General features: G+C 41.1%; 5 protein-coding genes across 7 annotated transcripts; 2 read left to right on the top strand and 3 right to left on the bottom strand.

The window, feature by feature from the left end:
- The first annotated feature begins 64899 nt into the window (after positions 1 to 64899).
- Positions 64900 to 209489, top strand: LOC117428804 (plexin-A2). Of its 2 annotated transcripts, none has more exons than XM_059004315.1 (32): positions 64900 to 65028; positions 86049 to 87352; positions 89490 to 89672; positions 127609 to 127743; positions 147421 to 147521; positions 152744 to 152867; positions 154608 to 154761; positions 157661 to 157757; positions 158971 to 159085; positions 159931 to 160131; positions 160765 to 160861; positions 161245 to 161435; positions 169218 to 169369; positions 174995 to 175112; positions 176226 to 176362; positions 178651 to 178818; positions 180187 to 180280; positions 186113 to 186352; positions 186654 to 186797; positions 186950 to 187184; positions 188218 to 188360; positions 188675 to 188943; positions 194297 to 194363; positions 194993 to 195139; positions 195558 to 195717; positions 196563 to 196666; positions 199562 to 199661; positions 201180 to 201370; positions 202197 to 202366; positions 202757 to 202969; positions 203306 to 203456; positions 204650 to 209489. In XM_059004315.1, exons 2-32 carry the CDS (start codon positions 86150 to 86152, stop codon positions 204743 to 204745), a joined length of 5700 nt encoding a protein of 1899 aa, XP_058860298.1. In that variant the 5' UTR covers positions 64900 to 65028; positions 86049 to 86149; the 3' UTR covers positions 204746 to 209489. The 2 variants fall into 2 exon arrangements, with proteins under 2 accessions (XP_058860298.1, XP_033903636.3); XM_034047745.3 differs by lacking the exon at positions 64900 to 65028 and adding an exon at positions 65063 to 65764.
- An 18475-nt stretch (positions 209490 to 227964) lies between these two features.
- On the top strand, positions 227965 to 249124 carry LOC131702107 (hematopoietic progenitor cell antigen CD34-like). Of its 2 annotated transcripts, none has more exons than XM_059004008.1 (8): positions 227965 to 228344; positions 236659 to 236901; positions 237161 to 237408; positions 237578 to 237655; positions 243389 to 243515; positions 243848 to 243900; positions 245697 to 245849; positions 246963 to 249124. In XM_059004008.1, exons 1-8 carry the CDS (start codon positions 228260 to 228262, stop codon positions 247170 to 247172), a joined length of 1197 nt encoding a protein of 398 aa, XP_058859991.1. In that variant the 5' UTR covers positions 227965 to 228259; the 3' UTR covers positions 247173 to 249124. The 2 variants fall into 2 exon arrangements, with proteins under 2 accessions (XP_058859991.1, XP_058859990.1); XM_059004007.1 differs by having other exon boundaries at positions 227966 to 228344; positions 237158 to 237408.
- Positions 249125 to 255672: 6548 nt separating this feature from the next.
- Positions 255673 to 264984, bottom strand: LOC131702162 (ras-related protein Rab-7b-like). The gene is made up of 6 exons (XM_059004359.1): positions 264766 to 264984; positions 259799 to 259851; positions 258486 to 258612; positions 256765 to 256980; positions 256524 to 256649; positions 255673 to 256189 (listed from the first exon to the last, which is right to left on the bottom strand). Exons 2-6 carry the CDS (start codon positions 259840 to 259842, stop codon positions 256088 to 256090), a joined length of 615 nt encoding a protein of 204 aa, XP_058860342.1. The 5' UTR covers positions 259843 to 259851; positions 264766 to 264984; the 3' UTR covers positions 255673 to 256087.
- A 1502-nt stretch (positions 264985 to 266486) lies between these two features.
- On the bottom strand, positions 266487 to 287214 carry LOC117432873 (uncharacterized). Its single transcript, XM_059003452.1, has 22 exons — positions 286749 to 287214; positions 286459 to 286615; positions 286080 to 286197; positions 285715 to 285833; positions 285101 to 285300; positions 284900 to 285016; positions 283590 to 283737; positions 283034 to 283132; positions 282644 to 282793; positions 282246 to 282258; positions 277648 to 277986; positions 277453 to 277495; positions 276711 to 276843; positions 274542 to 274693; positions 273428 to 273584; positions 270806 to 270923; positions 270476 to 270594; positions 269981 to 270180; positions 269401 to 269523; positions 268855 to 268999; positions 267214 to 267312; positions 266487 to 266922 (listed from the first exon to the last, which is right to left on the bottom strand). Exons 1-22 carry the CDS (start codon positions 286805 to 286807, stop codon positions 266764 to 266766), a joined length of 2967 nt encoding a protein of 988 aa, XP_058859435.1. The 5' UTR covers positions 286808 to 287214; the 3' UTR covers positions 266487 to 266763.
- LOC117432895 (CMRF35-like molecule 7) lies at positions 275826 to 280681 on the bottom strand. Its single transcript, XM_034054878.3, has 6 exons — positions 280565 to 280681; positions 277648 to 277986; positions 277453 to 277495; positions 276689 to 276843; positions 276417 to 276463; positions 275826 to 276179 (listed from the first exon to the last, which is right to left on the bottom strand). The coding sequence occupies exons 1-6, from the start codon at positions 280602 to 280604 to the stop codon at positions 276123 to 276125; spliced, it is 681 nt and encodes a 226-aa protein (XP_033910769.2). The 5' UTR covers positions 280605 to 280681; the 3' UTR covers positions 275826 to 276122.
- Positions 287215 to 288358: the final 1144 nt, after the last annotated feature.

Here is a 288358-nt window from a genome sequence, read left to right as displayed (position 1 = left end):
GGCTCTGACAACGATGGATCTGGTTAATAAATACCTTCTAAAAGAATAACTCTTTTTGAATAGCAACTCTGTAATAACAGTAAAAAAAAAACAATAAGTCTGCATTACCACCTTGTCACAGACAACCTCATCAGGCACGATATTGTGTGAAATGTTGGCTGTATTATTATTATTATTATTTATTTATTTCTTAGCAGACGCCCTTATCCAGGGCGACTTACAATTGTTACAAGATATCACATTATTTTACATACAATTCCCCATTTATACAGTTGGGTTTTTACTGGAGCAATCTAGGTAAAGTACCTTGCTCAAGGGTACAGCAGCAGTGTCCCCCGACCTGGGATTGAACCCACAACCCTCCGGTCAAGAGTCCAGAGCCCTAACCACTACTCCACACTGTATGATGAGACCCAGACTGCATTGTGCTTCCACTTGAATTAATTCTAGGTTTGTATTCCACAGCCACAAAACAATGAAGGCAGCACTCCAGGAAAGGGAGGCAGTGGCCGAGCCGTCGTTCTGTCACACCGCACCACCGTTTTTCTTCATTCGTGCCCAGGAATTGAGCTGTCTGGCTAACGAGCCACAGCTCTGTCCTTCCAGGCACGCAGCTTTATTTCACTTCCTTAAAGTGTCACCGGCGAGTAAATTCGTTTTCCTACATATTGTGCACAAAATGGCAACATGGCTGCCTCTAATCTGGCCCCTAATTCACTTTTCTTCTCAGCAGTTTGTGGGCTCCTCATCCATCTTCCTTAAACTGAGTGGCGCCACGTCACCGCTGGGCCTCAACGCTGCATTGAGGCATCATTTTTATTATGTTGCATCTGGCAGGGTTTTTAAATAATTTAGCAAGGCTATTAGAAGCTGTTGCTGGAGTGGAAGGCCCTATTCTACTGTGTGAAGGAGCAACACAAACTAATTACAGCAGAAAATCAGAACCACAGAACAGTCTGGAAAGAACCTCTTTATTTTGTGTTTTGTTTCTTAAGCACAGTAAATCCCTATTCAGTGTTAGCACAGCCACATGACAAACTGATTTCGTCTTCATTTTTTTAATAGCAACATTTGACGCACTGGAGACCGAAATCCTATTATTTATCCATAGTGCTGAGATAGCACAAGCACAATGGAAAAGGGAGCATGCTTCAATCCTCTCTTATGAGGTAATGGAGCAGTTCAGATTCTATCCCCACCCAAAAGAGTGCCCAGTGTTAATTGTGCTGAGTTTTTATGATGTGGATGAGGGCACATTTGATACAACCAAAACTACTGTAATTCCAGATCTTTCAGCCTAGATAATTGGGTCATGTTTGAAGCATGTCACACCATGCGTTCTCCATGTCCTCATTTACCATTCCCATTGATAGACCATGTTTGATAGATGGCACCACAGTGTTTCACAACAAGTTAGCAAACATCATGGCCAGCAATGGACCATGGTTAACCCAGTGTCAGGGAGAAGACAGTGAAAGAATCCTTAGCCTTTCTCTGTTTCTTAAGAAAACATTTAAAAACGGATCCACTATGGTTATCACGCACTTCCAATGTAATAAAACTGAATGTAAAATTGCTGCTCTGTTGAAAATGCAGTATAGTGACTCAATTATCGGAACAAAGGGAGATAAGGTAAAATAATTTGTTTGGGTAATAAATAAAGGACTGGGTAGTCAATAGAAATGACAGCCCTTTGTAAGCATGACACTTGTTCTAACAGGATGCTTGGTGTTGTATCAAGCTGTCCTTTCACGACTCATCAACAGCTGTTATGCAAGAGCAGCTAACCTGCCCTGCATTGAACATGAGACAGAGCGTAACATACAGCTGCTAAAGATTATATTGATTTATAGTACGACTTTGTAAAGTAATTAAATAAGGCGCATTCAATATGGTAACATGTGTAATAGTAAAAGGCAACTATGAAATAGGTGTAATTTAAGAAAGTACATCAACCATTCTTTAAATTAGTAAGTCGTGCCTTCTCATTATAGTACAGTGAACGATAGGGCCCAAACCACACACAGGACTCAGAAAACGATATGATATCCTAGTTGATCTGTCATGGGAAACCTCATCTGTCCGATTCGCTGAGATTTTGAGCCGGGACAGGTTTGGGTAATTGAGGAGCTACTGCACGAGAAAATGAGATCACAATGAAAAATAGCACTTCTGCCCAGCCTCGTTTGTGATATATCTAGATGAGTAATGCTTGCTAAAAGGCACTCTGACCTTTGTGATAGATTTATGGAGTTTCTGGTACAATAACGCAGTGTTTCTTTGTACATGCATTTTCCGGACATTGACATATGTCATACAACAGGGTCTGGATAAGCCTCCAAGCAAGATTTTCTGATTGGATGGGATATCTTTCTATCAAGTAAACCATTAAGAATCTCCACTTACTGCTTTAGGTCCGTTTCTGTTTAGATCATTACAACAGATCTCTGTTTTCCCATTCTAGAAACATAAATGAATTACTCTAAAATGACACAGAAACAAAGAAAGAAAAAAAGAAAGACAGGCTATTGGGATATGACTTTGTGGACATTATGTAAAATATGCTAAAGGAAAAAAGAGACAAACCTACAGTAGGGAATACACAACTCAAAGTTGCAGTACTGTTCAGATTTGTGATTAGTCCTTGTTTTATTGCTATTCTTTCTCAGCCTGAAGACATATACTTCACCTCTCTAGAGAGGCACTGGAAGGCTGTGGCAGTAAAATGAAAGAGGAAGCCATCTGCACTCAGACCCCCTCTTTCACACAGAACTGTCTGCCTGCTAACCTGACCTTCCACCCCTCAAACTCTGCTGTTCGATTGGCTAGCTGGGGAGGCAGTGTCGTGTGCAGCTGCGCTCGCTCGTCAGCTCTGGTTAGCGTCACTAGTTTATTAAGGTCAAGAGAGCAGCCCACAGCGAAACACTATGGATGGGTGACTTTTCTTAACTGAATAAAAGCCTGAATTTTACAGTCCAGCAAGTGGCATAAAAAATAGGGATAGAAAATGTAGGTTCATGGAAATCCTGCTGAGCATGCCGATTCATTTGAATATTTAAAGAAGAGGACGCCCTAATAAAAGTTAAAGAAATGTGTACTATCACAATAGAGAGACATAAAAAGAGGTTTAGTTGGTAGCCTAAACTTAATGTCCTTTATTCATATTTCAATATCATTTAACCTTCACAATTGTCCAAATATTCTAATTAGCCTGTAGCTAAGAAGACTGATTGCAGCAGATCGCTAATGAATGTGACCTCTCAGTATGACATCTTCACATAACTGAATCAAAACTTAATTACATAATTGTATCAATGTCATGCCCACCCAATGCAGCGCTCAGTTAAGTTTAAAATATTGAGCACTGATAAAACAACCAAAAAAAGTATTTCTCATTGAGCTGTTCTGATTTGGAGGGGGACAGTGCTTTCCATCTCCTAGGAGCTTAGCAAGATAAGTAAATACTGTAAAAACACACACGTTACTGACATGTCCATGAAATGTTTAAAAGCTCTGGGTGAGCTGTTCTCAAGGCTTTGCCATATAAATATATGTGCTGCATAAACATTGGTGATGATAATGAAGCAGTTCTTTCTGTGCCCCTTATTCACACTGTACATTAAGAATCTCTAACTACTCTGTAATAACAGTGTAATAACACAGTCCCTAGTGTCTTTTCTAGGTACACTAGCTACAGCCGTGATTGTGTCTCTACAATGTAATTACAATGTAACCACATGTGCAATTACAATGCAATTAGTACGGTTAGAGACAGTTCATGTTAACCCCACCCCCCCCCCCCAAAAGAAAAAATCTTACTGAAGCTTAGTTCAGAAATCAAAGCTTAGATTCGATAAGGTTAAACCCATACTGATATAAACAATAGAAACACCCAACATGAATGATAATGATGAGAAGCAACAATCCCTGCTATGCTCTTGCAGCGGCTGAGAGTCGCGTTAGCCCACTGTGAAATCAAAAGCCCAGACCTTCAGACCCAAAGCAGGCCCATCTGGAGAAAGCCATTAACGGTTTCATGGTTCAAGCACTCCATTATCACGCTATTTATTACAACCAGTGGATTACTAATTAAATTTTGATTAAAAGATGACGAGGTACTTTAATTAAACAGGCTCTTAATATAAGAGGTCATCACCATGACGTCCTGTAATAAAGTTGGTAATTAAAGGTTAACTTGGGTTTACAGTGCTTAGAACTCCCCAGTTAAAATTAATCAGCGAGTGCACGCTAATTAGCAATTTTGAGTCCAATAATCGTAGTCCTATACTGTTGGATCTCCATTAATTTAACGTTGAGCTGGACCGTATCTTTTAACCTGTAATTGTCTTCCTGATGCTTGTCCATCCTTGAGAGCCACAGTGTTGATACACACACGTATTAATCAATAATATTCCTAGAGACTCATTTAAAACCTCATGTTAAAAATAAGGAGGGAATCATAACAATCCGAAGACATTAAATTGTCACGTACTGTACTTCAGAGCAAAACGCCCATGGAACAGATTCACTGTTTATTTCACAATTCTTTGATGCAAATAGTGAAGTAACAAGGAAAAACTGTACTAGCTGAGGAAATTAATATATTAATAACGTTAGTTAATGTTCTTTTTTCCTTCATGCATCCTTGAGTATAAAATTATTGTGATTCCAAACTCCGTTGTAGATTTCAACAGATATTTTATTTGATACAGTACAGCACTTGGGTACCCTATTTTCCTTAAGCACAAGTCAAAATAGAGTCAAAGATCACTAGACATGCTTGTAATAATATAGCCTCCAATATCTACTGAACTGTTTCCCAACCTAAACCTTCTACGCCTACCTGAGATGCTTCCTTGATCTCTGAATTCTAGTATTGCAAAACTAGTCAGGTTTCACTGATTTATTGTGTTTGCATTTAATCCCCAGAAAAGCTAAAAAATATAAAAGCTAAAATATATATTAAAATAAATTCTAGACGTATAGAAAAGAGGAAGAAAAATGCTATTTTTTAATAATGGTTGGTGACATTTACAAAGTTGTTTTAATACACTTTTCCATGATTTCTTTAACCTTTAAGTGCAAACACAAAACGCACGCGAAGCTAGTTATTTTCACACAGAGCGAGAGAGCCTAAAGTGAGCACAGAAGGGATTGACTGAGCAAAATATTTGGTGACTGCGTGACCATGAAAAGGTCATGGAGCTTGTGAGAAACAGAAGTGAACAGCAGTGTTTGATTTATTATACAGTCCCAATTACATCAGCACACCGGTCAGTGACCAGTCCAATCCTGTCCCTGGACCCATATTATATTATTCAGCAGAAGCGAGGTTGCAGTGTTGCGGTCTAGTACAGCCCGTGATACTTTTTGACGTTGGTTAGATTGCTGGGTTGGAGGGGTTAGGGGTGAGGTATGGGGTTAATTTAAGAAATGATTTCCTCCACAGTGTTACCCAGCTGATGTGCAACGCCTCATTTCAGAAGTCCACACTTTTGCCAAGTTTAACAGCTGCTTGCATATCAAGACATGCCTGCACTGTCAATAATGTTGAGCTTGGAATGCATCGTAGACTGAGGGTATATATTCTCCAGCATAAGCACATTGGGTCCAAACACTACATTTTCATGGATGTCCCAGTGGAGACAGATGAACTCACAAAGTATTATAATTACAGTTTAACAGCAGGCATTACAACTACTAGAGAAATACCATTTTTGTTAAATTAATTAGGTTGAGTAGAGGGGCATATTATATATAGAACACTGTGCTGTGAAATGGACTGGGAGTTTTGGTGCACTATAACCGTCTCTTAGAATTTCACTGTGCATCCATGCTTGTGTTAAATGTGTCAAGGATCTTAGCTTTGGCCAAACTTCAACTCTCAAGACTCCCAGACAGATCACCCAGCCAGCCTGTAGCCGAAAGAAGTATGACTCACAATTGATTGATCACATTAAGTAGCTAAACATTTTGAGAAACTAACCCTTATAAAACTTCACAGTGGTATACCACAAACACACAGTGGAAGCACAGTGAAGCTTTGTCAGGCTTGGTAAATCATAGAGAATACTTATTTATTTTATCTTTCATTGTTGCCTACGTTATCACACGTTTATCATTTTGGAGACTGGATTGATAAAGCAGTGAATCTAAAACCATTCCAACATTTGAAAATATTCTAAAAGAATTCTGTTTGAAACGTTTGTCATTCAATTTATGTAAGTAACGGCATGGGACAGGGCATTAGGAAATACAGGTAAACTTTAATATAACTGTGGCAAGGCAAAAGCTTTTAATGTACATGTGTGTGGGAATGTAAGGTTGGCAGGGATGGGGTTAAATCCGTCCCTGCCAGCAATCACAGGTGTGGCCATTCCCCAGTTAGGTGATTGAGTGCTAATTAGGAAGTGGCCACATGTATAAAATAGGGAGAACTCCTCTGTCTGGTGAAGGGAGTTAGGTGATTGTTTTGATGTGTGTGGTTGTACTTATTGTGAAGGTGAATGCCCACCCGATAGTACATACCGTATTATTGTTGTGTTTAACCTTTTATTTTGGCCCTTGTGCCTGTTTATTTGTTTGTGTGTTTTGTTCTTTGTTGATTAAAAGTGAGAAAACACACTTTAACTGCAGCTTTCCCTGACTGAGTCTTATTTCTGATGCTATCCTGCTACAATAACATTCAATATAATGCTTATGGCTGTCATTTAATAATATTATCTTTTAGACTCACATTGCAGGTTTTCCACTAAGCTTTACTTTCCCTGCCGTAGATACAACATCCAGCCACTGGTGGCACTGTTTGTTATGCAATAAATAATTTGTTGTACATCCTTCATCTGTGCCAAACAGTAAGTATTGCAGGCAGGTCGATGACACCTCAACTCAAATACAATTAAAATCATTCCACCGAGAGTGTGCTGAACACCATCACGGCATATTCTACAAGTGGAAAAGACAGGGGAGGTGACACCTTTTTAGTGGTGTTTCTTAACCTCCAATCTCGGCATTAAGTTCATTGATTCAGTCATTAGGACTGAACCTGTTTCCCAACCTGCCAGCCTCTGTTCTGCACACTGACACTGACACTTTGGAAAAAAAGACAAAAATCAATTCTTCAATTACCCTGGATTTAAAACGTGTCTCCTAATTACACTAACGAGAAATTATTAATTGGCATAAAGCCCTTTGCAAGTTTGTTAATGTCACAGTCACACTGATGGGACAGGAGCCAGGGATGGAGGGCAGGACATTTAGCAGACCAGGCAGAAAAAAAAAATTCCAGAGAGGCGAGTCTCTATGGCCCATAGTTCTTCTTACAACTGGTTTTCTGCAGTACCCCATGGACAAAAAAAAAACTTACCAATATGACAAGAAGATGTCCATACCTGCAGCCTCTCAAACATTCTCACTGTAGCTCCCCCAGTGCTGTGCACAGGTCGCTGGAGGGTTTTTCTTTGTTTTCCTTCAAAGTGAAATCTTTGTGGATGGTGGTAGGTAGGTTCTCTCCCTCACACACACACACACACACACACACACACACACACACACACACGCATGCAGGCACACACACACGCACACACGCGCACACACACACACGCACACACATGCACACGCACACATATGCACGCTGCTGATGTTGGTCACACTCTGTTAGAATAGTGGTCAGGATGTGTTGTGGCTTGCCAGGGCAAGATTGCGCCATTTTGTTGAATAATCGAAAGATTAATAAAAGTGTTTTTTCAGTTGTTTTTTTTGCTTTGGAATTTCAATAATTAACGTTTGATTTGCTGTCTAAAATATTTATTTTCCTGAAAATCAATTCTCTTTTAATGTGAAGGTTAACCTGATATGAAAGATTGAATTCCTACAAAAATGAAAAATTGTACCTCAAACCTTCCCAGGTGAGAAGGGAAAAATACCAATACCCATGCTTGGCCTGTCTGTGAAACTGCCTATTCATTTACAAAGAAAGAAAGTTAATTAAACGAACATGAAACAATGTTTTTAAATGATAAAGGAGCTGGGGTAAAGTTCCTTGGCAGACTCAGTCCACTGCAGTAATCATCCGAGTCGCATCTCCTCTCATCCCAAGGTTGGTCCTATCTTGTAGATCTGTAAATTAGTTTGTATTGTGCAGCGTTGATGGTGCAGAAGGGCCAGTGGAGATTGACAGTTTACTAACTGACTGCTGAGATGATAAATACACCTTCCTCTGACCTCCAGCGGCCTGCCTCAGAGAATATCTGGGAGCCTGTGATTACAGCTACCACCACAGCACACGCTTTGTTTTGGTTTATTTTAATTTTCTTTTTTTAGTTTGAGGTTTGGCTTTAGCTGGTGATATCTAGGTATATATCCATAAATAGAGCACTGTGTTTTTTCACATTTCTCTGTCGCCATTCAATCAAATGTGCAGGAAGACATGGACTGAACAGGCCACTAAGTTGGAAAAAATGTCAACATTGAATATCATTGAAGTATAAATATGTGTATGCCACCGTAAGGTAAAACTTACTTACATTGTGTCTCTAATTACTGTGTATTTACATAGTAGTTACTTAGCAAATACATGTGTACTTACACATAATTACAGTGGCATTATGCATAGTTACAATGGACTTAATGTGTAAATCTATTCCTTTTCTGATACAATGGTGTACTTATGTATGTCTTCCAAAAAGATTGACATATTAGGTCCATTGTAACTATATATAATAACATTGCAGTTATGTGTAAGTACACATGTATTTACTAAGTAACTACTCTGGCAATACACAGTAATTACAGACACTTAAACTCAACTGTTGGTTCAGACTGTGTTGTTACTATACCATAGAGTGGTGGGCTTGAGAGAGCTATATAATAATAATAATAATAATAATAATAATAATAATAATAATAATAATAATAATAATAATAATAATAATACACAGATAAAAGTTTAAAAAACTAGTTATATAAATTGCTGTCTACCAAAATAAAAAAGAGGTTACACTGTCTATAGTGACAGACAAGGTTGTCATAGAACCCTTAATTCTCAAACTTCTTAATTCTCAAACTTCTTAATTCTCAGACTTCTTAATTCTCAAACTTGTTGGAGGTCTTCTCACTTTGCAGCCCTTTTAAAGAAAGCGAGCAGAGAAAGGTCATCCTACATAGATACTGTAGATAGATAGGCTGATAGAGAGATAGACTGATACATAGATACTGAAGATAGATAGGCTGATAGAGAGATAGACTGATACATAGATACTGTAGATGGGGAAGGGTTGAGCCTTTTTTTAAGAAAGCATTTGTTACATCTTAGTTAAATAGTTTACAGTTCAAATGTCAGTTTTGAAAAGTATTGGTGCAGTGTATCGTGTTAAGTGTGGTGTATTCAAGTGAATGTTAAAAAGCGTCCCGTTTTTCTGAAAGGTCGGCAGTGGCAGTGCTTCTTTAAGATGATAAAGTCCAGCAACATGTTGCAGTTTGGGAAGGCCTGTCAAGACTCTGGAAAGTAATTCCCCATATTCAGAAAAATCCCTCGCTCCAGCGAGCAGACTGACAGCTACACACAGGCGGCACTAACATTTCCATTCACAGCTCCGTCCGCCACTGCTGTAAATAGATCAGCAATATTTCCTCCTTCAGTGGGCCAAGGCAGCTTTACTGAGCTGATCAGATAGAAATGACTTTCTCTCAGGGGTCAGCCTGGAATTCTAATGTCTGTCGCCCCGCTGTTCAGGAACTTTTATTATTTTGGTGTTGCTTGTCAATAAAAGCATCTCAATTCGATCAGTGAGGGAAAGAAGAGGGAGAAGCAATATGATATAATCGAGTTACTATGATGAAAGTTCTCATGTTGTTCAGTTTGGCAGAATATAGCGAGAGAGAGAGAGAGAGAGAGAGAGAGAGAGAGAGAGAGAGAGAGAGAGAGAGAGAGAGAGAGAGAGAGAGAGAGAGAGAGAGAAATCCTCTGCACCTGACATGTGCAAAATGTAATTTGCTTAATATTGTGTAGAAGTGTGGCATGATGATGAAAAGCACTGCCACGGATCAGTTCAAACACTCTCTCACATAACATCTGCCCTGATGGGTCGAGGAACAAGGAACAGCAACTGTTAGCAAACTACCTTGGTGGGAGCTAAGGACATTATGTACTGCAGATGAATCAGAACGAGGAATAAAGTGGCAAGCAAAACGCTGGCTGACTGGCTGCAGAGCCTGGAAAACGCTGTCATCATCACCTAACTGGGCATCAGGGAGCTGTGCTGGCAATAATCCCTGGCAGTCTTTAACCTGTGAGGGCGCTGTATAAAGGGAACAGAGTGCCCTGGACTGGATGGCCAGACAATTCATTCCCAGGGTTAGGCAGAAGTCGGCCATCTAGAAAGAAGGCGGAGCTACAGTACACTAAATCATCGACCTAGAAGGGAAACGATGTGGCAGCCGCGGACTGGAGGAGAGGCAGCATTGCACACGCATGTTTCAATAGAAACACTTGCTGTAAACTCAGCAATTGTACAATTAACAAGGGCGTGGGGGTTTTAAATGAGGCTTAAATGATGACAGCCACACTCATTTGGGAAGCTCCAATGCAGTATAGAGATAAATACTACATAATTAATTAGTATATGTAATTATTTGTTTCTTTATTAACCAATAACACATTAAAGGGGAGAACAACATGTTGTGTTTATGTATTTATTTATGTATATTATAATGTGTGTGTTTGTATATACAGTGTATATATATATATATATATATATATATATATATATATATATATATATATATATATAGTGGTACATATTCATGTTGATTTACTATGGTTTCCTACAAGCTTCTACCCTTCTATACCGCAGACATTTATTTAACTCTGGAGGTTTTTTTTAAAGAGGTTCAGATAAAGAAAAAGCTTTAAACTGCTGAGTGACAGATCACTTTTCCATGTCTGATTCTAAGCTGTGTGCCAGTGAGGGTGAAGTAGATTATCAGTGCAAAGCGTCTATTTGTAGTTCTATTTATTTAGCTCAGCCTGCCTCACTAAAACTATGACCTGTAAACTCATTTCACCAGCGCGTATGAAATATAAAACACAGCCTCACATCATTGACTAATTACACCTGATGTTCCAGAATCATGCCGGTGTGCAGCGCCATCAGAAAGCAGGTTTTGCAGTCTGAGACTGTGACAGGGATGACGAGTGGTACAAAAGCAGGAACAAAAACTGACACCGGGGAAGTACTGCAGTTCAGTAAATAATCCAAAAATACATAAAATATTTAAACACAAACACTTGCTCACAGAGCGAAAATAAAAGGTTTAAACAAAAACAAATCACGGACACAAAATAAATCAAACACAGGTCAGGCTGGGCAGATTGCCTTCACTGTTCCTATGTTATTTTCTTTTAGTTTCGTTTTTCGTTTTCAATCTCCGTCTCGCTCTCTCCGCACCTACAACACCCACCTCGAGTGCCGAGAGCTGCAGGCTTTTTATATCATGGCCGAGGGGTTTAACCAATTAGTAAATCATCCTATTATCCCTCGGCCACAATCTGCATGGGTTTTAATTACAACATGTGGATGGGGCTTCCCATCCACGTTACTAAATAATAACAAATGGCTACGCCGTCAAAATACAAAACAATACCAAAACATACGGCGCTCGCCGTCATACATTTAATATATATATATATGTCTCATTTTCAACCACTCGTCAACACCCACAGTACAGAAATGTTCATTAATGATCAACAAAATGAGAATACGTTAAAAAAATGAAAAAGCAGGTACATGTGTATCTCAGAGAAACTGGAACGGAGATATATAATTGTTTTAAATTCATAAAAAAGAATAGAATTGCAAGTATAATGTACAGCACCTTTCTTAAGCAGGAAAGTCTACAAACACCTTAGAGGGTAACACTTTACATGGTGTCTCTTATTACTGTATATTTACATAGTAGTTACTTAGTAAATACATGTGCACTTACACATAACTACAATGCTGTTATGCATAGTTACAATGTACTTAATGTGTAAATCTTTGTGCACCTAATCTAACCCTTTTCTGATTCCATTCTGTACTTACATATATCGTGCAAAAAGATAACACTCAGCAGAGCCGAAGGGAAGCAATATCCTTTCCAGCGCTGACAACACAGAAAGACAGCATTTTAATTTAGGGTGTAATTCCCTCTTTTCTGGGAGCCATACACAGTCTATATTGCAACCATAAACATCTCCAACTCTCCTCCCAGTCTTCCCCCTTTAATTATGCAGGAAGATATTATTTGAAATGAGTCGTGGCAGCTGCTTTATGCTTCCCGATGGGCAGAAAAGCAATAAAGAGGGAATGAGTGTTTGGGGTTATTTCTTCCTGTTCTGTTCTGTTTCTTGTATTCGCACAAGCAGTGCATTAACCCTGTGCGATCCCTCTAACTGTGTATCACAAAGAGATCAGACACTGCCTAGACGCAGTTGATTCACACAATCAGACAGCATAGGAAATGGTGGGTCTAAATTTAATGGGAATGGACCACGGAGTATTGTGGTGTATTATTATTATTATTATTATTTATTTCTTAGCAGACGCCCTTATCCAGGGCGACTTACAATTGTTACAAGATATCATATTATTTTTACATACAATTACCCATTCATACAGTTGGGTTTTTACTGGAGCAATGTAGGTAAAGTACCTTGCTCAAGGGTACAGCAGCAGTGTCCCCGCCGGGGATTGAACCCACAACCCTCCGGTCAAGAGTCCAGAGCCCTAACCACTACTCCACACTGCTGCCCAGTATGAAGTGCTGTATTAGGGTGTAGTATCCTCTATGGACTTCAATGTAACCATTGCCCACATGCCAGCACATTATAGAAGCTTTCAAATCCAGAATTACTTTCCTCAGCAATTAATTCTTAATAACATATTCATATTTATTTGTATTGATTTATTTGCCAGAAGCCTTTATCCAAGTCGACTTATAGGTGATAGGGCAGTAAAGGGTTACAATGCAAGCTTAATATTTAAATACAGTGTAGTTTACAGTAAGTGCAAATAATACTATCCCTGTTTTATATACAGTACATTTTCCTACATGTCCCCATAATGGGTGGCAAACTGGGGCATACTGGAAGAAATTGATTTCAGGTGTCTAAAGCAAAGCAATTCTGTAAAATAATGTCCCTCGATCAGATCTGGTTTCTTACTAAACAATTCCATTCTGCACCTTCCCTTTATGATCAAAGCAAGTCAAAGCAGACAGCAGGAAGAACCTCAAGCACATTAACCCTTTACACACCACCTCAATAATGCACCATCCACCCAGGTTGAAACCATGTGATTGCCATTCACTTTATTCCCAATCCTGTTTTCGTGATTGTGCATTATTGAGGCAGTGTGGACAGGGTAACTGAGAGGAGATTTGCTCATGAATATATTTAGCTCAAGGCTTAACGATCAGTAGCAGTAACATTCGAAAGAGGAACGCTCATCAGAAGAGCAGGAGAGTCTGGGATTAACGGAGTGAGTAAAACTAGTTGCGCTCAGTTGACACCCCACCTGCTTCAATTAGCCCCGTGACGGTCTCAGGAGGTGTTCATTTATCTGACTAGCAACTGTCAGAGAAAGATGTCTGCTACAGTGTGTCATGTCGCTCACCCAAATCAGAGCTGAAATATCTGATTTAGATATGATAAGGTGATTACAGAGCTAGGGGATTTCATATCTGGTGCTTGTCTTCACTCACTCAGGGTTTTCTCCTGTAAACAAGTATAACGAGGTTTACTTACGCAGAGGATCAAAAATAAATGAAACAGCTCCAGGCTACGAACACAGGCCTTCTTGTTCACTCCTAAATGGAAAGGTCTGGCCTGTGGGATATTGCCGTATATATTACTTAGGGCTTTTGTGTTTCGGTTTTTATTGATTTCATTTTCAGGTTTTTTTTTGTTTTTAAAACAATTTTTTGTTTACTGAAAATGTTTTTTTAACCTATAAACTATTCCACATCTATTATTCTCTATGTAAAAAAAAATGCTACTGGAAAAGAATATTAGTGTTCAAACCCATGTGGCATATTGTCAATCGCAGGTGCGGCTGTTCAGTTTCATCTTTTTTTTTTTTTAAAGACACTTCTATTGTATTTATTTTTCAGCGCTGGAAAGAAATTAACTTTGAACACCTTTGACATCCCATCGAAAAGGGCAAATGACCCTGTCTGGATAATGATGTCCCTGTAGGGTTTGGGATGAGCTGGGATGCCGTCGCCTTGTCAGCTGGTTAAAGAGCTATTTCTAATAAAATAAATGTATGCAACCTGCAGTCTTTACCACCTTCACTAACTGTGGTCTAAACAACCAAGTCAATAGGCTGCTCCGAGCAAAGGCACTTCAGAAAGCTGGATCTGACTTACATTTATTCACTCTCATGTAAAGCTACAGCGTCGACTCGGATGTTAAATTTGACACTAAAATATTTGAATGCATTATTTCATGTAGCCTTCTGTGCACTCAAAATATGCATAAGCCAGACCCTGTTGACAGTCCAGTTTGTATAGATCCCTAAAAACGAGCTTCACCAATAGGGGACACAAGCTACCCCTGCATTACCTGGGAGCCATATAGGCATGCTAGCACTCCTACTTCAAACCTGCAGTACAGAGATGCTGCTTCAGGCATACAAATTAAAAGATCAGCTATGGAAATTATTTTCTGTGTGTGCTCTATTAAGCAGTGTAAGTGGGCTGTCTGTTTTTGTCTGCTGTGGAGATCCGGAGAATGTGATGTGCAACACAGGATTAGACTGATTCCTGATGCTGCTGATCTGCAGGGAATCAGTGAAAGATGAAATTTTGAATGTTTGTAATAGTCATGCGCCTGTTATTACTTGTACACTAAGGGGATTACATTTCCCTGCAGTTTTTGGTCTAATAAGATCACATTTGAGAGGGGACTTTCTTCTCCCTGTCCCCGGGAGCCGTGCGGGATTATCGGAGACGGTGTTTGCAGTTTAATTAGACATGCTAAGTCATATTTGTCTGAGGAGCAGGCTAATCAGGGTGAAGGTATTCCTGGTGTGTTCAGGAAATGTAAAGTCTCAGCTGGCTTAACGGTTCCAGACCATAATAAGCTCATAGATGCAGCAAGAATGACAAGTTGCGAAATTACAAAAAAAAATCTTTTATAGATTAAAATTCTCCGTTTATCATTGTGCATACTCTCATAGCCAGGTGCCAAATAATCATAACTTCAATTTGTTTCAATAAGTTTTAGCCCTTTATCAGCAACAAATTTAAAAAAAACACATACTGTACATACTGTAAACACACTTAACTTGAAGGGTTCTATTCACAAAGCTGTAAGGACTGTTTTTTAATAGTGTTTAGAAACATTTTCTTTGGTTTGCTTTGAGGAATTTGAATCAGCTTACAACCACCTCCAAAACAGTTGAAAACGGATTCATGGACTTCAAACTTGATTTAGTTCATCAAAATGGGCTTTAAGAAAAATATCCTTAGCAAAACAGTCCTTAAAACCGTTTTGTGATTAACGCCCAACTGTACATTACCAACACACAGTATCCACAAAGGGATCCGACAGCAGTAAAATATTATTTTCAGGTAATTCTCTTTCCACTTTGTGTTAATGAATTGGTCTGAAGTGTTCAGGAGGTGCCGATCAAAACTTTGTCAAAAGAATAAATGCTGCTTTGCTAAACCACAGTGGGGGAAAACTAATGAATATCTGCATTTGAGGAAGCCACAGAGGTCCAGAAGGACTGTTTGTGGCACAGGATATAGCGGCATAAATCATTTTATTACAATTCAGTGGTGTTGTGAAGTGAAGAGCTGGTTCAAGTATTTAATCAAATCAAAGAAGGCTTGTGATTTACAGCAGAGCAGATAAGCTAATCCTTCAGTTTTCTTGCATGTTTATTTACCTGCATGTGAGATCTTAAAGAAACTGCTCAATGCCTTGCTGGTGTAATCCTCGTAGGCTGTAATTATACTGGAACACACGAGCATTGCTGTTTATCTTAAAAATATAAAGGCAGTGTCACAGGGGTGTGAAACCCTGCTAGCCCTTCAAAGCTGCTTCAGAACTCTTTATTATGTTTATATACACTGCTGTGCAAAAGTCTGACACGTTGCATTTTTCTACTCTGATGCATTATGAGCAGCAACAATTTACTCAAAGCCTCCACTCGTGTTTTCTACTATTATAACAACCTTGACTTGCATAAAGAAGGAAAAACATTGAGTGAAATAGCTCGCATCACTTGATTTTCAAGGTTTGGATTCTTCAGCATAATCAACAAGTGCAGAGAAACATCATCTGTAATTGACGAACCCAGGATGGGAAGACCCAAAAAGATGTCTAACAAGGTTGAGCAATACTTGAAGATAATATCTTTAAGGAATAGAAAGAAGACAAGTGTTGAATTGACAACAGAACTGGCAGGAGGCACAGGTGTTGTTGTCCATCAAATCAACAGTCCAAAGCACCTTTGACCACAGTTCCATAGTCCAATTTCTGTGTTCTTGTGCATATTTTAGCCTTTTAGTCTTGTTCCCCTTTCTTGACAGAGATATTCTTACTGCAACACATCCTTTAAGTCCTGATTTCAAGAGTGACCTTCGTACTGCTGATTTGATGGACAACGACACCTGTGCCTTCTGCCAGTTCTGTTGCCAATTCAACGCTTGTCTTCTTTCTATTCCTTAAGGATATTATCTTCAAGTATTGCTCACCCTTGTTAGACAGCTTTTTGGGTCTTCCAGTCCTGGGTTTGTCAATTATAGATTATGTTTCTCGGTACATGTTGATTATGCTTCAGATACCACACCTTGAAAATCGAGTGATGTGACTGATGTATTAATGCTTAACATCACCAGCAAACATTATCTTTTGGCTCTGAGCCAGCCTGAGCAAGGTGGGATTTCAATAATGAGACCAGTATAAAAATGACCACAAGGGGTGCACTTGGTGTGTGCACCAGCAATTCCCCCCCCTTGAAACAGTAAGTGGGGTGCATAGTACACCCCTAGTGGTTAATTCCATACTGGCCTCCACTTAGCTTGCCCAGAAACTACCCCAAAGTAAAATACTTTTTTTAAACATGCTCAATAACCATGCTGTCCAGTGTATGTATTTTGAGTTTCAGGCATCTATTCTGGATATTTCAGTGTCTTCAGTGGACGACCAATCGAGCGTATGTTACAGGAACATTTGCCATCAAGGTCAATGGAACGGAGAATGGGGGAGGCTCCATTGTTCAGCTTAATTAGATTCATAGCCTGCGATTTCTACTATTCCAATTCTCTCTGTGAAAAGAGGCTTTACATCACACTTCTCCACACTCTTACAGCTAAAAATAAACATTTCCTATGGATAATCGTGCAGACGTCTGCAGCTTTTGCTGTGCATTCTTTATTATGAGTTTATACCATCCCTCACTCGGCTCTGCTTTGCTTTGACCCTGCTTGACTATGCTTGACCACACTGGCCAGTACTCTGCCATGCCTTTGAAACACATGCATTCCCTGCTGCTATGCTTGCCCTGCAGCTCATCCATGTTATGGGATGCCATGTATTTTGCAATTGTAACAACATTTCCTTCACTTCAAGACACTTAGCACTAAATACATCTCATATTGTCCCCATGTAACAAGCTACGACATTACTCTTTTTTAAATGTCACGAGCCCAAATACACAAAAATGGTAAAAACTGGTAAAATAAACCTCCTTGCCTTTTTATATTGTGCTGTGCATTCACTTGTTAGTATAAAAACTCGCTCAACACAGAAGAGTTTGATGCGTAAATGACAGGCAAAGTGTATGCAGATGTATTTGCTGCAATGTATGCAGATTCCTTCATGTTTAATTGAAGCCGGCTTCTTATGTTCGTACAGCCTCTCAGGGGTTCTTATCTTGACACTGTGATGGCACAGTTCAGCTCAGTAACTGTGAAGCAGATAACCCCAGGATATTGATCTCTATTGTTCTCTGTATCTTTAATCTGACGTCAAATCCGGAAAGGTTATTCATTGCTGGGTTTTTCGGTAATGAAAATTGAAATAAACCATTGATTCGGAAATGTCAGCAACATTAGCAATATGAAGCTGATCAATGGTCCAGTCGATTCAAAGAATGTACTGATTTAAATATCTGAGAGAGTAACATTTCCATTATTAAAGAAACTCTTTAGGAAACAATACTGGGGGAGGGGGTGTGAGGGGTGACTGCATGCATAATTATTCTATTAAATCTTAAGAACGCACACACACTTCTCTTCTCTTTGCAATGATCCATATCTATGTCAAATCAAGGTCGCATTTAAATGTGAATACAATTTTAAATCATTCATAATGCAATTTTTGCACGGTTTAATTTAGCTTCACCAACGTTTTGTTGCACACAAATTGATCCCCTCACGGAATACGCCATACCGTATAGGAAAACTAAATTATTTCTGACTTTCTGAGAGGGCTAAAGAGAATGTTTGATGATGAAGTATTTCAATTATTTAAAAGTACTGATACCAGGTAACAAGCTACTATGTGACACCTTTTTGGTACATTGTCCTTTTCTTGTCTAAAAATATATATAACTGAACAAAAACAGAGCTGAAAAAAAATCTGTCTGTGCTTCTTGTTCTGAAAGAGCAGATTCTGTAGCTGAAATGTTTTATGATAAAATCTGAACCCATCAGACACGGCACACACTGTTTTTAATGCCCTGGTTGTGTGCAGATAAGACACTGAACCGATAAGCATGTCGTTTCACCAAATGCTTTCTGTACTCACAAGGGGGGATTTTTAAAGGGGGCAGGGATGAGTTTATACACCAGCACTGGACTGTTATTGGTGTCCTTTGATTGTGTGATTCTTTAATTAACGTTTACTTCACATGAATTCAGTTGGAATTACTAAGTCGTTAATGTGTAATTACATCATTATTAATCATGGTGAAACAAAGCGTTACTGGAAGCAGGTACAGCGCATAAAGTGCTCGAACGAAGCATATTAACGAACTTTGAAAGCAGTTATTTTAGCACAAGAGGTTTGTAAAACAAGGCAGCTTGATAGTGTTCATTGTGTTCTGCTGCGTGATCTTTTCCAGAATTACTAAAACATTTAAAGTGTGGCCCATTTCCTTAACTAGCAGGCATTGCTCTTTTGAATTCCCCTGTCCTCGAGCTACGGTGGCCTTTCAAGCCGACAGCTAGGCACTTGTTAGATATAATGATCCCATTAATAGCAAGCCCTACGTCTGACCCAGGACATCTCTTTAAGTGCTTGTCTAGGCTTCATCCGTGTCAGTGACTGCCCTAACCGGACCAGGATTGGGACTGTTGGTGAAGAATGCATTTACAGAGTCGACTCAAGCAACGCTGTGGCCGAATGTGTATGAAGTATTTATAAATGGTTTTATTAAAGAAGACAACTGCAGATTCTCTTCCGTTTGCTACTGTAACAACCAGGTTCCTCCAGTTTTTTCATCCTCGGTTTCGCAAGATCCTGATTCCAGTTAGAAATCTGTAGCCATACAAGAAACAAAGTCAACTGTCTGGGATCAAATACTCAAGGTTCAACCCACCTTATCCCATGTTTGGAGACCGGATCTCAGCCCGCTGTATATATTATAGTCCTGTTTGGAGACTGGATCTCAGCCCGCTGTGTATACTGTATTACAGTCCTGTTTGCAGACTGGATCTCAGCCCACTGTGTATATTACAGTCCTGTTTGGAGACTGGATCTCAGCCCGCTGTATATGTTACAGTCCAGGCCCTACATGTATAATAGTTCCGTATGGAGTCTCATGGAGGTGCTTTGGAATGATGCCAGAGCCTCCACCACAGCCTGACTGCCTCCGTGCATATTAGGGAAAGAAGAATGTCTATGTGAGGAATATTAATGTCCTTCATATTTTATTAATACTCAACAATCTTTGGAAAAGAAAGCATTAATCTAGTGGAATAATTATTTTAAAAGAGGAGGGTGAGCCAGGGGCAGGGGCACCCATTAATATTGCCACATCATGATTCTCCATTGCCCTTCTAGAATTCCTCGTGGTAGCAGGTGCGGCATGGTGTACAAACAGCTGGGCCATGAACCCCACATATAAAACTATTGTATATTATCTGCCAAGCTTTGTGTGCATGTGTGACAGGGTAGCGTCACTGGCAAGGCTTGTTACCGTCAGGGAGAGACTCAGACACAAGAAGCTGCAGTTTAAGCACTATTACAGACTTTTAATAACACAAAAACAACAAACAAAACACAGCAACAAACAAATAGGCGCAGTGGCCAAAATAAACAGCAAACCGACAGATCATTCACCTGACAACCCAACACAGCACAGCACAGCACAGCACAGCACAGCACAGCACAGCACTCATCTAAACCAACCTTAACACCAACATTAACACCAACAAACAGGTTTATGCACCTCTGGCTGGAGCCTGATTAATCATGTTCTGGCAGGGAGGAATTCAACCCCCTCAATGCCATATATATATATATATATATATATATATATATATATATATATATATATATATATATATATATATGTATATATAACCCCTAAACTCGTAACTCACAACCCTATTGGATAATACAGTGTAAACAAAAATGGTTTGTGTTGTTGTTGTGCTATTGCTTTTGCCCCCTGACGTCACTCTGAAATTCATACGTTTAATATAACAGATACTGACTGTAGTTTTCACATCATAGTCTTCATAACCCACGACTCCAGTCAATATTTGTATGATACAGTACCGTTACATACAGAGTGGCTCATAAATATAGAGACCATCATTAACACCTTGACTTCTGGACATTCACATCAGAAATATTCTGTCAGAGATGCTGCACACTTTCCTTTAATGAAGTGACAACCAAAGCAGCTGCTTCTCCTCCTCCTCCTCCTCCTTCTCCTCCAAAGAGTAAGGAATGATACACATTAAAATGATATACGAAAAATAAATAAATAATCCTCAGACTAGCTCCAAGGGAAATGAGGTTGACAGGGGCAATTACACTATGTGGCTTACAAACGAATCTTTCTGTCAAGGTAAGCATGTAGTAACACAATTCTCCCTCCTTTCCTCTCACAATTATGGGGCCCCGTGGCTAGACACACTTGACATGGTCTTTAGTCTTGTTATGATTAAGGGAGTTTAATTACATTTTTGTGTCAAGAGTTTTAGGGGCTCTGAAAACCATTTCCCTAGGATTCTGTCATCTGGTTTTGTGCTGCAGTCAGCATGCTGTGAAATGTGTATTTGGGCTTTTGCCTTTCGGGGGCTTAAAAGGACTTACAAACTTGCCGAACCACTGAAATTGAATAGGAGAAAAAAACAGAAAGCATAGAAAAGAAAGTCTGTGCCACTGCAAAACAAGCAATGTACGTGTCACAAAGACGGCCGGAGTGGGTGGCGTCAGACCAGATGCAGGAAATAAACAGACAGAGATTTGGTTTGGTGAAGGTGGGCGTGTGATCGCGCTCAGCATTTAATAAACAGAACAGAAAATAAAAGGTTTTAAACACAAAAACACGAGCACAAAACAGGACACGGCACTTGCGCCAAAATAAATAGACAAACAAAACGTACTAAACACTTAACAAACGGTGCACGGAGAGACAAACAAACACGGTGAGTACAACACTTATAGTTACGCTTTCTTTCACTATTTTAGTTTCTCCTTCTCCACACTCGTTCTCCACTCACGAACACCCAACCCTGAGTGAATGAAACGTGCATCTATATATACTGTTGTGCTGGGATTCAATTACTAATTAATTATTCACTTGAATCCCAGCACGTGAATTAATTCTGTGCAACCCCGTGCTCACATATTACATTTAACCAGCACGTGAAGTGATTTGTGCTCTCCTCGTGCCTAAATACAAATCTACACTTTTTAAATACAAGTGAAACACAGACCTGTTTATATCCCGTGTACCAATGAATATACACCAACATTAACACACGCACGCAACATACAACACATAATAAGCACACAGGGGCGGGGCACATTGCCACAGTACGCTATTGAGTTTATATGTTTTGTTGGATCAGTATTTGCAGTTGTGTATTGCTGTGCCATTCTCTTTGTATTTTAACAAAGTAACATATTAACTGTCTCTACTTACTTACTTACTATAAAATACCTGTCTATTCCTTTCGTGCCACCAGTTGAAAGGGAGCTACACCTGTTGTACACAAAAACATAATGACCAGTCACATGTTCATTATTTTCATTCTCTGTTGATTCCAAAAGAATTCACACTTCTGATTTACCTGTCGAACTATTATCCACTACATGATATAAACTATGCACTATCTTTGGTTTCACCTCGTCCACACAGAGTTTTAATATCACCAAGTAGACATGATAAAAGCGAAGTATCAAACAAGCGGCAAAACAAACGGAGAACACTGCTGACTCCCTGATCACCTCCTGCTTTGGTGCAGGAAATACATTTACCTTCTAATACGTTATTTGGGAAAGAGTTACAGACGGGCACGCTGAAAGGACAGAAAATGTTTTTGGTTATTCAAATTCAGACCTGAGTCTGTCCCAGAACATGACATGACGCGCACCCGAACCTCAAACCATGAAAAAGTTCACATTCCTACCCAAACCCGATCCACTTTGCGGGTCACTCTTGGACACCCGACCCGATGCAGGACTCTAATGCACCATTTCTATCTAAATGTTACAACTGTGGTACACCATTTGCACCTTTGTGCAGAACCCTTTCATTGCCATTGTAGTGTCACTGCATTCCCATTGAAGATCATTAGGTAAGGTTAACGTGCATCTGTCTGACTGAATTGTTTCATATGTACGTTCATTTAGATCACGACACATTATAAAAACAAATAAAGAACTCCGAAACAAATCATTCTTCATCGGGCACACGAGATGACTGTAACAGTGTAATCTACCATGCAATATAAAAAGTCATGTTCTGATCACTTTTAATAATATTTAATGCAGTATATTACATTTAATACTATACATAGGTCTAGCTTTTTAAGGCCCCTTATTCCTGATGTGGACACTGGATGGAGCACCAACAGGAAGGAAAGGGTTAAACAGAGAAGGAAGAGAATAAAAAGAGAGCAGGGGAGTGATTAAACAGGAATCACTCCCCACTAGCTAAGCAAAGAAGGCTAATATTTTGCTTACTTTCCACATGTAAAGTCATCTGGTGCTGCAGTTTTAGGCAAGGCTGCTAGATAAGAGTGAATAATGAGTTTATCAGAGGGCCCCAGACTTTAATCCCCCGGCGTCCCGGTGATAAGAGGTTTTATTTAAGATCTGCTGTCCGATAGCCTTTTTTCTCGTTAATAAGTCTGTCAACGGGTACAAGGCAGCCAATCCGCCCCATCCGCCCAGGTTATCAGCTTTGCCCAGGTTTTCATCTGCCTCTGACAAGAAGCGGGTCGGAAACCTTTGAATCCTGAAGAGACACAGCCATTCGGCATTTCTTCATTTATAGCAGCATTTAAATAGGCTAATTGGAATGAGCAAACGTATCTTTCAGGGTGCACACTTTAATACCGTAACACTTGTCAGATATTTAAAAGCAGGGGGTTGTGTTTTAACCACTTTTAAGACATAGACCTACGAGTCCGTGTTCGATTTCCCTGGGGTGAACATTTTATGATTTATTGATGAAATATAAGTAGTCACCCAGGAATTCAGATGTCACTTCATGGTGGTCTTCAGGATTTATTTGCATTTTACTGAGGTATCTCTCAGTGAGATTCCCAATATGCTATATAGATGAGACAATTCGGTATGTTTTGACGTTCACTCTTCAGGTTCCGGCTTTGTTCAGTGTCTCTGCCTCTGACTGGAAGCATCTTGATACCTGATATCAACAGCAGTTGATCGGATGTTTTTAATCGCAGTGCAGCAGAGGCTTGAGAAAGATGGATTGTCATTGTCCAGAGGGACTCAAACCTGTGCCCTTTTCAATTTCATAGAGAGCTTCAAAGGGTTTCCACCTCACCAGGCACAAGGTTTTACACAAAGAGTGGCATTTGCTTTTCATCTCCCAGCAGATAAGAAAAAAAACATTGTATATTGTAATGCTTTGTAACCCTGTGACATCAGGAAAATTGAAGTCTGAAAGAAAAATCGATACAAATTAAAAACAAATAGAAACGGTGAGCAGGTCCCATTATTAGATGGAAATCTATTGTACGATAATTTACAGTCGGTAACCTGCCATAGCTGGACTTGAGGTTTGACAGAGCATGTAAACATCAGGTCTAACCTTCCTCTTCTTCTTCTTCTTCTTCTTCTTCTTCTTCTTCTTCTTCTTCTTCTTCTTCTTCTTCGTACTCATAGTTTTGCCTTTATTTAATCAAAGCTTTTTTACTGGAGGAATCGCTGTGATAAAAATGGCATTGTTTCTAGTGTCTCTGTGGATTTGGGGTACTATTGTGCAACATACCCCAAAACTCCTCCTCCTATTAATATATTTATATACCAGTAAATCAGATATTCTAAAGCAGGTTATAAAATATAGCTACAACTTTTTTTAGGGGGGGAGGTTTACATCTGACCTAATTTACTTGTAGGGTTCCACATTGTACTGCAGGTTTTTGGACCCTGCAAACCCACATTGGTATGGACCACAGCTGTAAACCAGGAGCATGTTGCAGAGATTATGCACAATAACAGAAGACACAGCACTGTGGCAAAGCGGTTTGCAGTGCGCAGGTGTAAAGGTGTAAAAATGTTACTGGTGAAATGCTGGTTTATTTTGTAATCCAAAGTCACTGACAATAGTAAACAATAAAGTCAACTGGCAATACACAACAATGCGTATTGCGTCTAATCATGCCCCCTCTTCGTTAACTATTGCAACCGCTCCTCCAATCCGCGCCTGACAAATCGTTTCCCTTCCGGGTCGATGATCCAATGTACTGTAGCGCCACCCTCTTTCTAGATGGCTGACTTCCACTTAACCCTGGGAATTAATTGTCTGGCCATCCAGTCCAGGGCACTCTGTTCCCTTTACACAGTGCCCTCACAGGTCGGGAGGAAGATTTATCACCAAGAATCATTCTGTCTCTGTCACAGACACTTAACAGCTTCCTAACACTGTACAAAAAAGAAAGTTAAAGACTGCCAGGGATTATTGCCAGCGCAGCTCCCTGATGCCCAGTTTGGTGACGATGACAGCGTTTTCCAGGCTCAGCAGCCAGCCAGTGTTTTGCATGCCACTTTATTCCTCGCTCTGATTCATCTGCAGTACATAATGTCCTTAGCTCCCACCAAGGTAGTTTGCTAACTGTTGCTGTTCCTTGTTCCTCGACCCATCAGGGCAGATGTTATGTGAGAGAGTGTTTGAACTGATCCGTGGCAGTGCTTTTCATCATCATGCCACACTTCTACACAACATTAAGCAAATTACATTTTGCACATGGATCACTTAGTACTGTAGTTGCATGATTGCAGTACCTGTATATGTAGGAAAATTGACTGAACAGATTTTAATGTAATGTCTCTCTCTCTCTCTCTCTCTCTCTCTCTCTCTCCTTTACTGTACTAAAGAGAGATACCTAGTGCTCTATTCTTTAAATAGAGAGAAGAAACATGTCAGGTCGAAAGTCTTGTTTTGTTTATTGTATGTTTAAAATTGAGAGGAGATGTGCAACGCAGTTGGGTTCTATTGTGCTTCAGGAACCAGGAAAGACCTTGAGAAACCCATGAGAGAAATGACTGACTTGATTGACTTTGTGGTGCCAACAACAAATTCACAAAACTCCCAAAAACAGAAAACGAGTTTCAAAGTTTCACCCTTTCTGCAGTAGGGTACAATGTCAGCGTCTTCATTTTGTGACCTTGGCGTCTATGTCACAAAATCCAACTTCCACTAGAGAACCAAACTCTCTGGAGTTTCTTTTTTCCTGGCTAGTCAGCTAAAAGGTTGTTGAAGACACACACACAAAAAATGAAGAAGAAATAGTGTTTCGAGTCCCATTCAACCTGGGAGCATGACATAAATTGAAGCAGACAGGATTACCATTGATACAAATTAAAAACAAATAAAAAAGGTACACAGAGCTGCTGCCCGGAGTTCAGAATCCATTACGGGCTGATTTATAGAGCAGTCACCTGTGATTGTATGGGCCATGAAAGCAGGGTGTATGAACCCCCGTTGCCTCATTGCAGACTCGCAGACCAGTCAATAAGCTATTTAATTTAATGTCACAGCCAATACAGGGAAACAGTATTGACAAGCTCCCAAATACACCTCCAAAACTCACAGCTGCAAAGAGCAGATAAACTTTAAGTGAAAAACTCTTCATCTCCATGAATACCAGCGACTCCTTATAAATTATTAAACTTCCAGCCACAGTGTAAAGGATCTTGATAATCTAAACTTGAAGAACTAAATAGCACCGAGAGGGGAAGAATAGCAACAGCAGAGGAATTAGGGTTCTGTTTCTGAAATGTTAACAAAAACATGTGTACTTTATGTGTACTTTCAGGTATAATTTCTAAATATTGAAAAAGCATATCAGAAATTTAAAGTAAATATGAAAATTAAATTTGTCTTAAAATCTTTTTTTAACACTTGGCGAGTCAACATTTAGCTGACATGTTAAATCTGGGAATCTAACAAATATACATGGAACTTAAATCTTTATTTTACATTTGGCATTCAACATTTATCCAACATTTAGCTAACAGATACATTCGAAATACATGCTCTTTCAACATTTTAAAGTAAGTTAAATCTTTGTCGTTAACAATTACATCTGAAAAAATGTATCTAGAAAAATAAATCTGTTTTTTATTATCTGGTAAATATTTATTTTGCAAGCTAAATCTGAAGCTAACATGCAAATGAATCCCCACCCATTTAAGCGGGGGAGGGGGTTGTGTCTGCGTGCGTCTAATTCTGATTCGATGTGTTGTTGTGTCAATCATGATCCTCAATCACAAAACACTGTTTCCATGCACAGAGGAGGCGGGGAAGCGACGGAGATCAGTGCTGCTAATTGGCCGGCTTTTCATTTCATTTTGCGGGAGAGAATGATGGTAGGCGGGTTTTCTATATTTGGGAGGGTTTAGCAAAATGCTGCAGGTTTTTGGTTTTTCATTTTTTATTTCACATAAAGAAACAGTGTTTTGTGACAGAGGATCTCTGCCATGATTGACACAACAACACATCGAATCAGAATCAGATGCACACAGACACAGCCCCTTCCCCTGCTTAAATGGGCGGGGACTCATTTGCATGCTAGCTTCAGATTTAGTTGGCAAAATAAATATTTATTTTGCAAAAAACAGATTTATTTTTCCAGATTTATTTTTTCAGATTTAATTGTTAATGACAAAGATTTAACTTACTTTAAAATGCTGAAAGATATAAGAGATTAAATAAGATCTTACCAGGCTTTAGTTAAATTATTATTTTTTTTTAAAAAACAACAACTTTGAGATGAAAGATGAAGTCATATTGTTTACAAGGTGTGGTGTGTGTGTAAAGAGTTGGAATCGGTCATTGATGATCGTGATCCTCCGTCCGTCCCTCTGTCTGTGAACACAATAACCGCCTTGATTGTGCACTGATCTTCAGCAGCTTATATCATACACTCCTGGTCTCCTGTACACATTGTTTACTCAGTTACAATGACATTTTGCACACAACTTGGTACCTCAGCTCTTTATTTGAATTGGGGAGGAAGCAGCATTCATACCACCCTAAAAAGCCCTATTAAAACCTACACAACATGCATACAAGTATGCATAACATTCTGTTATCATAGCAGTATTTATTATAATGCTACAAAATGATATTTAATAGATCTCGATATATACAGTAAGATGGGTGTGAGTCCCAGGCATGTACTTCAAATGCTGAGTTTTCAATTCGAAAGTGATTCTGTAGGATTATTCAAGCTGCGCAGTGTGAAACAACTTCTATGAAGTTGTTGTAAGTCACACCTCGTATCTATTTCAAATAAAGCATCATTAAAAAGTTTGTGAAAGATACAAAAAATGCAATATGTCTCTCTCTAGTTTATCAATTCTGATAGAGTCTGTTGTATAAATACACATGTCTTTGGTCCGAAGCTGGTAGTGGACCATGGAAAAATCCTGAAACGCCCTTGTGGTCCAAACTGTCTCTGTCTATAATGGCATCATGATACCTGAAGGAGAATCCTGTCCTCCCAATTGCTTCTGTTTAGTGCCTGCTGGACAGTCAATAAGCTATTTAATTTAACGTTGTAATGCAGTCAATACAAGGGATGCATTGGTTGAGTCTCCAATATCCCTGCACGCTGCCCACTGCTGATAAACCTTTCATTCACAGCCCTTTATCTTAAACTCCCTTTGGAATTAATGCCCCCGAAACATTTAAATAATTCATCTCTATTCGATATGCAGGAGCCGTTTACAGAGACCTCGTAGTGACGTTCATGAGCACAGGGATTCAATTTAAGGACAGTGCTTGGGGTTCCAGACTTGTGGAAAAAAAAGTTTGTCTTGGTATTACATGACTTATGTTTGCTCACTTTAAGTACTGGAACTATAGTTGGATGAGCAGTATTTTAGAATGTTGGAAATCGTTAACTTTACAGGTACCGGAATTTGACATTTAGGATAATTCTGGATCAGTGACAAAAACTCTTAAAAGAAAAAACATGAACAAAAGTGACGTCTAACCCTTGACTCTAACCCACTACTGATATTGAATGCCACAGCAATCGAACACAGTTCTTTTACCCCCCTGCTCCACCTCCCAGTCCTCAGCTTTAACTGTTAGACCGCCAGCTTCCAGCTCACTGGTGGTTGGGCTAGGATTCGAACCCGGGATCCCCTAACGTGCAGCACAGCCTCACTTCTGTGAGGCTGTACAAGAAGCAGGTGGCACCTGCACAGCACATGACCCAAGCAGGGAAACATAAAGGTAAGGGAAAAATCCTGGAAACTGCATGAAAAATCAATGAGGTCCCGCGAATTCCATTTTTCAAACATTAATATCAGTTTAGCTGGGTTCTGTCCTGGAAGGTTGGACAACTCCTGTTAATCACTCTGGAGGAGACTGTAGATCACCCGTGCCTCACACTTCCTCACCTGTCTGTTATTATTATTATTTATTTCTTCGCTGACGCCCTTATCCAGGGCGACTTACAATTGTTACAAGATATCGCATTATTTTTACATACAATTACCCATTTATACAGTTGGGTTTTTACTGAAGCAATCTAGGTAAAGTACCTTGCTCAAGGGTACAGCAGCAGTGTCCCCATCGGGGATTAAATCCACGACCCCCCGGTCAAGAGTCCAGAGCCCTAACCACTACTCCACACTGCTGCCCATTGGGAGAGGGGGGAGCAGAGAGAAGAAAACAAATGTTTCGACTCAGGGAATTACACATGAATCACAGCGTGTGACAGAAAAATAATTGGAGGCTATTATATAATCGGAACGGATCAGCGTCAGGTTCGTGGTTGGCTGAAAAAGGGGCGATGCACTCGGAGAAATGAATAAATGGGGATCAGTGAATCGGAAATGATTAGCGTCCTCGCCACTCCTGCCTTGCTTCCTTTTGACAGCTGTAGAAAAAAAAGTGGGCCTTAATCCGTCAGAGTAATAAAGGATAAGCGCCTCGCTGACGTGGATGCCTGGCTTCGTCTTCTCCTCCGATGTCACATTTCAACCTCCCTAAACAGCTCTGCCTATTAGTACACCTGCCAGGGACCCAGACCTCTGTGTTCTTCTTGATGAGAGACACAGTGCTTCCAGCCTCCCCATACAGTACCTGTCAATGTGGCTTTCAGGCTTTACCCACTGAGATGGATCCTAACCCTGTGGCATGTCACCTTACGCCACTGTCTCCCTCTGTGTGAGCGTGCCTGCATGTGGAATTCAGCTGGGAAGTTTTCATTACAGTAACACCTCTGTGACACGGAGGCACCAGCGTTCCGTAGAACTTTAAAAATGTTGCAATACTAAACAAATTCAAGGACAGGCGTTTCAACTAGAAAACAGTGAATTAAAGAACACTTCTAGCTGAGACGATTGAATTGATTTAGTTTCTTTTAGTATTGCATGCACTGCTTTAGTATTTTCTGCATCACCATAGCCTTTCACACTCATTAGGGAGCACGGCTGGTGAGAGATCCCACACTCCACAAGATCATGGCATACAGTAATGACCTTTGACATTAGCATATAGTGCACTGCTTGCCCTCATTATAACACTGTCCCTGGGAGCCTAACATTTTGCATGTCAGAGTGGGAGAGGCACGGTATAACAGGCTGATGGCAGAGCGAGAGACAGCCACTGAGATAATGAGAAGCCTAATAACAAGTAGGAAGAGACTACCTGGTGTCATCTGCAATTTAGTCCAGGGCACAGATGTACATTTTCTGCGAACACTGGGGAATTAACCAGCCTGATTTCCATTGAAATTATTATTTAAAAGAAAGAGCTAGAAAATGAACCTTTTTAAGCTGACACTTTTATACAGGATGTGTATTACAAGCTCCTGCCAACTGGAAAGTTTTGATAATTGCATAGATTTACATATAATTTGAGAGCTATTGAAGGTACTGCGTGGTATATGCTGAGCCAATACATTTCAATGGCAGAGCAGTGGAAGTGGGTTTGGTACTACAGGGGAAAGGTAACACACTGATGTGAAATTATATATCCTGGTAATCCATGACCATACCCAGACCAGTTTGATACAGCATTGGGATGTATTCTCTCCAAAGCCATGTGTTTCCAATGCTGGTAATAACATGGTCTGCTGATGGCTCCACCATAGTTTATTTAGGGATCCTCACTCAACCCTTAAGCGTTGATACACACTTTCTAGATTGCATTTGGATAATATTCTGATTGCTTTACAGGCCCCTAAAATAAAAATGAAGTAATGTTGTTTTCTGCTGGAACTCAGCAACCGTATGGGGTCTACGTAAAGACTTTGTTTTAAAGTTCTTGCAGTATTAATGCTGATTTTTGCCTCTAGCTTTTCCGCTAGCAAGTTAGCTGTGGCTTTGACAACGTCTCTAATGGAAATATCTTTGAGCTGAGATCTGAAGATGCCCTTAATGCATTGAGGAGGGGTGTGAGCAGAAAGCAGGAATATGGAGATAAGAAGAAGAAACACGATGGGCAGAAGTCTTGGAGGTCCTGTTAATAGACTTTTCCTGTCCTCTTATTTTCTTATGTTATCTACACAGCACAGGCGTATTTTTCAATTTGCTGGTGTTTAAGGCAGATGGATAAATAGATCTGATGGCAAACTTCCCAGATAACAACTACTGAATGACCTACATGCGGGCTGGAAGAGACACCAGAACTGTACGGGAAGGCTGAAGTTGAGAAGAACATTTGAAAGAATCAATCAATCAATGCGTACAATAATTCCAAACTCTGATTGCAATTAGTAAGCAAGCTGTATACACCTATACAAGTACTGGAACGTGGACATTTTATTAGGAACACCCCCTAATCCAGTAAGAAAGAAAGATGGCTTGTGAAACAGAAAAGAAAAAAAATATATATATATATATTCAATGTCCATCCAGCAGATCCCATCTGTCACTTTGTAGCTGTAATATGTGCCACTGGGATCGAGACCCCTTGCTCACCCCCCCCCCACCCCCCACCCCACCACCCCCCCACCCCCCTTTTCAAAGCTTCAAAATAAAATAGACCCTGACAAAAGAAAACAGTTTATGTGAAATACAGTTATTATACCAACAATACTGCATGTTGTTGGCATACAAAAATACAGTGCAGGTGAACAATATAGTTGAAATTGGGGTTCTTTTGACTGCAGTGATTGCATGCTGAAAGGCATTTAAACTTAATATCAAAAATAAATAATACATCCTCAAAGCAAATCCCTTGAAAAATCTACAAAACTGTTATTGTATTTGTATTTTAATTTCCTTTCAATTCAGTTGGACAGATGAGCAGAGAGTTACAGGCTGGCTCCTGAGGGCTCAGCAGCATGTCCAGGGAATGTGGAAGAGCAGCCCTCACACTGAAGAGACTCCGACCTGCAGACACACTGATGCATCTATTCTGTCCTCTCTTTTTCTTTTCTTTGCTGGTGATAATACCAGTTGTGTTGTTTTTCTCATCTTTCATTCCATCACAGGTCAAAACATTTGATAACTCCAGAAGCCCCGTGGTAAGAGTATGCAAACTGAAAAATGAAATTGAGGGTTCTTTGCTAGACTGTAATACTCCAGGGCTTGTGGGATGCATAGGGGCGAACTTTTGATTCCTATGCTTTGTGTTTCTGCTTTAAAAGGGGACCCACCAAGCGAGTCCTTGGGCGCTTTTCAGAGCACACAACAAAATCCATCTAAAACATATATATAAAATATATAATATAATATAATTGTTGGCTGAGTGCATTTTCCTTGAATAAAACTGGTATATGTCTGCTTCACATTGAGATTGCAAAAGCCTCAAAGATAAACCATACAGTGCATCCTATTCCTCTCCCCGGAAAGCATTTCTGTTTTTAGGTTTTACAAAACCAAGGCTGAAACGTGGCTGCAAAGGATTGAGTGCTTTCTTCAAAGAGGCAAGGTTCTGATACTTCATATAATTAATATATCACCCCAAACAGCAAACAGTGAAATTAAACTAGTAGGATGTTTAACAGTAACATCCTAACAAGTGTGTGCATCCCAGGGCACATCCCTGGTGTATTACTATTGGGTATTTAGCAGAAAAAAACATCCAAGGTCAGCAAACAGAATGGCACAGGTCATCCCTGACTGGGACTGCAAGCCTTTGAACATTCATCTAGCCCAAGGGTGGATTTAATCCAAAAAACTACAGAGCAGATTTTCCTGGTCTATTAAACAGCCACAGAAGGGCACGACCAAAATAAACCCCTACATCAGCCAAAAACACCAACTGCTGTTAATGCTGAATACAGTCTTCACTGAAAGCATTTATATGCAACTCTGAAAAAGCAATGAGATTTCACAATAGAACAGGAAGCTAGCACTGGTCATAAAGTATCGCTGGATTATTTTGATTGAATGCCCCTAGTGGCCATCACTGGAGCCAATTCCAGCACATTAAAATCTAATTAGCAGTACAGGACATCCTTTACAATGGACACAAGCCAATGGGGATAATAATTAGGAGACAGAAGAATAGGAAGTCTCGTCTTTAGTGAGAGAGAATGGGGTCGGGAGCTTCGTTCATTTTCTCGTAGCTTTATTTAGCTCAGCAGCAGCACGTCGTCCATGCCGAGGCTCATTAGCGGTGTTGGGGGGCATCGCGTAACAGAGGATGACAATATCTCTCCGGGAGCGCAGTCAGAGAGAGCACAGGAACAAAGCTCGCAGTTACCTTCTTCCAAATCTTCTGACAGCTGCATCAATTACCCACTCTAATTCTCACACGACCTTGACACTAATGGGGAATTATGATGACATAATAAGTATCTCTGGTAGCAGGTATTAATAAAGCAATGGAATTTGCTTGCAGAGAGATATTATTAGCCCACGGGAAGGGGGTGGAGGAAGGGGATGTTTCCGGATTAAGCTAATCAAAGGAACGATATTAGACAAGAGCAGGATGATAAGAGATGGTCAGGAATGCTGGGGTGCAAAGCCAGGGCTCATAAATGAAAAACTGAAGACTAGGAATGCATAGCGAAGCACGGAGTGAAATATGGCCCGTGTGTGGTTAGGCGAGGCAGGTAAAATACTCTTAGATGGCAGACTTTGATATCCACTATTCCAGTGCAGACCATATTCACAATTCAACGATCATAACCAACAAGAAACATCTATGGTGCATGTACGAGCTTTTGAATGAACTTCGTGTGTTGTTAACTTGAAAACCCGTCGAATTAGCATGGTGGTTAACGCTCTGTGACAATCCCTCCTTGATGTTCTTCATACCACACGCCATGGGGCTGGGACCTCTGCAGCTCAATCTGAATTGGGGCTGGGACAGGTACACAACCACTGAGCCACTCGGCAGCAATTGAAGGTAAAGAGGAAGCTACTTGTAAATGCACTGTACAAGTTATTGTGTATTTGGATAGCATGTATCTCAATACTTATCGGGTCAGTGCTCTTGATAAAAACACATCAGCCCCAAAGGAAAGAAAGGGGACATCTAAACAAAAAAAAACAAACAAAAAGGCCTTTATAATAGCTACCTCCCTTTGATAATCTACAAGCCCCGTGGGGCTCCAAGGCAGCGTCTGAGCATCCAGTCACTTAGCCAGAGCGGGTTGTTTTTCTTTCTCATTTTTATTCAGTTTATTCAGCGGATGCCATTAATGCGGCACGCGCTCTTTGTGTTCCGGTTTTGTTCTTTTATCCCCCGCAGATATCAATACACTTTAGTGAATCGTCACACTCAAGAACGGATCATATAGTTTCCTGTCGCTAAGAACAGCATTGTATGTTGGGCGTTTTTCTTTTCTTATGTGATGTTTATTGATGTGTTTCCTGGCACTGATACAGCACAACAGCAGCTGGGTTGGGATCTAAACTGCTCTCGCCCAAGCATTAACCCAATCTGCCTGACTATTCTCTCTTCACAGCCACTGTGCAGGAACAAGTAGGATTTGAGGGAGCACTGTTTAACGTTGATCAGCTCCCAAAAGCCTGTTCTGTTATCAAAAGACCCCCCAAAAAACATATAAGATTAGTTACGGGTATATGACAAATATTATTTTCTTTCCTCCTTCCTTTTTTCAATAACAACAAAGTGTGTAAATGCCCAGAGGTTGGTATTTATTAATGATTATAGTTTTTCATTATTATTTATTTCAAAAGATGAGAATCCGCCATCTGTTGACATGTAATAAAAATCATCACGTTTTCAAGTCGCAGTACAAACGCTCACATCCCATTTGGCACAAACGGAATTGTAAGATCCGTGACACGATATTAGCTTGAGACCCACTCTTCGGGGAATTGGATTGTTTTTAAATAAAGGACTTGGAAAATAATTGTCATTTCTCGGTATTATTAAAAGACACGTCGGATTTGAATTTTTGTAACAGCACGATTACCCTCTCCTGTGTCTTAGGTTTTATAACCCTGTGTTTGCAATCAACGCTACTTTTTCCTGTACACAACCAGCTTAAAAAGGGAACACAAATTGGAACATATCTAATATATAGATAAGTTAACCTAGCAATATTGTACAATAGATCAGTTGCCGCAGCTCAAAGGGGTGGGCTAATGCCTGCTGGACAGCAATCAGATACTGTACGCTTCACCCCAGTCAAAGTGAAAATATGCGACTTTTCAAACTTTAATGACAGATGTGGGGATGCCGTTGTACTAATGTGGGGAGAGCAAGGTTTTGTTTTCCAGGTAATTGCTTTTACTCGTTTAATGTCACATGCTGTGTGTTGTTTTGAGATAAAAAAAAAAATCAACCGTGTTATTTAAAACGCCACATTAAAAAACGTAATTTTCAGTTTGATTTGTTTAAAGTTGACAGACATGTTGATACACGTATCAATTGAAATCATGACGCTATTGTTTGCCGGAGTGTATGTGTGTGTGTGTGTGTGTGTGTGTGTGTGTGTGTGTGTGTGTGTGTGTGTGTGTGTGTGTGTGTGTGTGTGTGTGAATCTGCCTGTTTTTCTTTATGTGTGAGGGATTTTAAGTACTAATGAATGCGGTACTGGTGTTCAAATTATGAGAGTCTGATGTTACAGCATGATTTTATAAACAGAAAGCAAATATTTTTGACATCAGAAACGAGACGACAAGTGAGGCTGTCTGAAAGTAAGTCAATTAAGGAGTTGTTTTTACTATTTTATTTTTTATTTTTTATAATTATTATAACAATCATCAGATCAGATATGAACTGAAAATAAAACCAATGCTTTGTAATGGATTTTGGAAATTGCACTTCTTCGTTTATTAAAGGTAGCCCAGTCCTGTCTCGTGTGATGATAATGGTTAAGCCATGACTACAGCTGTCTTTGAAAAAGGTGTGGGGCACACAAACATAAAGACAGCTTTGAAGAGTTCACCTTAGGCAAACGACTACAAACCTTCAGCAATGATGTGCCATTTATGAAAATGTATATTAAAAAAAAGACATATGACTGCCTGTACTGTTATAACAATGTCATGTACACATATTAGATGTTTTATTTGTAAGCATGAGTAATTATCTCACATAACTCGGTGACCAACCTTTTGATACAGAAGCATAGTATGCATGGTATCATTGCATTGTGCGGGCTGAGTGCTGTGGCATTGCAATACCATTCAATAGTATGCTGCATATTTATATAAAGGAGCTCGGTTTTTACTGGCCTCGGTGGGTTGTGAGATAGCTTACTGGAGTAAAAAGTTGCTCTTGGGTTTGTCAAGGGCTCGTGGAATTTTGAACAGCGCCCTCAAAATTCAGCACCACGGACAGCTACCAAAATGCGAGACTGGAAACACCACAGCAACAAAACTAAAACACGGTCCTTTCACCCCGTACTGAACTATCACATTCGTAAAACAGTATTATTTCACAGTAATATTTACATTTTTACACTGTTTGTTTCGGTGTGTCTTTTATTTATTTTATTTTATTTGTATCGTTTTTTAAAGTATAAAGTATACTCAGTCCTGTGGATGATTATTTATATAACAATTCTAGCACATAGCTTCCAATCCCATCAGAAAAATACTTTTAAATTGCAGATCGGGACACACAAATACAAAACACATACAAAGCCGGTCTGTAATATGTTCAAGCTGATGGAGGGTAAGTGCGTTTGACTTCTCCTTGTATAGATCTATATCGATCCGTTTTAGAAACACACGCTATCTCTGGATAGAGATCAAAGCCATCATTTTCAGGCTTCCATTTCCTGGGCAGTGTCAGGGAAGATTGATTTTAATGTGTCTTGATTTTAGAGCTCTGACGCCGCCTACACAGTCTCTTGCCTCTCGTCCTTTATTAAAAGCAACAAGCATGGTGAATTCCTCGCTGGTAAGTGCTTGTTACTGATGAGTTGAAACCGTTAAGGCAGCCCTTGAAATGGTGCTCTGGACTCAAGCTGTGCTTTTTCTACAATTATCAAAATGGAAGTAGGTCATTATTTTTTGATCAAAGGGCATGAAGAAGTTGTATGCTTTTTCTTCCTGATTATTATTATTATTATTATTATTATTATTATTATTATTATTATTATTATTATTATTATTATTTAAAGAAAATGATGCTTATTATAGTAGATATATTTTACAAAAGCGACCTAAAACACAAAATACACCAACAAGATGCTCGGATATATTGTGAAAAGTGTTGGATTTAAATCAAGGGAAGTAATGTTAAAACTTTACAATGCAATGTAAGACCTCATCTAGAATATTGTGTTCAGTTCTGGTCACCTCGTTACAAAAAGGATATTGCTGCTCTAGAAAGAGTGCAAAGAAGAGCGACCAGAATTATCCCGGGTTTAAAAGGCATGTTGTATGCAGACAGGCTAAAAGAATTGAATCTATTCAGTCTTGAACAAAGAAGACTACACGGTGATCAGATTCAAGCATTCAAAATTCTAAAAGTTATTGACAATGTTGACCCAGGGGACTTTTTTGACCTGAAAAAAGAAACAAGGACTAGGTGTCACAAATGGAGATTAGATAAACGGGCATTCAGAACAGAAAATAGGAGGCACTTTTTTACAGAGAATTGTGAGGGTCTGGAACCAATTCCCCAGTAATGTTGTTGAAGCTGACACCCTGGGATCCTTCAAGAAGCTGCTTGATGGGATTCTGGGATCAATAAGCTACTAACAACCAAACGAGCAAGATGGGCCGAATGGCTTCCTCTCGTTTGTAAACTTTCTTATGTTCTTATGTTCTTAAGTATTGAGAACAGTATAATAGATAACCCAGCAAAAAAAAAAATAATTGTGTTCATTAAATGCCCGTTGTAAGCTGATTTGCCCAATTGCCTCCTTGATGCTGATTCTATTCAATTAAAGACCAGCAGACTCAGACGAGGCTTATTAGCACACTGACTGGATAGCATCTGTGATAAATCCAATCAGTTCAGAGCAGATTTAGCCAGATCGATTTTTTAATTTACCAGTACCAGATCATGTAAGTTACAATTGCATCTCAACACACATGGGGTGGGTTTCCCTCAACAGTGCTCTAATGAGACATGCAAGACAGTGGTTTTCACCCTCGGTCCTGGGACCACCTGTGTCTGCTGGTTTTCATTCCAACTGAGCTCTCAATTACTTAACTAGACCTTAAGTGAACTTAAAATTTGTTTATTTCAACCTTTTTGTTGAAGTTAGCTATAACATTTTATAAGTAGCTTGAACTCTGCAACTGTTTAAGAGCTGAAAACAATTACAAAGGTTGAATTAAGCAAATGATTAGTTCAATTAAGGGTCTAGTTAAGTAAGTTGTGTTTGTGTTGTGTTTGTGTTGTGTTTGTATTTGTGTTTGTGTTGTGTTTGTGTTGTGTTGTGTTTGTGTTTGTGTTTGTGTTGTGTTTGTGTTGTGTTTGTGTTTGTGTTTGTGTTGTGTTTGTGTTTGTGTTTGTGTTTGTGTTTGTGTTGTGTTTGTATTTGTGTTTGTGTTGTGTTTGTGTTGTGTTTGTGTTGTGTTTGTGTTTGTGTTTGTGTTGTGTTTGTGTTTGTGTTTGTGTTGTGTTTGTGTTGTGTTTGTGTTGTGCTTGTGTTTGTGTTTGTGTTGTGTTTGTGTTTGTGTTTGTGTTTGTGTTGTGTTTGTGTTTGTGTTTGTGTTTGTGTTTGTGTCTGTGTTTGTGTTGTGTTTGTGTTTGTGTTTGTGTTGTGTTTGTGTTGTGTTTGTGTTTGTGTTTGTGTTTGTGTTGTGTTTGTGTTTGTGTTTGTGTTTGTGTTTGTGTTTGTGTTGTGTTTGTATTTGTGTTTGTGTTGTGTTTGTGTTGTGTTTGTGTTGTGTTTGTGTTTGTGTTTGTGTTTGTGTTGTGTTTGTGTTGTGTTTGTGTTTGTGTTTGTGTTTGTGTTTGTGTTTGTGTTTGTGTTGTGTTGTGTTGTGTTTGTGTTTGTGTTTATGTGTGTGTTTGTGTTCTGTTTGTGTTTGTGTTTGTGTTTGTGCTTGTGCTTGAGCTGTTTATATACAAGTAAGTATATGAAAAAAACATTCCTAAAAAAGCTACTCGATAGTTACTACACTCAAACTAAGCGGCTCAGATCACTCAATTAAGTTAGTAAGATGTTATACTTTTGTGACAATTCCTTTATTCACATTTGGGGGTTGGGGGATTAATACTTAATCCATGCTACATAATATACAAGAGTGGCATTTTCTTTCTTTTTTAAAATTTGAAATCGGCAATTATTTTTTCTCATTTTCTCCCCAATTTGGAAAGCCCAATTATTATTATTATTATTTATTTAAACCCAGCTCACTGCTGCCACCCCCGGGCTGACTCGGGAGAGACAAAGACAGACACACGCATCCTCCAAAACATGTGCCGTCCACCGTCCACTTCTTTTCACTCTGCACGCAGCTCCAGGTAACTTACAGGCAGGCCCACAGGCGCCCGGCCAGTCTACAGGGGTCACTGGTGTGCGCTGAGCCGAGGACACCCTGGCCGACCTAAGCCCACCCCACCCGGGCGCCGCCCCTGAGAACTCCCGTCCATGTTCAGCAGTGGAATAGCTTGGACTTGAATCTCCAATCTATAGGGCACATCCTACACTCCACACAGAGTGCCTTTACCAGATGAACTAGAGTGGCATTTTCTGATGCCAAAATACAACTTGCCACAATTCAATACCTAATTTTCCCTACAGAATATGTAGGGGTGGGATTTTCTGACACTGCAGTATGAATTACCATAATTTAGTACCTTCCTTTCCTATAAAATATACAAGGGTGGCAATTTCTGGCAGGGAGGCATATTTTGGCAGTACACCAGCACACACGCACAAGCCTCTTGGCACAGGGATCTCGGTGCAAAGCCATTCAGCACCTCTGGTATTCAGTGACTTGGCACTCAAAATGTTCTAATTCCTTCTCTGTTTGTGTTTATTATTATCCTATATTTTATGCCTGGTTAATGAACCGTACCCTTACTATATGCACGAAGCACTTTCTAAAGTGACATTTTGCAGTTTGTTTGTACTTTGGTGATTCAAATGACTTTCGACAAATCGTAATTATGATGGCCTGTTAATGGAACATCTTTAATTGATCACTTGCTAGTGAACTGAATAACTGTGGTCCTATATAAAGACATTGAACAATGTGATGCTGCTACTTTCAACTGTCCAAATAAAAACATTCTCATTGATTTTATATGTATCTGTTGCCTGTGTTTTTCTTGGTGACACTGTTCCCCATAGTTTTAGCTCTGTATCTGAATAAAAATAACCTGATCAATTATCTATTTATTCTGTGCTTTATTGCACTGAATTGGGGTAGTTGGACTGCATATTAAAAATAGCATACAGGTGTCAGTCGACATTAACTGTCATGGAATTACATTACAATACACAAAAGGCTACAAAAGTGTTTTTTCTTACTTGCGTTCTATTGGTATGTTTGTTAACAGGCCGCTGCAGATTCATACCTCTGGTTTCTTTCCATGAATCACATAACCAAATGACTGTACTATAATCCCTTTTCCTTTTTACCAACCCCCCCTTACTGGAAGGACTGAGTAACAAAAATGTCCATTTTAAATAAGATTTTTAAAAAAGAACTGCAAATGGTTTTAGATCTTGAAAACCACAATGTTTAGGGACCCTTAAATTATATCCAGAGTTCGTCTTGTTCCGAAAAGGTTTTTAATTTGACTTTTGAAAAATGTGGCGCGAACACTTCACTGCAGCAATCTGGAACTCTGTGTTCCATGATCTGGTTAGAAGGATTCTCAAAGTAAAAGCTGAATTCTGTTAAACTAAAAGCAACAATGCATTAGTCATTAATTAGTCCATTTCTCTTGCTTACAAATATGTCTTTTATTAGGTTTAGAGAAAACTTGCAGGTTATACATTACAAAATTGGAATAATATAATAACCTAAAGGTTAATGTATATGTCTGTGTTAGAGTAAAACACATCTGTGTTCTGTAATGTGTATTTAATGAAACCCAGTGCGCTAACCACAGTGCTTGAAGTTGGCTTACTGGAGTCCGTCCCATGTAATGGTGATTTATGAACCATACTTATAATAACTTTAGTTACTCGCTCTATAAATTATTGATAAATAATGTAATGTGGTTTAAGGGAACTCATTAGGGGTTTTAAAAAATGCAAACGCTAATCGCCTTAAAAAGGATCCTTGATTTATTATAACAAGACTAACTGTGTGTGTGCGTGTGCGTGTGTGTGTGTCTGTGTGTCCTGTTTAATTTTCTAAAGCAGAAGGAATCAAACTGAAGAAGCCAAAACTTTAGAATTAAATGCAGCCACTTTATAAACGTAGGTCCTGTAGCTGGTCTATAACTACTCACTTCCTTATCCAGTGGAGAAACAGTAACTTGGTTCAAACTGCACTGCACTACAGCTGCACTTTACCGGGTATGGCCACTTCATTCTGAATGGAGTTCATACAACTTGAGTGCTTGATTACAATCTGTTAGGTGTCATATTCTCTATGCGCACTGCTCTGGTCGATGCAGTTTGTTCATTACCTGCATGTAGCGTGTTGAGTTATTGTGCATATTGATCATCTTCCTATATTGGTCTCCAGTCACTTCCGACAGCACGTATATAGATCTGTAATTGCTTTCTGGTGCATTTGCCATTCCTAAGAGACACGTGGCACAGCAGTTTAGATATCCTTGGTTTCACTTGCAGTCTTGGATACAGATTCTCAGGCACTTAAAAATCTTCTAGTATCTATAGTGCTTTGAGTTCATTTGGACAAATATAAGTGTGCTAAGCACCAGTCTTAGCCCCAGCTTCCTACACATCAGAACGCTAACATTTGCACACACATTAAAATGTTTTTTACTAGAGTCCTGGTAAATTCTGCTACATTTGGTAATGAATGTGTAATCAGGGTGTTTGTGAGGCTCTCTCCTATACTCTTGTCTCTGACACACTCCAACTCCTCCCTGCGCAGTACTTGCAGAATAATATAGTGCATTATAAATGTAATTAGCATTCCTGATGCTTTCTCACAGTGCACTAACAGTAAGCTAGTGATTTCATCCCATGAAAAACAACTCGGTTGATTGGGCCAAATGGCAGCAGTTTATCAGCTCTGTTATTGCAGTTTCCATTCACTTCTTGTGAGATAAGGATGTTATTATGTTATTACTGTAAATGATCTCAGCTTTCAGATGTATTGAGGAATCATGCAGCCAAACTGCAACGATTTAAAGGGCCGTCTAACCACATACTGGGGCCCATGTAATGCTCATTAATGACAGCTGTGTTTCACATGGCATGTGGGTCAGTCCAAAAGAAACTGAAGAAACAATGGGAGTCCTCAGCAAATTTGAGAAACAGATCTTGATCAGTATATCTTGGGCATTCTGCCTCTCTGTTGCATTAATTATATATGGTAAGGGGGAGGAGGTGGGGTAAAGAAGGGTGGTCATGGTTTGAAAAGTCCATCCTAACCCATGCCAATAGTATGGGATCGATTTTAGACTAAGGCAGAGTCTCCATTTTCCTTCAGCCATTTCCATGAGGTCTGTTATCCAGTGTTTGTGTTTCTTATTTGCTAATGCAGAGGTGTGTTCCGTGGTGTGAATAGTGAATAGTGTCACACAACAGCGTCATAAAGCAATGCTGTATTTTTCAATCGAATCCACCCTAAGTAGCAAAATGGATGAAAGTGCTTAACATAATAAATCTAAAAAAATTAGAATGGCTGGTTTCACAGACCACCAAATGTTACCTAAGGTGAGGTAGTGAGATCAGTCACATAATTATTTTGCGCTGCAAAAACGACTAAATGGCTCTGTGGAACATCTTGCTTATTCATGAGCCAGGCTTACCCCAACACCTGATAACACCAGAAGCAGATTCCACGTGTCATGTGGTTAAACCTTAATGTTCTATTTATTCTTGCTGAGTCGTTACCTATTACTGCCAGCGCTATAATTACTGTTATTGCAATTAAGAACACACACTTAGCAGCATCTCTGAAATCAAAAGTGCCTGCAGCACCCTGTAGAAAGAAATGCAGCGCGTGGGTTTCTCACATGACAGGCCTGCCACAGGAAGCACTGGGGTATGAACTGGGCTTTATCACATTTTGGATAATTGCATGCTGGCCCCAGAGCAACACTGGGCAGCATTGTTATTGCAGAGCTAAGGAGGTTTTTGCATTGAGATAGGGAGGTTTTGTACAGGGCGAGGAGGAAGTCTGTGGTCTTGTTTGTTTTGTTTTGCTTTTTGTTCTTAAAACCCTTTCTTATTTATTTATTTTGGCAAATAAAGTATTTGATTAGCCCTCACCCCCTTTTAACTGTTTAGTAAAATACATGAATCATTAGAATTAGGCAGCTAAAACACACCAACAGTTCTACTTAAGTTTCACGCTAGGTATTTTTTTTTACTATTGTAGTTTGTTTTTAAAGAAAATGGTGCAAGTTGCACCCTGGAGTAAACCCCCCTGTTATCCCTTGTTTAGTTACTACACAGTGCTAATTGCACACATTAACCTTCTGAGCTTTGTCCCAACAGCCTGGTAACATCAGCAGTTTTATTACCCTTTTACAATAAGGTGCAAATTGTTCCTTGGAGTGAAATGCTTTGGTAATTACATACCAGTAACTGCATTTACTGCTAACTCAAATACAGTCAGCCAAAAACCCGATTCAGGCTATTTTAGTTTTAGATCAATGTTAAAAACTACAGGAATACTGATTATACTTAAAGTAATAGTGTTTTTTAAGGTATTTTTGTATGCATTGTCTGCATATCAATCTGAATCAAATATCTCTTTGTAAAATGTGTGCCGTTCAGCACTCAAAGGCTTATGTTGTGATATTTACACCTTGCAGTTCTCAATCCAGTTGGCTATACATATTTATGTCCATCTGGATGAACTAAAAACACAGGACTTTGAAACAAAGCTGTATACAATACAGGGATAAAGTTTGTTCACTTATTTAGTTAAGGAATAGCCAGTAGCATATTTAAGATCAGTGGGGACATAAAACCCTGGTTGCTATTCTCCAAATGTGAATCTAGTCAGGATCTGATTGTAGGACTGTTGGTGTGTAATCTATTATCCATCCACTGAATCACTGAAGGGTTCTACCACTTCTACCAAAAACAACAAGCCCGTCCCAGCATTTATCGATTTCAGCTGTGACTATTTATGTTTTATAATAGTTAACCTACCTCCAGACTAAATCAGAATATGAAAATTACCTTTTCTGAGCTGCTGTTACAAAAATGACCTTATGAACGACAAGCGATGTCTGTGTACGGAGGGGAATAATGACAATGCTAATGGAGCGCACTTATCGAGGTTTAAAGGTGATGCTCTTGAAAATCTCGGCACATGAAAAATGTTTTGTTTCTCTGAAACAAAAGGCAACTACACTGATGGAGTCTGATTATGTTCCTGCAAGCAGTTTAACTCAAAGAAGAACCTCAATCCTAGTTCTGTGAGAGAGGTTATAAAATAAATATCTGTAAGGTGGTGAGCCTGAGATAAACAATCGCAGGATACTCATTAGACATCTTCATGTCCCGAGGGAAAGGCTGCATTGCAAAGCTGTCTCACAGTGAAATGCAAACATATTGGCACTGCTGTTTCTTAGTTTTTCTTGATGCAATTACAGTTCTGCGTTTGGTATGTGGCTGATCACTCCTGTTCCACTCCTGTTCCTCTCCTATTCGCTCGGTCGGTGCTGTTCAGTTAATGATGAGCTGTTTACAGATGGATGATCCCCATCCATTTTGAATCCTGAAGGCTAAATATCCACAATTCAAGCCCAGCTGGAACATACTGAAACCACTACTGTGAAAAAACAAAAGCAGCTGTTTTTTTCTTTATTTATTTTTTTTGTATTTCAGAACCAGTAATGCAAAACTTGCAAAACTACGGTAAACATTCAACTAAACAAACATCATAATCTATATCAGTAATCACAGGATTCACAATGAAGTAGTCTTGGATTGCCCAGTGAAATTAAGGTGCTTACTAAATGATGTGGTTTGAATCATAGCTCCGATTAGATGTCAACTGGTTGCCAAAAAGAAACCACTCGACATTCTGCTTAAGGCCTTCTATTAAACCTGAGGCCTGGCTTAACAACACTGGAATGTCCTTGTTAAGGAGTTCCATTAATCAGCTGATGAGTAATCAAGATAAATAATAACAGACTTCCTCCTTATATAATTGCTTAGCAGGAGCAAGAAGTAAATATTAAAAACAAATGGTTTTCTGTTGCTCTGAGAATAGAGGTACTGTGTTTGGTAATAAAAGCACACAAGCACTCACATCTTTAATTAGCCACACAGCAATCCAGAGTAAATGTTTGTGAACATTTCCTTGATTCTTCATTGTCTTATCTCTGGGTGCGGGCTTGTTTATCACAGCAATTTGTATTTCAGTTTCTAATAGAAGGTAAAGGGGACTGGAGACTCTTATTAGCATTAGCATCCATGTCACTGTTTTTGTTTTTGTTTTTTAAATACAAAAATTAGAAGTTTAAAAGTACTGCTTCTCATTGTAGCTAGACCTCTTTAGTGAATCTGACCTTCAGCAAAGGAAATGATTAGAGACTAGGAAGAAGCAGCAGCAACTTTACATTCATTGTTCTGCATTGTTCCAGTGAGTTACATAATTCATTTTAAAGTTGCTGTAATAGCTTATAAGGCTCTTCACAGATTAGGTACCATCCTGTCTCCAATAACTATTAACTCTGTATATTCCTATTCCTTATTTGAGATCAATAAATGCAGAATTTTTAGTTCCTGCAAAAAAATCTTCTTAAATTAGCTTTTTGCTGTCGTGCTCCTCGTTTGTGGAACTCTATTCCAGTAGACATTAGGCAGGCTGAAACACTGGATTCTTTTAAGTCTAAATTGAAAACATGCTTTTTTTTAATGTGCTTTTATATAAATGGTTGTAGCTGGAGTGTATTGTACATATGAGTTCTCTTTGTGTGTTTTCAATTTTGTACAGCGCTCTGGGATGCCCTTCACCCACTGCACAACCTAGCCTCCTTAAAAGGGTGTTTAACATGTACTTTAACACTATTTATTTGAAAGTTAACGTGTAATCCGCAATGGGCTAAAGAAGCCTTAATGTAGGGCTGGATCATGCAGCCTTCCTCTGGGGAGTCTATTGAAGATCTCTCTCTCTTGCTCATCCCATTTAGAAAACTGCATTCATAAGAAATTCCTGTGGGATTATAGCATTAGCAGCTCTGTGAGAGTGTTTGGAAATGTATTTATTACCATAAAGTGAGTTGTAACGTAGTCTTTTCTCTTTGTATCGCTCCTCTCTGTGCGAATTCAAATGTCAACGGTGTGTTTCATATCATGTATTTGTAAGAAAATCCCATCTTTTTCAGTTTTTCACTCTTCTGCTAGATGGAATGGAGTCACATGTTTCCAAAAATGAGACTGAAGGAGTACAACATATCCCTATGGATTGTATATATATATATATATATATATATATATATATATATATATATATATATATATATATATATGTACACACTGAAAACTGCACATAGGAGGCTTAGGTTCTTGTGGTTTTTCATGTCACCAGAACCCCTTGATGGAATTAATGCTGTATTATGCTGTGTGTGGTAAATGCATGAGGCCATGCCCAGGAAGCTGCATGATCATTCCCTTGGGTAGAGTGTTCCTGCTGAAATAGACTGTGCTTTTATTCTGATCCATGAACGAAGGGACTGGCAGATCTGTATTTGTAGTATTGTTGTACTGTTGACTGCGCATGGATCAGGTCTCTGAATGAACTGTATAACATCACAGTAAGACCGTTGGTTAAATATCCCTTTCAGATCATAAACAAGCCCTGGTGTTTGCACAATAACAGACTGCATGTGGGATAGCGCAGAGGAACAAAAGAAAAACATTGGCATAGAAAGAGTGAGAGGGGGAAAAAAATGATAGAAAATATGACACAAAGAGTGCGCCATGCTTGCAAAGCACATTTCAGACTGTACCCTGATGCAGTGTCTATTGCAGGCAAGCAGCAGGGAGCCCTGAGTGCAGTGTGACTGGGAAGGCGACACACAGCTTTCTCATCAAGCCTAAGTGCAAATTAGAAGCCTAATGTGATTTCTCTGTAATATGGAAAATGCCAACAATTCTGTACCTCCTGTTGCCTCCCTTCTGGAGTGAGCAGGCAAGCAACAATATCAGGATCTATCAGACAACACAAGCTCCGTCCAGCAACACTGCATTCTGCTTGGCTGCCATCTCCCTGTTGTGTCATCTCCAGTGTGAAATCCCAGTGATGCCACTGGTTTCCTTTGATGCTCATGTGCACTGCATTTTTCTTGTGCTCTTAAGAAACCTTGAGAATTTTCACTGGCATCCAAATCTACTGATGAGTGCTGAGATTTGGTTTGTATTTCTTAGTATCATACTTGCCAACTCGTCTCCAGGGGAGGGGGTCATATCCATCATACACATGGGAGGAGTCATACGCAAACTCATTATCATATAATAGATGTATCCCCTCCAACTCAACACGACACGACCATCATGACAGTAAAAATAAACATAATGAAGCGTTCTTACCTTTGTATAAGTTAGTGATCAGCAAACGTGTCAGCCGCATGAAGAGCACAGCGTGTGGTTTTCACTAACTCTACTGTGCAGAATAAATGACTTTTTTTCTATGGGTAAATATCAGGACTTTCTTCCTATCCATCGGCACGCGGGACGCTTGCTAGGAAATCGGGACTGTCCTGTCCATATAGGGACTGTTGGCATGTATGTAGTATTAATGCATTATAGTGTGTCACTGTTTCTGTTGTTATGATTGATGGATCATGCTTGCTGCCCCAGTGGCACTCATGAAAACAACATGTTTCAGCTCACCTCAAGTTTTAAATACAATAATTAAATAAACTAGAACCGCACTCATTCAATTCCTTCCTCCTCCACATTAACAGCCCACAACAAGAAACTGCCCACATTGAAACCCAGTCATTACAAGATTAGAGGCTTGAGCCGAGTGTTGTAATTCCTATACTCCTTATGATATTAGCCTCTTATTGTTTTTCTATAAAACTAGATTCATATGTAATATAATAGCTATTTGGATGGAATTGCCAAATCCCTGATGATGTGTTACTCAAATCAAATCCATATTTCTCCACATTTTATTGCATCAACTTATAATTTCCCAGCACGTTTTTGCTCCTGTCATTGAATCTGGCTCTTGGAGCCCTGCTCCGGATTGCAGGTTTGTTTGGGAACCTTAGTATTCAGAAGGGTGGGACAGGGTCTCAATGTAATAGAAGACAGTGTGTTAAAGCTGCTGAAATTCCTCAGTCCGGGCAATGCAAAACATTTAGATTGTGGACCCTATTAATTAAGATTTTGCTCCTTTTTTATCGGCTGTTAATGTAGCAAGGCTATAAACTCAACTAATGCTGATTTAAGGGCATGTGCATACACCACTTGAGCGTGTGGCCTCTTTATTAGGAAATGAGTGTACCATTAGACCAATAGAAGGCTGTTTGGTCCAGTGGTTAAAGAAAAAGGCTTGTAACCAGGAGGTCCCCGGTTCAAATCCCACTTTAGCCACTGACTCATTGTGTGACCCTGAGCAAGTCACTTAACCTCCTTGTGCTGTCTTTCGGGTGAGACGTAATTGTAAGTGACTCTGCAGCTGATACATAGTTCACACACCCTAGTCTCTGTAAGTCGCCTTGGATAAAGACATCTGCTAAATAAACAAATAATAATACAGCAGAACCACGTGATGTATATAAGGCCTGGGGTTGTTAGCTGTGAGAGCTGGATGTTGAAGAAAGCTTTCTAAGAGTTTGTAGTTTAATGTCTGGAGGACCTGGAAAATCGGTGAGTGAGAACTGTGACATTTTCAAAGGTGTAAATCAATGAGTACAGTGACACGGAATGCAGGTAGTCAGCCAGCTGTGTGGATAAGAACAAGCACATGAAATTGATTTTCATCATACTTACAAAATCCTGATACAGTAAATGGACAAACCCAGGCTTGTGTCAAAGCAACCCTTTTTTTCTATTTGGAATAAAATACTGCACTGTTGTACTCAAGTGTCATTTTTACAATGCTTAAGAAATTCATTAAAATGCTACACTGTTCAATAAATGTGTGTAGAGTTTTATTCTCACTGTTTTGACATGCATTTAATCATTGACATCTGCACAGCTTTGTATTCTTATTCTGACACTAATCAAAATGCAAGACATTTTCATCAAATATTTAAGTTCTCCTGTGACATCTTTTTTCTACTTATTATGTTTTAGATTCCAAAACATGCCGAGGAATGGAAATGTCATCAGATGTCTGGAATAAATGTTTGCATACTGTATTTACATGTAATTGATTTTTTTCCTCCAATAAGTTGAGCTAGCTATATATATATATATATATATATATATATATATATATATATATATATATATATATATATATAACGTTATTTATTTCTTAGCAGATGCCCTTATCCAGGGTGACTTACAATTGTTACAAGATACCCCATTATTTTTACATACAATTACCCATTTATACAGTTGGGTATATGATTATTTTACAGCCAAGACTTTAAGACAGTCTGACACTTGTGGTTAAACTTGAAAGTAAAACTATAATAATAATTAACTCATGAAAGTTGTATTTCCCTCTTCGTTTGGTGTTCACTGTACCGTATGCCCCCTCCATCAGCCCTGCCCCCTGTGCGGTGTTTTGCTCCATGTAACAGCAGTAATGATAACGATTCTGCAGCCTCGCTCCTTGAATCCGCTTGCTAACTTGGGGTTGGCGGCAGGGGGGTGATAAATGTAGCGGAAGACGCCTACGCCGCAGAATAAAACCTGCATACTAGCACACAGCCATCCCAGTCCTCCATAGGGTTCACAATAAGCACATTTATCTTGCACTGTCGAAACACAGCAGAGACAAGCTGAGATGAGGCACACCGAGTCATAAGAATTACCATTAGATCCCGGCGTTGTTTATCAGCATGCGTTGTTAAAGGGAGTTACTGAGTCTGCAGTCTGTCTGCTATCAAAAAAAAAAAAAACCGTTTTGAAAATGAATGCAGCATGGAAATGGACGGGGTCTTTCAATGGCAGGACCACATATATTATACCGTGGATGCATGTGACTAGGCGGAGGCTGGGTGCGAATCGGCATCGAATCGGCATCGATTCAAAACACGAAACCAGCAGATATAGAGCGTGTTACCCTGTCTCGCCAGCAGGGGTCACAATCTGTCACACAGCACTGCATTCCAAACCCCTGCACTGCTACATACACAGAACTCGAGTGTTAGAGAGGGAGAGACTGAGTGATGATGGGATACGCCTCTCTACTGGGCAGTTGCTTTTGTTGGTATCAATGCAGCACATTTTCATTGCAGTTTAAAGGGTAAATAACACACACACACACACACACACACACACACACACACACACACACACACACTCACACATTCACACACACACACACACACACACACACACACACACATATATACATATGCAGTCAATCTGCTGTGTTTTGCCAGATATATCAATAACAACAGCAATAACAATTCACTGAAGGCAACTTGATTCATAGTAGCTGTGCACTAGATGGCGCCAGCTCTAATCGCTTTACAGGAGTCTCTTTAACCTTATGGGGGTGCATTAAATACTATGAAAACAGCTGCTTGTTTAAATGCAATCAAAAAATATCCGTGCTAAAGAGGATTTCTACAGACAGCTTTTTATTCTGAGTGGGTCAATATGTATTCATGGTAAATCTTCCCACAAGCTCAGCGTTTTTTTTTTCTTCGAACATTATGCTTATGAATTAGCATGGATTTAACATTTTAAAGGGATTAGCCGGGTGATACATAAATGAATAACTAACAACAAGGTTTTCTTAACGCACCATGAAGGGAATTCCACTTGTATGCAATCCAGCTTGTTTTGGGATTCTCGGTGCTTTTAATACGCTATTAATTCAAGACTGGGGTTTTAGGAGGGAAGGGAGGTTTTAACACTGAAATGCAGGGCTTGCCTTTGCTGTATTGCAGATGGACTATTGAGTGTTTTAGGTGTGTACACAGGTTTAAAAGCCCATTTTAAAAGTACAGACTAAACCTAATCCAATACTGAAGTGAATTAGACACTTCACCGTTTGTATGACCTTTAATGGAACTACTGCTTATTCCGTTGGTGTATTCCCCTTTTATAGATGTTTTATGTTAAAGTGGAGGGAGGACACAGCTTGTAAAATGCGCTTACACTGAGCAACTCAGGTTTCGAATGAAACTAGATAAAGAAAGTAAATATTATTCAGCAATGAAATGCCACTGAATTCTTAAGAATCAGAGGAAGGACAAGAGAAGTTAAAATAAGGAGATAAAACTCAGTCTAAACAGAGAACGGCACTGAGAATGAATGAGAATGTTTTTATTAAGTCCAAGCTCGGGAATGCCGGACTAACCAAACAAAGCACTTAAACATTCTGACACAGATTCGTGTGTTTGCTCAGAAAAAAAAAAAAAACATTTCTTTGGCTGGCGTTGCTTCCTGTGGAATGTGTTCCATTTGCATTTGATTCCAATGGGAGTTTGGCATTGCACGCAGTGCTAGCCGGTGGTCAGATGCTGACACTGCAGCGAGGACCTATTCAGTATGCTTTAACCACATCCAGAATGGCCAAATGTACACACGCTTCTCCTGTACTGATGCATGGCAACTGGGGGGGGGTTCTGTATTCTGTGGTTTGCTTATTCAAGACTGGTCTGTTCCGTCTTTAACGATTCCTTTTGCCTGCTAAATGTCTGTAATCTCTGAAATGCTACACTTCATTAATTAGAAGGACTAAGAATCACATAATGTGGGTAATCAAATCAGCAGTGATTTACTGCCAGATGCAGATTCAGCATTTACAGAACCCTTTCAGGGGCTCCTGGGTTCTTCCAAAGCTTAACACTGTAATGACTGGAAGAGCGCTCAGCTTTAACTGATCAGCCAATAAGGGATTTGTTCATTTATAAAATTGTAGTGCGTTTTAAATAGATAAAGTGAATGATAACAACAACAGTCTTCTGGGAAAATTCCAGTCCAGGCCTGGCTGAATTCCACCTACCAGGCTAATTCTCTGTGAAAAGCAGAAGGGTCTCAGTGACATCACAAGGGGCATGACAGTTCCAGGACATCGTGGGACAGTTTAGGCTTTTTACCTCCCATCCCAATGCACTCTGGTAAGTGTAGTCCTGCTTCTCTTAAAGAGAATAAACAAATGGAAGGTATCTGACAGGTAAAACGTACCAGAATGCAGTGCGATGGAGGCTGAAAGATCTGAACTGTCCCAAGCTGTTCTGCTCAACGTGGAGCCATATGGTCACCCTATGCATATGCTGCAACATATGACACACACAACATACATGTTACAATACAGTGTCTCAAATAACACTTTAAACACTGGACAAGATATACCTGTTTCCACTCAGACAATGCTCCAGTATTGTGGGCTCAGTGTAGTGTGCTGTACTGTGTGTATATATATTCTCAGATGTAAAAATAACATCAAACCTCTTGGGCCCCTCTTGGGCCAGCTGGATGTGTGTCTTCAGGGCAGGTCCAGTTGATAAGAGCCTCTAGTTCTTCTGGTTTGCTGGCTGGGCTCTGGACAATGCCTGTGGTTCTCTCACAGGGTCCTGCTCCTGCTCAGTCAGAAAAATGACATATATTTGCAGGGGGAAAGAGACACTGAAGTGATTTTGATCAAAGTTGGGGGAAAAAAGGATCCAACGTCAGAATCTTTCCCAGGATACCCGTCACATAAAGACAGGATGTGCATCTTTTATTTAGCAAACTGCCAGCATGAATAATGTCAAAAGCAGTGGCGTTGGAGTGGCCTCTTTTCAGTGATGCACAGGAGTATTGACCTACAGTATAGAGAGGTCTTGCAAGCAGGGTCAACCATAGTTTTTACAATGACAACCCAGCAATACTTTACATTCAGTGTCTCTAATAACTGTGTATTTACATAGTAGTTACTTAGTAAATACATGTGCACTTACACATAATTATAATGTCATTAAGCATATTTACAATGTACTTAATGTGTAAATATGGATGCACAATATATGTAAGTACACAATTGTATCAGAAAAGGGTTAGGTTTAGAGTTAGGGATAAGGTTAGGGTTTAGGGTTATCGTGCAAAAAGATATACATGAAGTACATTGTAATTATGCATAATAACATTGTAATTATGTGTAAGTACACTTGTATTTACTAAGTAACTACTATGTAAATACACATTAAATAGACACAATGTAAAGTGTTTTTAAAAAAAAACCCCTACCCTTCTTTTACCATAACTGCCTGTGCTTTACAATGAATTGAACTGTGTTTTACTACACTTTGCTATGCTTGACCATGGCATTCCACAGTAAACTTGTAAAGGTGACTGACATCATACAGCAGAATTTTGTTGTCGCTCTTTATTTTGATTTTCCTCGTTTGATAATCTGATATTTGTACCAGAGATGTTGTCTGTTCCCATTTATGGAGAGTTGGAGAGACCTTTGAAGGCCATGGCTGAAGGATTCTGCAGAAATAGTGTTTTTTTCCTGTATTTAGTAGAATTCTGTTGAATTTAGTTGGTAGTACTGAAGTACTGACCATCCCCAAACCAGCTAAATCCACAAAGGGACAGCCACACTGTTACCGAGTGGTTTAGTGCATCAATGTCATGTTTATAAATGGAACAGTATTAAATATTTAAGAGTGGAGTCCCATATTTACTGGTCTTGAAATCTTTTTTGATTTATTTTGTGTAATGTGACAGAGAATGGGTTGGTTAAACTGCAGGTTGTTTTATTGGAGGATAGTCACATCATGCTACGTTACCAAATACAATTTCTTTAGATCTGAAGATCTGCCCTTCCCTTACTCAATGGAGATGCATTCTCGCAGATTTACGACAGGATGCTGGAAATAATTTGTTTGCTTAAATCTGGGCTTGTAATGTTCATTTTCTTAAGATAGAAATAAATAACAAGCTGCTAAGGTGCTCAAAACCTGTCCGTCAATCAATGCAGACCCAAAGCTGTTTATTAACTTTATCTCTGTTAACAGGGAAGGAGCCACGGAGTGTCAATGGCAGTCATGTGACTGCCCGTAATCCTGTTAATAACCGTGGGTATTAAGATTGTTTTTTTTTCTTTTCCCTTAAGCCAAAGCTGATTCCCTAAGCAATGCCATCTCTAACAGCCATGCTAATCTGTTTATATTAATAATTTGTAGTAAAGGCTGATTTCCCCTTTGTCTGAAGAGAAAACAGTTGGCACTGGAATCTCATTTAGGGATGAGTGGGATTTAAGTCGGAGCAGGGCACCAAAAAATGAAAAGACAAGGAAACTGAGGCGTGCTGTCTCCTTGCCTGATGAACTGACTGTAAATGCAGGTCGCCCTTAACCATGCCGCAATGGCTACGCACAGGTGAAGCTTCTCAGTCCACCAGGAGAGTAAGCATCTGGCTGCTGAAATTCATTTCTTGGGTACTTAGGCCCGAATTTAATACAGTTTGGGGAAATGAGATATGCTTTGGTGGCTAAATTTTATTTCCTTTGTTGTGTTTAAAGGTTCTACACACAGCCTGCTGTGCTTGTGAGCAGGAGGCTGTCTGTGCAGTATAGACATTGACTGGAATCACTGCATTGTCCAAACACGTCCACTTCCCCTCTCCCCGTGGAGCGATGGAGGCCAGAAGATGGATCTTAGTCATCAATTCTTAATCACCATTTTTCATGAATCTTCTTTTCCTGTATTATTTCTTCTTCTTTCTACCCTGTCACACACACACACACACACACACACACACACACACACACACACACACACACACACACACACACACACACACACACACACACACCTAGATGTTGGTGACAATCTTGAATCCCCATGCTTTCCTGTCAACACCACCAATCCCCTGTGAAGCTTTTTCATTTGTAATTGCAGCTGTAAATCCGTGGATTAATGCCTCATTCTCAACTTGTTGCTGTTGTGTTTTTAGACAGGCAACAAAGCTCCTTTTAAAAACCCTGTTTGAAAAGTGTTCAAATTCATGTCAAAGCTAATCTTCCATCACAAACAAATGCTCTCTTTCTTTCTTTCTTTCTTTGTTGCACATGATACAGAGCCACATTTGCAGTTACAGGTTACTTGTTTCTCTACAATAAAACATTATAAAAAATAAAAATGAACTCAACTTAAAACAGCAGACCAGTGAACTAATGTAATACCCTTCACTAATACGTCTCTATCTTCAGTATAAGACGCGTGAAACTTTTTGATTCCTTACCCTGGAAAGTCACTCTGGAAAGAGGTCATAATGCATGCAGATTATATTAAAGTATCCCTTTCAACGGTTATATCGTGTGATACATGGTTTAGATAAAAAGGTACAAGGAAAAAAATGATTGAATAGGAGGGTAGGGCACCATTAACTAAGGAGGAAAAAGAAACGTCTCATTGATTGGAGCTCTAATGAGTGTGCTACTGTGATGCCCTGGAAGGCAGCCCAGCAGATATATGATTTTGATTGACATTTATACATCTCTGAATGGTTGTCTTGGACCCAAGCACCTAAAACAGCTTAATGTACTGATGGGAAAGGCTTTTAGGAGCTTGTAATCTATTTTATTTATAAGTATCCTGAACATCTTCACATTAGAGCCACTTTTGACAGCAAGCACAATATGTTTCAAACTCCAGCATGCTTGGTAAGCAACTCCCACTTTAATGGTCCAAATACAAATGAATACCCTTGGTATTGAAAAACAAGAGGACTGTATATTTATACCTTCATTGTGTGCATTTCATATTTTTCTATGTGTCAGTTTTTTTTCTTGAACAGCTTTCGATCAAACAGCGACGTAGAAAGAATGGCTGTACAAGAAATTCAATTCCTATCTAGTGTAATCTGGCATGTGATTATTAGCTGCAGATTGGCTTAGTTGAGCATGCACTTGATTTTTATAGATATCCGTTTAATGCGCTATGATTTCAATTAAAATGTGTTTCTGCTTGTCAGCCCATGCCCATCAGCTGGGATGTGCCATCGGAGAAATTTGTCACATCGAAATTTCTTGCTGCAGTACTTTTAATTGATACCTTTAATACATATATATTGATGCCACTGAGATAGAAAAAAGTTTGCTGATTAAATAAACAGCTCAGTGCTTCTATTTTGGATAGTGCTGCGGATTTCACTTAGTCAAATACCCCCCCCCCCCCCATGCAGACTGCATCCAATCATCATTGGTTCTGCTGACACTTCACCAAGTTTTTAAAATGCATCCTCTTTCCTCTCCATTTAGTCAAGAGGGAGTGTAAATGACTTGCCGCTGGGGGTGCAAATTATTTCATTGTTTTTTTTATTATTATTCATTAGTTTCTGACAGCTTGATTGTAGCGAGATCATCTTCAGAACAATGCCATCTGCACATCCCCTTACTCTCGAGCTATTTTGAGGTGCCTTTTTTGTTTCATGGCGTTATCTGCAGGCTTAGTTATGGTAATTTCAATGTGTTAAGATTGTGTGCCGCATTGAGCGGGCCTGTCAGAAAAAAATGCCTTCAAACAAGCAAGCGCTAAATATATATGTGTGTGTGTGCTTGTGAAAGGGGCTAAGGCCAGTGGAAACACAAGTTCTCTCTATAGTACAGTGCAGGTAGGGGCAATGTAAACACTGCTCCCCTCTTCTCCACCAATGTGCTTCAACCAGCCTGCCCAGGAAACACTCCACTCATCAGGGGTGAAAATGAGAGCCAGTCTCCACGGCCTCCTCAGCCTCTCTAGGACAGGTGTCCAGCGATAATTGGAAAGTTGCTGGGTGATTGGGACACCTGTTAATACAGGGCTCTAACAGCCTTCTCCTAAAAGTGTACTCAGGTCATAAGCAATCATTTTTACAGTTCTTGAAAGCTTAGCTTCCAACCATTTATTTTAAATAGTTCCCCAACAGCAAACAGGAATAACTATAAGTAATGACTTCACTTGCAAAGCCAGCTGCATCTCCAGCTCCTCGTTTTATACAGATGCAGGACTGTATCCGTTAGAAACAATGTTTTTAAAGAGATGTTTTTTTTTTTTTAATATAACATGGTAAAGCAAACAATTCATTTCTCTAGCTCAGATCCAGAAGCAGCAGTATTTCTTTGACAGACAATACCACAATGCACACAGTCCCCTTTTGCAAATCATATTTATTATTCAAATAACAAAGACAATTATATTCAATACAGTCATACGGTAGACTACGGAGTTTATATATTGATTTCTGTTTTTTTATTTTTCCTGACTGCACTAAGTGATAATTCAGAGGCGGGGCTTGGATGGGAGCCCAGCTGTTTTTCAGCGGGACTGAGGTAATTCTCCCTGTTTTGTTTTGCTACATGCAGGTGATTGTGACAGGCAGTGGTGCTGTGTATCACCCAATGTTACTGATGCTTATCGGTGCTGCACAGTGTGCGGGCTGTTAAAGGTGTAGTCACCTGCTTTAGCTCAGCGTGGAGGAATCGGCAGCAGGCACCAACACAATAGGTACAAGAAACCAGGTGGTTTGTGATAAGAGTTTTAGGATTGCTCACCATGCACAGGGACATGATGGGGTCTGTGAATGAATTGGACGATAATGGAATTGTAGAACAAGTTGACGATATTTTAAGAGAAACAGATTATCTACGCTTTAAAAAATAAATCAACAAATAAAATTGCGAAAGACACTGATTTGTTGCTGGTATCCAATTGGGTGCAAAAACCACTCAGTGTGAACGCTTTGATTGCTAAACGTGTTGGAAAGATGGGATGCAACCCCAGGTTTCATGCAATACCCAGTATTGAATGAGTCCATGCTGAATCTCTTCATCTCCGTCTAGTTAGCTGGTTACGTTACTCCCCAAACATGCCTTGTGACTTTCTATACTCTGAAACAAAGCAAATGTACTGATCCTGCATACCTTGAGTGGAAGGAGGCTCTGAAAACCCTATTTCAGACTCCCCAGCCTGTAATGATCCCTGGGTTCAGATCAGCTGTGTTAACTGAGCAATGTTCATGTTCATGCACTGGTTCTGGATTTATTCACTCGAAGTGTTATGTGGGGGATTAAATATTCTTTCAAAATTATTATTTCGAGGAAACGGTTCACCAGTTTAAAAGGAATTGTTATTCCCAGCTGAGCCCATTCTGTCACAGATCAGATGCATGCAGGATATCAAGCTAAAATTGTGTTATGTTTTATAACTAGCACGGTGTGTGTGGCACTGTTTTAATCCTGCGGTATTTACTGAATTCATTTCTAAGTTACCAATATGAAAGCATACTGAATGTATATTGTTCAAAGCTGTGGTTGAGATATACGTATGACATTCATTTATGTTTTATATTGTAAAGGGGTGCATCCTGGTACCTTTGCAGTAGCCCACATGGTCTGGTTGCTGCTAGCCCATTGGAGCAATTCTGAACTGTAACACAGTCATTAGGTACCAGGAAGCAGCAGCATTAACTGGTAACACTTTACATTAAGTGTCTATAATTACTGTGTATTTACTTAGCAGTTACTTAGTAAATACATGCATACTTACATATAATTACAATAGTATGCATAGTTACAATGTACTTAATGTGTAAATTGTTTGCACGATATAACCCTAAACCCCCTAATCCTAGCCCTTTTTTGATAAAATTGTGTACTTACATATGTCATGCAAAATGATTTACACCTTAAGTACATTTTTGTTTCCATTGGATGATCATTGGATAAAAGTGCAGGCAGCTGCCCGATGTGGGCTGCGGTCACTTTTGGGCAGTCAGTGAATAATGACGTTTTCATTATTTCATTTAATTATTTCATCTGTTGGTAAATGGGCCAAAAGCATTCCTAAACGGTGGGCATCTTTTGCGTTTGATCTCGTCAGGTTTTAATTTGGATATTATTCTGCACTGCTGTTTTTGACTGTGTTAAATGCCATCTTATTGGAGTTTTTTTTATCATGCCAGGACCCTCTTGTACAAAGATGTTCTGTCCCAACGAGTCCTAATCCTGGCTATCTAAAGCCAGGCCAGGAACACTAGCAGCGCCCAAATGCAGGAACAGTGCAATTAGTCTTATCGTCAATCTATTTCTCATTTAAATCATTAGAGTGCTGCATTGAACTAATTGAGCAAATCTGCTTTCCCACCATGGAGAGGAATAGCAAAACCACAATTTGGCCTTGCAGATTGATGATGATGATGATATAAAGTTGAATCTGTCACCATGTAAAAAGCCACTCTGTCTGTTTAGGACTGGGGGAGCTGCCAGTTCTGACATCATCCTTGTCCCTTTTCATCAGCAGCTGTCTGTCAGCGAGGTCTGGACAGCAGCCCTGTTGGTTAATGAAAGCTGGCAATGCCCTCTCCTTGATGAATATCCTGATCGATTTGGCTTTGTTGCCTCTTCCAGTGGAATGGATATGCAATGACGTCTAGATATGGAGGATGGAGAAACAAAAAAAACTAAAATACATTCCTCAGTCAAGGGCGTACATCGAGAGCTTTCCTGACAGTTTGTATGATTTGTTTGTTTGTTTGTTTTGCTGTTTACAGTAATCCCCCTGCATCAGGAATTTGCCATTTACAATACTGAACACTGGACCATTGAAAAATGGTGTTATCTAACAATAACAAAACTGGTGTGGCTTTGCAGAAAGATAATACTTGATTGCTGTTGCTGCTTGGTTCTGGGTATCTAGCATCTGTCAGAAATGGTTGAGGTGAAGGATTTGTTCCATCTGCCTATAAGCAATACTTATTTTATGTATTTATTTTATACAGTGCCTGCCACAATTATATCAAAGTGCTTTTCAGGTCTATTTGTCAGTCTGTAATCGCGCTAAAAGGATGAATTACGTCAGGAATGAACTGCAAACGCATTCAACAGCATTGTGAATATGTGAACAAGAGTGGTGTCTGTGTGATTACTGCAGCTAGGTGGCCTGGAATCCTGGTCTAGACAAAGAAAAGGCTCCACTTCATCCACCTGGTCTTCGAAGCTTCAGATTTCATTTCTCTGTCCTCTTCCATTTAATAATGACTGCAATCTTTCTGAGTGGTTCTATTGCAATGATCGTCTGTTTGGTGTGTTCCTTCTCCTGAGGTCAGGAGATGTTCAGTTCTAGTGGCCTGCCATAGATATATGTAACATAGATTAGGTGTCAAGAGACCCTTTGTCTGATCTAGCCTACCTAAAATATGTCTATGGCAAGCAACTAAAATTGAAGAGCAGCCCCTGAATTCAGACAAAAGCACCTTGACACAGATAATATGAAAAAAGTGAATTATCTATCTATCTATCTATCTATCTATCTATCTATCTATCTATCTATCTATCTATCTATTAGTAATTGAAATCAATTAGAATGATTTCAAACATCTTTAAAAAATAAGAAATTAAATATCATATAAATCTTAATGATGTAAACCATTGAGAGCTCAGTTGGAATGAAAACCAGAAGACACAGGGGGTCCCAAGACCAGGATTGAGAACCACTGATGTAAAATACCCTTTTAAATTAATTCATAACATTTACTTATATGAGCACATTTTCCTGAAGTGGTTCACTCCTACTAAATTAATATGCAGCATATGTTAATTAGGGATATATTCACTTCTTCATTTTAGCGACTGTCTTCCTCATCCAGATTTTGATATACTGGATTTGAGGAAAAGGGTTTTTTTTTCACTCTCAATCAAGTTAAGTGTGTATTAATATGGGTTAGGAAGATGTGGATCTGACAGCGACTGATAGACCAGCCACAACTCTGGAATAAAAAAAAAGGCAATTTAATCTTCAAGCTGATCTATGTGATTTATTTCAGAACAATATGTTTTAAAAACTGGAGTGTAAAACTGGACTTGGTGGAGTAAGGGTGGGGAGCTGTTTTCTAGCTGCTAGCAGACTTCTAATTTATTTGGAATAACTCCTGAATTTGAAATGAGCATGTCTTGGACAAAAGCCTAGCTGGTAATAGAGAATTAGGGAACGAAATTAGATTGACTGGCAATTATGCAGCATCACTAAATTGTATGCTAATGGAGACAGGAGCTTTTCCAGTTTAAAAAAAAATGCTTTTGTTATTTTAATATTGTAGCATTGCATTAAATCTTTTATATATGTATATATATATATATATATATATATATATATATATATATATATATATATATATATATATATAACCCAATTGGGACTCCCGGCAGAGGTCTGCATATTAAAATCACTCGATAACTCACCTGATGTTTGTTTTGCATTAGAATGACAATATGATTTTGGTAATGAAGAGATAACTAATGAAGAGATAACTTTTTGATGAGTCTGCTTGACTGGGGATGATTTGATTTTGGTAATGAAGAGATAACTAGGATAACAGTGCGGACGAGCATAAGAAAAAAAATGTTCAATAGAGCCAGGTGCACATAAATAGTCATCTCTCTATCTCTAGATTGAAAAAAAAAATGTAAAATGAAATAAAATACTGCTTTAATGACACTATAATTAATCACAACACCCATTGAAAAACAGCTGCAGTAAACAGATCAAAACAGCAGCAGATGACTAACTACACAGAAACTGCTGCACTGAGACTGCAGTTTTTCCAATGCATTCCATGCATATCTGTGATTCACCACTATGTTTTCACCACAGCATAGTGCGGTAAGTTATAAACCAGTAAGTCCATTCCTTAATTCCTTTATAGTCCTTCATTTCCCAGTTGCATTTGCATTCACATAAATATTGAACTAACGGCCAGCTAGCTGATCGAGGTCTTATATACCTCACGATCGATGCTTTGGCGTAGCATTTAAGGTTCAGCTCCTTGTCACAATGCACCCTGCATTATCAGTGTGTTAATGCTGTATACATTACAAACCCAGTCCATTGTCACCTTTTTTTAACAAAAGATGTGCATTCGCTGTACAATTAATGGGTAAAGCCAGGATTTTTAGTCTACTTACTGAGATGAAACACACTAAAAGCCATTACCAAAATCGCTTGCCTGTCGCGCAACTGTAAAAAGCATTTATTACAAAAGCGAGAGCGTTTTTCTGTAATGGCAGTTTCCAGGGGGACAGAGGACAACAGCAAGAGGCTCTTAACTCCATTGAGATACTATACATTATAAGACACAGGAATGTCTTGTCAAGTGCTAGATTATGCTAATTCCCCAAAGAAAAGAAAAACGGTTTGTTTGCAGGAATCAATATAGTATCAGACGCTACTTTTCACTTTTAAAATGACATCTGAACTTTGACCGATCTCCTTTGTATTGAAGAACCTTTCTTTCATAGGCCTATAGGTGGCACTATACCATAGATGTTTTCACTCAAGCTGGCGAAGACATTCAGTATGTACGTGCAGCAGAGATCAGGTTTTGCAAAGCGATCTGGGTGATGCACTGTAGTTTTAGATCTGCAATATATGAAACAACTTTTGCCGTAAATTAAAAAAATGAGACTACTGTGGTACAGTAACGACAACACAGATTAATGTTTGATCACATGAATAAATGCGGATATAGCGCTGCAGATGTGTCGTATTATTTGTATATTCTGTTTTTTAGTATCTTATGTTACGCGCCGTACTGTAAGTAGGCTATACAGAATTAGGGTGTATGCGTATTTGAATGGTGTGTTATGTTTAACAAGGAAATGGATCCTTGCTGTTTTAAACACATATCATGGAACCAAAAAAAAAAAACTCGAAAATGCAAACAATCGTCACGTGACTGAAATGATGTTTGGTCTATGTAAATAGACCGAATACAGAACATAATAATAATAATAATAATAATAATAATAATAATAATAATAATAATAATAATAATAATAATAATAATTAACGCGTGTGTGGTCTAATAATGGGCTGGTGCTCGAGCGTTTTCCAGATGCAGGCTGGGATGTGTGAATTGGTCTGCCATTTGATGTTCGGTGCCAGAACGGATTAGTTTCTGGAATCAATTATTTCTGTAAAAGCCACTAATTGTGAATCAAGTCATGCGCAATTAAGCGTTTGACAGCTAAAGAGTTAAACGAACGCGCGTCGCAAATAAAGCGTATTTATTTGTGCAATTAAAAGCACTAGCCGGTAGTGTTTGTTTATTAGTGAAAATTAGTCAACTCTGTAACTGCATACCCAGTTGTAGGCAGCGGCTGTAGATCTAGGATAGGTCAATTTGCAATGCTGCAGATGAGAAAAATTAAAGTTGTCACCTGTCAAAAGAGCTGATGTCTGTCCAATAAACAGTGCCCATATCAAGCAGTTAATTCAAGATGGGACACTTTAGTGCGACCAGAGGTGCAGGTCCTGTTTATTGGTACCCTAAATACAGCTTCCATCTACTGAATGACATTCCTCTCTAGGGTATGCTGGTTCTATGTATTGCACTGATCATGACAAACCGCTCAAAAGCCTGCTTCTGTCTGACCTATACTGTGGGGCAGTGGAACTCACTTGTCGCTCTAGGTCCATTCCATTCCAAGAACTCATTCCAATCAGGTCCTGTTTACTAGACTCAATTAAACACCTGGTCTAAGCAAGGCTTTCAGCTGCTCTGTTAATTAAAGACATATTAAAGCCAGAACAATGTCTGGAACTGGTTGAAACCGCCACAGTACAGTAGCACTCCAGTACAATAATGTGGACCATTAACAAACACTATTCTTCATTGTTCCTTCTAATTGCACCTGGTCCACGCTTCACGTCGTACAGATATCCCATCACTAATTCATGAAAAACTGAAATACCAATTTTGAAGTTTCTCCCATTTTTTCTGATTGCTCAATTGCTTTTGATTGTACTTTTAGACGCACAAACAAATCAAAGTGTCCCCTAAATAAGCATTGCAGAGTGCAGCTTTTTGATGAGCCGTGGTGGTACCGATCACATTTTAAAGCATGCATTTTTCTCCCTATGTTCCAGTATAGTCGTGTGCGAAGAATGCAGTTGTAGAAAGGAAGAACTCAAATAAAACGGCACGGAAGATGAAAGAGAGAGCATGAAGGTGGTTTGATTTCATGTTATAGTCTGCTTTAGATAAGAGTGTAAAGATTACTATACTGGGGAAGAGTCCGGTTACTATGTACTGGGGAAGAAGAGTCCGGTGCCTCCACGATGACTGCTGTGAAACATAAAGTAGCCTGAGCCGTAAGGTGGTTGTGCATTGACAAGCCGTGTCAGGAATCTGTCGGCAAAAGGGTTAATCCGCGGCTTTGTGCAAGCATGTCATAAAAGATAACTCGACTCGCAGATAGGAGCAACAGTGGAGTGAACTACAGGCTTTGCTGCAACTATAAAGGTTTATGGAACAGGAACATTTTATATATTATTATTATTATTATTATTTATTTCTTAGCAGACGCCCTTATCCAGGGCGACTTACAATTGTTACAAGATATCACATTATACATTATTTCACATTATACAGACATCACATTATTTTTACATACAATTACCCATTTATACAGTTGGGTTTTTACTGGAGCAATCTAGGTAAAGTACCTTGCTCAAGGGTACAACAGCAGTGTCCCTCACTGGGGATTGAACCCACAACCCTCCGGTCAAGAGTCCAAAGCCCTAACCACTACTCCACACTGCTGCCCATATATATATATATATATATATAATTTACTGCAGTATACCCGTACAGTGTGAGCAGAACTCCATATATTTAACTCTGAGGGTGCGAACGGTAGCCATTAAGTGCTGTGACTGAATGCGCTATGTATTGCATTGTTCCGTACAAAAGACGCAAGGAAACCAATTTAAATGAGAGATGAATGGGTAAATTAAACAGGTATGGTATAAATGGGGGGGGGCACCTGTGTGCGATACAGGATTACAGGGATAATACCTGCGTTGAACAAGATTTAGGAGAAATATGCGGTGAGGTTTTTTGCAAAGGTAACGCGTTGCCGCTAGCATGAAAGCCAAGCAGTCTCTGTCGCTGACACGGTTAAACCCGCTGACTGCATGCAAATGAATCGTATGCTAATGTATGGGGGGTTGGGTTTAATCGGTCCGCGGTAGGGACTGTACTGCCAGCGGTTTGGTTACCAGTGTGTTAGTCTTGCTGGTTAGAAAGGACTTGTGTGTGGGTGTATTTTAGTGTGTTTGAGCCTGACAGACAGATAGAGAAGCTGTATTATAAACCTGGAACGAGAAACCGCTGATGACAGACCGAAATAAATACAAGGGGAATGTTAAAATGATGGAATGTTAAATATCTAACCCGGCTACGGCAAAGTATTAATTAAAACAAGGGGGGAAAGAACAAGAAACACGCAAGTATAGCACCCCTATGATCAATTGCTGGAAGCGAATGAATGAACCGGCACATCTAACGAATTGCATTGGACTGGAGATTCTGCGGGAGTACAGAACGGACACTTGAACTGGCAACAGCAACGCCAGGTTTAGATTTGGAATTCTATACAATTCAATGTGGATGTAATTAGAAAATATATTTAGCGCAAACAAACAAACACACAACCACATTTTGACATCAAACACAACCCCCTCTTGGTACTTAGGTAAGTACGTGTACACAGCAGGATACATGCATAACTGTTTTGGTTTAAGATGCAATTTGTTTGGTGTTAGGTTAATGCAGGTCGGTGTGTTCCATTAAATATTACTCGAACCGGTAGCGCTTCACTGTGCAATGTGATAGTACTGTACTGGTATGAAGTTATTTATTTAAGAACTTTCGCCCGTGTATGTTTGTTTGTCTGTTCTATAGCGTTTTATTTGAACTGTACAGTATATTACTTTGGGATGTTAGTTTAGATTTTCTGCTATTATTATTATTATTATTATTATTATTATTATTATTATTATTATTATTATTATTCTCTCTGAACTGGAAATTGCAAACCGCACTGATACGTACACATTATATGGCCGGGTATTGTGTTTGTGGTAATACGAGCGTGTTATCATTTGCTTTATTTTTATTTTTTAAGTAGACATGTTTTTATTCTGTGACTGGCAGTCATCCAAGTGGAAATTGTATCAACAATTTATAAGGGGGTCCTGGCGAAGAGCTCGTTCTCAGAACGCATTGTGATGTGATTTTAGAACCGCGTGTCTATGTACATTGCCCGTTTGTATTCTATTTAATGAACGGGCTGTGTACTGTACTTAAGATCGGGATGCAGTATCCGCTTGCATGTGTACAGACCTGATTTGTGGTGGTTCAGGTTTAACAGGTCGGTAGTTTTCACTAGTAGCAGGCACTGAATCGGTGCTCTTTCTAACCCTTCAACAGATATGTTCTTGAACCGAAATTGTGAGGTATAGTGCGTCTAATGATTTCAATATAGATTAGGAAGGCTCATGCCAGTATATTCCTGGGATGGAAATAAGACTCCCATTGCATAGCAGTTCGATTCATTCCTCGTTTTACTATAAGTTTACACACTTGAGCTTGTGACCAATACACTGGAATGGGTGAAACTGCTGTGTATTTCCAACCCTGTATTCCCATGATGGAAGTGTAAACTCTGTAGAAAAGTTTTAGTTTAAAATGTTGTCCAGATTGATAATGATATTAATTCTCCCAAGCTGCAGCAGAGCATGTTGCCGGTAGAAGTAGTAGTGTAGAGGCTAGAGAGTTTTCAACCTTTGAGAAATGTAAACCAACTGGTAAGACAACAAGTTCTGTTGTCTAAAACTGGAAGGCTAGTTAGTGACACCCAGGAAACATCCAGTTGAACATGGCTGTGTTACACTGTATCTTTGAAAGCATTAGGGCAGCAGTGTGGAGTAGTGGTTAGGGCTCTGGACTCCTGACCAGAGGGTTGTGGGTTCAATCCTAGGTGGGGGACACTGCTACTGTACTCTTGAGCAAGGTACTTTACCTAGATTGCCCCAGTAAAAAATCAACTGTATAAATGGGTAATTGTATGTAAAAAAAATAATGTGATATCTTGAAACAATTGTATGTCGCCCTGGAGAAGGGCATCTGCTAAGAAATAAATAATAATAATGAGGTGTCCAGGCCAGGCCTTTTCATATGATTTTTGAGCTGTGCCTCTGGGCATTGCTATAGGTCCAGCGCTATACAAGACCTGGTGTCTGAAAAGTTCAAACTGATGTATTGTCATCTGGTGGAGATAATTTAGTTTTCCAGCTCCTTGGTGCACAATGCAGGCTGCTCATCTGTCCATGACTCTGAACTAGCATATGCATCCACAAATCGTCATTTTCCCATGCAGAGAGAGAGAGAGAGAGCGGTTCGGCAGTTTACTCTCTGTCGCGAGCGCTGTGCATAATAAATGCTTTTTAAAGAGAAAATTGCCTGCCATTTGCATTAAAACAACTTCCATCTGTCGTGTGTGAAGGAGTGCATATTAAGTGTGCTGTTTATGCAATAAACTCCTGTCTTTTTCATCGTGACCCTACCTGCACTTCATTAACTTAGCCTGTTGTCACATATTTAAACAGTAGTTTGACCTGGGCACACTGACACACAAGAGTACATTATTCTAAAATAAACAGCAGCTTGATCTTGGACCACCAGTTTTGTTACGCCTACAGCTCCCCCAAGCATAGGTTTATTACAGATTGATAGAGAGGAGGGTAAGGATGAGGGAGGCTTTTCAACAAAGACGATCTCAGTTCATTGGCTTTACATGAGCCTGCTCCTGGTAATAATTTGGCAATTCAGTTTGGGGCAAAGAAACAAACAAATCACAATTAACATTACACTTTAATGAAATTATTACTATTATGTCTTGTTGCTTATCTTTTTTGATTTAAACAAAAAAAAAATACTTTTTACTTATCACATGTGTTCTTTTTTAAATTATTATTATTTATTATTATTATTATTATTATTATTATTATTATTATTATTATTATTATTATTATTATTAATAATCAAATTTGAATTTAGTTATTTGTATTACCCAGTAAATCCCCGTATGCTGAGTTCATCCAGAAAGGTACAATATAAATGTTCTGAATGATTAACGCCAGGAAAATGTCTTGTTTGTACTTTTTCTTTAAGAATTTTTTTTTTTGTTGAGGTCATTGAGCATGATGCATTTTTCATAGTTTTACTGTTGACATACAGTATCTGACACGTGAAAATTAAGTGGGACATTTACTGGGCTTTTACCCTTATGTAAACCAACACGCTGAATGCCTTTAGCGTTGCTTGGGAGGTCTCTGTATGCTTTGTTTAAATCTGTTTGCCCTGGTATTTCTTTAACACTTCGAACAAAATGTAGTGCTTGACAGTTCAGATACTGCGAGCACATACTGTATATTATAGTTCATATACTGGGTGGATGGTTAATCAATGAGGTTAATGATATCGGGCTGGTGGAAATCACTCTGATCAACCCTATGAGCTTCAAACTATCCTCTGCTAAAACATCTAAGCCACATGCTTCAAACAGTGAGCAATTAAAAAAATAAAAGCGTTCAAAGAAATGGGGGCTCAGGGTTTTTTCTTTCCCTTACATGGAGATACTGATTACAGTCTTATCCTGTTAACCAGACTATGCTGCTTTTATTCAAATGACCACCCTGGATTTCAAGGCTTTATCTTAAAGCGCTGTGATGGTAATCTATTGATTTGTTTATGTCAGTTCATTACAGTAACCGTTTCCAGAGGCTGTTTAAAGCTATTGTGTTCAGGGGCTTGGGACATGTTCATTTATTCTCAAACCTGGAGGGAGGGAGGGAGGGAGAGGTTGGGTGAGGAAAACCTCTTCTTCCCAGTTTGTTCATCTGCATGACACAGAACCCATTAAGTGTGACCAAGGTACCACTGAAGTGCCTTAGTCACACTCAATATAAATATATGTCATTGATTTTATTTATGTAATGTATGTGTTAAATTTTTTTTTTTTTTAGTAACACTTTTTTGGTGCTTCTAAAGTATAGTCTGAAACACTTAAAATAAACATTAACATTTGTAAAGAAATATGCATAATGTAGATGAAAAAATGAATCAGGAACTATGACAAAGTAAATAACAATGAGGTCAGTTCATTTGACATGTGGGTATTCCTCTGGATTCTGTATGTACATAGATGGAAATAAGACTCCCATTGCATAGCAGTTTGATCCATTCCTGGTTTTACTTTGCGTTTAATAAGACTTGCCTGAGCTTGTTACCTATACACTGTAGCTAATCAAGCTCGTAGTAAAACCTGGTATGGGTGGGACTGCTATGCAATAGGAGTCTTATTTTCATCCCTGATGTAGTAAGGAACAGCTGTTGAGGAATCTTGGTGTCCTTAACACTATATGGAGTTATCAAAAGTGCTGCCTGATGATTTAGATTAGACTTATTTAGAGCTTGCCAGGATTTTTTTTATTAACAAGGGAAGAATGGAGCAAGCACTCTCATTTCTTGTTCAGTCTCTGTTCTAACATACGACTAGCATTGGCATCCCATAGAAAGCTAAAGCAGTCCGGTGTCTGTATACAGACAGCGTGGTTCCTTGTTCTAGCGTTGGGCTTTCCCATGCTGTTCTGCCCGCACTGATGGCTTGTGCGGTATCATTTTAATACCATGCCTGAGTACATCTCATAACTCAGTGTCAGAGCCGAAATGCCTATCTGTTAGTCTCCGCCGCGTGTTGGTCTGTCTATGAGCCATGTGCTGTATATGGTGTTAGACAGGTTCGACTGATGCGCCGCAAGTCGGGGAAGATTTGATTAACCCGTGATAGTGCTGGCTAAGTAAGGAAGAAGATAACATGTAAAATTCCCGAGTGGAACAAGGCACATGTTTTGTGCATGCATCTGCCTATAGAATGGTAGGCAGAATTGAACTGTCTGTTCATACAGTTTGCTTACAGTAATAGCATTACTGTCAAAGTCAAGGCCCGAGGATGTTTACCTGCTCTAGCAGTGTTGAGAGCAGAGTGTCCTGATTTCCTCTCATCAACACTCTTAATGAAGGGCTCTGATTCGTGCGGTTCGCTTTTCAAGGATTCTAAGAATGGTGGGTGGCTGGGGATTGTGTCACGCGCTGATACAGCAGAGGGCAGTTCTTATGACAGAGCGAGTTGTTTTAACGATAGGACAAGGCTTGTCAACTAAAAGCACAGCCTGGGAAAGGAGAAGGTCCTCGCTGTCTGAGACTGTGTAAACACACAGGGGTACGTGTAATAAGCTCTGCATTTTTTAAACTGCCATCAGCTCTTTATTAAAATGCAGTTGATATTATCAAAAAAGTATTAACCATCAATGGTGTATTGCATAACTTGTAATGTATTGTTTAAAGAGACTTGGCTTAGTTTTGTATTTCTAATGTGTCCATTATTTTGAAGTTTATTAAATGCACTTAAACCATTTATTCTTTATTAATAGCTTTCTGATTCTCCACTGCATTATAAAACTGGCACTGCATGGATTTCAGCCCTCATTGCAGATTATGAAGGATAGTTTTACAGGCAAAAGTTGTCTGGAGGCTCCACTCAGTCTGCTTAAAGAGAGAAGAGGGGAGGGGGTTGTAAGCATGCAGTTTATGCCAACTGTAGATTAACAGACCTAGGAACAGATTTCCTTAATGTTCATGTTTGCCAACACAAGTGGGTTCTTCTATGAATACCAGAGAGCCCCAGGAATAAGAAAGGAAATTCGAGCTGAATTAATGAATGAAAATGGTTCTGTTTCTTTTTAGAAAACCTTTTTCAACCTGGCTTTTTTTTCTCTGTACTCCCAAAATTGTCATTGCTTACAAGGACTAAATCTGTTGGATATCTGCACATGGGAGGCGGCCAGCATTTAATCAGCTTACTATTGGTGTCTGACAACTTTTCAGTTCTTCTTTCTTACATTATAACTTTGTGTCTGTATTTGTTTGTATTAACTTCCTTAAATTCAGTATCAGTCTTTAATTTGGATTTGAGAGACTGCATTCAACCAGTTTTTGTTTGAGGGGGCCCATCCTTGATGTAAAAGTCAATTAGCATATGAACCATTAATAATCAATTAGCATGGTGTCACAGAGGAAGTGCGTTTTGTTCAGGGGTAGTAGCAATAAACGAACAGACAAAAGGGAGAGTCGGTGCTGGCGACATCACAAAGGGAGCAGGGCAGCTGCACAGAACAGATGAGAGCAAGAGGGGCAGCAGACGTGGCAGGGCCACGGGTGGCACCACAGACTCGGTTGCCTGCACCACACTTCAGCGCCACATGGCTCTGACACCCCACCCCTCCACCCCCTGTGCCAGCATTCATCCTCAGCACTGCCTCCTGGTCTAGCTGGACACCTGCCCTGCCCCTGTTCCCATGGTGACCACCGCAACAATGAAGTAAAGGTTTGTGTGCAAACACCAGATATACAGCAGCCACGCTGATAACCAGCGCTTTGTTGTGTTTAATATTGCAGCAGTTGGTGTATAACCATAGAAAAAGCATTGTAAAAATACCATGGTAAACTTTTATTAGGGATAAACTAAAAATGTTATTGCATTCATGTTTTCCACCGGGACCTGGCTGGGATATTTTGGGGAGACTGTGTTTTTTGTGGATTGCAACCAGACAGAGAATGAATAAAAAATGAGTAATAAATTGTTGTTCCCGGAATGGTGTGTCAGGTGTGTATTTGTTTTGGGCCTGTGTGCTTTCCAGAATTAGCTTCCTTGCAGACAGGGCACATTTTTTTGTGTGACATAATAGCACCCAAGGGTAGTGCTGCAGAACTGTGAGAGATAACCATGTCTCATTTCCAAGTGCGTTGTTGTCTTTGGGAGGGGCTGCTGGTACTTCTACAATTCGGGCTCTCAGGTGATGAAGACAGGTCTCCTAAGCAACGCATTATTCAAAAGCTGTTTAATTAATAATGTCAAAGTCTGTAGGGGCTGCCAGTGGAGACGGTGGGCTTGACTGGGTTCTGTTACTTTACTTGTGGAAGCAGAGAAGGATGCAGTGGGGTGGAGTCATGGTGACCCTTTCTTGACCTCATCAAACCACTTGGCATTGAACAAGATCCGGAGTCAGAGCAAACCCTCTTAGACATCACTGCTGTAGTAAAGCACTCTGCCCCCGCAAGGGTAGGTCTGACAGGCAGGCAGGCAGGCAGGCAAACCAAAAATAGCAGCAGCGTTGAAGAGAACAAAGTCATGGTTTGATGGGTTGTTCAATGTCACGCTGTCGGATGGGGTAAAGATTTAAAACCTTCTCTTTTTAAAAGTCCACCTTTCTATCTGTATAGCTCTGTACTTTTTTCTGCTTGTGTTTACTATCAGTGTCAGTTTGGCATGTTTTCTGGACCTTGTTGTGGCACTTTTTAGTACATTAAAGGGCTCTGTTATCAAAGTAGGTACCCACCCCTTGAGTACGACCAGTCAATGTAAATAAAACACTCAGAGAAGCTCTTCATTTGTAATACAAAAAAGAAAAACAAGGATATGGGTCAAATAAGACCTTTTGAAGTGCAAGTACAAATTCTCCCGGATTGCAGTATCTCAGCCTTTCATCAGCATTGTGACAGGCTGGTATTTTGAAGCTGAAGTAAGTAAATGAGGCTGGCTGTGAAGCATTTGACTAAACAGGGCAGTGTATCAACATGTTAAAGAATCATTCACCGCATTTTGCTCAGTGTCTGTTTGCAATAAAGGCAGTTACAGCCACATGGCAGCGTCAGCCTGGGTCCAATGTTTTCCATGCATGTTAATGGGACCTCCCACACCAATTGCGATCGTAGAGCTGGTTGTACCGACAGGCAGCAAGGGATCTGTGACTGTCTACACAGGCTGCACTAGTAGGAATGTGCATGCATGAATACCTAGGGATACAAAGCAATCGAATGGTGGATATGTCAGTAATCACACTTCATAGTCAATTTAACCATTCCAGGTTGCATAATGATCTAGATAAACCTGAGCCTGCCATTTATACATTGTGTAAACCTGGCTGGAACTCTGTAGGGAAGCAGCTTACAAAAGCTGTAGTTACACACCCATTGCACACCTGATAAACTACAGAACAGCATCGTATAGAAGGGAACACCAGTGCTGTGTACCAGTTCATCCTGTGTGGTTTCTGAGTGAGAGCCTTGTTTATTTAGAAGGGTGGATGAGAAACAGAACAGCAAAACAGGGTGGGTGGAGAAGGAATGAAAGAGAGTGAAAGAGGGACTGGGAGAGGGCTTGTGTTTTAATAACAGAGCCTGGATTTATTTGCTCATATCCACCTGTCAGTGTGTGCATAGTGCTGTACGAAGGTACCGTACAATGTGTTCCCTGCTGCCTTTGTGTGCTAATTGAAATGGTACTCTGACAAGCTTGTGTGTGCGCATCATGAACAGGTGTGAAGCACACACCTGCTTTCCTCTCACAATAGATGCCCCTCAGTTCTGAGAATGAGCCGCCCATGCTGATTTCTGTAGTCTTATATATATATTTATATATTTATTTTATTTATTTATTCATTGCATTTATATAGCGCTTTTTATACAAAAGTATCACAAATCACTGTAGATAGCAGAAAAAAAGAACAAACCACAATACATTTGTATAGCATGTCACACATACAACTGCCACGATCAGACCATTTACACATAAAACAAAAGCAGCAATTTTAAAGTTGCATGAAAACCCACTAAGATATATATATATATTTTTTATAAAAGTGTGTTTTTAGTCTTGAAATCTGTAACGGTCCCAGATTCCCTGACAAAGGAAGGCAGAGCGTTTCATAATTTCGGTGCTCTACAAGAAAAAGCCCTACCTCCCGTGTTGCTTTTGTTGACCCTAGGAATAACCAGCAGCCCCGCATCCTGTGATCTCAGAGTGCGGTTTGGAAGATACGGGGTCAGTAACTCCTGCAAATAACTAGGTGCTAATCCATTCAGGGCCTTGTAAGTTAACAGCAAAATCAATTCTGTACTGCACAGGGAGTCAGTGTAAAGAGGTCAAAACAGGGGTAATATGTTCACTTTTCCTGGTTTTAGTCAGAATTCTAGCGGCGGTATTCTGAACAAGCTGCAAGCGAGATACCACACGTTTTGGGACACCAGAGAAAAGTGCATTCCAATAATCAATTCTAGATGATACAGAGGCTTGCATACGGAAATAATTGGTCTGAGTTTGGCTACATTTCTCAAATGGTAAAAAGATACTTTTGTAACTTCCCTAATATGCTACTAGCAGATTGTCACTACTGTATTACACTTTGCCTGAGTCATTTTAGCACCCTCCCCCTATGTCTCCCAAGCAGAATAAAAAGCCGGCCCACATGCGTTGAACTGGGAGCTGGAATACATGCTCAGACTTGGTTTGGGGATGTTTTTGTTGTTGAGAAACCATGAGCCCTCGCCAAACATGTTTACTGTGCCTGCAATCCATCCACCTGACTTAAAAACAATCCCTGTTCAAAGACGCCGGCCAGCCCTGATGAATGCACAAAACACAAGAAAGAATCTAATTTAATGGTTCCGGTGACTTTTGCCCTGAGGGAAACCTCATAAATACAATAGTGTACTTTGTCCTGGTAAATATTTCTCATGCTGCAATACAGTACAAAGAGCGGCCGTGACTTCACGGGCCAGCTGTGTGCAATGCTAAACCCTGCGTCCCTCGTCGCGACCGGGAAGGAAGGTGTCCACCACAGAGACTGGAAATAAAGGGGTTTATTTCCTCAACATCAGCACTGCATCCATGAAACGGATGCCTTTTCATTTCCGCAATATTGCATTGTTTTAGTTGTGTAGATGACGACAGACGAATGTGTTTCAAGGGACACTGCAAAATTAAGCTGTACGTGTTTTTTCTTTTTTTACCAAAGTATGGTCTGTACTGAAAGCATTCCCTCAGTTGAGATGTCCTTGCCTTTTGATACTTGGGCGATGACATCATAATAAAGGAGGAGCTCCCTGTAATATAAACCAGTAAATCAATGCTGACAGCAATCTCTGAGTCTGCCAGTGGGATCAAACCTTGGGCCACAGTTGTTCTTTGATTCTTTTTGATAATTTGTATTTTTTATTGTTTTAATAGATGCTTATTATAATCTTTAAGTTCACTCATACACAGGGCCTCTAGGTTTGTCTTTGATCAGGCCTAACTGTAACAGAGAGTTAGCTGTGTGCAGATCCACTCCTGCTTTTCATCTTCACAGCATATACTGCCGACAATATCTTTAATATAGAATAGGCAAAGACATTTTGGAGGAAAGTTTCACAACTCTGTAAAATGTGTCATTAATTTAATTCTTATTAAAATGAGTAGCACCATCGATTCAGCAAGAGCATTACCCTGGCCATTTGATAATACCGCAGCAGAGTGAACTGTTTTGCATCATCATGCCTTGTAGTAAGTTCTGCTGTAGTTTACAAACCTCCACAGCTCAGTCGAAGTGCATTCTGCGGACATCCCCTAAATTAAAACAGTCATACTGCTGCAGCATGCTAATGCTCAGTCGATCTCTTTGTGGGAATGACGAGAGATCAGTGATGTTTCAATGCTTCCAGGAAACCTCATTTCCATCCTGTACTTTGTCCTGTAAATATTTCTCACACGCCAGGCAGGAAACCATGACTTGGCAAGATAGTGCTTCGGCAGGCTGGCTTTCCCAGAACAAACTTTGACCTCTCTCTGAATTCTTGAGTCAGGTGTGCCAAGCCCAGACTTCCCATCATGCACCACATCGACAGTTGGATTGGCTAACTCTGAACTTCCTTATTCCCACTGCATATTTAGATCTATCCATAGCAGCAAACTTTACTCTTGCTGATATTTATCGACTGTTAGATTTCTTTTAAATGGCCATCAGTGAGTATTGTATATCAAAACTCTGTATCAGTTTTCTTTTTATAATTTATAACCTAGATACAGGGATTACAAGAAGCCCTGTTCAATGCACTTCAGAAGGAAGACAATTATTATAAGTTCATGTGACAAAGCGAGCATTATTTGTTGTGAGGTTTCTGCTAGGCATGCTGTTCATTAACTCTGACTGGCTATTCAGTATGTGCCCATCAGGACTGTTTGTCAAGTCAGCTTTCCTGCCCCCTTGTACAAAGTGAAGAGTGAAGTAGGGTAGATCCCAGCTACCCTGGGGCAGCATCTCAGCTGAACTACTGAACTACCTGTTGTACCAACATCCTGGAGGGGTTTGTTTCCATTGGCCTTCCAGTTTTTCATGTTGTGTATACAGCTCCCTTGCCCTGGGCTTATTTAAAAACTGCTACAGAAACTAAAACGGCAAATTACAGTTTAAGATTGCTGGGACCGACGCCTTTTGTCAAGAACAAACAGGACACTGACTGACGTGGCGGCTGTGTTGTTGTTTCAGAAGAAAAAAAAAAAAACCCACAAATGTAGTTTTATCTTCCCAGTTAACATAAATAAACATGCTGTCCAGACAAAAAACAGGATACCCTAGTGAAACTCTACAATGTTAAACACAGCTCTTATTATACATAGCAGAAACCATTTGATATGCAATTACCCTTTCATTGACATTCAGTTACATGTAATAGTCAATAACTGTGCAGTGTGGAAATGTAACCATAACAGATGTATTCCAGAACATTGTTTTAAACAGCTGTATTTTTACTTCCTCAGTGTTTTGGAGAAGGAATCTACCAATATAAATAATCATACGCAACTGACAAGTACATACAGCACATGGACAATTGGCAGTGGCAGTCTAATGGTGGCTACCCACCTCTATTGCGTATTTATTGCCTGTTTACTAGCAAGTAAGTGAGCTTCAAGAAATGAGTAATTGCATGACAATAAAAAGCTTATTTATACCACACAAAATAAAATGTTACTGCATTAAATGGTGGCTGCAAATGCCAGACCATTAACTTAGCAGCAACTGTAATAGACAGACACATGACATGTCTGATCTGAATCTGATCTGAATATAATACAGCACATATCCCCATCAGGATTTGTTTTCTGCTCCCATAGCCAGATATTGGATAAAGGAACAAGCAGCAGACTTGATTCGGTTGTGTTTTATCACCGCTGATGCAATTATTTTGGTCATTGCGGGCTTCTCCCTTTCCTGAAAGTGAGTCTCGCATTTCCAGCACAGTCTTTGGGAAGCAGACCTTCTGTGTGGTGTAAGTGGGTTGAGTCTTGTTTAAATGGTGATTTAATGGGCTTTTAATGCGACTGTGAGCTAGTAAATAGCACCAGTAAGTATGTTAGAGGTAGTAATAGACATAAGAGCCCTATAATGACCATAGAGTGCATTCAAACTGATTTTTTTCTGTATCTCAGTGTGATTTGGTGCTTGAAGTGAAGGCATAGCTACATGAAAAGGGCACTGACCCCATTTTAAGAACAGGTTTTAGTTTCTTTATAAAGCGTTCCATTATTTGAAAGTAAACCCCTTGTTTAACTTTAAAATCTCTACGTGGTAATGCCTTTTTTCTTTTTTTTTTTTTTTTTTTTAATTCATCAGAGTCTGAGATTATTTGTTGTAAAGCGTATCTGTACCGTGCATTTTAAAAATAGATGCAATAAAAAAAGAACACAGTTTCAGCTAATTCCTCTATCTTTTTTCCTACTGGTTATTATTCTTCTCATTTTGTATGGTTTCTCTCTTATGTGATATAAGAAAAAAGGCCACCCTGATTTTAAGTTTGAAATGGATTGCTTTGTGTTGTGTTGTACATCTTGGAATGCATAGCCCCTTTTCCACCAAGTGACCCTTAATGAAAGAAACAGAGGCTGGGGGATTTCTGATTGGAGCCAGGACATTTATGGGATGTCACTGGATAACTACCTGCCCCATGCATCATATTTATATAGCACTGAAACAAGCCACTAGAGACTGTGTGTGTGTGTGTGTGTTGGGGGGCAATTGGTGGCAAGTGAAATAAATAGCTGTACATGTTTGGGTGCCTTTTCAAAAAGCTCATGTTGATAAATGATAGCCCTTTGAAGTGGTTCCTCCTGGGGGTCTTCAGGGAGTTTTAGTTGTCCCCACAGAGCATGACTCATTGGAAGAATGCTGACTGGGAGTCGTGGAGATTCTTTCAAACCCTCTCCTTTCCTGGTTGCTGTTACTAACTTGATAAACACAGTGGTTCAGCCAGCCCCACATGGCAGGGCTATTGACTGGTGTTAAATCACAGCAAGCCAGGTGGCTGTAAGGGTTAATCTAGAATCTAGTGCGTTTTATGCCGCCTTCTCCCTCCCTCCCCTGCACAAACACATGCTTAATTTAGAAATGAAATGTGGCTTACTTTGGCAGGCTTGGGGAAAGTTCATTTGTAAAGCAAATAAAGAATGCATCCCACAAAGAGACTGTGAGTCCTGACTATTAATAGACCACAGTCCAGTACTGCATCAACAGCATTGGAAAACACATCAGAAACTGCTTTCCTATGTTTAATTATTCATTTTAACTTGATTTTTTTCTTTCTTTTTATCTTGTAGCTTTCTGGTGCCATCTCTTTCAAACACCAGGTCCTTCTAAACTAGGGGTGTCCAATCCCAGTCCTGGAGGGTCATTCAATTTAGAACAGATTTGTAACAAAGACCAGGATTGGAAGGGCCAACTCTGGCCACCCCATTGCTAAACTACTGTATGTTCTGTGCAGTAGAAAAAGCTAGAAACACATATATTGCAGTTAATACAGTATTGCAGTATTTCCTGAAGATGGTCTGTCAGCCTAGAAGCCCTTTGCAGACTGCCTGTGTCTCCTTGTCTCAGTTTAACTGCTGTACCAGATCTCCTTAGGCATTGCTGACGCAGCACCCTGTCACCTTTTTGGTTTTGTTTACAGAAAACGTTACACTGTAGATGGAAAGCTTGCTGATTTAATTGCAATGGCTTCTAATTGATTTTTACACGAAGTGCGAGCTGTTGCTGGCCCAGCATGTGAGTGGGAAATAGTTTCTCAGTGATGGCTGCTGTTCAGGATAAAGGCTGAGTGTCGCGCAAACAGGGAAATGCAAAGTGCCATTGCTCTCTCTGGCCATGTGCAGTCATGCATACCTCCCATACACGCTACTTACTTGTACCACTGGAATGCCGTGTGTATGAAAGTGGGTTCAGGCACTAGAGTAAAGTGGTTAGAGTGCTGGGCTGCAGTGTGGAAGGTAATGGGTAGCTCAGTGGTTAGAGTGCTGGGCTGCAGTGTGGAAGGTAGTGGGTAGCTCAGTGGTTAGAGTGCTGGGCTGCAGTGTGGAAGGTAGTGGGTAGCTCAGTGGTTAGAGTGCTGGGCTGCAGTGTGGAAGGTAGTGGGTAGCTCAGTGGTTAGAGTGCTGGGCTGCAGTGTGGAAGGTAGTAGGTAGCTCAGTGGTTAAAGTGCTGGGCTGCAGTGTATAAAGAAAATAAGGTGCTTCGTGGTCAGAATGCAAGAATGTAGTATGAACGGAGTTCAAGAAGCTTAGTTGCTGGATTGCAGGAGTGTCGTCTGCAGGGTCGTCGGTAGCTACGTGCTGAGATCGCAGGTGGTAGGTACTGTACTGTTGGGGCTGTGAGGAACTTGGAGAGCCGCACAGCGAGGGCAAAATAAGCAAAGGGGTTTAAGCGGATTGGTGGTAATGATAGGCCTGCAGCACATGATTATGTAAAGTACTAGATTCTGTAGTTTGCTTTGGCAGAACTGTGTAACATTTGGCTTTGTCTGTTGAAAAAAAAAAAACACCCTGCTTGTCATGCTAATCCAAATAATGATCTCTCTGTTTGTGTGCCAGTCAGGGAGCGAGGGGCATGCTGAGTTTCAATGGGCCTGCACCCCCCCCCCCCCCCCCCCAAAGACAGGCCATTCTTCGGATGGATTAAAATCAAGTCCCTAGGCAGTATAGATGCCAATAAGCTAAACATGCAATGTATACAGTGATACACAGATCATGATATGTACGATATTAATACGTGTATTCTTATGTATATACTCTCTCTCGATATATATAGGTCCTTAATAGGAGCCCTAAATGAGTTGTCTTCATGTTTTTCTTCTTCAGTGAAAGGTGGTTACACAGACATCATGCACTTAGGACCCAAGTTTTATCAACTGGAATGCTGGTCCAGATTATTTGCTGCAGAAGAGCGGGGCGGGGAGGGGGGTGCAGTGTTCAGTGTATCCTGTTTCAAGTAAGTGGGGCAGCAGTGTGGAGTAGTGGTTAGGGCTCTAGACTCTTGACCGGAGGGTTGTGGGTTCAATCCCCAGTGGGGGACACTGCTGCTGTACCCTTGAGCAAGGTACTTTACCTAGATTGCTCCAGTAAAAACCTAACTGTATACATGGGTAATTGTATGTAAAAATGTGATATCTTGTAACAATTGTAAGTCGCCCTGGATAAGGGCATCTGCTAAGAAATAAATAAATAAATAATAAAATAAATAAATAAATAAAGTTTCAGCATCCAGAAAAAACGTGTAATGCTGCGTGATGTGTTCTGCAGCTTCAACTGAAAAGAAATACAAATGGATAAAAATGATAAAATGAAACCCATTTGCTGACTGCCTTAATAACTTGTTCTATATATACATTGTACAAAAATAATGTAGTCGGGCCTCCAGCTATTTGTTATGCAGCTTCAATGCAGATCTAAGAATTACACTTAATAACATTAGAGCTTGTATGGGCTTTTTAGCTTGTTTTTTTCACTCTTACTCATAATTCAGATTTATGAAATAACACTAATGGCAATCTGTTCACTGCATGACAGACAGCCGAAATGAGAAAAGACGAACCCCCTGCCTAGGCAAGCTTGTCATGGAATTGACTGGCTAAATGAGTCTTTCTGCCGCTGAGACGATCAAGACAAAAAAACACACACCACAGACATTAGAATAACAATAATGTCCTGATCTCTCCAGGGACCGCATCGGCCAGCGAAGCAAAATAGTAATTCAGCTCTCTGCTTAATATTTATTTAAAACCAGATCAATCTTTCAAGTAGGCAACATGTTTTTTTTTTATTTTTAGGGTTTCTTTTGGTCTTTGGTGAGTGTACAGAATAAAGGGACAATCGGATGATCACAACATTAATCAACACTGAGTGTTTGTTTGTAGCTTGACTTTATATATTTATTTTGATGTGTGGGTTTTTAAAAAAAAATGCAGAATAAAACATAAGTGGTGTGTAAAAAAATAAAAATAAATAAATAATAATAATAATACATTGTAATTACAGCAGGCCGACTAAATCAGACTGAACTGGTTTGTCCAGGATATATGATTACTGGGTCCAGATCACCGTGTGTGTGACATGGAAGCAAGGTGGGGTAGTGGTTGGGGTCAAGGACTGGAAACCAGAATAAATAAGGATTTGAATGTTGAATCCAGTCCCAAATGTTGGCCATCATCATCAGCAGTAGTGGGACTTAGTGGAGGCAAGTGTAGCTACTGGTGTCACTTTTTTGCATACAGATAACCGCTTGTGTAATTGAGTTCATCAGATGGTGGAGGTGTAATTGTGATGATCTTGATGTAGGTCAGAAGCTCAGGTCCATGTTAAACATGGTACTAAATACGGTACTAAAGCCTGGGAGGGCTCACAGGATCTCCATCCCTGCTGTTGATGCATTACCCCACTTCCTGAGTTCATATGTAGAGCAGAGTGTAATTTGTGAACGAGTTCATCATGCTGATCTGATGGCAGCTCATGTGTCAAGTAGAATTATTCCAACCGAGGATCAGCGCAGATAAAGAGCCTGGCTTTGCCAGCCCTGTTGATAACGACTGTCTGGGTCCCACTCAAGGCTTAATGTGTGTTTCCTATAAATCTGGGGAAAGCATGTTGGTGTCACATGCGTTGACATGGCGGAAGAAGCCTCTGATCCTAGCTGTCAGTCATTTCCTTCCATTTACTAGGGTTGCACTCCAAGCATTCTGATTGGGAGGCGGCAGAATTGTGGAATAATAGTAACATTGTTCATCAGTACCTTGGAAGGTTTTGTTTGTTTGTATTATTATTATTATTATTATTATTATTATTATTATTATTATTATTATTATTATTATTATTATTATTATTATTAAAACTTCTTACCATCTCACACTATTCTGACTCAGCCCCCAAGGTGTCTATTTCCATATAGCATTCTGTAGAGATTGAGTTTGTTATTGTTTATTATTTAGATTACGCATGGCAAATTGGGAACTGTCATAAAATTGGCGTGTAACTACAAAAATGTAATTTGCATGAGGAAACGCGGCCTCTTGGGGTTCATCGGACGCCAGTGTCATTAAGTGGTATGTGTGGCTTCAGGAGATCTCATTCAGCACAGTATAAGAGCAAGCCCTTAAACATGAAGTAGGCTTTTGGGAACTGAAGTTGGCTGCTTCTACAATTCTCATAGAATATTGATTTGGAAATGCAAACAGGATATTAGAAATCGAGCAGGAAAGAACCACTGTCACTGCTGCCAGTGCTTGGAGTAAAAAGGTTCGATTTTCCTGAAAAAACTAACAAATTAATGTTCTACAACAAAAGCAGCTTGAGAGTCCATCCTGTACCTAGAAAGGTTGGGTCTAAAATAGCAGATTGAACTTTAAAACATGAACGAGTGCACTTTCAGTATATTCACGCAGAGACAAAACATTATAAATATCCCTGAGATGTTGAGAGCCTTTCATTATCTCTCTCTGTCTCTCTTGAGAAGGTCAGTCGAAGGAACAAAGACTAATTGACAAACCTCTTGTGCACTGATCCTTTTCTAATACAAAAAAGTCACCTCTCTGTGGAAGAAAATTTGTTATATATATATTTTTTTTTTAAAATCACCAGTTACACATAGCAAAGTGCTGTTAAACTCAAGTTCTCCTACTGGAGTCACTGGAGCTGGAAATATATTTAAATCCTCCTTGCAGATAAAATACAGGTCCATAAATCTTATAGAAATCTAGCCAAGTCCATTGGTTATCATCAACCTCCACATGCCCTGGTCAGATTGCTGTTGCGTTGGGAATGATGCCTTCCAGCTTTATCTTGCAGAGGGACGATTCCTCCCAGCGCACCAGTGAGTTGTGACTGCTGTCTGAAGGTTGTTAAATAATATGCTGCCGCCAGTATTGGAATCCATCAGTTAGGTTTTATTTGGCAGCATTGTCCACAGAGCTTAATAAGACTGATGTGTGACGAATTTTTGCAATGGCATTGACAGTAAAAAACAAAAAGGGATTACTCTGGGCAGAAAATGTTAAAGGAAATTTAAATTGAATCATTGCATTTTATTACAAATGTATTGTAAACTACAGGTTGCGTCGCTGTAAACTGTATACTACGTGTAAATTAAATGAGCATTTGTGAAATAAATGTTTGAAGTCAGCTTCTTATATTCAGAAATGTTTGTCCACAAATATGATGCAGAACAGTGATGTGAGCAAGTTTGTTACCTAGCATATTTCAGACAACTCAATCCTGCTTTATATTGGGTAATGAAAAGGGAACATGGTAAGGAACTCAAGAAAGTAGTATTAGATTTAATAAGTGTGGTCTACAGAGCCTTTGAGGGTCTTAAATCTCTAAATGGGGCAGTCCATTACAGATCAGCTGAGACCTCTACCATGCTGTGCTGCACCAATGGCAAACCTAAAATCCATTGCCGTATCCTTTATATTTTCTTTTGAGTTTATACATCTGTACAGTACGCTTCACATGCACAGCTCTCATTCCTCTCTACCTTCCGGTACCAATCTGCAGTGTCACCAGCTCTGCTCAGGGGGATCAGCTACTAAAATCCAGGGGCTGGTGCCAGCCACCATGCCTCTGCCAAGCTCCAGAGAGCAATGTGTACCCGGGGCATTCGGGCATAGACTCTTGCATTTCTTTCAGGGCTTGGTTAACCAGGAAAGCAACACAGGGCAAAGTGGCTTTGGGGGCCAACTAGGGGCTGTTTTTATTATCAAAGGATTGACTGGGGTCTTTGACTTCACTGTCCACTGCATCAGAGAGGCTGGAATCTGAAAATGTAAAGAGACCTCTCCCTTCAGTTGACAATTTCATCAAACATCTTTTGCACTTCATTTTTATGTTCAAGTTTTTAATCTTTATGCTGGTTGTACTGGAGACAACACAAGGCTGTTTGAGTGCTCTGTTTAATCAGTTAAAGAAAATGAAACCCTCTATTTACTGCATGTTCTTCCAATTGAGACCTGGTAACATAGAACCCCAGAGAGGACGGAGACATTTAAATAAAATCCTCTTTGAGGTAAAGTGTCTGGATAAAAGATCACCAGTCACGTAGCATGCTCTGCCTTTCTTGTGCTATTCCTCTGTTCCAGCACCAATCTGAATTTTATGAGGCACTCTACGTGACCTAAGTCCTTTCTGGCTCTGGCTGACTGTACAATAGAAAATACAAATATTAAACTGCAGGAGCCAAACAGTGCTGCCAGACCTGGACGCTGTATCTGTGCTCAGGTCAGCAAGGGACATTCTCATTAGGGAAATAGTAGAACAAAATGTGATTTACAAACTAAGGTAGGCTAGAAGGGCTGTATTGACAGAGCATTTACCCTGTGTTTCTACTGAAAAATAAATACATGCTGTCAATTGCAAATCTTCTAATAAAACTTGACGTGCACCTTGGTTGTTACATATTAGTTACAGTTTGTTCCTTTTAACAAAACATGGTGCAAACTTAGCATGGGGGTAAATGCTTTATGAATTTGACCTTGAGTCACCTGGCAGATTTGGTATAGTGTTTCTTGCCTTGTTTGGCCTTTCTTTACTAATTTTGGTTTTGTTTAATACATTGTCCCATTTCACTATCCATGCTGGTGCTCAGTCCCTGTGTTTCTGAACTGATGATGTTTTTTTTCTAGAGTGGCTAGTTTGCTAAGCATAATTAGGTTCTTAAATTGGCTTTGCATAAAATATGCTAATAACATTATAAATGAAGAATCGCTTTTGCTTTAGTTGCATTTTCACAAAGGGTTTAGACCCACATCCCTAATGACAAACTGATTAATTTTAGAATGATTGCGCTACTGGAAATTATTCATTCCTTCCGGCTCCTATCATTTAGCAAAAAAAGGAAAATCACATTTTCGCAGACTAATTAACAGATTGGGAGCATATATTTTAACACCCCTATACAGAGGCTGAAAAACAGAGAAGTACCAGTTTTCCCATTTGCTCTCGCTGTGTTCTAGTTATAAGAGCCAGACCTCTGAACAAAGGCTGGGATAATTAACTAGGAGCACTCACTCCCTTAGACATGGTGCATTTTCCCTTTTTTTTCCTTCTTGATTTATGACACATGGAGAAAGATCTATGCATCTCTGCAAAGTGGAATTAAATAATTTGTCTGATGTATCCATGTCCTGTTGAGAGAGACTGTACGTAGTTTTTTAACCCCCCCCCCCCAGCTTTCTAATATCTTATCAAAAGTACAAATCTAACTCAAATCAACAAACATTCAACTGATCTATTTAACTCAGTATTGTGTTACTCTGAATTTATTGTTGAGTTTGCAAAGTCATGGATATAAATATCTCATGGTTCCCTACTAAGTTTAGTCTTCAGTCTCACCATGTACGTTTCCTAACCTAGAACTGCTAGGTTCTAAAGCACAAGTGAGTCTGTTCATGTATGCCTTCAATTCATAGTTACTACCTGCTTCTTTTCTGTGCCCTATTTGCTTAATCATACCCAGAACTTCCTCCGGAGTTAGCAGATGAACACACTCTTAATGTTTCCTTGTATTGTCTCTTATCAGACCCAATCTCTGTGTCTCTCACAACGAGGGATCACAGAGTGAGAAACCTTGTAAATCCAGAGCATTGAGAGGAAGTTGAAGGAATAATCGTTCCCATCTTGCTTTTAATAAGGAAGATAACTTTCTAACTGAGAAGACAAGAGTCTGTACTGGTATTTTTGTTTACTGTACTGACTATTTTTATTTATTTTTTCCTTTTTGTTTTAGAACCATGTGAAGACCCTTGAATCAAGACCAGGAGAAGCTTTGTGGAGACTTGTAGAAAGGTTCTTTCTTTTTTCTTCTTCTTCCCCCCCCCCCCCCCCATCATGGAAACCAAGAAGGATTTCCACAGGTTTTTCCTTTGCCCCTCAGTACAGGGGTTCTGGTCACTGGGGGTCAGCCTTCTCCTCTTACTTGTACTGTCCCCCGAATATTCTAGTAGCCAGCCCCTCAGCACCTTCCACACAGAGAACCGGGACTGGACGTTAAACCACTTGACGGTTCACCAGAAGACTGGGACACTATACATTGGTGCTGTCAACCGGGTCTACAAGCTATCTGGCAACCTAACCCTTCTGGTGTCTCACAAAACAGGGCCACACGATGACAACAAATCGTGCTACCCTCCCCTGATCGGCCAGCCATGCAGTGAACCCCTGACGCTCACCAACAATGTCAACAAGCTGCTTCTCATCGACTACTCCCAGAACCGTCTCCTAGCCTGTGGAAGCCTCTACCAGGGAGTCTGCAGACTCCTGCGCCTGGATGACCTCTTCATCCTGGTGGAGCCCTCCCACAAGAAGGAGCACTACTTGTCAAGCGTCAACGAGACAGGTACCATGTACGGCGTGATTGTGCCCTCACAGGGTGAGGACGGCACACTCTTTATCGGCACGGCGGTGGGCGGCAAGCAGGACTACTTCCCAACCATCTCCAGCCGCAAGCTGCCCAAGGATTACGAGTCCTCGGACATGCTGGACTACGAGCTGCACAGTGACTTTGTGTCCTCGCTCATCAAGATCCCGTCAGACACCCTGGCCCTGGTCTCCCACTTTGACATCTTCTACATCTACGGCTTTGCCAGTGGCAACTTCGTGTACTTCCTCACGGTCCAGCCAGAGACCCCCGAGGGCGTCTCCTCTGGAGCCTCCGCCAGCGACCTCTTCTACACCTCGCGCATCGTGAGGCTCTGCAAGGACGACAACAAGTTCCACTCCTACGTGTCGCTGCCGGTGGGCTGCGTGCGGAACGGCGTGGAGTACCGCCTGCTGCAGGCCGCCTACCTCTCCAAGCCTGGCAAGGTCCTGGCTGCCTCCCTCAACATCTCGGCCCAGGATGATGTTCTGTTCACCATCTTCTCCAAGGGCCAGAAGCAGTACCGCCACCCCCCGGACGACTCTGCCCTCTGCGTCTTCTCCATCAAGAACATCAACGCCCGCATCAAGGAGCGCCTGCAGTCATGCTACCAGGGGGAGGGGCACCTGGAGCTCAACTGGCTCCTGGGGAAGGAGGTCCAGTGCACCAAGGCGGTAAGTGTCCGACCACAGTGTGAAAAATGGTGTTCTGAAGGGGTCATTGATTGAGTGATGCTACTTTTTTTAATTGCATTGCATTTTGCTTTATTTCTCTGGATATGGTCGAATACATATTAGCAGTCTTTAAAATATCCTCTTGTAAAAAAGCTTATCGCCTTATCCTTAAGTGTTTTTATTAATTTAATATATTAAGCACACAGTGTGATAAGCCGTTATGTACTGTAGCGTTAATCTGGCTGCATACACTATACATGCACACGGTCCTTGCATGTAAAGAAAATCCCATGCAAATGCATCAGCTCTCCTGCTTTTAGATAGCGTAACAGACGAGAAACCCTGGCAACGCTGTCTAAAATATGATGCTGTTTCTGAATAGGTTCTTTTAATCTGGTTCTTCCCCAAGACCTTCGGGTCCCCGACAGTTCTTGACTTGTCCTTGTCTGCATCCCATTGTCCTTGAGTGCATTCCATTCTAAATTCCAAAGTTCTGTGGAGTAATAACAGCTTTCTTTTTTGTATACAGTATTGAACAGTTCAAGGGAAAAGTAACAAAAGAAACCTACTGTGTGCGCGTTGTGTTTCAGTAAGCAGCCGGTGTTCAGGAGTCTGCTTCATCTGAGTGCCTCGTCTGCAATCAAAGCTTCTGCTGGCATTATTCAGACTAATTGCCAAGGTGTCCATATATATATACAGTACTGTGCAAAAGTTTTAGGCAGGTGTGAAAAAATGCTGTAAAGTAAGAATGCTTTCAAAAATAGACATGTTAATAGTTTATATTTATCAATTAACAAAATGCAAAGTGAGTGAACAGAAGAAAAATCTACATCAAATCAATATTTGGTGTGACCACCCTTTGCCTTCAAAACAGCAAGTACAGATGGATAATTAGATACCAACCCAGCGGTGCTGAGGGCTCTTTGGAGCAGAGTGGTATGTTTTATTTTGATACATGAAGGTGAGTTGGATTGGATTTAGCTGCTGATTTGAAGAAAAGGTCCTTTGTTAACAAGGCAGAATTGACAGCGCTGGTTAAGCCCTCGGTTCATCCAGAGACCACTTGTGGCATGGGCAGTGGACTCTAAGAGAGAGCTGTTAGTTGGCCTAACGTTTAATCTACAATCAACACCCCTAAAACTGAGCCACCTTTCTCTCTAGCTACTGCTCAAATTACAATAAAACCCCTCTGAAGATAACAGCGTACTGCTTCAGCTCAACAAGTGCTGAAAAACAAGAGAGTCTTGCTGCAGCTCATTAAAAAACTGAACTGCTGTCCTCCTTCTCAAAGGCGTCCTATTAAAAGAACGAAAGTGGTTGGCTATAAAATTTAGTACATGAGTAACTCTCACCGCGGAAGCGTTTATGCTCATCTGTCTAACAAATCTAATTAAAATGCACCTGTGCTCCACATTTACTAGCTGAGTGTGCAGGGTTAGAAACAAGACTTTCTTTGCATAGAAATTTGAACCAAATGTTGGTTTCATCAGGTGTTGTTATGCAGTAAATCAGCTCATCCTATTTGAAGTGCTGGCTCAGTCAACCCTGCCCTTCTGATTATAGAGGATATCCTTAGTGGGTAACAACACAGAAAGAGAACCCCTCAACACACGCATTTATTAGTACATGTGAAGTACAATGTAACAATATTTAGATGCAACTGCTGTTTTTAAAGTACAGCTTTGGCCAAAAGTTTTGCATCACCAGAATGTTAGGATTGAGACATAATTTTTTTTTAAAAACTATATGAACATAATTGAGATATTTTATTTAACATCATATAATGACATAAACAACAAAAAAGAAGTCATAATAGTAGTACAGTATTTCATGTTTGATTTCAAAAATTCAATTTTTGTTAGTTTGTTAAGTATATGGGAAAACTACAAAGCAGTATGTAACATAACATTATTCAGCAGGTTTCATTCGACTTGATGAATCAAAATGTGTTAATTCTATAGGGTGATGCAACATTTTTGGCCATAGCTGTATAAACTGGATGATAAAGTAAAAACACAGAGTGATGCATACACTTTCTAAATGCCGATCAGCAATGATATACTACACATTTAAGGTGATCATTTTGCACTCTGCACAGCGTTTCACAGGCCCCCTATTCCTTTGCTTTATTTTACAGCCAGTGCCGATTGATGACCATTTCTGTGGCTTGGATATCAACCAGCCGCTGGGGGGCTCCCAGCTGGTGGAGGGGATCCCCCTGCTTACGGAGTCCCGGGACCGCATGACCGCGGTGGCCACGTACGTGTACAACGGATACTGTGTGGCCTTCGTGGGCACCAAGAGTGGCAAGCTCAAGAAGGTAAGGCTTTGATGGTTTACTGGGCAGAGCTGGGTTTGGTCTGCATGGTTCCTTAAAAGCAAAGTTTGTTTAATAAAGCTGACAAGCTTTACATCCTTAATATACCCGCCAAGCATGTTCTCACTTTGCAAATTTAGTTTTAGGGTTAGTGGTCAGTGGTTAGGGTTGGGGAATCAGTTTGCTGACTAGGAACAGAAATGCAATCTAAAAAATGGGACCACCTTTCTCTGAGTTTAGAGTCCTTGTTCAAAGCGTGAACCCTGATGCACTGATCAGTTGTATCCCTCAGCCTGTCTACATGGTAAACACATCTACTCCAAACTTAAATCATAGACTCCTAACCTCTTCTACACCTTTCAGATTTTGGATGTGTTGATTTTTGTATTACAATCTCAAATTGAGGACCCTCTGTACACTGGCTGTTATGTGTTGTTACAGTGTACTTGCTTTGTACCATTTTATAATGAGCAAAGTGTGCTACAAGCAAGAGAAGTCTTTTATGTTACCTTGAAATTGTACCGCAGTGCACAGTTGCGGACAGACTAAATATCTGACCCATATACACTGCTAATGTTTTGCAAGCAGAGGATAAGATCTGCTATTTCAATGTAGTCTCTGAGGGTAACAGTACTGAGATGTCTGGGTTGTTGCCCCATTCACTTGGAGGAGGTGGTGGTTGGGTTACAGGGAGATCTTCAGGATCTGCTGAGTCCACAGAACAGGTTTAATTGTTGAGTTCAGAGCGGTGCGGGGTGTACAGCACAGGGTTGTTCAGAGATTACTGCAGTGTAGTACCGATCAAACCGGCTGTCTGTCTCCTGCTGTGCAAACCGACCTCCCAGACAATACCTCTAATCAAAGACGGACCAGCTTTAGTAGAAGCAGATATTTGATGAGCACACGTTCCTCCACTCTCCCACCCACCAGGTATTGATTTGATGAATTTCACACAAAGGCAACAGGATGCATTAGTCACTGAGACAAATTTTCTTTTGAAGTCACAGAACAACAAGTTAAATTAGAAATGCCACTGATTTATTCAATCTGAAAGTGGTCTCTCTCTATACACATGTGATTTTAACATTGGACACATTAACCCTGTATACACAGTGTCCACAGCCGGTAATATGAGTTTGACTGTAGTTCCTCTGATACAGTGCCACATTTTGCTTATTTTTCATAAGATCATTTTAAAAGACAGTGTTGCGTGATGAGCAGTAAGCAATTTAACCATGATTACTGATAATATAAAAATTAAAGAACCTCTCAATGTACATTTTGCTCCAGTGCAAATCTTGCACCTTTTTATTTTCTCCTTTTGTTTTCAGTTTTCTTTCTTTTATGCTCCGGAATGAAAGCTTAGTAAAGCGGTACCTATCCTGTCTGAGACTTGAGACGCTTGTCTTCATGACTCACGATAATAAAGCCAGGTCCTTGTTCTACCAATGCGATTTCAAGTGCAGTACAGTAAACAGTAAATCTCCGCACAGGAGTTGTCAGAGCAGTGTTTCGCACATGACACGGGGGTGAGGAATGTGTCACACGCTCCCTGCCTCCCCACCGCCAGGGACTCGTCCCCCGGACTTCAATCACTTCCTCCGACTCAGAGAGAGGGAGATCCCACCGGAGGAAGCCCTGGAATGCGGAAGGGAAGTGCTTCTCTTAATTCACCGGTATGAAAAGTGACTAAAAACCCAGAAACGGCAGCTGCAGCCTATGAATGCTAAAGCAGGGCACAGAAGGTCCCAGGGGAATGCTGATTAAAAGTGAGAACAGTCAATACAGAGCCAGAGAAAGAGAGGCAGGAGCAGAGCCAGAGAGAAAGAGAGGCAGGGGCAGAGCCAGAGAGAGCGAGAGAGGCAGAGACAGAGACAGAGAGAGAGAGAGAGAGAGAGAGAGATAGGCAGGAACAGAGCCAGAGAGAGAAAGAGACGGGTCAGAGAGAGAGAGAGAGAGAGAGGGAGAGGGAGGGACAGAGCCAGAGAGAGAGAGGAAAGGACAGAGCCAGAGAGAGGCAGAGGGAGAGAGGCAGGGACAGAGGTTCTGGATGGGAGCTGATAGAAGTAGGGTATCATTTTATTTGACCTGCTTGTGGTCAGCATCCAGAAGACGATGAACTCTTCATGTCCTGCTAACCACCTGCATATATGTTTCACTGGTTCCGTGTACACTTATTTACAGACCAACCTGATACCAAGCAGTGCACATGCTGTCCTTTTCCTAGTTGTTTACAGGTCCATACAGCAGATAAATAATAATAATAATAATAATAATAATAATAACAGTCAGGAAGAGAGAGGGATGTATCATTAATGGAATGTGTAAAGGGGCATGATGCATGTGTTATACCTTGCAAGAGATCAATTAAGCTTTCTACAGCAATGACATTAGAAGCACTGTTTTGCATCCTTTGATTATTTTTCTGTAGCCACAGAGACAGCTGTGTTGTGTACACTGGATGTACTGCACAGGTGTCAGGGTCGTAGATTGCGGTTTTAGCAACGGTTTATCCTGTGGGTTTTTTTTAAAAATTTTATTTCCAGTCACTTTCCCCATTTCCCCTCCCCCACCATGTGAAAGGAAAGAGGGAGTCACTGTTGAAATGTGAATTTAGTGCATTGAGAACCAAGAGCTGTGCTGTCTGTAATTGGATTGGCTCAGCTCCCAGTCCGTCACCACCACCCCCCACCCCCCCGCCTCCCCAAACATGGAGTGAGGAGAGGAGAGGAGAGGAATAAAGGAGAGTAGATGGTGAGAGAGAGCGAGGATGTTAGGAGTAGGTGCACCTGTTTTTTTTTTGTAACAGCGGTTTACTACAGGGTTTAACCTTGGGGTAGTGATACAGTTACTAAGTCAGTTGTATCAGACTAGAATCCCTCCCTGTAAAGGTCACAGGTATTAAGAGCATTAGAAAAAGACGTGTTTTACTGTGTCACAGGCTACTTTGATTGATAGACTGAATATGTGCCGTACAGTTGAGTCTATGCAGTTGGCTCAGCAGGTCCACACCATTGCGTCTGGGTTATTGTCCATTTAAAGGACATTCAATTTAAAAATCAGTTTTAAAGTGTATTTCCTACTACTAGTCTGGTTTAATTAGTTTTTTTTTTATTGATTTTTGTTTGTATTAAAGAAAAATGCACAACTGAAAAGTGCTGTTACTGTATGGCAAACATCAATGCATACAGTAACAATTGGATTGCTTTACAAGATTGATATACAACAGTAATAAAGCACAGCAGCTGTAAATGACATGCAGTTCAACAACACTGCAACTGTGCATCTGCAAAGCCGTTGGACTGCAGTGTATTAATTGACTGCGCTTCTATTGGCTGCTCTGTACAGTGCACCAAGTCCACAGCAACACCACTGTTTGCTTTAGATGTTGCTTTGCTTTAAAATGGCTTTGGGTTCTCAAGGAAAGGGGATTACCAAGTGCCTGAGCTGGTCTCGTATAGCCTGTGAGATTGCTGTTGATTCCTCTCTCAGTGGGATCCTCGTGGGATCCGTGGAAACTCAGTGGAATGCTTGGGTTGGGGGTCTGGGGGTCATGAGAGACCCTCTGGCACTGAGCTGCCAGGATTATTATGGCAAGCCATTCGTTTGTCCTCCGCGGCTTAAAGGTGCACTGCTCCCTATTGCAAGTGCTGTCCGAGACTCCATTCAATAATAATAATAATAATAATAATAATAATAATAATAATAATAATAATAATAATACTTGAGAATCAGAAACTAGCTGCACTAAGAGAAACGTATTATACCATTAGATGATTGTATAATTGAAGTCTTTGTCTTTCATGTTGTAAGAAGCCTGTTAATGAAGCGATGTTCTTGCTAATGCTTACAGTCACTGAATCGCCCTTTGGGAGTTAACACTAGCCATTTTACTGCATAGAGGAGGTGGCAGTGTTTAGATCCACTGATCATTAAAATAGACCCTGACATCATTAAGCTGTGTTATAGCTCATGAAGTCAAGCACTTATTTTTGCCTCATACTGCTTTTATACTTACTGTGCAGAGTAATTACAGTACTGTAGTCTTGAACTGCAGTTTCAGTGCACTTCCTGGTTATCAATTTAATGCACCTTTCTCTGTACAGTACATTTTCAGTTTTTCCTACACAGCTGGCCAGGATAAATAATTCATATATAAAACCAATTTGGGCTTGTTTTAAAAAGAGCATGCATGCATGTTTCCAGAGCAAACCTGTCTGAATTTCTTTAACGAAATGAATACTGCAGCACAATAAACTTTAATTACAAGGAGCAGGTGCTGTGGTGTGGGGCATACCAGCATTGTGTCTGCCTGGCCTCTTAACCAGCCTTGAACACACTCCGTTTCCAGCTCCCCTTCACCTTAATGAGCTCAAACACAAAGCAATGCATCTATTTATAATTAGGGCTTCTGATTTTCCGTTTTAACCGATAAAACACCCCCGATATAAAGAAAACGAAATTGGTTATATCCAATAACCACTGGAACTGGTTACTCAATTCACGTTGACTTGACCCCTTTCCTCGTGAAGAAAAATGAAAATAACCTGCAAAAAAAAACTTTGTGTAGTGCAGTTGGGCAATGTCCCTCCTTCCTGACTTGTATCTCGCATTGATTCGTTCTGAATACTTAAACCCACCCCAACTACTGAGTGGCAGCAAATTCCTACATTTCTATTGGAGGATTGTAACACACCTGCGAGATTTAAAACAAGATTACAAGAAACGGAGGATTGTTCTTGCTCGTGAGATTTAAAGATTTATTCCAGTCCGTTGGGGAGTATTTACACTCTGGTAGAATTCAAAACAAAATTGCAAATTATGACGAAATGTGAAAAAAATGCCTAAACACAGAAAAACCCCAGAAGAATATGCCCGTGACCATAAAAATTTTGTTGTGGAAGATTGCAAAAGAAATAAGCCATAATTGTAAAAGTGTGCAAGTACTGTCGAGTTACTATAAATATTGTGACAGAAAAAAAATAACCGAAAACGATATTTTCATACAGTATGTAAAAAGCAAAAGCAGCCCCCCCCCCCAAAAAAAAACTATTTACGTATAACTCGAAATAGCTACAAAATAAGCACAGAAAATGAAATGAATCCAAACTGAAAAACAGAAGCCCTATTTATAATGAAAGAAGGAGCGAAATCATGAGTTACATTCCCTGTCAGGCTTGCCAGGGGCTGGAGTCGAACTAGCTTCAAGACTGGTGTCCTTAGCAACAGCTTATGCTCGTGGCAGGGGTTCAAAAGACTCTCCGCTGGGACTGCTGGTAAAGAGAATGATCCTTTTCAAGGCAGGATCATTGGACAACCAAAACCTAAAACCTTATACATGAATACAGAATTATCTTTAGTGTTAAACACACCCGATTTTTTTTTCTGTATCTCCAGTAATGTTTTTCTGTGTAATGAAGCAGGCAGGCAGTCTGACATCACTAATGCCTATGTCTGGGCCATCCGTATTCAGACTTGTCATGGAGAAATATATAATGAAATGAAGGCTGGTTTTCTGAATGTGTTTTTTTTTTTATTTTTCTCTCTCCATCACGCCTCTCTGCGTCTGTGTGTCAGAGTGCCCTCTCACAGGACAGTGTCTTTCAAGCTCGCTGTCAAGTATCCTATTGCAGGAGTTCTTTTGAGAAATGTGGATTACTCTGCTATAGAGTTTTATACCCCAGTGAGACTGTGTGTTTATTCCCTTCATAAGCGGACGTAAAGTGGAAGCCCCAGAAACACAGTTAAATTCGGTGTTAGGGAACAATGCCAGATCACAAGCACAGGGGAGACTTCTTTTCTCTCTCTCTCTTTCTCTCTCTCTCTCTCTGTCTCTCACTGGCATATATATATATATATATATATATATATATATGAACTAAACATTACTAAAACATTTCCCACTAACCTCTTTCACCCTCCCTTTCTTTCTTACTCTCTTTCTGTCCTTCTCCCCCCTCCCCCCCCCTCTCTCTCTCTCTCTCTCTCTCTCTCTCTCTCTCTCTCTCTCTCTCTCTCTCTCTCTCTCTCTCTCTCTCTCTCTCTCTCTCTCTCTCTCTGTCAGTTGTTACAGGTAGCTGAAGTTCAGCAGTATAGAAGAGATCCTTGAAGGATTGTCCTCAGGATCAGGGGAAATGGCCAACCGCCAGTTACTTTATCAATCTAGTGTCTATTTTATTTATTTATTTAAAATGTCATTAAATTTGTATTCGCTGGAAAAGCCGTATGAGCTACAATCAGCCAGAGACCCGGGAGGAAGGCAGGAGCAAGTTACAGGTACATACAAGCATACAGTCTGCACACAGTTTCACAATCCATGTGTTATTGTGCATCTTCTACAATTACAAGGATGGTTCAAATGATCAAACAGCAGTCTCTTAATATGAGAAAGTGGCTCTGTGGATCCAAGTCTAATTGCAAAGGCTGTTTTGGACATGGTAAGACACGTTTTATTGTGTTGTCAGGTGAGCTTGTGGTGAGATTTATAGTAACGTTCCACTTATGACTTCTTAGCAGATTAGATTAGCTCTCCACCCTTTGCAGAAAGTAAAGGGTGTGTCTTGTGAGAGAAATCCATACCTTGTGAACACATTTTCTAAATAAAATAAAACCATCTGTAACGAATGACTGCTGTCAGAAACGGCTTCTCTATAATGTTATCAGTCCTCCAAATGACAGCAAGCACTACAGATCCTGTTGGCCTTCTGTTGACTTGGATGGCTTACCATTTAACCCTCCCTGTTTGCAAAATGAACCCAGGCTTTAAACCATGGTTGGGGGGGATATTTCTAGGGGAGTCCACTAATCACAGTTGCAATTTGCTAATCAGATTGTCAGATTAGCTGTGTGCTAATCCCCCTCCCCTTTTCTTCCTGATTTCCCTTTCTCTTCCTCCCCGGATCTGTCCCAGTTCCAGGCTGTCTGTCAGGGAGCAAAGCTGGTCAGGGCTTCTCCAACCAGCTGTCTGCTTTCTGCGATTTCCAAACAGGCGCTCTGCACTCAACACTCGTCCAGATTAACACAGTGCTCCAGAGAGGGGGAGCTTTGTTCAGAAGTGCTCATTAAATTCCCATCTCATCTGGACTACTCCGAGCCATAATACAAACTTTTTTTTTTAAACCGGCAGGGGCTAGCATTCACTTTTCTAAAGCTACCTTTTTATGATTGTTCTAACCTTTATCAATTTGTAAGTAAAGCAGATTGCAGAAGATAACGAACCGTTCCTATTTCATTTCTTTCACACTGATCTGATTGATTTCAGGGGGCAGGGTCTCCAGGGGTACTGAAAACATAGATAAACAGAAATATCTACAGTGTCTGTTTGATGCTCTGAATCTTGGGCATGTCTTGATTCTGGGATTTGTCTCATTAAGTGCAGAGATGGCATTTTGCAAAGTGGGCAAGACCCTTCAAACTGATGTTTTAGTGAACTAACCCATGTTGCAAAATAGTTGGTTTGTCAAATCTGGCATAACCTCATGTTACTTGGTGCTGAAAGAGTTAACCTGTTTGGAGTGGTCCATTCAGAACTGTTCTGAGGTCCTTTCAGCTGTTTTTATGGCGCCTAAGGAAACACACTTACTGAGTTTATGTGACTCATCATCAAAGATCAAAGCGAGCTGTGGAGTAAATACTGTAATTACCTAACTTTATAATATGAATAAATGGGCCAGTCACTTAAAATTGATTAGCAGTGGTGGTCCAGGTTTGGCTGCTTGCTCCACTTATCTGTTTGCTTCGGATTGCTTATGATGCCTGAATGCTGTGGGTTTGCAAAGACCAGGCAGCAACAGAGAATCTGGGCTTTAGGATTAAGCTGCAAGGCAACTCCTGCTTTCACTGGAAGAGCTTTTAAAACAAGTAACAAAAACTATGCTAAATGTGAACAATTATTTAATTCTAACATCTGCATATATATTGTTTGTCCTTTTTTAAAAAGCTGCTATAAGGATATTAGCAACGTCATTCTAATTGAATCCCAAGGGTGTAACGCATGCTGTAATACACGATAAAGGCAGAGGTCAGCTCTCTCACCCAGGTAACTTGCTATCAACCCTTCCAAACTTGACCGATACATGGAGACCAATCAGTTTTGTAATCCTCCCCCTGAAGCAGGCTTGAGTCACAAAGCCCAAACACAGCAGTAAGATATCCTGAGCAGGCTAGATGTTGCATAGTTCTGTGTTGTAGTGAAGGTGCTAAAATATGTATTCTATGTAGTTCCCTAATCCCTTAAGCCTGCCTTCAGGGATTTCTTTTCAAGGCAAGGAGAGAATTACTGAAAATGCTTTAGCTATCAAACTGCGTGCTTCTTGGCACGACGAAGGTAAGGGTTGTTCGTTTCAGCCTGGTCTTTTGTGCTCGGATTCTGAGATTGTGTATTGTGAATCAGCCCTTTTGAAGTATAATCCATTCATCTGTCATGTACAGCCTATTATTATTATTGTTATTGTTGTTGTTATTGATGACAATAACAATAATAATGATGATGATAATTACAAGGATTAGAGTATTCAGGTATTAATATGATTAATATTTGTTTCTTTACTTAATGTTAGTGCACTCCTTGATGGAGTGTCCGTTTCTCTCTTAGAGTGTAGATACAAAGGGGGTGCACCTCAAATCCTTCCACTCCAGAGAGTAAATTACTTTAAAATTATTATTTAAGGGGCTCCCAAGTGGCGCATCCGGTAAAGGCGGTCCGCGTGGAGTGCAGGATGCAACCTATAGCCTGGAGGTCACCAGTTCAAGTCCAGGCTATTCTACTTCCGACCGTGGACGGGGGCTCCCAGGGGGCGGCGCACAATTGGCTGAGCTCCGCCCGGGGAGGGGGGGCTTATGTCGGCCAGGGTGTCCTTGGCTTACCGCGCACCAGCGACCCCTGTAGACTGGCCGTGCACCTGCAGGCTTGCCTGTAAGATGCCCAGAGCTGCGTTGTCCTCCAGTGCTGTAGCTCTGGGTTGGCTGCATTGCGGGCCTGCAGAGTGAAAAGAAGGGGTCGGCTGATGGCATATGCTTCTGAGGACAGCGTGTGTTCGTCTTCGTTGCTCCCGAGTCAGCGTGGGGGTGGTAGTGGTGAGCTGAGCCAAAAATACAATTGGACATTACTAAATTAAAAAAAAAAAAAAGTTTTTTATTTATTTTAAAACAAGAAAAACACCCGTTACAAAACTAGAAACATGTAGGTATTTAATTTGTTAGTTTTAAATCTGTTGTTATTTCTCATTTTGTAACTTGAAAGGCTGTTTTATTTATTTTTTTATTTTGAGCAAATTGAGTAATTTACACTTTTGAGTAAAAACCTTTAAAATGAGCCCCAAAGTTTTCTGTTTTCTCTCATGCTTATTTAATACCCCAAAGCCCTGCTCACACAAAGCCCTCAGACCTCTGCACAGGGTAGTTAGGGTCCTGTGTACTGCATACTGCACTTTCAGATCTGATTGTCCTTTGGTTTTTCTCTGCTCTCATCCCTATTGTTCGAACACACACAGAGTCAAAAGGCAAAACCTCCCAAGATGTGCTTCGTCCCCTTTCTGTTTTTAACATTCTCGCTCTGTTGTCGTTTCTTTCCTTCAGGCTTTGTATCATCTAAGATTAAAAAGCAGAGGCTGTTTTTTATTTCTGTAATCAATATTCGAGTGACTCATACTGAAACTAGCTGTGGAATGTGATGAAGGAGGTCTGGAAATGCATACAAACTCTCATAGTCTCTGAAGTTGTTTTTATCGATTTTGATCCCTGGCTGTATTGTTCAGCAGAGCCCAGAGGCATGTTCTAAGTTCACTGCATACAAGACTCCCCCCCCCTCCTCTTTTTTGTGATTCTATAATTCTATAATTCTGATTTGCAATGACCAGTGTAGAGTAGAGGAAAGATCACTCAGATTAAATCAGCACACCACTGGCAAACTATGGGTTTTGGGTATACCCAACTATAGCATTTGTATGACTTTGCAGGATAAAACACTGACACTATTTGAATTTGTTATCTTTCTGAGTATTTCCTTAGGGCCCAGTGTAACGGACAGTGTTGAGAGATACTCTACCGCTGGGGATTCTGTTCCGTCCCCAGCTCTTTTACATTGTGGTTGAGACACTCTCTTATGGCATGCGAGGTCGCCGCTTTGCGCCCTGTAACGCCAGCAAATCTGTATTTTTATTTTGCTTCATTATCAATGATGTCTTATTCAAAGGAAACAAATATATATTGCTCCCCATTCACTCTGTTTGTAATGTACTTTTTTTCTTGGGTCGTTAGTTATTTGTGACATCAAATAAATGCTTAACCCCCACCTCCTCCATAACATTGCCGAGTTACTTTGCTGGCCCTACAGCAGTACGTTATCTTGCAGGAATAGTAAAACATCAGGCAAGGCAAGTACATTTTCCACATATAGATCACTAGCTGCACAGAAATTGGAATACTGGAGCAAAGCCAAACACGATAGCTGCAATTATTCACTTTAGTGCTTGTGTTTTAAAGGAGGCTTTGTAGTCCAGTGGTTAAAGAAAAGGGCTTGTAACCAGGAGGTCCCCAGTTCAAATCCCACCTCAGCCACTGACTCATTGTGTGACCCTGAGCAAGTCACTTAACCTCCTTGTGCTCCGTCTTTCGGGTGAGACGTAATTGTAAGTGACTGTGCAGCTGATGCATAGTTCACACACCCTAGTCTCTGTAAGTCGCCTTGGATAAAGGCGTCTGCTAAATAAACTAATAATAATAATAATTAAAAGGGTGGAGAGAAGAACAAGCTGCTCTGACAGACCCTGCGCTTCGTATCCCAGCTCCGGTCTTCACCATGCCCTTTGTATCTGTGCAGCAGCAAGGGATTAGAAGGGGGAGGGGACACAGTTGACCAGTGAACAGTCGGGAGTTTGCCTGGAACATGCCGAAATAGCGTGTTCGTGGACGAGACCGCTTGTGTCTGAAAGCCAAGAGCGTTCCGTGTGATCCGGGGAAACCAAATTCCTGGAATAAAGAGGTGGGTTCAACTAGGAATGAAGAGGCGGGTCAAGAGAGTCAACGTTGTGATGTTGGCTTACTACATAAACCTCGTTCACATCGAGGAATAGTGAAGGAGACTGAAATCGCTGTTGAGTACGGGGTTCAGCTCAGATACTCCTTTAATGCCCAGGGATGCTTGGGTCTGGCTGAGGATCTGGTTGACAGGCCATATTCTTTATAGTTTATCTGAACCAGTGAAACCTCCCTCCAGGTCCTAAGGCAGTTAGTTACGTCAAACCTGTTGACCCGGTGTAGTAATTGGCCTCCAGGACTGTTACCCATGCCTGTGTCAGAGCTCGGCCTATCAGAGCTCGGCACATTGAGCACAGTGGAGTAGTATTCTAGTGGAGAGAGCTGTTCTCAGGGACCCAGCGAGTTTGATTTTCCTCTGTGAGTCGTGTGTCACAGGGGATGCCGACAGGTTTCCCTGCTTCCTGTGCTACCTCCTTTGCTGCTCCCCGTCGAACACAAAATTCTTTGTTTCTTTTTGAGAACACAAAGCAGATTTGAATGCAGAAGTTTCCTGTCCAGATGCTGACTCTATATTTCTGATCACAAATTTAAAAAAATGCTCTGTTTCCTTCTTTGTTTTGGATGGCCTGCGTTTTATTTTTTTTCTTTGAAACATGAGTGCATCCAAAACAAATTGACGTGTTTTTCTTCTGTTTGGGATAACGAAATCGAGATGGTGAAAAACAATTTGTCTTTTCATGAACATTTTTTGTGCAGAACTGTGAACAGTTACAGTTTGGGGGTTAAATTGATACCCTAAGATTATACAACATGCTGCACTATTACATGTATTTGAACCAAGCATTATTGTCTGTGCCAATGGAGACCGACACACACACACACACACACACACACACACACACACACACACACACACACACATACGAGATAATTCAGTTCTTTGTAACTGATGTAGACTTCAAACTCGAAAATAAAATGTCTCGGCTCCATCTCATTTAGACACGGTCACTCTGCTCGCCCTGAAAAGTGATTTGGTACGAATGCCCTTTTATTCTGCAAAGTCACATGATTCCTGTTAGTATCAATAGAACTCTGGCCAAACAGAAACCCTGCTGGCAGGGGAACTTAGATCAAAGATCTCGATATTGTAATTACTGACACGTCTCGCGTTAGGATGTGGACGCACTGTAATCAGATCACCACTAATGAGAGTCTGTGGCTTTTTATAGAGCTAACCAATGAGGTGGAGCTGACTGAAAGCAAATCAAACACATTTGCCCCTGCACTTCCCCCATCTTGTCTCAAATCCTGTACACATAAGGAAAAGAAAAACAATCAGTTTGGATTTTTCCCAAAATAAGCTGTGCAGACAATATATTGTTGACTCTGCTGCTGTACACAGCAGTATTTGTTTTGCTTACACAACAATATCCAGTTTTCTACAGATAAATCAGACACACCTGGGCTTAATTAGAAAGCTTGCTCAGGTCAGAAGCTTGCGTTTAATTAAGCTCAGAACAGTTACGTAAAGCCTGGAACGACGAACATGTCTTTGTGGAAGTAGCCCATTTCCATATGGCTATGAAGGATTAAGCAGGATACTGTGGTTTTCTGGATTCATGGAAATCTAACCATGTTAAGGAGAGTCCTTTACCCTGACACTGCGAGCAGTGAGAGGTCCAGAGCTGCGGTGAGCACAGCTGTGTTGGAGAAGTGCGAATAAAAACACGCTGTCTCCTGAGACATCTCTCTAATGAACGCTGATGCTTTCTAATAGTTTATGATAATATTTCAAACACCTGGTAATAATAGCTCCCTCAGAAAGTCATTACTCACTTTTCAGTTTCAATTTCTTCTTCTTCCGTCTCCTGAGCTCCCTTATTGCTTACCTTCACACTGCGAGATCAAAAGCTGACGTAACGCAAATTCTTAGAACAAAGAAAGTGTTAATCGTACAGTATTGTGTCCACCCAAACAAAACCAAAATCCAACATATGACCCCGGCAGCATTAAGAGCAGGTAAATAACTGAATGAATTTTATTTTACTTAGCACCCATTTTGTTTCCAAGCTGGCTACAAAACATAAAAGGCTATATTTTCAAAGTGCTTACTCCAATCTTTAAACACCTGATCATTTTACAAATGTAGAACCAAACAATGAAGTTATATATCTGAAGTCCTCTTATGCACTCTCAATGCGTTTTTGTTTTTCATTTTATAAAATTAACATGATTTTATCCTCCCTTTAAAAAAAAAAAAATCTAGGAGGTAAAGAATGGAGGAAACATTTTGAAAATATGCCCCAAAATCGTTTACACAGACAGACCACTACACACATGTTTATATTGTTTGCCCACTAAACTGTGTAATAGCTAATACTGAAAATCAAGTCCGTTATATATTTGTATATATTTACTTGCATACCGCAGAAGCCTGAATATCTGCACTTAATGTTTTTTTTCCTGGAATCTAAAAGGTAGTTAAGAAGTTGTCCCAGGAGACCATGCAGAAGGCAGCCGCAGCTCACATTAAGTTGAAGGAAAGATCCGTTTTGTATTATTCAGTTTAGATGTCTGGCTGCTTTTTTTTTGCTGTTTGGTATGTGGGTCATATTGCACAAGGCACCAGAATTTGGAACCTTTTAGGGTGAAGGTCAACCCTCGCAGCAGACGGTGTAAGCCGGTGCTTCAGGCACTTCGTTATGTGTTCCCAGCCTTCATTGCACAGGGGCTTGTGAGTTTGCAAGAATGTTGTCAAGTCAGCATGGACTGTCTTAACTACCACTACACCACTGGGAAATCACCTAGCCCCATTTAATTACACGTAATGCTCCAGTAAATTAGACTGGGGAGCAAATTGCTACTTTGTATTAATCCAGGTAGTTTTTTCTCCTCACAAAGGTAGATTTATAAGGATTGATGACACACGCCAGGCTGCTATAGTGCGGCTCTGCGGCCTTAGAAAGCACTGGCCTGGATTTTATGTATTTATTTATTTATTTATTTATTTATTTGCAGGCTAATGGGTTTGCTAGATCAAGGTAATATTGGTCAGTTGGGGAATTAATTACATAAAAAAAACATTTGTTTAGTTCGTGGTTTAGAAGTAGAATTGGATAAGTATATATAATAAACTGCTTGCATCATTAAGTTTTTTATTTTTAGTTCGGTATGTTGGCAAGCAAGAGTGCTGAGCTGTTGGGGTTCAATGATGCATGCTGAAGGTCTAAAGAAACACTTATACCTGTCCCTTGGCTCATAATTGGTGTTGGAGCTCCGTGGCACTGCCTGCTAAGACATTATAGGCTGCCACAGCCAGGGGCTTCTGTTTATTACTCCAGCAGCAGGACATCTGAGCTTCAGCCACGGCTTTGTGATTTTCCTTTCTTGTGATTGTGGCACAGGGACAAAATTCAACAACGCCTTTATTTTAAATTTGATTTCATTTTATTTTCGATTTGATCATGGTCCCCCTGTGAAAAAGGACAGTTATTTTTGTCCAGTTTTTTTTTTATTATTATTCTTTTTGTTTGAGATAAATGAAAGGAAACTAACCCCAGGCCCCCGGAGGCCAGGTCTTTCTGTAAATATTGAGTTTACCTGCTCTGCTCTGACCCCTTCCCAGTTCCTGTCACATTAACGTCAAGGCTGAGTCAGACCCCATGACCTTTAGATATACCAAATAGGCTTCCCCTGCTTCTACGGAAAAGTGCTGGTAGCTCAGCACAGGTGGTTAAAAAAAACAAGTGACAATCTAGCTGCAATTCATCTAGATCCAATTATTCGAAAAGTGCCCAATACAGAAGCACTGACAGCCTTACACAGCACAAAGTCAATGTGAATCTTCTAAGATATAGTCCTCTCTATGGAAACAAGCATTCTTGTGTTCAAGGGAATTCTACATTAACTTACTTATACATTTGTTAAAAACAAAAAAAAATATCGAGGTTACTTTTCGAAGCACCTTGCTTTTCACTAATGAGCAGCTGGAAATGCTTTTCTTGGCTTTTCATGGTGTTTTGATGTGCCATTTTGCTTATAAAAATGTTAATTTGAGCCAAGAATGCAGGGACTAGCTAATAGGAATCACCTGGTCTTGTTATCGTTCTGGAGGTGCTGGGAGGCGCGGGCGGGGGCGGATGCGGGGGCAGGCGGGGGGGGGGGGATAGGTGGCAATCTTTCCCATCTAGGCAGAGTTGATCAAGAAGGTGATTGGCTAATTATAATGCGCTGCATCAGGATGACAGCAGAGACGGTGCATCTAAGCAAACAGACACATGTTAAAAGCCTTGCACGCTCGATAGCACATCTACATTTACAGTATGTGCGTTTTGCAGTGTGTGTTATAATAAGTGAAATCATAACGTCTTACTCATCAACAGACCCTGTATGTATGTAATGCATGCTTTTCCCCAGAGGTGTGTGTTTCTCATACTCACCGCTGTGTGTGTTCTTGTGTTTTGTATACCAGTGGCCCCCCTGTTGACCTGAGCCTAAGCAGATATGCAGTGCTGTGCTGTACTGGGAGGGTGGATCAGATAACAGCCCTGGAGCTCATCTGCTCTGGGACTCCCTCTGAAACCAGATAGCGCCTGTGTTTGAACTCCACTTGTCCTGAAGTACTGTCCTATTAAACAGATACAGGACTACAAAGCACCGCTGATAAGAGGAACAGAAAAGAGAGGCTCCAGTTTCACAGCTCGCTTGCAGGCGCCTCCGTGTCAGTTTATTAACATCTTCGTTGCTCCCGAGTTTTCTCCCGTTTTGGGTTGCGTCGTTTACTGGCTTGCGTCATTTACGTTTGTTGTGTAATTGCTTATTTTTCCACAGACGATTGCTTTCCTAAAGCCTTTTTTAAGTGGGAATTAATAGTCTTGGTAAAGAGCTTTGTTGTGAATGCGTTTCCCAGCCTTCCAAGTTGAGCTTGGGTGACGACTATGCATAGAAATTTGGGCAGTGTATTACAGGTTTTAACATGAGGTTAACTAGCCACACGCAAGGTTACTTGGTCAAACAATAGAGGCTCAAGCTCATGTGCATCTATTTAAGCTCCTGCCAATACCTGGAATGGGTCACAGTGCTATGCAATGGGAGTCTCACTTGGCCAGTTTAATTGACAAGCACTTGCTATGTAGTTGAATATTGTCGGCAGAAATAGAACCACAGTGCATACAGTGCAGTAACATACCGTGCCTTTCTGTCTGCTTGCAAGTACAAAATACCCTTCATTTCTTGATTATTTTAAAATTATTTCTGGGCATTGGCAGCTTTTGGTAAGAAGAAAGAGTGTGCATTGCCTTCCCTCGCTGATATAGCTGCAGCTGTATTCTGCTTGGTACAGAACCCCTGGCTGTTCCTGTGCCAGGGCAGAGTTCTATCTAATCTATGACAGATTGGAGCTGAATTAAACATATGTATCTAGATCAGAATTTGTACTTGGTAGCCTTTTTGTGAAAACCCCAGGATGCTGTCTGCAGCACAGGCTTAGGAAATATTCTCTGGCAGAAGGCTCTCGCAAACGCAGTCCTTTGTTTAGCCGGGGTGCGCGTTTGAATTGGATGGAAACAATTAAAATACACTTACATCTCTATCCAGATACCACCGACCTATCAGTAACCAACAAACAAAGCACCAGGCTGTTTCCGGGCTTAAAAGAAAATGGCACAGAATAAAAGGGAAACTGTTTGAGTTATAGGTCCATTAACTGTGTTTAATTTAGCCATGTTTGTTATTGTATATACTATATGAGGTCTGACAGACCTGCACGGTAATTGACATTTCTCTGCGCTCTTCAGTAAACTATTTTCTCTTTTTTTTTGTTTTTTTTTTTCATGCAGTTTTATTTGCTGTTCAGTCTGTTTCAGATTATGGGTATATTACTGCTTTCTGTTACTGTGACATTCCTGAAACCATATCCTCTGTCTCAAAAATCGTAATTGTTTCAAGACATTAGCGTTCCTGTTTTGACCTCCCAGGCATTGAAACCTTGTTTTAAAGTAGAGTGAGGGAACCAGTGATCCTATTTACCTGTCAGATTTTATATCAAGCCGTCACCTTGGGAAAAACTTTAAAGGAGCTATTATTGTATTTTATATATCTGGACGTATTTTTGTAAAATGGCAAGAGCAGTCATTCCATTATTCCATTATTTTCTAACGCTGCATTTCCCTTGGTATATGTTCTGTATCATTCTCTCATGCAGTTTATTGCAGTCATTATTTGTCATGTTTTATAAATGAGTTCTGTACTGGGAAATACCAGTACTGGTGTCTGCTAAACAGTATATAGGATTTCGAGACCCGGTAATTGTTGGACATTGATACGATTTATTTTAGAAAAGATCCCGATTTGTGCTCTAAATCTATCAAGTATGGCATATTATGCTTTTTAAATCTGTGTACTTGTTATATCGGTTCATTTTACAGTGAGGAAAGTAATCATTTACTGTTAGCCATCTGTCTGTCTGCCAGTCAGAGTGCCCTTTTCACTGTCTGACACTGTAATTTGTAGTGTAAAAAAAACACTGAGTGTATTTGTGGTTGGAGCCTTGCGTGTGAGGTGCAAAGAGGAAGGAATAGCATACATGGCCTTTGTGATTCAGCTGAAGTCAGACAGTAAAAAAAGTTGTAACGCATGACTATAATTTGAGACACGATGTTTAACAGAACACTGTTCCTTTTGTTTTTGCTGCCCTGGGCTTTTTCTAAGTAGAGATCTGTCAGTGAGAGAGGGGCAGTGAAATCGGTGAGCCCCAGCACTGTTTCATACAAGAGGGGCCCTTACACAGCACTCTCTCTCTGTCTCTCTCTCTCCCTCTGTCTGTCTCTCTCCCTCTGTCTGTCTCTCTCTCTCTGTCTCTCTCTCTTTCTCTCTCTCTCTCTCTCTCTCTCTCTCTCTCTCTCTCTCTCTCTCTCTCTCTCTCTCCCTCTCTCTCTCTTTCTCCCTCTCCCTCTCCCTCTCTCTCTCTCTCTCTCTCTGTCTGACTCTCGCTCTCTCTGTCTCGCTCTCCCTCTGTCTCTCTGTCTCTCTGTCTCTCTCTCTCTCTCTCTCTCTCTCTCTCTGTCTTGCTCTCGTTCTCTCTCGCTCTCCACTGTAAGGGATTACACATGGCATTGTCGTAAAACACTAACTGCAGAATTAATTGATTTTTTAATAGTCCTCGCATAACCCTTCAGTGGCTTCACGTGTCAGTTAAGCCTTAAAGTGTAATGTGCTGTTTCTGTGAGTAGCATCTTTATGCTTATTTACAACTTTTTTTTTTTTTTAAATAAAAGGGCAGTGTCATTTTCAGGCTGCTATGGGAGACCATAAGCTCCATTGGTTCTTAAATTAATGCTTTAATGGTCATATCTGTAGTAGTCTGGTGAAATTCAGTTGCGTTTTTTATCCACATGATATTGATGCAGTACTTGCCTTGGTGTGCTCTTTACAGTAGAAGCCATCAGTGTCATGTTGGTTTTACAGTTCTGGAGGATGGTGGTCTTGGAAAGACGAAGAAGTGGCAAATGACTCCTGTCATCCGAATGAGCACCTTGGGCCAAAGTGTTTTAAACCTTGACATTTGTAGCCTGAACGGTTAATTGAGAAGCTGCTGATTCAGGCAGATGATGAGTGCTGATTAGTAGCTGACTGTGCCATCTTTTCAGAGCTGTCCAGCCTGGAGGGGTTTTGGAATGGCATGACCACGTGTCAGGGTTCACATCCCGAGGAGGAGTGCTGGAGGAACCCCAGACCCTTGCAGGGGGGTGGTGGGTGGGGCGTTAGGGGAAGTGCCCAAGACTGAGAACCAAGAGTTTCACTCACTGTGTGCAAGGGCTGCGTTCATTGTTCCTCTTAAACTCTTAACAAAAAAAAAAATGGAATGAATGGAATGCTGCCCTTGTGAAGTTCTGTTCCATTACATGCTACATAGCCAAAAGCAGCTCAGTGGTAAGTGCTGGGCTGCAGTGTGGAAGGTATTGGGTTTTTGAGCAGCACAGTGGTAAGTGCTGGGCTGCAGTATGGAAGGTAGTTGTTTTTATCAGATCTTAACTGGACGTTTATCTTGAGAATGTAGTTCTTCCAGTCCTTTTTAATAAGCCAGATCTTATCTTTAATTCCAATGTGTTTTCCCTATTCAGAGACTATACTCCTCCACAGCTGAACATACAGGACAGACATCTCTTTTCCTTCAAGCTGATTTTAAAGGTGCATTTTTAATCTTAAAAGTTTAAGTACCCTGTCACACAAGCCAGGACTAGCACCTCTATGTTATAAGATCTAATTAGGCTCTTAAGATGGATATCTTGGCATCCAGAGGGTCACTGGGTCGCTTCTTTCCAATTAAATTGTTTCAGTCGTTGAGAACGGCAGGAAGGATGGGTTATTGTGGTTTAATTATTTATTGTGTTGTTTTTTTGACAAGTTACTTCAGTGAAGCTACAGTCATTCTTCAGGACTCACGCCCTGGGGCTAGAGTTAGCAGCACACCCACTCATGTCGCCTCCTGGTTTTGTGCGGTCTGGCCCGGGGTCGCCAGCACATCTTGTTCATATCACTGATGAGTCACCAAAGTTGGTTTGCTTGTGTGCCATGACTAGAGCCGCATCGGTATGGAATGGTTTAGTTTTTTCCAGTTTCAGACAGCCAGGGATTTAACTCTTTTAAGGCCCCTTACTGCTCACTCTCCACAGGTAAAACTCATTGAGGGAGAGTCAAGCAAAAAAATAAAGTTCTGCTTTATTTCCCTGTTGGCATTCTTCAGTCATACTTCATACAACGCACACACCCTTCTCTGTGTAATCCACACTGCCAATCTAAAAGTCAACAAAAAGCTTGGTATTTTGTTAAAAAATACCATGTTAATTCCCAAATGTGGTTATTTCACAGTTAGCCCATGTTGACGGTACTATGTACTATATTTTACTGTATCAGGACTCTTCACTAATTCTATGTTTTCAGTATTTCATGATTTTTTTTTTTTGATAGATAGCTAAATAAAATAAAAATGGAGCACTGTATTGCTAATGATGATAATGGCAAATCCACAGTAAAAATGACTGAGAACTTCAGAATTGTGAAGGAATCCAGCTCTTGAGGAAATGCTTCTCAATGATTTCTAGGACCACAAGGTGCTGCCAGGTACATAAAACTAATGACCCAATCACTTAGAGATGCTGGAGCCTTGCCTCCCTAGTCTTGGATATTTTAAAAGTATTTTCGTTTAAAAAGAGGGTGAAAACCCATTTGGAATTGCAGCCCCGAGATTGGCAGTATTGTGATAATAACCAGCTCTGAGCTGCCATGTCTCATGATTATCCGCTTCCCATTCATTCATTCAGTGCCAGGGAGGAAACAGGGTCATCTTACAAATATGGGGGGTTTGGCTGATGCAGTAATCTTTTTTTTTAGATTAAAAGAAACCCTTGGTTTGATTTGAAAAAACAAACCCCAACCCAGTGTCTGCAGGCTGACGTATCTTTTTTGTTCTTTTCTTAAATCCATATCTTTGTTTTATGATTTTCCTCCCCTTTTTTCTATAGCCAACATCCTTTTTTTGCTCTCCAGTAACAGGGGCAGGGCTATCTTCAGTTATTCCACTTCAGCGCAATCAGTTTTCCTAATACGATTAGCATCTTCTTGCTTTTAAAGCGGCTGGCATACAGGGTCACAGATACTCCACACGCATTGTACAGACTAGTGCCCTGGCATCATCGCCTATCTCAGCAATCACTGCCATTAACAGCCCCGTATTGATGGCACCATCTTTACCACCATCTCTCCCGCTGACTGCATATTTACCATCCCTTCTCCTGCTGGACAGCTTCAGTAATTCTTTAAGATTTTTCCAAACACCCCCTTCAGTCTTTGCACCTATAATTGTACTATGGTAAAGAGTAGCTGGGTTCCGAAAAATACACCACTACTTACTCTTTAAGTTTCCTGTCTATGTATCTATTTTATAATGCATAATGTTTTTGTTTTTTTCTCAAACTTCTCAAACTCCATAGAGTTCACACAAGCTGTTTTAAAATGCATTGGAAATGAGATGACGCATCTCAATGAAATGTTTGCCTCTTCATTTACATTCACATGTGGCATTGGAGCCCGCAGCTGGCTGACGTGTTCCAGAACACTGTGTGTTCCAATTCCAACACCAGCTCAACACCCACATGCACTGTACAGCAAGAGGGAATGTTAAAGAAAAGAATCAGGATGCATGCCTTTGAAAAGCATGATACAGTGGTGCCACAGTGCCATTTACAACAGGGCGTTAATCAGCAGTTTTATCAAACAGAAATGCATTTTAAAACAGGAATTTATATCAAAACAAATAAACAAATTGAAGGCTTCCTTGCCTCTGACTTCAAAGCATCAGCTAAACCGCAGTTTGATTGAATGTCCTATACAACATGCATTATATTATAGATGATAACATGAAGGCACCATCAATTTTGTTTTAATCTGTCTGTTAAAATAGCACCACGGGTTTGATTTAGCACTATTTGGTAAACTGCTGTATTTCTTCTTGTGAATAAAAGATATACACCTGTCCCATACAGTAGATTGTTACCGTATGAGCAGAAGAGCAGGGTACTGGAAAGCAGGATTCTGCTGTGGACTGTTGCAAAGTGCTTGTTTAACCAGCCGTGATGCTAATCAGGCAGTAAATGGGACAGTGGAGGCGACTCGTCCAGGGACGCTGCAAGGGTAAATATCCCTTTTTGACCTAAAACCCCCCTGTCCTCAGCTGGAGCAGACAGCTCTTGCCTCCCTTCCACAGAGTTAACAAAGGGAAATGGTGCGCAGAAGGAGATGCCTGGGCTGTGCCGAAGAGGAGGCGGGGTGCGTTCTCCAGTCCTCTGTCACGTTGTGTTACTGAAGGGCTGATTGATTCGAAATCACATTGATTGATTCTCCTCTTTTCAAATTGGCCGTGGTGCTGTGAAAAGTGCCAGCTCAGAGCGGTCAGGGCTTGTAATTCAGTCTACATGGCCAGCTGTGCTGATGAAATAATTTTCCCACTGAGTCCCATTGACTACAATGGATATGTAGCATGTAGACTGTCAGCTGGGATGGTTCCCCAATCTTTAGTTACGCTCGTCCTGTGGTTGGTTCATTACCCTTTCCCTCAGAGTTAGTGATGGACATTATGGAATGAGAGTTGTCGTTGTGCAAAAGGTGTTACAATAACCATCCCACGACATTGGAGGCTAATGGATTTTTATTTTCACTGCCTAATGTAGAATTAATTAACATATGCACAATGCTTTCTGGAAGTAACCAATAATCTCTGTGTAGAACAAATAGGCATTTAAAAAGAAAAAATTTGTAAAGCATTGTAGCAAACAATGCATTTTAAAAAAGCATGATACAGTCCTAAATTAGCATCTTCTGCCTCTGCCCCTCTTCCAAGCTTTGACAGTTTGGTGGTAGGCAGCCGTGCAGACGGGTGGGGGAAGGTGATGGAGTGCTCTTCAGACCCATCTCTTTGACCCGTCGAGTGTAAAGGAAATAATGAGAACACAGCCTGACAGAGCAGGGGTCAGTGAGCAGAGTCCCAGAGAGGTGCTGCAGGAACCATTCCTCTTTCCATCTGAGTGATCTCTGGCTTGCCTGCCTGCCTGTGCGTTCAGCCAGCACCCAGCCAGGGAAACAGAGCCAGGTTAGGGACTCCTGGCCCCAGAGATTGAAATGCCTTGAGTGCTTGTTACTGCTCCTTCCTTCTCATCTTCTCTCCAGACATTCCTTTTGTGTGGGTCAGTCTCCATTATCTAAAGCTGGAATTATTATTATTATCGTTGCATAGCAGATTTATTTGCCTGTGACCTCTACAAAACAGAAATGCCTAATCCTCATCTCTCCTCGGTGTAAAACATCACAGACATCTCCCTAATTACTCACAGTAAAACCAAAAAAAATGTTTTCACCTTAGAATTTAGTGTGTTTATTGAAGTGCTGGATGAATTTCCCAAAGGCTGTGTAGTATAACTAGTGAGCTTGGATTGGATAAAGAAAAGGCGGTCAATTAAAAATGAAAGTGACCACGCTGGAAACCCACAGTGTATCTGAAGTCCATGTCTTGACATGTGTAAATGCAGTAAGAGCAGTGTGGTCCTGGTTTAGACATAGCATACCCCGTCCCTAATTGTGGATGTAGCTCCACATCCTCCTCCCTGTTAAGATTACTCACCCAGCAGGCAGGCAGCCACGCCGTTGACTCCCGCAGGGATGACAGTCCAATTACAGCCTCCTCACAGGCCCTGGACAACCCCACAGATTCCCATTAGTAACCCCCACACACCTAGCTAATAGTCTGGGAGATATAAATACACAAGACAGTGACAGAAAAAACAATTCTGCCTCCCAGGATACGCAACTCAATCGTCTCCCATCCATTTGACTGTAATACCACAGTGCCAGGGTGTTTGCAGTATGTCCAGTATCCCACATCGGTTGGTACTGCACGTCAAGGACTCTATTGAATTAATCTGTAGTAAATGTCTATTCGTGGCACATTCCGCACGCATTCACAATAAAGTGCTTTACGACTGGGGTGGTGGAATTGATGATGCATTCTTATAAAAAAGATGCACAGAAAGAAAACCTGGATGGCCGATTTAATGTTCTAAGTTCTCCAAACAGATAACAGCAGTGTGTCGGAACCTTTGACTGCATGTGAGTAATGGAAGGTGATGCATTGCTCACAGTTCCCTGCAGTAATGAATGAGGTTGTGATTTCAGTGCAGGGTGTGGGCAGTGCTGGGGGAGGCACTCATACTGGTAATACCATTGATCCATAGTAAAAGCGTAGCAAAGTGTTAAAACACGGGAAAACTGTACAATTACAGTGCAAATTTAGCATGGTACATTTTTCTATGGGGAGCTCCCCTGGCTGGCACGGTGTGCGGCATGAGAACACAGCAGCCCCTGGAGATTATCACGTGATTAACGAGTTCTCACACTGTGTATTGTGCACCGTCCTCATTTAATACTGCAGTCAGCAGGCAACAGAGCGGTTTACAAGGAGTGTGTAATCATTATTATGTTTATTCCATTGCTACACACACTTCCATGCTCAGACAAACCGCACTGAAACTATATATACAGTGTGTATATATATATATATATATATATATATATATATATATATATTATTGATAAATCCATCTTTCATGATGGATTGTGGAAAAAGAACATCTGCTAGAATCAGCACTTCAATGGATTTCTCATAATGCCATGCGGAGACACTGTATCTGTGTGTTTGCAAACAGTATACATATGTGTTGTATATAATATGCTTAAACATATTGATTGATTGATTATAACAGCTGCTGTAACCCCCTTCCAGAGGTTTAGATGAAGTCCTAACATGTTTTTTAGTCACCCAGAGATTGAGTTACAGCGGCATACTGTGATACCTTCTCAGTCAGCATATGCACATAGCTTGGCATTTTCTTCTTTAGAAAAAGTCACAGTTTTGGTTACTCTGCATTCTTCAGTGCAGCGGGGATGTAAATAGGGCTGCATAACAGCTTGAGCAGTTCCATTAATAGTTATACTGTAATATTACTGTATTACTATCACAGGCAGAATATTATGCACAATGGTGTAGACCTAAATCTGAAGGCACCGGAACGCCACTAAAATATAGATTTTCTGAAACAATAATTATACAAATTCACATTTTATTTGTATACTGAACTTATAGTAACACATATAATAGGTTATGCATTTATCTCATTTCTACACACAGCTGTAGTCGCTGCACTGTTGCTGTCGTCTTCATCAGCATTTATAGCCTTCTTAAAGAAGCCATTTGTAATAGAAGTTCCTAATGCTTTTTTCATTGCATCAAGAGGGCTGACTGACTGAATCAGACAGTGCGGGAGATGTGAGTCATGTGACTAAGCATGCCTATTATTCGAGTTCGAATATACCACTGTTGCCTATAGAAAATTGTACTGGAACGACTATACCACTTGTTATGCATATAGAATTGCATCATTCCCAGCTATGGGTTATAGGTAGACCAGTGTGTTTGTTCTTAAACACAAACCAGGCAGAGATCTATCTTGATGAAATCCCAAGTACCGACAGGACCGTCCTTCTGCTGGATCTGTTTCTGTCGCAAACTGTCCCCACATGTGGAAGAGGCTATTCAGGGTTCATTGTTACAGAACAAAAGGAGTTTAAACCAGAAAGCAATAGTTTGGGAAATTGAATACAGACGGATTAAACCAGATCCTGGTGATTCATTCTCCTATCATACCTCTGTCTGTGCATGGATAGCAAAAAAATATATATATTTTTAATAGTATTGTTCAGTTCACAGAAAAAAAACAGGCTCCTAGAAACAGGATTTCAAATGATTTGCAAGAAGTGCTGGAAATTCCAGCAACTTTTAGAAACTGTACAGGTCTGCTGGTGCCTTGCAAGGTGCAAAGCATGTAGATTTATTAAACCCGTAGGCGACTGTTCTACTGCAGGCAACATACTGACTGCCTCTAACATTTTACAATAAAAAAATTGTATTGCAATCTCTTGAACCAAACTTGACCAGAAGTTAAAAAAAAATAAAACATTGAAACTGTTTTTAAAAGTAAGAAAAAAAAAACAACAGCCTACATGCATGCCCTAAGAATATTCCTAGATTTTATTAACATTGACAGGGTTGTGGGTTATTGCCTTTCTGCAGCAGAGCTATAGCCATACAGCACAGTCTGTCTCTTCAGATTGGAGGGGCTAATTTGTGAAACAGACAATGCAAGCCTTGCGCCGTTGTATTTGTTAAACCGTTATGCAAGTCTTTCCATGATGTGATTGTTGCTGGGGTGGGGGAGGTTGGTCTATCCTCTGAGGCTCACCCTCTGCCCCCCCCCCCTTACCACCCCTTGGCCCCCCCGGGCGGTGACAGGCGAGGTTAGTGATGCTGCGTTTCCTGCTTGCTTTCTGAGCTGCCAGCGTTCCAATCAAGCTCTCAGCAGGGTATCCAGCAGAACAAGTCATGTGTTATAATAACACACACTCCAATGCACTGACCAGCACTAATATTCTAAAGGCGCTGGCCTAGTTATCTAGTACAGCAGTGTCTGTCGGCAAAGGCTCGCTCCAGTCAGCGCTAATACCTGGAACAAGCGAGAGGAGAAATATGGAACAGAACGCGATGGCCTCTTCACCTTCACAACCTGGTTAAGGCTGTTCAGCTCCACTCCACTGGGGACAGTAACAGTAACAGTCCAGGGTTTTCACCCAACCCATGGAAATATATTCATATTCAAATATATTTTATCCCCATGAGTCCAATACAGCACAATAAAAGAAAGTGGTGCAAATTTGAATACTCAAAACCACAGTATTTAAAAAAAATGATAATTATTTCCATATATATCCAGTTGGAGTCTCAAGGGAAATGTGACTTTTTTTATATACTTTCTGTGGACCTAATTAAATCAAATGAACATTAGGGTCAAGTCTGCTTTGCTCACTGCCTCTGAGGCTTTGGGCACTCTCTGAATTTCTGGCTGCTGACGTTTTGACATTGCAATCCGAGGTGGTGTGTGTCTACAGAACAGTCACTATCTAGTTTCTTTCCTGTACAGAAAGTCTTTAATGCACGACACACACACCACCCCTGGGATATTTCATGTTGCTCTAAACCGTAAACCTAACTCGGTATTCTTTCTTGGGGATGTAATCCACCCCACAGCATACTGGACTCTGGCCTAATAATATTGTGGTGCAGTGATTTCATATTGCAGTTCCAGTTCTTCAGCGCTGGGATCTCTGATTCCAAAAGCATATCCTCTGACTGTTCCGCTCCGACTCCCTGTTTAGGAATTTCCTTCCTCTGAAGTGGGGGAAAAAATATGATTTCCGTTCAAAACCTTTAAATTAGTGGTGACAGAAATATGTGCTGTGGTCTTCTTGTGGTGCAATTGTTATGTTAGCCGGCATTTGTTCAACTTTGCAGCTTCTGCCACTGCAGGCTGAACAGGATTTTGCATTTCATAAAACTATACTATCTGCATATTCTAATATAGATCACATATGTATCCTCTTCTGTAAAGTGGTATTGTCTTGTCCATTTCTGTATAGTCAGGTTTTAATGACTAACCTTGTGTGGAAATATCACTCCTATAACCAAGCCTTTGCAAACAGGCCGAATGATATCAAAGACTGTACACTTGGATTCAAATGCGACACACACACTCCCACACATGCCAACACATGGCTCTTTCTGAACAGATCTATAGTAATGACTTCTACACATGCACTCTGGGAAACACTATCAATAAGTACAATTGATCTCAGCCGAAGCGTTGCATAATTTAAATTAAATAAGTGTAGTCTTTGTTTATTTACTTACTTATTTTGATGACTGTACTGTAATTCCGACTCTTAATGTTCCCTCCATTCATAGGGGAGCAGAATAAATAACTGGATTAGTATTGTATAGCTGACATTTAACTCTGAGTGCTTTTGTACTGCTGCATTACATGATTATAATACAGGAGAGAGATCGAATAAATCCTGTAATAAGATTGATGCCATGCATGATCTGGCTGTCTTTAAGGAGCCCTGAGCTGGAAGCAAGCATTATAGGTCGTCAGAGCTGCTTTTAGGAGTGTAACGTCTGTGCGCACAAGTACATGCATACTGGACAATGCATAAACACACATCTTTGTGTTGCTTTACCAAAGTGATTGGGTCCCTGCCCAATACCCAGCATGGTGACGGTATCAGGTTAAAGGGGCAGATTCCAATTTGTACCCATGCAAGCCCAAAGACTCCAGCTGCAGCAATGCACAATGTTAAATGTCCGTCAGCATACACATTGCAAAAAAGCTCCCCCTGTCAAGATTTGTGGGGGACACCAGCGTCCCTCTGCCATCAAAGATGCAGTCAGTCCCCTGTCCCCATCTGTGTCCACTTCAGAGCCAGTGGGATTAACGACTGGAGGTGGCACAAACCCAGCCTGAGCCAAATTAGATTATAATGAAACCTTCCCTCTGAAGAACACTGCTTAATTAATTAGATCCTAATTTGCATAACTAGACACATTAAGTTTGCCTCCTGTGAAAAAACAGTCTGACGTGGTGCTATGTGTCAGACAGCTTTAAAAAATATAGCAAACAAAAAGTGAAATGCAATGATGGTAATCAGATCATTGTAGGGGGGCGGGGAGGGGGGGGTATTTTTTTTCTTCTATATACATATTTAGATTAAACATGACAAATCAGGAAAAGTAAATTAAAAAATGTAGTGCCTTCTTTAGTCAGAGCCTGATCTGTTAAAAACTCTCAGGCACATCCTTTCACAGCTAATGCTGCCGGGCAACAAAAGAGTCTGGTTTTTGGTTTGATGTACGTTTCACTTTGCCGTATGCCCTCCCTCCACCACACTACCTGACTAGAGAGAGGGATGACTCAGATTCCTCTTGTCAGTCGCATATGAAAAATTGTTTGTTTACAAAGGAGGGATTTTATTTGTATTTACTTTTCCTGCGGTGAAGGTGTCTGGATCGATCTTGTCTCAAGTTGCTTGTTACCCTCCATTAACAAGGCGAGCCACTTGAGGAATTCAAAGAGAAGCTCTGTGACTGGACTGGAATTATCCCGGTTCTCTGGTAATGCAAACCCCATTGATTTCCAATGCCTCTAATGAGCTCCACTGGCCAGGCACTGGAAGAAAAGGACAGACACCAGAGCCACAGAAAACCCTGAGGGGTTCATATTGAGATACTGCGTCAATTTTATAAATAGCATTGGGACTCACAAATAGAAAAAAATTGTGTGTGTGTGTCATGTACTTTACCTGCTTCTAAATCCATTTAGTGACAGAACAACTTTCTGTTCGCCTGGTTATCCTGTCCATCTTTCTTAACTTACGGGTGCAGACGTATACAGTGGTTAGTACATCGGAATGAAAAGAAAAAGGGCATTTTAGTTGAAGCTGGGTATTAAAATCCCCAAGTTATTGTACAATCTCTCTCCCACAGGCTGTCTCTCTCTCTTTGATTTCGCCTTCTGTTTCAGCTCTTTGTTCTGTGTGCTTATATCAATGTACAAATGCACGCTTTGTATCTCTGTGTGCAACATTAAATATATGCACACCACTGACCAAGTCTGTTTCCCTCCAGTCTGTTTGCAGGTGTATGGTGTATATTAAACGGGTCCAAACACACAGACACGCACACAGAGAGGCATGCATGTATTGCCTCCATGGCGAGCTGTCAGTGTAACTCTTTGTGAGTTGTGACGCTGATCAATTGAAGAGAAGTTTTTGTTTTCACGGGTTGGTTCTGGTAACACCCCCCCCCCCCAACTGCACCTGCCTGTCACAGGCTGAGCGGGGCTGTTGTCCTCGGCAGCTGTAGCCTAGTTCACTGAGTCACACTTGTGGGGCTCACGTCTGGACAGTCTTCAGCTGTTTAACCCTACCCCCATCCAAAGTATAGGGTCCGATCTTGCAAACATCCGTTTCATAGAAAATAATTGCAGTGTAAACTTAGTTTGTTGCAAACTTAATCTCCACTGCTCTTACTCATTCATAAACCCTTTTACATTTGGGTACAGCACAACATTGAGGAGCCTTGCACAGGTTTTTCATGAGATGGTCCTGGTTTTGAGGTTGGCGTCCAGCCACACAATAGCTGCATCTACGTCCATGCGAATGACTGCAGACAGACAGCAGAAACATTATACCAGTAAGCTGAGCACTGGTGTTGCTGCCTGGTTTGGATTGACCCAATACCAGTTGGTTTTCAGTATTACTATTACTATACCTATTGGATGTAAACAAATTCTCTTATGACTCCCTGTAGTTTCCAATTGCTAAGGGAAATTATTCCTTTAAACAAGCTTACTGACTTGTAGTGGAATTTGGGCCAGGTCACAAAGGTTAATACCATCTCTCCTCCTCTGCCATTTTTGTTAGATCTTTGACCCTGTAATCCCTATGCATTGTGAGCAACTTAGTCCGCTTATTGTCCACCTCAGATTTAGTGTCTTCCTTAATGTGCGTAGTTAGTGTCCTGGGAAGATGGAGGTCCTGTCCGCTAAGGGCATTCTCAGCAGTGATCTAGAATTATTATTATTATTATTTGTTTATTTAGCAGACGCCTTTATCCAAGGCGACTTACAGAGACTAGGGTGTGTGAACTATGCGTCAGCTGCAGAGTCACTTACAATTACGTCTCACCCGAAAGACGGAGCATAAGGAGGTTAAGTGACTTGCTCAGGGTCACACAATGAGTCAGTGGCTGAGGTGGGATTTGAACCGGGGACCTCCTGGTTACAAGCCCTTTTCTTTAACCACTGGACCACACAGCCTCCTTGTCAGAACAACATTGTCAGAAGTATAGTCTATACTCCATCTCTGGCCTGGCATCTACGCCACCATGTTATCTTCAGTAGAAGTTGAGAAATAAGTTAGAAAGGATTTGAAATTGCTACATTTATTGTTCAATAGAGATTTACCCTTTCCCTCACCTCTGACCTTTCGGGGTGGGGGTGGGTGGGGGGGGGGGCGGTGACCCTGGCTTTTTGTGTGCATTTATGGAGGGAGGGGGGAGGGAGTTATTAGGTCAACACTTTCACTTAGAGAGGCCCGTGTGTGTGTTAGGAATTTGGGTGGTTGCAGGCTTCAGACCGCTGAACAAGAAAATAGGAAAGACATCGAAATCACCTCTCACACAAACAGCAGGCCTGTGGGATCAGATCCCATTTGAAAGGACATTAAAATGCATGAGGAGGAAGCCACCGAGGGGTCTGGAGCTGAGCAGGGGGCCGGTGCTGTGAGCCGGCAGTAAATTGGTTTTAGCGACTCATGATTGGTAGCCTATGGTTCTTGACAACGTGGCTGGACGGTGCTTCTTTAATGGCAGGCACAGTTCAGCAAATAACAAGCTGTTGTTTTTTTTCTCTTGATATGTGATTTCATGGTGGAATACTGTAACCCCCTTAGCATTCAAATATGTTGCAAACAACCGAAAGCAATACAAAGGCCACATCCATCTCCGAAGCCTCCAGGTTTTCTACCAATTGATGATCAATGCATTTGTCATATTAGTTTTATGAGGATCAGGCTACATTATTTGGAAAAATATGATTCATAATACAAGGATAAGGGACTGTGTGTGTGTGTGTGTGTGTGTGTGTGTGTGTGTGCGTGTTCCTAGGTCTATGTGAAACACAAATATCTGGTTAGATGTTAGATCTAAGTAATAATAACAGCACACTCCATTCTGCTGTTGATCATTTTCATGTAAAACCTGATGTAAAAACACATCTTTGGAAGTCTAGCGAGGCAGTAAGGCTGACGTGCTGGAATGGAGAAGAGGTGTGTGAGGTTAGCATAAGCTCCTGGGTTCTCTGCACTTCTCAGATTATTTCCAGAAGTGTCCCAGAATCAGGCAGCACCTGAGGGTGTGCATCTTATCCAGTAGACTGCTCCTCACACAGCCTGGCTTCACTTGCACACAGTGTCGCGTGTTGAGCACATCTAGAACTGAACCTGGGACCATCCAGCTCACAGGCTGATATGCTGCCAGAGCCACTAGTTGCTGACTGGTACCTCCTGCTTCCAAAGCCTATTGGCTCAGTGCTGCCTTGGCTTCTACTCTACGCTGTTGCTTGGCTGTAGCATTCTGCCAGGTTCCAGTGATGGAACAGAATGTCTGTGTTCTCTGAAAAGAGACTTTTGCTCGTTGTTGTTGTTGTTGTTGTTGTTGTTTTTTTTTACTTGACTGTCTTCACAGACAGCTGCTGGGAGGAAGGAACTGCTTGAAAGAAACTGTAGCTCTTTAAAAACATCAACTCATCTCATCAACTAAACTAACACTGCAGCAACCAAATACACCCCCCCCCCCCCCCGCCCCCTCCGCTGGAACCAATGGGGTGTGCTGCCCTGAAGAGAACAGCTACACCACTAGCCAGTAATAAACATGTGCAGATTTCACTTTACTTTACTACTAACAGTGTAGGAACTCTCCAGATCTTTTGAACTAAACTGATAAAGACCATGCATTTTATTACTTGAAAGTACCACTTGAACTGTCTCTAATTACTGTGCATTTACATAGTAGTTACTTAGTAAATGCACTTACACATAATTGCAATGTTTTTTTCTGATACAATCGTGTTCTTGCATATATCATGCAAAACGATGTACACATGAAGTACATTGTAACTAAGCATAATAACATTGTAATGATGTGAATAAGTGCACATGTATTTACTGAGTAACTAACATGTAGATACACAGCAACTGGAGACACCACATAAAGTGTTACCACAAGTTCTTATTTGTGCATTATGCAACACTTACTAAATTCACAGTGCAGGTTAATGTTGAGTTTCATCTCCCGATGGCTTGGCTGTTGCTAGATTATATTTCTTTGGAATTCTTCTTTTGTTTGTTTTCTATGGCTCCGTCAGTAGCATTTTGATATCCATCCAAAGCAGGCCATAACAACAGAAATGAAAATATTTTTTATTATGAAAACAAATTCCCCTAACTGAACCCCAATAAGAAACGGGACCTTGGAATACATTCTAAATGAATACATACAACTAGGTTATTTGATGTAGAATCTGTAATGCTTTTGAAGCGTTTTGAAAACTCCCCTAACTCAATCTAAGGTTAGACTACATCAGATTGGCAAAAGATCAGCTTTTTAATGTACTTCTAAATATAGGCTGTGCACTGTTGCCCTCTCCTCCAAATAGTCTAGCAGATGTCCAGGTTGCAGTATTAGCATTATTCCTCGCTTCAGTGTCCCTGTATCCTCATTCCCAGGTCAGTTTCAAGAGAGAGAGGGGAGAAGGGGAGGCATGGGGTAGACAGTACAGTATCTGTTAAGGTGTCTTCCAAGTTTGAATGCAGAATTGAAAGTGACAAGGTGACAATGAAACCAGAAGCCCTGTCGATAACCCTGTTAATTAAGCCAGGATTTTAATTGAATCAGCACGCTAAGTTCAAAGAGGGGACAGATAGTAGAATAGGGGGTATGCTCTTCATTTGTCTCATGGTCGGACGCAGAGACTGTAATTTAGGTAAAAAAAAAAAAAAGATGTTGAATTTAGTTTTAGCTGCATGCAGGAAGAAGAAAGAATTTGTAATGAACAGTGCATTCTCACTTCTTTGTTCTTCTCAATTCTTCATTACTAAGTCTTGTGCTGGTGGCTGCCAGTCTATGTTCTAGTACACTATAATTAGAATATTTTCTCAGCGCTTACTGGTTGTATTTTGTATTGTATTACATGGGTGTGTGCTTACCGAGCTCCACTGTAAAGGCAAATAATGAAGAGACCAGCTTGTGGAGATGATTGCGCTGATGTGGGTTAATAACTCTCATCCGTCCGGACTTCTGAATAGCCTGTAGATGTGTGTGTATATACAATTATGTGAAGAGGGCACTGTAGTGCATGTATTTGCTGGTGTGCTGATGCTTTATGCATTTAGATTAAGACTTACCTAGATGGCTAGATATGCAGTTGCAAGGGGTCAATGCTGTCATTCTCAGTATTTCAGTTGTGAGAGGCCATACAGTATATTCACACAGCATTGATATATCTTCTATCCAGATGAGACAATGCGTTGAGTGAAGACAGCCGCTGGCGAGCCACCCTGAAGCAAACCTAGCCATTCTGAGTCTTGTGTAATGCTGCAAGGAGTGTATGCAGGGTATTTATTTTCTTGCTAGTTTGGAACTTGTTTATCTCAGAAGAGTTCTGATGGAGCCGTCGCATCCCAGCAACACAGACACGTCTCAGTGCTCCGGGCTACTGCTTTAGATTCACAGCGTCGACAGCACATTCTCTGAGAAAGACATTACAGAATGGCTTGCACGTAATTCAGTATTTTCTTACCAATTTAGCAGAGACCAGAGAATATAGACTGGCAAATCACACCCCCCAGCCTTTAACCTGTAGACAGCTGTGTGTTTAAAAAAAAAAAAAAGAACACCAGAGAAATAAACAGCATCTGCTTTCCCACTGCCAATCCAGTCTAAGGAGCAGTGAATGAAGAGACACGGACTGAGCAGCTATCACTGGAACATTGCACACAGTTACAATGGATTACTGCAGATTGGAGATTGAGAACAGCAGATTATTGTGTCAGCCCTGGACTGTTCTGCCTGTCAGGGTTGCACAAATCCAATAGCTGCTGTGCCTCTGGGTTGAACACGGCACTGAAGCAACAATGTGTGTGTTTGAGTACTCTGAAATTGAGTCTGGACATGGAAAAGGAATGAACACACTCTGTATACAGCTCGATGGAGATATTTGCAATGTTTGTAAAGCCCTTTTCTTTTTTGTGCAGTGGGTTGGCCACAAAGCTGCCTGTCCTCTTAGTAAATGGCTACTGTTATGAAGCTATGAGTCTCCTTACAACATTTGCATAGATTGGACACAAAACTAATGCAAATTCCCTCCACAGTATTTGTCTATTGGCAATACAAATGAACTCTTGATATGTATCCCATTCATTATCAAGATAAGTAAACTGTTCCGCAGACTTTAAACAGTCAATTCCCTTTCATGAACATGCAGCCTGTGAAGTGTGGTTTTGTTACTGTTCGCTATTGCGTTGTAGAACGTAGATTTTGTAAGAGTTATCAGTTGGTTGCAAATAATTGTGCATTCCATTACATCTCAGGCAAAAGGCAATTAAGCAACAGCATTAAAAAAATGAGAATAATTGAGAAATGTTGTGTAATATGCAGAAAACAATTACCCGGTGCTGCTGACATTTCAAAGCTCCAGACAAACAACTTCATTTAAGAGTTGGTACATTTAAGAGTCAGTACATGCCCCTTCGTTGTTTCTGTTTGGGTCTGTAACTTTAACTGTTTGTATTTCCTTCCTAGAACAAAATGTCTCAATCCAAGCACTGGTGGGTAAAGTCTTTGTGAATGTGGCCCATTGTGTGAACACACTGCAACTCTGTATGGTAATATAATAGAATTAAGTGCAATAAAATGCTGTTCCTCTGGCTGCTAATGTGTGCTTTGCAGTAGCCGGTGCTTTGCTGGAGTGCATTAGACCATTCACAGTTAACCGTGCCGCACACGCACGTGTCCTCAGCGCCTCCCTGTCCAGGAACTGCAGAGCCACGGGCCGTCGAGGATTAATTAAATTACAATCAGACGTTGCAATGGATGGACTTCTGAGGCCGTTGCCATGGAAGCCAGCTTAAACAGCTGCTCTGCCTCCTGATTGGAGGGAAAGATTCAGAGACAGAATGCTCAGTTACCACTTACATGACTGGGGACTCGCAAACAAAGAGCAAGCCTCCAGACCCCAGTTTACTCACTCACTCGCTTATTGAAATGAGGGAGAGAGAGAGAGACAGCGAGAGAGCGAACTCACGTCAAATCAGAACACAAATGAATGATTCAGATCAGGCCGGCTGCTTTTATAGAGGAGGCAAGGTGGTGTAGCAGTGGCTTATCTTGGAGATACGCAGTACTGTATGCCCTGGTCCCTGTTTTTTAAATTGTGTATATATATAGATATAGACGATTCACGATTTGAATACCACACAGAGGTAGAGTGCCTCAATTTAAACTGCTTTGTACTGCAGATCAAGAGCTAATGGGTTCAAAGCAAGGGGTGCTGAAGGCACAAATGTCTTCGTGCCAGCGCAGCCTCGCTGACATACGAGTTCAGAAGAGTAATATGTACAGGTGTTGTCTTATGAATTCTTAGCTAGTGCCTTCAAGCACCAGACCTGTCCTGTTTCAACTCATCCCAGACATGAGAAGAACAACGTTTTTAAAAGAAAGAGGTTTGATTTTTGATGACAGCAGCAGACTTCTAAAAATGGAGACATGCCCTGACCACCTCCGACACCTTCTGCATAGCACTGGAAAACTAAACTGCAGTTTGAGAAATCTGTCGGGGGTGCTAGCGCTGTAATCAACAGAACAAGGCTTTGTTGTACAGCATGAGTATGTTATTGGCTCGACTCCCACGTTGCTGACGAGTTGTTTAATGGAATTACTGTGTCCCGGGGTCCTTTGGGGGACAAACAAACTCTTTGAAAGTCTGTGCAATGAGATGAATAATTCAGGATCGAGGAAAGATAAAACGCTACAAACAGGATTTAAGCGTTTGCTCTGCAAAAGCGAATCCTGGTTTGTTTTAAGCACCTTTGGGGGTGGAGATGGAGGAGGATAGCAACACGAGGTGTTAAGTGTTCATAGAATAGTTTCCTGAACAGCAGGCTTTAACAGCACAGGGGTGAATTTACAGTGCAGCAGCAAGACTGCCATTGAACTGCAAGAGATTCGGCCAACTGGCAATTTAAAAATAACTGCAGTCAGAAATCAATCATAACAACATATTGCTGAGCCTAAAGAGATGTAGGGGCATATTCTCAAAGCGCTTGCTATGGTCTTTAATTTCTTTTTTCAAAGGTTATATAGCTGTGTTAAAATTGCTAAATGAGAATCATTAAGAATTAAAGACTGCATTAAATGCTGTGAAAGTCCAGTGAACAAACGTCTGGATCAGGCATCTGGCACATACAAATAATTAATTGCTTAGTTTTGCTGTTTTAAAAAAAAATGATGGGAGCGAAACATTGCAAGCTCAAAAAAAACATTTGAATGTGTCTTTAACTGTTTCACACTTGCACTCCTCAACTCTGGCCCCTGCCTCACGTCACAAGACCCGGAATGTTGGCCTTCCTTGTGGTTCAGCAAATGTTTCTGCGTGCATGGCTTTCTTCAAAGTGTCCACATTCCCTCATTGTTTGCTTTACTGCCTCTCTGTCTGTCTCTCTAGTTTATGACATGCTCTCAGACTTGGCCTGCATCACTTCTTCTTTAATTCAGAGACCAGCTGGGATTCTAATGGTTTTTTAATGCGGCCCACTGCTAATGTGAATCCCATTTCCTTCCATTGCGGTTCTGGATTAGCCAGGAATAGGTGATTCAGTGTGTGGGCTGCTTGAGTTTCTCCATGACGAGGCGGGGGGGGGGGTAACCCCTGATTAGTGGGGTCAAGGAGACTTTTTTTAACCTGTTCAGGGTCATAACCAAATAAAATAAACAGGCCAGGCAAAGTTAAAGTATAATGTTTAAAAGCAGGGGGAGGGGAGTGCAACACAAAACTCTTTAACATCCTCTAGGGATACTGGCTGTGGTTTCTGTGGTTTCTGTGGGTGTCTGGTATCTATTTGACTGCGAAACCAAAAGGAAACTTTAAAAAAAAACAAAAAACTGAAGGATAGGAGGGGGTATCAGGAGGTATCAGAACCAATTAATTACAATTTTGACTTAGCATTCTGCTGTGGCTGTGCAGTTGCAATTACTAGTATTAACACAGAATAACAAAGTTAACTTTGTTGCAACTGCCGTTAGTTGGAGCTGCTTTGAACAGAAATGTCTCTTTTGAAGAGCTGTAAGCAAGTGTAACGTTTAAACCAGTTGTCATTTTCAGTGAGCCGCAGTTCATTTTTTACTATATAAAATAAAACCTGTTACTCCTTTTCATTGTCAAAGGCGATACTCAAGCTTGAAGTACTCAGGTCACCCCTTGTGCTAAGGGAATAGATTTTAAGGTGGGTTCAGGATCACAGTAGTGCAAAGAACTCATATGAGGATGAAACAGGTTCAGATTCGCAAGGGCATTCATAGGTTGCATGTATTTTAAGAGACGCTTAGAATTGAGTGAGAGCACGAGTGAGCAGACAGAGGGAGATGGAGCAGTCTGTATATTGAAAGTGGCTGTATTGGATCCACGCATAAGAAATACTGTATGCATGTATCGAATACATCATTTCTGAAGCTCCTGCTTCTGCAACAGAACAGAGACCAATTTTTGAATTAGATTTGTAATCGTATTGTTTGATGATGATGCACTGCACTTTTAAAAGCTTTTAGCTTCCTTCAATGTGTCTCTGCCTGCTAAAATGATGAGTCAATCTCCAGTTGAAGCTCATGACGTTTTTCCTTTCCTGTGATCCTCAGGTTCGAGTGGACGGCCCCTCGCACGGTGGGGTTCAGTACGAGACCATCTCTGTCATCAAGGATGGGAGCCCCATTCTCCGTGACATTGGCTTCTCCATAGACCAGAACTACCTCTACGTGCTGTCAGAGAGACAGGTAGGCTTTCATGACGCATTCCTTCTCCCCCTGTACAGTGCAAAGCATGCAAGCTTCTGCTTCACCTCAAAATCCTCCATGAAGGATGAGCGATCAGCCCCCAGGGGGTGCAATGCTTCCAGAGTCCAGTCATGGGGAAGCTGGACGGGACCATTGCCTAGGGAAATTATATTATTATATTTAAAAATGTAACCTCCAATAGGATTAAAAATACAAACAGGGCTCTGTGATGAGGGATAAATAGGTTGTGTAGATGTGTTGTGTAGCAGTCTGCTACTTAGCCTAAACAAGAGAGAGAGAAAGAAAGAAAAATCACAGGGAAAGGAGGCAGTCAAGCAAAAGAGGTAAAGAGAGAGAGCAATAAGATGAGTATGAGGGCTGGAGCACTGCACTGTGACAGAGAGAGAGAGATGAATATGGCTGTTCTGGTTTTTCTAAAGGGTCTCGTGACTCATTGAGGAGGCAGTTTGATATAGTGCAGGTACCTCTGCTCAGTGTATTAATATCACTACCAGGAGAACTCTGTTTCGCTCACAGAGACAGTTATGGGAATGTGAGAGAGATTAAAGCCAGCCCATTGGCTCCTCTTATGTTCTGATGAGAAACAGGGGGGGGCAGGGGGGTTAGGGGTGCCAGGGGGTTAGGGGGGCAGGGGCAGTCATGGTCCGGGGAGGCCTGAAAAGTTGCCATAAAAAATGATAAATGAGAGGCTTTTTTTTACAATGCCTGGAGGTGCCTGAACTCCGTTTTGTCAGGGTCGTGGGGTTGACAGTCAGGAGATTTGGGGTGGGGTGGGGGGGGGGGGTGGGGGGGGGGGGGTTGGACTCCAAGAGGAAAGTCTGCTTTATATACCACACAGTGCTGTAATACTAACCAGTGTGGGCTGTGTGAGAGTGTGGCAAGGAGCCAACAGCCTTTCGTTCTGTTGACTTATGTGCCATCGCAAATAGGTTGAGGGTGACAGGAGGGGAGGGCATGAGGAACACAATTTTGGGACCTATTTCTGATCTTACATCAGCAAATTGTTATTGGAATGTTGCAATTTTGTATTAAGATGAGGAACCTTTTATTACTAACAAAGTATTATTCTGACAAGGCAGTACTTCAGAAGCACAATTGCTGTAAAAAATAGATAAAGAAATGCAATAGCGCTGGTGCTTTTTGGTATTCTTCTACTTTAAGTGCTGTACAGACTCAATCAGTAGAGAACATGCTTTTGTTTGGTACAGTAAGTGCTTCTGTCCCCTTCAACTCTGGGGCACATATACCCATAACAATAGCAATATTGGTAACATTGCATTAATAGCATTAATATTTATAAGACCGTTCTTATGCCTCTGCTGAAGGCACTTTACTAAATTCACACGTGATAAAAAAAATAAAACATCTAAATCTAATCAGCACAGTGCAAGTCGCTCGAACAGTGCAACGATTGCAAATACCATTAATGGGATTGTGAATCGAAACTACTGGAATCTCAAGGAAAAAGAGGGGAAATTGCAATGGGATTATATTGTCCCAAAGTGGCCAGGTGGCCCTGGCCTCACAATAGTTTCAAATGTAAAAGCCTGGACTATTCACTCTAGTGCAAGTCTAGTAAGTAATGACTTGGAGACACTTAAAAGCGAAATGGTTTGTTTTGCAGTTCCGTTTCTTTTCCGGTCTGTTGGTATAGAGCACCTGTCTATGGCAGTTGGTTTTGACAGCACTCCACCTACACAAGGCACAGGGCTTTATTTCTCCGCTTTATTCTTTTCAAAGCAAGGCGGCCACAAGGAGACTGCAGCACAAATCATGCAGAGATAAAAGAAAGACAGCGACAGGAAGGGGATTGTCTTTTTAAACATTTGAATCTGGCAGTTTTTCAGTTTCCCTGCAGCGCTCAAATAATGTTTTTTTTCCTCTTAAACCCCACCTGAAATTTCAATTACCAGGCTCTTGAATTAAAGACGGAGGGATTAATTATGGAGCTTGCAAGGATCCCTTTGTTTGCAGAGAGGCGCAGGCTCTGAATTTAGGAGATGAATGGGGGAGATTCACACCGAATTAAGAAGAAAAGCAATAACAGATTTAGCTGTCGTTGGGCACCCTTCTCTGAATAACAATGAGGCGTTTGGAGTAAATCACTCAACGTGTAGTAAATCACTCCTAGAACAATTATGGAAAATACACTCTGTTTCCAGAAGTCAGAGGAAATAAAATGTACAAGCTCAAAAGTCATGGGAGCTTTGTTATAGTTTTACAATCTGGAATACTCCCAGTGGTACGTGCAAACAAAAACTGTAAAGTAAATATGCATGGCCTAAGGTATTTCTGCCTACTGAGTTTGTGTTTCAGTCTTCAGATCAAGTCAGCATCCATTCTTGATCCAGCATTCCGCACATATGCATTTAAACACTTAATCATGATCAAGAACTTACTATAAAGTTTGATTAGAGCTTCCTACACATGCCAGCTGATACAGAGTTAATACCTATAGAATACCATATAGGATGATATACAATATACAGTGCTACCCTGTTATAACACAACCTGTTATAGTGTGGAATCGGTTATAACACCGTAAGGTTGTAGCTCCCATTTCCCATGTAGCTGCAATTTGACTCGCAAACGTTGGGTGAACGTTCCAGGTATACAGTACGAAGCATGACAGACAGCATAAAACGAAAATCTTTCTCTGTTAAAATGCAACTCGATGCGGTAGACAGAGTAAGAAAAGGTGACACTCAAGCAGCAGTTTCAAAAGATATAAATGTTGCAGAATCTACACTGCGTGGATGGCTAAAAGCCGAAGAAAAACCAAGGTTTCTTTTATATGAATGACTCCAAAGAGGGCTGCTCTAGGTACCTGCAAATTGTGTGTGTGTCTCCTTCCTTCATTTTCCATGGTACGCTACAGTATTGATTTGGCTTGTGTGCATTGTAAATCATTTTGGGAACAAAAATGCCAATGCAAAGGCGAAACACAAATAACTGGGTCTCCTAATTATGGACCCCGACAACCACATTATAATGGGGTAGCACTATAATCTGACCTTGAGTGAGTGAAAATCATGTTTTACATAACATAGCATCCTATACTGCATTTTCATTTTTAAATAGATAGTTAAATAAGAATAAATAAACAGTACAGTACGGCACTAAGCTGGATCTTTTTTATCCTTTTGTTGGATAAATGTCCATTCTCCATTTCGATGAAAAACATGAGAAATTGTATTTGGGTTCAGAAAAAGCCCACACACTGGGATCATTAGGGATTATTATTCCTTTTATGATTCTTCTATTTATTTGTTCTAACCTGCTGTGTTTCTAGCTAAAGACAGATCAATCTCTTTGTCAAGGTTACAGGCAACAACTAGGGTACCAGTGTGTCTATTTAGCATGGCTCTGATTGCCGGCTGAATGTTTTAGTGGCACATTTCACAATAGCTGTGTACCTGCACAAAAATAAAGGGATATTCAGAGATTGTTCCAAATCCCTAAATCATTTTTTGAAATAATGCTCCACGCCCCTGTAGAGTCATCTGCATGAAAAGCAGGCATCAGATCAGGTGAGGTGTCAGGTGTTAGTAATATGTAAATATAGTCCATGACACATTACAGTATCCATATATTTGCATCCTGAGCCATTTAAAAAAAAAAAAAAAGGCATAATACCACAATAGTGATTCCTCTAAAGGAAAATGTACTTGAAATTTGACCCATTTGACTCCTGGAGACCATCACTTTCAATTCAAACACAAAATGTCTCATTTTCAATCACTCGACAACACCCACAGTACAGAAATGTTCATTCATTAATGATCAACAAAATGAGAATACGTAAAAAAAAAAAAAGATGTACAGCTGGTACATTCGTATCTTGGAGAAACGGATAATGACACAGAACGTCTGTAAAGCACTGAAACACTAAAAAAAAAGAACTTTACTGCTGAACCTCATCTTCTTTAATATTAGCATCCCAAGGGTATCCATGTATTATAAAAAATAATAGATGGTCCTCTTCAGTGAGTCACAGGAAAACAATTCCATCTCGGGTTTCTGTGACAGTTTATAAATGACTCAACCTTTGATCTTGTAATTTATGACGTCACAGAAACCCTAGATGAAATTATTTTCCTGTAACTCACTGAAGCTCTCTCTCTCTCTCTCTCTCTCTCTCTCTCTCTCTCTCTCTCTCTCTCTCTCTCTCTCTCTCTCTCTCTCTCTCTCTCTCTCTCTCTCTCTCTCTCTCTCTATATATATATATATATATATATATATATATATATATATATATATATATATACATGGGATAGGATGGGCTATATCAGGGATTTATACAAGATGGGGAGCACAACAAGGGAGTTTTCTGCAATTCCGTTCTGGGATTGCAGAATGCAAACAGGAATATTTAGAAGCCTGGCTGCATGTTCAGATGGTTGCAGGGATTTCCTAATGTATCCCAAAATGATGGTTATAGACATTTCTGTGCCATTTGCGTCTGCATTGAAGCTGAACATCAGCAGCACAGAGAAATCCTTGCTCTATTACGGGCTCATTGTGGCGTGTGACTTGTGATTACCGTGGCGCGAAGGCTTTGAATTCGCAAGACTGAATGCAAACCTGCAGAAGTTTTTGCCTAATCCTCTCATTTGTTTACAGCTCGGGGGTCATGCAAATCCAGCTGATCTGCCAGCAGATTGACCTCACTCCTTGTTTGCAAGTCCATTTCCATAGTGGCTGCCTGGAAAATCAATATGTTTAAAATTAGGAAGAGGAACAGACCTCATGACAATGCTAAAAGAGTGCTATAAAGCCCCTTCTAAAAAGATGTGCAGATAAAGCGAAGCCTGTTGTAAAGTGCAAGTCTTGGACTGCCCAGTGTTATTTAGGTAGGGTAGTCCAAGACTAGTGCTAATCAGCTGTGCATATGAATTAAAGAGCATGTAAGCACTGTACTTCCACAGCATTTTAAAGCATGTCATTGATATAAAGCCTATCTGTAGCGTTGCTGATCCCTTTGCATTCAGTCTTGTACAGGAGTCTGATTGAGTGTTTTCCAGTCACTGTTCCAAACAAGCTTCCAACATGGACAGGTCCCTCAATTATGATCAACCAATGATAGCGTCTTTGAGTGCCTCTACATATCCAGGCTCGCATGGGTTAAAGGTCGCTTGCTTGCCCAATATAAATCCATTACCATTCCAAGATAATTAAAAAAAAAAAAATCATGTTGCCAATTTCTGAAAGTGCTCAGCTGTAAAATGTAAAACCGATGCATGCATTTCTTTTTTCAGTCCAGGTCTGTGCTTGTTTCTTTTTTTTCTGTTATTTGCTGGGTGGCTAATGTTCAGGAGCCAGGAGGAAATGAGTTCCGGGGGTAGTGAGCCGAGGGAAATGGGAATTGTTCACACCTCTCTCCGACCCACGCCATGCACGCAGAATTAGAGAGGAGAAGAGAAACATTGCCGGCAATATGGAATAGAAATTGAGCAAATGGAGTAAATCAGTCTGTTCTTTACAGATTTTAATTGGATTAAATTTGCAGTGGGAATAGCACATAGAAATCGTGATGAGTACAGGCGATGCTCTCATTGTATGTACATTGGTTGGTCGAAAAATTAGCAACACCTGCCATGCGGCTGGTATGGTTCAGGGCACCGTGAGCCTTCACTCTGGATTTGAAGCAGGGAGATGCACCTTAAGCAGAAGCTTTCCAGACTACAATGTGTCACTCCATTTCCAACAATGGGTCATAGCATGCTACATGAGTATTACTAAATAGCAGAAATGTTTATGACTTGATTATTTTGTAAGCTTTTAAATAGAGTTCGCATATTCTAGCTGTGAGTGCTTTAGCAGTAATTGTTGGATGTGTACCGCCTTTTTCTGCTTTAAACTGTAGTTTTCATCCAGTTAATTGCGGTAAGCTGACACCTCACCAGTGTGTGACGAAACTGGCTCTCAGCCCGTTGTCCTCTGGTCCAAGCTGTTTTCTGTATGGTGCAGGAAATTAACACCACAGCAGGGTGTGATTAATAAGGAAATCAACATTAGCCACTTAGAGCCATCACATACTGTATCATCTATACACTCCTTCTGCAGCCACTGGGTTCATTTGTCTTAAAAAGACTAGCTGCAGCTACATTAAAGTGGCTATAGCCAAGAGATACAGGCATGCCATGAATCTTCTCTGAGGTGAAATTTCCGCCCACCACATGGGTCTCAAATTGGCCGTTTTGAAAGCAGCACATGTAATAGCTGACATGCATTTTAATTGGAACTATGGAATTTGTAATCAAGTGATGATTATTAATTTACTGGAATTCAATATTGATTTAGGCAACACCTGACTGCTTTTGCATTTTGATAGAATTCCATTGGATTTCGGTAACAACCGAGTAGCTCCTGTTGTGTAGTTATTTTGTGGTTTTGCCCGTAGTACTGTATTGAATACTAGTATGTTTTTTTTTTTTCTTATAGCAGTGGTGACTAGTGGTGCAGCCTCCTGTTTCCCACTGTGGCACCTGCTCCAATATACGATCCTTGTATTAACACTATAATGGTGTGGCTGTGCTGTAAAGGGTGTGTGCTCTTTATTAAAGGAGAGCCATGTTCTTAACAGAAAGAGGATTCTCTTTCAACAATGGACAGCTCATTGGAAAATGTGTAACAAAGAAAAAAAAAACAACCATACGTGCTATCCTGACCTTTTGAGTGTCTGTCCAAAACGCTAACCGTCATCTCCTTTGTGGAATGCAGGGGTTCCCAAGGGTTACCACAGAAATTGTCGAGAAACAGAATGGGATTGTGCTGTCCACTTCTTATACAGCGCTCGTGTGCAGACAAGCTGACCTTTTGTGAGTCGAGGACAGCTGGAATTTTTCCCATGGACAATGCAGCTGCACCAAATGTGTTTGTTAGTCTTGTTTGAAAGAGATTTGGGGTTTCAGGTGGACAATAAATAAATAAATAAGAAATGCAGCCATACAAACAGGTTCAGCTGCAGCTCTAGTGACTACAGTGCACAGTACGGTGCTTCAGCCTGCTAACAGTCCCAGTAAGGCTCTGTGCCAGAGATGTCTATATTGCGGTTTAGCCTATAGATCGTAACTCATCCCTTATCCCTCATCAGTGAGAGGGGAGCCAGCAAAAGAGCAGGATAATATTTCCTCTTTAGTCTCCCAGGCCGGACTGACACATCTCCCTGCCGGTTCACTTATTATTGACACTCGGACAAACAGGAACAAATGCCATTGTCAATACTCCCCGCAATGGTTATTGATGAAGCTGTTTAAAAAAAAAAAAAGTGTTATCCAAAAGTAGCAGGTTTTTTTTTTTTTTTTTTCCCCCGTTACCACTTGAAATTGGTGCACTGCTGTGTCATTCTGGAATCTGCGAGGTCAGAGTTCAGGGGTTGGAGGTTAACTGACTGAGTAAATAAAACATATAAGGTCAGCTTCTTGACAGCAATGAATACAAGTCATGTGATTAAAGGACCCATCGACTTAAAGGCTTCAGTAGAGGACCAAGTGCCTGTTCTTTTTTTTTGTTGTTGCTATGCATACAAGACTCTTGTGGAGTGCAACTTTGAGAGTTCACTGGGAGGTTATGGAAATGAAATACATTGTTCCCCAACGTGCCACAACAGTTTCCATGTTCTCCTAGATGTAAAGCTGTAATAATACATTTAAGAATGCAGATTACTTTAATGATTGATCATTACTGTATGTGACACAGGGAAGGCATTGAGTGGCGCAAATGTGTTTTTCATGCTCTGTTGCTTCATGTACCTGGAATAATAACCACTGACTTTGTAAATGTCAGAGGCTGTCTCGGAGAATGCTGGGTTATGGGCACAGGAGCTAAATGTTTAGGGCCAGGCTGGAAGGAAATCCTGGACTGGAATAGCTGTCTGGGACGATCCCCATACTGTATAAGCTTCCTGTGGTATTGCCACATAGGTAGCCTTTTAGAAGTGCTTGGCAGTGGAGTCTTTTGTGTATTATTAAATACACAATACATGTTAGCTATCTCATGCTTATTTGCTTTGCTAAGCACTTGTGCCTCAGTGGATTTTCACACACCCCTCTATTCAGTACAGCAAAGCTATTGCATGGGTCATGTCTCCTTTTTCAAAGTGTATTCACTGTGTCAGTTTAGCTTTGTGATGACACCTCTCTGGGGAAAAAATCAATGATTCAGTTTTGCGAATTTCACACATACATGAGCGCGAAGATACAGACCTGAGTCAATCAGATAGCTTGCTGGGTCATTATCACAGGGTTATACTTCTCAGCTCATCGCTGCAAAAAAAACAAAAAAACATTACAATTTGGAAATTGAATCGTTCCAGAATTCCTAGTCTAGGTTTGAATCCACAGAATGTGGAATGCACTGCTATCAGAAATGATGCGTCCTACAAAGGGTTACAATTTCTGGTTTGGGACTTCTGTATTTATAAACTGCATATTTGAAAATGATGTTCCAACCTTGATTGTTGTATTTTCAATAGTATGGCATGCAGTCCTTGCTGCTTATCCCTAGAAACCTTTGAGACACATTAGTATTACCAGCCTCTACCCAGATGGATCCCTGGGTATTCCCTTGTTAACGCACACGTCTGCAAAGAAGACCAGGTTTGACAGGTTAAGGGTCACTGGCCTCCTTCCTGAACCATCTAACCCCTGACACTACTCCACTATCCGTACTGTACTTACATTTTGTCTTCTTGAGAATGCGAGTCACTAGCCTCCTTTGTAAGCCCCTATCTGTGTCGCTGAACCTTGACTCTGAGTGTCTTCTTACTGCCTCTGCCTTTGCTATCTCTTGGCTGTGCAGAGGTTGAGGGAGGGCACAGATAAATCCTACGCAAGCACGTGATGAAATCCACACTGGAAAGCTGTAACCTCGTTTGTTTGTTTATTTATTTTATTTACATTTTTATAGCGCCTTTAACCAAGGCACTTTACAAATTTAAACAAAATGGTACCATGAAGAAAAATGGGTGAAGAAAGAATGGAAGTTATTGGGCTAGGGTGAAGAGATACAAATGAGTTGCTAATATGAAAGCAAAGGGCCAGAGTCTAGGTCAGGCAAGCAGGGTCATAACAGGAGGTCAGGGGCCAGGAGTATTAGTAGGATGGGCTAGGGAGAAGAGAAGCGTTTTGAGGGAGGAGCGGAAACCAGGTAGTGTGGGTGACCAATGAAGGGGAGCAAGGAACTGAAACGGGATTGAGCACAGGGCGTGGGTGAGGCAGAGAGGGACAATAGGGATTGGGAGCCTAAGGGACGTGGAGGGACGTAGTATGTACTGTATGTGCTGTAAACACCGGCGAGGGGGGTTATTGACTTCAACGCAAACTCACCCTTCTTTTAAAAATGAGCACTTTTAAAATGCCAAAAAAATCTGTCAAACCCAAGAATTAAGTGATGTGCCAAATGCTGTCGAGCTCCATTCATTAGTGCATCATAGCTGTCTACTGCCTGCCTGCCTGCCTTGTCTCTTTGAGGATTAGCTGCCCCTTCAGTTCACTCAAATTTATTTTAAAAGCTTTGGAATGCTCAGTACAGACTAAACAGGCTCACAGCGCAGTGGATCCAGTGAGCTCTGTGTTTCATGGTGTTGCCATGGGGAATTTACAGTACCCCCCCCCCCCCCCTCTGGAAATATGAATTCCACCAAATCCCTCTCCCCTAACCTCTCATCCTTCACAGCCAGCTTCTATAAATACATATATATATATATATATATATATATATATATATATATATATATATATATATATATATATATATATATATATATAATATATATATATCTGCTCGGATAACCACCAACAACAACATTTGGGACAGTCTATAAAATCTGCCATCATTTTTCATTTCCCAGACCACATTATTAATGGAATTCTTTACCTGGTCCCCGGAGATCTCCCCCCCAGCTAAATAGCATTTATCGTCTGTGCCATTTCACAATGCAAGAGCAGCATCTACACATGTAGACACACAATAGCAGGGTCTGGAACTGTACAAGCATCCATGGAATACATTACAATCAATTCAAGTACAAAACCTGTTTTATCACTAAATACTTCAAAAGCAGCTTTGGCTTGCACCATTTTTTCTTTTTTCTTTTTTTTTTTAATCATCATGCGTTCAAGTCCTATCACAAGAGACACTGTAGTACCTTTGACCCAGGAATGTGCAGTTCAGTTCATCTGTAGTGTTTGTTTTAATCGTACTCAGCACAGCTCAGAGCACTGAAGTGCCACTGCTCTTATTTGGCAGCAGGGCAGAGCCCCTGCTGGAGCGTCCTCCCTCCACAGCCTGATGAGCTGCCAGCACTGCATATGCTCTTCATCTGAAATAACGCACCGCAGCTGCATTTCTAAACAGTTTCTTGGGAGATGAGATTGCTTGCATGGTAATAATGTTGATGTTGTTCCGAAGAGCTACATCCCAGGTCTCGCTGTCACTGCAAATGCATCCCCTTTGCTGAGAAGTACCCTCGACTTGTATGAAGAGCAAAACCAGTCCAAAGATGTGACTCTCCAGCTGCTCCACACTGCCGAGCAAGCATGCTTCAAGCCTTCTCTTCTCGGTTCAATCTCCATGCTCATCCCATCCTTCTTGCCTGCAGTGCGAACGTGGAGTGCTGTATATGGAGGGCTATGTGATCCATTTTGAGCCCAGATCTCCAGTGATAAAAGTCAAGTGCACCCTCTATCTCAATAAAATGAACTCTCTCCAAGGAAAGGGTTAAAGGAGGGTACTCAATGATTTTTTTTTTATTATTTGTATTATTATTTCATGATAAATGATGGGGCAAGCTGAGTCAGCAGTGCAGGGCTGTCTTCCAGTGAAAAATGAAGCAAACATAAAAAAAAAATCTGCTCCTCACGTTCAGCGGCATATTTATGACAGTGTCTCGCTGAACTGTTTCAGGTCTTTAAATTAAAACACTGTTACTTTCTAAACATAGTGTTCTATCCTGTAGGAGGATTTATTGAGTTCCAGGGACAATAATATGTTGCTCCAACGAGGGAAAGATTTGGACAGATATATCGAGAACGAAGCCAAAAAAAATAGTTTTTTTTCCTGTACTCTGGCTGTAGCATATGCTGGAACAATGGCTATGTAAATTAGCGAATTCCTTAAGGGCTGGTTGTGTATAGTACAGCATTCTGCGTATCAAATACATTCCACTGCATCTGTGCACCTGGCCAAGGTGGCGGCTTTGGTTTCTGTGGCCAGGGCTTGTCACGTTGGTTAACATTTGCATGTGTTGCACTGCACCGTGGAACGGTGGAAAAGAATCACCTAGCCGGCAGTCTTATATGTTTTCATTTAACACTTTAAACCTGATTTTAATACAGCTGTCAACTCTAAACCCAAACCATCAGACAGTGCAAATATGTGAAATATTTCAGTGCAATATAAAAATGACAATTTCTCCTTTTTATAAGAGTACTATTAAAGTGCACACTTCAATATTGTAATCTAACATGATTTATCCCGTAATCCTTTTTGCTGCAAAGTTGTAACACCAAGTTCAGTTGGGGCTGCATGAAGGATATAAAGGGTTAAACTGTTTAGAAACTAGTTTATAAAATAAAATAAAGTAACAGGATAAGAGTTACACGTACAGTGTTAAAACAAGCTGAGTTTTTGTTCTGCAAAATTCAATGGAATTTGGTGTTTCCTCTGGGACCCCCTACTGACCCACGGGTAGAAATCTATATTCTAGCAGCACCCCCTCGTCAAATTCAAGACCCCCACAGAGGCTGCTGAGACGCCGACAGCAATTAGAGTAGCATGAAGTGTCGGGCCTGTTGATTTTTACAGACTGTTCCCTTGCATTATTAAACCCTCGCATCACAGGCTGCTTCAGGGACTCATGTGTGCGTCTCTCAGGGGCCGCCTCTTCCCATGTCACCTGGGGGGATAACTGCGTTCAATTGAAGCGAGCCACATTGACGTTTAAACTGCAGTTGATCTTGAACTGCAACTCTACACCCTAGCCCACCCAAACCAACAGCGGGCTGTGAGATAGATAGATTGATAGATAGATGGATAGATTGATTGATCTATCTATCTATATCGCTATATATCTATCTCTAAGACAAATGTTGATCAATTGCAGAAAAACAGCACAAGGGTACACTACAGTATGTACAAAGCATTGAGTATAGTAAGGACTGGTATTCAAGAGAACTTTCTCAACTTTACATTGAAATTCAATACTTTTCTGCTACTGTTACCATTGTGAGGTAGGAAAGCAAAGCCACCTACAGATCTGTCTGTATGTAATACTGTACATAGAAGCAGTGTTAATGGACATATACACCTCAGTCCTCATGTGGATTGCAGATCCAAATGGATGGAAATGATTTACCATGAAACACTCTTCCACAAATATTTTCAAGAGAGTGCAAGTGGAGTGCAGAGAGCTCAGGAGGCCCAGCTAGCAGGTGAATTAATTCCTGTTTGCAGTTAATAACCACAGCGTTGCATGCAAACCGCAAGCATGATTATACCCCTTTCAAGTGCTCCCCCAGACTCCTGCTACCCTTCCCTTTACTTTGCGTTTCCATTCATAGACGCAGCAAGATTAGAATGGGTTGAGAGCTCAGTGTTGGGGAAGGGACTGATCCCCCTGGCTCCCCTGCTTTTGAATGCTAACTCCAAAGAGAGAAAGATCCTCTCGTCTCGAATGAAGTTCAGTGAACCAGTTTGCTTTTTTTTTTTTAATTAGACATTTTTGTTTGAGGGAAGAAGAAAAACAAATAACTAAAAAGACAAGTTGTACTCCCCAGACCTTTCTATGTTGTCAAAAAAGAACATACTAGTCAGTCTGCACTCAAAGGACGCCCAGGACTGAATAGCTGGCTTGCAGGCTAGGATTACGCTGGTGCACGTGTGGACCTGGCTGCAGGCTGTTTGCTTAAATCCCAGACTCTTCATTTGCCAGTTTGCTGGGTTTTCTGCTTTCTTGATTCAGTGATGTTCCACTAAACTGCTCCTTGGCATCCCATTTCAAAGTAAGCACTTCTTCCTCTTGGATGTTTACCTAGTTTGTACCGTTTGTTGCTTTGATTGGAATACTGTACAGTGCAGCATCAATTCTGTTTGCATTTGGGTGTGGCTGGGCTTGATAGGTGCCAAGATAATTTGTTCTGCTGGATTGTCTGAAACCGGAATGTAACCTCCTAAATGATAAGTATTTTTTGTGATAACTCTTGGGAACCGCTGTTCATCAAGCAGGATTATTACGATTCAATATCCGGATGTCAGATTTGTTTTTGAAAAGCGTTTCCTCCTGTCTGGTAAAGTGAGCTGTCAGAAACATTTCAACGTGAGAGCGTTGCCCAATTCCGCTTGGAGAACTAGAGTGTCTGAGACACCTGTTTCAAACTGTGACAGCGCACTTAAATATTACGGAAGCATGCTCTTTGATGAGCGTCATTTCTCTACTTTTGAAGTATTGAAGAAGACAGGCACCGCACTGACGAATATTTGTTCCGATTTGTGTTTGCTTACTTTCTTTTGTACTTTTTTCTCTGAGAGGCTCTGTAGATGTACGGGGAGGATGAAAGCAGATGGAATCGACGTGCTCTGTGACGGTTATGCCCAGTGGCGCCGTGTGAGCGCTCACTGAGGTGCTCCAGCTTGTTAAGAGTGTGTAAGCTTCCATCATCGTGGAAACGCTGTCATAAATCCGGGAGAACAGACGAGAATAGAAGCCGCAGACGGCCAGGGGAGTAGCAAAGGCTGAAATCATTTGATCGGTTTTGCCCTCTGGTGGCTGAGTTCCAAGGCACACATGAAGAGGTGGGTATTGATGATTTCTGGAAGGGGGTGCTTACAAAGCCTTGTAACAAGAGCTGGGTTAGTGTTGCTCCTCTTGATGGACCAGTGGGATCATTGCCACCACAGACACAGGCAACTGTGTTTCTTAGCAAGACTACATCAAATAATAATAATAAGCAAGCCCAGGCTTTCAGTCCATCTTCTCCCAATGAATCTTATTGTAGCTGTCGAGTTTGTAGCAGAGCCCTTCTCGCCAGCCCTCTCTCTTGTCAGTCTTGCCTCTGGACTGATGTTTCAAGGGACAGTATTTCAAAGGAGGAAATTCTCTGTATATTCTTATAAGACATCCAAATATGTTTAGTTTTTTGTCCCTCAATGTGAAATAAAACAGGCTCTTCTCGAATATATTAAAGCTGAAAACGAAAAGGTCAGGAGGTTAATTGAAGAGCTCTAAGTGCAAGTTATTTCTTACTCGTTTCTTAACATATATATAACCTATTATATATATATATATATATATATATTTAGAAAAGGGTGCTGTGGTTTTTTATTTGCTTTTTCTTCCAGGAGTCTTGCATACTGTGATAATTTAATACATGAGGTACCCATAGATCTTACATTTTGGATTTGTCCAGCAGGAGACTTTTATAAACAGCCCAAGGCAATAGCTCCTTTCTTAGAAACAATGCCTGAAGGCACTCTGCTCACACTGTGAATAGATACAGCTCCCACAGGTCTCCAGGTAAAGCCAGTGTACTCCCCAAAATAATTGTGAAGGTACTGTACAAAAACATAACCGGCAGGTTAGAGGTATGCTACAATAGAAAGAGATCTACTTTGTGAAGATGAGATGTAGCATGCAGACCAGAGTATAAATGAGACTTCAGTTGCATGGCAGTTTTAGGTCCATTCCAGGTTTTCCTGTGAGCAGAATGTCAAACAGCCTATCTAGGTCATTTGCTCAGACGTGTCTAATTAAACTCTTAGTAAGAGCCTGGAGTGGCTCATATGCAATGGGAGCCTCATTTCAACCCATGCAATCTCAAGCCCTCTGTGTGCTCTCAACAAAAAGCCATGCTTCTTCCTCAATGCTCAGTGGTTTTTCTTAGAAGCTGCAAATGGCTGCCGGCGTCCGGCTTGACATATTTCACATCACCGAATCACATCACCATCTATCACCGTCTGCTGCTAGTCCACAGAAGAAAAGAGAGGCTTGCTGCATAGCAGTTTGTCATACCAGGTTTCCTTAAAGGCTTAATTAACCAAAAGCTCAGGTAGGACTAATTAAGATCATAGTAAACCATCGAATAGCCACCCAATGCAATGGGAGGAGGGTGCAATTCAGTTTTGATATCAAGTCACAGGTTTTGTATCAAAGAGCTTGGTTCAAAGCTTAGTCAGTATCCTGTGTGATCCTGGGCTTAACTTGAACCCAGTGGCCTTCTCCGCAGCATCAAGGGCTCTTACAGCTAAGCCCCTTACTGTTCTGTAAGCGCAATATTGCATTGTGCAGACACTAAAGTTAATCTCACTTTCTGATGGGAGATAGCTGCTGTTGCAAACTGCTTTGGCTCAATATTTTAATTATCTATTTTTTTTTTGTAGATTAATTGCATGGAGTTTGAAGTCTTGTTTGTGTTTGTGTGTCTGTGCGTGTGTCTGTGTGTGTGTGTGGGTGGGGCTTCGTTGTGCATCTGCAAGAGAGATCAGTCAATCCAGCTAATTGAAAACACACACATTGTTACACATAGTTACATCTGCACAGACGCCCTTAGTGGCTACAAAAAAATAAATGAAACCCAGAAAACGGATAACTTGTCTGCTGTTCTGGATTAATTACTTTTAGCATTCATTATTCCTCATTATAGATCAATCTGACTGAGATTCCTCTGCATGTTATAAAACTGTGATTACAGTAGGTGGATGTAGGTAATTGCATTTAAAGGAGCGCATACCTCTGTCTTGCCTTTCAATGCTGACCCCCTTTAATTATGTTGACAATCTTTAGGTTCTTCGGTTGTACTTAATTATTAAATACGGAAATATCTCATGACAATGTTATAGATAATTGCTGATGGATCTGAGTATTCTGCTTTTTAACGCATTACTTGTACTGATATTTTTTTTCCCCAAAAGGTTTATTTATCAACCCACTTACAGTATTAACATTGCTACATGCAAACAAGCATATAGATTCTAGGAGGATGGTACACTGCTGTTTAGAAAATACTTTGACCTCTTTTTCCAGGGCACCCTGTGCATTCTGTCTGCATTGGATTCATTTGTCATTTAATGTTCAGAAGAAAATAATACAATACCAAAGTTAACATAAAGCTAAAAGTCCTGTGATAAAGTTATCGGTACAGTGACTTTTCATGAGTTAGGAAACACCGGGGGATCAAAAATGACATGTTCAGTTCGGTGCACTGTGTAGCCTCCTGTGTGGGATGATAGATACCTTTAATTACAGTGACATAGCGAGGACCACCCCAGCCCTCCCCACAGACATTAAAAATTGATTTTCTGCTTGAACCTTTCAGCCACACGGTCCACTAGCAGTGCCAACTGTTTACAGGCTGTCCTAGGGGTCAACAGCAAGGTCACTACTCTCCTGTCGCTGTGGCAACTGTAAAAGTGTCCTGCGTTTCTTTAAGCTGCAGCCACAGTACATTACTTTTCAGAACATTTTTTTCTTTTCAAGAGGTCCTTCTGGTTCTAGCTTTTTATCTTCTTTTTTCCCACCATTTCTCCAGAAACCATACTTGTCCCTGTGTACCTGTGTGCCCTCTCACCTGTGTGTATTTAAAACCCGAGTGAAGAGGATAGCAGAGTGACAGACACCCATGGAGCTGGCGCGACACATTCTCAGGGACCCCTTTCGTGAATCTGTAATTGCCTTCATTGGATACATTAGACAAAGAAAACCTGTAAACTAGCCTTGAGCAAACCTCCCTCTGTTGTCCCTGCTGCTTTGAAGCTGCATTGTCGCTGGGCTGTGTTCCCTGTCTAGGTTCTGGGAAGCAATACATATTGTAATACCCCCCCTCTTTCCTTCTGCTGTGTGACAACTGGACCTGAGCTCATACACAGCCGTGTACCCCCCCCCCTGCTGCCTCTCTCTCTCTCCCCCAGTAAAGAGCTCCATTGTTGGGCAGATCACAGCCCTGGAGTGACTGGGCCCTGTGTTGGGTGACAGGTGCATCGTCCCGGAACAGGTTTGTCTTGATCGTTTCACTGTTATGACTGGATGGAGAATATCCTGTGTCTGAAACCATTGGAACTGGGTGGGTAGCAACAGTAGACCATGTTGGGAAAGAGGGTGGTATGGTTTGCATCAAGTGTCATCTGTCCATCTGAATACACACAGGTGAACGGATGCGACCGGTCACATTTGTATTTGTTTTTATTTGCTGTAAGCGTATTGTCTTGCAATAAGAAGAACAATCAGGAAACAACTTCAACTTAAAAAAGAACTTAGCAAATATAGCCTAGTGTGTGTGTGTTTCTTTTTTTCTGTAATTATTCTTGTTATCATTTGCAGGTACCTAATTATATTCTGTTAGATTGTTTCTGTGACCATGTGGCCACTTTGCCAGTTGCTAGCTCTTTAGGGACAACAGTAAAACCCAGCGAGCATCCCCTGACTCTTCTGAGAGTAAACACCATTAGTTTTCCTTCCTTGGGGCAGTGAAAAGGTTACTCCTTTGAGAAGGGCTTAAAAGCTTATAGTCTGTGACCTCTCACCCTGGGTAGCATTAATGAATTTCCCAGAGCTAGACCCCCCTCCCATACACACACACACACACACACACAAATACACACACAACTGTGTCTGCTGGGGACAGTGGGGTCTGTTGTTCTGATTCTGGGTCTCGGGGTGACCGCTCGGGGCAGAGGGAGAACAGGTGGGAAAACATAGTTATCAGATCTCAATAGTAGTAGTATGATTAGAGGGAGACATTCTCTACTGAACTGTACAAAGCAGTATGAGCTCTTGTATAGGCTTGAGTAGTTTAGCACATATCCAAGAAACACAGTCAGCATGTAGGTGGATGGAGAAGACCAAGGCTTTGCCCCGAAGTTGGTTTTGGTAGTTTGGGGTTAACGGAACGAGAAGGCTGGGTGTTGGGTGAACTGTGTTACTGAGGCGATGCTTTTGAGCGGTTTCATACGATGCTGATGTTTTATTTATTTGTAATTTTGCTGATGAATCCGGTCTTCTCGATAGGTGGGATTGAAAAGCTGTGAAGCTTTCCCAAGCGACCGACCGACGGGGGCTTAGTTCCAGCCTGGCAGTGAAATGAATTTGAAAATGTTCAGCACTTTGATTCCAAAGCTTGACAACGAATGATAAAAACACACACACACACACACACACACGCTTCAATACACATGAACCTTCCTCCACAGCGCCAGGTAACTTTGAACACAATGCACAGCTGTTCCTGTTTGGGAGATTGATTAGCACATGTTGTAATTGAGCTGTGTTTCTCAACAGGGGGGTGAAAGGTGCAGTAACTTTAAAAAGCTCATTAGCAATCCTGCACATCTCAACGGTACCTTGCAGATGATCAACTGGCAAAATAATACACGAAAAAACAAGTAATCACTGAAAAAAAAAACTCTTTCCAGCAGTACACTTCCTGACCTGTCTAAATGATTATTTCTAACCAGTAAAAGAAATATAGAAGTGTTTCTAATGAAGCTGGGAGTCTATGGGCTGGTGCAGTTAGCTCTAGTGATCTTGTTGTCAGCAATACCCTATTGCACAAGGGCTATCTGTGCACTTTGTAAGTGCCAGTGCATAACTAATACAGTTATTGAAAATAATTGAATTGGAAAGCCCTGCTGTACTTCATTTTTGGAAAACACAAAGAACAGTGCAAAATAAAAAGAATCACCAGGCTTGAATTATGTTATTAATGGAATCATAATTGGTTCTTTGTGGGATTTTATTTCAGGCAGAGGCCCCTGAATATTAAACTGTGATACTGTAACTCTAATATAAATTGCTGTAACAACGTTTTGTTCCGTTATAAGCAGTGAACGACCGTAAGCAATCTATTCTATTTTCTACAAGCATTTTATACCTTCTAGACAATGCCATGTGGAAGCATAGGAGCTGATGTGAAGGAAGCAACACTCCAAGAAGGCAACCCCCTCCCCTTCCCATTCCCCTTCTCCCTCCCCTTCCCGAGCTAAAACTCCTTCTCTCTCCTGGTGTGTGTGCGTTTTCACACCCTGGTATCCAATCCTCAGATTCTGTTTACCTTATTAGACTTTGCACAACTGAGCATGGGTGCAATGCAGTTTGCTCACCATGTGACTCGACGGTGTCATTGTCAGTGAAAGGACTCTATTGACTTGCCCCGCCCCAGCTGTTGAAAACCTTACCAGTTGTTCTGTTTTACTGGCAGATGCTGGTGTCAATCATACAGCTGTCTTCAAGCAACCAAGAAACATTGGCATTGTTTCAGTATTGAGCTGGGAAAGCACTCTGTCGTTTAAAACATTTATCTCCGTTCTACTCTTTGGAGAGCTCATTTATTGAAACTGGGATTTTGTTAGACCAAAAGACAACATTACAGCAAGGTTTAAACAAAGGGGTATTTAGATTTAAGTGTACGGCAATTTAACAATTTATAAAACTAGCAAAAAAAAAAGAAAAAAAAGAAAATGTGTCTCTGCCTTTGCACTTACTGGTTTCAGGTTCAAGGTTTAGTTTCTGATAATTGCATTGAGAGTGATCTTTTTTATCAATCGTAATGATCCTCAATGTGAAAATGAGTCTTCTTCAGATTTCTGATGATGGAGTGTTTTGCAGGTGGCTGGGTATTTCTCCACAGTAACAGCAGTGTGCTCCTGTCCCCTTGTCTGTTGCAGGTGTCCCGGGTTCCGATCGAATCATGTGAGCAGTACACTAGGTGTGGAGAGTGCTTGAGCTCGGGGGACCCCCACTGCGGCTGGTGTGTGCTGCACAACATGTGAGTCCAGCCCTCGCAATGCAATAGGCAGAGTGGGGGAGAGGGGTTACAAAGACACTGAGGACAGTCCAGTTTGGCCCTCTGGCTTTAAATATGAAATATGTTAAATCTATGTCTTCACTGATTGCATGCATGTGTAGCACTGTAATACAGTACCAGTTCAGGTTAAAACCATGTGATGTGCTACGGGCTGGCTGATTGTCTGTGTGTGGCAGGGAGATTAGAACACGGCATAGCTTGGGGCAGATATAAACACACACAGGCACTCCAGCATCACTCTGCCACTGTTGGGTTTACAGTGAGCAATGAGTTGTGGAGCGCCCCCTAGCAGGTCTTCATTAGAATTACAGGGAATGAGATCTCCCATCAGTCTCTTTGTGCCTGTGTTATGTGAGTGATAACAGTCTGGAGACAAATGAACCAGGACAAAAACTTTTTTCTGACCTAATTGGAAAAGAATCCGTTTTTATACACGCATATGGTGTTCTGCTTTAAAGGACAGGCATGTTTTCCATTCATAACATGAGCTGACGTTGATCACATTGAGATCATTTCAAATTAGCTTTGCAGTGTTGAAAAAAAAAAAGAAACCTTGATTAGATCTGCACTTTAAAAGCACAGCCCAATTTAAATGTTTCATGCGAGGTAGATAATACGAAAGATGACAGCCTATTATCCATTCCAACTGATCAGGCTTCCTAGTCCAGAAACCACAGCCAGCTGCCAATCATTTACTATGAACCTCTAAGGGGAAATCGGCCAGAACACAGGGAAGCCAAAAATCCAGCATCTACTTCCACACTGATACAGCTTCCATACTAATGAGCATGTATAACTAGAACAGTTATTCATCTTGGCTCCAGTCAACTGGCAAAACTGTAAGAAACTGCCGGTTATTTTAAAAGTCTTAATTCCAGTTGTTAATGAACTGTTTTTTAAATAAATCACATTTCCAAATTGAGAAACAGCAACAGTGCCTTGTTGCATCTCAGCTGCATCACTACTGACTGGTGCAAGGCATCCCCCATTCCACATGCATTCTGAGGATCTCGCTTGGCATGTATGGATGTGCAAAGGGTCACGTAACTTCATGCTATAACTGCTTGGTTGCAATTATTTATTGGGTTCTTAAAGTTTCACAGATCAAGTACAAGCGAGGTCAGCATTGCTGAACCAGGGTCTCGTCAGAATTAATATAAGCCGTGCCAACACTTTTTCAGTGGCTTAAAAGTTTTACCAACCCTGGCTGGAGACAACAGCTCTTTGGAAACAACATGGAAATCTCCTAGTGTTACTTTAAGCGTTCAGGTTTCAAGATGAGTGCTTAACTGCTGTAGTCTCTGTCATGATTCACTGTCCCTCAGGATCCAGGAGAAACAGGATTATTTATTTGGCTTGGGTGAAGCGCTCCAGACTGTACAGCTGGGATTCGCTCTGATTTGCAGGTTAAGAAAGTATTCGGTACAGAGTTTTCGTTTTCAGTATAAACCAAAAGTTTTTATACGTCATAATATAAACCAGACACAGCGCCCCCCCTGAAAACACCAGTGTATCAGAAAACTGTTCATTCTAGAAGTTTAAAGCACATGTGTGGATCTTAGATATTTCAATCCATGACAGCTGCTCGCACTGTGCGCTTAGCAGTGTAATCTGCAGCTAAGAGCTCGTCTCACATTGTTTAATTTTCTCTTCAGATCCAAATAAAGTAGAGACAGTATTTTTTTTATAGTATTGTATTAGTCATAAGCCTATTAATATTAAACCAATTTAGCTTTCTAATAAAATGATCCTGTTAAGCTGCCTGCAGCTTTTTTTGCAGTGTCTAAGATGTTATGAAATATTGTATATTCACTATGCACCATAGCCGTGATGGATTCGCAACTGTCAGCCTAAAAAAAATACATTCGGCCAATATTAAAGATGATACAATGAAATACAACTGGCACAGTTATGGCATGGAGAAAACTACACCAATTAATTGAACGAATTAAACGAATTAATGTCAATTGAATAATCTGTCACGCTAGTTATAAGGCAGGTTTCAGGAGGGCATTGGTAATGGCCAGTAAAGATATAGTTTACTGCAGGAAGAAGACAAGAACACTTCAACGTATTTTAATGTATTGACGCAGGAGAATACTTTGAGATGCTCACAAATGCACTCAAGAACACAATGCACGTAAATAGCACTATCTTAATGTAACATGCAGTCGTGTTGAGATGATCTTTTGAACTCTGTGTTAGCCTGTGCTTTGGGTGCTGCTGCGACATCTTTTAAATGTTTTTCAAAAGCCTGATTTGTGCAGTGCAGGACAGCCGGGCTGAGGGTGTTCTCCCCTTGTACGTCTCGTTTGAAAGACAGGGTCCTGCCCCTTTCAGCAAACAAAAGGAAGAAACAAGTTTCATCCCAGCAATCCGGAAAATATGATAAAGACCCCCTAAAAACACCACTAGCCTCCTTTTAAAGCTGCAATCAGCATGCTTTTTGCACACTAATTGTACCCTGGAAATAAAAGGAGAAAACCACAGCGACGACCCAAGATGAATTAGGCAACGGCTTTCTTGAGCTGTCTCGCTGCAATCATCTTCAAGTCAAGTACTATCCACGCCATTCACTGTAAGTCTTTTTTTTTTTTGCAATTGGGTGGAATTAGAATCTTGCTTTCTGACAGCATAATTGTGGCGCGCAGCAAAAGGGGGAAAAATAAGGAAAAGAAATTCAATGGTACAGCACCCTGGGGTCATTACAGCAGGGACAATTACTGGGGTAATCCACTTTATAAAGGGAGCATGGTGAAAAAGTGATGTGCAGCTTTACCACTAAAAGAATAGAATTGAAACTGCAGTCCTGGTTTAACAGCCGGGTAGCTTGACATCTCCCATGTGCTGTAGGGTATTAAATGGGAGGTTCCGGCAACAGAAGGAGCTTATCATTATGAAAAGCTTGAATTTTGGCTTCTAGATTGCCGACATGGTGTGAGCATATGTAAATAAGCCCTTAGTCCCATGGGTACACAACCGCTTGGATTTTAGTCCATTTACTCTTTGTGTTCTATGGGCTTGCACTGGAAGATGCAAGCCCATAGAGGGTCTCAGTGTCCTTGGGCCTCTCCCCTGCACACTGTGAGTGCCCTATATACTGTACACTGTGCAATTACTAGTGTATCAATATTTAGGCTTTGTCTTGCTGGAAGGCATGTGTGCTCCCTGGAGGCTCCGTGTGTCAGGAGTTGAGTCGTTTCCCTTTATAAAGTATTCAGCAGCTCTGAGCTGGGGGAGAGAGAGGGCAGAACAGAGCAGGGTTAAATGGCCGGAGAGGGAACACTGAACCACCTTTCCAAGTTGAAAATACCCATTTAATGTCAGGCCAAACCCTGGCCATCTGGGTAATTGTTGGCAAGGTCAGAGAGAACATGAACAGTGGCTTGGTGTAGTCTTCAGCACAGTTACTTTTCTGTAGTTTGTATTGTGATTGCTTATTTGGGGGAGGTTGAGAGAGGGGGGTCTATATTCTCATTGGGGAGGGTGAAAATGAATGACCCCCAGAGAGAATTGAAACTCCTACAATTAAAAAGCTTGGTGACCTTTTTCTGTATCACAGACACTTACTCAGAGGGGTGTAGCTGATTTGAAGGACAGTCTCTCTGCCTGTGTTTTTTTTTAAACCAGTATTTTTGTTGTGTTTTTTCAGTAGTATTGTTTTGTGGCTTTGGCAGTGACATCAGAACCATCCGCTGAGCTGCTGGACGCTGCTTTAAATACAATGTGCTTGATTGGCCAAGTCGGGGTATAGGGGAAACGCAGTACTGTCATCCTGACAGAAGAGTCACTGGCCAGGCCCAACCCTGCTTAGCTTCCGAGACCTGGCGAGACAACACAGCATTACTACAGCTGAACGTTCAAATTCCCCAGAGGACCATTGGCGCAAGTATGAATAATGAACTTAGTGAACAGTTCATTCTAATTTAGTCTCGCCACAAAGCCTTTTGTTTTCAAACACTGGCCAGCAATTTCTTCCGGAACGGTCTTTTTTATAGTCCCAGTACTTCGCTGTTATTGTGAATCCACAGCCCAGCTACAATAGGTGCTTGATGCACTTGGCATTGGCGGTGCCACACAACGCACCAGCAGTGCCGTCAGCACCTTGCACACCTCAGGACCCCCTTTGTGTGCATGTTCTGCACTCGAGAAGTAGATTAACCATAAAGCTTATATCAACCCTCTCCTTTTATGAGTTGTTGACAGATCGATTGTGCTAAAGTCAGTGGCCAGGATCAGAGAGGGAAGGCTCTGCTTGGAAGATAATAAGAGACAGAGGGCAGGGAACTGAATCAATACCCTAGCTGCCTAGCAGCTGGTAAACACTAATATACCAGACTCCTTTGGAGCAGCACAGCATTGTCAGGCCTGGTTCGTGGCAAAGTATTTAATGTGATTGGAATCCACTTAAAATATACCAGCGTTCCACAATATCAGAGATTATGTTGTAACTCATGCTGTGGGTGTGTAATGAGAGGGGGCAGTGCTAATTTCATGATGCAGGGTTTTAAACGTTGCAACGCGCGTTCTTGACAAAGATGAAACAGGTCCCCTGCAATGAGTCTCCAATAAATGTAAAGACCATACAGTAATTAAGGTAAATATCAGAGAATAACATGCTTCTGAGAGCTGGGCTGGAAAGCGCTCTGGGCTCATTGGAATGATCCCTGGGGAATGGGCCTTTTCTTTCTCATGTTGTTTCGTGATGAACTGTGTTTTAAATTGGATTTAAAGAAGCTGGTAGCAAGGGGGATCGACGGAAATGTCAAAAAGTCATTCAGGAGCGGGCGTGGTTAGAACAATTAGATCTCAGTGCCGCATGAGCTTATTGATCCCTTAGAGTGACAGGTATTATTAGAGAAATGCTGATGAGTCTTGGACGTAAGAACACAATTTTTCGTACGTGAATTCTTGATAAATTCATATGAAGTAAACCTCAAATTATGCCACGAGCAGGCGCAAGATTAGCAATTGAAGGGTAATCATTTTAGATGGGCTAAAATTGCTTTTGTTTTTTTTTTAATTTAAAATCGACGGTTCACCCAAGCTCTTGAAAATATATCTGTTTTTAAATTTCAGTGTGCTTTATTTGTGTCGCTGCTTTAAAGAGACCTCTTTCAATCCCAGAAGCAGGGCTGCCCTGTGGAAATGAACAGATCGTAAACACAGCTTCCTCCTCACAGGTGTTCTCGGAAGGACAGGTGCGAGCAAGCGGAGGAGCCGTTCCGATTCGCTGACACCATCAGCCAGTGCGTGAGCATCGTCGTGCAGCCAGAAAGCATCTCCGTCTCCGAGCACAGCGTGACGGTGAGTCTGAACACAGGAGGGGAGGGAACTGCTGGCACCTCACAGGAGATTACTCACTTACAGTTAAAGACCAAATACGATGAAAACTACAGACAGGGACTTGAAGGAATTATCGGTACTGTAATGTTTCTGTAAATCGCCACTGTGGTGCATTTTGACTGAAATTACCTAGGAAGATGCAAGACAACCTGAAAGTAAAGCAAAAGGAAACAAACCTACCTTTCTTCAAACACGCAATCTCAGGGAAAACAAAAAGCCAAACGTTATTTGTCCAGGTTTTTTTTTTCTTCTGATTCGCATCACTGTACAATGTTGAAAGAAACTGGGCCTTCAGTGAGTTCTGCAGCCAGCCTAGTGAGCTGTCACACACCACAACAGAAACAAGATGTCCGCCAGTATCTCTTGCATCAGGCTGTGGCAAGCCAACAATGCCAGGCCGTACATCACAGGGCAGTGTCACCTAATAATTGTTTACTGCAGTGATGTTCCCTGGCAGTTAGCAACTAAAAACAATTACAGTGGGCTGTGGACTATAGCAGTAGTGGTCTAATTAGGTCTGAGATGGACGTTTGTCATTCATTTCCCCCTCCTCAGGGTCTGTTACTGATGAAAAGCTTCAGTCCCAATCAGTTTTTTTGCTGCATTTCATGGCTGTCACTGATCATTTGTTCATCATAGTATAGCTTCAGTGTTAGCTTAAAGAGCTGTGTTAAACATGTTTAGTGTATGCAGAGCAGTGCAATCACGGACCATCAATTTTAGGGTCCACAGCACTCCTACATTTGTTGTAGACCTGTGTTTTTATTGTTTGCTGGTTTAGTATTTTTATAGAGAAATAAATATTGACACACATTTGTGTTAGTTTAGTGTACTTTTATTTTTTTTTAAAGATGTTGTCATTCAGATTGTCCATTAAAAGAAATACAGAACCTAGCTCAATAAAAGGTAATTTTATGAAACATGCAGAGCAATTACTGTTATGTAAAGTGAAATCCTAGCACTATTGGGAGAGATAAATATGATAATGCAATAGGGAATAGGTTAATGCTTTTCAAGCTAAATGTAATGAAGAAAGGCTGCCTTATTAATTTGGACTATGTAGGATCAGGAAATAACAATTAGCTGATATAGTAAAACGCACAGTACCAGCCCACTTCGGTACTTTAATAAAGAACATAGACGATGTAATTAGGTCCATTTAATTGGCTGCAAGAAATTTCAACAAAAGCTGGTAAATGGCACACATATTAATTTGTTTCCAAGGTTTGCAGGCTTACATTAAATGCATTAGTTTTAATATGTGTTGTTGCAGACCCATCCCTGAAAAAAACAGCTCTTTTTTTCAGCAATTAGACAAGTTAAAAAAAAAAAAAAAAAGGAAAAGTTGTAATAAACATCTGAAAATAAACAGCCCATAATGCCAGGTGACACAGAAACAAAGCTCCCCTCAAACTCTTGAGTAGAAATAGTCTTAATATAAGAGGTCTTGATCTGACCGATCTGTCATTATCCGAGCTGCTGCACTACCTTTTACATGACTTTAACTGCATTTTACATGTTAGTGTCACAAGGCAGTGCAAAGCTGATTCCAGCCCCATTGTTCAGCTGTGTGACATCACAGTGTCTTTCACCATAGCTCCGTTTTGACATTGAAGTCTCGTTATGACATCAATTTGCCATTGCGAGATTCTGGATGACTGCTAATTGATTGATTGATTTATTGATTTGTCGCTTTCACAGCTGACCATGACTGTGAGTGATGTTCCGGATCTCTCCCCTGGAGTGACCTGCTCATTCGGGAACTTAACAGAGGTGGAAGGCCAAGTGTCTAGAAATCAAATCCTCTGTCTTTCACCATCGGCTAAAGATGTGCCGCTGATACCAAACGATCAAGGTGAGGGCAGGTCGCCCACTGCACCCAGAACAACTCTGCATACCCACCCTCTCCCCCGCATACACACACACAACCAGGGCAGCACCATGAGAGGCTCAGTTTACAATCACTACACACCCCTCCATTCTAAAGCTCCTTCCTGTCTTCAGTCAGTGTGAACTGGTCCTGCAACCAGAACAGCAGAAACACGTTTACAGCGATCAGAGCTTTGTGCCGGCTATCTGAATCGTGTTTCTCTTTGTTGCTTTTCCTCTGTTTCATCTGTTCTTTTATCACTGTGTACATACAGCTGACACTCGCTGCATGTAATTACCTCCTGCACTCCCGACTCTGTTAACCCCTATGTGAGTGGCAGGCTCCCAAGCTAGCGTGATCCAGTCTGCAATTTAACCCATGTAAGGACCCAGACAGCCAGAAAAAAAAACTCTCAGATTGCTGTATTGGACAGCTGCAAATTGCAAAATAAGGAATGTGTTTGCACTCGACTTGAAGTCATTACAATCTGTACAGAATGTGTACCTCTTCAGCTGTATGTGAAATGGAAATCAGTGCTGGGTGGCTATTGTATTGCATTTGCCTGCAGCAACTGAGTGCATTGATCCATAATTTACTTCCCTTCTTGAAGCAGTGTAGGAAAAAGTATTGTATGAAAAAGGTGGTTGTCAGTTGCTGTATGTGGCTCCCAACCAGTGCCTATATAACAGAGTACAGCCTCATTTAAAACACGTATATTTACAGGGTACTGTACGGTTTTTTGACAGCAATCTAGTATCCGTTCATTACCCCAGGATGAATATGGGGAGTCTTTCAGTCTCGACAGCACCTGACAAGCCCTCTATTTCCATGAGCGAAGGAAAAGGATTTGAAGTCTGAGCCGCTCCAGAACTACCTCCCCCCGAGGATGCAAGTGATATGATGTTAACTGAAAAGTGAAGTCGATCTGAGCAGTAGTTTGATTACTGCATTCCCAGCGTAACCAGGAAAATAACCCTGTTATTGAGACAAAACACTCCAGAGCCTTCCTCCATAGACCAAAGTCACACAAGTTTGCAAGAGCACAAGACTGGGGACTTCAAAACCTCCAGTCTCTTCTGATCAGAGCTGATTGAACTGAGATTGCTCGCTGACCAGATATGAAGTAATTCCAGCACACTGATGAGGTATAATTTGGTGCTGATTCTGGTTGCTATTGCATTACGTGTCACTGTTGGGTGCTGCTACAGTTCTACCCATTATCATCAGAACTCTTTGACAGCTGTCCTGTTTGAGATCTTGCTTCAAGCATACATCTGTTTTGACAAGACTTGAAGCAGGTAGGACCACTACATCATTAAGTGTTTCTCCTGACTCCCAGATTTTGACTGAACCGAAGGCCGGCTCCACTTGGACAGCATCGCAAAACGACACAAGGCGATTCTCTGCCCTGCTGGCTTTCTCCCTGCCCTCCTGACACCACCAAGCTGCCCACACTCTGCAGTCTGTTAACAGTAGCACATGCCCATGTGTGTGCGGTGGGGGGCTCTGTTGCCTGCCTCAAAGCTCTCATTTAAATAGGAATGAATAGCCCTTAGTCTTTCAAAGGTTACGCTCTGAGAACCTCAGACCTGTTTCTGTTGGATTGAGGTGCTGGCTGTCCGGACCAGCCGGCCCCACTGTGGTCAGTCTTGGCAGTGTTGGTACTGGTGCTCGCAGTCATACACCCGCACAGACCCCTGGCCGGACAGCTGGCTCTGCTTCCAGGGGGCACCTTTACTAGTTATGTAACATGGAGCAGTTTTGTTATTTCTTTCTAAACAGAATGAAAATTGCTTTTTCGGTGGGCACTATTTAATTCAAGTAATGGTGGCTGAAACTATTCTTTTAAGTGGACGAACATTGGGTTTTGATTGAGAACTGAGCAGACTTTTGAGCAGTACAGTATGTCCTTGGTGTTGGTGCTGCCAAGGCTGCACTGTCAATGAAATTTTCAATAGCATTGTTACCTCGCTTGGATGGGTGTCCAGCGCATTGCGTCAGTGAATTGGCTGGAGAAGCAGAGTCTGCTGCCCGCTGCCTAGTGAGTGGTGGGAGACAAGACATCAGGAGCATATGGCCTCTGGTTTAACACTTCACTTCTTTATCGGTCTCAGAACAAGGATGGGCTTCTCCGCTGCAAACAGGTCCTGAATATTTTTGATTTCCGTTTTGGTAGCAAAGATCTGGTACCAAGAGATGTAATTCCAGAAAAGAAATCAAGAGCAAAGCACATACTGAACGCAGCATGCAAAAAAAAATACACACATGAAAAACTACTGACACTAAAGCAAAAACAAACCTGGAAATGTATTATTTCTGCTCCTTGCCCTTCAAGGTAAAGTGAAAACCAGTACTGGTGATGCACTTCACAGGTGGGATGCACAAGCTACTGTTAGATATCACACCTCGCACCAGGCTTCTACTGGGGAACAGGCTACAAACTGAAACACTCCACTCAGTATACACATCCACTTGCAGCCTGTGCTCTGTGTTCTGAGTGAGTCTGCACTGCACCTCACCTGAAGTGTACAGCATGGTGTGAATTGATGTTGATGTTAGATCACCTCAGCCCAGTCACTTTCTCTTATTTTAGGTATAAACACACATACCATACATCTAGATCCCTGCCCCGCTCATGCAATTCCAGCAAACTTTACACCACAGTGACGTCCTCCCTCCCTGTTTCAGAACACACACCACAACCCTAGATGCAGAGAGGGCCACATGCATATTGCCCTAGCAGGCTGTCTCTGGGAGTGCGATGGAAACAAGAGAAACAGGAAAGACTAACAACTGCACAAGTAACCCAGACCTCACTCATGTCTTTTTAGTGTTTTCTCTGTGCAATGCTGCCACTGTGTTTTCTCTCTGCTTTGCTTTCCAGACTGGTTTGGAGTTGAACTCCGGTTGAATTCCAAGGAGACGGGACAGATGTTCGCCAGCACCGAGTTCAAATTCTACAACTGCAGCGTCCACACACTGTAAGAGTCCCGGCCGTGTCTCCCAGGATCCTCTGCTCTGTCCTGCTTTCTCATCAAACCTTCAGCTGTTGTTGCAAATTAAGTTTGAGCCCGTTAGTTACAGCGTGACACAGTTTAGATACCTGTAGTTTTTTCTTCGGAAAAGCATCCCAAGAGGGTTGCATTATGAAACCCCAAATGGACAGAATTAATTAGAGTAGGCTTGTGCAAACAAGAATCTCTGCAGCTGTGGATTTAACCTTTAGACGGCTAATGTAACTGTCCTTTTGCGCCTGATCCCTCCTTAATTAAAAGTAGCATTACTTAATGAATGCACTTGCTAATTAATCGCTGCAACTGTGGGGTAAATGTTTAACGTGATGTGGGAAGCTGTTAGTGGTTTTGACACGAAATCTCTCCATAGATTTAGGCAGAGACCTCCAGAGTTTTGTAGATTGCCAATGCGATTCAAATGATCTTACTGTCAGTGTTTATCAAGCCTAAAAGTTTTAAACCCCTTCATTACCAGTCTTCTATGCCTGATGTGCAAAACCTAGCAGGGCTAAGTATTCTCCATGCAGGCCTCACACGGTTGATCCAGCAAGGACACTGAGCTCTGCCTAACTCCTCCACTTTGGCCTGTGCAGATTTGTGCTACTGTTTGCACATCGCTCTGATGTTATAAATATATAATTATAAACATTGATACATAATTTAATGAAGCCTTACAGAGGTTTCCAGGAACCCACAAGCAGCTGTTTCGTCTTCTTTTTCTCCTTTCAAATTGCTGCACTGGGCACACAGACTCCAGTGATTCAGCATTTTAGCACAGCGTCTGTCCCAGGAAACCTTGGAGGCTGAGAGCTGCACAGAGCTCCTAGACTGCGTTTACAGCCTGTCTGTGGTCACGGCTTGATGGGCCGAGTTGTCTGTCTATATTAAATAATTGATTAAAGAAATCCACTCCAGAAAGCTGCCCCCTGCTCGGATCTAGCGTTTATGTTCCGTGCATGTTTGCACACCCGGTGCAGGAAATTGGAGGATAATTCAAACTAATAAGAAATAATAATACAAGAAACAATTTGAAAAACTCTTTTATGATCTTGAATGCTGACCAGGGTTTGAACATTCTTGTAGGTTTTTTATATTATTATTTTGTAAAGCATCTGTAGTTTGTCACCACTCTAGCTGTGTGCTGGTGGTGTTGACTGAGTGCCTCTCCTTGTCTCTGCAGCTGCCTGTCCTGTGTGAACAGTGCCTTCCACTGCCACTGGTGTAAATACCGCAATCTGTGCACCCACGACCCCACCAGCTGCTCCTTCCAGGAGGGCAGAGTTAACTCCTCAGAGGTAACCATTGCTCCTCCACACCGTCTCTCTCCTGGTCTGTCTCTGGCTGTCTCTCTCTCCATCTGGCTGTCTCTTGGTCTGCCTCTCTGGCTCTCCCTCTGTCAGTCTCTTGCTACAGTATATATAAGTATATCAGTCAGTGTCTATATACCTATCTGTGTGTCTCTCGTGTATTTCTGTGGTTGTTGGTCTCTGCAGTACGTATTTATTTATCTGTGCAGCAGCAGTGTTGTAAGTTCTATCTCAGTTTAATTCTGCGCATCCCTCTCCCTCTCTATTGGCAAGACTGCTCGGTAGTAAAGAGCCCATCCGCAGCTTCCTCCCACAGATCGAACATGTTTTTAACCATCTGACTCTCCGTTCTCCACTCCGAATGTACTGCCCGGCTGATCTGAAATAAACCTGATCACTTGTTAGGAGGGAAGAGCATGCAGGAGAGCTCCCCCTGCCCACAGGGATGGGCGTTGGCTACGACCAATTGAGAGAGGTCCTGGGTAAACTTATATCCCAGTAGGGAAGGCTCAAGATTATCAGCCCTAGTGTTCATTGTTTCTGGTTTCTGTTTCTGGTTCATTGTTTCACTCTTTCTCTTTTTTTTGATCTTCTATCTTTTTTCCTGTTGCATGTGCGTATCCTCAGTTATATACTCCCATTTCAAAAGGGTATGCACGCAATTGGGGGGGTGTGGGGAGAGTATTGCTGATCAAATCTATAATGAGTTTCAGAAGCGCTCTGAGGATTTTATTATTGAAACACATTATTGACAGCCTTTGGGCAAATGCAAAGTATGGGGTGCCAGAGAGCGTGGTTTACTCTCTGCCTCACACCCCCTTGTCTGTCTGCAGGACTGCCCACAACTGGTGCCTTTAGAGCAGATCCTGATCCCGGTGGGCGAGGTGAAGCCCATCACACTGAAGGCACGGAACCTGCCCCAGCCGCAGTCCGGCCAGCGGGGCTACGAGTGTGTGCTGGACATCCAGGGGACCAGCCACCGCGTCCCCGCACTGCGGTTCAACAGCTCCAGCGTGCAGTGCCAGAACAGCTCGGTACGTGGGCATCTCCACACCTTCAGCACTGAGGACTCCTCTACACCTCAGCATTGAGAAATATCACTAGGATCAATCCTGCAGCTCCAGAGTGCCAGAACAGCACGCCAGTCAACCCCCATGCACATTTATTTAAACATTTACAGCGATGGCCAAACATTTTGCATCACCTAGAATTTTAGGATTGAGACATAATTAAAAAATAAAATGTATATGTATATATATGAACATAATTTAGATTCTTTATTTAACAGAATGTAATCAAAGAAACTACAACATGATATTGCAAAATTCTACCGGAAGCCAGAACTGTAGTACCGTTTTTCATGTTAGATTTCAAAATGTCACATTTGTCAGTTTTTCGATAAGCATATGGATAATTACAAAACAGTATATATAATGTTAACGTAACATTATTCAGCAGGTTTCATTCGACTTTCTGAAGCAAAATGAGGTCATTCTATAGTGTGGTGCTAATCTTTTGGCCCTAGCTGTGTATTCACCTGTGATACAGGAGCAGCATGGTACATCCACACTCATTTATTTATTTGAATGAATGATTGATTGATAAGATAAGCAATAACACATATAAAAGAGCATCCAGTTATTTTTTCCTGTTGTTTCTCCATTCAGTACATTTATGAGGGGATGGACATCAGTGACCTGGCGGTGGATTTCTCTGTGGTATGGAATGGAAATTTCATCATTGACAATCCAGAGACTATTAAAGGTAACTGCTTGCGCCTACCTGTGTCTCCTTGCTCTTAAAGTGTTCATATGAATTAAATCTTACTGAATCTTTATTTGTGTTTTTTACATAGAACCCTGATTATTGCCGGGATTGCCTCTAAAATTTTAAATTCAAAGCCAGGGCAGTTTTCAGTTTGCACATTATTTAAAGACTGTTAAAGACTCATACGATCAAGAAGAAAAGGATTGTGAACATCTTAAAATCTTAAACAAAGTAGTTAAAGTTTAGTGAAGAAGCTCAATGTTTACATGGTTTGAACACGTATGTACATGCATGCGTGTGTGTGTCTCTGTTCAGATGCCTGTAAAGGTGAAAGGCTGCTGTTTGTTATATTGACGCGACTCCTCCATCCCCTCCCACAGTGCACCTGTACAAGTGTGCAGCCCAGCGGGAGAGCTGTGGACTGTGCCTGAAGGCTGAGAGGAAGTTCGAGTGTGGCTGGTGCAGTGGGGAGGGACGGTGTACCTTGCGCCAACACTGCACACCACTTGCCAACCAGTGGCTGGACCTGTCCAGCAAGAACGTCAAGTGCACCAACCCGCGCATCACAGAGGTGAGCCACCACTCCCAGCACTGTCCAGGAGCTCACGGCTGTCTGATATCAATGTTCCTTTGGTTGTTTTGGGGGTTTTTTAAATCAATAAACACATAAGGCATATCTTGTTGGTTTTGAGACTGCAGCTGATATACGTGGGAGTCGATGCTTAAGTAAGCAGTGCAGACTCCTCTGAAGGCTACAAGGGCATGTGAATCTGGCTGTAGGGAAAAAAAATACTCTTTTATTGAGATTTTACATTTCTTTTACATTTACACCCATTCTTTTTTCATTCATTTTACATTTCTTTTAAAGATGACATTCATGCATACAGACATACATTTTGTTTTAAAAGCATTTAAAATACATTTAAAAACACCAAGACAATCGTGCTTTGTACATGGTTAAAACAGACACAGATTAAAATCAACATGATAAAACTTGTGCTGCTTTAAAAGTGACTGGAAAAAAAGAACCATCTATAAAAAAACAGTGCTTGTGAGGGCCGGGGAGTGCTCTCTAAAAAAGTTCAAAGGCGAACATAAAACAGAACAATAAAACTATAGAACTAAAACAGGGACAGGGGAAAAGGGACAGTGTGTAAAACAGTGAGTTAAAATTCTAAAATTTTAAAACACTTAAAATGCAACTTTTAATAGTTGCCATTAAAAATCTTTTAGATACATAAAAAACAAAACAAAACCAAATCAAATAAAACATTCAAAATAAATCAAATAAAAGTCCATAAAACTGAAACAAAAAGACTACATAAAACCAGGGCACTGTTCAAAAACGGTCATGCCAGCTAAAAAGGGCGGAATGCTGGCATGACAAAATAAATAAAAGGCTTAGCGGTGCCCCGTAGTCCCCCTCCTAGGAGCTAGCGGTTCCAGTTTTTTCTTTCATTCCATCTTCACGTCCTGAAGTCCGGCGATCCTCCAATCCGCGCAGGCCTTGTCCTTCCCGAGGGTCTGGATGTCCAGAATTACAAAGTCCTTGATAAGAGTTTGTGCCCTTCTGGTCGTGTAGGGAAAAAAAACTCAACCCTGGACTACTGCAGGGTGTGTGGGGGGGCTGTGCTTCAACTAACTGCTCCGTAGTACTGTGTGTGTCAGGGCACTGGGGGTCAACACCACTATGAACTGAACAGGTGGTGGAGTCTTAACACACTTTACTCTCTTTTGTCTGTATGTAGAGCATGTAAAATTGTTTCAGACTTGAAAGTATCTTCGATATAAGGTTACCTTATGACTCCATACACCAGGACAGTTTGCGTCAGTTCAGGCTTTTCAACTCACATCGCAATGCATTCTGGTATGTTTTACCTGTCTCAGGTACCTTTCACAGCAGGACTACACTTACCAGAATGCACTGGGGTATGAGGTGAAAAGCCTGAACTGTTCTAAACTGTCCTAGTGTACACAGAATCATATGATAACCGCAGTGTGCTACCCCTGTCTCCTTTGATAACAACTCCTAATCCAGCCTCAAACAGCTCCTTATATTAATGCAACTTAGAGAGTCCGTCATGAAGATCACTCTCAGTCAGGCTTTTTGAATTTTATTAGCTATCGATTTAAGAACACCCTTTGTATTTAATTTTACTCTGGCCATATAAAAAAAAAGTGGCTGCACTTTGTAATAATCTATAGTTTGTTTCTCCTAATGGCGCCCAAGTTAAACTCAGACATTGCATCCGTTACATTTGGTAACACACCACTGCACTGTGTTTAACCTGGGCTCCGTGAGCACTTGATCGATCGTATGATTTTTTTTGTTTAATGGTCGTTCTCTCTTTCATTTCCCTGCTGGTTTCTGTGCCCCAGTGCACAAGTGCTAATTAAAAACGCAAGGTAATTTAGCTCGTAATTGATTCGCAGGTTTATATCACAGGCTGAGTTCGAGTCCTACAGGAGATGACTCTTGTCTTCTCCCATCCTCCTCCCACACTCTCTCTCGAGAGGGAGAGCAGGACAGTAATCCCTGAGCATTCACAGACACGGGGACCACAACTTTACAAAGGTATCTGTCTGAAAGGGCATGCCGCACATCATAGCTTAATTACCTGCTTGTTCACAGTCGTGGCTCACACTCTATTTAGACCTGAGAGCTTGACACGAGAGTCAGTTTCCTTTGTGCGTGTGCAGCTAAACAGTACAAAGGAAAAAAATAGGGTTTTAGGATTGGAAATATGATCAATTATAATATCTTATTATTATTATTATTATTATTATTATTATTATTATTATTATTATTATTATTATTATTATTATGCGTGCGTTTTATTAGTCATGTGTTTGGTTATTTAACACAAAGATTACCATGGTTGTCAATGTAGCCTAGCAAACATTTCATGTTACAGTAGGATGCGTAAAGAGCTAGTTATGAGTGTGTGAAACACAGAGACACAATGAAGGCACCTCAAACAGGTGATTATTCCATTAGCTGGCCTGCCAGCACCCTATCGCGCTACAGTATCAATCAACAAATCAATCCATTTTTATTTCTCATACAACGCCTTACACGATAAATTGCCTCAAAGCGCTTTTCAGATCAAAATAACAAAAAGGTATAATATACAAATTAATTTAGAAAAATAGTAAAAAAAAAAAAAAAAAAGATGATAAAATACCCCTTTTAAACTGCATACATTAAAATAATTTTAAAAAAATAACCTTGCTTTAAAAAGCAGCGAGACGATGTACATCATTTATAAAAAAAAATAAATAACAGAAACTGTGTAAAATAGGATGATACATGTTCCCTTTTAAAATACATTACACAATTCTATGTTTCAGTTATAAAAATGTATTTTTAATCTTCCTTTTAAAAGCAGCCAGTATGATTATCATGGGTGCGTATTTAAAGGTGTATGGCACAGACTCGGTGTAGCTGCTCCATTGAGCCCCTGGGTTGTGGAAGAGCCAGATTAGAATCTCACTCAGTGAAACCGTGCTGCCCGTTGCAAAGATCACACGCTTAGTTACAGAACCCACCCCCAGTGCCCCGTAATTGTCCCTGCGGGTCCCTATCTGCGTGTTCATCAGCAGTTCTAGTTCATGATGTGTGAACTCTCAGTGCCAGTGTAATAGGGAGAGCACCAGTGCTGAGCACGAAGCGGTAATGCAAGCTCTCTGTCTGCTAAAGGTTCGCTCTGTTTTGCATGGTTTTTTTAAACTAAATTAAATGATACCAGCATGAGTCCCAACGTTGCATTAAAGTTTTAGTATCATAAGAAAAACATGTTAGTGAATGATTGAGTGGTACACAGAACAGAGAGAGAAGGAGCCCTAAACATGATGGCACTGCAGTGCTTGCTTGGCAGGAGCGTGGGCACATACACAGTAGATTTGGTATAAATGGGCATGTTTGTACTGTGGGTAGATGGACAGGGTTAAGGTGTGAGGATATGTGCCAGGGTGCAGTCTTCACTGTTGAATCAGACTAAATCCATGAAACGAGAGTGTTAAGAATTTTGAAAACCATTTTCCTCATCACACTGCAGACTGTTTTTAAAAACCACGGTCCCCAGTGAGCCAGACTAAATTTGTACTTGTTTTTTGTCGTGAAAATCCCGCTTTCTTTTTCAGTAAACACTACATGATGAATTATTAATTGGAATTGTAGGTTGCCATTAGCGGAATCATTGATAGGGCTCCTGCATTTAGATGCGTATGTATTTAAAATGAAATGTATGTTATACATTTTTTATATTTCAGTTAAATTATGCTTTTTCATAAGGTCACATGAATATTAAAGACGCGTAAACCCCCAGTAGGACTGGAAATCATATTAAATAAAGCTTGTAATGAAATATGTATTTAAAAGGCATGTGACTGCAGATGATACAGGCTTGAAAACCACTCTCCTGTCTGCAATTTGTCAGCTTTGCAGCACAGGAGAGAATTCACAGCAACTGCGGCTAACCATTCCAATTAAAGGAAAAAAAAGAGAGTGGAAAAATGTTGGCTCTAGAGATGGGTGCGCGCATCCCCAAATTTCCATTACAAGTAGAATGCAGGGGGGAAAAATGCAGGAGAAAACGCTGGTGTCTGATCTTCAATTTAATTTATTTACAAGATTTATTTATATAGCGTCAGCTGGAACGAACTGCTAAAGGGGGTCAATGTCGCAGAGAATAACAGTCAGTCTGGAGAGGAAATAATTGTGTTTGTGAAGAGCAGCTGGAGAGAGGGAGAGGGGGAGAGGGAGAGGGGGGAGAGGGGGTGGGAGAGAGAGGGGGAGGGGGGTGAGAGAGGGGGAGAGAGAGAGAGAGAGAGAGGGATACATGTCATGCCCCTGCTGAGATCAGCCTCTCTTTTTTTCTGTCCCTCCCTAGATAAAGCTGATCTGTTAATCTCATGGATGAGATCTGAGAGTGTCTAAAGCGCTGGAGCCCAGTACAGGCTGATGAGTCAAGCTCTTTTAGTTGGGAGTGTTAGTTTATGGGGTGTCTTTACACAGCTAGGGGTGACTGCTTCAGTCTCGCGTCGGCCATCAGATTGGATTTTTCCTGTAAGAACTGTGCCACAGTTAAAGCATTTGGCCACCAGGTGGCACTGTGCATTATGCAAGAATCCCAATGGATGGATTACTCTGTATAAGATCAAATGTTAATGCAATATAGTGTTTTATTATCTTAAATAACAGAATGTAGCTGATGGTGGCCATGTATATCATTTCTATATGCTAGTTTGAAATAGTATGGTATTATTATGTATGGCCTAATATCCTTAATATCATGCTTTATAACTAGGGCTTCTGTTTTTTGGGTTTTATTAATTGTATTTTTCAGTGCTTATTTTGAGCTTTTTTTTATGTAAATCGTTTTTTCGGGGCTATCGTTTTTGATATTCTGTATGAAATTAGTGTTTTCAGTTACTTTCCAAAATGGTTGAGCGTTTTTTTTTTTTTTTTCTGTCAAAATATGTATATAACTTGACAGTACTTGTACCTTCTTTCCTTTTGCTGTCTTACACAATCAAATCCCGATGGTCACGAGCACATTCTTCTGGGGTTTTTGTGTGTAGGCATTTTTTTACATTTCGCCACAATTCTGTTTTAAGTCCTCTGTATCTTAACTGTAATACAGCTTTAAATCCTGCTAACAAGCCTCCATTCCTGATTGTAATCTCGTTTTAAATCTCGCAAGCGGAGTCTGCAGTCGAAATGTAGGAATGTCACTCAGTAGTTGGGGCGGGTTTAAGGTATTCAGAACGAATAAATGATCGATACAAGTCAGGAAGGCGGGACAATGCCCAGCAGCAGGTTTTATTTTTTAATGGGAAAAGGGTAAAGTCAACATGAATTGATTATCCATTTCCAGTGTTTTTCCGGTGTTTATTGGCTATCCACCGATTTTATTTTTTTTGTATCGGGGGTGTTTTATCGGGTTTTATCGGTTAAAACCGCAAATCAGAAGCCCTATTTATAACACATTGATGAGTGCAGTATTGATTGTATTGATCCTAAACTAAAGTATGAACTATTTTGTTTTCAGATCTGTCTTTTCAAACCGTTTTAAATTCTACCTGCTTTCTGCATGCAAGGCACAACCAACACAAGTGCCATTCAGCAGATCGAACGCCAACGAAAAGAGAGACACACAGAGCTGCACAAGAACAGCAGCCTCAAGTTAAAAGGTTGATTCATTAAACATCAGCTAAAAGCACTGCAAGGATGAAATGCAAGGTTAAGACGACAATCCATCAGCCGGTAAAATAGAAATCAATTCATGTAGGAACCTCAGGCAGGGCCGCACCATTCCGAAGTTAACATGCAGAGTGCTTAGGAGGGAAATGGGAGAATCACTGAGACTCCTGATGCCACTCTCTGCCTCTCAGCATCACTGTTATCAGGGAGAGTAACTGAAACAGCCATCCAAGATTACAGGCAGAAAAATCCCATCCTTATGGAATAAACACTGGGCTATATCATTATAATTCCTTAGTGATTATCTCCTCTGATTGCTTCAGAGTGTTCTCCAGTATCGCTTTTGAGCAACAGCTATAATTTGTGTACAGGAAGTATCTCTCAGCTGTCTTGGAGGCATTTGAGAAAGTCTCTGAAGTTTAATGCAAATCACACTGTCATTTTATTTTGTGGTGCAGCAGTAATAGTAGGCGGAGCAAATACCTCCCAAATTCTCTTATGCAGTATAAGGTTAAGCATCCAGGTCAGCCGTTACCTGCTAACCCAATCCACCCTCTTCCCGATATTGTAAATGCAGTGGGATTAGAACTTTTGCAAACACCTATCAGTAGTAATCCGCTGTGGCAGGCAGATTGAAACTTGTACACGTGGAAGTGTTTCACCATAGCTAAAATGATTACACTGCATGCCCAGAATCTGAGGTGTGCAAAAAAAAGGAGGTAGACCACAATCTTATTGACCGCTATACTGTCAAAGAAGCCCCAAGTCTTTTAAAACAAAGACCATCTTGCGTCAGAATGCAGGAGACTCCGATCATCCGGATTGGAAGCACCAATTTTGCATGTGTCACTTCTCTTACAATCAAAGAATATGCACCTGACTTTGTGTGCCAGTGTACAAAGATCACAAGGCAAACTCCCTCCATTAAAGCTACTATGTGTTGAGGGGCGCCTCTTTATTTCTAGAGACACCACAGATATATTTAGCCCGGCATCTTTCCTCTACAGTTTGTTTTAACTATCTCTTGCATTCCCGAGCAGTAATGAAAGATTCATTTATTCTGGCCCTCAGGCTCAGCAATGGCAGTTACTCTACACAGTAAGCAATTAATGTCCACTAAATCTAGGTTACAATGTAGCATTGCCACTAGGCAACGTAGGGAAATTGAACAGTCTTTATTTTTACATTCTAGAATAGTTATTTGAATGACAAACTGATAAAACAGGGATTGGTGTCTGGTGCAGTACAGCACAGTATTACATTTCTTTGTATATTGGCATCTACATTACACACACAGAGTAACATGAATACACAAATGCAATACACACCCATAGGGAGCTTGGTGACATGGAGGATTGCCAAGGCTGAGGGTCTCTTGATTTGTATAGCGTGTAAAGCAGTAGCCAAGGTCACACAGTGTACCCGTATTGTGTTTTATTAGAAGGTGGCAATTGTAGGTGGTAATTGAATCCCTGTTTGATATATTGTGTGGGGGAATAGGTTTACAAACTGCAGTAGGCTGTTAAGAATGCTTGCAGAAGTCAGTGATTTAGATAAGACTGCTTTCTGTAGTAAACCAACATACGGTACAACGGGATTGAAACCCTAGTTATGGCATTGACCTACTGTGCCAGGACAGCAGGCATGCAGTACAAGCTCTGAAGCTATTCCAGGAAACAAACACAAAAATGTCATTCTGTTTTAGGTGGTCAGAATAACTGGCAGTGTTTGCAGGGTTTTGAACAGCGGTGCTAAAGCTGGTTATATGGATCTTTAGCAGCCTCAATCACAGGCCCTGCATGGTGTGAGAGAGCGCTGGGAGAGGTGCTGTCCTGTGGCTGGATTGTCTACCGTGTGGATGTGGAAGATCTTCAGGTCACTTTGCAGTAAGACTAGGGGTGCTGTGTCGGTGTGACTACATCTACTGTACATCTATATCTATCTCAATACTGGTCAATACATTCACAGACAAGTGGGTGGGAAAGACCTCCACCAGGACATCTCAGTAGACCTTGCCAGCTAAATACATCTTCAAATAAAGTCGTACTGTACATCTAGCCATAATCAATGCTGTCTTCTCAGCTTTGTCCCATGGTGAAGTTAATTGTGAGTTGGAGAGTGACGCTGTCTGTCTGTCTGTCTGTCCAGGTGACCCCGGTGGCCGGTCCTCCCGAAGGAGGGACGCGTGTCACGATCCACGGAGTCAACCTGGGCCTGGACTTCTCCGAGATCATCCACAACGTGCAGGTGGCCGGCGTGCAGTGCAGCCCCCTACAGGACGGATACATCATTGCAGAACAGTGAGTTATCTGTTACTAGTGACAGTATTTATTACTGGCTCCTGATAAACTCTTTCAACACTGCAGATCTGTACAGCGATGGCCAAACGTTTTCACCTAGAATTTTGGCCATCGCTGAATATCACCTAGAATTCTAGGATTGAGACATAATAAAAAAAATATATATGAACACAATTTAGATATTTTATTTAACATCATGTAATCAAAGAAACTTCAAAATGATATCGCAAAAGTCTATCGAAAGCCATAATAGTAGTACAGTATTTCATGTTAGATTTGGAAATGACACATTTTTCAATTTTTGTCAGTTTTTCATTAAGTATATGGAAAACTACAAAGCAGTATGTAATTCAATATATTAATGTAACATTATTCAGCAGGCTTCATTCGACTTTATGAAACAAAATTAGTTAATTCTACAGGGTGATGCAAATAGGTCTAGTAAAAAAAAGACCTACAAAAATGCAGACCACATTTATATACCCATTGGTATGCAATTTTAAAATGCTGAAACTATTTCACTAGCTTGAGCATTTTATCCTTGGGTTATTTTAATGTAAAGATCATTTCTGGGTGAAAAGAAGTACTGTCTTTGATCATGCATTCAGCACTGTTAGAAACCTCTGTTTTGAAGGAACGCTTTTGTTCTGCTATCACTTCCCTATCCACTCCATCAGAGCCCGGTATTGCATTGCTCTCCCAAAAAGTAGTCCAATGTTAAGTTGCCTTGAGGCAGAGTCCCAGGGACGAACCCGTTACAGCGGAAATACCAGGCAGTGGTAGGGGGGCCAGACGTCCTGGTTTTACCACACTCCGCTTTTCCCATCAACGGTCTGCAACCGCACCAGATAGCACTCCTTACATTAATTAGTTAAACAATCGCCAATCATATTCAAATATGGTTCCAGAATAATATTCTAAAGTATGCAAATTGAGGCTAACAATAGCTGTACATATGGTTATACATGGCCACGAATTGGAAAGGGAAGGTGCAGTCAAAAAACGAAATGGTATAATTTTAAAATTATTTTTAAACTATGTGTCCTGGTTCTGAGTTATGGAAATCTGGTCACCCTAGGTAGTGTCAAGGTGGATGTACAAACACCATTGGGGAACGAGTGGCGCACCTCACTCTGCAATGCTCAATATAAGGGATCCTGGGGATTCTTGATCTGAACCTGACCGTGACGCTCTCCCCTAGAGAGGGGTTCAGTCCCTGCAGTGCTCTGTGGGTGTGTGTGTGTGTGTGTGTGGTGCTGGGATTGCTTTGAAAGGCACATCTGTCTCTATTTGAGCACACTAACCTTCTTGTATGTATCGTATGTGATCGTTTATATTTATAACATGCGTAAATGATGACACATATACAATGGAAAGGGAGAGATATACTGAACCAGGGAGCTGACTCAGCAACCTCGGCCCCCAACTGAAAGCTGTTTCTTCCAAATGCCTCTGTGGCTTTTCTCTCACTGATGAACATGTTTGCTTTTTTAAGTGCAACTGGAATTCAGGACTAGAGCTGCTAATTACTCTGTTTGTTTGAGTTTTCTGAGTGGAAACACAATGCAAGAGCATTCTTAATTGGATCAGGTCAGGAGTTGAACTGAAGTGAAGCTCAGAAGAAAAAAATACTGCATTAAACTGTAGCTTCAAAATGTAATACAGACAGCTGTTACGCAACAGTACTGTACAGTTATTTTAATTGCAGAGGCTAGACTGCAGCTGTAATTATGATGACCTCACTTCACAGTGCAGTGTTAGTGTGCTACTACTTCTATTTGCTTAATTTAATACACATTTTAATTTGGGATCCACAAACTAACGAAGCCACTCAGAATCTTACAGGTGCACTTAAATAAAAAGCAGGGGTATTGTTTTAAAGACAGAAGCATGCTGAGAGGCTTGCGTTCCATGCTCAGAAGGCTGGTGTATGTAAATGGTTTCATAACAAATGAATTCCCTAATTAGCTGTATAAAATACCTAGCTCCCGTTGGTAGTGTCAACATGAATATCTGGCACAGCAGCTTCAGCTTGGGCTAATTAAAACAAGTGAAACTCTTGCCTATTTTTATTTTTCCGAAGGGAGTAAGTTCAGAAAAGAGATGGCAGTGGAGAGGGTCAATTGCACTCTCAACATCTGTCAGCAATTTTTCAGCTTTTGAATTATTTGGGAACAAAACGTGAGAGAGCATAAGCACTTGAAACTGGACTCCGATGTAGCCAAGCCTGGAAGCTACAGGGAAATGTGAAACAAGATGACACTGCACCAAAATAAAGGGCTATTTCATTCACAGAACATAAATATGCAAAATGAATTTGAATAAGAAATTTAAGATACACTCGACACTGCCAGACAATACTGACCCTCGTTACAAGTGACCGAATCTCTTATTGCGGTTAAATTAGTATGACGGTTTAAAACAAGTTTAATCCAATCCAGCTCTGGACTGGATCCGGATGGACTGGGATATAGACTTTGCCTAAAATCCCATCCCATCTGTAGTCCGGATGCATTGCCAGAAGAAACGGAACAGAGGAGTTCTGTAGAAGTGAAATCAGTATTCCTTGTGCACCTATTACTGCATTTGCATTCGTAAGCCCAGAGGCAACAATTAGTTTGCATATCAGTGAGGTCCTGGAGTAAGTATTGGCAAGTTTCAGCAGGATAAAAATAATATTCACAATGAGTCAGACTATCAAAAGGAGTTCTGTATTATATGAGGATATTCGGAATTACCAGTTCACACCTACTTGATTACTTATTATCACCTTACGTGCTTCAAATGTAAAATCGAATTGATTATTATTATTTATTTTTTATTAGTTTTTACTCTATCTATTGTACAAAACAATAAACCCGCCTGGCAAACTGAAAGCCAAAAAAGGTCAACAGTGCTTTCTGAACCTTTTTATCAGATCCAGATTTCCCTTTGTAATGAAACATGGACAGCGTTGGTTCAGCAGGTCGGTGACTGATCTAGATTTTGTCAAGCAACAGTGTGTTTCAAGGCTGCATGCAAACATAGTCCGAGTTCCTATTAGATCAGGTAATAAATATACAGTAACTGGTGTTTTCCTTTGTTACATTCTAACAAGCACTGAAAAAAATTAAGCTAAAATGCAATTTTGCTTGCTTGCTGTGCAATTGATTTGCCAGACAGAGCCTTAGAGCACGCTAGAGTTCACGCCAGACAAAATTGCAAAGAAACATAATCATTTGTTTTATGGTCCTTTTTTAAAATTCTGGTGTCGGCTGTATGCCTTGGAGTACTCAATCACGAATGTCTATTTTCTTTATGAGAGTTCCTATCACTTTAGTGTGATCTAAGGGTTACCGGGCTGAGAGATCCAATTTCATTTGAATTGCCATGGAGCTCTGTGGGTAAGCACTGGACCTAATCAAGCGCGACTATTTTAAATCTAATAACCAGCATGTGTGAATGAACACTGAGGCTTCCTACTGAAGCTCATTTCCAGACCCATCCCACACATCTTCATACTTTAATGAGCAGGGGCTTAAAGTGGGACCCTGGCACATGTTGTTTCTGCAAGTCCTTAAAGCATGTTTTAATCAAGAAAGAAGTAAACAAACAAACAAAAAACACTCCTATCCAAGTAGCCATGAACATATTGCAATAAAACTGTCATTTACATTACTAAGTGATTGACATCATTTTACAGACACAAACGAGAGAGAGACTAACATGCACGGTTTGAAGTCTGAAATTCATCATCTTCAACCACTATTCAAAGTGGCGCTATTCAGATCTGCTGCTGTTGAAGATCTATTGAACAGGCTGGCTTGTGTGCCTTATAGCGAGTATGGTGTGAATTTAATGACATGCATTGTAGTCTATTGAATAGTCCAGTGTGGGATTGAAAGAGAGAAGGAGCTTAGAAACACAATACTGCTCCACACAAACCAACTAGGCACTCACATTAATTCTTACCTGCTTGGTCAATGACGTCTTTAGTCGATAGGTGTTTTTAATGTGGATTTTAATATGCAATAATGTATAGGGAAGACTAGAAATATTGCGTGGTCTATATTTGACCTGTTAAAATAGTTTTTGCTTATTCCAAGCTTTTAATAAACTGTTTTTTAAGCAAGTGTTTGGCAACCCTTGCCGCTTGCTTACATGGTTTATATTAAATCACTTTATTTATTTCATCAAGCATTTACTTTGCATTACCCAATCCTCTCCGTATAGAAACCGGCCCTGTGTTGCCGTGAGCAGCGCTCCTCCACGCAATATGGGTTTATGTGGAACCTTTCTGATTGAAATGCGCTGCATGCCACTTGCTGTAGGGGACAATTTGTTAGTCGCGCATTGGCTCTGACAGCAGTTTAATCCGAGTAGGAGTGAATTCATTTGTTTTGCTGCAAAAAAAAATGTCTGGGGAAAATTAGAAACCAGGCGAGGAAAGGCAGATGTGCAGCTAAGAGGGAAAAAATGACATTTTTCAATGTTATTGTGTTTTGGGTGCCACTCACCCTATTGTTTTCACTTCTGGAGGAGGGTTATTAATGCAAGGGCAGGTTATAGATCCCTGTAGGGTCACATTGACCTAAACCTCCCCAGTTAAGTGTGCTGTGTCCTGATTTCAGATATACAGTACAGTACACTGTGTAAAATTATGTGTTCAGCTCCACTGGATAACTACATTGCATTGCTATATTATAACTGCAGGGCAGCAGAATGAAATAGTACAGTAGGTGCATTATAAGCAAAACTTCTATTCTAAGCAAATATCTTCTTAAAATGATAATGTTTAGTTGTGTGCAAGATAAATAATCTCCAACTGCTTCTTTAAAGGCTTTTTTAGCCACAGTGAGGTGGAACTGTTGGACATATTTTATTAAAACTACAGATGATTAGCCATAGTAAAAACTGCATTCCTGCAATACATAGCAGCTGCATGTGTCACGCACTGTAATCGTCACATAGGTTGGGACAGGTGGTCACAATTGGACTGCAAGGCCCACGCTTGGAGTGGAAGACTCCCTACTTGTGATTCAGAAGTGCACTAAATAAGACCAGTAATAAGCATGTCTCCTGCTGATCAGGTTGATGATTGCTTACCCTTTTTATTACTCGCTGTTAGGAGCGATCAATAGCTGCCGTTTTTATGTTAAACCAATTGATCTTTCCACCTGATGATTTGGTGATATTTGATCAGGCCATCTGATGACTTATCTGATCCACTCTTATTGATCCCTCCGGCAGGTTGGTTTGGGCTTATCGTTAATGTGTTGTCACGGCGTGATATCTTACTGTATCCATGCCAACAGGACACCACGGTTACCCTCTCAGATGTAACCCCCTAATGCCCACCAGTGCGTCGGTGCAGCAGTGATGTTTGTCAACCTCACAGGCTTATTCAGTCGCCGCAGGAGCACCTTTCTTGGTGTACGACCTTTGTAGGCAAAAGGTTTTTTTTTTTTATTTGTGTCTGAACATGCATATTCTGAGCGTTATCTGCAGGTTAGCCCAGGTAAATGCATCCATCAAAGTATTGGATTTATTAATCCCTACTAAAGACCTCACATGAGGTCACGCCTCCTCGCCCTGTAGCCTTGAGAACCTAGCACTGCTCCTGAGCCCGCAGGCTGTCTCTTGCAGGATCGTGTGTGAGATGGAGCCGGTCCAGCCACAGATGTCACCCGGACCGGTTGAGCTTTGCATTGGGGAGTGCAAACCGGAACTGAAGACCAGATCCACGCAGCTCTATACGTTCGTGGTGAGTGTTGCTAACTTATCCCTCAGATACCGTTTCTTTCAGTAAATACTGGAGATAGATGCATGCTTTTTCCCCAAAAGCAAAACTGATCTTTGAATACAGACATTAGCAATACCGAAACATTTAGAGTTACGGCTACTCAAACGTGGAAATGTTGCAAAGCAAATTGACAGCATCACGTCTCAAATGTGTGAAAACCCTGTACAGCTAGGTTTAAAAATACAGGTTTCTGTGTAGGATAAACAGAAAACATGATGGTTCTGTGTAGGTAACCCCACACTAAAAAACCCATTCTGTGAGGAGGATCATAACTATCAGAGACACCGTGTCCTTTGCTGGCTATGTCTTGCATTCTTCCATTACCTGCTATCAATTATCCTCTAAACTCAAAGCACTGTGGATAACACAGATGGGCGGTGAGGCTGTGCGATCCCTGGAGATAAAGTGCAGTTTATGCAAACATAATTAGTAGTTGTAATTATACATGTGATTTTAGTTTAGGAGCACATACAGTTGCCCACAGACTTTCTTTTAACCCTGCCCCCCTTAACAGATTAATCATCTGAGGTTGTTATAATTACTGCCTGTCAGCTCTTGATGCGTGCCACTGTTTGTGACTGTCATACTTTTCACTGTGTCGTGAGATTACCCCCACAGCACTGGTGCAGTAAAATAAACAGTAATTAAGGTGCGTTTGGGTTTACTCTTTTAATTGCATAGCGCTGTACTGTATGTAATATTTAATTACACATCCTTCCACAGACCAAACTCGACTTTTGAGTTCAATGTCTTTTTAAAGTAAAACAACTATGGTATCAAAGCACCAAACAAACCTCAAATATCGGATTATGTAGGGATGGAAATAAGACTCCCACTGCATAGCAGTTTGACCCATTCCAGGTTTTTGATACGAGCTTGATCAGCCACTGTGTATAGGTAACAAGCTCAGATGTGTCATCTTGACCTTCCTAGTGAAACCAGGAGTGGATCAAACCACTATGCATTGCTGTGCAGTGGGATATACAGTACAGCAGTGGTACTGCGCTGTCTCAGATCTGTGATTATTTTAGACGATGCTACAACTTTAGATTTTATGTCCTGCTTTGTTTTCAGGAACCAACTGTGGAAGCCTTGTCCCCCAGTCGGGGACCGGAGTCTGGGGGGACAAAGGTGACCATAATGGGGCAAAACCTGGGAGCTGGGAGCAGCGTCTCTGTCTTCTTCGGGAATCAGACATGCGAGTTCTACGAGTAAGACAGACACACCTCAACAATATCTACCTAACTACCTGTTTCTCTCTCTGTATACATAGTTAGTGGGTGTTAGGGAAACCTCTGTATAATCCAGGTTGTGAACGCCAGATTTTCCACCATTGCACCAGCACCCAATATATCATTCCTTCTAGATCATTCCTTTAATAAAAGAGTCAAGCTGCTGCAGCAGCAGCAGCAGCATGCCGTAGCCAGAAAGCTTGTTTGGCCTTTTCTATTTAAAGATGAGCCACTCAATTCCTGCTGTAATGCTGGGAGGTTGATTTAGATGAAACGGCTTTAATGAGATGCCAGCTAATTGCAACATTCTATTTCGGAACCCTGTCTGACCAGAGGAGGGGTGGGGGGGTGCGGTGATAGGAATTGTGGGCAGATTCGCTGTGATGGGCTAATCATAAAGACCGCAGCTAATTGCCTGACTGCGGGCAGGATAATTGCGGACAATAGGCAGAGAGAGGGACCTAGAGTGACAGAACGTGGCTGCAGTGCACAGCACAGTCAATGCCACGCCAGTGTAGTCAGCACCGTGGCCTGCCTTGAAACAGTGGAAGCTGCAGTTGTTTAAATCTGTGCCTTTTTGGCTAGTGTGGTATTAAGTGCTTTAGACACTATACTTGAACTGATTTTGAATGGCCTTTTAGCTGGGGAGTGGGGAGGTCAAAAGCAGAGAATGTGGTGGAGCTTTTTGATTTCGATTACTGCATTAGAAATGAAGTGTTATTCAGTGTAAAGATTTAGCTCTATACCCGACCCCCTCTGTTTATTGTGTGAACTAGAGGTCTGCTCGGGCCTAAATTTAAAACCCGATCCGAACTCAACCAAACAAATTCGAACCCGACCCGAGCCCGAACCCTTTGAAATATTTACATACGCGACCCGATCCACTAAACAGGCGAGCAACTACAGATCAATTGACGGCAAATTTCAACCTGGGGCGCAGACAGTTTCATCAAAAACGGTCCGCCGAGAACTCCACAGAGCGGGATACCATAGTGGCCCAATGCCCTATTAAGTGACTTTACATTGGTGTTTCCATTTTTTTGTCCACTACCTGTACATCAGTATGCTGTTGCAGAGATGAATTTACCGTCTTTTTGCTGTCATATTTCAGTAATATTTTGCAAAATTTGCATTGTACAAAGCCACATAATGGACTTTTATTATCACTGAATACAACAATGTTGTAATTTTTCCAAACTGATTTGTACCCTTTCCAGCAACAACGCTCCACTGCTACACCGTCTCCTGTTGAGAATTATTTTTTTCCCCTCCATCAGCCTATTTTTTTTTCTGTGTGCATTTGTATAAGACTGACTGTTAAAATTTGGTGACGTTGGTGTTTTGTAACTGAACTCAATCCCGTTAAGACCGCCCACGCAGCATTTGACAGGCTGCACAAAATGTCAGTTTATCAGCTGAGATGATTACTGGTTGTTGGTTGCGTTGGAAATTAATTATATCCTGTGGTTACTTAGTAAAGCCCGGCCATGCAGCATTTGACACGCTGCGCAAAACGAGTAAGCCGATTTGTGAGATGATATTAAGAAAGGTAATTTCTCAAGGAACCTATGGTGCATGGCAAGTGGTTTTTCAAAAATCGTGCAGCAGAAAGTGAGTTTTAGGAAGCACTTGCACACAGAGGAAGAAAAAAATGCTCACTTAAAATTAAAAACAGCATAATCCACTCACTGATAACACTGACCCGACCCGATCCGAGCCTGAACTGTAATATACAAACTACACCCGACCCGACCCGACCCAAACCCGACACTTACTGTTGGGTCCTGTGAGGCTCAGGTTGGGTAGCAAGGCTCTAGTGTGAACTAATTAACTTCAAAGCAGAGGACTGCAAGGATATTTCCACAGCGCCACCCAGGTTTAGCTGTTGTAAGGTTGCCAATGGTTTCAGTGTGACTGATTCCGCTGGCCTGGGCACGGCGCGATGAATTCTGCCAGGGGTAGCGCTGCTGTACAAGCTCTTTTGAAGTTCAGTGGGGAATCAGCCGAAGGAATGCTCAGTGTAGGTCACTTCAAAGAAACAGCGGTAGAGCACACAGGGAAACACCAGCCTGCTCAAAGTAACCATGCACAAATGTGTGGGCAGACTGGCGATAGGAATTAGACCACCCACAAGAAAATCTGCAAAAAAGAACTCCAGAGGCTAGGTGGAGCGTCTGATTGATTAAGGTGCCTCATCTCTGAGTCCAGGGTTCACATAGCTTGCTGTCTTGCTTTGTCACTGTGTTAAACTGCCACCTCTCTTGCAGGCGCACTATGACAGAGATTGTCTGCTACTCCGCGCCCTCGCCCACTGGAGTCGGCCTGGCCCGGATCGGGGTCAGTGTGGATCATGCCCAGGTGGAGGAGAGCCTGCAGTTCGAGTACATTGAGGACCCCACCGTGCAGCGAATCGAACCCGAGTGGAGCATTGCCAGGTAAGAGGGGTCTATTCGGCTCTCTTGCAACACAGAATTGATTTGTAATAAATAGAACATATTCCAGAAGCTTGAGCTTGTGTCCAACTGTATTGTGTGAAATATTGAAATAAACTATTCTTAACTACAGGTCTTTTAAATGTGTTTCTTATTAGTTGCAAATGCTGTTGCAGAATTTGTACTGGAGCAAAACTCTGTCCCAATACACAGCAATAATATGGAATATACATATACATAGGACAGCAGCGTGGCGTAGTGGTTAGGGCTCTGGACTCTTGACTGGAGGGTTGTGGGTTTAATCCCACAACCCTGAGCAAGGTACTTTACCTAAATTGCTCCAGTAAAAACCCAACTGTATAAATGGGTAATTGTATGTAAAAATAATGTGATATCTTGTAACAATTGTAAGTCGCCCTGGATAAGGGTGTCTGCTAAGAAATAAATAATAATAATAATAATAATAGTGAATGTCATTTGAAGCAACCCAAGGCACATAGCAGTGTTAAATTATACAAAAAAGAAAACCAGCCTCTGAAGCCATCCTCCTTAAATATCTTTAAATAAATATTCTTGTGCTCAGGAGAACCAGCTTCCAAAAAAGAATATCAGCACGATAAGATAATGGCACTCATTACAGCATGAGACTCTGCAGTGAAATGCCAAGTGGCCAGTGATGTGCGGTTTATCTGATTTTTCAAGACGTCCTGTCCCCTTGCTGATATCAGAGCTTGGTGTGCTGACGCTGTCACTCAACACAAGCAGCTCCGAGTTCTCCTTTACCTGCCCTTCAACTCCGCACTTCATTTAACTTCCAGGCAGAGAGAGGAACAGGCCTGTGTGCTGGAGGCATTCGTGTCTGACTGTACAGTACCGGACAAGGCAGAGCCATCTGCTTACTGCGTGATTACCGGCTCCACTTCACTGCTTTAGACAGGGACGATTCAGCACATGCAGGAGCTGTCACGGAATCGCATTGTAATACAAACACAAGTCTCTGCAAGGGCCAGCCCCGTCACTTAGAGGACACGTTGTGCAACAAAAGACTTTTTAATGCCCTCCCCCCAGTTTTTGTGTTCTTGGATGACTCAATCTAAGAGAATCAGACCTGCTGCAAAAGGCTACTGATGCTAAAATCCAGAAAAGGGGTGGGGTGGGTCTGTTACAGTCAAGACTTTGAAAAGTTACTTGCTTTGTCAATCATTCTTTCGTTCATTAGTAACCGCTCTGTATGATGATGTCTGAGGTGTTTGTATAGAGAGATTACTGATGTGTCAACGTGGTCTGTATATTGTAGTTATCATTTCTTCTTTTTTACTCTAATAGTTGTTCTTCTTTTTCACTCTAATAGTTGTTCATGTTCTTTCACAGCGGCCACACTCCCCTGACTATCACAGGGACTAACCTGGATGTGATTCAGGAGCCCCGGATCAGAGTGAAATACAACGGCCACGAGTCAGACAATGTGAGTAAGCTGAGTTTCCAGAGGTTTTCATCCTTACTCTTTCATTTAATGCAGCCAAAGCCCCTTTGTGACCTCATCACGCCATGTGGGTCTATGACATCATAGTACCCATTGTGACATGTCGATGCTGCTTTATTTTATTTATTTTAATGTAAAAAAACCACACATTTGTTTTTAGTGTACTGTTAAAATTGGTATAATGTTCAGTCCAACTAGCATGGTGACCATGGCAAGAAGCACAGTCTAAACAATGGAATGCAATCTCATTCCCACACCTAACTGCACAGTGTCACGGAGAAAGACCTCCAGAAGGGAATGGCTTCCATTAAATCCATGTAGTTATAGAAATGTCAGATCTGAAGCAATGTGGTGGAAAAATAACTCAACAGTAGAGAGATATAATGCTCACATGACCCGAAAGCTGGCCTCTGTTGAAAGGTTCTCCTCAATGCTGTCATTCAGAATGTCAGAACTGCATTGTCTAAATGTCGTACCAGCTGATACCAAGCTGATACCCTGCTGGATCGGGCAATAAAAACCTGTGCAAGAAAGACGAGCAAGTCGTCTTTACCGTAGCAAAACAGGTCATAGACAGCGGGGTGCTGAAAAAAAAAAAGGTCTCTTCCATCACCTCAATCAGAATGTTGCAGTGAATAAATAAACATGTTAAGAGTGAGGCGATATGTTTTTTTTTTTTCTTCATCATCTGTATTAAAAACCACTCTGGTAGGTATAATGGAATTCAGAAAATGTCTTAATGGGTTGTAATGGAAGATTAACTTTGGTCAAAAGCCGTCAGCATTAAACGGAATGAAACAGTAAGAGCTGAGAGGAAAGGAAATCTATGCTGATTGGATTTGGCGTTTTGTCTCCAGGGTGAAGGACCGCTTTTAATAAAGTAAATGAGCCGTGTTTCAGATCTGTTTGAAAAAAAAAAATAATAATAATAATAATAATAAGAGGGAAATTCTCCTGGGGCAGATTCAGGTGTAGATTTACTTGGTCGCTCTTGTCTGCCATAACAAAAGCTAACGCCTCAGGTTGCCGCCTGTCCCCGTTTTCCCTGCATCGTCCCGGGTTTGATGAAGGTGTCTCAGGATTCCTTCCCGGGACACTAAATGTCAGTGCCATAAAATTGAGCACAAGTTAGATAAATCAGGATAATATATTACTAAAATAGACAATATGAATTGGTTGTCAATACTATAGTAGTAATATTGTCAGTGGTTCCTATTGGATGGATATGGGATTTCTAAAGAGAGTTTAGAGTTTGTGCTGCAGCCGTGGCAACCCTATTTGCAACACACACTGCAGATATAACCTTAAAGCTACACCAGACTTTGTGAAATAGCTGTTTAACCTCTTGTTTGTTTAACATGCATCTGGACAATATCAAATGGCCTTGACTACTGATAAATTGTCTTATTTTTCTAATATTATTTCCACCAGTAAAGATCAGCCAGCAGCACTGCTTAATATTGTTGATAAACTCTCAAACCCTAAAACAACTACACCAGTGCGTGGAGATCAAACAGATATTTGTGAGTAATTTTTACTTCAACTGATAAAATTGAAGTGTAGGGCCCAGTTACTCTCTGTTCCTATTGCCTCTGTTCCGACATCTCCAGATTGCTTCCATAATATCAGTGCTAGGTTCAGGGAATGTACTGTGATAACTAAGGTAAAGCTTAAGGCTGTGATAATGAAACTACATCTTAAGACCTGTAGTTTAGATCCTTGGCCTCCCTGGTTTATGAAGGAATGTCTGTCAGTTTTAGGTCCTATTATAACTCATATTGTTAACTCCTCTGACCTCTGGAAGAGTCCCACTTACTCTAACACTGGCAGATGAGAAATCACTTCAGAACAAACATAACCTTTCTCCACATCATCTTGGAAACGATAGCCCTATTTCTGATTGCTTTTCTTGCTAAGATGGTTGAAAAATGGGCAATTGGGAAAACTTCAGTCTGGTTCTGAGACAGCCTTATTGAGGGTCTGTAATGACCTCCTCTGGTTTGCTGATACTGGACAATTGTCTATTTTAGTGTTGCTTGATCTTTCTGCTGCTTTTGACACCGTGGACCACGTGATCTTTTTGGAGAGATTACAGAATTCTATTGGAATTCCGGGTCTTGCTTTGGAATGGTTTCGCTCCTATCCATTATATGGACGCCAGTTTGTCTCTCTGGGTCAGTACTCTTCATAAACCGGTGATGTGAAGTATGGATTTCCACAAGGCTCAATCCTTGGTGCCTTGCTTTTCAGTGTCTCCATGCTCCCCCTTGCATCAATTATTAACAAATAAAACCTTCCTGATTTATTAAACTGCGTCGGCTCCACAATGCTGTAGCCAGAGTGCTGACTCGCACACGTCATTCACAACACATTACTCCAGTACTTGAATCACTGCATTGGCTCCCTGTCAGGGGATCGATTACACTTACTTCATGGCTTAGGGCCTTCAAATGCTGGCCTTCTGGTAGCTCCTAGAAGTTGGCTGAACTCAGGAGGGGTGAGGGCTTTAGGTTTTATGCTCCCTGCCTCTGGAACTCTGTCCCAAATCATATTAGGAATATTGGCACAGTTCAAACTTTTAAATCAATTTTAAAAACATATCTGTTGGAGGTGGCGTATTTTTTAGCTGGATTGCTTGGCTGTTGGCTCGTGTGTCAGTTTTTTTTGGTGTTATTGTGAAGTGCCCTGGGATGCTTCGAGGTGATTTGAATTTTTGTTTGTTTTAATTGAAGGAAGGTTCGGTGGGGGGTGGGGGTTGAGGGGGGATGTTGTCATCTAGTATCAGTAGTGTTGGGTTAAAAAAAAAATCAAATTATTGTATTGCTGTCAACCTTAAAATATCATCAAGTAAAAGTATTATTGAGAGCTCAAGAGTTGTGTCTTGGCATGTAAAAAGCAGCCTATTTAATGCAATACAATCAAGTGTTTTCTTATACCAGAGTACATAGACCATGCTAATGAATACCATTCAAAAGAGCCTTGATTGGTCGGCACTACAACTTGCTGCTTGTCGCTCGCCGCCAGTTATTTATTTTCTTGTTATTCACAGTTTTTCATCCAGTGTTCAAAGGCTTTGATGTATTTTGCTTACTCTAAATTTGGATTAAATGCGTAGCATTAATCCAGGCTGCTAAATTTGCAGTAAATAAGGCAGAAATTAACTTTCAGTCCCAGGAGCCAAATCCAGCATCTGCTATCCTCAGTTTTTTATACTGTGAGAATTTAGTTGTTAAAAAAAAAAAAATCTAAACCCACAGCACCCACCATAGACCGACCATGGTGTAACAGATGGTACAGCAGGATGGAAAGCCACACCAGAACTTACAAACACCAAGATGTATCTCCAGACATGATTTTTATATTCCATTTCCTTACCTCCTTTTATTTCTCTTGCGCAGAATTTCGCTAGTCGCTAGATTCCGATTTCTAATGCATTGTCTTCTTTTTGAACGGTCTCTGATTGTGCAACACAATCAAACAACCGCACACTCAGTACTACCAGCTGAAGAATATCTTTATCGACAAGGCGCAATCAAATTCCTGCAGGTGAGAATAACCTTGAAAAAGATGTCGCTGTCCTCAATAAAGATATTCTTCAGCTGGAAATACTGAGTCTGCGGTTGTTTGATTTTGATGTTTTGTTCCAGCAGTGGCACACCTCGGATGTGGTGGACTTTCTTGTTTTTTTTATCAGTTTGGCAGCGCAGTCTTTTGATTGTGTTTTGCTTGTACACCAGAGAGCAGACAGCTCTCTCCTCCATGTTTGTAAGCACCTATTAGAGCCCTCCACGCTTTCTCTTTTCCAGTTACCCAATGAACACATGCTGTGCAGCAACTCTACCTTACTAATACTGGGGTCAGGTACTGGGCAATTCACTTAAACTATCTGTCATATAGCTTTACAGCACAGCAAGGCTTGTGGCTTCTTGAGACACTGTAGTGCAAAACTCACTGAACAATAACCAAACACATGTGTTTTTATAAATCACATATAGGTATAAATAAGATAGCAGAAAATGGATAACAGGATACTATTTGAGGGTGATTTATTTATTTATTTTTTTAATATATACATACATTTGAAATTTACAGGACGTCTCTCTGGGGGGTATGGTATTTTTTTATATATATATATATATATATATATATATATATATATATTAGTGAATTAAAGAATGCATTGTAGCAGCTGCAGACCCATTGATGCACATGAATATGAAGAAACATTTATCCTGACATGTTGGAATGGAATTTCTTTAAATGAATGTAATGAAACGTGCGCTCTTTGGAGCATCTGTGAACAGGATTATTACAGAACGGATGCTTGAATAAAGAGGTTGCTTCCACGCTCCTGTTGTCTTGGGCAGTGTAAATAATTCAAAACGATTGACTTGCCTTTGTCTCTTCTCTCCTGCCCATGCAGGGAGGGAGGGGGAGAGGAGTTTCTAGAATTCTGGCAATATTTAGGTCTAATTGTAATCTAAAAGGGGAACAAAACTGTAACTTCCTGCACTTTAGACCTCCAGCTCTCCGTCAGAATATCGATTTCATTTTTACACAGATATTACTGCCCTGTTTGGAATACCTCAGGGACAGTGTGCCTTGTACTTGTAGGAGGTTTTATTTATAAATCAGAAAATCATTACAGCACAGCTCGGGAACATCTTGAACTACTCAGCGTACTGTTTCTATTTGACATCCTTAATTTAACAGTCAGGTTGCTTTAGGGGGTCTCTAGAATAGAAAGCCAAGTTAGCAGAGTTCTGTCCAAGGTTTAAGTCTGTTTGTTTAACCAGAATTAAATTGTTTTCATCAGGCAAGAAAGCAGCAGTGCCTTCGTTTATTAAAAAACAGAGCGATCTAAACACTACATGCTATCATTCTTTTTGCCTGAACAAGATAACAGATGGGTTTTCAATCACATGAAGTGGCACACAGAACTGTTGCATAAGCTAAACATGTCCCGAACGAATGTCCTTCATTTCTGGCAGTACAGAAACGTGTTGTTTTGGTGGATTGTTCCATTACAGCTATTGCTACTAAGCAATAAGGCAGAATGTATACGACAATACAAAGAAACATATAACCAAAGGAAAGAAATGCATTCCCTACTGCTTGTTTTTTTCATGCTTGTTTTACAGTTTATATGAAAGGAATATCTTAGAAGTTGCTTAACAAGTCCCCTTGGCATGCTTTTTAAGTAACTACAACTGCACACAGCTCAGCAATTAGGCATGGTGCTGAATGTTACTGGTTTCTGTACAAATGTCTGGCAGCCTCACAATGGATCTGCACATTGTTGAACATGTAGCTGTTTATGAAAGGGAATAGGAGGATAAACTAGCACATGCATTTATAACTGGGGGGGAGGGGGGGGGGTTGTATCTGCTGGCTGATCCTGTGCTTTTGTTAACAGCATATGTGTTTGCTGCACTAATGTATTTTAGGGTGTTGTTTTTTTGTTTTTTTTAAAGATTGCAAAAACTAAATAAAAATTAAAAAAAATATGTTGTGGAGACATCCTGGAGTCCACAGAAAGGAATTTGCAAAGTCAGGAAGTCAGTATTACTCATAAAACCAATACACTGCCAATACAAATAAAGCACTCTGGATATTGTCAGACAGGAGTTATATTTAAGCCGCTTCCAGGATCCGTGCAAACTTACCATTAGAAACATCATGCGTTTCAATGGTGATGTTGATTTTATGCCAGTCAACCCTGTCTGACCTACACATGAAATGAAGCTTGTATTAAAGACCCCCTGTGTAAATCCCTCTCTTATGAATCCCTGTGTGTGTGCTGCACTTCCCCAGGTGTGTAAAGTGCTGAACGCGACCACCATGTTGTGCCTGGCCCCGCCCCTCACCCTGGAATACCGTCCCGGATTGGACGCAGTGGAGCGTGCCGACGAGTTCGGTTTCGTCTTCAACAACGTGCAGTCGCTGCTCCTCTACAACAACACCAACTTCATCTACTACCCCAACCCCACCTTCGAGCCTCTCAGCGCCTCGGGCATCCTGGAGCAGAAACCGGGCTCCCCCATCATCCTCAAGGTACCTTCCAAGCTTTAAAACACACGGGGCTGCTGCATCCATTAGTGCAAACGTCTTCTAAAAGGAGAAATCGTCTGTAAAAACCAGTCAAAAGCAGCGAGATGCACATTGGAACCCGTTAATAGAAACATAATGAGTAGTTGTTGTTGTTGTTGTATTTATTTTTGTTTGAACAACTGGTGCAGTGGAAGAGGAGGTCCTGGTTAAATGTATCATCTGGAAGTCCAGAAATAAAAGAGGGTGATTGAGTGAGGGCTTCAGCAGTATTAATGGCCGTCCTCTGTCTGTGTCCTTTCTCCAGGGACGGAACCTGCTGCCCCCAGCCTCTGGAGGTGCCAAGCTGAACTACACTGTGCTGATCGGAGAGACACCCTGCTCCGTCACCGTCTCGGAGACACAGCTGCTATGTGAGCCGCCGAACCTCACTGGGCAGCACAAAGTCATGGTGAGTTGCCTTGCTTGTCTGACAAACCTGGCTGAGCAAAAGCCCTGGTCTGTAACTCTCTCTGTGGTTCTATTTATCAATGATGTCTCCTATCCAATAAGAAAGTGAGTGAGTGCGGTCACTGTGGTTGATGGCAGTGGTTGTTTCGGCAGGTCCATGTGGGTGGTCTCAAGTTCTCTCCTGGCTCAGTCCACGTGCTCTCGGACAGCCTGCTGACCCTCCCTGCCATTGTGAGCATCGCAGCCGGCGGCAGCCTGCTCCTCATCATCGTCATCATTGTCCTCATCGCCTACAAGCGCAAGTCCCGCGAGAACGACCTCACACTCAAGCGGCTGCAGATGCAGATGGACAACCTGGAGTCCCGCGTCGCCTTGGAGTGCAAGGAAGGTAGGAGACGGGAAGCGTTAAACTGGTTACTGGATAAGCACTCGCTTGACTCTTAATGTTGAAGGTGTGTGTGTGTGTGGTCTCGTTTGCCACTTACTGTATAACGAAAGCCATACCACTTATGTCTGCATTTGTGTTATTTGTATGAGTAGTCTTAGGTCGAACTTAAATTAGCAGTCTAAGGAAACACCTAAATAGCAAAAATACAAGAACACAGCAGAGGCTGTGATGTTACTACTTTGGGGAAAATCCATATTTATTAGCCATTGTAATGAATCCATATATATATAAACTATATAAACTAACAAACCTGATGAAGACATGTCCATGTCGAAACGAGTAGTGCGGTACAAAAAGTATTTTAACATGAACAGAAAATATAAAATAAAATAATTAATTTTCCAGTGTCAGCCGCACTCTTCCTTCCAAGACTTTAAAGCAGCTCATTTTGCTAAGCCCGGGTGTGGTTTCCATGGCAACCCATCAATGTTTACGTGGGGAGACAGCTCCCTGATGACTCTGGTAGTGATGCCTGGCTGCTGTTCTTTTCTGTAGCAGCAGTTCAAGAATCCTGTTCTCAGCTCTCTGAACCAAAAAAAACCCCAGTGACAACAGTAATAATAATACCTTAAAAATGTATTGCATTCTTACCAGACACGGTGTCGCCTTGCGGCACAGATTTGCAGAAATCCAGAAATAATCTTCTGCCAACATAGGATTTTCATAGATAACTTGTTTCTGATCCTGTAATCAGCGGACCTGATTCGTTTGTAGTTACTGCAGGGAGTGATTTCTTTCAAGCCAGCTAAAACATTAAAGAGACGAATAAGAAAAGAGCAGTAAATAACTCTGGGGAAACAGCGCCTCCTGTGGGTATTCATAGGGTATTACAAATAAATAATCTCCCTCCTTAACTCATAAAAATAGTACCATATACAGTTCTTATTTTTGTACACTGTAGAAGACACTAAGCCAAAACATTGGTCTTCTTGTAGTTGTGTCCTAACCTGTCTGATGCTCCTTCTTCCCTCAGCCTTTGCAGAGCTGCAGACAGACATCAACGAGCTGACCAGTGACCTGGACCGAGCTGGCATCCCACACCTGGAGTACCGCACCTACGCCATGAGGGTTCTCTTCCCGGGCATTGAGGACCACCCGGTGCTGCGCGAGCTCGAGGTGAGGGGCACCCCCCCTTCCCCCAATCCGTTCCTGCAGTTTGACCATAATATTCTTCAAAACAACCAGGGATGTTTCACAACCTGTTCTATAATGTCACGCAGCCTCTGTCTTCATTTCTTTGTTTGGAGACCTGTATTAGTATCCATGGCAACCAGATACCACATTGACTAATGGAGGGATAGACAATAGGGCAGGAATTTGGGGGTGGGCAACTGGGTCCCCTTTTTCCCCCCAGACTGTGAAGTCATTTGCATATTCTTTTTTAAATGCTTAATATACACTCCTCTGATATATAATGTGTAATATTGCAGGTCCCAGGCAACGGTCAGATGAGTGTGGAGAAAGCCCTCAAGATGTTCGGCCAGCTCATCAACAACAAGGTGTTCCTGCTGACCTTCATCCGCACCCTGGAGCTGCAGCGGAGCTTCTCCATGCGTGACCGCGGCAACGTGGCGTCCCTCATCATGACCGCGCTGCAGGGAAAGCTGGAGTACGCCACGGACGTGCTCAAGCACCTGCTGAGCGACCTCATCGACAAGAACCTGGAGAGCAAGAACCATCCCAAGCTGCTCTTGCGCAGGTCAGTCGCTGCGGGGTTTCACAGGGCTGGTAACTACTACCCCGGGGAGGGTAAGATGAAATCTCACCTGTCCTGCTGTGCAGGCAAGGCCCACCAGCAAAAGAAAAATATGCTGCTTATATACAAAAAAAAAATGTCTCGGTGGTAAGTCTTTCATTTTGAATAAGCTGAAATACAGTCCTGACCAAATCTCTTGTTGATTTCTTGTTTATTTTTAAATTTTTTTAGAATGGCATGCCCAACCCCCTCATTAAAATTTAAATGTTTAAAAACATTGGAAACTGTACAGGCTGCGCTTGTTAGGGCAGGTAAATCCTCCGCTGCACCTTCCCGCATGGCAGGTACTATAAAAAACAAAAGGCGAGCCCTGTTTAATCTCTGGAGGCCTGGGATCAAACCCCGATGTCATGATGTTGCAGTGCCGACAGCACTGTGCTGTTCCTGCGCTGTACATTCAGAGGTGATTGACTCTTCCCGACAGCTCCTCCGCTTTGATGCGTAACAGCGAGTGCTTGTTCTGCTTTCGTCATGCTCGCCAACACGGTGTGCAGCTTATGAAAAATGCATTTCCGCAGCCCAAGCGTGTGGAATATTTAAAAAGGGACTCTTTATCTGTCACTGGCCTGGAGCAGGCTCACTAAATACAGTATAGAAAAGGGTTAAAAGGAAAGTTAATTGGCTCTGACTTGACAGGTTGAATGCAGGGCTTACAATGTAAAGCCCAATCCTGCTTGTATGTACATTTCTTTTTTTTTTTTTTTTCAATATGCCAAAGTTTCACCCTGATAGTGCTTTCTGTCAACTCCACTTTCATGTTATTAATCTACATGTTTTGAGAAAAAAATCCCACGCAAACTATCTAGACAGCTCCGTATTGAATAACATTGTTATTCCAATAGATGAAAGACAGGGCTAGAGACCCATTGTTTTTGTTGCATGTATTTTTCATACCCAGGAACCTAATACAGTTGTCACTAGGATCCTGCATGCTATGTCTTGCAGCGGGTAACCCATCCAGTTACCTGTTAAAGAAAAGACAGTGAATTTATTTTAGATGCCATTTCGTGTTGATGCAGTCCTCATTCATATGAAGGAATATGCACAGGATCATTCTTGCCTCTATATTGTTGTTCATTCCTCCACAAGCCCACAGATCAGCCTCAAATCAGAGCACAGCAGATAATGAAGGAGGTAGCAGGATGTTAACTGCAGAACTACTGAAAAAATCCTAAATTAAGCGACTAACATATCGGTTTGAAAGTCGTTTTCAATGTCAGACAGAGGGGGCTGATTTTATCAACCTATAATGCACCTGTAGCATCAGCAATGGAGCATCAGCAATCTGGGGTTATCTAAGGATAAAGTAAATGGTTGATGTGATCTTGAACTTCGAATCAGCAAACTCTATTCTCCAGTCCAGCCTGCTAAGCTCTGTAGTCAGAGATTAAAAGACGATAGAGTGAATTGTTTTGTGCTCCATGTGATCTCCTTTAAGAAACTGCTTCTCTAGGGAATCCGTATAGCAGACATGCAGCCGGAGTTATAATCTTTTTCACGCTCCACGTTTTTTTTGTTTTTTTTCAAAAGGCATTGGTTTTATTCAGTTAAATAAAGGCCAGGATCTGCTTGGAACATGAAGGGTCAATTTTTCAGGAGAGGGGAGGGGCTCGAGGGGGTCACATCCCATACGAACTGTAGCATAATTTAAAAAAAATTAAATACATTCAAATAGAAAAAGCTTGTGGATAAGATCAGCTATGGCCCTAAGGGGGAGTTTGGAGAGAGAGCGAGAAAAAAGAATCAAGCAAATCGTATGGAAATGTCAACAAGAAACACTAAATAGAGCTATTTTAATAACTATTTATATTGCTTATAATTAGAAGATGCAGGGACTGTGTGATTGTGTTTACTGCATTGTGTTGACTTGGTAGGCTCTAGTTATACTTTTGTTGCAACCGGTACTCACTAACTTCAGAACTCTGGCATTGTCGCAGTATTCTAGAATCCTGACAACATTCTTATACAGTAAGTCATTTAGCTGCAAATATGATGCTAGGCTAATGGCACTGCTAAAATCTATAGACCTTGAAAGAGTATTAGAAAATAATTCTTGTGAATGGCTGCAGTTATTTTACTGCGGGAGGTAACACGACTCCTATTGCATTCTCTGCTGGATCCGCTCCAGGTTTTACTGTGGGTTGAAATAGTTTCCAAATTAAGTTCCTGGCAGTAGAAAAGCCTGGACTGGCTCCAACTGCTATTGAATGGGAGTCTTAATTTCATCCCTGTGTTCCTGTTCCCGATTTAGACACCTTGCTTCAACTCCTCATTAACACCTTCATCCCCAAGAACCGGCTAATAATACCACTAATAATAATAATAACATCACAGTAATCTGAACTAATATATCCTTGTTTAGATTCACTTTATCATTTTCTATCATGCAGTGTTGCTATTGTTTTGGTTTTCTTTCATCACCACCCGTCAGTATTTCTCCCTTCTCCTTGTGAGTGTTGCAGGTAAGTGTATGTATTGATAGAGGGGGTGCCTAAAAACAGATACTAATAAAAACCGTTCCTCGCTTGCTCGCTTTATTTACAAAGAGAATGCCTGCTAAAAATGGAACAGCTCGCTAGCCCAGGGCTCAGTCTGCGCCAGGCTCTCTCTCTTGTTTTTTTAATACGAGTGGCATGCAGGGCAGGGGAATGGTTATTAGAGGGATGCATGTAAGCCTTGCCTGGTGTGATACTTTGTAATCAAGCACCACAGCCAGTTCAACACAATTAACACAATTCCTTCTTCATGCACAAGTAAGATAATGAAAGCCTCAGGTTCATTAATGAAACACAATTAAAAAGGTGGGGAGGGGCTGGGAGCAACACAGAGCCCTGCTTCTGACAGGGATTAAAACGCTGGGAAATGAAATGGGCACGACATGGGCAGCACAAAGGGCTTTATTTGAGAAGGTTCTTGGAGACCGCCGGAGCTTATTACACTATTCAGTAGCTTTTATTAGATTTAGATACTTTCTATCCTCATTGTACCGATGAAAAATGATACATGACACATCCTGTTGTTTAAATAAACAGAAGATAGTGCAGCTGATTGCAATACGGCTTTGTTCTCCTGTTCATCTATGATGATCACCTCACTTTATTTTACCGGCTGTGTTGTTATTATTATTCTTTATTTATTTATTTATTTATTTTTTAGACGCCCTTATCCAGGGCGACTTACAATTGTTACAAAATATCGCAGTACAAAGTATCACATTACAAAATATCACATTGTAAAGTATTACATTTCAGAATATCACATTGCAGAGTATCATATTACAGATAAGAGCAGTTGTAAAGTACAATAAAATCAGTAGCAAAAGATCAAATTCAAATAAGAGCACAATTGAGAATACAGTAAATAATTACATGTAAGAGCGGGTTCGACTGAGAGCAGTTAACTTATATTAAAACTATTTGCTTATAAGTCCAGTATGAGCATGTAGTGAGTACGATGAATGGATGAGAATGATTTCAAATAAGAGCAATTACAAAAACCGTGAATATGGATCCTATAAGAGTAAAGTCAAATACAAGATACAGGAAGTAGCTATAATTAAGAGCAGTAGTGGAATACAGCAAGGTATGGAGCAGTTCAGTGCAAGTACAAGCTGATGCAACTACTGCTACAGTTGGGTGCCATATAGTCCAGTATAGTCGAGAGTTGTGAGGTTTACAGATGCTGTCTGAACAGGTGTGTCTTGAGGAGACACTGGAAGGTGGTCAGGGACTGAGCAGTCCTGATATCCGTGGGTAGGTCGTTCCACCACTGAGGGGCAAGGGTGAAGAAGGAGCGGGCTCTGGAGGCGGGGGAGTGGAGGCGTGGTACTGCTAATCTGCCAGTGGTGGACGAGCAGAGAGGGTGAGAGGGGGTGTAGGGAGAAATGATAGTCTGGAGATAGGGAGCAGAAAGGTAAAGACAGTGTAATTACTGTACATTACATCATTTTAATTTAGATTTTAAGAATACCAGCGGCTATGTAATAGTGCTAAATTAAAAATAATTTAAAAAGTCTCAGTGTATTCAGTAATAGGTCTAGTATTACTACAATCTTGTTGAAATCCGTATGTTTAGTCAATAGAGGCAGGGGGATTGATTATTTTGAATAATAATAATAATAATAATAATAATAATAATAATAATAATAATAATAATTGTATTAAACACATACAAGCTGATGTCCCAAAAGTTGCAGTGATTAGCCTGTTTCATAGCAGGCAATATCTTTGATGCAATAAAAGCAACATGCAGGGGATGTGCAGGAGCTGCAGTGTGTTCCTATAATCACAGTCCTGGCTGCACTGATTGCTGTGAAATACCAGCAACTTATTGACCCCATTTTTACATCATCATGGGGTCGAGTCGGATACTACATTTCCACCAGACACTTTTGCGTGTGTGTGTGTGAGTAAGAAAGTAAAGGGGGGTCAAGTGATGGGCTGTCATAGCCCTGTTGTAAGCATCAATGGCATTCCAAGGAAACGTGTAATTTGCATGTGTTAAATTCTGACAGGGAAATGGGACAATAGACGCTCGTGTGCAGGAGGACAGCGTGCCTTCCTCATAAATTTACATCCTAATGGAATTCACAGTGAAAACCTAGCTCTACCAGACAAGGGACCATCTGCACTCCCTTCTGTTCCTGTTTAGAGGACAGAAAATATACTTCTGAAATGAGTGCTGTATTCAGAAACTACATTACATACTACATTACTGGTATTCAAAGGACTGGCAAGTATAGTTTACTGCAGTCAAAACGATGGTCTTCCACAGCTTTATTTTAGTGAACTGGTCCCTTTTAATGAAATTTCTTTTTTTCTTCCCTTTTCTTTGGAGTTGTTCTTTGACGAGAAGTGCAGTCGCTCTTCTGAAAGACTAGTCCACCTTGAATACACAACTCTCCACAAACAGCATGAAAAGGCTTGAAAACAAAAGCAGCCTCGTACTGACTGGGAAGTCTGACATTCTGCCAATTAAAAAAAAAAATGTTTTTCTGTTTCTTGCGGATACAAGAAAAACGTTGCATATTAAATTCAAACAAAGTCAACAAGCAGCACCTCAGCAGGGCAGCGTTTTTCAGAAGCGCTCTCTCTCGCTCTCTCTCTCTCTCTCTCTCTCTCTCTCTCTCTCTCTCTCGCGCTCTCTCTCTCTCTCGCTCTCTCTCTCTCTCTCAACATCGCGAGCAAAGAATGTGCTGTGCGGACGATGGCTAAAACCAGCAGGTTAACAATACCAGTGCTTTCCTAGTACAATCTTCGCAGCCCTTTGTTAATCAATGGTTTCTTCTTTGTTGTAGAACCGAGTCGGTGGCTGAGAAGATGCTGACCAACTGGTTTGCCTTCCTGCTCCACAAATTCCTGAAGGTAACTTGCCAACCCATGCCCCCAGTCAGACTGCAGATTCATGTGTCTGCCTCTATAGGTGGAGCGGTAGTTTGGTTCTATAGACACACTGAACCTCTGCTTCTAAACAGAAGTTCCACTGTATGTGAATAAAAGCAATGAAGCCTAGAGCCGCATCTCAGTGTCAGCAGGTCTAGGTCGCTGGCATGGTGAGCAGGGGAGGATGGAAAGCATCTTTGATTGCTGGCATGGCAATTCCTTGGATCAGAGAGCAAAGCGGACTGCACCTCATGATGAGGATAGAGTCAGATAGGTGCAATACATAGACACTGTACAAACCGTTATTACAGGTGGGTATAAAACACCACCAATCTGAAATACCTGTTGAATGGCATTGCCTTTGGTAACTCCAGGTACTTGCTTCCCACCAACCTTCACTGTCCTGCCATGAACATGAAGGATTCGGTCAGATAGATATAGAGACAGATGTATTAAACAGAAACCTAATAATATATACATTCTATCTTCTGCGAGTTCTGGGTGAGATGCATTGGTTAGCGCACTCCCCTGTGTTGTGGTCCCATCTACCTCGTGTTACATTCCCGTGTCCGAGCACTCACGCCTGCTCTTCGTGTCTGTGTGTGTTTCAGGAGTGTGCCGGGGAGCCTCTCTTCATGCTCTACTGTGCCATCAAGCAGCAGATGGAGAAGGGACCCATCGATGCCATCACTGGAGAGGCACGCTACTCCCTGAGCGAGGACAAGCTCATCCGCCAGCAGATTGAGTACAAGACGCTGGTCAGTAGTCTGCTCAGCTCCAGCATTGCCGATAGGGGTTGTTAAGATGTTTGCACCACTGTTGTGAAGAGAAAACAAACCTGTGGGGTGCTCCAGACGCCCCTATATTTATCTTCTGATTTATTTTCTCACCCGTTTTGTAACCTATCCAGATGTATGTTTCTTTCTCAAAAAAAATGTTAGTAGGGGGATATGGTGCTATTATCTTACAGAAAAAAGAAAATAAATGGTTTTGCATTTACCAGCTTCGAATTTAGGCTAGTACTAAGTTTGGAGTTGGTTTCCTGCTGTTTCTGACAAGCATAGTAATAGCCCTTCAGAGTCCCAGCACAGATCAGCGTCCAACAACCAAGGTTACTGTGGTGTGAACGGCCCTCCTGTTCACCTCACTAACGGGACGCTTCGCTCTCCCTCGCAGATCCTGAACTGCGTGAATCCTGACAACGAGAACAGCCCGGAGATCCCCGTCAAGGTGCTGAACTGTGACACCATCACACAGGTGAAGGAGAAGATCCTGGATGCAGTTTACAAGAACGTGCCGTATTTCCAGCGCCCACGAGCTGTCGACATGGACCTGGGTAAGAGGGGCAGTGGCACTCCACACACGCACCCACACTTCACCTCAACCTCTCCCCGGGATCATTTTTAGAAACACCTACAAATTCTTGAACCTCCCACTAATAGATGCAGTGAAAATCTATACCTTTTCTTTCTTCTGTATAATTATAAGTCTAAGTTATACTAAAAGAAAATGTTTTACTTGCCTTGTTTGCATTGGGATATTCGTTTCTCTCATGTTCATTCTACCAAGCTTTGACCTTGAGTCAGTCAGTCTTTAAGCCTTGCAATCAATCCATGCATTCTCTGTAAGACTTTCATTTAACCAATTATGGTTAAGCACTTTGATACACGTCACAGAGGGAAGAGCTTTTCAGAATAAGAAACGGGTGAAATTAATCCTTGGGGGCTCGGAGTGGGTTGTGCTGCTCATTTAATCCAAACGATTAACTTCTCTGTTGTCAATATGGAAGAAACTTTCTTAACTGCACCAGTACACATTTCTTTATTCCATTACGGTCTTTGGCTTACAAAATACATTTTATAAAATTGATGAAAGCATACAGCACAGGGTGTGCAGGTTTCTTTAAGGCACCCATCACTCCCCTTTCAATATCATGTAGGGAGAGAACAAACAGGACAAGGCTATAAGTTACATCATAGACCATGAGCGTTCATGAGAACAAATGGAACTGCTGACCATCAGCAAGGCAGATAGTAATAGAGTACAGCACACATGGACACATGTACCAGAGCTCAGCATACAGGTTTGTGCATGTGCCTGTGGTGCATCATTTGAGCCCCACCCTGCAGATAGGGAGCAGTCCCAGCAGCCCTCTGATTGGGTCCCCTGTCTCTCCTCCAGAATGGCGTCAGGGCCGGATGGCGCGAGTGGTCCTGCAGGATGAAGACATCACCACCAAGATTGAGAACGACTGGAAACGGCTCAACACCCTCATGCACTACCAGGTAAAAAAAATTAAAAATACAGCATGCAAAGCAATTCAGAAAACCGCATGCGACATGACACAGAAGCCGCAGAATGCGTGTTCCATTTTGACCCTCTCTAAAAGTTCCAATTCTAAATTCTCTTCCTGTTAACTCTTAGAACCTGGAGAACTCCCTGAACTCTCAAAGACTATAAAAAAAATAACCTAAGCCTCTTAAAAATGTCATACACAACTAGGATAGCGTCTTAATATATCACTTCAGATTAAGGTAAATACAACTTGCTCATGAAATATTGAGGAGAGGGTGGTTGTTGATGACGTAGCAGCTTGAATATTTTAATACCCAGACTCGCTCTGTCTAGGAACCCCAGTCTCTCTCTCTCTGCTCCTCCAGAGGTGAAACCGCTAACCTTGTAACTGGTGAATAGCATTATGTAAAGCGAGATCTGAAGGGATCTCCAAAGGCTGCTGCTGAACAGGGAACTCAATTCAATGAATTTCCAATTTCAAGGTTTGAGTGGCATGAGATAAGCAAAGAAGATTAAACATTGAAATGCAGAAGGCTGTGGTGGGGAGGGACGTGGAGCCCCACCAAGAAGGGCCTGAGGCTTCCGATATACACTCGTCATATTTATTGTATTGTGTGTGGTATGGAAGTGGCTGTCTGTTTGAGATTGTCTTGGGTTCATGTTAGATACAATCTATATACACTTTTACAGATGGATATTTACTAGAGTACCCCTTTGAGGTGTTATTGTTGAACATCCTGTTGTTTAAATAGACGGATTGCAGTGCAGCTGATTGCATTACAGCTTTGTTTGTCTATGAAGATCTCTTTATTTTACCGGCTGTGTTACAGTCTCTAGGCACCTTGTTTCAAATAGGTCAGAAGTTCTGCAGTTTTTTCTTAAGGCCTTGCCCGTAACTCAAAACCCTGACAATATCTGGCTCGGTTGCTTGTCTTTCCTCAGGCACAGGCCTGTATAGCAGGAAGAGAGGGTAGGTTTCAGGTCAGGGAAAGTCTCACACCCTCTCAGGGAGGTTAAAGATGTTCACTCTGCCAGCCAAGCAGCAGGAACTAACTGGCAAATTGGAGCATCGGCCTCACACACAGCAAGAAAACAGAGCATCTTTTACCAGCGGAGGAGGAGGCCCTGGAAGCTGTTACAAAGTCTTGTTGAGGATTCTGATGCTTGGATATTGGTTATCAGTGTTGCACAGCACAGAGCAGGATAAATTGTGGTGGAATTGTGTCACAGCAGAGTTGACAGCTTATTCTTTTTTTATTTTTTATTTGTTTAAACCATGTGTGTACACGGTGAGATACTCATTCTCTTCATCTAGCCAGCATAATATATCTCTGTTGGACTCGTTCTGGTCTGTGTCCCCGACCAACGCAATGGAATTAAAACCTAGCATATCTCCACGTTACTGTATACGACAAAGGCATTATTGGAACAAGGGGCATTTCTATAGAACTGTGTTTATTCCAATTCTCTGGAATTCTTTTGAAGACCCAATGCACACATTTTTTTCCTTTAAGCTGCTGCTATAATGCAAAGAAAAAGAAGAGAATGAGGAGCAATAATAAGCCAGGCGGTGTGTCTGATGCCACAGCTGGCTCCCGCTGTCAGCTTAGGAAGAGGGAGACGGCAGGGCTGCTCTCCGAAGGTGCATTTCCAATTCCTGTGGCAGAGCTGAAAAGAGCACCTGCATTTCAAAAAGCCTTTCAAGTGCGTCTCCAGCCTGGCTATTAAAACATTCCCTCTTAACCCAGGAGCCAGTCTGGGGCCTTGATAATAGCTATAAGAGATTTTCCTATAAAGATCTGCGGGCTGCTCGCTCCCTCCCTGTGGGGGTCAGGCAGCAGTGGAGGAACGATGAGGTGTTCTAATAAAGGGGAGGGGTTCAGGTATATATTGGGGTTGGATTGTTAGTCATTACGACTGTCAAGGAAGACAAGGGGGGAAATGCAGGAGAGATTATGAATTACCAAAAGTAAGATGATTCTTAAAGAAAATGAAAGCCTGTCGGAGCACAGCTGTACCCCCCCTGTCTCAGGAGAAGGTGGATTTGCATTTTCAATCTCTGCCGGGCAGCTGTATTAATGAAGAAGTATTTGATGGGCTGTGTACAGCCACTGCTTTCCTTTCAGTTTGAATAACCCTAGGAAGAAGTCAATTGCACAGAGAGCACTGAAAGGGTGGCATGGGGCGTTGGGGGTGTAAAGAAAAATGCTTTCATACAGTTAAGGTTATCTTTAGAAAAAAGTGGAAGACGTAGTGCTGCACCTCATTGGCTTTAAAAACGGAAAGCATTATACTAAGGGAAGAAAAAAGAACCTCGCAGACATTCTATGGTTTGCATAGAGTTCTGCAGGTATAAAACATGTTATCTAATTCCTTATTCTATTGTGTATTCCATTCCACTGAAGAATATAGTAACACACTCAGCAGGGTCTGATGTAGTCCAAGTCAATTTTTGCTACAGTCGTATTGTTAGATTTTTCCTTAGTCCCTCAGTCTGTTTGATCTCTCGACGCAGCTGAAGTCAGGGAGAGCTGAAGAAGCTTGTGGAGAGTTGAACTCTTTGACTGACAGCGTCCCTGTGCTCCTCAAGGATGCTATTAAAACTGGAATGCTGGCCAATTCACGGTGTCGTGGCTTTTCATTTAGCACTTTGTTGCACCGATCCATTCAGTCTTATGAAGTGCGATGAACTTCAATAGAGCTAGTGTGCACGGTCGCTCAAATTTCAGATTAATGCTTCACTTACAAGTAATAGTTTTCTTTATAGACCTGTTTTTAGTGCTGTCTTCCATGTGAAAGAGTTACTATAGCTTGGGAACCCAGGATCAATAAGCTGATTGAGTGATGCGGTGCCATGGTTTAATTGTTCTCTTTTCTTTCCCCAGGTATCAGACCGCTGTGTGGTGGCTCTGGTCCCCAAGCAGACCTCGTCCTACAATATCCCACCTTCCGCTAGCATCTCCCGCACCTCCATCAGCAGATACGGTGAGTAGCACGCACGTATACCGCAATCAGATGTGTGCCCTATAAAACCCCTGTGGTACATATTATACAGGGGTTTGTCAAAACTTCAACCTCTGTCATAGCACTATTATAGAGCCATGCATGGCATAGCACAGTTCACAGTACATGCTGTGATGATTAGGTAAGTTGAGACTAACTCAAAACCACTTCCCCGGTACTAAAGGAAAAGCCTGAAACATCTTTTCCCATGGATTCAATCACACAAGTCTTGTAAACAAAGGGAAATCCTGTCGTCGTTAACTGACCACGTTGTCAGAATGGTATTTATTGTTCAATAATCATACAGATTGCTCCGGGCTGCGGTGGACCCCATTAATTCTCATACTGAACCCATCACGGCGCTCCCCAGACGCCACTTAGTTAACGATGTAAATGGCTTCCATCTGGACGACTCTTGGCCCTCGTAATAAAACTGGGAGTTAAAGGCAACTATGATAACAAATGTATTTCGAGTGAATTATTCTTCATAGAAATAAAAGCTGAAAACTGAGCAGAGCCCATTATTAAGACTTTTAATGGAACGAGAGCAGGTCTTTGTAACTCTCTCATCAGGAGAGGAATGGTGTGATCAATGCCGTGTGGCTGCCTCTGCTGCCTTCGTGCTCTGTTCCTCAACAATTATAGCATCTAAAAGATTCTTTTTTCATTTGCCCAGAACAACCCAGGTCCTGGAGAGCCCCTATCCAGCAGGTTTTATAGGTGTCTTTACATCATCAGTGACTAAAGATCTGGAACACCTGTTAATCTTGACTAATTAAGCCAGTAATTGGTTCAATTAAGTAACTGAGAGATTGGTTGAAATGAAAACCAGCAGCCACAGTAGCTCTCCAGGACCAGGATTTGGAGATCCCTGCTCTAACCACTCCACCAAACTGCCCTCAGCTCACCGCAGTCAGTAAGGGAGCCTCTGAGCTGTGGAGTTCAAACCAAGGAATCTTGTGAATGTTCACCTTTGATCTCAAGGCCACATGGCTTCTCACTGTTGAAGATTCCATTTGAAAGTTCTTTTCATTTTTAACTGGTTGTTTGATCACCTTGAGATGGGGGAGGTTTCTTGTTCATCTGATCCATACTTCTTACAACAACCTTTAACCTTAAAAAAAACAATTAAGCAGGCTTTTGTGCCTGTGGCATTCTTGTTCCAGTTTTCTGATGTATTGATCAGTTGGGTGACAGGGTTACTGAACGTGTGAAGCACATAACTGTAGCTCCTCAGTTTCTCTGTGGCACGGAACAAGCAAGAGGAATTCTCAATGTATAGAGCTTCATGTCAACTGCAGAATTCAACGCAATGAAATATTAGAAAAGTCCAACACAAATGGAGGAAACTCCTCCCCAGGGGTTCATTCCACTTGAACGTGAATGACCCCACTAGGTATAGCTAGCACTACTGTCTATGAACTTCAAGGTAATGAGAATAATAATCCAATGAGACGTGCTCTTGCCTGACCGCGGTGTCCCACTGCATTTCCCTTTCAGACTCCACGTTCCGGTACACAGGCAGCCCGGACAGCCTGCGCTCGAGAGCCCCCATGATCACCCCCGACCTGGAGAGCGGGGTCAAGGTGTGGCACCTCGTCAAGAACCACGAGCACGGAGACCAGAAGGAGGGTGACCGTGGCAGCAAGATGGTGTCCGAGATCTACCTGACCCGTCTGCTCGCCACCAAGGTACTGCAGCGCCTCCCAGAGGGGACAGGGTACCCTAGCAATGCCCATGTGGGCAGGGAAATATCTGTGAGAACCACAGGCTTGTTTTATTAAAGAATACTTTGAAGTGTTATTAAGTGTTGATCACATTGATAACATGTAACCCTGGGATTTTATATAGTTTTACTCATCATCTATTGCTTAACATTACTGTACACTACTTTCCTATTTTGAAGCTAATGTAAACATTCTGAAAAAAATATTAATAATAATTAAAACGGTGGCAAAATTGAGGTGATAAATGACCTGCTTCTATCTGCAACTAAGTTATTTATTGCTTCAAAGTAGAAAACAGGCCCATATGGTTATATTACCAGGTTAATTAACTGCACTTTGCAGTATAGAAATAAGGGCCTCTTCATCAACACTTGGTGAAGTGTGTTTACAGTGTCCTGGTGTCAGCTCAGTATCGGAGGTTTTTTCATTAAGATCACTGCCGGCCAGACAGTTCTGAATCACACCTCTGGAGCAGCGTGTGGGAAGGTAAAGGCTGAGATTGAGTGGCTGGATGTTAACTAGGAGAGCTTTCACAGGACCAGCCTGTTACTGACTCAGTCTGTACCAGCAAGGGCAGAGTACCTGAGAGGGTGGTGTAGCAGCACCGATATGTGGAAGTTGCTGACTGAAAGCCCTTGGGGTCTGCTAATAGGTTGCGTTACACTAAATTGCCTGCATCGTGTAGATGGGTAAGGTTACGGTTAGGGTTAGGGTGTGGGGTCCAGTGTGTTCAGGCAGGGAGAGCCCTGTTCACTGTGTTTTTAATTCTCCTCGGTTGTTTCATTCGCAGGGTACGCTGCAGAAGTTTGTGGACGATCTGTTCGAGACGCTGTTCAGCACGGTGCACAGAGGAAGCGCCCTCCCTCTGGCGATCAAGTACATGTTTGACTTCCTGGATGAGCAGGCGGATAAACACGGCATCCACGACACAGACGTGCGACACACCTGGAAAAGCAACTGGTAAGAAAACAATATTGAGATTTTAGCCTTATTATTTTGAATTTTTGATTGTTAACCAATATGTGCTAGATAGTAGTACTAGTCACAGTTGTAGTAATTAAAAAAATCAAAGTGTTCATGACAATTCATAGGAATCAAGATATTAGAATGGAATGTACTATAAAAAATATATATAATGCTCAATAGCGGTAAATTTACAAATAATAAAGGAAACTGTAAATTCAATGACAAATGTTTTGACTAAAAATCTTTCTTAATTATTTCATACTTGTGCATATGAATTCAAGAATAAATCATGCAAGATCCTTTTGTAAGTTAAATGTGGTGCAATAAGTAAATAAACAGGTAAATAAATAGATTACGTCATTTCCGGCCACTCCTCCCTCACAGTTTGCCCCTGAGATTCTGGGTGAATGTGATCAAGAACCCGCAGTTTGTGTTCGACATCCACAAGAGCAGCATCACGGACGCCTGCCTGTCGGTCGTGGCCCAGACCTTCATGGACTCGTGTTCCACGTCAGAGCACCGCCTGGGCAAGGACTCTCCGTCCAACAAGCTGCTGTACGCCAAGGATATCCCCAACTACAAGGGCTGGGTGGAGAGGTGAGTCCCTGGGACTGCTGTCACTGTCAACCCTTTCATATCTTCTGGAGAAACGCACAATTACACGGGATGCATTTTAGCTACGAGGGGCAAACAATGTACCAAGTACCATTTGCATCATGCAATTAGCAGCCCTTTTAATTTAATTGGTCATAGTTCTCTAAAATGAATGGTATTCCATTGCCTGTTGAGAAGAAGAGTGCTGCTTCACCCATCTTCCAGAGGCTGTGTGCCTGGATGAGAAGGAGAGGAGAGGAGTTGAATTCAGTCACAAACAGGCTGAAGCAAACACATTTTTCATCTGTTTGAGCCCTGTGCTTTACTCTCTCTGCTCAGGTACTACGCAGACATCGCGAGGCTCCCTGCAATCAGCGACCAGGACATGAACGCCTACCTGGCAGAGCAAGCGCGCCTGCACTCCACTGACTTCAACATGCTGAGTGCACTCAACGAGATCTACTCCTACGTCAGCAAATACAGCGAGGAGGTGAGTGCGCGCTGAAGCCAGTGTCACCATGTGACACAGCAGCCTGGAAATTCAATCAAATTCAGAATCCTAATGCGCAGAGCGCTGCTTTGCATCCCACGGAGCTGCGTTGCTATGGCGCCGTTGTATCAAACATATAGACAGAGCAAGACGCACTACTGTCTTAGCAATAACATTGTTTTATGTTAACATTCAGGGCTGTAATTGGATATAGCCATGTAACTGGGAGATGGTGATAAAGCATTCAAGCACATTTGGTTATAAATAAAAACACTGATAAAAGTCTTCATCCTTGTTTCCACGTGATTGATTTAGCATTCAGTCTGCAAGTCTGTTTCTAATCACAGTCTGCTCACAGCAAAGGTACGAGCTTAAAATTCACACGTACCAATGTGAGCTTCGTACAGAAAAGAGGCGTGATGCTGCAGAAACCAGCTGCAAAAAAACACCAAAAATAACTCACTGCAAGGTCAAGGACAAAGTCAAGAACTTGGCAGAGTTGCCATTGAATTTGTGAATGAACCTCAAAAAACTAAAACAGCACTCAATATGCACACACCAGTACTAACTTCAATTCCCCCTGGAATGGAATATCGTTGCATGCGTTTAGGTAAGTTTGTTCATTAAACTGGCACAAAAGCAGTTAAGCTCATGCCTTGAATCCTTGAGGTTTGTGTGCCCCTAATCCTTCAGACCCATACCACAACGTTATTTGACTTCAATATAGGAAACATGCTTAAATGGATTTGGGAAATGACAGCAAAACCTGCGCTTGCATAGAGGTTGATAATAGACAGAGCGCAAATCATCAGAACAAGAGGGTCGGGTGCAGCCCATTTCTCAATAATGCAGAGCGATTCCTGGACAGCCTCCTTCATGGAGTCTGTTCCTAAGCTTGGCAGCCTCACTGTGATGGACACAGGGCAATACTTAAGAGGCGGTGCTATAAAACCCTGTAGCACTTCACCAACCAATGCATGAACCTCAAATACAGACCAGTTCAGTGTGTGCAGATATTAATGATTATGCAATACATATCAGTGTCCTGAAATCTTAAAATCTGCCCAAATAAGTTAGTGTCCAGACTCCAGCATGGTAGCTGTTTGTGACCTGTACGCTGTGTGCTGAGCCAGTATCAGCTTTAGGCTTTGTCTGTATTGATCCCCGATTCCCTTGTTTGTTTTATCTGCTAGATAACCTCAGCGCTGGAGCAGGATGAGCAAGCGCGCAGACAGCGGCTGGCATACAAAGTGGAGCAGCTCATCGGAGCCATGTCTATAGAGAGCTGAGGATAGGAGGAGGTGTCTTCCAAACCCAATCAAACTAATGAAGTCATGGGACACACTGCTGGAAGGGACCAACACACACACACACACACACACGCACACACACGCACACACACGAACGCACACACACACACATATCTGAATATATGTAAGACTCGTCATCAGTGTGGCTACGTCAGAATGGTGACGTCTTCCTGCAGTGTAAATGGTTTCCTTTCTTCCAGCGATGCAGCTCGTTTCATTGACAGTTCCAGATCTGTGTCTTTTACAGCTAGGGATGGACCTTTTGAAAGTGCAGAGTGAAATGTAACCTAAAGCAGCAAATCTGGAAGGAACCAGGAGAGTTTCGCCAGCCAGCTTTGCATGGGAATCGAGAACTCTGTATCTTGAAGCTGGGTGTGTGCTCTTATTTCCCATTTATTTTTATATATTCATAGTTTTTTTTTTTTTTTTTTAATTCTGGATGCAATTCAGCTTATTATTTTTGTATTTTATCTCATCATCGAGTGGGTTACTGTGCGTGACAAAAATCTTATTTTTTTTTTAAACTAACTGAAAAAGTACTGGTACTGTACGTGGACTGCTTTTAGACATGTCTTTTGAGCTGCTGGCACAAATTTGCACTTAAAAACTTCCCTTACCCAAGAAAAAAAAAACAACATCCAAGAGCTGAGATTGGATGAAATATGAAGACTTGCCTTCGGTATGGCTTGGATGTGCCGACTTCAGAGTCTTAAAAGACGTGTGTTCAAAGTCCCCCAAAGGCTTTCGCGCACAAACCTCATGCGCTGGAAGGGAGGGGGACCAGTGTTGCGTAGCTTGGGAATGCATCAACAAGGACCCTGCCTCTTTTAAAGGACTTGCTACTAGAAGAAATGTAATTACAACTAAGTTTAGTTTTTTGTTTTTAAATCTCGTTTGCGTTTGTGTATAAATCCAGTATATATATATATCCATAACTTTTCCACAGGGCTTCTGAAGGAGAGTCATAACAGTCTTAGTTCAGCCCGTTTCGACAAGCCTCTTAAAGCTTGTCTTTTCAATTCTCTCTGCTGGGCCAAAATATTCTGATTGCAGTACTTGAGCACCATGAACTCAAAGACAGCACAGTATAGATCTGTTCTGAGATTGTGTACACTGCATACCCCTCCCCTCCATGCATGTCATCACTTGTGAGTCATCAAGGCTTTACAGATCCGCTCCGCTTACCTTGAAATGCCAGGGCATCGTAGATCTCTGCTAACTCAGGACAGGGCATGTTCGGTTTCACTCAGTCTGACCAATAAGACATTGAAAAAGATGAATCATTTTGAAACCCTGTTTACATTAAAGTTTACAAATGAGTTAGACCAACGTATATATGTATCACAACCATGTGAGGAGCACATCAGTACTCACAGCCACCTAGACCTGTGGCTGTACTGCCAGAGCAATGCATGCAAACAAATGCTGTTGACATTAAGTATTCAGCTGCACTTTAAATTAAGAACCAGGGAAGGAAGCGAACAAGCAGAATACAGAATGTGCCAATAACCAACAGAGGAGTTCTGTGTAGCAGTGGACTTGTATACCGATTTCTATATTTTCATATACAGTAGAATAGTTTGAAAATCTCAACCCTCACCCCAAACACAGCATGGTGAACCCCTTACTGTGCAGTAGTTTAGTCACCAGGAGAGCGTTGCCTTCTGTTCCATTCATGCCAAAGGGCCACATTCACGAAGGCTGGGAAATGCAGCACTGTGTTTACTTTGCAGCTGCCAGCACAGCAAACGCTTTATGAATATCGGACACCATTCTTTCAAATCTTAAAATGACATTATAGGGAAGCAGGAATGTGAACAGACAAGGAATTCCACTGGAAAGGAATTGAATTAAACTACAGGAGTGACATTTGTAACCGTGCACATTAAGGCAAGGGTTTCCCAACCTGGGGGCAATGTTGCACGTGCCAAGGGAGGAGCCATTTAAGTACATGAGCAACGCTGTCAGGTGCTTTTCTGCTTGTTTGTTCTAATGCAACACTTACTACCTTGACCTCAGCTCTATCGGAAATATTTATAGTCTTCATACAGTTACCATTATACATCAAAATGGGAGTGACCCTAATTACAGTTTGGGAACCCCCCTGTGTTTGGGGAGCCAGTCAGTGAGAGATCTGAAAGGATAAAAAAAGATGACAAGCTGTACCTTTTATTGTAGCGTTCAAAAAAGGCATTCACGTGCACATTGTTCTTAAGTCCCCAAAGGTCTCTTGTGACAGACTTAACATTTCAATAAGAATGTCAGATGGCTCCATTAATTCCTACTCTGTTATTCTTCATAATGTGTTGCAGAGAGCCAACAGGTAATTAGCAGTGCTAACATACTGCAGCCCGGTTAGGGGAATTGAGTTTGCTACAGTATTCATTCCTCGCAGTGCAGTGTTTACATCAAAAGATACTTGAAATAAGCTATTTATTGAAGCGTATTTAATGATGACAACATTAGACTAGAAGAATGTTAAGGAAAAGGAAGGCAGGTTCACTTCTCTGTAAGCCAAGGTCAGTTCTGTCTTTGTGCACCAGCTAAGTTTCAGTCCCACTTGGCTGTTAAACTTGGACAATGAAAAAAAGAAAACCCTTCTTCTTCAGGACTATGGGACTCGCTGGTTGATACTGTCCACTTCTTATTCATCTACATTAGGAGTAGATATGGACTTGTACCTGCAGGCACAGCACTCACCAGCTTGTCATGCTTGTTTTGAAGAGTGTTTCAAAAAGCCCTTTAGCTTTGGTTTTCTGCTCTTGCTTTGAAGCGCGACTTTGATCTCTGAGTCATGTGCGCACCATGTGATCAAGAGATGTGGACTTCAAAAGGTCCCCAAGACACGGACAGCAGTGCTTGACATCTGATTAGTCTGTACAGCAGCTGGAGAGCTTCGGCTTCAACCCTCTGTCATCCTAAACCAAGCACCTGATTTTAAACAGCGCTTAGAATATCACCAGATTGGTCGAGACAAAGCTTTGGGATTTCTTCCAGGCTAAGGCCCCAGAAACCTTGAAGTCTTTATCCTCTCGCATCAGGGGTAAGCACCTTGGGTATAAAACAGTAGTCACCTGTCATAATGAGCAGCAGTATTCTGAATACACTGCAGGACCTGCTGTTGTTTCTTGGTATTGGTAGCTTGTCTTTGTAAATGAGAATGTGTACTCGGTTAACTCTGGATAAATAAAGGTTTTGATTGATTGTATTTAATAAAACCAAAAAATAAATGAAAGACCTGGTCCATAATAACCTTGCGATACCTTAAGCATGTCTTGGCAGTCCTATAATTTTTGAGGTACTCTACTGTACTACACATTTCCACCAGACTTTGATGCGTAGTAACTTGGTGAACTAAAATAATTATTGTATTGCTAATGGACCCAAAAACATCCTTAACTCTGCAGGTGCTATTCATCGACAGTGTACCTCTGTCATATTGAAAGATCATTCGGGCCAAACTGACCATTATTGAGTGACCAAATCCTATTAAGTCATCCAGCAGATTTATTTTCAGGCTTGCATTATGGAATCCATTATGAGATCAGTGAGTTTCTGGTAAAGGGGTTGGGGGGAGGGGGGGTGCATGTGGAGCATGCACATCAGCAATTTGAAATATTATTGTTTGGTCTAGGTTTTTTTTCTTACTATTTAAGACATTATACAAAATATCAGATAGTGTAATAAAGCATTAACCACAGTTGTAGCCAGAGAGAGTCTCTGCAGTGTGTTCTGTAGATAGAACCCTACTGTACGCAGGCTTTGTGAATTCTAGCCTTGACCTCTAGAACATAGAGGTTGATACGCCTTCCGAGCCAACCTTGACCCCTGACCTTTAAACCCTAATACTTTAAAGAGAATTCATCTTCATTTAACGAAATAACGAACTTCTGTCAATCGAAACTACAGTAGTATCGAAGCTCCATGTGCCAGGTTCAATTTGTATTTATTTAAGGTTGTTTTTAACATGACTATACGCTGTGGCAGGATGACAAAAGAAGAAACAGCAAAGAAAAATACAGTTAAAATAAGTCTAGAAGGGAATTGAGTTTAGAGTGGACATTTCAGGCTTTTCCCACTGAAGGGATTATATATATATATATATATATATATATATATATATATATATATATATATATATATATATATATATATATATATATATATATATATATACAATAAAGCCGAATGAGCTGCGGTCCTACAGAGCAGGGAGAAGAGGATTTGATTATAGAAGTTTGACACAATCAAATATCAGTATGTTTTATGCACTTTCAGAATGTTCTGGGTTGAAGTCAGCAGCCCAGTTTTGTGTCCTGTTGCTGCAGAACAGCATAAAAAAATTAAATAAATACACAAGCTTAGAGCTTATCACTTGCAAGCCCAAACCATGTGACTCTTGCCTCTCCTCCCTGTCCTACCTATCCATTCATTCATTTGTAGACACTGGAGTTCTGTATTATAGTAAATAAAATAAAATACAATGGCTGTCTGTTATTATTGTTGTTTTATAAAAGGTGTTGTGAAAATTGTAAGAAAGTCAAAAGTATTTAAAAAAAAAGATAAAAGCAGTTCTGAAAAAGTTGTCTGTTTGTTTTTTTTTGTTAATGATAATATATTATTGTGTACCTATTGTAAATATGAAACTCTGCTATTTTGCAAGCCAAGGATTCACTTTGTACTGTTGTTATATATAAATAAACTTTACTGGTTAAAAAATGTACTGCTGGCTTTCGTCTTGTTGCTCAACCCCAATCTGTAAAGCACTTTTCATACTGCATGATACAAGTTAGTAATCTCAAAGGTGTATTCCAGCGGGAGCGTTGCATTGGCTCGGAGCAGACACCTGCAGGGCTGGGTTTTGTCCTTCAGAGCCGCTATCTCGCTGACATCCGCTCTCGAGTTCCCGGGTGTAGAGGAGGAAGCTGGCTCAGTCGTGGGATCGGAGGACGCCCACTTGGGGTCACAGAAAGATTACAGAGGGGTGCAAAACCACACACAGTCTGTACGATATATAATGGTTACGTAGTGCAACGCAACAGAGCTATAGTAAACGTTTCATTATATACTCAAATATATGTTTTGCTTTATTATTCAGGCATGACATCTGGTGAAAAAGAACCCGCTTGTGAAACAAGTCTTAAGTTTTTTTGTTTTTTTTTAATCGACCATCAATTAAAACTTGACTAATGTTTAATCTGTATGCTTTAGTACTTAGAGTTTAATCTCTATGCTTTAGTCTTGTCGCTTCAGGTTTCTATATTAAAGGACAAGTTCCACACACTCTCCAGCTGCATGCCTGGGGGGTGCCTTTGGCAGTACTGTACTGTAGGGTTTTTAAACACTGGAGTGCTTTAGAGCCTTCAGAATGCAGCACTTTCCGGATACAGTGCTACAAGGTTACAAAACTGTTATCCCTCAGTGACAGACTGAACAGTGTGACCTGCAAAGACTTCAACAGGCCTGCGTTACTGACAGCCTCTTTAGAAACCTCTCTAGTTATTATTCTGTGCTAAAAGGGATTCAAATCCACAGAACTTTTCTTCTATTTTTATGCACGCTTCTAATAGTTTTTTTTTTTAACATTGTTTTTGGATATGAAACACATTGGGAAGTGGGTCTAAAACAACAGCTGGTTTATATTTTGTTTAAAAACCAGAACAAATTGACTAAAATAAGGTTTTGCAAATAATGTCCAGTGGTTAAAGAAAAGGGTTTGTAACCAGGAGGTCCCCGGTTCAAATCCCGGCTCAGCCTGAGCAAGTCACTTAACCTCCTTGTGCTCCGTCTTTCGGGTGAGACGTTGTTGTAAGTGACTCTGCAGCTGATGCACAGTTCACACACCCTAGTCTGTAAGTTGCCTTGGATAAAGTGGTCTGCTAAATAAACAACGGTAGTGGACTGATCTGGAAAGGCTGTTTTGGGGGTGTTTTAAAAAGATAGTGACATCACGAAACAGGCAGGAAATTACATCGCAGAAATCATTCAGAAATTCACCCCCAGTTTCTCAGGTTTATATGGTGCAACATGAGCAAAGAATTACCCCAATACCAAAACTGTAGTCATAAAACGCTCTAAATGCCCATTTCCATGAGCCAACCTTTTTAAGCGCTCCCCCTTAGATCGCATTAAGACTATCTGAAATTACCCAAGAGCTCAGAGCTTTCTCATTCACCCCATAACCCTTCCAAAGAACTTGGCCTGACACCAAGAGGTAAGCAAAAGCAGCACAGCCACCTGCTGGACACTCTACACATTACACCTGTACTCGATATTATTCCTTGTAGCCTGCCAGACTGGAATGCTGTCACCTGGAATGGAATGCAGGTGTTCTCGGTTATTTTACCCAGATCTGAATTCCAATTCCACAGTATTATTTATTGTACAGAATACTCTGAGATCCCACTTACACCAAATGCCGATATTTAAATGGAGTACGTCAGTGTACCGGACTAATAGGGATGTACGCAGTCTGGTTTGATGATTTTCTGGATAACTGACCCACGCACTCTCAAAAGCAACACAAACGCACTGCATGCCACAAAACTACTGCAAGCACCCAGCTTTGCCTGCTTGAAAAGCTTCTGAACATTTGGAGCCTGCTAACCCCAAAATAGACATCCAACACATATAGAAAATGCTTTACTGAGGAGGCAGTGTGGTCCAGTTCCTTGATAATCCAGTATAGACTTCCCAAGCCAGTTCTACAGTAGCCGCTGAATTAGTCAATCGCCATCGCCAGCACTTGATGGATGAATCAATAAAACATTTTAAATAGTTTATGTTTCGTTCTTCACGTTGCCGATAAGATGCTGGAAGAACAGAAGAGCAACAACACGCCTCTCCTCGTTCCTTCACACCAATCACTGGGCTTGTTTTATGATGCATATGATATGGCACCTTTTTATTGTATTAATATCACAAGGGGGCACCCGTTTATGAACATGAAATATGTGCCAGCGCATTTTCTGGTCCTTTATATACTGCACATATCTTGGCTCCCTACTATTTTTTTTTTTTACTATGTATTTATTTTTGCCTGTAGAGTCTCTAGAGGATTTAAGAAATCCACAGTAAATAAATAGACTACATTTGTTTTTTAATATGTCTGGAAATAGGGTGCTCTAACCTTTATTACTTTGCACAATCAATATTTAAAGAGGCTGTCTTGTAATGGACCTGCTATAAATATTTAAATGTGTGTTCTATAGAAATATATTGGGTCCAGTAAAAGCTTCCTTGGATGAGTGCCATTAGTTTACTGGAGAGACACTCCAGAGGACATGACAATGTTGCGGGCGCAGACTCAGCTGTGAGAGCTGGACTGTGTGTGTGTGTGTGTGTGTGTGTGTGTGTGTGTGTGTGTGTGTGTGTGTGTGTGTGTGTGTGTGTGTACAGTAGTGTTCAAAGGTTTGGAAACAACAAATGATTTACAGCAAGACTAGGGGCGGGGATTGTATTGCCCTGCCCATTTTTCCTCACCTCAGACTCCTTACTTATTAAATACCCTGGTGTCTCTGAATAGATTAATCGTCTCCTCTTTTGCTAAATATTTTAATGGGCAAGACATCTCACAAGCAGAATGGTACCCCAAAATGTTCTCCTTTTTCTAGGAAAGCAGCACAGCTGGGGATGGGGAGTTTGTTGCCGGATCACTTCACTAGACTTAGTGTGTTTGTGCTTCAGTGATCCAGAGAAACCCAACTGTTGGTGCAAGCATTCTATTTGCTGTGTGCACTGTGATGTCATAAAGCTTATTGAGAGCATTATACAGCCCAATGATGGAGTATCTTTGTAAAAATAAGTCCCGTCCCGTCGCCCCAGGTTTTTTTTTTTGTTTGTTTTTGTCATTATGTTTTTTATTATAATAATGGACGGTCTACCTTGTTCCAAAGCACTTTTAAATAAGTGGATTTCCTATCCTGCTGCAGCGGATCCATTAGCTTCTGCAGCCCTTACCGCTCCCCGCGCTTAATGGAGAGGGTTCATCATCGCTTTCTAAACAGATAATCCCGCAGCTCGGAGATCTATTCAAGGAAGCACCAGATTTGTGGTGCTGTAATGCCGTCTGCTTTTATTAAAATGTTTTATAAATTTGACATTCCATTCGTTCTGGGGGATTTGGTGACAGATTAATTCCTAAATAATTAAGGCAGTCATGGAGAAGAAGCAGATTTTGAAAAAGGGGACCTGCAAGGATGAGTGATAGAGCGAACCGGGGTGAGTGAATAAAAAATCAATCTGTTTTTCTGGGGCTGGAGCAATTAAATCAAATTACTGGCTGCTGTGCGAGTAGGGCTGCTGAGGGAGGGAGGGACGGAGGGAGGCAGGGGGAGACAGGAGGGAGGGAAGCAGGGAGTCAGGATGGAGGGAGGCCGGGAGACAGGAGGGGAGGGAGGCAGGGAGATAGGAGGGAAGGAGGCAGGGAGTCAGGAGGGAGGGAGGCCGGGAGACAGGAGGGGAGGGAGGCAGGGGCAGACATGAGGGAGGGAGGCAGGGAGTCAGGAGGGAGGGAGGCCGGGAGACAGGAGGGAGGGAGGTGCTGCTGGCTCATCTAAGGTTTCCTGCAAGGATATACAGTACCTGTTCTAGAGTTCCAGTTCAGCTATGGCCAAAGGTTTTGCATCACCCTGTAGAATTTTGCTTCATAAAGTTGAATGAAACCTGCTGAAAATGTTACGTTTTTTAATTTTTTATTATGTCTCAACTTTAAAATTCTAGGTGATGCAAAACATTTGGCCATAGCTGTGCATCCAATCACTCTGACATTTCCTTCTAGAAATGGCTCAACAAACTACAGAAGCAAATTTGAACGAGAAACTGAAAACAGTTTGGGGGTTGGCTACCCAGCATCCCAATAGTTTCACAACAAGCCCAGAAACACAGTGAAAACTTAACTGCTCACACAAGGCAGGACCCAGTCACAAACCAGGCCTGACTGTCCAAAGCAAACCCAGAATCTGATCTGTAGAGACAGAACACTGAAAACCAACGCTGGGAGAGAGCTAACCCATCACACATTGCATGTGCTGAAGCTGTTGAGTGCCCAGCTTTTATGACAGAGAGAAAAAAGCTTGAGTTCTTCTTGGGTGGAGTTTCCTGAGCTATGAGTGTCCCAGCATGAAGCACTTGTGAGGTGTCAACCTCATCCTTCAGTACGGCTCTTCACACGCAACTGATGTCTGTCAGTAAAATACAGGTGCCATTCATCATGCTTTGTTTATTTTTCAACGCTCCGCCAGCTGGCCTGACTTCCCCACTGCAGTGGTGGTTCCAGCTGTTATCACCTGAATCTGCAAACCCTTAACCCTCAAAGCACTGAGGTGAGCTCTCCGCCAGCTAGCATCTCCATCGGAAAACTAGCAGCACTTAGTAAAAGGATATTTGCCAATGTTTTTATTATTTTATTACTTGGCTTGACAGCACTGTGAAATATTGAAGGAGTGTGTTAAGTTGGTTGAACAGTGTCTTTTCATTTCAATCTACTTTCTTTCCTTGTCTCTGAATTATGCCCTGTTTTTTCTGATGAACAGCTGTCTCTCCCACCGAGATCGGGTTTGTTGCTGAACTTTTGAACATGCAAACTAAGATTTCTTCACCTCTTAATGACAAGGCTCAGGTGAGAAACATTTGCCTAATCTCCCATCACTTTTCTCCCTGTGTACAGCGATTTCCATTTGCAGCTGCTGAATCTCCCTGCATCTCATTTCACCTGTCAGCAGGCTCTCTAATCGTTGGCACCTTTTGCAGTCTCTGCCTAATTTGAATCTGTTTGAGTTTTTTTTCACAGTTTTTGAAATGTGTTTTTAATAGATTGCAATCCCCACCTCCCCTCCAAAAAAGTATTACATATGCAAGAAAAATAGACAGAAGGGATGTACTGTAATAACTGTCAGGTTGTGCATCATTATAGAAATATCCCAGACTAGACAATGTCAGAGCTGCTAGTCCACGCCTCTTCCAACCATGTCCTTAATTATTAAACCCTTACCTGGTTCTGAAACACTTAAAGAGTAAGTCTCACTGGGGCTTTCTAAGACTCATTATGAAAGTACAGCATATGTGTTTGCAATCGTATCATGCTTGCCTGTCTTCGTTCTGGCTCTCCATGTTCTGACTGCTGTGCTGCAAGTACCCTGCAAGCTGTGCCACTGAGCTCTCAAGTTTCAAAATGACATTGCAGTGTGACAGAAACACATGGACGATTATATCCATTGGGGGGTGAGCTATTTTCACATCATGATCTCACTGCAGAGTTCCAGTTAAGGGGTACAGATGGCATTATGCACATGTGAAACGATGAACTCTCGACGCACTACAGAGATATTCAGTATGATTTTCCAACAGCGACAATGCACAATAAACACCGCCACGCCTTAACCTCATTAATCCACAGAGTGGTTTACAGACCCCATCGTTAACATCACCAATTACAATAAAAGCGTAATGGAGAGAAGTCTGCAGTAGAGCAGAGGTATGATTTATAGGGCGTCTTTATTAAAATAAGATCCATGTCTGTTTAGATCATTAAAACAGACCTCAGTTGGCCCAATTGCATTTTAGCAATACTGTACATGTAGCTGTCTGCCGACCGCCTGCTCAATACGAATCTCTACCCCAGGGTCTGCCTCTGTTAGAGCTGAGACAAGCCTCTCCCAGCGTTCTGTAAAGTAAAAATGGGAATACCCTAAATAAAGGTGCCACAGCAAATCCATGCCTACACTGCCTAGGCTATAGTCCAGAGATCACAAATCCAGTCATTGAGGTCCAGATCCCTCCAGGTTTCATTGAATAATTAACTGACTGGAAGAAGGTTGTATTGGTCCAGTTAGGTAACTGAGGGAATATAGTCCATTGTGGTCTGCCTTTCTATTTCTGCCTTCCACTCCCCTTTGCCAGACAGCTTGCTATCTTGAATCAATTGTCCATCGCCGCACGTGCCTGGGATAGCAAGGCTCTGCTTTCAAGCGAGATCTTTGAGAATTATTTAAAGCTGAACTCTTCCTGCGATATAAATGTTTTATAGAAGACCTTCACGCTGGTCTAAGAGTCAAGCTGATCACATTCAGACTGGAATGACTTCCAAGAGGGAAGCTGGGCGCCTGTCTCACAGAGGTTATCCCTGGTGAGCATTTCATACATTTTCAAGTAGAGGAACTAAAAAAAGAAACGTAGCTAATCGATTCAGTGGCAAGTCTTAATCAGTGAGGCACCGCTAAAGGCATCTCGTCAAAACTGGGATCGGTGTCTCATTTAAGTTTACATTTCAAAATGAAAAGAAATCATTAATGGGTAAGAGCGCTCTGTGTGCTGGACACACATCAAGAAGTTAAAACAATCTGCCCCCTGGACAACATCTTCACAGGTGTCCAATGAGACTCCACTTTAACCACTGGGATATGGGGTGCTGTTTAATTATTACTGGCATGCTCGTTAAGTACAGACGGCACTTTGTTACTGTCTGTGTTATTTTGGTTCATAGGGAGAGGGAATCTGTCCTGCCTTTCTTTCAGTTTTGCAACCTCCCTCATGACACCAGTCTCTGTGATAGATGACGTCAATGACATCGCCGCAGATGGGAAAAGGTTCAACTAAATATGAATATTAATTATTAAGCGAGGAGGCCCACACTGCAGACCATGTGGCTTAGAGACTGACTGACATCTCCAGATCTCCACAGCAGAGTGAATTTGAAATGCTGTTTTCCAGCCACTAGGTGGAGCTCACTACACACATCAGCGGAGTTCCACAATCCAGCTTGGCAGCCTCCGAATTGCAATGCAAAACCAGAGCATCCTTTCACTTCCCAAACTGCATGACTCACCACCATGTGTCACTGCAGCACTGAGCATGATTTGCCATGCAGGTCACCTCTCCTGCCCATTCTCAAACAGCCTAACCAAAGAATGTTAGGTAACTGCTGGATAAGTTTTAGTTGAGTGTTCTCAGTTACAGAGTATGTTATTAAAAACTCTGAAGTCAGGGGACACTTGTAGAGTGAGGGTGCACAGCTGTACAGGAGGGTAAGCTATTAAACTGCAATGAAATTCAGGAAGGGTGGGCTTGCTGCTGATAGAGAGATATAATCTCTTCTGAAGTGTCAGATCACACTCTCTCTCCTACTCTCTCTTGCTGCATAACGAGTGAACCGACTGCTCACAGAGTAATGAGATACTCGCTGCTTCAAGTGTTTCACACCTGCTTTCAAATCCATCTCGGGCTGAAACTAGAATCAATTTACAGGGATCTGTATTCCTGTATTGAATTATTTCAGTATTCTTCGGGTTGCATTAAAACCCATGCTGTTACAGTATGTCTCAATATAACTATTTCCCATACCAAACACTATGCTGAACCCAGAACTAAAAGGTACACCATTACATTGAATCTGCTAGAGATGGGCACTGCATTACTACAAGAGCAATCCCCCAGTTAACTAACGTATTCCTAAATCTGAAGGTATACGAATTCACATTTTATTTGTATACTGAACTTCTGGTGACACATATCATAGGTAATGCATTTTTCGAATTTCTACAAGTATTTCCACAAAGTGTCTTTCACCATCATGACCGAATGCTTACGTGGCTGTGGGTGTCATGTGGCTTTGTTTGTGTTTGTGTCCACAGTCGTCTTCATCAGCATTTTTAGCCTTCTTAAAGAAGTTGCTTGTAATAGAAATAGTTCCTAGTGCTCTTTACTGACTGAGATGCGAGTCATGTGACTGGCTTGACAAAGGGGGTGATAAGGGGGTGTTCAGTAAAAAGGGCTTGGTTGAAACACACCCCAGCGTCGCTCAGTCCCCCAGCCACTAAGAACCTTGAATGTGAGGTCAAGCAACAGTCAATACGAGTAAAGCTGACACTTTGACAATGTCTGCCCTGCCCCAGTGAGTTTCCAACCTGCTAAGTATCCTGCGTGTGTGTGTGTGTTTCGTGTTATTTATAATGGGAGTGCCTCCGCCCCCCCCTCGCAAATGCGGGGAGGTAAAGAATAGCAAAGAAAAGCCACATCCCGAGCGTCAGAGAACTGCACAGGGATCTTATCAGCCTTCCTCAGACTGCTGGAACAGAGCCTTCCTGAGAGTGGAGCTCCCAGCGCGCCCCAGACAGACCTCGACATTCCACAGGGCGGAGTACCAGAGACAAGACAGGCCTGCCATGTGTGTGAGATTGTGAGAGTGAGAATGTGTGAGTGAGAGTGAGAGTGTGAGAGAGAGGGAGTGGGAGTGTGTGTGGGAGTGAAAGTGTGAGTGGGAGTGTGTTTGTTTTGAAATTTTAATTACTCTTCTGTCCATTATGGAAAAAACATTTTTTAAACTTTTCAACAAAATTCCCATGATCTGCGTCTGGTTCACTTTATGAAATGAGTCTTTTTCACCTTGACAGACCGTGTCTTTTCTGGCATAATATAACACAAAACACAACAACATTGTTTGATGTGATTTTCCCTCTTCACCAGTCTATATATACCGAAATCCCCCCCTCTCCCCCTCAGTGGTTGCACTCTGTGCCTCTGTTTAAATATCATATGATATTAGGAATGCTTTGAGATTGCTCTCCTGGGTCGTTATTACTGCTCTTTCCTTCCAATCGGACTGTCCAGCACTTGCCTACTGTACTTGAACATTTGGGTATTCAAAAATACTATGAATGGTAATGCTGCATATCAAGCAAATATTCCTTCAACATGCACAATGTGATAATGCAGAATGGTTTGGAAAATAGCTCTAGTAAAACATCATTTCCTTGCTTTGTTCGTTTAAACTCATTCACAGTAGCGGGCCAGTCCTTGCCTCTTACGAATCCACAGTGCAGGAAGGATGGGGATGTGGCCGCGTCACTAGAACTATCCCAGGGAGAAGAATAGCTGGAAACTGGGAGGTCTGTGGGAAGTCGATTGGGAACCTGAATGAAATGATAAGTTAGATTTACAAAGCAGTGGGTGGAGGAGGCAGGTTAGTAAAGTGGCAGGGGCTGTTGTATTGTTTCCTTTTTGCAGTTGGTGTCACACCTTTAACCCTGCTACAGCCTCCGCGCTCATATCTTACATCAGGTACACCAGAGAGCCACCAATGCCTTTTTTAAAATATTGACATGAGTCTACCAGGCATTCTGCTAATCACAAACCCGGCCCCCAGACACTAGACTTCAGAGGTGAAAAATCAAAGTTTCAATTTTTTGGTGAAAATGAATCATCCCCATGATCTATGCGGGCGCAGTGCCTGCCCTGATAACTGAGAGGGGTATTACTGCAGAACAAAGGCTCCCACAGCGTAGCTCTCGCAGGGTAGTTCACACAGGGTAGTGCTGTGTGCGCAATTCGTAACAAACATCATCATAATATGCTACAGCCCGATCACATGATAAGGGCGATGAATTTAAGTACTAAAACAAAATTTATTTCGTAACATTAACTTAACCCTAAACCTAATGTTCGTGGGGTATTGGTCATAACTTTAAACACACACAAGAATAATGCAACCCTAAACCTAAGGTTCGTGCAGGTATTGGCCGTGGATCACCAATTAATTCTCGCAGGGTAATCACTATGTTCAGTGTTCTCCCCCTCCCATACCCTGTTTATCGTCACGTGGTAGCGGTGTTGAGGGTGAATGAAGCATGACGTAAATTACGAGTTGCACAAGTGCAAGCAGCAATACCCTGTGTGAGCTATGCTGTGTAAGCTACCCTGTGTGAGCTACCCTGTGTGAGCTCCCTGTGTGAGCTCCCTGTGTGAGCTACCCTGTGTGAGCTCCCTGTGTGAGCTCCCTGTGTGAGCTACCCTGTGTGAGCTCCCTGTGTGAGCTACCCTGTGTGAGCTCCCTGTGTGAGCTACGCTGTGTGAGCTCCCCTGTGTGAGCTCCCTGTGTGAGCTCCCTGTGTGAGCTACCCTGTGTGAGCTCCCTGTGTGAGCTACCCTGTGTGAGCTACTCTGTGTGAGCTCCCTGTGTGAGCTACCCTGTGTGAGCTCCCTGTGTGAGCTACCCTGTGTGAGCTACGCTGTGTGAGCTCCCCTGTGTTAGCTCCCCTGTGTGAGCTACCCTGTGGGAGCTACCCTGTGTTAGATCCCTGTGTGAGCTACCCTGTGTGAGATACCCTGTGTGAGCTCCCTGTGTGAGCTAGCCTGTGTTAGATCCCTGTGTGAGCTACCCTGTGTGAGCTCCCTGTGTGAGCTACCCTGTGTGAGCTATGCTGTGTGAGCTACCCTGTGTGAGCTACGCTGTGTGAGCTACGTTGTGTGAGCTACCCTGTGTGAGCTACGCTGTGTGAGCTCCCTGTGTGAGCTCCCTGTGTGAGCTACCCTGTGTTAGATCCCTGTGTGAGCTACCCTGTGTGAGCTACGCTGTGTGAGCTCCCTGTGTGAGCTCCCTGTGTGAGCTACCCTGTGTTAGATCCCTGTGTGAGCTACCCTGTGTGAGCTCCCTGTGTGAGCTACCCTGTGTGAGCTATGCTGTGTGAGCTACCCTGTGTGAGCTACCCTGTGTGAGCTCCCTGTGTGAGCCTTCATTCTACAGCAGTATGCTCTTGAGATCCACAGGCGAGGGGGTTCAGGGGTAGCAAGGGTTTTCAGGAATAAATATTTTATTTTTATTTTTAGCTAATATAAATGCACTTTTATTTCGACTAAAAATCTCAACTGTAAAACAACCAGATGGCATAATATTAGACCCACGGAGGCGGAAGTGTTTAAATCAACAGCAAGCCTGTCATTTGTGTCACTTGTGTTTCTGCTTCTGTGTGAATTAAGATTTAATTTTGCCATCAGAAATGGAACGAAGCACTGAAAATTTGCATATAGCCCTTGCATATAGACTTTCAAAGTCACTGAAGTCTCCTCTTGCAGCCATGCTAGCCATAATTATAGTCAACCAGGCCTGTCCAGCATTTTTATGCATGACACTAAGCATGCTGAGATGTTATTTGCTTAATTAACGCATGAGCCACACCTGTGTGGAAGCCCTTGCTTTCAATATACTTGGTGTCCCTCATTTACCCAGGTCTTTCCATTTTTTTGTCGACTACCTGTATATATATATATTCAAAATAAAAACATGTATTGTAAAAGGCGGTTCTAGTGTTAATGAAATGTAACTTTTAGATGTTCAACAAACACGCACACACAAATATAAATTCTAAGTAGTAAAACTTGTAGAAATTATATTTTATATAAGTGTGTGTGTGTGTGTGTTGGAAAGGTAACCAGACAAACAAGTAGCTAATGCACGGTGTAATTCAGAATGTGCGGGACAACATGTGAATTCAATTCTCTTGTTAAATGTTTTTATCTCCATGGCAACGCATGAAGCTCTCCTCACGATATTCAGAGTCGTTCTTTTCCTACTTAGTAAGCAGACACAGACATTTAAATATCCCCTCCCCTAAATGACTATGAATTGAGTAATCTGCATTGGTGGTAAGGACGATTTTTTTTCCTAAATCAGAACTGCATAGCAACGCATTTCCTGAAAAGTACGGCAAACAGGTCGTGATGAAAACTGTCATGACTTGTCCATGTAAACACCGCCAATGTTTACCTTTCCTCACTCAGAATGTTTCTAGGTTGAGAGGAAGTGCCCAAGGAATCAGGCAACATGTTCTTCAACTGCACAATGATAGGTAAAGACGTGATACACCGGACTTGAAGTTTATTATATTTTGCATGAAACTGTGACTCTGTTGTGTCCTACAATGTGTCACAGTTCAGCCATCTGTGCACAATGCTTCACAAGAGAACAGACCCTACTGATGGTCTGAACTGGTGGAGAGCCCCATAACATTTTCTACCAGTACAAACTCCAGTCTGTCCCCCAATGTCTCCAGAAGTTCTACATACATACATACTGTACACATACATACACACGCATACATACACAGACATACACACATGTAGGACTTTTGGGCCCGCTAGCATCAGCATGTCAATTTTAGACAGCTTGCAAATTGCCTGTTTTGTAAACGGATCAGGTGCCCTATTTATAGAGACAGATTCCTTCTGTGTCCTGACGACTCATGTGTCAGTCATGCATTGGTGTTTTGCTGGCAAACGGACAACAAGAATCTGAAAAATAAACAAGCGGGGGAGGGGGGGGTCACCGGGTCAAGTAGCCGGGGCACTTTGGGGCCACCCCCGGACCCGCGTGACTATACCAGGGCACAAACAATACATTTAACAGATCACGTGAATACCAACACTGAAGCTCAAAGCAACTGCCAAGAAAGCACATCCGCAATTAAAGGAGCCATCAAGTATCGCTTCACAGTGAGTCAATCCCAAACACACTTACACAATAACAAAATAAAAATGCACACGCCATTACTGTCTGCATTTTCATCAGAATAGGCTGCTGTGAACAATTCGAATGGGTGATTATGAAAAGGTGGACCATGCTTGTCAGGTTGAATCAATACAAGCAGCACTGCAGATAAAAGTGGGTGTATTGATTTATTTACTCTCCCATTTAGACACCATGTGAGTGAAAGGTATTTTGGGTGAGTAAAATGCAACATTACCTTGAAGCCTTGAGTACTTTCAATGAATATATACCTAAGGCTATGCAGAAATGATAATATTGTATTCCTTATTGAACGCTTTGCTATAGCAATATAAGGCATCCCGACTCTCCAAACACAGAATATTGTATTTATTAGATAGATTTACCTTTCTAAAAACTCGGTTGACAGATGCGTAAATTGGTAGGTTCGGTTGAGGGGGACTAAGAAGGCGCTGAGAAATCCTAGGGATCAAGTATCCAGTCGTTTATTTACCAGTCACAAACACGCATTGCAAGTGAGTGGATTCAACCCTACATTTTATTTTATTCTACCCTCTTCCATACCTCGTTTCCAGTCGATTCCTAGACTTCCACAGACTGCTTAGTGCTTCCTGTTCCATTCAGTCTTCATGCATTCAAACTCCCCCTCATCCAGGAACCCAGCTTTGTCAGGCTGCTGGGCTTTTTTCTAAAGCATTTCCAACTTCTGTGACCACAAAATCAACGACTGCATATGCAGGATTCAGAGATGCCAAGGTCGCGACATCCAAGTGCATAAAATACTCCTCTCATAGGAATGAGGTGGCAAAAACACGTCAAAAAAGTTCCCCAAATGAGTGAGCCGATTCCAACCCTAGCCCTAATTTGACCCCATGTCAGCTCATCTACAAACACTGAGATAAAAATTTATATACACAGACACAGTCAAAAGAAGTAGGCATAGGAATTGAATCAGAAGCGGCTGTGAGCCTGCAGGAGCCTGCAGCAATCTCAATACCCTGGACAGTGCCTCCTTTAACCACAATGAGCCTTTCAATCTTGGCTGCTTGTTCTTGTTGTACCAGTGATCTGAATGATGCGCCCAGAACACTGCAGCTCCTTGTAGATTTCCGTTGAAGTGCAGTCTCATTGGCTGTACCTTGGCTCAGCCTCAGGTTCTCTAATTAGCGGTGGATTATTTTGGAGACCCAGGCAGGGGCCGCGGGGCAGTACCTGGCACACTGTCAGAACGTTTAAGAGTTGCATCCCTAGTTTTTCTTTGTGTGCTTATTGTTCATTGGAAACATGCATACAGTTTAGCCTCTAGGTGGTTTGCTTGCACAGCAGGGCACACAGATGCTGACTCAAGGTTACCAAAAAAGGAATTTCTCTTTAACGACACAATAGCAGAAGCATTGTATATACACATGACTCATGAGGCTGGATTGTCAAAACTCTTTATTGCAATTCATCATTTGCATTTTTTTTTTTTTTTTTTTTTTTTTTTTTTTTTTTTTAGTACATGTCACCTAATAAAGTTACTTTATAAATCAGCCACTTCATTACAGGGCTGGGGACTGGTCTGAATTAGTTGCTAAAGTGTTACAGAATTATATTTGGTGCTTCTTCCCCTTTGCAGAAAAAAGTGTGCTAATAACAATTAAAACAGCATTTAGAATCTAGCCCATCCTGTTTATTACTAGTTTTGATTTCTTTTAGAGAATAAAAGTTGTGCAAGCCTTATTTTCCTGATACTGTTTAAAACCTAAATGTACACAATAAATTATATATATATATATATATATATATATATATACATATATATATAGTGCACTATACATTCCACCTGTTCTAAAACCCTCTCTATAGCCCCCCCCTCACTTACCTCTATAGAATGTGTCTGTTCTATATGATCCAAGCACCTTTACGACAGCCTGATATATACAGTACAGTGCCACCAACACCAACAGTGGCATGGAGCCTTTCCCAGAATCATCAGCGTACTGCTTTAAGTTGGATGGACAGACCTGGGCTGGAAGCTGAAGGGAAATGCTAGCCTCGTATTGTGTCTTTGGGGAAGGCACCCATTCTCCCTTAACACGCCTCCCCCTCCCCCTCCCCACGGTGAAGTGTGGACAAGCCTACCTCCTCCTGTAGAGGATGAACTGGAACCTTTTTAAACAGCCCCCTGTCAGTGTTGAGTGTACATGCCACTGCAGACTGTGTGTTCCTGCTCATTATAGTGCCAGTCTTGGTTTACTGACACCTTGGCCATTTTCCATCCCTCAGTTACGATTATGAGGGCACAATGTATCACCAGCACGCTAGCCTGGGAAACTCTGATTTCTGGATGTTTGGATAGGGCAGTAATTAGCTTGAGCTCAATTAAAGCTTTCTGCAATTTGGTTTTGGTTGAGGAGGGAGGAAGGGGTGGTTAAGGTTACCAATTATCAAAAAATCTGCAGGACGGTCCCCAGATGGTCCGAAAGGCTGGGTTCTGTTTGACCTCGTCTGGGATGGTGTTTGTTTGACCAGTGGTTAGCGGAGCAGCCCGACAAGGTCAGATTGCAAAGACATGGTTTCCAGATGTTCTGATACCCAAAGAGAATGCAACTGCGCTATTGCCTCATTTCTTTCAAAAGATATGCATTACATTACACATACTGTGTACACACACACACACACACACACAACTATTATCTGGGATCAAATCAATTCACAGCTGCTCAGGATTAAGCTTTACCCAGTCATGTCCACCTTTGTTCCGGTGCCACAATATTTGAAGTAATATTCTGAGGTGTACTGCATTGTAAAGTTGGCCTCATTGTTGAAAATGTGTGGCTTTCTGTGTTTGTTTATTTATATTCACAGGAGTAGTATCTAATTACAGTAAATGTTACACTCTTAAGTACAATTTGGCATTACTTTGTTGAGTAATACCAGTGCTGACATTTCTTCCCCAAGGACTGAACGATTAAAAGGCAGCGATAAAATTGGAAATACTCCTTGTCTGAATGTACCGTTAGCAAAACTGAAAACTTCCCATGCACAGTATGTCTCAAACTGTCCTGTAATGTACTGGGCTATTGTTTTATTACTCAAGTACCACCTGTGGGGCAACGTGGTTGGCATGGATGCTGGATGTCAGTTATTTTACATGAATACAAACTTAACGAGAAGAGTGACACAGCAAACCACACCAATGTGTGCTTGCAATGATTCTGCTCCCAGACCTGTTCATCCGCCAAACCACGCCAATGTGTGCTTGCAATAATTCTGCTCACAGACCTGCTCATCCCCAAACCACGCCAATGTGTGCTTGCAATGATTCTGCTCACAGACCTGTTCATCCCCAAACCACGCCAATGTGTGCTTGCAATGATTCTGCTCACAGACCTGTTCACTCCCAGTGGAAGCTTTGTTATAACAATCTGCACTGCTTTGTGCTTTTTTCCAACGCCATTCTGAAATACAAATCCAATCCAACAGGTCTAGTCAAAAGAGCCACAATCTATCATAGAAACAAGAACACCCAAACAAACAAAACATACTGTATAAAAACTACCAGCACCATCAAAGCTTCATCCCCAGATATATTCATGGAAATAGGTGGAGTGTCACTCATTTTTGGCAGTGGTATATATATATATATATATATATATATATATATATATATATATATATATATATATATATATATATATATTAGGGCTGTCAATTAATTGCAGTTAACTTCAGCGATTAACGCTTTAATTTCTTTGGAGATTTTTTTAACACGCGTTAATCACACATTTGTCTTTATCATTTCTTGACATTTAATTTTTTTTTTTTCTTATTTTTGTATTAATACACCAGGCTTTTGTCAGCATCTAGTTTGTCTGTGCGCTGTCACAGCTCATGTGATATGCCATGTGTGGTGGAATTTTCTGCATACAACCGAGCAGGCACCGGTCCCGTACCGAGAGAACGATTGAGACAGAGACAAGTCGGAGCAACTCACATTTTATTAGTCTGCAGACTGGAGCATTCAACAAAGTAACACAGACTCTGCAAGCAACCGCAAAGAAAGCTCAAAATACACTAAGTCAAACAGTTCCTTATATAATCAGTTTTTGCACAGAGTTCATGACTTGTGGTAATTCTTATCTCCCTTAGTCAGCTCAAACCAACCTTGTGGTATTCTTGATACTGTTGTCTACCGACTTTTCTGATTGGCTGATTTTTCTAGTTGCTAGGGAGAGAGTGTCTGTCAGGTCTCACAAAGTTGATTCCCCTAATACAAGAATATTAGCTAAGTGACTGGGGAGAAAAGATGAATTATCGCTGTCTCAAAATATTATCATTTGAGACAGTGTCCTATTCTCATGTTGCTGACTCATGCACTTCTCTGAAAACAGGGCTGCTGACCCTTGGCCACATTCCAGTGTGTTAGTTCAACATTGTAAATCTAATACTTTGTTAACATCAAACTTCATATAATATAATTATTCAGGTTATACAAATCACAGAGATCACCCAAACATATTAGATTAGAACTCTTCGTGCGATTATTCTATCATTCTTCTATCACACATGTAATAAAAGAATCATACCGAATGCAGCATTGCGTGTTTTATACAGAATAGTCTCATTAATGAAATTTGATTCCTGTTGCAGGTACTTTAAAAAAATACATACCTATATATTTACATATCAGTGAATATAAAAACGTTTTTGGTATATTAATGCTGACATACATTACTGGGACCTGAAAACTTATCAATTCATCTCAACCTGACAAATACTGTGTCGCCAAAAGAAATAATATAGTCCTGTATAATAATTTACACGGGTGGCTTTATATATACAGTTTTTAACGTGGTTTCAATTACATTAAAACACTGAATGCTACACACCTACAGATTGATATAAAACATTTATGGATTTGTCAAAGAAATTGTTCTATAATATGCAAGCAAGCCAGCACAACAAAATGAAACAGAGAGCAATGTCTAATGTCTATAATTTCATATAAAATAATAATAATGATTTTATATATATATATATATATATATATATATATATATATATATATATATATATATATATATATATATAAAAGAAAACTGATAAGAAAATACAGTATAATTTGAAGTGCATTAAGGTGAGTAATAAACTGACTCCATTGTGATTTAGCAGTTGGTTCAAACAATTTACTGGAATTTTGCTGGAATTTTTCTGTATAATTCTGTGTAAATAAATACAAAACTATAAAGAAGGGGCAACAATATTAATCCAGGAATAGGAGAACAGGTTTTTTTATGCTGGGTTGTTTTTGGATAATAATAATAATAATAATAATAATAATAATAATAATAATAATAATAATAATACAATACAATACAAATTTCACTCATATAGCGCTCTTCATGCAAGCATTCCAGAGCACTTTACAGAAGAACTATAAAAAGCCTGTGTCTAATATATAATCCAGCTACAAATAAACACACCCAAACAAATAAGTTTTCAAACAGGATTTAAAAGATTAAATTGGGCTTGCATTCCTGATGTGAATCCAAAGACGAGGGGCATTGTAACTAAATGCCTTGGCTCGGACAGAGTTCAAACTGTCAGAAGATTAGCATTTTCCGATCTCAGGGAACGACCCGGGACATATGGGGTCAGCAGATCTAGATGATAAGAAGGGTCAAGACCATGTAAGACCTTATAGGTAATAAGAAGAACTTAAAAATAATAATAATAATAATAATAATAATAATAATAATAATAATAATAGCATCAGTAACAAAATAAACGAATGAGATGGATGCAGTAATTGTATCAATTAAATATGCGATTAAACCCGAGATTAACTAAGATTAAAAATTGCAATCAGAAAGACCTGCCCCTGCTCCCCTGCCCCTTGTTTGCTCAGCCTGTGTCTCCTCCTGCCCCAGACTTGACAAGCACACATGAAGGAGAGCTCTGCTGCTGCTGCTGCTGCTGCTCCAGCATTGGCAAAGAGTTAAGCCAGCAGTGGAGAAAAGGGGTGTGGAGTCAGGAAGGCAAAGCGAGGGGCTGTATAAAACTGAGACTAAAAGAAAACCATAGGCACTCTATCCAGTTCGCCTGGCTCTCTCCCGCTCTCTCTGCCTCACAGGACCACTGCGTTACACCTAGACAGAGCAAGCAACGGAACACAAGCCTTTCCAGACTGCTCCCATACAGAACAGCCTTGAACGCTAAACTCCAGCAGAAGGATGGCTGCAGCAGCACTGAAGAGAATGACTGAGGCTAAAGGAAAACTCATTTTGATCCTGGCCCTTTGTAATCTGCTGATGATAGGTGAGTACCACTTTTCTGCAGTCCACCACAGGGTTTCTTTAGAATATGTCTTTTTATAAAATGTGCTTTATCAGTGTGCTTATTTTTTATATATGTGATGTTTTTTTTAACCCTTTGTGTTGCTGTCTGTTTGTCTGTAGATTTTTAAGGTAATTTAAAGGGGTTTATTTGTAACTTTTTGAATTTGCTTGCAATTACTGGAAATGTCACTTTTCTTATTGATTAGTATTTACTGAGCAGCTGGTGTTAGCTGCATTGTATATGCACTTCCAGTAGTCTTTCTCCTGTGTTGCCAATGCATTAGCATCAGCTTGAGTGAAAGTTGTGTGTAAATGATTGTACCAAGAAGTCTGTCTGCATTGGATAAGATGGAAAGTGTATTTAGTAAGTGGAGAGCTCTTATAAGGAGCGCATGTAGTCTCCAAGGAACCCGCTGAGTTTCAGCTGCATCAGCAGGGATTAAAAAATGGGACAGTGTCACACCCTTAGGGAGACAGGCTCTCCAAACTCTTACTGCTGTTGGAGGGGCACTAGTTTAGTAACTTCATAACTTACATTCTGCAAAAGACATCTTTGAAACACAAAGACCTAAAACCTGACTGTCTGACTGCTGATAAACTGCAGGAAAAGATACACAAGAAACTCCATCTCAGTGAGAGACTGACCCAGTCTGTACAGCATGCCAACATACCAGGGAGCTTACAGATAAAATTAGAAAGATTACTCATGAAAAGGTCGAACGTTTTAAATAGCGAGAGTAAGTGAATCGCAGTGTTCAGATTCAAATCTTACTTTTTTCCATCAACTTTTTTTTTTTTTTTAACATTATATAACCAGGAACTTCCCATTAAGGTAAGAACAGCTATTTTAAGTAAGGCAGGATGTCATAACATCTGAAAACATTAGAAGTCCAACGTGAGCTCCTTTTTAACTCTTTAATATATAAATGAGCTGTTCCCATTCGGTTTGAATACCCATAAAGGGTTAAATACGAGAACAAATGTACGAAATGACATGTCAAGAGTAAATGTTTCAGGTTTCAAACACCTTGGTATCTCTGTTTCTAATTACACAACTTTAATTAAAAAAAAAAAAAAGTGGATTACTTTATACTCATTACACAGCCAACATGCATATTATCAAAACCTGTGGCATGTGCACGCAAATGGTTACGTTCATTGTTCATTTTTGTTTCCTTTAGAAACATCTGGACAGTTTTGTCTTCAAGCACAGTTGCGGAACAACCCATGCAGGTCCCCCTGACTTTTTTAATGCTTTAATGATCAAGGCTGTTTTCTAGTGATTGGCTGAATTATGATGGCCTAGGACACCAACAAAAAAAATAAAATAAATAAACTTAAAGGAGACCTAGTTTGAGGCAACTTTTCTGTATCAACCCCCTCCCCTGGTGCGCCATGCAGTGACCTGAAACCTAGGCTCTTGAAACCGTGTTCCAAGCCACAAAGTGGCTTTGTGTTCCATCTGCTTTAGTCGTATCTTTGACTCCTGAAAGCAACTTTCCAGAGTTGCTCGTTACTAGTTTCATTAAACGAAGTGTGTAGTTTGAGAGTGTGTGTACTGCACTGTACGGGGGGGGGCTCAAAAGCTAATATCTCTCAAATACAATTCTTAGGGATGTTGACAGTGTCTCGGAATTATTTTGGGGAGAGGTTTGTTCGGGGGGTCAAGCTGGGGTCATCTTGACTAATCTATTGAATCAATCCACTTTGCATCACGGCTGTCAGAGCCACACCCATATCAGAGCCGCATACACTCCCACACTAGCAAAACAGACTCTCCATCATGACTGCTGACCCCACACCCACATCCTGTCTGGACTGTGTGCTGCAGCATTAGGAATTTATTATTGATAGCATTTCTTTATGTATTTGTTTTTCCAGTTATGGTTACCTTAACTGAGTGGAGAGGCTAGGGGAAGGCAGAGTTTATTAGATGTTTTGTCTAAGCTTTTGGAATAGTTGTAATGCACGTGGTGCTCCAGGTTGCTAATGGTAAAGACAAAAAAAAGAAAACTCTAGAAGTAATAACCAATTTAGCAAAGTGTGTTCTGTGTGCCCATCAATAATTGTTTATTGAATTAATTTCACTCACTATTGCAAAGCCTCAAGTAAAAGTTTCCCGGCACAGTTCTGATGGCCAAAACTTGTTTGCTTGGTACTTTTTGTTGTAATGCATATAAAGAGTCTTTACAAAGTGATTTTATCCTGTAGAAGTGTCTGTAAAAATAAAGAGCCTGCACCATCTAGTGATCTTTCACTGCACTAAAACTGAGACTAAAACAGATCTAGCACACATTTAATCTACTGTACTTACAACTGAAGATTGGCTAATACAGTATATATATATATATATATATATATATATATATATATATATATATATATATATATATATCCGGCTCAGCCGGACTGCTGTGAGATTTAATGTGTTTGTTACGTGCTCGCAAAACGCTCAGGGGTGCCTCATATAGCGCCAGCAACATTCAATTCTGGCGCCAGCACGCAGGTTTTCTTTTTATATTGCTTTGTGTGCTAGTGAGTTAATTCGGTGTGCGTTCTAACTTGGTTGTCTTGTGTTCTGGGCTAGAGTAGCAGCGTAGTACAACAGAGAACATACGCACCTATAAAACCATCAAATTATAACGCCGTTTGTTACGCTCCAATTTAATCCAATGAGAAACTATCATCATCTATGGTTGCTAAGGAATAAAAAAACAATCAAAAAAAGTAAACATGTCTACTGGCGCCAGAATTTAATGTTGCTGGCGCTATATGACGTACCCCAAATTTGCACCTCTGAGCGTTTTGCGCGCAAGTAAAGAACACATTAAATCTCACAGCAGTCCGGCTGAGCGCGGGGCCCCCTAGGGTGGGGGCCCTAGGAGTCCGCCTTGCTCGCCTTGCCTTAAGGCCTGCCCTGTATGTATGTATATAAATGTAGGAACTAGGAAGACACATTTTGATAATATTTTGTAGTATTTTCACAACCTTTTCAGGGCATGCAGTGTATGCCTTGCTTGCCCTGACCGCACACCGCTGCAGTACAGTGCAGCAGCATGGTGTGGGTTGCTGTATAGTGTGTGCATTCCTGAGGAAACATGAAAGAATTTCCAGCCCTCACTCTACACAATCGTGTGGGAAAATCTCCAGCCGCTGTGTTTGAATAGCATCTGGAGAGCGCGGAGCTGGGGTGCGCTCACGCCTGCCTCGGAGGTGATGGTGTAGAAAGGCGTGGCTCAGCTGTTCAGCCGGTGATGTCAGCCTGTTCCTTAGAGGGAAAGCAAAAGTGCAGCTCCCAGCAGAAAGCAACATCTGCTCTCTGGCAGGCATCTCCTTGGATGAGGTCATGTCCTTGGTTTTGTCAGAAAATAATATATATACATATCAAAACCTGATTGTTAATGTTTTTTGTGCTTTTTAGTGACCCTGTGTTGTGATTTGAACACAACTGTGGTAGCGCTTTGAAATGTAAAAAATCTGAATCTAAAAAATAAATGAAGGGAGATGCGCAACGTGTAACTTTTTGAAATGATCTCAGCAGTTCTGCTCTTTTTTTTTTTATTAAGCAGAAGATACGGGTTAGATATTCTGTCACAGGTTTTGAAGGAACGCCCCACGAGAGCATTACTAATAGGCATGCCAGTTTCAATTACTTGCTACACTGTTTAAGTCACGGGAAGGTGAACGATTGAAATACATGCAGCATGAATAAAATAAGCAGGAGAAACAGTAAGCTAGTTAAACTGAAAGAAACTCAAAAGTCTTAGTTCAGGGTAAATAAATACATATATCTGGCACTTACTGTAACTAATGTGTGGTCTGATTAGCACTAAAATTGGATCATCTAATGTAACCTTAGATATGGTAGTCCAAGATTAGGGCTAATCAGCATCTGTGAAACCATCTGAAAGTGTCTCACCCCTTCTCTTACCCTATGAAGTTAACCATGTATAAACCTAGACATGAAGTTCAGTTTTAAAGCAACAGTACCTGCATACAAGCTTCACTTCAGTGTCACTGTGCCACTTCAAGAGCTGAGAGTGTGACACACAATGCAGGCATATGCAACTTGGAGGCGTCACACGTCAACACAGATGCCTTCAATACAGAGACGTCATGCTGATGCTGTTACCACACACAAACTGTATGCAGGCGGATACAACATTTTAAAATAACGTTAGCTTTTAATAAGGTCTCACTTTTGTTTTAGTTTTTCGTACTAAGCTCCCCAGTTGAGCCCCACACTCATTTCCAGCAGTGTTTAAGAACTCTCCCTTGAGCCAATGCAGTCGGCAGCTTTGGGCAACAACACGAGAGAAAGATCTGCTAATGTTCCTTACTTGTTTTTGTTTTACGCAGTTCCTGAACAATGAGCCTCATGTGGTGAAATTGTGGAAAAAACGAATAATCTATTCTTTCTTGTTGCGTGTTACAAACCTGGCCACCACATTTTACAAGTCAAAACCCCTCTTCCAGCAATCAAGCAATGAAACAATTTGTTCCCCTTCCATGATGACATCACCCCAGCGCTAGCCATGAACTGCAGCCCATAATTAGGAGAGTTGTTACAGGCCTGCTGGTAGTACAAACTGGGCTTGTTTTGCTTTTTTTACACCCTAGATAATTATATATATATATATATATATATATATATATATATATATATAACATAACATATTCAAAAGTTTACATACCCCAGTGGAAATGTATAATTTCTAAACGTTTCTTGAAAACAAAGAATTTCAGGAAAAACCTTTTGCAGCAAAAGTTTTGCTTTTGTGGATGCAATTATTTATTTCAGCAATTTTTTTGCAAAACACCAAAAATGCTAATTCAGAAGTATTCATACCCTTTAATGCTATGATAGTATTGCCTACAAGGTGTTAGAAATTTCAATATGATAATGCAGAACCTAATTCTAGTCTAGAAAATGCAGGATTGTGGGTGAACATTCTTAGAGAGTATAAAAGAGTTAGGCATAGGATGATTGCTGTCTTTACCAATAAGCCAATATGGGAAAGTAAAGAGCTATCTGAAGGGCAGAAAATTATTTTTTGTCATAATGCTGGAGAAGGATACAAGAAGATTTCCAAGCATTTCAGTATCCTAATTTCAAATATTGTTTCTATTATCAAGAAGTACAAGTACTGTCACAACACTCCCTCGGTCTGGAAGAAAGAAGGTTCTTTCACCAAGAACAAGTAGAAGAATTGTGAGGAAGGTTAATAACAATCTGAGATTCAAAGATATTCAAAGTGAATTGGCTGCAATTGAGACTGGGGTTTCCATTTCAACCATAGGTCAAGTATTATTGGCTAATCATCTTAAGCTCTCTGCTACAAAACTTGGTTTAACGCACAACTGGATGTTCCAACACAACAACGATCCAAAGCACACATCAAAATCTGCTTCAGAATGGTTAATAAAATCAAGGTTCTGGAATGGCCTAGTCAAAGTCCCGATCTAAATCTGATTGAGAATCTTTGGTATGAGTTGAAGAAGGCTGTGCACAAGAGAAGTCCTCGGAATTTGAATGAACTGGAACAATTTTGCGTTGAAGAATGGTCAAAAATCACTAAAGAATCATGTCAAAAGCTTATTGATAAATATCCTAATCGTTTAAAAATAAGTTATTATTGCTAAAGTTGCCGCAACTAGCTATTAATTTCATTTTCTTTGTCAGGGTATTAATACTTCTGAATTAGCATTTTTTACTATATATATATATATAAAGTATTACCTGCAAGATTTAAAAAAATGAATAATAATAATAAAATCCGCGTGTGGGGCTGCCCGTGTCAGACACCTCCCGGGGACGCAGACAACTGAAAACCTGAGAGTCACGACAAACCCTGCGTGTGTAAGGACACAGGTTCCCACGTCCCAGAGAGCCTTGGAGTTATACACAGAGCCTCCACCCTGGACAGAAACACACAGTTGGTTTTGCAGTCTAAGGCCTGAATAGTTAAAGCACAGCGAAGTCGCGTAAAGCACATCAACAGCATGGTTAAAACAAAGTCAAGCTTAGTAAAGAATAGAGGAGGAAATAAACATGATGAAAGGTTGTTTAACTTGCACTGTGTACACGACTGTGTTTGTACACAATTAGGGTTTCCTTACTGGAATGCCTTCTTTAAAAGGAAAAGATCCCTATCTGAGAGGAACAGGAGGGAGACTGAGCGAGGGAGAGGGGTTCATTAGCCCAGGGTTAATTTTCATTCCCCAAGGTGCTTGTTTCCTCTCAGCCAGAAATGCAGGAAAGCGGAAGTCAACTCCTGTTACAACTACAAACTTGAGAAGGAACAGAACAGAAGAGAAAAGAAAAGTGTGTGTGTGTGTGTGTGTGTGTGTGTGTGTGTATGTGTGTGTGTGTGTGTGTTTGTAGCATGTCTGTCTATTTCAGCGTCATTATTAGCAAGTGGAATTAGATAAAATGAACATGAGATCACTTACTCATAACAATTCAAACTGCGCTGGCGCTGAACCGGCACATGCAACATTTTAAAAAATAAATTCAAACTAACAGCGTAATTCATCTTGGGAGAGTGTTAAACAAACGCTGTGCAGATCTGAACCCTTCCAGAGAGTTAAAGTGCTTCAAGCTCATTGAAAACCAGTAGGAACTACCTTCGTATTTCAAAGAGTCGCTGGAACAAGGCGTGGTTGCATTCTAATGCAGGGGTGAGAATGAGTCTTCGGCCAGAGGGAGTCAAAGTGTTAGAATGCCTTTGCACAGATATTACATGAACAATCCTTGGACAAGGATTTCTTAACCATGGTTGCATGGTACTCTTGATAAGGAGAAATACCATACATGCATGTTTCACGCATTCTTTTCTAGATGTTAGGCAACAACTGTCTCTTATTACAAGTCAAATAAATATTCAAAAATGATGATTGCATTTCAAAGGCAAATTTCAACTACCTTTCAATATTAAACGTCTTCTTATTCCCACAATAGAGGCCCCCCACCAGCACCGAGTGACTTCTGTGGCATTGAAAGAGGTTTATTTACACAGAAGCTGCAGGGACCTCATTCCACACTTAGGTTGTTCATTTCTTCAGCACCTAAGCAGATATTTCTAATTGGTTTCAGGTCAGGTCCTGTTGAGGTCCCCAGGTCCCCAGGACTGATTTCAAGCACATAGATGATAAAAATTCCTAAGCAATTACTTCTTTATAAAAATGTTTGTTATTACGCACTTAAAAGCACGCTATAATTAAAACGGAGATCACAAGCCTATCCAGGCTACTTATTTGTAGTTCCAGTATGTGTTACTGATTAGTTACTGGGATATGAGACCTCCATGCAAACACTGTGAAATTAATAAAACACAGTACTGTAACAGTTATTAGATCATTTAAAAAGTATTACAGAGCAAATTATAAACTGTAGTCAAAATCTTTATAGATATAAAAAAAATGTGAGGCATTTGGAACCCACCAAAAATTATGACGAATTCTTCTTGTATTTCATGTGTATGCAGGAGGTATTTAATGTGCTGTATAATCAAAAACGAGGGAAACGTTTAGGGAACAATCCTAAAGTTATTTAACCCTTTCATGCATGGAGACCTCATAGGCTGGCGGATACAAAAAACAAAAGCTCTCTTCTAGTCTTTATATGGAAGTCACAAATGCATGCACAAATGAGGATGCCATTTTTCCCCATTGTGGCAGGGTGGAAGCCCTACCTGTGTAATGTTTATGTGTGGGGGGGAATATTGGGTTGGCACAGAGGGGGTTAAATTCCTCCTTGCCAGAATACATGTGAGAATGTGGCTGGAGCCTTCATTGAATGATTGTGATGGTATATATAGGAGAGGAGAAATCCTTTGTCAGGTGGAATGAGTTTGAGTGAGTGTTTGTTCCTGGGTGATGTACTATTTGAAACCTGCAGATAACAAGCCTTGCCAGTGACGATACCCTGTCACACCCATATAAAGCAATGAACATTTCATTATTATTATTATTATTATTATTATTATTATTATTATTATTATTATTATTATTATTATTATCATCATGTGTCCAGAACTGTATTTTCAATATGTCATGCATGAAAAGGTTAAATAAGTTGCCTTCCAAGGATTATTTGAAGCCCAGACGTTTTGGGGAAGGTAGGTGGAGATGAAGCACTGGAGCAGATCTCAGTGTGTTCCACGGTGTACAGCAGCATCTTTTCTGAGCACAAAAGAGACTCATAACTCATAACTGGAAAGGCATGAGCGGGGATGCACTTCTGGAATTAATTCAGAATTCTTAACGTTCTGCTTTTAATCACCTCTTTTTAGATCACACAAATTGTCAAGACACTGAAACGACAAGTTCAGCAGCTCCAGCAGCTCCAACAAACACAGCAGCTACAACGGAACAAGCAGCTCCAATGGATCCAGTGAAATCAACAGATACAGTAGATCCAAAAGGGGAGGTAGATGCAGCAAGTTTGTCAGGTCTTACGTCTGCTGCAATTCCTACAAACCAGGCAGGATCTCTCTTCACACCAACTAATCCAGTTGTCACTGTTTCAGAAGCTGGTAAGTGGAAACTCACTGGTTCCTTTTAGAAGCTATGGGACTGTAGGTTTGGGGGCCAGTGACTTGGTTGTTGAAGCTTAGCCCTGAGTGGGACACCCTCATAGCCATGCATGCACACACACACACACTCCAAATCCAAATGACTGAATGAGCACAGAAACCGAAGCACTCCCTCACCCACCTGACAGCTAGGCTGATAAAAGGAGTGGGAATTTCCCACATGGAATCCCATGTAATCCCGTGTTCTGTGTTTTAGTAGCTACGATGATCCCTGCGAATGCTACAGTTACAACTGTTGTTACAAACCCAACATCTGACTCGGATGCCAACAGCACAGCTCCTGCATCAGCCAACACTGTAGCATCAACTCCAGGCAGCTCTGCCACCTCTCCACAGACAGAGAGCAGCGCTCCGTTACAGGAAACGACACCCGCACCGGACACCACAACCTCTCTTTTAATACCGAATGAATTTCCTGAAACGCAGGGAACTTTCGTATCACCAGCGGTAAGTATGAGATGTATTTATTTTGTGTTTGTTTGTTTGTTTTCTAGAAGTGATCTGTTCATTACCGTGTCTTGAACAGTCACTGGAGTCAACAGGTTCTTGCTCTGACAAGGCAAATGTTTAGACTGTAAAAGCACTGAGATTTCTGTTTCTCTCTCTCCTCCAAAAGCAAGTCCACTGCGTGAGTAAGGAAGACATACAAGACAAAGATGCTATACAGCTGGAATTGAAAGAAGAAACCACTTGTGTAAGTATCAGCAGTTATCTATTTTATTTGCGCTAGGTTTTATATTTTTATCAAAAAAAAAAAAAAAAAAGAAACCCCTGTCTTAACAATGTCAAATGGGTGGCAGGTCTACGATATACTATTCAATGCAAGTCTATAAGGTATTTGGGAAGCAATGTGCAATATTCATAACAGAAAATTCAGTTATGCGGGAGCCAGCAAGTTTACACACTGTTGATGGATTTTGTCCAACCCCTCAACATGAAAAATGACAGGAGCGAGAAGCAGCTGGTCAGCCCATCAAGCTTCTGCTTTTTCACACACCAATCACCCTATTTGAAGGGATCGAAAGCCTGAGTATAGAAGCACCCCCCACCCCCCATACTTAGATGTTACTATTTCATCTGGTAAAGATAGGATAAGAGTTCCGTGTGACTGGTTTAGGATCATGAGCGTGCAGGGCAGCTACAGTCACTGCAGAACTCAAGTGGAGCCTGGAGCCAGGAACCCAGGAACCAATAGCCATCAAACTTGAAAGAAGTTCTCACTTTTGGAAACAACAGCAAACACTGAGGCGCTGAAAACAACACAGGGAACACCCACTGGTGGGTTTGAAGCCAAGACTATCCAAGTGCAAAGGCAAAAGAGCCAGAAAAAAACTACTCAGGACAGGGAGTTTAATAAAGCTAATACATCTCATAGAAATGCTGATAAAAGCAGGTTGTATAAGATAGCAAGTAAAGGTTACGAGGTTTGAGCAGCTGGAACCTAACCTGCAGTATCCCATCTGCCCCCTCTTTGACAGTTCAATGCAGGAGCTGCGCAGGGCTGTCAAGGGATCATATTATAGCCACAGTAAACGAGTACCTCACACTAAGATAGCCACAACAGTTACACATGTGCTATATAGTTATAAGGAGTTGAACTTTTAGACAACGCAAACATACAGATCCTGTTATCAAGACCATTAGGTTGGTAAAAGAACTCTTTCATTTGGACTTTTTAAATGCACTTGAAATGGCGTGTGGGGAGGAGGTGGTGCTCTCTGGCACTTTAAACTAGAATGTGCTCTTCACCGCCTCTGTGAAGGAAATGAATCATTTGTAATTCTGGATCCTGGCAACATCTAACTTCAAAGCAAATGGCAACTAAATAAACTGCATTTCATTAAGAATTGAGAAGAAAAAACAGCAAGCACCTTGAGTGGACTCTCAGCTCTGTAATTTCCAAAACAGGAAACCTTATTTGTCTCCTTCACCACCCGTCCAGTTTGCTAACAATGGATCCGTGGAAGTGGCCTATTTAATTTACAACCAGAAAAAAGTCAAAACATCCTTCCCCATCCTTTCAAAAGCCAAGCTTCCTGCCCTCTCCTGTTTGTTCCTATAAACATCTTCTAATAATACAGACGAAAGGGCTTCGCAAGGATGGGATGGCACAGACAACAGACAGATCTTGTCATGCGATACAGGGAACGCTGTCCGTCCCGTCACACTGTATAGCGATAAAGACTTTAAGCAAGCCAGGAGCGGGGATGCTAGCAGCAAAGCTTCACACAGATTTTTTCTATTATTTTAAGAGGGCAGGATTACTCACATTTGGCTACTGTATTGTCAATACCTCGCCATACCCCACCCCTAGGTTTCCTAAAAAGTGCTGCAGCATAGACTGAACGTTATCATCCTCTGAAAGCAGACATGGAAACAAGAATGCATTACAACAGCAGGCAAAAATAACTAAAGTGGAGTCATCGGGTTAAATAAATAAAGCTTGGGATACAGCTACGCAAACTCAAGACCTGAGAAGTTAAACAGGCGAGTAAGCCCAAGCAAGCAGAGGAAGTGAGGCCACTGGCACCTGACCACAACCTCAATGGTTATTTCTGGCACATCCGGTATTGTTCTCTTAACAGCCATTGGCACTCGTACCAGAATACACTTACTGTACTCTTGGTTCTCACAGTATTAATGTTATACCATCTAATAAAGGAGAGGAGCTCAAAGTAAGGTTACAATCCAATTTGCATTATCCTTAATTCCAGGATTTGGCATTAAGGATGATACTAATTTAAATTTATTTACTCGGTTCTTTGTTCTCCGTTCTGTGTTATTTGAGTAGCAGATTTAAGTGGTTTGGGAGTGTGGTACAGTCAATGCAGTTCCATTATTTTCAGGAATATTTCAGGACTTTTTTTTTTTGTTGTATACACAGCCTATGATGCACTATTTTACCTCCCCCACCCCCCCCTCCCCCCCTCCCCCCTAAAAGCACAGACAGTGCACCGAGCAGTCCCAGGCGCTCCAGTAAAAGAAAACGTTATGCTGGTTGTTTTTCTCTGTCAGAATTCCATGCACAATTGAAATATTATGCACTATTAAAAATTGCAAGAGATTTTCATATCCCTCCAGACAAAGAGTCTTTATGCCCTGTTCCACTTGAAAACAACACATGACCCCCTTCAGAAATAACACATGGGCTGATTGTTTGCACTGTGGCCTGGGGCTAGGAAGGAACTCGATCCTGGATCAGGAGGAAGGAATATTTCTTAGCAAGGTTTATTAACTACGGGCTGCAGATTGATCTCTCCCTGTGTCAGTCCCAGCCTTATCTGGGCAATGCACCTTTCCACAGGAAGCGATTCTCATTTAAACACACACACACACATCTCACACGTCTTAAACGGATACCAGCATCTTTGGAAACAGCTCTTTGAAAACAAGTGAGCCAGTCACAAGCTTTCCACTTGGAAGAAGTGTTAAACACATGTGTTATGCTGACGCACATTTCAATTTGAAGCTAATTTCTCTGATACGCCTTTATATTCATAATGCAAGGGTCACCATTAATTCTGATGGATGCAAGCAAACCCTGCAGCTCTCATGGGCGGACGGGTTTTAGAGGAAACTGCTTGAGATTTCAAATGAAGATTAGTGGGGAGAAGAATTCAGCACACATTATTTTATTATATCTGATCATTTTAAAGATAAAAAGCTAAATGCAGGAAGGCATGTTGGTTGGGAGGGACTGAGACAGGATTTAAAAAAGAAAAAATATATGAACATAATTTAGATATTTTATTTAACATCATGTAATCAAAGAAACTACAACATGATATCGCAAACGTCTACCGGAAGGCATAATAGTTGTACAGTATTTCATGTTCAATTTTGAAATGGTACAGTTTTTTGTCAAGTATATGGAAAACTACAAAGCGGTATATAATTCAATATGTTCACATCACATTATTCATCAGGTCTCATTCGACTTTATGAAGCACAATGAGTTAATTCTGTAGGGTGATGGAAAACTTTTGTCCATAGCTGTAGTGTGTCAATGGGGCGTAGAGGTATGTAGGGACAGGGAAGGATTCTGTGAGGCCGGTGGTGTGAAATCAAGAGAAGGCACGTGACTTGTTTTGCATATTGATTCCCAATTACAGTATCTTGCAGTCTCGAGTATTATATTGTAGCCCTACCACCCTTTTGACATTGTTAAGGCAGGTGTTGCTTATTGCATGACTTGTCATGAATTTAAAATGCGTTACATTATAGGTTTTGCAGATCTTATTCTTCTATAAAAAAAAACATTATTAGAATATAAATGAGAAGGGTGAAAAAAGGGGAAGAATTTAGTTTTATGATCCGGGAAATATTATTAAATGATTGCATGCAAGGGGAAATAAAAAGCTCAATATCTGGGAGTCATCCCATCCCAGCAATGCTTTTAATAGTAAATTGAGTTTCTCATACAGAAACACATCACAACACTGTTTTATTTTTGAAGTTACATTTTAAGTGCAGTTGCTGGCAATCTGAAAAATGTTCGCTCTAAAACGTGAGATTTCCTTTTCCAACTCAAAGCCACGCATGTGGTAGATATCTATATTTCATAAAGCAACTGATAAAGCAATTAACAATAAAAAGAGAGGAAACTTCTTCCCAGCGCTGAGGACCCTGCCTATTCTCACTGCCAATGCCCATGCCCATTAAAACTACAGTCATCATTAGGAACATGCCAACAAGGAGCCAGGCATCCAAATTACACAAACAAAAACTTTTTTTTATCTTCATTAGGAACCAGAAGACATCAAATAAATCACCAACCAGACAAGTCAGTGGAAAATTCAGTATGAGAAAACTTGAGGAATGCAGCGAGTAAAAATAGTCCTCCATGTTCCCACAAGAACAGGAGAAGTATCTTAAGAGAGAGAAAAAGAAAGTTGAACCGTGGCAGCCACTTTGCTAGTAATGATGCCTGGCAGGTTATCGTGGAGGTCATGTAAGTGGACTTGCACTTTGAGCTCCATCCTCCTCCAGCCATGATGAAACTTGGAATGGGCTTTCTAGCACACTGTGCTTGAGGTTCTTGTTGCACGAGCCCTGGCCAGATTGTATGGACCCTAGATTTGTTATAACATAACATAATTGGAAGGCATGTGAATTACAGGTTACAGTGCTAACATCCTGGTGCTTAACATATTAGTTGGTTTCATTGGCGAAGGAGAAATTGGAATTGAACCAAAAACCCTTTATCCTAAGCAGATGAGCGCATTTCCAGTAAGACGAAGCAAAACCCTTCAGTATTATTTATTACTACCATATGCTTGCTCATGACACGTCTTTGCCTTATATGAGAACAGTTTTTTACTATATACTGTTGGTAAGCGACTTTAATATACTGTACTTCTTGTTTCAATGTACAGTTGTTTACTGTAAACCCAAGCTACTACTGCATAGAGACATGTTTACTAAAACCACTTAAGAAAGGTATTTTCGTCAACTCCTGAACATACGATAAGGATAATGAGCAACACAGTACTGGACCTGGCTGGCAGCCCAGTCATGTATAATAGACTCTCGTAAAAGCACAGCTGCTGCTGGTATTACTGGGGCTATAGAGTTTGCAAACACGAGTCCACAGGGTCCCTGTTTGGTGTCTGGATCCCATTACATACAGTGTAGAGATTGTTTTCTGGTATTGTGCAATGCAGGGATGATATCATTAATGAGGAACAGGAGAGAACAGGGTGTGGCGGGCTCACCCTAATCCTGGACTCGCCCCAGGGATACGAGGCTTCCAGTCCTCTGCGGATCAAGACAGATCGACTTCATTCTCTTGCAGCTGTTCGGGGAGTGGTGGGGGGTCAAACATCAAGTCTGGAAAAAAGAACAACAAAAGTAAAAGTTTAAAATGCTGGCCTGGCAACCGTCATCCAAACAGCAAACAGGCCATACTTTACAGGACAGACCGCAAAGAGTGTTAAATCTGTCAAATGATTCCACAGGAGAAGTGTGTAGAAATCTTGAAAGACAGTGTTGCGAACAGGGTAACACTTTACATTGTGTCTCTAATGATTGTATACTTACATAGTAGTTACATGTGTACTTGCACATAATGACAATGTTATTATGCTTTGTTACAATGTACTTAATGTGTAAATCTTATTGCATGATATATGTAAGTATACACTTCCATCAGAAAAGGGTTAGAGTTAGGTATAGAGTTAGGATTAGTAGGGTTAGGTTCAGAATTAGAGTTAGGGTTAGAGTGTGCAAAAATGTGGTTACAGAGTGTGATACAAGTAGGAAATGCCTGTGGAGAGATGGCTGATATGAACTATCTTGCAACAAATCCTCATGTTCTACCCTTGGAACTCAGTACGATGCATCTGAAGAGTCTATTGAATTCAACAAATAATGAAGTTGTAACAAAAAATAATATTTTAAAACTGGCTGCTTGTTTTTGTGTTTGCAGGAAGAATTCATACAGTCGATCCTTAATGTGAAACATAAACTGTGCAACGATGATAGTGAGTGCAGTATTGCCATCTATCAAAAGCCCAGGTCCAAGAACATTCTCATCAGCAGCTCCAAAATTACAGGTACATTAGAGATGGACTGCAGTACAGTCATGCTGTTATAAGAACATGCTCATCAGCAGCTCCAAAATCTGAGTTTCTTTATACTGTTTTATACATATATACAAATACATTATATATATATATATATATATATATGTGTATATACACATTCACAAAAAATAATGTTTTAAGGACTTTTTTATGAATTTAATCGTCTACAGTTCATTAAACCTTTTTTAACGTGTTGGAGTATTATTATTGTCCACAGTGGGACCGGCTTTTCTAATGGAGTCCAGGTTATGGTTTTGTATTTGTAAGTGTTCATTAGGTTCTTGTTTCCCCTTGCTTCACAGAAAACCCCAAAGACATGGCCTCCTACTTTAACGATGAAAATGTGAAGGATCAGGTAATGTGTGTTTTCACTGCTTGTGTGGGAACAGAGCGTAGAACAGGCACAGAAACGCAGGCTATAAAGAGCGTACCTTCTAACTGAGTCATCGCTGCTGTTACCTCTTCATTATGTTGCTTAAACTCACTGTTCAGTAATGCAATGTCTGTCTGTGCATTTAACAACAGCGTCCCATGGTCCCGTTTCAGTGTGATGTTAGTGTTTTAGCCATTCATGTTTTTAGTTTAGAAACGACACCTTGTGTACTGCCCCTCAAAATACAGTAGAAATATTAAACTTATTTTGTCATGTGTTGATCATTTGCTGCGATAGCTTGCAACTAGCTTTTTCTTTCTTTCTTTTTTTTTTTTTTTTTTTTGCTGTAGTAACCGCAAGAGATACACAGCTGCGTTTCATTATGGGATAATTCATTAATTGACTTCCTTGGAAGGCAAGTTAGGTTGAAGTAACACATACAGACACGGGAGCATTATTCCAAACATCAAATCTAGTGCACCACAACAATGAACAATAACTGCTGGAACACGCTCAAACAGTACTTTAGATTCTATTTGGCAGCTGTGAGTCTTTTCCCACCAGCCGTGAATTTGGAGTGGTGCTGACACTGCGCAAAAGAATTTAAAGACACGCTCTGTTTAGGGTGTTAAACCACAACTGGGATTCACCTCTTCGTTAATCAAACAGAGATGACGAATATAAAATCGTTTTTTTATTTAGCATATACAGTATATCAAAAATGTACTGGTATAAATACATGAAGCAATGTGGACCGACAGAAAATGCAACACAAAATTAGAAGAAAAAAGCAGTGTTTCAGTTCATTGCGTCACTTCTCACCCACGTGTCAAAATCTCATCAGATAATGGCAGAAACAGCAGGAAATATGATCCGATGAGCGCTAAACCAATTCCCCTATGGAATGATAACATTCCCTAAAACTAAAAGCCAGCTGAACAAGTACACGATATACAATGAATTGGTAACAGTGGTAGCAATAGAGTTCATCTTGTTAATGGGCAGTAAAGTGTGGCGGGATTCAGGCCCAAAAACAATATGACATGATTGATAGGCTGCTAGCATTAATTACAATAAGTGCTTCACTGTTTAATGCCAGTAGCTGAGATACATATAAACCGCTGAATTGAAACAACCATTTTACCACTTTGGTAAAACTTGATACATGAATCTCTAATAATAAGTCACGCTTACACAAAGTGATTTATTGCTTGTTGGAAAACCGATGCAGACCTAAAATTGCAAGATTTTTTAAATAATGCTTCCGATTGGTTTACTAATGACAACACAGAGCATTTCTGGTTGAGTCCATTGCATATTTGGGGGGTGGGGGGTGGGGGGGGGGGTGTAAGACAAAATGCATTGCAGTCTGGTAATGAACATAGACACTAGATCAACCACTGCAGCTACACACTGTTTGAAATCTCAGGGGCTGTCTGCCTGTGACAGCTGTCTTATGTGCATAGGCAAACAATGCATGTTTAAAATAGATATTTAAAAACCAGACCATTGAGGGAGGACCAGGGTCTAACCGCTGGCTAGTGGTATATCTCTTGTACAGTATATGCTGTATATAGAAACGGGATTATCTGTGAATGGGGCTATGGGAAATAAGACTCCCATTGCTAAGCAGTTTGATCCATTCCAAGTTAAATAAGACACGTCTGATCTTGTTACCTATACACTGGGGCTAATCAAGCCTGTAGTAAAACCTGGAATGTGGGATGCTGCTTTGCATGCCTGAGACTGGATCCCAACCCCTCCCTTCTCTCCTTCAGCTTGGGCTCATGACTGCCGCACCGCACTGGAGGAAGCATTCCCCGAGTGTCCTGGTCTCCTTGGTCATCACAGGCCTGCTGCTGGCAGCCCTCCTGATCGGTGGATACTGCTACAAGAACCGGGTGACAGGGAGCTCCAAGGGAGAGAGACTGGTCAGTATTGCACTTGTAACCCAACAAGCCCCGAGTGCTGGGATTTACCGTGGGTCCCACACCTCGCAAACCAGTAAGGCTGGTTCATACTTCATTCATGCAACTGGATCGGCAGACAGTGGCACGTACGACTTGAGAGAGACTAGAAATCGCCGGTCACACAGTTGAAGTATGAACCATCTCTACTGAACCTGCTCTGCATCTGTCATATAGATATTGATGCTGAGTTTAGACTTCATACATCATCACATTCAGCAATCTGGCTAAAATAAACATCTGGCAAAGGATCATATAGCAATATACATACTAATACGTTTCTAGAGTCTCTGCTTGCTAATAGCTACACCAACAGCTGTTCTATTGACCTCAACAGTATGATCCCTTTAAAAATACATACAGCCTAATTAGATCTATCTATGTAGAGAGCTATCTATCTATCTGCCTATCTATCTATCTAGATACATAGACAGAAAACCTAACATGGTACTTGCGCACACAGTGACTGAATGGGATATATATATATATATATATATATATATATATATATATATATATATATATATATATATATATATATATATATATATCATTTTTAAAAAGGAAAACTGCTGTGTAACAAAAGGAGCAAAATCAAAAAGAAAAAGGTAATGTAGGTACACAAAATGTAAATAATTGATAAAAAAAATGTATTAAATCAGGACGTTTCAGACTAAAGTCCTTCCTCAGCTGGATGGTAAAAGCAGTGCTGTGAACAATCTGTTGTTGTAGACAAGTCTTTAAAAAGAAATGTTCTGGAAGAGGATGACATGATAACTTCAGGAGAGAATGTTAAATATTCTGTATATAAGCATTCTGAAATGAATCTTGAGCCCTATTCAAAGAAAACTTTAACTTGTGTGTTATTATTAAATAATATTTTATTCCTAGTCTTGTTTTTTATTAATAAAATTAAGTTTGATATTTATGAAACTCAAAAAAGCCAACAGCAGCCTATAAGAACAGTCTCATGAAAACGATACCGCATGTTATTCATAAAAACAGACTTAGGTGGGGCTGGTGGCACATTTTGCCCGCAGCACTAATGAGTTAATTGCTTTATATTTCCGCCTATAGAACGAAGACCTCTATCAGGTGGACAGCGATAACCAAGATGGTACTCTGGTTTCCGTGGCCCCCCTGCACCCCCCCGAGCCACAGGGGAAGCCGAGCACTAACGGGGACACGCAGGGCACAGGCAAGAACCAGCCCCCCACCTCCAACACCACCACCACCACCAATGGGCATTCTGCCAAGCAAGCCCCCGTGGCAGACACAGAGCTGTAGAGACAGACAGAACAGCCTGAGCACACCCAGCACAGCGTGTGCATATGGAGACAGCAATTCATTCTTCTTCCTTTCCTCTTCCTTGCTTGAGCGTAACTCGCCACCTACAGAACTCATTTAAAGAATCAAAAGATTGTGAAGTGCTGTCTGGGTTGCATTGGTCATCAAAAACACAAAACAAATACAAAAGCTCACTGAACTGCAGGGAGAGTGCTTTCAATTTGGGACAAATGCCAATGCAGATTGCAGGAGACACAATGCATAGTGATCTGTGGATGCACAGAGGCTGAACTGCAGAAGTACCAACGCAGTATCATTCCAAGTGTAATCATCGATTTAAACTGCTCTGCCTTGCAGTTATTTCTCCCAATTGAACGCCCCTTCTGTCCAATGGATAGTCCCGTATATATAGACAAGGTGATGGCTTGGAGAGTTGGTGAAATGAAGACTGGGCTGAACAATCAATCTGCCGCAACTAAAACAACTGGCTTTAGTAAGAGGTAAAGCAAAATACAGCATTCAGATAATTCTCCATTTCATTACTGCAAGCTTTACTGATATACTGAGCTTTTTCTCCACTACAAAATTGATCCCGCTTACTTCTTGAAATGCTGGCAGTTTTGCACCGGAGAAAGACAAATAGTAACATGGGCACATAAAGTGTTTTTTTGTTGTTGTTTTTGGTGTGTTTGTTTATTTGTTTTGTTTTTTTTTTTTTTATTTTAGACATTCCAAACCCAACTTTTCATTTTCCTCTTGGCTTATTACAATGTTCATTATTTTATTTTTATTTTTATTTTGTCTGGTTAGGAATTCATATTTGAAATTAGTTTTGTATGAATACTGATATTTTTCATTAATGTCTATGTGTAAATAAGTAGTCGAATGCTGCTTCCTGTTATAAGTAAAATTTTCTGTATACGCCTATACATTGCAAACATGTTATGTGTGTATGTTTCTTTGGTTCTCATCTATGTACATGTTCATAGCTTGGGAAAAAAAAAAATCTAGCAAATTGACGTGGTTTGCACAACACAGTCCATCTTTGCATGTAGAGGGTGCTAGTGTGTACTTATCACGTGTCCTGTATACATGAGAAAGCACATGCAACTGCATAGCTGATCTGTTAGAATTTGAGAAAGGTGATGTAGTGGGCTCCATTACAGGCACATGCGGGCTACATGGAAATTCAAACTCTTCTTTAGCATACCCCAGTCATCACAGCTTAACTGTTTTGCAAGCCCCTGGAAGACCAGCCCTACTGTGCAGGGAGTGTTACGACGCAATGCATCACAATATGTTCAGCTGCAGTGCCATTTTTGTACAATATAAACATTTCAAGGCAAAACTGCTATCAAACTGCAGCAGCATACAAGCTTGGCGAGCAAGCAAGTGTTTATTCTGCATGTGTGCTGAACAGGCCTGGCATCACAGACTGAAGCAAGCTGCCATCACACGATTTCATCTCCCTCGCAAGTACTGTAGAAATGCAGCACCAGTGTTTTTTTTTTGGTTTTTTTTTGTCCAAGCAGTGTGCATCTTCCAGGGTTTTTTTCTGAAGTATAGGACAGATCTTCTGTTGTGTGTGTCTCCTGTTTTGAGGCACGATGGCGCTTGTAGTATGTGAGCTGTAGTTTGTGATGTTGCTGTTTCCGATGTGAAAGCTGTGTCTATTGCTTTGTAGGACTGGGGTGCCCTTATAGCCAGGAGACAAAGGGGGGAGAGCCGCCCTGTAACAGACATGTGTGTCACTTGTATTTCATTTTCAGGGTGCCTCGTATAAACTTGCATTCTTTTCTGAACCGATAGTCCTATGCTAATGTCATTCGTTTGACATTTTCTCCGGGGGTTAGACTGTACTGGAACACATGTCTTCTCACCAATTGTAACCCATAAAAAAGGATTTTTTTGTAAATAAATAATAATAATAATAAATTCAGAAATACCCTGTGTGCTTGAGGTTTGTGTTGTGAACCCTTTTCCCTTCAGTTCTGTATCACGCAAAATTAACAGCCAGTTTTTGTCTCCTGTATTAAGTCAGTTTAAGTGACTGATAGTACTGAGGAGTCAATATGATACTGTAAAGAGTCTGGATGCGCAGGTCACACAGATCATGAATACAATAAAAACAAATCTTTGTCCCGTGTAGAGGGTGTGTGCTCAAGTGTCACTTCAGCGCGGAGCCAGTGGAGCAGATGTGTGCGTTGCATGTGTGTGTTCTCGTGTGTGTGTTTTCCCAGCACTCAGGCCGATTGAAAACTAATCTCCCAGAGGAATGGGAGGAAGAGGTCCAGATCTAATCTAGACCAGTGTGTTCTCCATTAATCACAGGCAAGCAGAAAGGTCAAAGACTACTCCGATTTCATGAGAATGAAATCAGACTCTCACCCCGTATGAAACCTAACCACAACAAGACCAGCAGTAAAGCTTTTTACTTGCTCTGCATTGAACTGTTACTACAATCCCACAAACAGACACATGGGTTATATACCTGGGTGCATGAAGTGTCCAGAGAAAAATACGCCCATGCATCTGTCTCCTAGTATAAGCGACACACAAAAGATGAAATGGGTAGCACTATACTATGTGCCTCTAATTGCTATATATATTTCACATAGTAGTTACTCGGTAAATACATGGGCACTTACACATAATTACAATGTTATTAAGAATAGTTACAATGTACTTAATGTGTAACATTTTTTGCATTATATGTGTTTTGTGGGTTAGATAAAAGTCCATTTTAAATCCCTATAGGTGGATTTCTAATAGATTTATGCTTTTTTCTTTCTCTTCAGCTGTTTCCTGTAATATCCCAGCATACAAGCCCAACCCTATTACGCGCACTGCTTTACATACGCGAATGCAGTTTAAATTCAGGGTAACTCGGTTGTTTTCTCACAGGGTTCTTGAATATTTTGCATTCAGATTGAAATCATCTGCTATGGGTTAATAGCTATACTGACCTTCAAGTACAGGTCCACAGTGGAATGTATACTATATCACAACACAGACACACAATTCAGCCTCGTGACCCTTTTGGGTTCATTTCAAGTTATTCCACTGACAAAACAAATAAATAAACAAAGTCAACTTTATTTTACAATTGAATTCTTTCAAGGTTTCACAATTTCCTTCTTGGCCTATCAGATGTTTACTTCCTGTTCCTTCCGGTTTCCTCCTGCCAGAGAGGAATTATCCAGGAAAACCTCCTTGACATTAAACATTTTCTGTGGAAACAATTACCACCAAGCACTTTCACACTGGAGCATTGTGTGCAGCCTCGCTGTCACACTGCATGCCTGAACTAAATGGTCTTCAATGCTTATGAACTAATACACACAGGTAAGCCGCTGCATTACCATGGTAACATTTATAGGTTTTATCAAGACCGCAGTGCAATATTGTGTTGCAATTACTGGCGTAATGCTGTGTTCTTAGAGGTTGTGCTTCAAGGTACCAGCTTATAACTGTCTCTATAATGGCATGGTAATTTCTAGAAGGCTACATTAAAATGTTCAGAGCTGAGGACAAGTTTGTTATGATAGCGTATTCAAAGTCACAGTTGAAATATTATCTTGCACCATGTTATGTTATGGTTTCGATATGGGTGTTAACACTGAAAGGCTTTCTCCAGTTAAACACCCAAACTCTACTGGTCCCTTGACAAGGGCGGGATCCAGGAAGTCCCACAGCCAAAACCTCCCTGCACAGCTGTCAAGTGCTATATATGTGTGTGATGCATACAGATCCGTACCATATGTGATGACATAAGCGCTGAGAAATACATTTTTTTCCCCCTAACACTGAATCCAGATCCATTCACAATCTAATCTTTTTTTTTTATAAATTGACTTTTTTAACAAGATACTGTACAAATAAAACAGCAGACTCCCACTCCCCCACCCCCATACGTATTTATCATTTAGTACGCCAATGAGAACAGATTTAATTATTAAACCTCCACATTAAGATCAATAGAATAACCTCCCCCTCCCTTAAAACAATACGACTGCATTTTTCTGTTTTGACATTTAAAAATATATATATATATTAATGGAGATATTGAAAGGAATTTGCATTGCTGTACAAACCAGTAATGCAATATAGACCACCACTTTAATACCTTCCCCGGTACACTGTCAATCAGGGGTTTAATGAAATGGTGTCATTGATTGCCAAGGAAATAAAGGCAACCAATACAATCACTAAGGGAGTGCTAGGGAATAATGACCGCTGCTTTGCATGCTGCATTCACAGGTTTAAAACTTTTTTGCACGATGCACCCCTAACCAACACTAACACAATTGTATCAAAAAAGGGTTAGGGTTATATCGTGTAAAAAGATTTAGTGACACCTAATGTAAAGCGTTACCTGGTTTCCCTTATAAAGTTTACTGTGGCAGACCACAGGGAAAGCACAGCACACTGTATTAAAAAGTGTGTTGTAGAGCACAGGCGTGCAGAGTGGAAGCATGGCTTCATAGACTCTGGTAGATGCACACTGTACAGGAACAGGGTGCAGACTGACACACACATTTCAGGAGAGCAGGTTTGTGCAGTGCTTGTGTATGATAATAAGGCATCATTAATGTAAGTGCATTGGAGACCAGCTGCGATTATCATAATTTCACAGGATGCCATTAGCCATTAGGAGTAAGTGCACTTACCCAGCAAGGTCCCTCAGCATTAACCCATTCCTAATTGGTCCCAGTATCACACTGGTATTTGCCATTTCCTTCCATTTATAATAAATTTGGTCTGACTTGGAACTAATTACTGTATAAGGATAGAAATGTATCCTACCATTCCTTATTGAAAGAGGGTGGGTAACGGCAAAGGAGATTACTACAAATGCATTACTATCCTTACATCCTTTTGTTTTTTGGTTTAAACCTTAAAGAGTAAGTAGCAGGGTTTTGAAAAAATATAGCATTACACGTCCCGACGTGTTGCTACAACTGTTTAAATAACATACCTGGAATTTTTCATTGTTAACACCCTGACAACTGTTTACACGTATAACTTTAAAGTCTGTTTCAAAGCTCTTTTCAAAATGGCCACTCTAGTGCACTGATAGTGTCAGGATTATTGTCCACGTTGTCAAACAGGTAACACAGCGATAACGATTCATGATGTGGTACGGAACAGAAAAGACAGAACACTTGTTATTTTTTTTATTTTATTTTATTTTTTTATCGCTCTTCCTGCATAATTTATAGGAGAGGTATCAAACCCCAGTGCACTAGAGCGGACATTTTGAAAAGAGCTTTGAAACAGACTTTAATGTTATAAGTGTAAAAAGTTACATACAGTACACACAGCAGCATGTGCAGTACTCAGTTGCACATTGACAGTCCTAATAACAGTTGCAGAGCGAGCTTGTCCCCTTAAAGGGTTAACAATCTCATTGTGAGTTGTAATAAACCACCTGCTCGCAGCCTAGAAAGCAGGTGATAATTGACTCTCCTCGGGAGTTTCTGTACTAGGGATGGCCTGGTTTTGTAGTTCATAGCTGTCATCCAGCAATCAGGCTTCCCTTACAATCCCCCTTGTGTGTCGAGGAGCAGCTGCAGATGTCAGTGCTCCGGAAACATGCACACATGTGCTTCAGAAGCGGCAAGCAACAGTCAAAGCCCTTTACTTAGGGCTAGATTCTCACAGATATTTCCTGCAAATTGTCATTTGCACAATTTTTCAGAAGGAAACAAAAGCACCAAACCAGAACCAAGGTGTCATTAAGGCTAACCCTTACCCTAATGACCCCTTGGAGTAAATAGCCCTGAGAATCTGTCCCTTAGCATGTTATCTAACTTTCTAACATCACGGTCAGATGTTAGCTCTGTTTTAAAGGTGTAACGAATAGTTTCTGACCTTCATTTTGTGATTCAGTAAATTATTTCTAAAAAGTTGTCTTAACTCTCCATCACTTAGTTCTGCAGGTATTTCGAGAAACTCATTTAAATGTACCACAGTTTCAATAAAGACAGATGACATGGCATTTGTTAAAGGGAAGTCCTAACCGGTAGAGCACTCTGTCTGTCCAGTAAAGAAAGCATGGGGGAGTCAAAAGTGTACGTACCAACATGTACAAGAGAGATGCTTTCTACTCTCTTCTTAGAGGCTTGCCTTGTGCAAAGTAAAGAAGAAGCCATGAGATTGATTTATACAATCAAAAATAACTGACGTGGTAAGTGGAGGAAGGGAACGCTATATAGGGAAACGGAGACCATAGCAGGCTAATTCAAAATAAATCCTATATTTTTCTATTGATCATCCACCTATTTTGAAGCGTTTTCCAGTACCCAAATAAGCACGAGCCCCTTTAAGATTACTGGGAGCGTGCACAGCTCCATAAATGGGTTACTACATGGGTTCTGCTTGGCACACACTTCTGCAAGGAGACACGAGCTTGAGAGAAAGCAGCCTCTGATCCAAGATCCTGGAGGAGGAGGGAGCCGCATTGCATAGAAGCTCTGCAAACCTTGCAGAATCCATACCCTGAGACTGCACGCTGTGCCAGAGACAGCATGGAACAATGGCTTGAGAATGTGCCCTTTTCATTCTCAGAATGGAATTTGGAGGTAACCAAAGGCTTGCAGGATCAGTAGCGTTTTGTAGTTCAGGGTTTAGCTCTGCAAAGACTTACTAATACGGTTTACAAAATCCATGAAGCATCTATAAAGTTGAATAAAGTGAGGTGGAGGATTTCTGAAGGCACTGACCAGCAGTAAGAAAACTGCAGCGCTGTTTGGAACTGCCTCTACTAATGTAAGACAGGGATGGATGCATTGCCAACTTGCAAACAAGCTCACCCAGAAATCAGATGTAAACCCAGGCCACTAGTGCTTACACAGAATTAATTTGCTAATGTGCTGCACCATCTACCTACAGTACCCTGTAAGATCTTGCCTTTGAACAATTACATTTTGATAGTAAATAAATAAAATCCGCACAGTAACTTGGAGTACACTTATAGTGCAGTTGCATGGAAGTTTAACTAATTTACTGCGTTACTTACCTGCAGGTGGTTTTAGTGTTACCATGCACACACACACAGACACATGCGTGCATGACGTGTAGCACCTGTCTTTGCCAAACTCACGTTCACACCCGCGAAATCCAACCTCCGGGGGCACACCGTCCTGCTTCACACTTGACTGTTGATTGACGGGAGCACATGAGCACCTAATTACAACTAGCTGTGTAACTGTTCCACTCTCTCGTATTCAGGGAGCTAAATTAAAACACAACCCGCGTGACATTGTGGAGCTCCTCGGTGCGGAGCGTAAACCCTTCGTGTGTAAAATATGATAGGCTGTATTTTATTAGTAACAGTGTGTGATATAAACAGGCCCCTATCTGATTCTGGATACCGTAGGAGGCATCAGTCATGCTCGAAAAGATGAGACACTAAATCATGAAGCCTGAGCTGGGTTTTATGAATGGGTATTAGATATTTAAGGAGCTACAATCAAGTCGAATTACCCACATCATCATCTGCCAAACCCCTGTGATTTAACGGTCTTATCTTAACCAGAAACCCCCTCTCTCCGCTGAGTAGCTCTCCTTATCAAATCTTCTCCGGAAAGAGATGGATTGGCAGAGCCAAAAGCAATTTCATTTTCCTGATAGCTTCTGTATGCTATGGCTTCCTGCAGCAGTGAAGCAACTCAAGCAATGCAAAGCTTTGGGAGGCTTTTGCTTTCATGGCCAAATTATCTTCAATGGCTATGCAGCACGGGCACTCCAGCGACAATGCAATTGTTCTATACTTCAGGAGCAGTGGTAGTGTAACAGGAAGTGCTGTGTGGTGCTTGCATTGCAGATCATGACCCCTGCTGGTGAGGAATTAGGTTCACAGTTTTATAACTGCTCCTGCAAATAACTCTTTTGTACAGCGGTTAAGGTGCTCAGCTGGGCAGTGCGCGTTTGCAGGTTTGCACCCCGTCTCTACCCTGCTACTGTAGATCAAGGGCAGATACAGTGTGTAATTGGTAGAAAGGCACCACAGGGGTAGCAGTTATTTTACAATATCTATAATTAATAACAGTGCTCTTGACAGCTCCTTTGTTGACTACATAGACCGAACTGTAAAAGATTACTTGGTAAAACTTCTATGCATCTGTTAGCAGAGAAATGTATAAAACATTTCTTAATCTATACAGTAGTGTGGTGCAACACTGCCCTCTGCTTTTCTGTAGCTTCCTGTCTTCAACTGCAGTGTTCCACAGTGTTTCTATCACAGTGGATGTGCCCGGGTGGGTCTGTGGTTAGGGCTAGGCTGTTTGCACAGTTTGGTTTTTACAAGGTTCCGCTTTTATCTTTGTTGGGCTCCGGACTTCTCCAAAAACAGTTACTAAAAAAAACAGCATAAAATAATATTTGAAGAACTTTGACACAGGAGTGTTTGTAATTCAGAGCAGGGCACAAAAGCTCAACCTCTTTGCAGCTGCTTTAAGGCTTTGTGGTTCACAGAGATGATGGTCGGAGACCCGTCTACAGCTGTGAAAATCTTTAATAAAACAAACTATAGACACACACACACACACACACACACACACACTCACAAACACTCACACAGCACTGTATCCTGCATTACAGAACACCTTCACAAAGTCCAGAAGATCCTAACTTGGATCTATAGCTCAAAGGTGTAGTCCATCAGTATTAGTTACAGTGAATCGCTTTCCCTGCACATGTCCGTCAGTAATGCGCTCTTGAAGATCGTTGCAAGAGGGGTGCCCTTGCATTATTTTTTGTTTTCTTATTGCACAAAATAAATTCTGCATCTTATACAAGTGAAGTGATGTGGAACAGTAGCGCCCTCTGATGGACTGAAGATGTAGAAGCATTATCCCTTACTGGTGGGGCTACGTTCAGGTTTTAGTTGTACGATGTGTTTGTTTGGTTTTTTAAGAGCAGCATTTCTTCTTCTTCTTCTTCTTCTTCTTCCCTTCCTTTTCAGGTTTCAGTTTGATGGAGTCAGTCATGTAGCTCACTGCTCCCTCTTTGCACTGTGGGAGGGAAACAGGAGGAGAGGTTACATTAGCAGCTTGTTTCAATGTCAAATCCCTGGGAGAGTGGCATTTACAAGAGTCCTTTTATTTCTATATGATATGTCAGAAGAAGAAGAAGAAGAAGAAGAAGGGTCCATAACTCATAAGCCAAAAAATAAAAATGTTCCGATCACTTAAATTGGCATATTGTGCAGCAAGGTTATGTATTTCATGGTGTTTCCTATTCATAAAACTGATCCAGACAGTTGTTAGTGGACCTCAAGTGCAACAGAACAGCATTCCTTCAATCTTGTGAAATCTTTGTGAACAGGGAGCAGAGCTGAGAACTGACCTGTATCAGTGCATGCCTGGCTACTGTGTGAAAGGCCTGGTCCACGTTGATGTTGTCCCTGGCGCTGACCTCCAGGTAGGGGAGATTCCTGTCCTCACACCATGAGGAGGCATCACTGCTGGACACCTGGCAAGATAAAGATGGGTCAGCAATACTGCACTGCAGAGGAAGGCTTTAGGATTAAAGGGGAGCTTTGTAAGCTCTAGCTGGTAACGTCACTCCCGGGGGGTGTGGGGCGCACCTGTCTGTCATTGAGGTCAATTTTGTTCCCTAACACCACGAAGGGGAAGCCGGGGTCCCGGGAGCTGGTCTTGTCCAGGATGTCCTGCCTCCAGCCCTCCAGAGCTTCGAAGGACTCGCGGTCGGTCACGTCGAAGGCCAGCACACACCCGTCCGAGCCCTTGTAGAAGGTAGACACCACCGAGCGGAACCGCTCCTGTCCGCCCGTGTCCCAGATCTGCGGGAGAATCGTTCAAAACACAGATCGGACACCAATTTACTGGACACGATTTTTTAGTTTAGAGAATGTGAAATGTAATATTAGAGGTGTGCTGAATCCAGTGCTTTATTTGTGCCGGGGCTTCCTGTATGAAAGTTAGTTTCCATAACCTCTTCCGTTATGAAAGTTAAAAATCTAATATTATTTTTATCTCTCAAATGTGTGCTGTCTGAGAAAAGTTTGTGTCCTGTAGACTGCAGGGGATTGTAAAATGAAAGAAGCTAAGGCTATTTCAGTTCCTAATATACCTCCAAATCGACTAAGTATGGCAAAAGGTACTGTTAAGAGAGGGAACAAGAGAAGAACCTAAAAGAATGGATTAAACCAGTGACAGGAGAGGACATGTGAAATACATGCACACCACGCTGGCATCGTTCAGCGCAGGACCACAGGCAGATAATGGATTTACTGCATCTAAATCATACACAACCATGTACTAAACAGAGCTTACACTGGCCTGCTATTTGCCACTCAGCAGTTACCATTCTGTTGATGTTCATGGATCATGAAATTTCCAAATGTACGGCATTCATCAACAACATTATTGCTCCCTACATGTCCGCCGTTTTGAGTGCTTCTTTGGCGGCATTGCACACGAGTATAAGTGGCAAACACGCGGCGTCTCAGGGACCGCAGCATTCACAGTAGACCTAAAAACAGACCAAAGCCGTCGCAAAGCCCCCTCTGGCACAGGACACTTTTAAGACGGTTGCATTTACACTGCAAAAAAAGACCCCTAAGTCGCCTGAAAGCCGGTTTAAAAGTGGCGCGCGTGTAAACGGGGTATAAACACAAAGAGCAATGCACTTGTGGGCTTGCAATCCGCCATCCCTCATTTTGGGCGTCTGGGCGTATTTTTCTAGTGCTGGAAAGACGGAAAAGCGATGATCCAACATGGAGCCTCAACGAAAAATGATCCTTCATTTCAAAGCAGTATTTAGTTTTGTATTACTTGGTATATGATGATGTGGAATACGTGATTGTAAACTTGTAATACCACTGCAGTACTCTTTCAAATCAACTTGGTATGATTTTGAATGCGCGGTTCGCAGAACGGTATTATTGGCATTGCTTCTGCCCATAAAGGCAATTACGATTATGAGTACGAGGATCAGCACACCCCTAGTAAATATTTAGGTTAAGTAACTGAGATTGAAACAGAGATCTCAAAGTCCATCGGCAAAACACTGCTTATTCGGCTGAGAAAGCGCAGGCTCTGTTGGATCGAGCATTTCAAAAAATGTGAACAGCATGAAATTAAGGGGGGGAAAAAAAGATATACATTTTCCAGCTGTCGAATGCACTGAAAAGGCAATCCTAATACAGACAAACTTGAAGTGGTAGCGAGTGACTGGGGGACTGAAACACTATTGCAATATTCTTGTATTCAGTGCAGTCACTGCTATCAGCCACTAGAGGGGAGTGTTCACCCCCTCGGCGCGCTTGCCTGGCTTGCTCCTCACCTGCAGCTTGACAGCGCTGTTGTCCACCGTGATGATCTTCGACAGGACGCTGGCTCCTAGCGTGGTCTGATAGTCCTCGTAGAACTTGCTGTGCACGTACTGGTGTAGCAGGGAGGTCTTTCCCACTCTGTAGGAGAAGCAGCCTGGTTATCACATTATCCACATCCAGACAACTGCACTACTGTGGCTCTTCTTCAGGCAATCACTGGACTACAGCATCCTAGTGTCCCAATGCAAACATATCCCAATGCACAGCAGAACTTTCTAGTAACACAATTCTTATAACACACGTTTATGATTTTAGTTATAATCTGGAACACATGGTTACTTATTGTATCAATTCATTTTCTTTTATTTTAACTTGTTTTCAACACGTGGATGGGTTTACTGTATACAACAGAGAAGGAGGACTAACTGCAGTGTACACTTATGATCAAATATAAATCAATAACAGAAGATAATTGAGGAATGTGTACAAAGCAGATGAATCAAGGAATACAGTAAGATGTTCTGTACGTCTAGAATACTGATACCAGCACACATCGATCTAGGGCAGCAGTGTGGAGTAGTGGTTAGGGCTCTGGACTCTTGACCGGAGGATCGTGGGTTCAATTCCCAGTGGGGACACTGCTGCTGTACCCTTGAGCAAGGTACTTTACCTAGATTGCTCCAGTAAAAACCCAACTGTATAAATGGGTAATTGTATGTAAAAATAATGTGATATCTTGTAACAATTGTAAGTCGCCCTGGATAAGGGCGTCAGCTAAGTAATAAATAATAATAATAATTTGAAACTATTGTTGAAAAGTGTTGTTTGTTTTTTTTTTAATTTCAGCTGGCACACACACACACACTCCCCTTAAAAAAAATGTTTACCACTGAACATTTTTGCTGTAATTTTGCAGTTTTCCCATTGTTATACTATGCATTTATCATTGTTTACCATAGTTTGCTATGTTTCTGGGCTTTACCAATCTTTCATTATAACATTGCTGTTCTTTTACAGTGTCAAAGGAAACACACGCACACACACACACACACAGATACACACGCGCACACACAGATACACTCAGACACAGTCACACTCTCACACACACAGATACACACGCGCGCACACAAACACATGCACAGACACACTCAGACACAGTTACACTCACACACAGATACACACGCACACACAGATACACACACACAAAGACACAGACACAGAGACACACGGATACAAACACATACACACAGATACACACACACACAGATGCACACAGTTACACACACACAGGGCTGCTGCTAATGCACTCAGGAGTTTCTCTTACCCAAGTGATCCGAGGATAATGATCTTCAGATCCACCTGCTTCATGAAGAGAGCCTGAGAAAGAGTCAGAATACCAAGCATGGACTATCAATTCAGAACACAAAGTTAAAGAAACAGAATACCAAGCATAAACTATCAATTCAATTCTGATTAAATAACAAAATCCAATGTTCCTGAGTGGTCACTAGATGGCACTGTATCCTACACACCTGGGCAGGTTCGTGCAACACAGCCACTCCTGGTTTTAATTGTTCTGTGCGGTGATACCAGCTTTGATAAAAGTGTGTTCACAAAGACACCAGCTGTTTCATTTTCCACTGAAATAAGTGTCATCAGCCAACTTAGTGTGTTGATTGTTTTTTATAAAAACAACTATAGTTGCTCTGGCATGAGAGAAGTATGGCAAGTTTACTTGTATTAAAATGATTAAAATAGGCAACGTAATTTTTTTTTTTTTTAAAGAGGCATAATTTGACAGATTTCTCCATCGCACAAAAGCTTGCAGGGCCTGTACTGTGCAATATATTAATAAGAGGGGCTCAGCTGTATCTATGGCGCACACTTGGCCCTGCTGTTCCAATGCCAGGGATCTCAGTGCTGAATGTCTTTACAATACCACCCTGCTTTGTGTGCCTGGCCCCTGAGAAAAGGTTTCCATTGTTTGGAGCTGCACAGCAGCTACAGACTGGCAGGCCCCCATCAAAGAGAGTTATTGTGAGCAGTGCTTTCCACTGATCAGTGTCTATTGAAAACACTGCCATCACAAAACAAACAACAGCCCTTCTTTCACCCAGATTTACATCCCCGTTCTGCAGTGCTGCTCAGGAAGAGGGTGGGTGTGGGTGTAATCTGAGAAGAAGGAACTCAAATGAAACATGCATATACCTGAAACATACCCCAAAAACATATTCAGTTACAGCATATTTCTGGTGTAAATAGACTTAGAGAGAGAGAGAGAGAGAGAGAGAGAGAGAGAGAGAGAGAGAGAGAGAATTCAAAAACAGCGCACAGCTCTCTGTCCAAGAAGAATCATGATCCAACAGACTGATGTTGCTGTTTAAGGTTGAAAGTTTGAAAATTATATCTAATTCAGTATCTAACTATCTGATAAGGGTTTCTGTAAAACTCCTTTCACACTGGCATGCCCTACCCGTGTCAGAACCTGGTGTCATGCGGGTCGGGTACGTGATTTCACACTGCTTTTGATAAAGCAGGGTTGACCTGGGTGACAGAAGCAAGTAAACGATATGTGTATCAATGCAGCTTGTTAAGGACGCTTCCATCCAAGCTCCTCTAGATTGAACCGTCGGCCCAAATGTTGATTAGAGCGAATGCTTCTTCATCCCTGCTGCAATCTGGCTCTGGTGTGTCTCAAGCAACAAAAATATGGGTAAACAGAATAAACAGAAACGTTCCCTGCGGAAGTGAAACCTTTACGCAGGTGTGGCCGTTTGTTATTGCGTTGGCTCACGAACGGCCGTCATGCATTTTGTCTCGCTCAACCCGGGATAATGCGTGTCGACCCACATCCTGAGGTGGGTCACTGGGACCCAGGTCAAGCCGGGTGTGACCCAGGTACGTGGTTTCACACTACGCGGGATTGTGACCCAGATAGCCAGTGTGAAAAGGGTTTGACTGTAGATACCTCTAGTTTTCTATTCCGGTAAAGGGTGCATTTTGTATAATCACCCCATGAGCACACCTTGAAAACAGCAAACTTTTTATCAAACAGGTTGAAACAAAGCGCAGATTAAGAGAGACCTTGGCAATTCCATGCCTGAATATGTTCTATACATGACTAACACATCCAGTCAGCTGGTATCTATAGTCAGGTTACACCCCTCCTTTCAAACAGAACTGCCTTTCTCTCCTCTCTTAGGTTCAAGTGTATACTGTTGCACTTGAACCTGTTCCAGCCACACAGTACCTGCCTGGGCTGGTTCTATTGATAACACTTTATTTGAATAATTCACTATGTAACACAATTTTTTGTTCCTGGGTAGTAAGTGTTAGTTCCTAATTGCTTATGCCTCAAAAGTATAGAAAATGGCTATTATTCCCCAAAAACTTTGCTTTTGTGACCAGGACAGTGATATTTTGAAATTTACCTATTTCCAATGAGAAAACGGGCGAATTTGTGTCTTTTCGTTCACATAGTCAGAAAAAAACAACATATGAATCCAAATTAACATGTATTTATATTAAAGTAATACAAAAATGACTACAAAAGATTTAGAAGTGAGTAGTTTTTCGAGATTTACGATTATACTATAAATCACTTTCACGAATCAGCCCCCAAATGTAGTCTCCCATCATGTTCTCGTTATACTGTCCTTAGCGGCGTTCAAAGTCCAGTATATCCTGGTGGAAGCACTCGCCTTGCTCCTCCGAGTACGCTCCCATGTTCTCCTTGAATTTATCAAGATGAGCATCAAGGATATGGACTTTGAGGGACATCCTACAGACCATTGTGCCGTAGTTCTTCACCAGAGTCTCAACCAGCTCCACATAGTTTTTGGCCTTGTGATTGCCCAGGAAGCCCCGAACCACTGCGACAAAGCTGTTTCAAGCCGCTTTCTCCTTACTAGTGAGCTTCTTGGGGAATTCATTGCACTCCAGGATCTTCTTTATCTGTGGTCCGACGAAGACACCGGCTTTGACCTTTGCTTCAGACAGCTTAGGGAAGAAGTCTTGAAGGTACTTGAAGGCTGCCGACTCTTTATCTAGAGCTCTGACAAATTGTTTCATAAGGCCCAATTTGATGTGCAGTGGTGGCATCAGCACCTTCCAGGGGTCCACCAGTGGCTCCCACTTGACGTTGTTCCTCCGCACAGAGAACTCGGTCCGCTGTGGCCAGTCCCGCCTGTGGTAGTGCGCCTTGGTGTCCCTGCTGTCCCAAAGGCAAAGATAGCAGGGAAACTTGGCAAAACCGCCTTGGAGACCCATCAGGAATGCCACCATTTTGAAGTCTCCTATGACCTCCCAGCTGTACTCATCATACTTCAAGGCGTCCAGCAAGGTCTTGATGCTGTTGTAATCCTCACTGAGGTGCACCGAGTGAGCTAGGGGAAGAGACGGGTACTTGTTACCATTATGGAGCAGCACGGCTTTGAGGCTCCTGGATGAGCTGTCAATGAAGAGGCGCCACTCATTCTGGTTCCGATTGCCTTGAACAGACTGGTCACATTATGGCAGAAGCAGAGCCCATCTTGAACAGACTGGTCACATTGTGGCAGAAGCAGAGCCCATCTTGACGGGTGAAGAAGCTGGAAAAAGGTTTGTGACGCTTCCTCTGATCTGCGACTTGCACACTTTCATCCAACAAGTTCCATTGCTTGAGCCTAGACGTCAAAAGCTCGGCATTGGACTTAGTGAGACCAAGATCTCTAATCAAGTCGTTGAGGTCTTTTTGGTTGGGGTAGTATGGGTTTCTCTCCTCAGCTCCACCTCTGAAATTGTCATCTGGATCTACAACGTCTTCCTCGCTCTCTGACTTGCTGCTCTCTTCTAAAGACGGCTGCTCTCTCTCCGGAGGAATGGGTACGGGGAGCTCATGGCAGTGTGGCACCGGGGCGATGGATGAAGGAAGGTCCGGATACGTGATAGCAGGTGCATTCTTGCCAGTCCGACGTTTGGAAGGGTCCACCATGCAGAAGTAGCAGTTGCTTGATTGGTCATTGGGTTCCCGCCAAATTCTTGGGATAGCGAACTTCATGTAGGCAGCTGGAACTAAACTGAACTGGTGGGCTTAAGGCCCCTGTATTTATACTACTATTTATATTACTGGAAAGTTCTAGAACGTTCTAGAAGTTACTCCAAGTTTACTCAGCACTGAATCTATCTGGAATGTTCTGGAAAATAGGTACATTTCAAAATATCACTGTCCTGGTCACAAAAGCAAAGTTTGTGGGGAATAATAGCCATTTTCTATACTTTTGAGGCATAAGCAATTAGAAAATAACACTTACTACCCAGGAACCAAAAAATAAATAAAAAATTGTTACACGGTGTTATTTATGAACAATCAATAACAATCATTGTATTATTATTATTATTATTATTATTATTATTATTATTATTATTATTATTATTATTATTATTAATCAATCTGTAGCAATACCTTGTTATAATGTATTTATAGAAATCATTGTAATTACTTTATAATATGACCTGCAGCTTTGCACTGGTAATGTATCATTAAAATGTTATTGTAATAAACTATTATTCCTTGTTAATACCAGTAATCGTCAAAAGCACATACCTGGATTTTTCAGTAACACTTTAGGGAACCGACATTAGTGGTTATAAACAATCTATAAACATGTCATTAATTATGCTATTAACAATTACAGAATATGATTAAAAATAATACATTATTATACACTTTTTTATGCTATTGTATATAATCGCTTATAACTGATATAGTCTTTTCAGGTCTGTTTGTCCTTCTGTACCTGTCTGTGTGTCTGTCTGTCTTTATATGTCTGTCTCACCAGTTGTATGGGGTTGCTTTGTTTTTGCAATACAGTTATTATACACTTTTGCCATTGTTTTGTTTTTGCTATTGTTTATAACCACTTATAACCGATCTCTAAACTGCAGTATTACCGATTGTTCAAGTTGTATTAATAGCCATGTACAGTTTCAGTTACAGTGGCTAACTCCTTTAACTGGCTTTTAAATGGCTGTGTTTACTGTATAGGGGTGGTGTGTATGCTGTATCTGCAGGTCCTTCCCGTAGCACTAAATGCAGTACACAACTATCCCTTCCTGCGGAACACCTGCCTGTCCTCAGTTACATCAGAACAGCTTTTTGGAACAGGAAGAAAGAGCCGATGAAACTTGACAACCCTTTCCCTTTAGGAGACTGCAGCCTCACTGAACGAGAACTCTGCACGCTGGCTCACTCACACACTCACTCACTCGCTCGCTCTCTCGCTCTCTCGCTCGCTTGCTGAAGGTACTTACAGCTTTTGGCTCCTGGCCCGTTTTCACAGCTCAGTAGTAAACTGTCTGATGGCAATAGTGTCGTGATTCTCACCCCCTCCTCCCTGTTCAAATCACTGTGAGCGAGCCTGCGGTCCTAGTTACCACAGCACTGAGAGTCGTACAGCCACAGGCCCGGACGGAGATTTCTGTACAGTTCAGAATCAGTGCTTATTTTTGTTGTTTTCCATTTTATAAAGGTCCCTCCCTCCCTCTCTCTCTGGCTGTCTGCCACAGGCATGTGGGAGTTCCCAAATAAACAAATGAGTCAAGGCAGAGAGGGCCAGGGCTTTTCCTACTGAGTTACACTGTGTGAGCAGTACAGTGTGTGGATGTGTAGACGGACGGATAGGGGAATTCAGCACTTAAAAAAAAATGATGAAATCAAATATAGTTGGCATTACTGTATGTTTTCATATTTTAGATAAAGTACTGCAGTTGCTATGCCATTACAGGGGGGGGGGGGTATTCTGATCATTATTTTTCATCTTTATAACTGTTTGATTTCATGCCATCAACATTCATTGTCCTTTTTATGCAAAGCCAGTGAGGGAACCTGATAATTCCATTGACAGTTCAACACAGTTCACAGTGTGACAGTGTGGAGTCACAGAGACATCATGCAATGCTTCATGCAATTTCCTGCATCGTTGTTTTTGGCATTTCAGTTTAAAGCTAACTAATAAGCTAGCTTTTAGACAGAAACTTCTGGATGTATTGGTGGCAAGGTTGATTAAAGATGTATTATTATTTATTAACAAAATGGAAATTAGTTTCAAACATCACAGCTCTCCCCTGTCTACTCCAACCCCACTGCAGCGTGTTCAAACTAAAATAACTAAACACCCAAAGATCTTCTGTTCAATGCATTTTATGATTACTTCTTCTCTTGTTGTCCCTGTTTCCAAGCATGTGCCTGGTGGATAGTTGTTTTTGTCTCTGTATCCTGGATACCAGCTCTGTGACTGAGCGCTGTGGGTTAGAAGTGTGCTGAGCAATTTATTAAATGGAAACAATTGCAGAACCAACCATGCATGCGGAAAAATCACAAGACGGCACTTTCAGGGAAACAGTGTAGTGTAGAGCCAATATGAGAAACAGGTTACCTGAGTGTCCTTTCGTTCTGGCTGCAAGAGTGCTCATTTAACTCCAGTCCTCAAGGTTATTAATAACAAACCAGCTTTTTTTGTCCAATCAAGAAGTCTTAACTGTTCATTTTAAATCTGATCTCCTCCAGGACTTTTAGGCAAAGCTTTAAATTACCTAATTTGAGGTTGTGGTAAAAACATTGATTCTTTTACCTGGTGGTTGTACAGATGATGGGTCATCCTTGGGTGTATGTGAAGGTAATCAATTACCCCTCAAAGGGGAGGACGATATTCATCCGCTCTGTCGGGAGCTTCTAAGAGCTGGTGTTTGTTCTGTGATAACTGTCACTGGTTTAGTGGTCAGATGGTCTAGTTGCTGGATTTACGAATCCCTGACTCAGAGACAAATGAGCAGATGCCCTTCTTTCTTAACCCTGTCAGGTGCCCATGAGTCACAGTCCAGCCACAAGCCTCTCAGAAGCAAGGCCTGGCTGAAGTGTGCTTCCCCTTTATCTGTCTGAACACAGAAACCAACCTATTCAACCCATTCTGTATTGCATACTATCATTTTAGTTTACGAAAAGCATGTAAAGAATCATTTTTTATTTTGTTCGTTATTGTCAATCACCACCATACCATTTAACCCTCACAATGATTGGATTTCTATAGTGTTCACACCTGCTGTGAAGCTGCCCTACATCCTTTAAAAAAATGATACAAAAAAAAACAATTACATCTTTTTTTATCGTTGCACACAAGAAACCAGCACCTGGAAGTTGGATCAGTTTCTGTATACAAGCAGTGCGGCCGTTGAACTCATTTTAAGCCGCTGTTGACTTCCGGGAGTGTCACGATTATTCTCCACTCTCCCTCTCCAGAGGTCACCCCGGGGTCAGGGCACGGCTTTGGCCAGGCCAACGCGGTTGTTGCCTCGGTCAAACACGGAGTAGAACTGGCCAATGAAGACGTCCCCCAGAATCCAGAGGGGACCCCCTGGGGGGGGGATGTCCATACCCTGGAACCCAGTGGTGCAGAGCCCCTCAGACCCCTCCTGAAGAGGCAGAGAGGAAAGGTTTAAACACGCAAGGTGTAACATTAAGCTTTTCAAAATCCATTGCTATAGTGGTATGAAGAATATTTTGTAAAGGACTGTTTTTTTTTAAAAGCACGTGATGATTAATTCCATCAGGATTGCTGTCTATCCAAACCCTTGCAACTGTTTTAAAGAATATTACAAGTTTGTTAACACATTTTAAATAACTGCTTAACCTGAGAACTCCAACTCAAACAACATTCCCTAAACACCTAAAGTCCTTAAGGTTTTGTGACCGGTGCTTCTTACCATCACAATGTAGGCAGCCGGGTTGAGAGTGAACTCAGCACCGTTGATTGTGAAAGTCACGTCAGGCAGTATGTTGATGCTTCCACACTCCACAGCATACTACACAGCAAGCAGGAGGCAGCGGGAAACAAGACAGACAGACAGGCAGACAGCGGCTCGATCAACGCAGTTCACCATCTAACCTTTTACACTCTAGATAGTCACTAGATGCCCTGTCTTTTTAGAATTTTAATTGCTGTTTTTCCATTTTGTACTAATAATGTTTTGGATGACACAGGTTTTAGAATCTCTTCTACAGGTAATTAAGGTAATATTAAAGAAAATGGAACAAATTCTATTGGAAATATGTACTCTGCTGTGCAAAAGTCTTAGACATGTTGCATTTTTCTACTCTGATGCATTATGAACATCAATAATTTACTCAAAGCCTCCACTAGTGTTTTCTGCTATTATAACAACCTTGACTTGCATAAAGAAGGAAAAACATTGAATGAAATAGCTTGCATCACTTGATTTTCAAGGTGTGGTATCCGAATCATAATCAACAAGTACAGAGAAGAAACATCATCTGTAATTGACAAACCCACGACTGGAAGACCTAAAAAGCTGTCTAACAAGGATAAGCAATACTTGAAGATAATATCCTTAAGGAATAGAAAGAAGACAAGCATTGAATTGATAACAGAACTGGCAGAAGGCACAGGTGTCGCTGTCCATCAAATCAACAGTACGAAGGTCACTCTTGAAATCAGGACTTAAAGGATGTGTTGCAGTAAGAATACCTCTGTTACGAAAGGGGAACAAGACTAAAAGGCTAAAATATGCACAAGAACACAGAAATTGGACTATGGAACAGTGGTCAAAGGTTCTATAGTCCAATTTCTGTGTTCTTGTGCATATTTTAGCCTTTTAGTCTTGTTCCCCTTTCGTAACAGAGGTATTCTTACTGCAACACATCCTTTAAGTCCTGATTTCAAGAGTGACCTTCGTACTGTTGATTTGATGGACAACGACACCTGTGCCTTCTGCTAGTTCTGTTATCAATTCAATGCTTGTCTTCTTTCTATTCCTTAAGGATATTATCTTCAAGTATCGCTCATCCTCGTTAGACAGCTTTTTGGGTCTTCCAGTCGTGGGTTTGTCAATTACAGATGATGTTTCTCTGTGCTTGTTGATCATGCTTCGGATACCACACCTCAAAAGCTATTTCACTCAATGCTGTCCCTTCTTTATGCAAGTCAAGGTTGTTATAATAGTAGAAAACACTAGTGGAGGCTTTGAGTAATTGTTGATGCTCATAATGCATCAGAGTAGAAAAATGCAACATGTCTAAGACTTTTGCACAGCAGTGTATGTATCAGAAATGTGTTCAAAATCCCATCCCCTTTAAGACAATATTGTTGGCCTTTGCTTTTAAAGATCATTTTCACAAATGATTGCCTGTAGGTTATTGTACAGTAGATGTGCTGTTATTTTAAAGAGAATCAACTTTTGTCTTAAAGGGAAGGTCATATATAAAAACATGTGTAACGCTCCTCAGCCCCAGGCACCTTGTACCTTGGTACCTTGTCCAGGAGCAAGAAGGATTTGAATGTGATTCAGAGTTCAGGTTCCAGTCAGAGGGAGAGCAGAGTTACTCACCGTGCCCTCGTCCAGGGGTGAGGCTCCCAGGACCTGCTGCAGGGCTTTGATGTCTGCAGTGGGTCCCGTCAGCATGGAAGTGCCCGTGTCTACAATCGCCTGGCAGCCACCACTGCAGAACATCACCTCACCATTCACTTTGATACTGAAGAAGAAGAAGAAGAAGAAGAAGAAGAAGAAGAAGAAGAAGAAGAAGATTTTTTTTAGGTTTGTATTATTCTTTGGTCTGTGACTATGGTCATCAATCATTCTAATTATGTTTGTTCAACTAGAGTTGTAATTTCAAAAGTTCTCATGTCTTTAGCATTTGCTCTTTTCTCTGAAAACATTACAATCCTTCCAACACATTAATACGGTTAATATAATGCATCACTTTATGAAAACCAAACACCATTTCCATCCCTTCTCATGCTACAGCAGCAAAACAAATGTTCTGTATAATTTACGGGAGCCCCTATATAATAGTTTCTTGAATTAATGGAATCATGCTACGGAAAAGCCACCAAGAATAGTTTTTATAGTGTCTGTGTGGTTCTCTCGACTCACTTGTCCACCAGGATCTGCCAGTAGCCCTGCTTTGTGACGGGAACCCAGTGCAGCTCCCCGGAGAAGTGCGAGCGGTCAAACCCCCCAAAGATTAGCTCCCCGCCGCTGGAGTAATCCGGGTTCCTGAAAAACAACACGCGAGTAAGAGGAGATGCTCTGTCGCTGTTCTTTGTGCATGTATGTATGTTACGAAACCCTTCCTTGAGATGATATACACAGGTAAGCATTCTGCCTCGAGATGGTCATCTCACCTCTGTATACATGAGCAAGGAATAGTGCTCTGTGCCCACTTCCTCACAAAGTGCAGCAAAACACCTGGAGTTTGTTGCTCTGGATTTAATAAAATTAACAAGTGTTACCACTGTGTTCAGATCACTGTGAAGACCTGGTTCAATATCTTTCCCAGCAAGCTCCTCTCTGTGTAAAAAGCAATGTGTCCAAATAGCGCAAGGTGCAATGGCTTTCCAGTCACTGCTGCAGCTCCATCAGTGCAGACCCCAGTGCAATTAGTCCAGTTGAATATAGATAGATAGATAGATAGATAGATAGATAGATAGATAGATAGATAGATAGATGTTACCTGTTCAGGTAAACACTAAAGATGGGCATCTCCACCAGGTTTTGTGCCATCATGTTGTCGAACACCGGTGTCGCCCCACCTGCCGCAATGGTCGGGTACCCCAACCCCAAGATCCCGTCGAAGTTGGCATCGACGAAAGTGCTGCCTGGCTCTGTCACACTCTCTCCAAACTGCTGATTAGACACAGCGATCCCCTCCACCTACAGGACAGGGAGAGTTACCATGTAATAGCAGGAACCATTGGAAAACATCCAGTTATTGCAATGTAATTACAAGTATATGCAATTAATACACTGGAACTACATGTATATTCAGTTATTAAAATCAGAATACATGTCTATTCAGTTATTACAATGGGGTTACATGTATATTCAGTTATTATAATGAAATTACACACATATGCAGTTATTACAAAAGACTCACATGAACATTCAGTTATTACAATGGAAATACTTGTCTAAATAAAGACTCAGCAAAACTATTATTAATACATACAGTCACCAGGTCAATCCCTAGGATTCCAGTCAGGCTCCCTGTGCCATACTCAATGGAGAATTGGCGTCCATCGACTTGGTAAGTCACAGAGTCCGAAGAATGATATCTGTGATGGGTTTCTGAAAAGTCAAACAGAAACAGAACGAGATTGATAACGGTCATAATTGATTTTCTCTTGTCTGGGCGTATCCAGAACTCTATGAGGCAGCTCAACATTTCTGAACTACTTGCTGCTGGCTGGTATTATCTAACCCTGTTTCAGTCCCTGATCATATGCTGTTTACAGTCATTGTGTATCTGTAACAGGGGATGAGGGGAGTCCATACTCACCGCAGGCTTGGCCGGAACACAGACCAGAGGGGACCCAAAGGTTGGATGAGCCAGTGTCGAAGATCACAGTGAAGTTCTGAGGAGGGGTCCCTATGGAGATCTCCCCATAATATTCAGCCTGAAAGATAGAAGACATGTTTGTATGCATATATATATATATATATATATATATATATATATATATATATATATATATATATATATATATATATATATATATATGTGTGTGTGTGTGTGTATATATATATTGTGATGATGTGTATGTACCAGACAGTAATTTGGAGGCTTTAGGACCATGGGGGGTAGCCACACACTGTGTTGAAACAAATGTAACAAGTGTTTAATTGTATAATTAATCGGCAAATGCTGATCAGGTGGAAGTGATCAGGTTGGGGTTAAAAAGGGTTTCAGTTTGTGTGTTCGGGAAGAGGGTTGAAGTGGTGAAATAAGCGTGTTGGACAAAAGGTTTTTCGGGTAACAAAATAAAGGTACGGCTATCCTTGACCACGAAGTTCTGGACGGTGATTTGGCTGAGGTGATTCTGGGAATTAGTTTAAACAGGGGAACAGGCTTACCCTGCCCTGCATTAGTTAGCCTTTCTGTTTCTCAGTTTAGTTAGCGCCTGAAGAAGGGCTAGGTTTTGTTTTGTGTGTTTTTGTTTGAACAGTTTGCTAAATAAACGTACGCCACGGCGTTTAAAGAGCACTACCCTTGTTTCGTGTATAATTAAAGTGACAAACACCTGTTGGAAAGAACAAAGTACATCACAATATATATATATATATAAATATTGAGAGAGAGAGAGATAGAGAGAGAGAATTACAGATAATTCAAAAACAGCAAATAGCTCTATATCCAAGGATAATCAGGATCTAACAAGATAGTGTTAGAAATTTCAAGGTTGACAAGGTGCTAGAAATTTCAAATTGACAAGGTGCTAGAAATTTCAATATGACAATGCAGAACCTAAATCTAGAAAAGTCTAGAAAATGCCGGACTGTAGGTGAACATTCTTAGAGAGTATAAAAGGGTTAAGCATAGGATGATTGCTGTCTTTACCAATAAGTCAATATGGGAAAATTAATTAATTAATTAATTAATTAATTAATTAATAGCTCTCTGAAGACCTTAGGCAGACAATTATTTATTGTCATAAAGCTGGAGAAGGATACAAGAAGATTTCCAAGTATTTGAGTATCCCAATTTCAACTATTGTTTTTATATCAAGAAGTACAAGACTCATGGTACTGTCACAACGCTCCCTCGGTCTGGAAGAAAGAAGGTTCTTTCACCAAGAGCAAGTAGAAGAATTGTGAGGAAGGTTAATAACAATCCAAGATTGACTGCCAAAGATATTCAACGTGGTGAAGGTCTCAATGGTCGCAGGCCAAGGAAAAAGCCACTCTTAGGAAAACGTCACAAGGACAATCGCTTAAAGTTTGCAAAATGGCATTTGAATGATGGATATGAGTTCTGCTCAAAGGTTTTGTGGAGTGGTGAAACAAAAATCGAGCTATGTGGTCACGCTGATAGTCGTTACATTTGGAGAAAGTCTGGTGAGGCGTACAAAGAAAGAACACCATACCTACTATCAAGCATGGAGGTGGTAATATCCTTCTATGGGGCTGTTTTTCCTCTATTGGCACAGGAAATTTAGTTCCAATACATGATAAAATGGATTCCATAGCATGTAAACGGTATGTAAACTTTTGTCTACAACTGTATGTCAATATTTTTTTTTTTCTTTAATTAAAATTCTACAATATATAATTATAACTAGATGTAGTCGTGTAAAGCCAAATGGATCATTTATGTTGCTAGCCTGTTGAAAGTTTAGAAAAGTATATTGATGCCTAGTGAAAGCATGTTTAAGCACAGATTGATAAATCACAAAGAAGCATGGTAAAGAACAGTAAACAAAAGGCATCATGAATAGCGGTATAAGCACGGGGAAACCACTGTGAAAAAAATAAAAGGGCACTAAGAAACATAGCAGGGATGGAAATAGGACTCCTATTACTGAGCCGTTACATCCTGCGGCAGGGCGGAAGTGAACCTGTAAATACTGTGCTTTGGTTATAAAGTTTGTGTTGAATTGAAGTTTGGCAGGGATGGGGTTAAAATCCCATTCCTGCCAAATCCACGTGTGGAATGTGGCTGGGTCTTGATTGGTTAATGGATGGTATAAAAAGGAGTCAAATCCTTTGTTTACGTAGAGGATGGTTTGGTGAAGGTGAATGCCCAGCCTGAACAGTGGAGTTAGTTTAAAGGGAGGTTTTGATTTGTGTTTGTTCAAATCTTTTGTTTGTTCCTGTGTTTGATTTTGTTTGTTTTGTTGATAAAAGTGTGCATTTGCACTTGAAACTGCAGCTTTCTCTCTGGCTGGTAACCAGCCTTCACCACAACGCCACCCTTTCACACACCCATTTCAGGTTTTAATACGAGCTTGATAAATCAAAGTCTAAAGGTAACAAGCGCAGGTGTGTTCTATTAAACTCATAGTAAAACCAGGAATGGATCACACTGCTATGCAATAGGAGTCTTAGTTCCATCCATGTATAGTGAGGGATACTGGCTTGGTGTTGCCGTCCCTGTGCAGTCACACACACAGGAGATCCTTACATCCATGTAGTTGATGAGGGGCTCATCTGCCTTGGTGGCAGCAGGGCAGGCATCGCTGTACTGGGTCATATCCAGCTGATGCTTCTTCCAAAACTCAGACAGGCCCCCCCTTGCCCGCATCGCTTGCCTCATCGACCTCTGTCTCTTCAGAGGCACCCTGAGAGAGACAGGAACCCAGACAGTGAGACAGAGCAGTGGTTATCAGGACCCAGCTACATCAAACATGAACCAACCCAACAGCAGAACCGCACCTAACCCACAGTGGATATCAGGACCCAGCTACATCAAACATGAACCAACCCAACAGCAGAACCACACCTAACCCACAGTGGATATCAGGACCCAGCTACATCAAACATGAACCAACCCAACAGCGGAACCACACCTAACCCACAGTGGATATCAGGACCCAGCTACATCAAATATGAACCAACCCAACAGCAGAACCACACCTAACCCACAGTGGATATCAGGACCCAGCTACATCAAACATGAACCAACCCAACAGCAGAACCACACCTAACCCACAGTGGATATCAGGACCCAGCTACATCAAACATGAACCAACCCAACAGCAGAACCACACCTAACCCACAGTGGATATCAGGACCCAGCTACATCAAACATGAACCAACCCAACAGCAGAACCACACCTAACCCACAGTGGATATCAGGACCCAGCTACATCAAACATGAACCAACCCAACAGCAGAACCGCACCTAACTCCGAATGGCTGTAAACCATGTTAATGAGACAGTGAAGAAGATCCATGAATCACACTGCAATTGTGTAGTCGTTAATCACAACAGGAATTCATTTAGATTTATTTGCTATGTTATAAATGGTAATTGCATGGTAAAGCTTTTAAATGAATGGCCATATAAACTCCATTGTATCATTAGATTAACGACAACGATATATGGGGAAAAAATAATAATACATTCATAATGAATTAACAACGGAATACCATAGGAATACAATAGTGCCCATTGAAATGGTTTTGTGCTCTTGATTTTGAAGTTGCATGTAGTGTCACACACACTCACACCAGCCTATCTGAACTAAGACTCTGTAGGTGGCTTTTCCTCAATGAAATATCAAAAAGCACTTTACCTCTTATTCCCCACGGCTAAGGCGAGACACAGCAGCAGAAGCACTGCCGATTTCATATCCGCTCCTTGGTAGTTGATCCTGAACCTGAAGAATCTGTAGGCTTGTCTTCCACAAGGTTGTTTAGCGAGAGAGCCAGTGTCTATCCCTACAGGCTCCAGTCACCAGAACTGTTCCAAGGGCAGGGGGGAGTAAACAGGGCTCCTTCTTATCAAACATCTGACATCACAGGCCTACTTCTCTTTCACACCTTTGTTGGTTAATTATTAATCACGTGTAGCTTCCATAGAGATGGAGAGGTCTTTGCAATATTGCCATTTTAAGCGCTAAATTGCGTTCTTTTCTGTAACTCATATTGATTCTTTTTTTTAACGAAATGTGGTAATGCATTTACAATTTAGCCAAAAAAATAACATAGTTCCTTTTTAGGTGCATTTAAAAAAAGGACTATGGCTAAAGGATAAGATTGAAATCAGAAAGTGTTTCAACAGTGCAAGTGACATGCTTTTCATATCACCAAGCCAGAAAATAGCACCAGAGAAGGGAATGAATGGTTTTGATAGCTGGATGTTTATATAATATTGGGATGTCCAGCAGTTACCTTAGAGAGTTGGTTTGGATTGATTCTTCAGCTGAAGAGATGCTCTGAGGGATAGGACCAGTTTATGCGATAAACAAAATGACCAATGCTAATTCAATTCAATTAGCACATTATCAAGGATGTGTGATTTCCCTGTTTATATGCTGTTAGAGAATCAATGACTCCTGGAATACAGCCAGGGTAGGCAGGACCATGTAACACCTCTGCTCCTTTGAAAACCCAAACCTTATTGAACTTGTGCCCTGTAAGAAAGCACAGTCACCTGAGATGAGCTGTGGTGCACAGAGAAGAGACTGAACCCACTGCACGTCTCCCTCATTCAACCGCCCAGGTACTGACCAGACCCAACCTCAATTAGTTTGAGAGAGCTGGCAAGATCTTCATCCAAGCCTGGATGTCTCCACTCATGCGATACTGTATGGGGGTGTGATGCCACCTGCTGTTGAAGCACATGCATTTTTATATTTATTAATTTTGTTTCTTTTGGAGTTTCAGCGTCAATACTATCTAGCTCGACTTCTTTGACATTGTTGACCAAGTCTTTGTAAGCAAGTATAATTTACTAAATAATGTCATTTACTTGGTCAGAGGTTTCTATTGGCGCAGTTTAATAATTAAGGCTTAGTGAACATATTGCCTTCTCGGTTAATGAAAAACCAACACTTTTTAAAAAATATTTTATTCAAAATAAGTGTTGAAAGACACAACAAGGCAAGCGATAATCCACACACATCACAGACAAAGTGATCTGTAGTTTTATCAGTTTTACAAAACCATATTTTTTCTGTTTTTATTCAACTTTAAAAGAGTACAAATAGGAGCAGAAGTCTGTTCACTCAAAACCACAAACAAAGGAAAGACCCCAAAAGAATGCTCTGTTAGCGTAAAGCTGAGCATGGTTCATGAAGACTATCACTCTCCAACACTCCAAAGTGTTGTCAGCCTCCAGTCTGCAGGGGGCAGTGTAACTCCCACCCTCCAGCTCACTGCTGTACATCCGCTTCGTTTATGAATGTTACATCTTCAGAATGCCTGAAAAACTAATGGGAAATATCAATTTCACCTGTTCCAACACCGATTCACAATCATCAGAAATAAGTCTCTTAAAACCATATGTGTTTTCTTACTATCAGAGCAGTCTAATAATGTCTAATAAAACATAATTTAAAGGACAATTTCCAAAAGATGATCCACTGAACTAGGTAGACAGACAAAGAGACAGACAGACAGGTTGTGTACACAGGTAAATTGGTAGGTAGAGATCAACTCTATATTACCTTTATATACGAGAACCTGTTATTCCTCTGCTGCAGGTTGACTTTACCTGGGGATTTAAAAATGGAGTTGAATTAAACAAAGCTATTTTCTAGAACAGCTTGTAAATGGGAAGATATTTACTCATTGTTTTCTCCTGTGCAAAGTGTATCAAAAAGCAGAAGAACATGAAGCGTTAGTGATAGCTACCCAGTTATTACCATGTAATTACACTGTTATTGATGAACTCTATTCAAATACAACCAACAACCCAAGGCAAATCTCAAGAACCCACACTCAGTCCTCCTCCAGCTCACGTAGATGTGGACCAGCACTGGACACGCAAGCATCACTGCCAGCAGGGCCCAGCGCAGGGAGCCCCAGATGATGTGTGCGTCGAAGGGTCCGTCTGATACACTCTGATACACTTCCTGAGCGTCAGGGAGGCTTCTATTTACAGAAAGACAAGAAGAATAGAGAACTGAAACAGGATATGTGTGGTTGTGGTCTCAGTGTTTATTACACCACCTCTTCACACTAAGAACCTGCTGTTTAACTGCTGATTATTATCCGAACAAGGAACAGCGGGCCGGTATTATTTAAAGGTCTTCAGATAGCTCTCTATTTTTTCCCATACTGACTTATTGGTAATGACAGCAATCATCCTATGCCTAACCCTTTTATACTCTCTAGGAATGTCCACCTACAATCCAGCATTTCCTAAACTTTTCTAGAATTAGGTTCTGCATTATCATATTGAAATTTCAAGCACCTTGTAGACAATACGATTATAGCATCAAAGGGTAAATTAGCATTTTTGCTGAAATAAATAATTGCAGAGATCTATTTCTTATAACTTTTTTTCCTCATCCACAAAAGCAAAACTTTTGCTACAAAAGATTTTTCCTAAAATTATTTGTTTTCGTGAAAATTCTAGAAATTATAAATTTCCATTGGGGTCTGTAAACTTTTGACTACAACTGTATGTGCAAATAAGATATGGACCTGCAAAGATTATATTCAAATAGTTATCCTTATCTGCAATAATGTAATGATTACCTTTCTTGTTCAGGGGTCCATGGTGATTCTGAATCAGGGGTGCCTGTGAAAAGGAAAAGTCACATTAACACATTGACAATAGAAAAAAGAAATCAGATCCTGAGATAACTGTATCATTGCGCTGTGTAGTGTCCTGTTGTATTCCTTGCGTTGTATGTGTTGCTTTGCTTTGCTGTATATCTCCTGAACCTTTACCTTGGTAAACGTGCAGCTGGAAGCTTTGCAGGGGCTTCAGTCCGTACAGCATCCTCACTGTGCACCAGTACTCTCCGGAGTCGTTTTGCCGGAGCAGGGCCATGGTGACAGAGACCATGCCACTCTTCCTCAGGTCCACGATAGACACGCGGCCGTGGTGCGTCTCCGCCACGTACCCGTCTGTCCCCACCAGCACCGTCAAGCCCGGATCCTTGTGCTGCTTGCACCAGGTCTTCATGTGCTGCCGGTACCTCAGGATGTTGTAGCGGCAGTATACCGTGACGTTACCACCTTCGGTCACATTCAACACCTGCACCTCTCCCAGAGCCTGGCACACTGCTAGATACAAAGATACAGTTGCACAAGAAATGGCATCCTGAGAATGGAAATCATACACCCTGTCCTCCTTGTGTGCACTGCTAGCCAAGTGGAGTGTTAAATACAGTTGGGCATTGTGACGGGGAGGACAGGCTAGGTTAGTTTAGAGGATTTGATCCCAACAACAGTATAGCGAGGGTTTAATAGGGAAGATTCCTGGAGCGGGGGGTCTCTTAGTGAGGCTAGCGTCGTTAACTTTGTTTTGTTTTGTTTTCTTTATTACATCCGGCGCTGGGATTCCCATTGCTGGTTGGGGCCTGTGTTGTTATTAAATCTGCACTCCTGTGTGGTGTGTCAACACCCACTGCTCTGTGTCTGATTCAGTATTATTCAGTGACGACCCATGTGAGTAACATCTCCCTGTTACAGGCATTTATAACATTAGTGCATAACCCTGAAGAAAACCGGGCACAGAAATTACCAGACCTCAGCATTACTAGTTTGGAACAAATATTGTACAGGTCATGATACGGTACGGTATACTGGTACTGTTACTACGGTAATAACATGTCACACAATTAGCGCAGCAACATATTGAAATATTACCACTGTGGTACCCATACGGAAATAAATATATTTTTAATATATGGAATTATATATTTTTTAAACCTGAAATGTATTTATAATATATTTTCTAAAACATGACATGTTGCTTAAATATATTTATAATATACTATAAATGCATTTTGTAAATCAACATATTCACATTTATACTTTTATTTTTCTAAATTATATTCAAAATACATTGTAAAATATGTTGGAAATAAATATATTCACATTAATATATTATAAGTGTATGCAGTGTTTTCAAACAATATATTTATATATTGCATATAATGGGAGACTGCGACGGTCAGGCAGCATTAAATTTAAAACAAGAAGGCTTCATAAGTTTATCCATGTACAGCAGATAAAAACACAGACACTGTGATTTTAATTCGGTAAATAAGTTTATTCTTGAAGGAACAAATATGGTCGTTAATGAATCTTTCTGCAGATACCGAAGTGTTACAGATACCTCATAAAAAGTAACTGGGCTAAGCCTAGTATTTAGAAGAAAAAATAGAGAGGTCAATAACAATCAAGGACACAATAGGCTGTTCATATTTTAAGGCACCTTATATTTAAACTGTATGCCCACCAATATGAAAAAAAGAATGAAATTGTAAAAATGTATTTCCAGTTTATTAGTGGTTTTTTTTTTTTTTACTTTCATAGCTCTATTTTCAGTAACAATTCCATAGCTATTAATGCATTTTTAATTGGAAGCAGCAGTTTTTTGTAACGTCTCATAGTTTCAATGTTAGCAGGTCTACAGGGAAGCAGCCCAAGCACCTGTTGTAATGCAAACAGCCTTTTAGCATATGTTGAAAGCTTTTCATTTTTGTACTTGAGTGTTTTATATACACTGAATTTTTACAAAATGTTGATATATTCCGTTATGTTTAAAGATAGTGGTTATTTTTAAGTGACATTGCGGAATTCCATTCCTTTCTTATTTATTTGCTTCACATCTGTTTGGTGGAACACATGCAAAATATGGTGTGTGTCCAGGCACTTTACATTATGTAATATATTGTGAATACATTATATAATACATGTTTAGTAAATATATTGAATAATACATTTCTAAAAAATACATGGACAATATAATTGATATATTGTTACCTGAAATTATATTTTAAATATATTTAAAATATGTTTAAGCAAATACATTTTGTAAATATATTTTCCATATGATGAAAACGGGCCAATTTTGTAATATGTTAAATATATTTTATATAACGTTACATACATAATACATATATTTTTCCATATATTTTATCATTCCCAAAGTTTTATATGAATAATATGTTTACAAAAATATATTTAAAATATATATTTTTGCAATATTGTGTTAACCATTGTGTCTACATTGTCCATAAACCATATGCACAGATAATTAACTGTCAAGAATATATATTAGGCAATGAATGGGTTGTATTGGTTGAATAGCAGATTATTGGTGCACTGACAATAGCAACATTCAAAAGTTCAAACAGTTCAATTATGCTTGAATCACTGAATCACACTTTTAGGTAACAAGTCAGATGCTGACTCTGATTTTTCCAGTTCCTATTTTTGCACGCTGAAAATAACTCAATCATTCTTTAATGCAGTACGTACTGGCAATATAGTCTAGCTTTATAATTATGGATCCCAGCACACAAAGGTTATCTTTACATAATGATCAGGGACCACCTACTCCCTCTAAAGTAGTAGCTATTAAAATATAAACAGTAGCATTAACTATATCTGAAAAGTATATCGGAAGATCAATAGAAATATATATGAAGCATACAAGGCATGCACTGTCCTTCTCCTCAGTAATGGATCTTTACTTTCACCAGTCCAAACCATAAATGCAGCTTTGCTTCTCACTGCTTGGGCAGCCAATATACAGTATCCTTATATGAACACTGAAAAGCCACACACCTACTCACAGAGAGTCACACGCACGCATGAACGTTCAAATATCCTTAATGAGTATAGCACTTACCTGCTGCAAAAGTCAACACTAGGACAGCTGCACAGTCCATGTTCAGTAAGATGCAATGCAATGTGTGTGTAGGTGAGGGTCTGGCTGTGGTGCAAGTCCTGGTTCCTCTGAAGGATTTGGAGAGTGTATTTTTAAGCTTGGAGAAGGAAGTCTGTCACATCTCTACGAGGCGTGTGGAAGTTGCACAAGACCACTTACCCCTTTGTGTCAGCACATCAAGCAGGGCAGGAGGGTCAGTTCACTCTGTGAGATGACACAAGTAATTACATTGTAATTACACACAAGACATTAGGAACTACATAGAATTTCGATTTTGCAATTAAATATATAGTTACATTGTAACTACAAACCATTGATGTAATAACTGTGTTTTTACAATTTACTAAAGTGTAATTAAGAGACACTGGGGGGGGGATTTTCAAACATCAGTGTTATTGTATCAAACTCGTGGGATAGTAACAACAGCTTTAGAAGCAACTGATTTTCAAATGGAATTGTTAATAAAATGATCCGATAATGCTTTGAAATTGAGTCGATGAGGTCGTTAATGAACGAATTTCTCAATAAAAAGCTTAACTGTCGCAGGTCACGTACATGACTTCCTTTCTCAACGACTAGATAAAGGGAACTCGTTAATCAAAATGCATGCTAACGAGATCAAGAAAAAGCTTTCAGGCTGTGTCTGTCCTCTGCGTCGCACTGGCCGACATGCAGATAGAAGGGGAAAAATTATATGTTTTTTTAATCAGAAATATATATATATTTTTCATTTGTATGGGCCAGGGGGGAAGTAAGCCATCTACGTAGGCTTGATTGGAATTGATTTTCTTATGTTGACATCTGCTTTTGTCTGCATTTTAGTAAGTACGATTGTAGGTTATAAATAAATATGTTTCAAGTGCCATTTGTGTTTGTAGTTGTTAGGTATTATGCATGTATACTATATGTGTAACATTTCATTATATATTTATTAAGCTTTTAAAATTACGATAGACCCCAATACACAATTTGTTTATAATTGTTCGGTGAATTCCTCTAATCGTGCTGAATGCATTTTCTCTGGCATTCTTTGCTCGCCAGACTGGAATTGTATCTCTATTTCATTTGAATCGGTAAAGAAATAATGCTGTAGAATTTAAACATTAACTATTACTACTAAAAAATGAATTCTTCTTCATAATAATAATAATAATAATAATAATAATAATAATAATAATAATAATAATCATTGTGACAGCATGCAGATCTGTAAATAACCAGATAAGGGAGTTTTTCAACACAGATATTTCGGTTTGTGGGTTTGTGGTTTGTGCAACTCACTCATAGAAAAGTCCCTGTTCTGTGTTTTCTTTGCTTAGGATTGGGCGCTTCCAAGTTTAGCCACACTAATGAATCACTGAGCAGATCTAGACAGCATGGGCACTTTTGTCATTGGCAGGGGTGCTTTCCATTCCTGCTGCAGAAGACTAAAAACAGGATTATCAACCAACCAAAAATGCACCTGTCCATCTGTCTGTCACACTCTACCTGGTGAGCATAACAACTGCCTTCAGTTTTCATGAATCTTCCCCGAGCTAGTGCAGTGTTTTCACTCTATAAGGCAGAACTTTATTCCACCAGCACTTTCATTCTTGATATGAGGCGGACCACAAACTATACGATTCAGAGACGAATGACTTACCATCCAGCACACTCTGTAGTAGAGAGGTTTAGTGTGGGTCTTACGCTGAGGTCAGTGTTATTTACTCATCAGCCACTCCATTACAATATGCGTTTGCTTACTCACTCAACACGTTCAAGACGGAGTTATTGTGGAATAAAAAATAAAAAAAAACACAAAGAGCTAGATTTTTGTATAACCTTTAATCAATTTAACAATTTGCTTTTAGAATTATGATTTACATGATTTAAAATCAGCTCCATGTATGTTTTTGTTTTTATAACACACCCTCTCTCACAGCGTGTGGAGGGTGAAACCCAGGCTAGCATTGCAGCCATTCTGGCTGGTTGGTTCAAGGGATGTTATAAAGGGATTGGACGGAGGCTGGAGTGAATGGGAGGGGCTTAAGCAGCAGCGGCGAATCCAACACGGTTGTTCTGCATGTCGAATACGGAGTAATACTGCCTCAGGAACACGTCTCCCAGAATCCACATGACCTGGCCATTCTGGGAAGACAGGTAAGTACCCATGATGCCGCTGGTGCAGTACTGTTGTCCGTTCTGGTAGTTCTAGAGGAAGAGAGAAAGAAGAATATCAGGGGGGAAACAACAAAGTTAGTAAAAACAACACTTTGTGTTTAATAGTAGTTTCTGTGGGCAAGATCTGTCGTGTGGAGGGTGTTCTCTCACACAAAACTGCACAATCACATCCTATAAAATAAGAGACACCCCACACACAATGTAATAACCTGCAATCAAGACAGAACACTGGATTCTCTGTAAGGTACAGAGGAAAGGGACATTACTTACAACGATGGTGTAGGCAGATGGGGGCAGGGGGAAGTTCACTCCATTGATGTTAAAGGTAATAGTAGGCATGTTAGCCAGGTTGTTGCAATCAATAATGTACTGAAAATAACAAGAAACAAACATTAGGATTATACAGCATGTATTGCAAATCAAACCTAAACCCTTGACCGATGCAAAACACACCAAAATATATATTTTAAATGGAGTCTCCATGATTAGATTGTTTTGTAACTGCATAGAAGTTTTTGACTTTTTATTTGAGATGTTTTTGTTACATTTATAATTGCTCTGTAAAAATGCAATCATCGCACAGATGGAATGCAATCTCACGTTTAATTACAAAATAACAATTATAAAACAAATAGACAGAAATAAGGACGTTGCTACAGTCTTTTGTACCCAGTGTTTACACACACGGTTGAAAGAAAAATGCAGCCACAGTGCAATTAATGACATGTAAAAGTACAGTATGGCTTACAATTTGTATGTAGATTGAGCTGCCGTTTAATTCCTAGTTACAGTGGAGACTGGTTATGCTGAGTTCCAGTGTACTCACCTCCCCATTCTCATTAGCCTGAGCTCCAATGTACTGCTGCAGGTATCCCAGGTGCTGCTGAGGGCAGGCGAGGAGGGAAGTGCCTGTGTCCACAATACTTTGACAACCCCCCTGGCACCAGCCAGTCTCCTGGTTGTTGATGGAGAAACTAAAAAATAAACACAAATATCAGGGGCGTTACATCGATTTGTTTTTAGAATGAAATGTGGGTTTTGGTCAGAAAAAATCAAAGTTAAATTGTGTTTTTGTTATTACATAAACCAAGTTTACTTTCATCTTGTAAACGGGCATTTTTAGGTTTGCTAAAGAAATACATTAATTTATGACTGGAAAAATAGTCTAATAAAACATTATGCATATTCAAAATGGTGTTCATGTTTACCAATGTAAATTGCAGTTGTTGATACTGATCTGTTAGGAATGTGTCGCTATATAAGACTGTGTACATCAAGGTTTACTGAAGTTAGAGTAAGGTTTTGGGTAAAATGTATTACTAACTGGCACTGTAATGTTTATTTGTGTAAAAGAGCATTCTATAAGTGTAACGGGACCAATGCTTCAATGCAAAAATACACATGCGATGCCAGTGACACCTGCAGAAAGACCTGCAGTCGCACCGCACAGAGCAACTGGCAATTCCCAGCAAAGTGTGTCCATGAGCCGACCTCCATCGGGCTTTACATTCTCTCCAGTCCTTTGATATTTTTTTCTCAGTAATACACACCAATGCTGTTTCTATTATTTGGGCATCTCTACATTCTTTAAATATTAAAAACATATTAAAAACTGATTCATATTTTTTTGTGGCGATAGTAACGCATTAAATGAAATTTTATAGTAAATTCTATCAAACATTTTGATGTTTTTTTTTTTTAATTGCTATGACATTAAACACTAAACATTAATCATCTTTACAAACTCCATCAACTTAAATTAAAATGTCTTTCCTTTTGGATTTGACTACTTAAATGAAGGGAAAAGTTAACAGATGAATGGGATTCGGTAGGACTTCTATTATTTACCATTTCTTAAATGATTTGCCATCAGAGTTGACTAAAATGTTTAATGAGGTCTCCCCACTCCACATTGACAGTCTCCCTGTTGTTTTGGTGAATCTCATCAGCTTTCTAGCTTGAACTTTAAGTGGTTGTTGCTTTCAAAGCGAGTCTGAAATGGTTTCATTTGGAGCGGTCTGGAGACGTATTAAAGCCAGCAATGCCTGTGAAGTGCTGTTTGAAATGTAGAGCTTCCGCCTGTATGCAATGGCATGGTCAGGTTTAGGTAGAGAGAGATAAGGAAGGAGGACCTACCCATTAATTTCAATCTGCCAGTACATCTGATTGGTGACGTCAGTCCAGTAGATGTCACCAGTGTATCGGCTCTGATCAACACCTCCAAATGTCATCTCACTGCCTTGGGCCTCATTCCTGAAAAAAAAACCAGCAACAAAATAATGCATTAATAAAAAGGAAACATTTTAGTTAAAAAATGCAGTATTGGGGCTAACATACCGACTCAGGTAGAAAGCGAAAACGTTGGCATTAAGCATGTTATTCTGCATCATGGTGTCCATAACAGTGGGCTGTCCTTGTACAGACTCGCTGGGGTACGCCAGGCCGAGGATGCCATCATATCCAACATACATAAAGTTGGTGCCCGGCTCATTGGTGCTCAGACCCACCTCCTGGTTAGTGAGGGTGATGCCTCCGATCTGAGCAAGAAGAGTCAAGGGTTAGACTGAGCAGCACTGCGCAGAGGCAGGTGTGTCAAATCTGTGAACTCTTTACTCCCTACATTTTATTACAACAAAGAGCTACACCTTATGGTAGGAACAACCTTCAGTTAGGGAACTGTGCAGTCTAAACATCGTTCGTGTTCAGGGGGAGTAACTACGCGATAAGACTGCTGAGAGACTCACTTTAGTCTAGTATAGCATAGGAGCTGCCAAATATTTACACTCATGCCACCTGGAGCACACATAATGAACAGCAACATTAATAAAAATAAAAAAAACAGAAACAGTAGCTGCTGTGTCTGGATATCCAAACATACATTCTTATTCTCCCTGGGTATTTCTCTACCCACACATCCCTGTCTCTGTGTATCTGAAGCCTGGAGTACTCACAGTGACAGTGTCATAGCCGAAGACCCCAGTGAGGCTCCCAGTGCCGTATTGCAGGGAGAAGGTCTGCCCATTACTGGACCAGGTGGAGGACTGGGTGGGGTTGAACCTAGGTATGTTTGCTGAGAAACAAAGAGAAGTGCATCAGAAGGTCAGAAGGTGTAATAATAACCAAAGGATTTTTTTTTTTTTTTTTTTACGAATTACAGTTTTGCTGTTGATCTATTTTTCCCCCAGAACTTATTTTCACTTTAACTCAGGTAAGGCAAATTCATTCTACTACATTTCTGCTGCAGCACATGCTGTCAGTGTTAAAGTGAAAAAACAAAAGCATGGAAAGTGTAATATGGAGGAGACCCTGTACTTACTGCAGGCCTGGCTGCTGCAGTACGTAGAGGCAACCCAGAGGTTGGAGGATCCGGTGTCAAACTGAACATAAAAAGACTGTGCTGGGGTCCCGATGCTTATGACTCCACTGTAGGACATCTTCAACAACAAACAAGGAAGAGGCGACGTTAGATTAGGACTGCTTATCTGTGCTGCCGATGACCTGACAATGGTTTGCAAGTGGAGTAAAACAAATGGGTTCTGCAGTGATTCTGTGCTGGCTTCCAGCCCCCAACTTCAAAAGGAATGTCTTTAACAGAAGGCATTGAGAAAGGGTTTGTCATTGAATTTACTAGGTTTCTTCATGCAGTTCATTGAGTGTTTTACAGTTGCGGGTGAAACGAGTATGTAAGGACGTACATCACCATAGTTCAAGAGAGGTGCGTTGCTGGTGGTTGCGTAGGCATTGGGGTGCAGGCCTTTGTACTTGAGGCCAGGATCAGTGTAATGGATTGCCTTCAGCTTCCCGCTATCCTTCATCTGCTGGCGGACAGACTTGAACTTCTTCAGAGGGACCCTGGAGGCAAGAAGCACACATCGTTTTAATTTCTCACATAAAAGCATCAAAGCAACATACAGCACGGTGTGATGCATATGAGGAAAATGCACACAATGCATAACAGTGTTGAAAAGCATGAAAGTGTTCTCACCTGATAAGTCCCTCTGACAGAGTCAAACACGCCAAAGCAACGATCAGCCACTTCATCATCTTTCCCAACCACTTCCTCTGCGTTCCTGGATGCACTGAAACTGGGGCTGAGCAGCCACTTTTATACCATCCAGGACGCCCTCACATCCCTCCAATCTTATCAGACGACTGTATTTAATAAAACACCAGCACCCTATTTTTGACTGTTCAAAATGACGTGCCCGCATAATGTTTTTAACCTTAGAGATAAAAAGTGCGGGGTCATCGGTTAATATAGTGAATATAAACACTGTAGAGCAGGTCGTCTATAGGTAGTGCTGCGTCTGATAGCTCGCAATTAAAGTGCTCACAGTCATGCACACATTGATAACTTTTTATAACTTGTGATAACCAATGGAAATGACTTTTAATTATTGTGCAGAGTGGAAAAACAAATATTGTTTATGTATAACTACACATCGAGCTCTTCAAACATGAATTGATAAAAGGAGATGTTGTCAAAATGGAAATATGAGTGTGTGAGATGTTAGCCATTTATAAAAAAAATATGTTTTAGTTTGATTAAACTTTAGCACATAGCGGTAGACCAGGAGTCTAATGATCTTAACATCGATCTTAAAAGAAAGACAGAAAGAATATTTTTAAACTTGAATTGTTTGTATTTGTTAAGCTCCTGAATGAATTGTAATAACGTGACTTACAGCTGTTTCAATGCTTTATTTTATTGTGTGATTTATAACATCAATCGGGAGTTTAGGGATTGTTCAGCAGTGTAAACTGCATGCTGGGGAGCACAGGGGTTTTGGTTGGAGGGTATTAATGAGGGCTCCGTGCCCTTGCATTGTATGAATTCACGAGTAGTGAAATAAAATAAATACATTCAATTAATAAACAGAGTATCAGCTTACCGAAGGAGCCCCATGTCAAGTGCAGCACAGCACAGCAGAGCAGAGCGAGAGCCTTCATGGTGACTTTAGGAGACTGTTCCCCCTGCCTGCCTCTCCATTCCTTTATATCATTTCAGATCAGAACAATGTGAAAATAAACTCAAAAGAAACATTCTTTGGAAGATCTTTTGTTGGGTTTTCTGGCATACTTGCACATACTTGCACACACACACACACACACACACACACAAACACATCGCCCAGGATCCGCAGCGGCTTTCTGGTGCTCCTGGAAGTTCTGCAAGGACAAACAACAGCAGTGTCAGCGGGGAAGGACATGCAAACATGCAAAAAAAATGCAAAGAAACAAAGTCAACAATGTAGTAAAGGCAGACAGTGAGAACTCACTCACATTAATAGTGTAGGCTTAGGGAGACAAGGCAAAGTCAATGCCATTGATGGTGAAGGTCAGATACGGCAGATCGCTCATGTTATTGCACTCCACCATGTGCTGCAGAAAATGAAAAAGAGAGTAAAAGATAGAAACAGCTGTGAAACTGCACCATGACCTCAAGAAAAAATTGCCTAAAACTAGCTATTAGTCTAATGAAGATAGTTATCAAATGTATGGGTCTAGTCAGTGGCAGATAGTGGTCTGCATGAGAAAGAACCAGGACGGTACAGGGTATTCAGGTCAGGAGTGCTTCAGTGGAGCTCTGCTGGG

The sequence above is a fragment of the Acipenser ruthenus genome, chromosome 29 (genome assembly GCF_902713425.1).
Source record: "Acipenser ruthenus chromosome 29, fAciRut3.2 maternal haplotype, whole genome shotgun sequence".
Taxonomy (NCBI): domain Eukaryota; kingdom Metazoa; phylum Chordata; class Actinopteri; order Acipenseriformes; family Acipenseridae; genus Acipenser; species Acipenser ruthenus.
This window is presented reverse-complemented; position numbering and strand designations above follow the sequence as displayed.

Bases quoted from the DNA above. Each gene is read 5' to 3' on its own strand.
- LOC117428804 (XM_059004315.1), top strand. From the start codon at position 86,150: ATGGAAACCAAGAAGGATTTCCACAGGTTTTTCCTTTGCCCCTCAGTA. The intron at 127,744-147,420 runs GTAGGCTTTCAT...TGTCTGTTGCAG, and splicing joins ACGTGCTGTCAGAGAGACAG to GTGTCCCGGGTTCCGATCGA. The intron at 194,364-194,992 runs GTAACTTGCCAA...TGTGTGTTTCAG, and splicing joins TGCTCCACAAATTCCTGAAG to GAGTGTGCCGGGGAGCCTCT.
- LOC131702107 (XM_059004007.1), top strand. From the start codon at position 228,260: ATGGCTGCAGCAGCACTGAAGAGAATGACTGAGGCTAAAGGAAAACTC. The intron at 237,656-243,388 runs GTAAGTATCAGC...TTGTGTTTGCAG, and splicing joins TGAAAGAAGAAACCACTTGT to GAAGAATTCATACAGTCGAT. The intron at 243,901-245,696 runs GTAATGTGTGTT...TCTCTCCTTCAG, and splicing joins ATGAAAATGTGAAGGATCAG to CTTGGGCTCATGACTGCCGC.
- LOC131702162 (XM_059004359.1), bottom strand. From the start codon at position 259,842: ATGAAGCAGGTGGATCTGAAGATCATTATCCTCGGATCACTTGG. The intron at 258,613-259,798 runs GTAAGAGAAACT...CTTCTCCTACAG, and splicing joins ATTATCCTCGGATCACTTGG to AGTGGGAAAGACCTCCCTGC. The intron at 256,190-256,523 runs GTCAGTTCTCAG...TCCCTCCCACAG, and splicing joins CCAGGCATGCACTGATACAG to TGCAAAGAGGGAGCAGTGAG.
- LOC117432895 (XM_034054878.3), bottom strand. From the start codon at position 280,604: ATGGACTGTGCAGCTGTCCTAGTGTTGACTTTTGCAGCAG. The intron at 276,844-277,452 runs GTAATCATTACA...TTCTGTAAATAG, and splicing joins TGGACCCCTGAACAAGAAAG to AAGCCTCCCTGACGCTCAGG. The intron at 276,464-276,688 runs GTGGGTTCTTGA...TTAAATCCCCAG, and splicing joins GAGCTGGAGGAGGACTGAGT to GTAAAGTCAACCTGCAGCAG.
- LOC117432873 (XM_059003452.1), bottom strand. From the start codon at position 286,807: ATGATGAAGTGGCTGATCGTTGCTTTGGCGTGTTTGACTCTGTCAGAG. The intron at 285,834-286,079 runs GTAAGTACAGGG...TTTGTTTCTCAG, and splicing joins CTGCAGCAGCCAGGCCTGCA to CAAACATACCTAGGTTCAAC. The intron at 274,694-276,710 runs GTGAGCTGGAGG...TGGTGACTGGAG, and splicing joins CAGTGCTGGTCCACATCTAC to CCTGTAGGGATAGACACTGG.